The 288,358-nt window shown below is 40.4% G+C and overlaps 9 protein-coding genes and 1 long non-coding RNA gene across 21 annotated transcripts in view; 3 read left to right on the top strand and 7 right to left on the bottom strand.

Annotated features, from left to right (window-relative positions):
- LOC124115020 (mediator of RNA polymerase II transcription subunit 16-like) overlaps nt 1–40,478 on the bottom strand; it is a 56,906-nt gene extending 16,428 nt beyond the window's left edge. Inside the window, exons 1-2 of one of the 2 annotated variants that reach the window (XM_046475806.2) lie at nt 40,267–40,478; nt 3,502–3,676 (exon numbers count right to left, since the gene is read on the bottom strand). In XM_046475806.2, coding sequence (XP_046331762.1) covers nt 3,502–3,676; nt 40,267–40,403 — 312 coding nt within the window. In that variant the 5' untranslated portion in view covers nt 40,404–40,478. Of the gene's footprint in view, nt 1–3,501; nt 3,677–4,182; nt 4,291–40,266 lie in introns of those variants that run through there. The other variant, XM_046475807.2, reaches the window with a different exon arrangement.
- A 12,346-nt stretch (nt 40,479–52,824) lies between these two features.
- On the top strand, nt 52,825–74,894 carry LOC124115017 (vascular endothelial growth factor C-like). Its single transcript, XM_046475802.1, has 7 exons — nt 52,825–53,072; nt 63,128–63,245; nt 63,389–63,436; nt 63,727–63,917; nt 70,277–70,417; nt 70,748–70,899; nt 73,102–74,894. The coding sequence occupies exons 1-7, from the start codon at nt 53,028–53,030 to the stop codon at nt 73,361–73,363; spliced, it is 957 nt and encodes a 318-aa protein (XP_046331758.1). The 5' UTR covers nt 52,825–53,027; the 3' UTR covers nt 73,364–74,894.
- Nucleotides 74,895–77,919: 3,025 nt separating this feature from the next.
- On the bottom strand, nt 77,920–84,914 carry LOC124115016 (cyclin-G2-like). Of its 3 annotated transcripts, none has more exons than XM_046475801.2 (9): nt 84,833–84,914; nt 84,200–84,563; nt 83,671–83,736; nt 82,547–82,678; nt 82,158–82,232; nt 80,514–80,759; nt 79,977–80,081; nt 79,154–79,347; nt 77,920–78,619 (listed from the first exon to the last, which is right to left on the bottom strand). In XM_046475801.2, the coding sequence occupies exons 2-8, from the start codon at nt 84,344–84,346 to the stop codon at nt 79,165–79,167; spliced, it is 954 nt and encodes a 317-aa protein (XP_046331757.1). In that variant the 5' UTR covers nt 84,347–84,563; nt 84,833–84,914; the 3' UTR covers nt 77,920–78,619; nt 79,154–79,164. The 3 variants fall into 3 exon arrangements, with proteins under 3 accessions (XP_046331757.1, XP_046331756.1, XP_046331755.1); XM_046475800.2 differs by having other exon boundaries at nt 84,772–84,904; XM_046475799.2 differs by having other exon boundaries at nt 84,757–84,900.
- Nucleotides 84,915–85,101: 187 nt separating this feature from the next.
- LOC124115015 (cyclin-I-like) lies at nt 85,102–95,977 on the top strand. Its single transcript, XM_046475798.2, has 7 exons — nt 85,102–85,277; nt 87,817–87,955; nt 89,319–89,447; nt 89,793–89,867; nt 90,192–90,332; nt 92,499–92,729; nt 92,944–95,977. Exons 2-7 carry the CDS (start codon nt 87,845–87,847, stop codon nt 93,247–93,249), a joined length of 993 nt encoding a protein of 330 aa, XP_046331754.1. The 5' UTR covers nt 85,102–85,277; nt 87,817–87,844; the 3' UTR covers nt 93,250–95,977.
- Nucleotides 95,978–98,609: 2,632 nt separating this feature from the next.
- LOC124115023 lies at nt 98,610–102,927 on the top strand. Its single transcript, XR_006857936.2, has 4 exons — nt 98,610–98,765; nt 99,091–99,226; nt 99,803–100,096; nt 100,696–102,927. It is a non-coding gene; the product is annotated as an uncharacterized LOC124115023 (long non-coding RNA).
- Nucleotides 102,928–134,097: 31,170 nt separating this feature from the next.
- On the bottom strand, nt 134,098–154,584 carry LOC124115014 (glutamyl-tRNA(Gln) amidotransferase subunit B, mitochondrial-like). 5 transcript variants are annotated; one of them, XM_046475792.1, is made up of 12 exons: nt 154,471–154,584; nt 150,894–151,047; nt 149,081–149,194; nt 147,761–147,959; nt 147,523–147,645; nt 144,641–144,754; nt 144,306–144,390; nt 142,418–142,646; nt 141,216–141,346; nt 139,699–139,777; nt 138,406–138,540; nt 134,098–134,255 (listed from the first exon to the last, which is right to left on the bottom strand). In XM_046475792.1, the coding sequence occupies exons 1-12, from the start codon at nt 154,566–154,568 to the stop codon at nt 134,130–134,132; spliced, it is 1,587 nt and encodes a 528-aa protein (XP_046331748.1). In that variant the 5' UTR covers nt 154,569–154,584; the 3' UTR covers nt 134,098–134,129. The 5 variants fall into 5 exon arrangements, with proteins under 5 accessions (XP_046331748.1, XP_046331750.1, XP_046331749.1 ...); XM_046475794.1 differs by lacking the exon at nt 138,406–138,540; XM_046475793.1 differs by lacking the exon at nt 144,641–144,754.
- A 6,810-nt stretch (nt 154,585–161,394) lies between these two features.
- Nucleotides 161,395–175,790, bottom strand: LOC124115013 (cysteine-rich hydrophobic domain-containing protein 2-like). The gene is made up of 6 exons (XM_046475791.2): nt 175,626–175,790; nt 172,374–172,428; nt 171,322–171,477; nt 169,569–169,625; nt 165,908–165,967; nt 161,395–164,272 (listed from the first exon to the last, which is right to left on the bottom strand). The coding sequence occupies exons 1-6, from the start codon at nt 175,736–175,738 to the stop codon at nt 164,222–164,224; spliced, it is 492 nt and encodes a 163-aa protein (XP_046331747.1). The 5' UTR covers nt 175,739–175,790; the 3' UTR covers nt 161,395–164,221.
- A 10,457-nt stretch (nt 175,791–186,247) lies between these two features.
- Nucleotides 186,248–189,517, bottom strand: LOC124115010 (anhydro-N-acetylmuramic acid kinase-like). Its single transcript, XM_046475790.2, has 2 exons — nt 188,652–189,517; nt 186,248–187,350 (listed from the first exon to the last, which is right to left on the bottom strand). Exons 1-2 carry the CDS (start codon nt 189,390–189,392, stop codon nt 186,889–186,891), a joined length of 1,203 nt encoding a protein of 400 aa, XP_046331746.1. The 5' UTR covers nt 189,393–189,517; the 3' UTR covers nt 186,248–186,888.
- Nucleotides 189,518–199,010: 9,493 nt separating this feature from the next.
- On the bottom strand, nt 199,011–272,823 carry LOC124115009 (cGMP-dependent 3',5'-cyclic phosphodiesterase-like). 5 transcript variants are annotated; one of them, XM_046475784.2, is made up of 31 exons: nt 272,559–272,823; nt 257,236–257,325; nt 243,543–243,631; nt 241,705–241,811; nt 239,384–239,439; nt 235,858–235,929; nt 234,173–234,269; nt 233,457–233,509; nt 232,820–232,894; nt 231,394–231,435; nt 226,388–226,456; nt 225,511–225,641; nt 223,246–223,357; nt 220,477–221,659; nt 219,035–219,098; nt 218,578–218,659; nt 218,150–218,210; nt 217,254–217,335; nt 216,679–216,713; nt 216,144–216,259; nt 215,292–215,369; nt 213,811–213,933; nt 212,176–212,246; nt 211,683–211,805; nt 211,056–211,143; nt 210,273–210,320; nt 209,925–209,999; nt 208,764–208,863; nt 208,465–208,577; nt 207,802–207,947; nt 199,011–204,908 (listed from the first exon to the last, which is right to left on the bottom strand). In XM_046475784.2, the coding sequence occupies exons 1-31, from the start codon at nt 272,709–272,711 to the stop codon at nt 204,716–204,718; spliced, it is 3,927 nt and encodes a 1,308-aa protein (XP_046331740.1). In that variant the 5' UTR covers nt 272,712–272,823; the 3' UTR covers nt 199,011–204,715. The 5 variants fall into 5 exon arrangements, with proteins under 5 accessions (XP_046331740.1, XP_046331739.1, XP_046331741.1 ...); XM_046475783.2 differs by lacking the exon at nt 215,292–215,369 and adding an exon at nt 215,067–215,144; XM_046475785.2 differs by lacking the exon at nt 215,292–215,369 and adding an exon at nt 215,067–215,144 and having other exon boundaries at nt 216,144–216,256.
- Nucleotides 272,824–282,037: 9,214 nt separating this feature from the next.
- On the bottom strand, nt 282,038–283,564 carry LOC125376110 (collagen alpha-2(IV) chain-like). Its single transcript, XM_048387734.1, has one exon. It carries the CDS (start codon nt 283,562–283,564, stop codon nt 282,038–282,040), a length of 1,527 nt encoding a protein of 508 aa, XP_048243691.1.
- Nucleotides 283,565–288,358: the final 4,794 nt, after the last annotated feature.

Below are 288,358 nucleotides of genomic sequence, written 5' to 3'. Positions count from 1 at the left end.
AATCATAACAGACATTGAATATGTTATTCTTTCCGTGAACTCATTTACGTTAAAGGGGGAACGCGGCAGAGGGTGAAAATCGTTAGTTTCTGTCCAAACTCGATGATCGACCGTACCAGACGTTGCCGGATGCAAGTTAGAGGCACTTTCTGTTTGACCGGTAACATGCATCTGCTCCTCAACATTATTGGGAGAGTGGGATGAGCGACGGGGTCTCTTCTCCTCATAAGGTGAGACGGCGCCCTCGCGCGACACTCGCTTGTCACCCCCGTGATTAATTTTGGCCGCCACGGGCTTAATCACTTGTTTTCTTGATGTAGATGCTCTAGTGACCATTTTATAATCGAGATTTTTGATCCATGCCTTGGAGAGCTTGTCAAATTTTTCTTTTGACAGATGCTCGCAATAACTGCACCTTGACTTCTGTGTACAGCTGCTTTTCTTGCATGCGAGACATCTAGGCTGAGGATCCCCAGGAGCTTGGTGTTGTCCACAGCCCGAACAGACAGGGGTCTGCTTATGAGATGAAGATCTCATCCCACAACACTTTTCTTAACTAATTACTTACTAGAGACTCCGATCTTCTATACCCCCATTCTGCTTGTAGAACTGCTCTTTGCTTGTAGTCTATAAAGCTTGAGACAATCTATCTTGTATGTAGAACTCAATCACGTGTTCGGATGTGCAACAAAAAAAATTTCCTTGTTGTCATCAGGACACACAGGAAAGAAGTGACTAGATTCCCGCCTTGCGCATGCGCAGTGGCGCCTCTGGCAAGGGATAGGGTTTCCCTCACAACTATGGATATGTTGGCAGTGTAGTGGACGTCTGTTGAAAATTTATAAAAATTTATAGTGTGGTTCTCAGCATAAACAGGAATTTATGGCACTGATGTGATAGAGGTGAGGTATTCACAAGAATTATATGCATGGAAAATCTTTGTCACAGCTTGTAACCTAACATGATACATCCACGAAGCTCCATATTTTTAATATAGATCGCAATTTCCTGCTTAAAACGTTCAGAATAACACGATTTAACCAAAACATTTCATAAAAATCTGAAATTCATTGTACAGGAGGATTTGTAATTTGATTGCCTGCCTCAGGTCACGTGCTTAAAATTGACCAATCATGAACCTTGTAGCAGATTTCGGCAAGAAAGCGTCATTAGAAACAATTTTTTATCCAATGAAATCTGATCGATCCAGGCAAAGATACGAGCGTGTAGATGAAAAAACAAGCTTTCTAGCGATGTGTCATATGTCAGTCTTCGACGAACGTGTTATTCATACGAAGCTTTCCAAAACGGAGGTATTTCTTCATGTTACTGAGCGGACAGCCGCTGTTATCCGGAAATGGATGAAAACAGATACTATTCATAATTCTTTTTAAAATAATTTTCCAATTAGATCTACGTAAATAATAAAAAAGAAAAAAAAATGATAAGTAGATCTTTTGAAATCTTATATTTGCCCCAAATCGTCAAATTTTCGCTTCTTTGGTCCTTAATTTGGACGTTATGAATGTGTTCACATTTTTTATTTTACAACGAACTTAATTAAGTTGTCAATGCATTATTTAAAGATTGTGATAAACATAACTTTCATATTTATAAACACTAGGATTAGACCTTTCAAATGTTGTATAACATGGCTGTTGCTATAATTGTTTTTAATTGTTTTTTGCCTTTATACATGAAAATGGCAAATCATTAGCTACTGGACACTGGTACATTTAGTATTTACTCCTACCATCTAGTCACAACTCACAGATATGTAGGACTGTTACTTTTGTGTTTGCTAGCCATTACATGGAAATGGCAAATGATTCATTAAGTAAAATTACTCATTACAGTATATATTTTATGACTCATGAACATTCATTCACTTTCATTTATGTTTTCATTTTAATAAACTAAGTTTAATTCATTTATCTCTTGTCTTCTCTTGTCACAATGTGTATCGTAGCATATCGAGATACGTATCAAATCGTGATGTAAGTATCGAGATACGTATCGTATCTTGACTTAGGTGTATCGTTGCAGCCCTAACCAACACCTACATCAAATGTGCCAAAAAGTCATCACACTCACATCAAACGTGCCAAACAGTCATCACACCAACACCTACATCAAACGTGCCAAACAGTCATCACACCAACACCTACATCAAACGTGCCAAACAGTCATCACACAAACACCTATATCAAACGTGCCAAAGAGTCATCACACTCACATCAAACGTGCCAAGCAGTCATCACACTCACATCAAATGTGCAGAACAGTCATCACACAAACACCTACATCAAACGTGCCAAACAGTCATCACACTCACATCAAACGTGCCAAACAGTCATCACACCAACACCTACATCAAACGTGCCAAACAGTCATCACAATCACATCAAACGTGCCAAACAGTCATCACACCAACACCTACATCAAATGTGCCAAACAGTCATCACACAAACACCTACATCAAACGTGCCAAATAGTCATCACACTCACATCAAACGTGCCAAAACAGTCATCACACAAACACCTACATCAAACGTGCCGAACAGTCATCACACTCACATCAAACGTGCCAAACAGTCATCACACCAACACCTACATCAAACATGCCGAACGGTCATCACACAAAAACCTACATCAAATGTGCCAAAAAAGTCATCACACTCACATCAAACATGCCAAACAGTCATCACACCAACACCTACATCAAACGTGCCAAACAGTCATCACACAAACACCTACATCAAACGTGCCAAAGAGTCATTACTCACATCAAACGTGCCAAAACAGTCATCACACAAACACCTACATCAAACGTGCCAAACAGTAATCACACTCACATCAAATATGCCAAACAGTCATCACACCAACACCTACATCAAATGTGCCAAACAGTCATTACACAAACACCTACATCAAACGTGCCAAATAGTCATCACACTCACATCAAACGTGCCAAGCAGTCATCACACTCACATCAAATGTGCAAAACAGTCATCACACAAACACCGACATCAAACGTGCCAAACAGTCATCACACTCACATCAAACGTGCCAAACAGTCATCACACCAACACCTACATCAAACGTGCCAAACAGTCATCACACTCACATCAAACGTGCCAAACAGTCATCAAACCAACACCTACATCAAACGTGCCGAACGGTCATCACACAAACACCTACATCAAACGTGCCAAACAGTCATCACACTCACATCAAACGTGCCAAACAGTCATCGGACTCATGCCTTTATCTGCCTCACATCAAACGTGCCCAATAGTTATCACACTCATGCCTTCATCTGCCTCACATCAAATGTGCCCAACAGTCATCACTCATGCATTCATCTGCCTCACATCAAACGTGCCCAATAGTTATCACAATCACCTGCATCTGCCATGAAACCGATGTGCCCCAAACCTCATTATATGCCCCAACCATCTGCCACACATCAAATGTGCCCCCAACACTCATCACACTCACCTGCATCTGCCACACATCAAACGTGCCCTCGCAGTCGACTGTGAGCAGCCTCCACCCTGTGGCGTCCCATCGGATGTGTGAGACAGGGTTGTTGGAGTGGCACACCACAAACTCCTCCCATGGCTTGTCCATGTCCAACACACACACCTCATACTGGATCTCAAAGGGGCAGGTACTGCAACAAAATTTCAGCATGTTTCTGAAGACTTCCGCGTGATGAACAAGCACTGAACTACTAAGCTACCCTTTATATCTCCAGAACTGGACAATAAAGGTTTGCAGTAATACTACTCACAAGTATCATGCAACATTTCTCTCTCATCAAGACCCAGTAGAGATTTGAATTATTGATAGAGAAATGATTGGGAAGCATTATACAGTAAACTATGTTTATAATGAACATACTTATAATGAACTGACGGATATAACGAAATGTGTTTTGATCCCGTCCATTTGCTGCATATATGTTGTGTACATGCTTATAACGAACTACGGTCATAACGAACTAAAATAAGTGGTCCCTTTGAGTTCGTTATAACCATAGTTTACTGTAGTTCATCTCAAACAAAGATTCCTACATGGAACAAACTCCCAACAAACATACCAAAGGGTATTTACCTCAGTACATCAGCAAACACACATAACTCATGACACAAACATCTCACATAAAGGGTTATGTACCTTTGCTCTTACTGATTCTTGCATGTTTCACAGTGCTTTGCCAACTTTGGGTGGTACAGTATAACTGGTTATTGACGTGAAGCTTGGTAGCACTGCCTACAGCAGACTAGCCCCCTCCAGTACTGCCTGTGTGGCCCAGGCAGCCCTGTCTCAGTAAACTGACACTTCCTCACTCCAGTAGAGATGTGTACGAACTCACAACAAACACTCGCAGATTGTACAAGACTCCAATAGATATCCTACTGGTGATTGTCCTTATCTTTAGGTCTAGCGGCAGTCTGTGTCTAGAGGACTGGCCATCAATCAATATCACTGATAACTAACATATTTGATTTGTTATTGACTTTAAATCCCAAGGTTTCTTATCATTGTCCTTTGCCAAGATCTTTGTATAGAGAAGTAGGATAAAACATCCATCTACCTCAAACAACTATGCATTACATTAAAGGCACAAGTCACCATTTGTGTGTCGCTGATGTTAGTGTCAAGACACTAGAGTCTTGGGACGAGCTTCAAAGCAAATTCTGTATCCATGGAGAATCTATCCAGCAATGAGTACCGGTATGTGTTTCCATAACATTGACATGTTGAAAAGGTTGAAACGGTTCAGCACAAAACAAAACTCAACAATGTGATACATGATACATTTCATTTTGTATCCTTATGTATCATCCCACAAACCATACATGCATACTGATTATCTTCACATCACATGGGATACAAACTTCTGATGAACAGTTTCACACAAACTTCTACTGACTGACAGTTTTACACAAACCTCTATTGACTGACAGTTTCACACAAACTTCTACTGACTGACAGTTTCACACAAACTTCTACTAACAGTTTCACACAAACTTCTACTGACTGACAGTTTCACACAAACTTCTACTGACTAACAGTTTCACACAAACTTCTACTAACAGTTTCACACAAACTTCTACTGACTGAGTTTCACACAAACTTCTACTAACAGTTTCATACAAACTTCTACTGACTGACAGTTTCACACAAACTTCTACTGACTGACAGTTTCACACAAACTTCTACTAACACTTTCACACAAACTTCTACTGACTGACAGTTTCACACAAACTTCTACTGACAGTTTCACACAAACATTCACTGACTGACAGTTTCACACAAACTTCTACTGACTGACAGTTTCACACAAACTTCTACTGACTGACAGTTTTCACACAAACTTCTACTGACTGACAGTTTCACACAAACTTCTACTGACTGACAGTTTCACACAAACTTCTACTGACTGAGTTTCACACAAACATCCACTGACTGACAGTTTCACACAAACTTCTACTGACTGACAGCTTCACACAAACTTCTACTGACTGACAGTTTCACACAAACTTCTACTAACAGTTTCACACAAACTTCTACTGACTGACAGTTTCACACAAACTTCAACTGACTGACAGTTTCACACAAACTTCTACTAACAGTTTAACACAAACTTCTACTGACTGACAGTTTCACACAAACTTCTACTGACTGACAGTTTCACACAAACATCCACTGACTGACAGTTTCACACAAACTTCTACTGACTGACAGTTTCACACAAACTTCTACTGACTGACAGTTTCACACAAACTACTACTGACTGACAGTTTCACACAAACTTCTACTGACTGACAGTTTCACACAAACTTCTACTGACTGACAGTTTCACACAAACTTCTACTGACTGACAGTTTCACACAAACTTCTACTAACAGTTTCACACAAACTTCTACTAACAGTTTCACACAAACTTCTACTGACTGACAGTTTCACACAAACTTCTACTGACAGTTTCCCACAAACTTCTACTGACTGACAGTTTCACACAAACTTCTACTGACTAACAGTTTCACACAAACTTCTACTGACTGACAGTTTCACACAAACTTCTACTGATAGTTTCACACAAACTTCTACTGACTGACAGTTTCACACAAACTTCTACTGATAGTTTCACACAAACTTCTACTGACTGACAGTTTCACACAAACTTCTACTGACTGACAGTTTCACACAAACTTCTACTGACTGACAGTTTCACACAAACTTCTACTGACTGACAGTTTCACACAAACTTCTACTAACAGTTTCACACAAACTTCTACTGACTGACAGTTTCACACAAACTTCTACTAACAGTTTCACACAAACTTCTACTGACCGAGTTTCACACAAACTTCTACTAACAGTTTCATACAAACTTCTACTGACTGACAGTTTCACACAAACTTCTACTGACTGACAGTTTCACACAAACTTCTACTAACAGTTTCACACAAACTTCTACTGACTGACAGTTTCACACCAACTTCTGATGAACAGTTTCACACAAACATTCACTGACTGACAGTTTCACACAAACTTCTACTGACTGACAGTTTCACACAAACTTCTACTGACTGACAGTTTTCACACAAACTTCTACTGACTGACAGTTTCACACAAACTTCTACTGACTGACAGTTTCACACAAACTTCTACTAACAGTTTCACACAAACTTCTACTGACAGTTTCAGACAAACATCCACTGACTGAACGTTTCACACAAATTTCTACTGACTGACAGTTTCACACAAACTTCTACTGACTAACAGTTTCACACAAACTTCTACTGACTGACAGTTTCACACAAACTTCTACTAACAGTTTCACACAAACTTCTACTAACAGTTTCACACAAACTTCTACTGACTGACAGTTTCACACAAACTTCTACTGACTAACAGTTTCACACAAACTTCTACTAACAGTTTCATACAAACTTCTACTGACTGACAGTTTCACACAAACTTCTACTGACTGACAGTTTCACACAAACTTCTACTAACAGTTTCACACAAACTTCTACTGACTGACAGTTTCACACAAACTTCTACTGACAGTTTCACACAAACATTCACTGACTGACAGTTTCACACAAACTTCTACTGACTGACAGTTTCACACAAACTTCTACTGACTGACAGTTTTCACACAAACTTCTACTGACTGACAGTTTCACACAAACTTCTACTGACTGACAGTTTCACACAAACTTCTACTGACTGAGTTTCACACAAACATCCACTGACTGACAGTTTCACACAAACTTCTACTGACTGACAGTTTCACACAAACTTCTACTGACTGACAGTTTCACACAAACTTCTACTGACTGACAGATTCACACAAACTTCTACTGACTGACAGTTTCACACAAACTTCAACTGACTGACAGTTTCACACAAACTTCTACTAACAGTTTAACACAAACTTCTACTGACTGACAGTTTCACACAAACTTCTACTGACAGTTTCACACAAACATCCACTGACTGACAGTTTCACATAAAACTTCTACTGACTGACAGTTTCACACAAACTTCTACTGACTGACAGTTTCACACAAACTTCTACTGACTGACAGTTTCACACAAACTTCTACTGACTGACAGTTTCACACAAACTTCTACTGACTATCAGTTTCACACAAACTTCTACTGACTGACAGTTTCACACAAACTTCTACTAACAGTTTCACACAAACTTCTACTGACTGACAGTTTCACACAAACTTCTACTAACAGTTTCACACAAACTTCTACTGACTGACAGTTTCACACAAACTTCTACTGACTGACAGTTTCACACAAACTTCTACTGACTGACAGTTTCACACAAACTTCTACTGACAGTTTCACACAAACATCCACTGACTGACCGTTTCACACAAACTTCTACTGACTGACAGTTTCACACAAACTTCTACTGACTGACAGTTTCACACAAACTACTACTGACTGACAGTTTCACACAAACTTCTACTGACTGACAGTTTCACACAAACTTCTACTAACAGTTTCACACAAACTTCTACTGACTGACAGTTTCACACAAACTTCTACTGACAGTTTCCCACAAACTTCTACTGACTGACAGTTTCACACAAACTTCTACTGACTAACAGTTTCACACAAACTTCTACTGACTGACAGTTTCACACAAACTTCTACTGACAGTTTCACACAAACTTCTACTGACTGACAGTTTCACACAAACTTCTACTGATAGTTTCACACAAACTTCTACTGACTGACAGTTTCACACAAACTTCTACTGACTGACAGTTTCACACAAACTTCTACTGACTGACAGTTTTACACAAACCTCTATTGACTGACAGTTCCACACAAACTTCTACTGACTGACAGTTTCACACAAACTTCTACTGACTGACAGTTTCACACAAACTTCTACTGACTGACAGTTTCACACAAACTTCTACTAACAGTTTCACACAAACTTCTACTGACTGACAGTTTCACACAAACTTCTACTAACAGTTTCACACAAACTTCTACTGACCGAGTTTCACACAAACTTCTACTAACAGTTTCATACAAACTTCTACTGACTGACAGTTTCACACAAACTTCTACTGACTGACAGTTTCACACAAACTTCTACTAACAGTTTCACACAAACTTCTACTGACTGACAGTTTCACACAAACTTCTGATGAACAGTTTCACACAAACATTCACTGACTGACAGTTTCACACAAACTTCTACTGACTGACAGTTTCACACAAACTTCTACTGACTGACAGTTTTCACACAAACTTCTACTGACTGACAGTTTCACACAAACTTCTACTGACTGACAGTTTCACACAAACATCCACTGACTGACAGTTTCACACAAACTTCTACTGACTGACAGTTTCACACAAACTTCTACTGACTGACAGTTTCACACAAACTTCTACTAACAGTTTCACACAAACTTCTACTGACAGTTTCACACAAACATCCACTGACTGAACGTTTCACACAAACTTCTACTGACTGACAGTTTCACACAAACTTCTACTGACTGACAGTTTCACACAAACTACTACTGACTGACAGTTTCCCACAAACTTCCAACTGACTGACAGTTTCACACAAACTTCTACTGACTAACAGTTTCACACAAACTTCTACTGACTGACAGTTTCACACAAACTTCTACTAACAGTTTCACACAAACTTCTACAGACTGACAGTTTCACACAAACTTCTACTAACAGTTTCACACAAACTTCTACTGACTGACAGTTTCACGCAAACTTCTACTGACTGACAGTTTCACACAAACTTCTACTGACTGACAGTTTCACACAAACTTCTACTGACTGACAGTTTCACACAAACTTCTACTGACTGACAGTTTCACACAAACTTCTACTGACAGTTTCACACAAACTTCTACTGACTGACAGTTTCACACAAACTTCTACTGACTAACAGTTTCACACAAACTTCTACTGACTGACAGTTTCACACAAACTTCTACTAACAGTTTCACACAAACTTCTACTGACTGACAGTTTCACACAAACTTCTACTGATAGTTTCACACAAACTTCTACTGACTGACAGTTTCACACAAACTTCTACTGACTGACAGTTTCACACAAACTTCTACTGACTGACAGTTTCACACAAACTTCTACTGACTGACAGTTTCACACAAACTTCTACTGACAGTTTCACACAAACTTCTACTGACTGACAGTTTCATACAAACGTCTACAGATTAACATGATTAACAGTTTCACATCTTTGTCAGATTTACAACTTTTATCAAGAATAGTGTATCTTGAAATGACAGTAGCATCTTAATCTGAAACTTCCTTCAGCAAATGGTAATTCAAATAAAATGTTGTCAGTTGGCAGAGCAACAAAGTCAAAGAACGCTACTCTTTGAATTTTGGTTCACTGAACTTAACTCAATTGGTATCTGTTTTGTTGTACTTATTTCCAAGTTTTTGAGGGTTTTTTAAACTTATATCAATGTTTTGTAGTAATAATTTTAGTAAAATCTAAATACTTTTTCTTTTGGATACTTATCCTGCATTACTTCCTTAATGCTTTTACTGATGTTCTTGACTAGGAAGATGGAGCTGTGAGAGCTGCAGGCTGCAGAAGTTGTACCACCCAGTTGTGTGGCATATGCCCTCCCATAGCTACCACGTGACAGGAAGTGGTGACGTCATGAATAACAACATTAGTGCTAGTATCCAGTGTCCAACCCAGGCTGCGTGATTGCACGATTCACGCTATAATAAAATCAAAGCGCGATCTGTCGCGCACAGTAATTTCTTGTACAGTCACTTACTTTATCAGCTGTTTATCCCTACCTTTAGATTCAATACTCACTAAATCTTTAATCAATTAACGGGGAAAGACAGTTCACAGCAAACATTGTAAACAACTGTCGAAGACCGATCGATAACAACACGAGTGACGTCCCTTGGGTTGCTGAATAAATTATCGACAGGATTGGCATAGGAAACAAAATTTGGTTTACTTTAGTAGAAAATGTATCAAAACTTTGATCAAAATTATGTTGTATTTTGTTGTTTAGTAATCAAAAACCTTGGACAAGATGTTTAAAGACAATAAATATTCTATCTTGAATAGTTCTGAAAATATTTTTGAGCATTTAGTTCGTTTTAGTTTCGTTTCTGAAATCACACAATATGAATCGCCAACTGTCATAGCAGACGATCTTTTGAATAGTGAATGACCATGTCGCACAAAAACAAAAGAATTACAGACTTTTTTAATCAAAATAGAAAAAAGCACAAAGCATTGTTATTCATTTCAGTTCTTTATTCTGATCTGTTACACTTTTATATGATGATGTTCCAGTACATAATACAAAATAAGACATTTTTGAAGAAAGCAATTATCCCCCCTACTTTTTCAAAATCCCTCCTATTTTCTACATGATGGGGGGACAAGTCCCCCCTTGATTTTCAATTCTGGGTTGGACACTGTAGTATCGGACATATGAAACTTCGCAGGGAGGTAGCAAAGCAATGGATGGGCACTTTAGACGTAGTAATGCAGGATAAGTATCCAAATGTAAAAAATATTTAGATTTTACTAAATATTTTATCTTATCCTGCATTACTACCTCATGGGGGATGTTGTGACAGGTCCATACCAGCGAGGTCAGAAGCCGGCAGGATAATGGAGCACAGCCACAGTGAGATAGTGTTACAAACAACTTCCATCTGAGATGTAGGCGAGACTGGGATGAAGTCGTTTCCGAGATCCTCTTTGCGTCTTGGATGGATGGAAGGAAACCCGTAAGGCCTGAACCGGGCACAGAACATCCTCGTCTTCAGAGCCCACTATCGATGATAAGGGGGGAACAGTGAAGGATCTGTCCAGCTTTCTTGGGAGTTGATTCTAAGCAATGAAATCCCAGCACAGCCCAGGATGGACAGCACCATGCGCTCTGTGCTCAAACTGTACTTGGGGGACGTCAAGAGCGTGTAACTCGCTGACTCCAGCCAACACGCCAAGAGTCTTTTTGATAAAGTTGCAGAAAGACCAGCGGTAGAAACTAACATTTTTAGTCCACAAGTCCTTATAATGATAACATATAGCAAAACCCTTAAAAATGGAAAATTACTGCTAGTCCTTATGATACCTTAACTATTGGGCAGTTGGCAAGGACTACAGGACTAATGCCAATTTCTAGCGCTGGAAAGATGCTGAATGGAGTAGTTCAAATGGTGTGGTATGGAGCGACTTCAATACCACATTCAAGTTCCAGGCTGGGAGACGAAACTTGGCACGTTGATCCTCCAGACTAAACGACCGCAATAGCGACTGAAGTTCCGGGATCTTGGTCAGTCTGCTATCTCTAGGAACTGCCAACACCGAATAGAGGGCAAACAGTTAAGTCGTTATGGTACTACCCTTGAAGTGAGATGGAGAAGAAATAGACCATAAATTGTGGTGATGCAGACAAAAGTCGACAGGGTCCTGTTTCTTATCCTTAAAGAAGGATTCAAAGGAACACCACTTGTCATCATACAGAGTGCTAAGGCCATAGCCTTTGCCACTCTGGCTGAGTAGCCCTTGGCACCTAGGGCCCGGTGGAGATGTACCAAGCGTGCAGAGGAAACGTGTGGCAACTGACTGTGGGTATGTAGGTGTGGCAGCGACCGCCCAAGCTAGAGGGTCCAGGACCGGGGAAATGTTTGTCTGGAGCTGATAATTCTGGCTGGTGACGAATAGGTCAATGAATGGCAGGCCGAACCACTGGCACACCAGGGTGAAGGAATCGGGGTGGAGCATCAACTCCATGGGAGCCACTTTGTCTGGAGAGTGCCTCCACTATGGGTGTTGCGACAACCAGGGATGTCCTGGACAACGAACCTCAGGTTTAGTCAATCCTCTAACTGAAGGAACCGGAAGGTCTGAGACAGTAGGGATGACAAGTGAGGAGTCCCCTGAACAATGATGTTGTCTGTGGATATGGGGAGCACTGTGCACTGAAGCAGGGACTGCCAGTGCGACACGGCCAGGATGAGTTCCAGATTGCTGATGTGTCACACAGATAGTTTGACCACAGCCTGGAGGCAGTCTAGTCCTCCAGATGTGTCCCCCCAACCCCATCATGAGGCGTCGACTAACAGCTGGAATGGAAATAAAAAATTAAATGACAGAAAGGAAAATAGATGCATGTATGTACATTAACAATGCTCACTGTTGTCTTTATATATCATGTATGTACATTCCTAAAAATGTTTTCCGTCATATGATTAGGTAAAACAACATTGCCAACTAGCATGAGGTCAATATTTACAACACAAGTATCATCCACAATTAAAAGTCGTGAGTGCATCAATTTGTTTCTAGCTGATTAAAAAAATGGACATAGTGTGAGCTTGAGCTGTATTTCGTGCCACCTGTCGTTTCATACCAGGGGGAGATCCTGGTCCGTATGAATTGGAGCTTGAAGGACGGAGTTCCAACTTGGGCTCGTTGATGATCCACCCCAGTTGAGTGAGTAGACGAGTGAAACCCTGTGAAGGAGGAGGGTTTTCAGGGCCTGCTGATTCAGTAGACGGTCATCAATGTAAGACTCAACAGACAATCCTCGGGTGTAGGTACGCGGTAATTGGCTTTGAAGCTGGGATGGATGGGGGACATGAAGATAATGGCCCTGGAAGTCGAGACTGATCAGGAAATCGCTGGCATTGATGCTGGTCCAGAGCAGTCTCGAAAAGATGGAGGACGTTCCAGGTAAAGCTTGTTGAAGATGGCGACATTGTGGATCAAACGAATGATGAATCCTGGGGCACCAGGAACACTGGAGAGTAGAAGCCTGGATGCGCCACTGGATCGGGAACAATCTCGACTGCCTACTTGAGCACCAGAAGCTGAATGGTCTGGAGCAAGAGCTGAGCCTGACAAGGGGGTGGGCATCCGCTAGGGTAAGAGGTTGACGGTGGGTCTGCTATGAGAGAGGCCCTGATGAAGGATGTTGGCAACAAAACAGATATTAAAGAATTGTCCACTTGGCCGAAAACCTGCCCAATCTCCCACCTACGGGAGTGTCTAGGACTGGGACGACTGGGGATGTGAGGTCCCAGGCACCAAGCACCAAGCACCAGGCATCAGCACCTGTCTCCACGGTCACCACCCCTGGACTTATATTGGCGACGGCGAGGTTGGTAATTATCTTATAGCTTTGAACGTTCTTGACCATTGCCATGAAAGCCTGGAGGGAAGCCTTAAGAGAGGCACGCCTGGGCTGATAATTGCGTTTTAGATGGTTTGAATTTGGATTGATTGTGGACATGCTTCAGTGCAATAAGTACATTCCATCAAGGGCAAAGCTAGAGACACGTGCATAGGTTTCAGGGATGGCACCATTGAAGAGCAGGATGCACTCCAAAACTGACGTAGGCGTTGCTGCTTGTTGAATTCCAATCCGTTGGGGCGAAATAGCCGAGGCGCCTGGGGAGGTGATCTCCGCCAAGGCCGCACGGAGATGATTAAATAGATGGTCGATTTGAGGTTGTTGAAAGGACATCATAATACATAAGTGATCAACAAATTAGGATTGTCCTTAGTGAGATCCTGATCAATGGCTTTGTTAGAAGAGGCCAAGATGGATAAGGGCTAGAGCGACCACCAAATCTTAATCTCATCGAATATTGGGGGTACGATGAGTGGTCGGCCTAGAGGAACCAGTCATGCTATGTGTGCATTAACTGCGGCTTCGAACGTATGTATAGGAAAAACGAGTTTCCTGTAACAAGGCGCCTTAAATGCCGGAGTGAGGGAGGAGTAATCGTCATTCAAAGTGGATATAAAATCTGTGAGCATGGGAGTCAGCGGGATAAATTGTGTCCCTGTCATCAACATCCAGGCCCAGAAAGGGATTGACCGAAGCCAACCTTCGGTGTGTGTCTACCTCCAAGGTGGTCAACTCGAAGAACAAGGCAAATGACCTAGTCAAAGAGTCAGATGGATAATCTTACTGACGGCAAAGCGGGAATGACTACATGACGGACGTCATGAGATCTTGAAATGTGGCAGAAGACCCAACAGAGTTAGTGTCATGTGTATGAGGTCGATGAGGGGTACTGGTGTCCTCTAAAGGAGCCAAGGACAGACATGAGGTAGTGAGGTTATTGGCAACAAAGGTGTATTCATATGATGCGCAAGGAGCGGGAGCCAGGGGCGCCGGCGGTATACTGATCAGTGTTTGAAACCCCGGAGATGCCGTGTGCACAGATGATGGCGGATTAGCAGAAGGTGCCACGGTGGCCGGAGACACCAATATGGGAAGGGATAAGACTGTTGGGTGCCACCTGAACTGTTGGGTGCCACCTGAAGCGGGATCCAGATTGAGGCATGAGAGGCGGAAGCGCTTCACATGCAAGCACATGATAACAAAGAGGTGATTGTGGGTACAGTCAGGGTGGGCGTGAACACAGCAGACGACGGAGGGGAGGAGAGACACTGCTCCATTAGTGATGATGTGTGGTAGGGAGTAATAACACCTCAGTGTCGACGTGATCAGCTACCTCAGATGTCGGAGAAGTGTCCCAGTGGTCAGCCATTTGGGCATGCCTTTGGGCACGTTGGGTGTTGTTTTCTTAAGTCACAAGGGGAGAGAGAGCGGCAAAGATCGCACCGCAACAACACGGAACAGGGAACCATGTAAGGAATAGGAACATAAATAACACATGAACAAGAGTGAGGTTTTACGCCACTTTTAGCAATATTCCAGGAATATCACGGCGGGGTACACCCGAAATGGGCTTCACACATTGTACCCATGTCGTGAATCGAACCCAGGTCTTCGGTGTGACGAGCAAACGCTTTAACCACTAGGCTACCCAACCGCCCCACATGAACAAGAGCAAAGGTAGGCATACTGAAATAATAAAGAACAAGACAAGCAAACATGACAATGTGGTAAAGAAGATGGCGGATGGAACAAGACACGCGTGAAGTAAGCAAGGGAAAGAGGAAAAATCAGGTGACAATTACGCTAAGGTTAGAAATAAAGGGCCACCCTAGTACACCTGTCTATAATATATAAAACGGAGAATGTATTAGTTATCAAAGGATAAGGAAAGGATGCTATCTGGTTCTTTAAACTGGGGAGCTTTATTCTCAAACATCTGTACAGTCCGATGACTAGTAGTAATGTGATTATACATGACTTCGACACTTCCGGTCTAGTGGTAGCTGTGGGAGGGCATATGCCACACAACTGGTTGGTACAACTTCTGCAGCCTGGACCTTTCACAGCTCTGCCTTCCTAGTCAAGAACAGCATGAAACGCATTAAGGTAGTAATGCAGGATAAGATAAAAAATTGGAGGTTTTTTTATTAACATGATTAAACAGTCATACAAAAGGTACAGCCCCAGTAAACTCATTATTAATCAAAGACAGTTCTTTTTTGTGGTGAGAGCGGATGACCCAGCATCACTTAGAGGATGGCATGTATTGAATATCCTGGCATCTAATAAAGGAAGTATGGTAATATCAAAATATTTTAGCATGTGTGACATGTTAGAAAAGAAACTGAAACAGTGTTTCCGTTAGCTTTTTTGTCAGTCGGTCATTGGACCGGCTGACTAAAAATATACTGGTCCTTATCATTTTCGGATGGTCCCCCATGTTACTGTGTAAAAACATACCTTTCGATCAGAGTTTTCTCTTTTTATTTCTGAACTGTAGATTTGCTGCAGGAAGGTGTTTTTCACCAGAATGCATGTTCAAGATCATAAGATTAATAATCTTCGCTGGCAAAGTCGGTTACGACTTGCCGTATGTATGTGGTTTTGTAGACTGAAGCCGCGTTCTGCTGGTACGCTGCTGACAGGTATCGTCATGGTTACAGCTGCGAAAACAGCAAAATCTGGATAAATATCCTCATAATCAGCCATGATAACTCGACAATTCTGTTGAAGTGTGTGCGTGCGTGCGTGTGTGTTTGTGTGTGTGTTTGTGTGTTTGTGTGTGTGTACCAAGTCCCACAACTGTAGTTTTGTAGCTGGCGAAATCATGGTTGGCCCAGTCGCCATCTATGATATATGTGACGTCATTATTTATTGGACCAATCACAGGACTGAAATGGGTAATCTCCTGATTTAGGGAATCCCTTTCATAGTTACTCATTTCTTCACGTGAATCTTGGAGGTGAGATGGGTTCAGGACTTTGTCAAGAGAAGCAAGGGTAGACAGACTGTCTTCTGGAAATCTGGCATGCAATGTACTGCAATATTCATCAAGGAAGCCTGCACCGAACCAGCATCTAAATATGTAACTTTCACACCACGAAACACGCCATTTGTGATGTTGTCAATAAACAAATGCTCTTTTTCTCCTGGTGTTTTTAGCAATCATTGCAATGAGTCGCAGGTTGAGTTCAAAATTGTTATTATCATGCCAAGATTCAGATTGTCTTTCTGAAATACTGTGTATTTCATCTGTTTCATTTTTGATGAGCCTATCTATTTAGATAAACATATGTCTTAGATTGTGTAAGAAGGTTCATTGAGAAAATATCATGAAACATGAAAAATTATTACTATTTACATATTTATTCTTTGTTCACATTGGATCACACTCCGGGGCAGTGGTGACTTAGCATCGCTCCACTGCCACAGGATCATTGGCATATCAATTCACTGGACTTTTCTCTTGTTTGTAAACCAACATCCTTTTCAGAAATGGAAAAGAACAGACTAATGCAAGTATTTGGGGGCGCTTTACATATTGTTTTGCATAAATATATACATACTACAACTGCGACAGTCAGTTGCATGACAATACATATGATATTTACACATTAAAGTGACCGCATCGCAATAGATCTCCGTAGGTTTCGATGACAGCACATGGAGCCAAAAAATATTTTGTCATGCACTTTTCACATTTGTGGTAGAATATCTAGATCTATATTATTTTGAAAAACAATATCTAAAGCTCACCAAGGGGCTTGCATTAGGCCAGTCTGTTCTGTTTTCAGAATATGCGCATTTGTTAACAAACAAGCGAAAAGTTCAGTCACGTGATAGTGATATGCAAATTAGCCAATGGCAATGGTGCAATGCGAAGTCATCACTGCACATGTGCGTGCACGTGGTTCTGAACTCATTCGGAAAATATTGATTAAATCCGTTACTTGATTACTATAGCTTTGTTGTGTCAAGATACCAAAGATATAAAGATGCAATTGGAATGAAACGAAACGAATGAAACGAGCAGAGTCCAGTTTATTTTTCGAAAACTGGGATTTCCTTTCTGTGTGGAAGAGAAACACGGACTGATCTTAGAGTTTAGTGAACAAAGTTTTAACACCTTGTTGAAGACAGAGACTCAGTTGAAGTTATTTTTTTCTAACATTCTTTCTACCGGACACTGGGACCGTCACACTAAACATTTACTGGTCTTTGCCAGTTTTTACCGGCCAAAAGCCGGCATATACCGGAGAACGGAAACACTGCTGAAATATTGATTGATTTATTTACCTGTTTTGATTAAAATATGGTCGGTAGATCTACGATGCAAATATTACTAAACTATGGCCATATATGTTTACAGGTGTTCCAGCTAAATTATGCCAGTTCCCTGGCTGAACCAATGGAACCTATCCATGACATGCATCTATTTATTTTTCAGCCTATTTGATGCAGTGGTTCAAGACATGACAAATTGTAGGACATATAACTATGTCAATAATCGGGCTAGGACAAATTGTAGGACATATAACTATGTCAATAATCGGGCTAGGACAAATTGTAGGACATATAACTATGTCGATATTCGGGCTAGGACAAATTGTAGGACATATAACTATGTCAATAATCGGGCTAGGACAAATTGTAGGACATATAACTATGTCAATAATCGGGCTAGGACAAATTGTAGGACATATAACTATGTCAATAATCGGGCTTGGACAAATTGTAGGACATATAACTATGTCAATAATCGGGCTAGGACAAATTGTAGGACATATAACTATGTCAATAATCGGGCTTGGACAAATTGTAGGACATATAACTATGTCGATATTCGGGCTAGGACAAATTCTCTGTTACCAAGATAATATTTACTCACACTGACTTTTGCTTCAGGTAAACCAAAACCTTAGGTTGTGTTTTCAGAAGATGTACGTTTAAACTGTTAATCATCTTAATCTAACTTAAGAACACACAACTCTGTTTATTCTTCATAATTTATATTTACACATGATAATCTTTGCTTTTTATTCGAGAATTTTTTCTCTCTTTTGAACCTGTTTTTCTTCCTGACCCTCACCGTTCTAACCTCAACTTAAAGACGTATATTGCAAAGCCTGATAATCCTGGGGTGTCAGTTTCAGCTACACTACCGACATCTATCTAACTTGTGAGTTCCCATGAAACAGTGTAAGAAGTACACAACATTCAACTTATTGAGTGTGCTTATTAAAATTCCTTACCTCCTTTCAAAACAAACATTTTGGCTCCAAATGGCCCTTGTAAAATGATAATCAGCGCTGATTGGTGCCAGCTGTCACCCGATACCGAGCGCCTTGATTAGGTGTACTCTTGCAAATACCAACCCTTCTACTGGTCTATTTTGGTCATTTTCAGATACATTTAACACCAATAAATCACAGTGATGATTAGAGGCCTCAAAAACACCATGAAATATTTCCACTCTTATCACTGTGTAAAGCCAACAGTTCAGCCAGAAATAGACACCCGTTCTTAAGACATATCCCATGTTATGACAACCTGATTGTTTATTCAGCCAAAGTTGGGAAGATTGTGTGTGAACTTTCAGCCATAAACTATGACATCATGCCTTATCAATGCTTCGCACAGATATCGGGGACACTTGACGGCAGTATCAGCTCACATAGGCATTGCAATGTTTACAGCCAAATACTGAAATCTCAACAATTTTCAGGATGAATACCAAGCATTACTGAGGCAACTTCTCAAGAGCATACTTTAGACAGGAAGCAAGTGGGGACAATACTCACAAATACCAGACTTATCACATGCTACAGATTACACAATAGGCCTCAGATGAATCACACTTCATATACTCCTATTGTCAAAAACGTCAAAGGTAACCAGTCTCAAGTAGGTGAGTGAGCGAGCAAGTGAGGGAGCAAGTCCATTCTCAATTATTATGCATTTTGGATGCAAGTTTTGATACATGTAGTAGGGAATGGAACCAGGGACTTAAGCAATGATGAGCCAACACTTTAACCATTAGGTAGGCCAAAATATACAAACTCTTAAATCATAATTTCAAACTCAAAACACAGACTAAGCATATACAGGGATTCATTGACAGACATGGAAATCACTGCCAAACTAATGGATATAAACATGATAAACACTTCCTTGGACTTCTTGATGATGATTGTATGGCCCAACTGCTCCGGGATCAAAAGTTAGGGCCCAGTAACCCTAATACTTGCAACATTCTGTTTCTGTTAAAGTATGCAGCATATCCCTGCTAATATAGAGTGTTGGTCTTGACAGACAGACAGACAGACAGTGAGACAGCACTAAGTCTACATTTTCACACTGTTTCTCTCAGCCATCGTATTGTATATCATACTGGCCATGTTTTTCATGTTACTTGCACTTGTAATTCTGTCCATACTAAACACTAAGTTTTCTAAATCATTAAAGATTTCAATGTCTTATGGTGTGACCTCCATAATTCCTGTTGCCAAACATGATGGATGCACATGTTACCAATGCAGGTTCCTCCACTCCCAGAAGGTGCTGTGTGAACTTTATTATTTCTATATTAGTTCAGATCAGATCCTGTCTGGCCAGAGGAAAATTTCAGTATAATACCCCACTTCATGGCCTCACTGTCATAGTTTCTTTAACCATGGGCGTAAAGGCTGATGTACCTCTCCATTTCACTTTTTAAGAATACGGGTACAATAAACCTACAATTTTCTCATGTTCCCTGAAGATTATGTATATAAATCCTTTTTTAAAATCCAGACATGATGGGAAAATCAAAGTCAACAGTAAACTTTCCCTGGCTTGAACATGCTCTCCAACCCTTCTGATCATCAAGTCACTGACTAATGCTCTGCCACTGGGCTGACTTACAGTGAGTGGATGAAGAAGCATTTTGAAACCAGTTCTGTTTTAATAATAAAAGTTTCTGGGTGAATATTGTTTGATCTGTTCCAGTTACTTTTGTTAGCTGTGATGTGTAAACATTACATCACATGATAAACTAAGTCCATGTTTACTTAATCGGGGTGTGGGATATCTGCCAGCTGTGACACCACTACAAAGGTGTACAAGTTGACAACCCAGCAATCAGAGGAAGCTGAATAAGATCCATTATCCAGAACAGGGTTTAATGTGTAGGATAAAACATGTCCGAGGTTTTTTATATGATTTAAAACCTGAACCCATTGGAAAAAAAACAAGGTTTCATCCCGAGGATAAAGGTTTCAAAATCTCATAAAAACGCGAGGGAAACTGTTTTATCTAACTTATGAACCGACAAAAAATGTAAAAACAACATTTACCAAAAATTTTCTGTTTCAAGCATACTTTTCCTGAACCTTAGGAAACAGGCATAAAATATCTCTTCCTGACACACCTGTACTTGAGAAAAATAAAATTCTTAAAAGCATTGTGATTGATCAATGCCTATGTAGCCTTGTGGTTCACTCACTGGGCTACACATACGAAGTGCAAGTTAGATCCACTGAACTAAACATTAAAATATTGTTATTTGATTATAATTCATTCCGTATATTTCCTTGTCTTCATTCCGTTTAAATGCAAAATAAATCAGAAGGGAGAGACATTCACATGTTACAATATCGCCAGATGTAGTAAATATAAAATCCCTCAGATCTTATATAAAAATCCAACAATATATTAAAGGAGATCTATTGAACAAAAGCTTTTCAAAACATGTTAAAGAGTCTTACAAGTACAAGAGTCATATGTAATTTCAGTGTCATGTAAACAGCGTTAAAAATTGGCACTAGTCCTGTAGTTCTTGCCAAACTGTGCAATAGAAGGTATCATAAGGACTAAAAATGTTAGTTTCTACTGCTGCTAATAAGCATCAAACAACTGCCCAGCTAGAGGCCATCATACTGGACAGACGTCTGCCATTCTGTTTTGTTTACAATGCATTAATCTACATGAAATGAAGTGATTTTCCATTATTCTCCAAGAGAAAAGGCCGATTAAGCGAGGAGAAAAGTTTGGATAAAACAATGTCAGCGAGGAGGAAATGGAAACCTATTGGATATGCTGTTTTGTGATTCTTGCATTTTGAGGCATCTGTCTATGAGAGAGTTCCTCTTAAAAACACAAATTCACATATTCATTTCATGGTCTTGCGTACTTGAAACCATTGTCTCAAATTGTCTGATTCTGCAAGAAAAGGTCTCTCAGTTCATTCACAAAACATGCAGAATGAACTTTTCTACATATTTTAGAGTGCCAAACCAATCCTCCCCTGAATACCGAATACCATCTAATATTTCATTTCGAGTCTCATTTGCTCTCCCCTGAAACCAGAATACTACTCAACACAAATCTCAAAAGCATTGAGAAAAGGGTGCAATTTCAAGTAAATATATAAATGAACCTTTTGCATACACCATTAAATTTGCTTAAATCTTGAATCTGCGTACCAAATATGATTTTATATGAATACCGCGTACCACATCTCTCAGTACTGAATACCTTCTAGACCCCTGAATCCCACGTACCACATCTCTGAGTACTGAATACCTTCAACATAGACCCCTGAATCCCGCGTACGACATCTCTGAGTACTGAATACCTTCTACATAGACCCCTGAATCCCGCATACGACATCTCTGAGTACTGAATACCTTCTAGACCCCTGAATCCCGCGTACGACATCTCTGAGTACTGAATACCTTCTACATAGACCCCTGAATCCCGCGTACCACATCTCTGAGTACTGAATACCTTCTAGACCCCTGAATCCTGCGTACCACATCTCTGAGTACTGAATACCTTCTACATAGACCCCTGAATCCCGCGTACCACATCTCTGAGTACTGAATACCTTCTACATAGACCCCTGAATCCCGCGTACCACATCTCTGAGTACTGAATACCTTCTAGACCCCTGAATCCCGCATACCACATCTCTGAGTACTGAATACCTTCTACATAGACCCCTGAATCCCGCGTACCACATCTCTGAGTACTGAATAACTTCTACATAGACCCCTGAATCCCGCGTACCACATCTCTGAGTACTGAATACCTTCCACATAGACCCCTGAATCCCGCGTACCACATCTCTGAGTACTGAATACCTTCTACATAGACCCCTGAATCCCACGTACCACATCTCTGAGTACTGAATACCTTCTACATAGACCCCTGAATCCCGTGTACCACTTCTCTTAGTACTGAATACCTTCTACATAGACCCCTGAATCCCGTGTACCACTTCTCTTAGTACTGAATACCTTCTACATAGACCCCTGAATCCTGTGTACCACATCTCTGAGTACTGAATACCTTCTAGACCCCTGAATCCCGTGTACCACATCTCTGAGTACTGAATACCTTCATGTAGAAGGCTTCTACATAGACCCCTGAGGTTGGCAGCCTCATTTTTGGGACATCTTTCATAAACTGGACTTTAATTGAGAATCTTCTGTATGCGCAGTATTTGTAAACCCTGAAACTAATTAGTCCTCATTTTATAATTAATAATAAAAATAACATAAAACATGTGAATACTCACCACCACATACATAATATAGACCTTTTTTCATATGAAACAGGCTAGATGATATCCCTCTATTGATCTATGAAGTACAAATTATTATAACTGTTTACGGCAGTATTAGCTGAACAAACCATCACCAGACAATCAGATTCCACCTCCCATATCACTTGCAAATGCTTCAAACAAAATAGCGGCGCCCAATCAAGACCATCTGATCGATAATCAAGATCCATATTGTAATAAAATGGGCCTTACCTCGCGATGTGCATCAAAACACTTGAGCACCTTGATAAAAAACATGGAAAGATTTGCAAAATATCTGTGGTGCCCAGTTGGCGGTACACATGTTTTGCAAATCCTTCAGTCAACCGAAACCTGAAAGTTGAAATCCATGTTGTTTACGAACCGAATGTCTAGTTCATTGCATGATTTTGATTGGACTATGCATAGACTCATTAGTCCAGTCAAAATGTAACTCCGGAATTCCAGCGTAGTTTGGCAAGGGTAGTTCGGAAAGTGGACTTTTATAGTCAGTTAACTTCCTTGCCTCGGGGAGATGAGCGTCAATTTACACCTGGTACATTTTACACAAGAATTAGAGTCTCACAAATTATATACTATTGATAAACATCCACTTTATTTAGAAATGTAAGGACAGCGTTTAACACCAGATTGTGTTCCCTACTCTTTCTGTGTTCACATCAGACTGATCATCTTCACTCGGTAGATCTTCCTCACTTTCCTCGCTGCTGTCAAGATTATTTTGACAAACCACTGGCTCATATTGATATGGACAAGTATGCGTAAGGTCACAAAGCGAAAATTCGACGTTTTCATTGATGGCATTGTCAGGGTATGCCATGGCGAATGCTAGTAATCTACCATTCACTCTTCACAGTGACCATGATGACGTCAGAGTGGTTTCCAGAATACATGAGTGACTGAGTGAGTTTGATTTCACGCCACTTTTAGTAATATTCCAGCAATGGGTTTCACACATTGTACCCATGTCGGGACTCAAACCCAGGTTTTCGGCATAACGAGCGAACGCTTTAACCACTTGGCTACACAACCGCCCCTTCCAAAATGCAAGTAGGTTTAAATATTTTTGTCACAAATATTGCCTTTAGAATTTTTTCCTTCAAGATACTAGTTTTAAAAGCATTATAAATGATTTAATCTGGGTATCCCATATTTATAGTTTACTGTACATCTCCTTTATAATGACAATTCAACACGAAAGTTGCAACAATGATTTAATACATGAAACACATTCAATATAACACATATCTAACAAGTTTGGCGTAAGGGGATTCTCACTGTAAACATGTGACTAGAAAGCTATTGGTACATGTACATGACTGAGCATCAGTCATGCCCAGCTAGGGATCGATTCGCCTTTCACAACTGACAACCTTCCCAAGCATTGGGTATAAACACAGGAGAATCGACTACATGTACCTGACTTATGTGTACCTGACTGAGCATCGGTCAGGCCCAAGCTGTTGGGATCAATTGTCGAGAGTGATACATAGAATACTAAGGTTTCGACAATTAACTACACATCTATCATTCTACACTACAGATAGAAACGCATTAGATGCTAAATACCATGGACATGATGGAGGTCAAGCCTGACCTGTGTTTTGACAACATGCATCCAATGCATCCCATCCTAATGACTGCAGGGGTAAACTGAGCATCAGTCATGCCCAGCTAGGGATCGATTCGCCTTTCACAACTGACAACCTTCCCAAGCATTGGGTATAAACACAGGAGAATCGACTACATGTACCTGACTTATGTGTACCTGACTGAGCATCGGTCAGGCCCAAGCTGTTGGGATCAATTGTCGAGAGTGATACATAGAATACTAAGGTTTCGACAATTAACTACACATCTATCATTCTACACTACAGATAGAAACGCATTAGATGCTAAATACCATGGACATGATGGAGGTCAAGCCTGACCTGTGTTTTGACAACATGCATCCAATGCATCCCATCCTAATGACGGCAGGGGTAAATATACCCCGATTGCTAATACAAAAATTGAATATAACAGTGAGAATCCAGAAACAAACAAAAATAAGAGTGAAACAAGGATAAACATGGACGGTAGTTGGGGATGGAGGTGGGATTGCTTGTCATTGTTGTGACCCCTGCACAAGATGGCTGACCTGAATCGTAATTGCGCATGCTCGTACTTGGCATGCTGGGAAATTGCTGTATCCTGTTACTATAAATAGCATCACGCACGAGACATGTATGTATTACGGACGTTTGTTTATTATAGATTCTTATAATAATATTAATACATAACCGGGTGGTTAGTATTACACTTATCTGGTAATAAACTGCAGAAGATGTCTTCTGGCTTTTAATGTTGTTATGTTACCTAATAATGAAACCATAGAATATAATTAATGACGTGCCAATGCAAAAAGCTGATGGAATTAATACGTAGCAATTATTGTATATTACATTAAACTTGGAAAATATGAGACAATAACGACATAGCAGTTTTAAGTTGTCATTATAAACTCACTCAATATACATTGAGCACCAATTTATAATGACAATTCAACACGAAAGTTGCAACAATGATTTAATACATGAAACACATTCAATATAACACATATCTAACAAGTTTGGCGTAAGGGGATCCTCACTGTAAACATGTGACTAGAAAGCTATTGGTACATGTACATGACTGAGCATCAGTCATGCCCAGCTAGGGATCGATTCGCCTTTCACAACTGACAACCTTCCCAAGCATTGGGTATAAACACAGGAGAATCGACTACATGTACCTGACTTATGTGTACCTGACTGAGCATCGGTCAGGCCCAAGCTGTTGGGATCAATTGTCGAGAGTGATACATAGAATACTAAGGTTTCTACAATTAACTACACATCTATCATTCTACACTACAGATAGAAACGCATTAGATGCTAAATACCATGGACATGATGGAGGTCAAGCCTGACCTGTGTTTTGACAACATGCATCCAATGCATCCCATCCTAATGACTGCAGGGGTAAATATACCCAAATCGAAGTAAAGAATTGACTGAGAATCCCCCAAAGGCATTAAATATACATCTAGGACAAGCAGTTACCCCTATTTTGTGCCATCGCACGCTGAGCCTGTGCTATGGATGATTTGGGCACCCGAATATATCGAACATAACAGTCTGATGACCACCGGCCTAGAGTCTTGATCAGGTGGTCTGGAATATTAGCTGTGGAAGCTGAGGTAGCCGCACCAATACGAAATGAGTGACCGTTGTATTTATCTTGGTCATATCCTGTCATAGACAATGTGTGTTTTAATTTTTGAATAAAGAAAGACCTGGTAAGGGGTATATTCTGCTCATTAACAAATAAAGGATCATGTTGAGCAGCTCCCATGGCCCTCCTATGATGAATAAATTCCTGTAGACAACGTACCGGACAATAAGATGTTGGAACTGCATGGATGGACAATGTTATACCCCTGCGAAACGGATCTGTCTTAGACGATTTAAGTGTCAAATCAAACAATGTACAATCTGGTCTAAACACGACAGAGCTGAGAGACAAATGAAATTTTGCATCAAAATGGTCACATGTAAATTCTCCACAACGTAGAAAGCCAAAAAAGGCGACTGAACACACAGTCTTCATCAATAAGTCTGTGAACGGTGAAAAGAGTCCTTTCTCTAGGGTGATCCAAATCTGCTGTAAAATGTCAACAGTAATTGGTAATCGCACACTTGGGTTAACACCTTGTTCTTTCTTAATAGCTTTCATGATTGTTTCTACACGTAGCAGATTCCTAGAACACCATGGATTTGGCACATTATGCCTCAGATAAGTGAATCTCACTCCACACAGATAACTCTTGATGGTCGTATAACGTAAATGTAGTCGATGATGACAGTGGGCTACAAACAATAACAATGAATCTTCCGACAATAGAGGTAACACACGGGGCTGCCACACGAACCCGCACATAGCCATGAAGGTTAACAAGGCTTGAACCCCTGTTCTGTATACCGCCCTCGTGGCTTTTGACACAGCTTGCGACCACAAATCATCTAAGTCTGGACTGGCGGTAAGGTGAGCTGACACAGATGTAGACATGTTTCTGGTGCAGGTTCGGCAGTGGGAGCTAGTTGACGGAACTTGGTCATCTGGAAGCGAGATAAAGCATCACCAATATGGTTAACTCTTCCGGGTATATGTCGGGCACTGAATACAAAATTATATTTGGCAGCTGTCAATACGAATTTCCTTATCAGACACATGATGAATGGAGATTTAGAACGACATTTGCAAAGTATGTCAACAGTAGCCATATTGTCACAATGAAATCTGATACTCTTGTTAGTCCATAGCTTCTCCCAGATTGCAGCCGCCATAACGATAGGATAAAGTTCAAGTAAGGCAATGAACATGTCCTCTGTGGTAGCTTGCAGTAAGTCAACCGGCCATGGAGCAGCAAACCATTTACCCTGGAAGTAAGCTCCGAAACCAACTGATGCAGCAGCATCTGTGTAAAGGTCAAATTGGGGGGCTGCGATTAGGTCTTCCAAGAAAAACGACCGGCAATTCCAATCGCGTAAGAATGCTCTCCACATATCAAAATCTAGACGACATTGTTTGTTCAAAGTGACCCGATGTCGTAGGTGTTTCACAGAGTGGGCCAGTTGTAGGAGGTAACTGATGAATGCCCTACCCGCTGGAATGATCCGCATAGCAAAATTTAGATGGCCAATAATGCTGAGCAGTAGCTGCTTTGTGACTTTCTTGGCACCTTGAATAGTTGCCATGATGGATACGATTCTTGCAACTTTCTCAGTAGGTAGACGCGCTTCCATTCTATCAGTGTCCAAAATAATCCCCAAATATTCCAAACATGTGACCGGTCCGACCGTTTTATGGGGGGACAGGGGGATATTCAGTTCCGAGAATAGGCATTCTAGTTTGTTCATGGTGCTGATGCCTTGTACCAAATTCTTATCCACAGTCAAAAAATCATCCAAAAGATGCAATATATTGACAATGTCATACACATGATTGGCGATCCAACACACTGCTGCAGACAGGCCATCAAACAGTTTTGGACTGGACCGGCATCCGAAGACCAAGCGAGTGTAATAATAAAGCTGATGATCCCATGATATGCCATGTAAGTTATATAAAGAAGGGTGAATTGGAAGCATTTTGAATGCATCTGTTATGTCCACCTTACATAGGTAAGCATGTTGTCCCATGACTTTGATAAGTTGGATAGCGTCGTCCACTTTCACATAGTTGAGGGAGAATTGTTCTTTATCAATTAATGAGTTCAAACTTGGGTTTTCCACATCATCATGTGGGGCCGAGAGGTCAACAATTAATCGTTTCTTTTTGGAATATTTCCCTTCCACAATGCCTATTGGATTAACCCTGTGGTGAGGGAAAGGAGATTGCGTAAATGGACCTATCAAATAGCCTTTGTATAGTTCATCTTGAATAATGGTGGCTACTGCTTCAGGATTGTTTCGAGCTGATAACAGATTCTTGCAGACAGTAGTGTGAGTAGGTGGACATGTAATGCCTGTGTCAAAACCAAATTTAAAACCATGCAGCAACGACTGAACGAAGGCACGGTCTGGGTGATCAGACAACCGTTGAGACAGTTTATCCACGTCAACAGGAGATGGGGTTGCCTGTAGTCACTGTCGGTGCTTTTTGGCCGAGGATGAATTCTGGACAGGTGTTGACTTGCCTGCTGGGAATTGAGTCTCTCCTGTGTTATGCCAACATTCGAAAGCAGGGTGTGGCTTTCGACATACAGAACACAAATGTCTAAATCTACAATTCCCGTGAACACATTTCTCAGCATTAAAGTTGTTGCACAATGGGATACCTTTGTGTATGAGCACTTCCCTTCCCCGGCGATCCATGCCTCTGCGTTCTGTGTTGAGTTCTCTGTCCCTAGTTGTGGGAGTATGGTTAAAAGTCTCTCCTGGTTGGTGATGTATGGACTTGGCATCAACCATAGAACAGAACTGCGTCGAATGACCAATGTCATCACACAACTGGCAAGCAGTGATTCTGCGTCCTGTAAACACAGCTCTATAGATGGCATCATCGATCTCTCCCCATGGGAGTCTACAGTTATGTTGCTCAAGATAAGCTGCCGCTTTAGCCGAGAAACGTTTGTGATATTGATAAAAGAGTTGGTTCTGATACTGATTGTGCATATCAACTATCAGGCGCTGATATTCGTCAAGTTCGGCTCGTCTCTGCGGCCAGCGTAAACACATGATGGCTTTGTACTTTCCAAAGGCTGTAATGAACATGTCAAATGTCAAGGGCAACTGCAATCTGGAGTCATGAGGACTTTTGAGTTGCATATTTACATTGTCTACCTGAATGGTTCTGGCATTGGACGTTATTTCGTCAGGAATGAGTAGTAAAGCAAGGTTCACATCCTTACCTTCCTGAATGCTCTTCCGGAGAGATGGAGAAACAAGAGCTACGTCTGGTAAGTGATGAGCTTGAGGCTCACTGGTGAACACATATGGAGTAGTTGATCCTGTGTTGTTCGACTCCCGTATGGCAGTAAATAAACTGAACGGCGGTGACATCGCATGGATAGGTGCCGGGTTGTCATGTGGTTGACCCGGTTCAGCAAAAGTGGTCTGCAAATGAGAAGTGTGTGGCACCGTAGCAGGCTGATTCCTGGCATCCATTTGAGTGCTCAGCGTGGCCACAGTCCGCTGTAACTGGTTTACAGTGTCCACAAGCTGGGCGATTGTTGTGTCCGTGTGTGCCTCGTTAACACTCGAATGAGGGGGCACCGTACCCTCATGAACTGTCGCTGTGCTGGCTCTGGCCGACGACCCGTCCGACGATGCTGACCTTGTCTATCAATCCTTCGGTGACGGTCTGGGAGGTTTTCTGTGTAAAAGGTTTGATATTGCGCACGTGTCAACCCCCCGGGAGGCTTAATATCCAATATTTCCTCGATGTATGCACAGATACGTCCCGTAGTCCAATTCCGTGGAAAAATCTCATACGGGCGACTGTCTACTGCACTGAGAGGGATCGTTGTACTATATCGTCGCCGAGGCACCCCGACATCGGCGCGGCCATGTTTGTTGAAAGCGAACCGTCTGGAACATCGCCAAGACTTGCTGTTTCACTGCGCACAGTATCCTGCCTGGATATCCTGCTTGACGTTCGCTTCTTGCGAATTTTAGGAGCCATACTGCTGTCCGCCTGAGAGAACCGGCACACTTGATTTTAACTATTCGCTCGTACGTACGGAATCAAAAATTGCTTGTCATTGTTGTGACCCCTGCACAAGATGGCTGACCTGAATCGTAATTGCGCATGCTCGTACTTGGCATGCTGGGAAATTGCTGTATCCTGTTACTATAAATAGCATCACGCACGAGACATGTATGTATTACGGACGTTTGTTTATTATAGATTCTTATAATAATATTAATACATAACCGGGTGGTTAGTATTACACTTATCTGGTAATAAACTGCAGAAGATGTCTTCTGGCTTTTAATGTTGTTATGTTACCTAATAATGAAACCATAGAATATAATTAATGACGTGCCAATGCCAAAAGCTGATGGAATTAATACGTAGCAATTATTGTATATTACATTAAACTTGGAAAATATGAGACAATAACGACATAGCAGTTTTAAGTTGTCATTATAAACTCACTCAATATACATTGAGCACCAATTTAACGTCACTGGAGGTTTGTAAAAGTCCAATAACCACCAGGGCAGGAGTTAATAAGATCCATACTTACATGGTTACATCATCTATCATCATGTAACATACAGTATCATCACAACTAACAATGCTTATGTCATCAAAAAAGAAAGTAAAATACATTCCAATTAGTATAAGCAGACGCACTAAAGCAAAGTTCATTCAATTACCCAGTGTAGTACCATGAATTTGACCTTCATATTAAATACATGGCATGTCGTGTTGGGTGATTGATTACAAGGTTCCAACCCCTGTAAGTGTTTTCTAAATATCAATTTGAACATTCCCCTGGGTGCAGCTATGTATGTATAGAGCTGACATTTACAAGCATGTTATCAGGATTATTGACCTGAGATTTGAGGATTTTCTTTCACAGATTTGCATTTTTTTTAAACATCCTGGAAAATATTTATCTTAAAAATCATCAAAAGTATATATAAGTTTAGAAATATTTTTATTAATGATTGCCACCACACTGTATTTATCATTTTTGTCATAACCAAGAACAAAGAAAATGCCTGACCAAAATACCTTCATATGACAATATTGCAGACTCGTACCCCAAAGTGATCTCTGCCTCTACTAACAGCATCTGACGTGTACAAGATCACTTCAAGGATCTGCAATTTCCCCATTATAACTGAACCGTCACCTTCAACCAACAGCAAGTGACGTGTACAAGATCACTTCAAGGATCTGCAATTTCCCCATTATAACTGAACCGTCACCTTCAACCAACAGCAAGTGACGTGTACAAGATCACTTCAAGGATCTGCAATTTCCCCATTATAACTGAACCGTCACCTTCAACCAACAGCAAGTGAGGTGTACAAGATCACTTCAAGGATCTGCAATTTCCCCATTATAACTGAACCGTCACCTTCAACCAACAGCATCTGACGTGTACAAGATCACTTCAAGGATCTGCAATTTCCCCATTATAACTGAACCGTCACCTTCAACCAACAGCATCTGACGTGTACAAGATCACTTCAAGGATCTGCAATTTCCCCATTATAACTGAACCGTCACCTTCAACCAACAGCATCTGACGTGTACAAGATCACTGCAAGGAGCTGCAATTTCCCTATTATAACTGAACCGTCACCTTCAACCAATAGCATGTGACACATACAACAGCTAATAACTGATCTGCCACCACCTCAAAAAATGGTGAGGACCAATTGAATAATGTTAACATAATAAATGCGCCATTCGATTTTGTTGTTACTTATTTCATATGGTTTTTTTCTATTTCAAAGCCAACACACACAGATTAAAACAGACAATCTTTGAGTCTTGACTGTGAACCATTGACCATGTTGACCTACCGTTAATATTCGACTCGCACATCCCTTCTATTAGTATTACCCAGTGTTCACATTTACCGGTTATTACCAGTTTTTTTATTGGTAAAATAAGGTTTAGACCGTTAATTCATGGGAGTGCCAGTCCCTGTGGACCGGCAAATAAAGTACCTCATAAATCTTTGTTGTTGAACAAAACATCAGCAATATTCATATTCGTAGATTTTTTGTACGAAGTCAGCTTCTCTGTTACAATCAAGGGTTTCCCCTAGTCTATTTTTAGTGCAAGGAAATAACATTTTGCTTTGCTTCGAAGTTAAGTATATATTTGTAGTGACTAAGTCTTGAAATATTAAAAAAAGATGAGAAAATTGTGACTAAACTTTGTGTGAATGATGTGTAGTTCTAACTAAGTTACTTCAGAGATGACGTCATTGCATTGAACTTGGTGTTGAGAGTATTAAAACCAGGTAATTTTCATATATATTTTTTTGGTAACAAGTTGGGAATGACAAAAATTAGGGGGAACAGGTAATTTTCAGACTGCCAGTCCCCCTTGACTAGCAATTTCAAAAGCAAGCAGGAACACTGATTACCTCACATCTATTAAGATGCAGGGTTCAGGCCAGGAATTTTCTGACAATGGCCCTTTATGTGAAAATGTCAAATATTCCAGAGGTAAGCCATACATCACAATGTTAAAATGCCCCTTTTATTCAAATTTAGGGGCTAAAAGCACAAGGCCCCAAGGAATTATCCCTGAAGATGAAAGTGTTTATTGAACTATCTCGTCATAGCAGGCCTAATAATTAATTTTTATTTTCATGAGTCCGCAAAAATGATCTACAGACTTGCCATCTAACTCATGGTAGTTGTCCATAGGGAAATGTCACTCGTAATTACTAACCTTTACAAGTTATGGACAAAAATGCACCAGGCACAACATGTCTCATATTAATCTAGCTCTGTTTGAAGCTGATCCAGAAAGTCCAAACAATCCAAATAGTGGAAACATTTGACATCACAACCAAGGAAGGCAGGAAAGGTTATGGCCATCGTGTTCTGGGATGTCACGGGTGGGCGATCTTCCAAAAGGCCAGACAATAAACAGAAAACATGCAGCACTTTCGAGGCAATTATGGGATGAAAGTAAGACAACGAGATGTGGGAAGTTGTTAAAAGATATGCTCTGCCATCAGGAAAATGCACAAATCAGTCACTGTCATGGCTACAATCCTTGACCAGCATTCATCGTACTCTCCTGATACTGCAGGTATCATCAACAATCTAAACCACTCCACACCCTGGCAACAAACCAAATTTTACTGTACAAAGATTCACAACTGGACAAAGCACAAGCTCCAAGAAGCGATTACATATGATAAGACAGGCCAAACGATCAATCAAGTTTTCCTTCCTAGTGCATTGAACATTTAATTTTAATCTTCTTATCAACTCATTTAATCTATTGCATAACCACTTAAGGATTGACTGTGTATTTTTTCGGTTCAATGAGGTAGAATCGAAAAACTGATGTGCAAAATTATTTAAGATTCATACAGTTTGCACATCGGTTTTTCGATTCATACCTCAATGAACCGAACAAAATACACATTCAATGCTTATAATCAAATTCCACAACGAAAACATACAATAGTTTAACCAAAAACAGTTGTTTATATCAAAGCAGACAAAAATGACGAGATTGATAAATATTCCAGGTGTAAGAATACATACTGTGGCATGACATGAATCAGGTGATTGTTTAATGTATGCATATAACATGACACACCTACAAAGTCAATAGTCAATCAACGGAGAGTAGGAACAAAACAAAGTTCATTGGACCTGTCAATCAAGGCAAGAGGCGAGAAGAACTGCAACAGTCAGACTGTAACAAGCGGGAACAAATATGCCCAGGAGAAGGCGGCTGTTGTGTGTTGTGTACAAATTAGTAAAAATCCAAATCCGTATATCGCTGTGTATAAGGCGTGTTATTGTAGCAATTCACTGTTAGGGTCGTGTGTTTGAGACGCGGAATATCATAGGATGTTTTTGGGGGGTTTTAAAAATTGAAATAAAAATGAAACGTGTGGCGGACTTTGTGACGATGCGGCGGTGCCTGAGAACCAAGAATATTTTTTTTTAGCCTAACATGTGACCAATTCAGCTAATCATAGAGCAGGAATTACAATGAACACAAGGAAAATTTAATTATATTACCTTATACTCACTTTCCTATAACCATGATAACATGTATGATGTCAATCAATTCCTACTTAATCATGTTAATTGCATAACAGCAATCTTTTCCAAACTGGTCTATGTACCTTATAATAATGTAGAAGTGATGTGTCACATCTCGCATTATGATCACCCCAATACTGGTGCAAACATGTGTTATCATAATGTTTACAAAACAACGGACATAAACATTCTGTAAACTGCATACACAGAAGGGCAAATTACAGCACTTCCACTATAGAAGTTCTTGACCGTAAAGAGGATCTTAGTGCTAAGGATAGAGTTGGGGGTACCTACCCTCAGGCCTCAAAGTTTAATTTTTTAAGTATTAGCCATATGGCTACCTGAAAAAGATTTTCAAGCAGCCAGTGATAAAATCAACAAGACAGGCCAAAATTTTAGGTTGCCAAAAACATTTGAAATTATATTTGATCAAATAACTATTCTAATACAATGTATGTACAAGTCATAGCACTAGGCTTGAAATTGTATATTTGGCCTAGTGTACCGGTACTTGATTTTTGTTGTTTGTGACTCGAATGATGCAATTTATTTTAGTAGATGACATAGGTATATCCTTGCTTAACCAATAAGCATTGTCAACTAAAATTAAATAGTAATTACATTATAATTATGTATTTCTGTTCATTGTCGACTTTAGGAGACATTATTCGCGAGTACAGTTATCATTAGTAGACATATTTTCCCCGATCTGCTGTTCTTTTCGTTGGCATGCAGGAGACAACAATCTGTCATTAACAGATTTCTGTAGGTCTTCAACAATATGTGTTTAGATCGTAACTGAATATATTCAAAGTGATAAGACATTAAAAGCGAATATCGGTATTGTAAATGGTGTTACCATTTCATTATGCAATGAATTTTGTTCCAGGTTCACTCTTTTCTTAAATTAGCAACAATGAAATAATTTATTTCCCGCAAAAGGCGCTCAGTAACATGAAGTAACACCTCCGTTTTCGAAACTTTGTATGAATATGAAATACCTCCGTTTTCGAAAACTGTCATATGACACACCGCTAGAAAGCTTGTTTTTTTTCATCTACACGGTCGTAACATTACCTGGAGTCTTTTCGTGTCTGTAACAATACTTGCATGGAATTCTATTGGATAAAAATTGGTTTCTAATGACGCTTTCCTGCTTAAATCTGGTACAAGGTTTGTGATTGGTCAAATTTGAGCATGTGACCTAAGGCAACTAATCAAATTACAGCTATGGTACTGTCCTCGTGTGTGATGAATTTCAGATTTTGACGAATGATTTTTGTTAAATCTTGTTATTCCTAATGCTTTTAAGCAGGAAATCGCGACCTATATTAAAAATATGAAACTTTGTGGATGTATCATGCAAGGTTACAAGCTGTGACAAAGATTTTTCATGCATATATTTTGGCATTAAACATTGTGTCTGAGCAAGGCGACGAAAGTCGAGAAGTCATTTAACTAACATTACATGCGATCGCACGAAAAGATGGAAATAATAACTTAGATGTAAGTTTGACACCTTTTAGAAATATTTTTGTTCATTGTATTTATTACTTTGCATAATATATTTAAAGATTTGCTTGAAATGTCTTTATTTTGCTCTTTGACATGTTCAATGTGGACCCGTTGTGGAAGTGTGTGTCCAAGAATTTTATTTTCAATAACATTGCGGGAAATAGTGAATAGTTTTTCAATCTATCGATAAAAAATTATGAATTGAAATGGAATACGTATTTCAGACATTGTGAAATGTGATATATTTAATAAATGAATGATATGACAGGTAGGTACATAAAATTATATACTTTTTTGACGTGACTACGGTTTGCCCGCGTCTACCGGCCTACATTTTTTGGGACTCAAGTCTTCTTGGCCGGTGTACAGGCCTACGGTGTTGAAAGAGTTTATGTAACCGAATCCCGCATAATGCTGCATTGAGGTGGTGGTGAGGTGAAATGGGGTTTAACGTCGCGTCCAAGATTATTGCACTTATATAGCGACGTGCATGTACGTGTGTGTGTGTTTGTGTGGCTGCTTGTACTAGTCCGGACTGATGCCGATTTATAGTGCTAGCTCACTGAGATACCATGCCGCAGTTTAACATGAATACCCCACTCAGACACAGTATACTGACTCCGAGCCGACCAGTCCTTGTTTTAGCCTCTTAATCATGTTAATGCCGAGCGCCAGACAGGGTAACAACAAGTACCATCTTTTAACGTCTTTTGGTATGACGCAGTCGGGGATCAAACCCCGGACCTTCCGCTCTCCGGGCAGGCGCTCTACCACTAGACCACGGAGGCGGTCTAATGCTGCATTGAGCTATGGGAATGTTAATGCAACAGACTATGAGTACGGTATATGTGTACCATTGCGACCGTGAAAACACTGGCGATCGAGAAAATGGCGTTGCAAATGTCAATCAAATTATTTATGTTTGTGTCTATTATCTGGAAGGTAATTTAAGGTACCGACGTTTACTACAATATCTGAAAAACTATTGGACCTACTCCAGTCAAAGTTGGTATGAGATTATTAAACAGTCATACATAACTGGATATTACATTTAAAGACAATCGGTGCATGAATAAAAAATCTGTCTATTTAGCTATCACTATATTTCATCAACAACCAGACCTGTTCGTCACGGGTGGAACGAGCATTCATTGAGACAGCCATCTGCATAATGCTACCCCTGCGTCACAGGGCCATATGACACAGCTGAACAAATCAACTCGAAAGGGTGCACATGAATCCCTCACGTTGAGAAGCCCAACGCTAACACCGTATTCATACGTGCATGATTCCCGTGTACCCTTTCGAGTTGAGTTGATTGGTTCAACTGTGTCACATGGCCCTGTGACGCAGGGGTAGAATTATGCGGATGGCTGTTTCAATGAATGCTCGTTCCACCCGTGACGAACAGGTCTGGTTGTTGATGAAATATAGTGATAGCTAAATAGACAAAAAAATTATTCATGCACCGATTGTCTTTAAATGTAATATCCAGTTATGTATGACTGTTTGATAATCTCATACCAACTTTGACTGGAGTAGGTCCGATAGTTTTCCAGATATTGTAGTAAATGTCGGTACCTTAAATTACCTTCCAGACTATACGTATGTGAAGCAATGGAATTTAGTTGCACCAAGATATATTGGGTATATTGAATTTTATTTAGCAGACAAATTGAAATTTAGGTCGCATAGGCGACCATTTTAGTTGCAAGTTTCAGGCCTGACACTAAACATAAAATAACTATAACCCTAATGACCGAAGAGGTATGCAAGATCAATCTAGAGAAAGCCACAGCCAGAGACAATTAGGGCCAAATATCACTGAAGGGGTCGTCGGCACAGGTACTTCAGACATGTACCCTAGCCAAAATCAGAATACAGAATGGTACCCTAGGATGAGTTGCACTCAACTGGTTCCTTGAATTTTAACATGGAAAATATATGTTTCTGGATCAGAGCTGTCATACTGCTGTATGAGATGCATTCAAGCGTGCTCAAGACAAGAAGTCATCAGAAAGATGACATATCCCCCCGGCAGCTGTCTGTAAAGTAACCACTAGTAAATGTGCAATTCTGTATGTAATGAGTCAACAGTTGAATGTTCTTTAAGAAGCATACATTGTTTACCCACTGAATTGTTTTCGAATTCTGGCCTGGAAACGAACCCGTTCACCAATGGAGTCTAGGTCCATCTTCTTTACATCAAAATTGTAAAAAATAAAAATTCGTAAAAAATAATAATATCAAAAGGCACCACTTCAGTATGTGCCTGATAGATTTGCCAAGTTTTGATCAAATACACTGAATGGTTTTCGAATTCTGCCCCGGAAACAAACCCCATCCCCAATTGAGTCTATGTCCAACTTCATTCCATAAAAATTTAAAAAAATAAAAATTAGAAAAATCCCCAAATATCAAAAGGCACCACTTCAGTATGTGCCTGATAGCTTTGCCAAGTTTCGATCAAATACACTGAATGGTTTTCGAATTCTGCCCCGGAAACAAACCCCATCCCCAATTGAGCCTATGTCCAACTTCATTCCATAAAAATTTTAAAAAATAAAAATTAGAAAAATCCCAAAATATCAAAAGGCACCACTTCAGTATGTGCCTGATAGCTTTGCCAAGTTTCGATCAAATACACTGAATGGTTTTCGAATTCTGCCCCGGAAACAAACCCCATCCCCAATTGAGCCTATGTCCAACTTCATTCCATAAAAATTGAAAAAAAATAAAAATTAGAAAAATCCCAAAATATCAAAAGGCACCACTTCAGTATGTGCCTGATAGATTTGCCAAGTTTCGATCAAATACACTGAATGGTTTTGGAATTCTGCCCCGGAAAAGGAAATGATTACGGACAGACAGACGGAGGGACAGACAGACTGGCTGATCGCTATATACCCCCGCATTATATGCCGGGGGGGATAAAAATGAGCATACACACTGACGTACATACAATACCTTTATATCTCACGATGCACAGCATTATCAAGCATAATCAGGCAAACCACTGGTTCAGACCCACTACATTAACTGGTTTCGGATTGTTTGTTGGTTTGTTGTTTAATGACACACTCAGCAATATTCCAGCTATATTACGACAGTCTTTAAATAATCCAGTGTTTAACATCATGAGCATCGATCCACACAATTGAAATACAATGACATGCATCAACCAAGTCAGCAAGCCTGATCCCATTAGTCGCCTGTTACAACAAGTATAGTTGCCTTTTACAGCAAAAATGGTGTGCTGAAGACCTATTCTACCCTGAAACTTCACAGGTTCGGTTTCAGATTGAGGAATATTGAATGATCTGCCGCATAGGGTGTCGTGTATCGTTCTGAATTCTGATTTTGGGTAGGGTACATTTTAATATACAAAAATGTCCCCAGGATACAAATGATATCTATAGTGCCCATGCTGACAAGGACCCCTTTAGTTAAGTATCTATCCAGTACATTTGCAGAGACCAGTAAGGATTCAGGGGTAAAAATAGGTCTTAAGCAACCAATGCTTGCCGTAAACGGCGACTATGCTTGTTGTAAGAGGCGACTAAAGGGATCGGGTGCATGGTCAGGATCGCTGACTTGGTTTATGCAAGTCATTGATCCCAATTGCGTGGATCGATGCTCATGATATTAATCACTGGATTGTCTGGTCCAGACTCGATTATTTACAGACCGCCGTCATATAGCTGGAATATTGCTTATTGCTGAGTGCGGTGTAAAACAACAAACAAACCAAACCAACATTTGCAGATTTGCTGATGAGTAAACACACATACAATGACAGACATTTATATATTTGATACTCCATGTATTATGACAGTAAACGCATATAGTTTATGCATGGATATTTCGGTGCTATTTCAGATACAGACCCTCAAGTAAATTATTTCCTATGTAGTGTGTTAGCCCTAGTTAGTTACCTCCCCTTAGTATACGTCTTGCCAACCAGGCGTCAGTTGGTGTTGACAGAATGTCACCACTACTTTTGTTACATTGTGTACAGAGGTGGCACTGGCTAACAATGCAGGAGACTGTATGGACCTCGGCCTTTCGGGTTCCATTTGGCGACCACATTCTGCCAATGGTTAGTCGGAGTCATGTCCCTGTGAGTGTGACTTACCTGTCCGTTCCATTGTTGTTTGGTCTGCTAAATGCAAGGATGTTCCGACATGATAGGCTACAGCAAGTGTTTTCTTCAACTTTCCATTCCCTGGAACGCGGAAGTGCGCGAAAATCAAGAGAATACACAAGTTCCATTAGTTATCTTCTGTAAACTTGAAATTTACAAAGGAAATGCCCGCTTTTCCTGAGCACTGCCAACTTCCGGTTAACGATACTGCTGACCAGACAACTTGTCAATAGCTGATATCTGTCAACCAAAATTATACAAAGCCACATATAAATATGCTTGAATTTAAACACCGTTACCAAAAAGAAATTATCACAGAAACTTGGTATAGTTCGATTTAATTTTGACGCTATGAGGTACTAATTATTTTACACACAAAAACAGATTATTGAATTCAAGCAATATTGAAATGCTACATATTTTCACATCATTATTTCATGACATCGATATGAGCTTTGGTGGATCCACACAGACAGCGAAGAAAAACAAACGTGAACCTTTGTAATAAAAAAAAAAAATTGGCACACAGTTCAATAATCAGTACAGTGAACAGTGGTACTCTCAAACTGAGATTTAATTTATTCGTATAGTTTGCGGGAGGGAAAGAAATGGAAATTATTTGGTAAAACTGTATTTGCGGGTTGCCGCTGTAGGCGGGTATGCATGTGGAAGGACAGGGATGGATACGGGCCCGCCATGGACCAAATACTATAAGCGAGCAACACTTTTAAACATCGTTATGACAGTAATAGGATATGTTCATGTGAGTTAGAACTAGCCATCAGGGCATGGTGTCAGATCCCGGCATACACTCTATATAAAGGTGTTTATTACGTGGTAAATGACTTCATGTCGATACGCAAGTGTTTCTTCATTAGCTCGACAAATGGTTGAGTTGAGCCTGTTAAGGGATCCGCACATTCAGTGTAAGACATATATGCTTTGAACAAACGCACACATTATATATTATCATAATGTTTATATATCAGTGCGTGTGTGTACTTTCAGTATTATTCATTTTCACGAATAACATGGTTTTGACAGATATCTTCCTCTTTTCCCCCTAACCCCTGGCGTCGTTTAACGAAATGATTGAGGCCAAAATACCAAAATATGAGAACAGGAATTCCTATATCAATAAATGTGTTATAAAACTACACCCCATATACGCTACATCGGTAATTAAAACTGATACATGTTTCTGTTCGAACTCCTGTAGACGGGAGACTGTATAGACCTGTATTGGTGGTTATTTGTTTTAGCTATTTCCATCAGCATAGGTCTAAGACATCGTTTGTGTAATTTAACCAAAGCTGATATGTTAAGATTTAGGTGCAAACACAAAGTAGTGCAAACATTTAGTCATTAGTGATTATCCTGGGCGATGGGCACACAGTTAACCCCTCTCTGTTTGCTGCGTTTGTACGTTATGATATCAGTCGAAATCTGCGAGAAATATACAAACATATATAGTCGTCAATCATATGAAATATCCAATAACTATCACAGAAATGTTTCCTGTAACTGTAAAATTGTCAATTCAAGTGGGAAAATGGGCCATACCTAAAACTGTTTTATTTAACTCCCATTCTGTTCTGTCTTTAGTAGGGAAATGATAATTTTAACACTCCTCTACAATGTCGTAATATGGCAATATCACAGTCAGTGACTAATAAGCTTTATTTTTATACATAACATGGTATGTATGTTATATTTCATATCAGAATATCGTTTTGCCAAATTCAGACATCAACCTGATCAGGTGATGATGGCCCGCCCAGCACGTATTCTGGCCTAATTAATCCGGTAGTCACCGATACGTGACCAGTGACGGCGTCATGGCGACTATACTTTGTTGTTTTAATTCTATCATTTTAATGAATGGCAAATCAAAAAGTATATTAACTGTGGGACAAGTACCGTCAACCGAGTGGGTTTGCAAGGAAACCTTGGTGTTGCAGGCCTAAAAAAAACACCTACTGTAGACAAGATCGTCTCATTACATTACATGTATGCACTCTGCAATAGATTCAAATCTGCTCCTATAGCTAATTCTGCACAATATCAGAAAGGCGAATTTCAACATCTACCGTTACAAACCGACTCTATGCAGCCCGCCTGAAAATATGGTGTCCTGTGAAGGATGTGACCCAAACAGCTTACCATAGGCGGCAAAGATTGGGGTGGGCTTGGCAACACCATGCCATGACGGGCTGTACGACAATGGCGATATACACTATGTTGACAGCCGAATCCAGTTTTCGCCTTCGATTCACAGAGTGTAGGGCCCGTGAAGACCCGGGGTAGAATAGGTCTTCAGCAACCCATGCTTGCCGTAAAAGACGACTATGTTTGTCGTAAGAGGCTAGGCGACTAACGGGATCAGGCGGTCAGGCTCGCTGACTTGGTTGATGCATGTCATCGATCCCAATTGCGTGGATCGATGCTCATGTTGTCAATCACTGGATTGTCTGGTCTAGACTCGATTATTTATAGACCGCTGTCATACAGCTGGAATATTGCTGAGTGCGGCGCTAAACAACAAACAAACAAACACAGATGGTAGAAACGTAGTTGGCAACGTAGCGGCGAGCGGTATGCCAATGCAACATTTCTTGACCATGATCTATATTGGGCGGTAGAGTCAAGGTGTGTGGGCAGTATCACGCTTGACAGACGAACTGATTAGGTTATTGTGAATGGACATTTGCATCCTGTAGTTCTTACATTAGAATTATCAGCAGAAATTTTGAACTGCATGATCACAATGTCAAGGCCGTCACCGATTCTCTCTAACGAAAAGGCATACGGACATTGGACTGGCCCGCTAAGTCCCCCGACACGTTCCCGTAGAGCATCTGTGGGATGTTCTCGGGTGGAGAGAGACCCAGCACCCGCCAATGTGGCACAGCTTCAGGCGTAATCGCGGGCAATACCAGTAGCACGAACCCGTATCCATGATGACCATGTCGTATGAGTGTTGATCATGCCGTATCAGTGTTGATCAGGTCGTATCAGTGTTGATTATGTCGTATCAGTGTTGACCATGTCGTATCAGTGTTGACCATGTCGCATGAGTGTTGACCATGTCGTATCAGTGTTGACCAGTTGACCATGTCGTGTAAGAGGGTTGACCATGTCGTATGAGTGTTGATCAGGTCGTATCAGTGTTGACCATGTCGTATGAGTGTTGACCATGTCGTATGAGTGTTGACCAGTTGACCGTGTCGTATGAGTGTTGACCATGTCGTATGAGTGTTGATCAGGTCGTATCAGTGTTGATCAGGTCGTAACAGTGTTGACCATGTCGTATCAGTGTTGACCATGTCGTATCAGTTCTGACCATGTGGTATCAGTGTTGACCATGTCGTATCAGTTTTGACCATGTCGTATCAGTGTTGACCATATCGTATGATTGTTGACCATGTCGCATCAGTGTTGACCATGTCATATCAGTGTTGATCAGGTCGTATCAGTATTGATCAGGTCGTATCAGTGTTGACCATGTCGTATCAGTGTTGACCATGTCGTATCAGTGTTGATCAGGTCGTATCAGTGTTGACCATGTCGCATCAGTGTTGACCATGTCGTGTCAGTGTTGACCATGTCGTATCAGTGTGGATCAGGTCGTATCAGTGTTGACCATGTCACATCAGTGTTGACCATGTCGTGTCAGTGTTGACCATGTCGTATCAGTGTTGATCAGGTCGTAACAGTGTTGACCATGTCGTATCAGTGTTGACCATGTCGTATCAGTGTTGACCATGTCGTATCAGTGTTGACCATGTCGTGTCAGTGTTAATCATACGACAGTGTTGACCATGTCGTATCAGTGTTGACCATGTGGTGTCAGTGTTGATCAGGTCGTATCAGTGTTGATTATGTCGTATGAGTGTTGACCATGTCGTATCAGTGTTGACCATGTCGTAGTAGTGTTGATTATGTCGTGTCAGTGTTGACCATGTCATATCAGTGTTGATTATGTCGTATGAGTGTTGATCATGCCGTATCAGTGTTGACCATGTCGTATCAGTGTTGATTATGTCGTATCAATGTTGATCATGTCGTATGAGTGTTGACCATGTCGCATCAGTGTTGACCATGTCGTGTCAGTGTTGACCATGTCGTATCAGTGTTGACCATGTCGTGTCAGTGTTGACCATGTCGTATAAGTGTTGATCAGGTCGTATCAGTGTTGATCATGTCGCAACAGTGTTGACCATGTCGTATCAGTGTTGACCATGTCGTAGTAGTGGTGATCATGCCGTATCAGTGTTGACCATGTCGTATCAGTGTTGATTATGTCGTATCAATGTTGATCATGTCGTATGAGTGTTGACCATGTCGTGTCAGTGTTGACCATGTCGTATCAGTGTTGACCATGTCGTATCAGTGTTGATTATGTCGTGTCAGTGTTGATCATGTCGTATCAGTGTTGATCATGTCGCAACAGTGTTGACCATGTCGTGTCAGTGTTGACCATGTCGTGTCAGTGTTGACCATGTTGCATCAGTGTTGACCATGTCGTATCAGTGTTGACCATGTCGTGTCAGTGTTAATCATACGACAGTGTTCACCATGTCGTATCAGTGTTGACCATGTCATATCAGTGTTGACCATGTCGTATCAGTGTTGACCATGTCGTGTCAGTGTTGATCAGGTGGTATCAGTGTTGATCATGTCGTATGAGTGTTGACCATGTCGTGTCAGTGTTGATCATGTCGTATCAGTGTTGACCATGTCGTATCAGTGTTGATCATGTCGTATGAGTGTTGACCATGTCATATCAGTGTTGATCAGGTCGTATCAGTGTTGACCATGTCGTGTCAGAGTCGATTATGTCGTATGAGTGTTGACCATGTCGTATCAGTGTTGACCATGTCGTGTCAGTGTCGATTATGTCGTATCAGTGTTGACCATGTCGTATCAGTGTTGACCATGTCGTGTCAGTGTCGGTTATGTCGTATGAGTGTTGACCATGTCGTGTCAGTGTCGATTATGTCGTATCAGTGTTGACCATGTCGTGTCAGTGTCGATTATGTCGTATCAGTGTTGACCATGTCGTATCAGTGTTGACTATGTCGTGTCAGTGTCGATTATGTCGTATGAGTGTTGACCATGTCGTGTCAGTGTTGATCATGTCGTATCAGTGTTGACCATGTCGTATCAGTGTTGATCAGGTCGTATCAGTGTTGACCATATCGTATCAGTGTTGACCATGTCGTGTCAGTGTTGATCATGTCGTGTCAATGTTGATCATGTCGTGTCAGTGTTGACCATGTCGTGTCAGTGTTGACCATGTATCAGTGTTGACCATGTCGTGTCAGTGTTGACCATGTATCAGTGTTGATCATGTCGTGTCAGTGTTGACCATGTATCAGTGTTGATCATGTCGTATCAGTGTTGATTATGTCGTGTCAGTGTTGATCATGTCGTGTCAGTGTTGACCATGTCGTATCAGTGTTGACTATGTCGTTTCAGTGTTGACCATGTCGTGTCAGTGTTGACCATGTTTATCAGTGTTGACCATGCCGTGTCAGTGTTGACCATGTCGTATCAGTGTTGATCATGTCGTATCAGTATCGTATGTTGCTAACAGGAATGGCGCAAACGAAGTTGCCAGACATTTTAATGTTCATCGAAACACAATATCATCTCTTTGGAGACACAATATATAACAGGGTAACACTCATGACGTGCCACTGACCGGCCGTCCGCGTATGACGTCACGTCAACAAGACAACCACATTCTGTTGGTGAATCTACAGATCGATAGTTTACCAAACTGCCACATTAACAGCTCTGACAATTCCTGGGTTGAGAGCTATTAGTGACAGACCCGCACGCCACCGGTTGAGGGAGCTGTACAGTATACTGTTCACAGATGAGTCCAGGTTCCCTCTGGAGGGCTCGGATTGGTCGTGAAAGGGTCTACAGCCACTCTTCAATGATAACTAACCCCTGTTTGGTATTCTATTAATGTATAAAGCCATCCTTTCAACTTGAAAATTATAAAGTAAATATTTTCATCCCCAAGTATATTTTTGCACGGCTACAATTTAGAGTCGGTTATAATTTATTGGGTATTCAGAAATATAGAAGAAGCATGTCTGTTGACAGTTTGTGTGCCCAGAATGTAATGTACTTGAAGATGAAGCGCACGTAATTTTCATTGACCTCTGTCCTCACAGATAAGAAGCAAACATTTGTCAGCATATGAGCATCTCAACACTTTTGTTAGTCATGACAGGGTAAGCATGTGTAACTCTTATAATGATGAGATGATCTTTGATAAAGCAAAGTACCCTTTTTACATGTTCTGTATAAGAAAAGAATGGTAGTCTATAATTACTACACGTATTGATGTATTGAATGCTACAAGTGGGTATTATAATACTTATGCAGTCACACCTTACATATGTTGTGAATTTGTGAGTCACATGACTTTATTTGTACTATGGGTCTTATGGCCTTTCACCTCAATAAAATCCTTGAATCCTTGAATATAAGGCTCCTTTCCAATATTATTTACGAAACTGAGAGAACTAATAAACGATGAGTGAGTATGGTTTTACGCCGCTTTTAGCAATATTCCAGCAATATCACGGCGGGGGACACCAGAAATAGGCTTCACATATTGTACCCATGTCGGGAATCGAACCCGTGACGAGCGAACGGTTTAACCACTAGGCTACCCGACCACCCCAAAAAACTGATAAACAAGGTATGCTAATGGTTATAGACTTCGAAAAAGCTTTTGAAACAGTTTCAAAAACAATGTATTCTTAAGGTGGTAAAGATTCTGATTTGGCCTTTACGCGATACAATGGATTACTATACCACTGAAAAACACTTCCTCCTGTATAATTCAAGATGGACATCTTTCAACTTTCTTCAATACCACCAGAGGTTGTCGCCAGGGGAACCCAAGCTCACCTTATGTGTTACCATGGTAGCGGAAATCTTGGGAATTATTATTAGAAATAACTATTATTAATGGAATAGTCTTAATAACGAGGAATATAAGCTGAACCAGTACGCAGACGGTCACAGAACTATTTCTAGGCGGGACCGACACTAGCCTTAGAGCCTCTATAGACACTTTAACAGCCCTACATACATTTTCAGGTCTGAATATGAACATAGATAAAACAAAGGTATTTTGGAGAGGATCCATTAAAAGTAGCAATATAAACTTATGTCTGGATTCTCAGCTTGATTGGCACATGGGTGATTACGAAGTGTCAGGTATCACACTAAATGTTCATCTTCAGGACCTCCGGCAAAAAGACTAGAAACCATTAATAGACGATTAGCCAATTGGAGGAAACGGCATTTGACCCTCATTGGAAAAATGACTGCCATTCTCCACACTATGCCCTTATTTATTCTTTACCTAATCCTCCAAAACAATTCATTGATGAACTTAGTAAAATATTTTTTTAATTCATTTGGAACGATAAACCCGACTAAATAGAAACAATGGTCTTGATAAAATAATACAGGAATGGAGGCCTGAGAATGGTAAATAGAAAAGCATTCAAAGACTAAGAAGATAATTATCTAAATACAGCTTTACAAATCCAAGTATTTTCCCCATAAATGCAATCTTATAACTGGGAGCAAACATTCATCACTACTATGCAACAATACTAAAAGATCCATTCTGGAATGAATTACTTCATATATTGGGAACGTATTACAAGAAACATAAAACAGATCAGAAATTATCCATGAACAACTCTGGTTTAACCATCAATTTATAATTTATAAACCCATGTCACACTGAAAAAGGCTGGTATGACAAAGGCATTCATACCATAGGAGACATATGCACAGACCGATGTCATAGGAAGGTTAATTCCCTGAAAGTAAGAGACAACATAAAGGCACCTTCTTGGACTATAATAGGATGTTGCAGAACATACCGGGAGGATGGAGAGAAACCGTAACAAATTCAGCTAAAATTCCCACAATTGACTTAGGGCTAAATGATACCCTACTAACTATTTTAAAACATTCAAAAGGTATAATAAATATATTGCAACGGAAAATTTACCTATTGTTTGTTCAAAATGGACGACATGTCACGAACGACATTTCATGGAACGAAATATAGTGAATGTGAAAATTGCTAATACATGTATTATGGAATACCAACTGATAGTAATCGAGTTTGCACAAGACAATCCAGTGATTTCCATCATGAGCATCGTTCCCTGCAAATGAGGTACGATGATACGCTATCAACCAAGAAGGCAAGCTGGATTTCTACTGGGTCTTCTACAACTGATACTCTTTTTTGACACTTTTTGAGGTAGCATAACATCGCTGTACTTCCATTGCCGACCTCTCTGCCCCTAGAACATGTCTGGGATGAGGTGGACGGACACCTACGCGAGGACAAGAAGCAACCAGAAACGCCAGCTCAGTTGAGCCAATGAAGTTGTCTTCAATGCGCCGCCACATTTGGAACAACATCCCCAGGCTGTTTTCATTCATCTGGTGTTTTCAATGCGCCGCCACATTTGGAACAACATACCCAGGCTGTTTTCAATCATCTGGTGTCTTCAATTCGCCGCCACATTTGAAACAACATCCCAAGGCTGTTTCCATTCATCTGGTGTCTTCAATGCGCCGCCACATTTGGAACAACATCCCCGGGCTCTTGTCAATCATCTGGTGTCTTCAATGCGCCGCCACATTTGGAACAACATCCCCAGGCTGTTTTCATTCATCTGGTGTCTTCAATGCGCCGCCACATTTGGAACAACATCCCCAGGCTCTTGTCAATCATCTGGTGTCTTCAATGCGCCGCCACATTTGAAACAACATCCCCAGGCTGTTTTCATTCATCTGGTGTCTTCAATGCGCCGCCACATTTGGAACAACATCCCCAGGCTGTTTTCAATCATCTGGTGTCTTCAATGCGCCGCCACATTTGGAACAACATACCCAAGGCTGTTTTCATTCTTCTGGTGTTTTCAATGCGCCGCCACATTTGGAACAACATACCAAGGCTGTTTTCATTCATCTGGTGTTTTCAATGCGCCGCCACATTTGGAACAACATACCAAGGCTGTTTTCATTCATCTGGTGTCTTCAATGCGCCGCCACATTTGGAACAACATACCCAGGCTGTTTTCATTCATCTGGTGGTTTCAATGCGCCGCCACATTTGGAACAACATACCAAGGCTGTTTTCATTCATCTCGTGTTTTCAATGCGCCGCCACATTTGGAACAACATCCCCAGGCTCTTGTCAATCATCTGGTGTTTTCAATGCGCCGCCACATTTGGAACAACATCCCCAGGCTGTTTTCAATCATCTGGTGTCTTCAATGCGCCGCCACATTTGGAACAACATCCCCAGGCTGTTTTCAATCATCTGGTGTTTTCAATGCGCCGCCACATTTGGAACAACATACCCAGGCTGTTTTCATTCTTCTGGTGTTTTCAATGCGCCGCCACATTTGGAACAACATCCCCAGGCTCTTGTCAATCATCTGGTGTCTTCAATGGTATGGTAAGTGTTAGATTAACAAAATATTCAAGGCAAAATGCTCAATATAATTCGTAATATGTATTCGTAGACAACAGCAACTGTGAAAATTTCAAATGTCAGCATTTTCGAATAATTCGATTGTTTAAATGGTGTTCGTCAGGGTTGTATTATTCCACTTCTATTCCATATATTTATTAACCAACTTGAAGTATATTACACCAGTACGGCGGGAGAGGTGTGTTTAGACTTTTTAGACTTGCTTTTATTACTATATTTGCCGATGATTTGTCTGGTGTTTTTTTCCATAATGTTATTGCTTTATAAGAGAACATACATATATTATGGAAGTATTTTTGAAAGCAGTGCTTGAAAGTTAATTCCAATAAAACTTAAAACCTTGTGTTCAGTAACGGTGGTAAACGTACGAATAATGAAAAATGGATGTACATGTATTATATCGCACCGAAAACCTCAACCTCAGTGCAAACCCATATTCACTAAAATGTAAAGCACGTTTCCTATAAACGGTTTCCAGTGGAAATTAACAAATCTTGCTCCCACCGTTCTCTTTGAAATGTCGAATTCTCAAATACAATGTAAGACCTATGCTTTGGAATTCTTCCTATGTATGGGTTTGTCATAAATAGGAGGCATTAGAACAGTTTCATGTAACATGTTGTAAATATGTGGTAAATCGTCTCCTGCAGCTGTCCTGGATGAGCATGGTCCATGTATCTATACTGTACTTATACTTTACGTTGAAACAATACACTGAACTGGACACCATGTACTTGTGAAGCATACAAATAATGTAAAAACGTCAGTTTGGTGGGGCCACCTCCAGGAATGTTCTCGTCCTCAGCCCGTGCAGCCCAGGCTTGACCACCAGGGTCCTCAGCCCGTGCAGCCCAGGCTTGACCACCAGGGTCCTCAGCCCGTGCAGCCCAGGCTTGACCACCAGGGCCATCGTGATTGTGGGGCCAATGCAGCCTCTGTGCACGCGGTTATTCCACAAGTCACGTTTCCAACTATCAATGGCAACCAAATTCACGGTAATGTAACGGTGGGATCAATTCATATAACAATTTCATATGGGTCCGTGCAGTGTGAGATGATCTGCGTGGGCGTTTCGTGAATAACGGTGTCTCACGGGCACTATGTAAGGCTGCGTCCAATCAAGAGCCGAGCACAGCCATACGAACTGGCGCGGACGTGACTTGTTATAACTGTTGGATGCGAAAACCTGACGAATATATAAATGTATATATAACAAGCCTGCTCAACTTCATGGCATTGCTTCGCGCATACCCGTGAAGATCCGGGTATGAATAGGTCTTCAGCAGCCCATGCTTGCCGTAAAATGCGACTCTGCTTGCCATTATAGAGGCGACTAACGAGGTCGGGTGGTCAATTTGGTGACTCGGTGACTTGGTTGATGCATGTCATCGTACCCCAATTGAGAAGATCGATGCGACACCTACGCCATGAAAGGCTACACCATACTGTGCAGGTAGTAGTGTACTTCCTTAGTACATATGTAGCCGCAACAAATTAATTATCATTATTTGCTTCTCGTTACCTTAATTTTCGGCCATTTAAAAAACAATTCTTAAAAGTCCTGGTCTGTATATTTGTTACAGTGCATGATCAAATGACTGACATCTTCACTTAGGCAATTCACAAAACGGCAAAATATTTCAGCCATTTTTCTATTATTTTTCAATTTATAATATTATGATAACGAATTCCAAACATTGCCATGCCCTATTTCATCACCCATGACTGAAACTGATAGGATTAAAAGAGAACGAAAGGCAATGTGTTTTGATTATATTTTTGGCTTGTAATCCTCACATAATTAGGATATTGTGATGCTTTAAGCCCTTTTGAACTTCTTACTAACTTTTAGTCAGTCTGACGTAATTGTTTTTTTGTAAAATGACTGATTTTGACACACATACTATAACACATTTACTGAAGAAAACATAATCAAGTTATTGTGGTCTAAACACCCATTAAGATCTATTACTTGTCTCTATTGCAGTAAAAGTTAAGTGACTTTGTTTTGTCACACTGATAGTGTTGGTGTATGCCGACACGGGTGTGACGGTGTTTCCCATGTGAGGCTTGAGTACCGTGTGATAACGGGGATGTATGGACTGACGCGGGCTTGGTTCCCGGCCCGGCACCACGAACTCCATTGCAGAGATTATAAGTTGATATGTCTGTGTACAGCTGACGTCATTATCAACTGTGTAAAATCACTGATTATATATATTATAAGAAGACGCTACTCATTGGTCTGAAATGGTAAATAGTAAGTAGGTCACATGTATGCCACCGCTTATAACAGAGTGCGTTACTCCCATTACGTACGTTCGTATACGTAAGCAGTTAATTGCTCCCTCAAAACAGCAAAAGGTCAAAAGGCGCTCATACATGTTGCAGGTGCCAGTAATGTACTATGAAGACAAACCTCTCCAACTATCAATCGTATACTTCATCATATAATGACAAGGTCTCTAGAAAACATCCTATTTATGAATAATCCGAAGAAATGGGACTTCAGACATATTTTAGACTAACGCTTAGTCTCTGAAAATATCATTTTGGTTGAAAACCAAAAGCTCCATTTAAATTAAAAAGTAGCCCCTGTGAGATTGGAGATTCAGAACCTGGAAAAATTCTAGACTTGTTTCATTTAGGGACTTACATTTCAGAAAGGGTTCGGCGGACGGGGAAATAATATGGTTCAGGGACTGTGAGACAGACTAGACATGTTTAAACGTTGAACAGTATCTGTGTTATGCACCATCAGCGAGGAGGTTCCTATGCTGCCAGCACGTCTTCCTCATGGTAATGTGCCGCGGAAGATAATCTTTACTTATCATTTGATATTACGCGTGACGTACATCGGGAAATGTTTACGACCACTTCACATGGCCCTGAATTTATCAAATACTCAGGATTTACCAATAAACAAATCACATCGCAATTACGCAATACCATGGGAACAAAAACAGTAGCGAGGATGACGCGGAAACTGCTCTTCTGTCCAGGGAAGTGCTTCAGCTGCCGGCGGCCTCTCCCCAGACACATCCAGTGTGTACTCGCGCGTGCGTCCGACCCCTGACCCCGGCTACAACACCAGCTATCCCACGGCTCCTCTATAAAAGCAACGGGTTTACCCAACAGTAACAACGAAAAACAATCTAGCCTGCAGCTCTCACATCCTTGTGATCCCACAATGATACTTGGTGTCCTGGCTGTGTGGGGAATATGCCTGTTTCAAGTAAGTGAACAGTGTTTAACTACTTTCTCTATTCAAGAATAAATCAGCGCGGCTCCAGTGTTGTACGGTCTGTGAAGGTTTATAGTGCCTGCTTCTGTTGGTACTATTTGAAGTAGTTGGCATACATGGGGGTACATGGGTATGTATAACGGATACTTGTTGTCAATATGGTTAGACTTATACCACGTTCATATGCGCGTCTATACATATGTGTGTATACGTGTGTAGAAATACATCCGTAAGTATACTTGTCATCTGAACGCGTTTACTCATGTGTGTATATTTACACCAGGAGCAAATTTGCGTCATGTCTGGAGCCGGTGCAAATGTAAATGTAAATTTGCACTGCGTGTATCTGTTCTCTTGCCGACACCAAACAAACAGTCAACAGTTGCCAACCTTTCCAGGTATATACAGAGTTGAGCGGACGGTGTTATCCCCTGGTTTCAAGGAGTCAAAACTTTGTGTACAAATTAAATCAAACACATGTTGCTTCGCGCGCAACTTTTCGGTGAAGTAACTCTCTTCTCATTCAACTTTGATTAGAAAACAACCTGTTTTGTGTAGAAAGTCGTGAACAGACTGACGAATATATGTGCGCCTTACACAATTTACATACTTTATTTACAACCTAAGATGCTTTTCATGTGAACGCATAGTAAATTTGCATATAGACTCGTAAAAATAGTTACACATGTGTAAAATTACTTACGTTAGTAAATACTGTGCATGTGAACGGGGTATAAGATGTATAAGGACCAGTTGGAAGCTGTTGGACGGTCTCTTTTGATCACTGTAGTGGCTTTGTCTTCTTACTGAACCTTTTATGTGTTTTAATCTAGCAGTTGAATACACATGGACATGACACTCATGACTACGCCTTGACGATATAGTCCATCTTCAACATGCACGGAATAAGTTAAGGCTTCGCGGCTATAACGTTACCTTAGAAGTTGAACAGACCTAATAATAACCATTGCTTCATTCATAGCATATATTTATCATACAAAACTGGCTTCCACAGAAGATTTCACTTGGGTGAGATCCAGTGGTCTCTCCCAGATACCACTGCAGTCAACTTGCATTGGTTACAATCAAATGACGTTACTAAACTATTCCACTGAAGGTGGTTAGCAGTACTCCTTTCGCTTAAAACAGTTTATCACTGTTAACACACTGGAACAGTTGACAAATGATGTTGGATGATAAATAGAGTCTCCCCCTCTTGCCTTTGATAAGAAATATATCAAGACTCGTCGATAAAGTTTAAAACTCCTCGGGAAGCCTCAGAGAACTAAAATTATATTGCCTCGTGTCATATATTTCATATCAAAAGACACTCAGATGAGATTCTTTATTTATCAGTGTGAGAGCAGGCGATATATCCTAGGTGATATCGCTACCGTGAAGTCACAATGCATTTCAAACCATTGTGACGTTATCATCGTTATCATGACGTCACAATTAAATGACATCACTGATCTCTCTTCCACTGAAGCTGATTAGCCTTAGCGTTTACTCATACGACACTGGTTAGTTAGTTAGTGTTAGTTACTAACTTTAGTTTCGCGCATGATCTTAATGTCATTTTCATACTTTTTACTAAATGGGTTTTCGGTGTGATATTAGATCTTGTCATTGGTCTTGTCAGTCGTAATCTTCCGATAAACACAAAGTCTTACAGAGTTGCTGTGTAATGTACACGACTACGATTCAGCTGAAGTGGCGTGTGTAGCTATGTAGATGTTTTCATCTGAGAAATGTCTGGCAAGCCGCCTGTCCTCCGATAGTCTCTGACCTTTCTTCACTGGTTGTGTTCATCTTAGCCAGACAAATGCTATCAAGTTGTTGCAAAAACTGCTTTACGGAACACTGGTAGGCTACCGCTTAGTCTCTGAAAATAGAAAATATCTATTTTGATAGAAACAAATAACTCCATTTAAATTCAAAAGGAGCCCCAGTGAGATTTGATCAGAATCTGAACCTGAGGAAAATCTAGACTTGCTTCATTTAGAGCTTTTGCATTAGAGAAAGGTTTGGGCGACAGGGAAAATAATATGGTTCAGGGACTGTGGGACAGACTAGAATACTAGCAGCATACCCATACCTCATTATGACGGGATAATACCCATTCTTTATACCTTAATACACTTTGCGAAGAAGCACCCCTCCAGGGAAATCTCCAGTGACGAACGCTGATGTTTATCTGGCAGAATGGTAACTGCTTCTGTCTAAGTGTAAGATCGAAACTGACGTATGGGGGAAAGTAGTGTCCCCCTGGGATGGATCGTAGTAGTGGATGAGTCAGTATCAGCTGATGGCGGATACACAGAGAGAGCACCGTATATCACGTCCAATAACCCGCCCGGCGTCACTCACCAAGTACACTCGTGTCCTCGACAAAAACTCCGGCTAACTTACGCTCGTGTGATGTATTCTTCTCATTACTGACATTTCCATTTTGTTTCATCAATTCAGTGACAAGTAACGGGTACCGCAGTGTACATAAACGTGGTCTCTGCGAATGGATGGTTGATTGAAGTTGTTGATGGTGTTCACTTCGTTGTAGGCAATGACGTCATTGGTCTGTTTCAAAAGATAGCTGTGTAACATTAGATGGTAGCAACAAGAATGTTCATAATACCCATCCCAGCACCACCCCACATGGTGGCGGAACCCCTCTACATGTGGCAGACACGCGCTCGCGCCCAAACAGACACACACACACACTGACCCTTCCTATCTCCCAGCCCCTGATGTGTGGGCAGGCAGTACCAAGAACAGTGTAAGGAGGGCTCGGAAGTCAGATCTCATGACGTCGTGACTATTTGATAAGAAAACCCTGCTCACTTGGAGTGTCGGCCACGCTACACAGCTGCACGAGAAGGCCCAACTAACTTGCAGTGTCGGCCATGCTACACAGCTGCACGAGAAGGCCCAACTTACTTGAAGTGTCGGCCACGCTACACAGCTGCACGAGAAGGCCCAACTCACTTGGAGTGTCGGCCAAGCTACACAACTGCTCAGGGCCCAACTCGCTTGAAGTGTCGGCCACGCTACACAGCTGCACGAGAAGGCCAAACTCACTTGAAGTGTCGGCCACGCTACACAGCTGCTCGAGAAGGCCAAACTCACTTGAGGTGTCGGCCACGCTACACAGCTGCACGAGAGGCCCAACTCACTTGAAGTGTCGGCCACGCTACACAGCTGCACGAGAAGGCCCAACTTACTTGAAGTGTCGGCCACGCTACACAGCTGCACGAGAAGGCCCAACTTACTTGAAGTGTCGGCCACGCTACACAGCTGCACGAGAAGGCCCAACTCACTTGTAGTGTCGGCCACGCTCCACAGCTGCACGAGAAGGCCCAACTCACTTGAAGTGTCGGCCACGCTACACAGCTGCACGAGAAGGCCCAACTCACTTGAAGTGTCGGCCACGCTACACAGCTGCACGAGAAGGCCCAACTCACTTGAAGTGTCGGCCACGCTACACAGCTGCACGAGAAGGCCCAACTCACTTGAAGTGTCGGCCACGCTACACAGCTGCACGAGAAGGCCCAACTCACTTGTAGTGTCGGCCACGCTACACAGCTGCACGAGAAGGCCCAACTCACTTGAAGTGTCGGCCACGCTACACAGCTGCACGAGAAGGCCCAACTCACTTGAAGTGTCGGCCACGCTACACAGCTGCACGAGAAGGCCCAACTCACTTGAAGTGTCGGCCACGCTACACAGCTGCACGAGAAGGCCCAACTCACTTGTAGTGTCGGCCACGCTACACAGCTGCACGAGAAGGCCCAACTCACTTGTAGTGTCGGCCACGCTACACAGCTGCACGAGAAGGCCAAACTCACTTGAAGTGTCGGCCACGCTACACAGCTGCACGAGAAGGCCCAACTCACTTGTAGTGTCGGCCACGCTACACAGCTGCACGAGAAGGCCCAACTCACTTGAAGTGTCGGCCACGCTACACAGCTGCACGAGAAGGCCCAACTCACTTGAAGTGTCGGCCACGCTACACAGCTGCACGAGAAGGCCCAACTCACTTGAAGTGTCGGCCACGCTACACAGCTGCACGAGAAGGCCCAACTCACTTGTAGTGTCGGCCACGCTACACAGCTGCACGAGAAGGCCCAACTCACTTGAAGTGTCGGCCACGCTACACAGCTGCACGAGAAGGCCCAACTCACTTGAAGTGTCGGCCACGCTACACAGCTGCACGAGAAGGCCCAACTCACTTGAAGTGTCGGCCACGCTACACAGCTGCACGAGAAGGCCCAACTCACTTGAAGTGTCGGCCACGCTACACAGCTGCACGAGAAGGCCCAACTCACTTGTAGTGTCGGCCACGCTACACAGCTGCACGAGAAGGCCCAACTCACTTGAAGTGTCGGCCACGCTACACAGCTGCACGAGAAGGCCGTGTCTGACGCGGCTCAACTTCTTCATGTGTAACCTGTCATTTAATGTCGATGATCCTTGACTCTATGATTTTTGTTTTTTGTTTGTTGTTGCTTTACGCCGCACTCAGCAACATTCCAGCTATATGACGGCGGCCTGTAAAGAATCGAGTCTGGACCAGACAATCCAGTAATTGACATCACGCGCATACAATGACATGCATCAACCAAGTCAGCGAGCCCGACCACCCGATCCCGTTAGTCGCCTCTGATAACAAGCATAGTCGCCTTTTACGGCAAGCATGGGTTGCTGAAGACCTATATGTTAGATATACGTTGAAAGTAGAGTGGATTCTGTGTTCGTCTGGTGCACAAATGTACCGAAAGGCATGGTCCAGAACCTGTTATTGTCCATTGTTGGGGGCACGGGGGCCCATTCATCATTTCGCAGTTCGCTGTGCAGAGTGGCGTCCCTTGGGCACGCCAGAAACCTATGATTGTGGGTTCTAATGCCGGTTTGCCCTGATTATGTTTCTAGGTTTGTCAGCACCATTCCTGTGGTTGTGGGTTTTTGTTTGTTCGTTTGTTGTTTAACAATATGCCAGCTTTATGACGGCGTACTGTTAATAATCGAGTCTGGATCAGACAATCCAGTGAATGACATCATGTGCATCGATCTAGGCATGGGACACGATGACATGTATCAACCAAGTCAGCGTGTCTGACCATCCGATCCCGTTAGTCGCCTCTCATGACAAGCATAGTCGTCTTTTACGGTACGGGGGAGACTAGCATGGGTTGCTGAAGACGTATTCTCTACCCGGATCTTCACTTGGGAGACTAGCATGGGTTGCTGAAGACGTATTCTCTACCCGGATCTTCACTTGGGAGACTAGCATGGGTTGCTGAAGACGTATTCTCTACCCGGATCTTTACTTGGGAGACTAGCATGGGTTCCTGAAGACGTATTCTCTACCCGGATCTTCACTTGGGAGACTAGCATGGGTTGCTGAAGACGTATTCTCTACCCGGATCTTCACGGGGGAGACTAGCATGGGTTGCTGAAGACGTATTCTCTACCCGGATCTTCACTTGGGAGACTAGCATGGGTTGCTGAAGACGTATTCTCTACCCGGATCTTCACGGGGGAGACTAGCATGGGTTGCTGAAGACGTATTCTCTACCCGGATCTTCACGGGGGAGACTAGCATGGGTCGTAGTAACAGTGGTTGGTATGTAAACCTGTTTTGCTAAGGGAGGAAGGTGGTTAGCACATGTACGAATAATGATTTCCACAATAGTCAATTAGGTCAGTATTTCCCAATATGGATCTTAACAGAACAAGGACCCCTGTCTTCGCCACCCTGGCTGATTACTTGTACTCTGTTGGATGCCACGATACACTGATGTAGCCAGGTTAGGATGCATGGTCTCTCATTACCAAGGCGTACTTGCGGTCCCTAGTCTGTCATACAGACCCTGATACAAATATATCCAATACAACCCATGCAAGTCTATAATGTTTGGCAAGTCTAGATTACTGAGGAGTCAATGCGTACTTGTGATCTGACGGCAATACTTGTAAACTTGTGGCCATGCTGCACATGACTGAATGATTTGAATGGAATTAGCTAACACTGTCAGTTAGTCAAAGCCGAGTTTCCTCAAAGTCTCTCACAGTTTTATTCTCAAAATGGTCTCCCTTAGTCACTCTTTAGCCATTAATGCTATCTATATGACACTTGTTTGAATACCACTTCTATTTTGCTAAGTATGTTTATTATACTATCCTGTACAATGTATGATGGGGAAACCTTGTTTATAAATCCCCACCGACTTTACTTATGATTGTAGAAATATATACTGTTTAACTTATATCATTTGCAAATACAAATACATTCCCTCTACGACAACTCTCTTATATTTTCTGTTTATTTTTCCAAATAAAAACAATCTATATTAGAATTTACATCTCAGAATCCAAAGGCTTAGGTATGTATACACTACCTGACATACAAGCTTATGAAGTTGTGAGGTAGACCTACACACTTTAAGTTTATAATCAATAATAATCCTTCAGAGCACAGGTAAATGCTTTCGTCCCATGGGTGGTCACTATTTTGATAAGGTGGGGGTACATTTGTATGCCGATAAAGTACTGTAAAGTATACAGTTTATATCGGCATGAAACTCTCGTGCTTCATGAAACTTGTACATTTCAGCATGCCAGGACTTAAACAACAAACAATAGGTTCTATTATTCATTAACACCAATAACGACATTTTGTAATTGATTTAATATTCCATAGCAATCTGGATCTCTTTGTAGCCTTGCTTAAATTTGAAAACCCTCCTTTTTCCTTGACGCGATTTGTCACGGCAGAGTGAGTGAGTGAGTATGGTTTTACGCCGCTTTTAGCAATATTCCAGCAATATGACGGCGGGGGACACCAGAAATGGACTTTACACATTGTACCCTTGTCGGGAATCGAACCCGGGTGACCCGGTGACGAGCGAACGCTTTAATCACTAGGCTACCCGACCGCTCCGTCATTGCAGAGAGACAGTTTTGATGCGTCGTCCTGAAAATCCAAAATCCAATCTCGAATAATTGTCCCTTAAATGCCTCAATATAGCGCACGCTATCTGATAAAGAGATCTGGGGGTAGCGTTTCAACATAGAAAGACTGAAAGCCTATGGTCTAATTCTTCCGCCAAAATTGCGAAAACATCAAGTGGTACAGACATGTATGGTTCATAAACATACGAGTTTCTTTTTTATGTGTTGCCCTTCTGTCCAAATGTTAAAACCCCACTTTTTATCACTCCTGGTTTTAACTGGGATTCGATCTGCAATCATGTCATCTACCATGGCTGAAGTACAAGATGCAAAACGATCATTCTCTGTTAAGATCGATGCTTTTAAATTTTGTAAAGTTTTAAATCATCCAAAGTTTGGCTCAGTTGAGTATCAGATAAAGTTGTGTTTTCACTTGCCTGAGATAACCAAATGTCATCATCACTATGATCCATGGTTGTAACTTGTCATGACATTGTTAACACGCGGGCAATACATCATACACAAGGATACGGCATGCTCGTGTGCTCTGCTTCGATTGTGAATGAGTTTTTGCGATCTGCAGCGTAAGTTCGCGGAAATCGAGTATTTGCCTGCATGTTCTAAGATGGATAGAGAACTTGTGCCAGTCACTACTTTATCGGGTTTTTGCTCTGACGAATGTCGTCAATATATGCCCGGCGATATAAAGCGCCGACGACTATATATGCTGTGAACGTTGGCGACGATGCCCGGCGACAACCCCTCCTTTATCTAACAACTAGTACAAGACTAGAAACCATATGTGCACCGGAAACATGGCTTGCCGATCGGAAGTTGCAACAGTATAGGACAAGACGGTAGTTGACCTACATAAGCTCCGTTAGATCAAAGGTTTTCTTTTGTCCTCGCTGGCACATCTCACGAGAATGTCAATGTGCAGAAAGTCCTGACGCCAGCCTCTTACGACATATATCGTCGCCGTGCACATATTGTCGCCAATGTCACAGTTATTGCAGTTATTTGAAAGACCATAGACATGATAAGTGTTTAGATGTCTCCGGATATTGTTAATGGGGACAGCATTATGAAGATGCTTGCCCTCGGTTTACGATTATTAGATGTAATTGTTACTTCTATAAGAAGAGATATGATCTTAAAAGTGTATTATATGGAACTACAAATTTAACCGGAGATATTTATCTTCGACCAGAAACCAGAAATGTTTTATCTTAAGATTGTTTGTTTGTTTCTTGTTTAACGCCGCACTCAGCAATATTCCAGCTATATGATGGCGGTCTGTAAATAATTCAGTCTGGACCAGACAATCCAGTTATTGACATCATGAGCATCGATCCACGCAATTGTGATATAATGACATGTATCATCCAAGTCAGCGAGCCTGACCACCCGATCCCGTTAGTCATCTCTTACGACAAGCATAGTCGCTTTTTACGACAAGTATGGGTTGCTGAAGACCTATATGTTAGATATACGTTGAAAGTAGAGTGGATTCTGTGTGCGTCTGGTGCACAAATGTACCGAAAGGCATGGTCCAGAACCTGTTATTGTCCATTGTTGGGGGCACGGGGGCCCATTCATCAATTCGCAGTTCGCTGTGCAGAGTGGCGCCTTTTACGACAAGCATGGGTTGCTGACGATCTATTCTACCCTGGATCTTCACGGGTCTGATACACAAGTAACATACTGGTGATATACAAGTGATACACGAGTAAGGCACCTATAGATTGCTGTAGAATTCTTTATCTGTAAAACTTTATAATGTCTATGTACTTATCTATATGACATTTGTTTGAATACCACTTCTGTTTGGCTAAGTATGTTTATTATACTATCCTGTAAATGTAGGATGCATTTTTTAGAGGGGAAACTTTGTTTATAAATCCCCATCCAATATACATGATTGTAGAAATATATACTTTCTAAATACAAATACATTCCGTCAACAACACTCTCCTCAATAATATTTTCTGTTAAAGTTTCCAAATATAAACTATCAAAATGGAAATTTACATGGTAATTTTCAGTGATTTGCTAGGTTATATAGCTATAGATATACATGCTCTGGAAAATTCACCACGTTTCCATAAAAAACTGTAAAAATGCTTTGGGAAATCTCTAAATAGCAACAGGCACCAGTGCTCAATATCACCAGTGTTCGAGAAATGCTCCTTAAATTAAAGATTTCTGACGGACGGACGGACGGACAGACTGACGACTATATAAACAGACACATTGTCACTGGTGTTACTTTGGGGATGCTCTGTATTTAAGTATGTCAGGCCGATGTCTCGGGGTGGTAATGAAGAAACATTGCTTGCACGCGTGGTGTTCAGGGGATGTTCAAGTGAACAATCAATACACGGAGAAAGAAAGTTCCCTAGAACCCGGCCGAGCAGCTGCCGTCCATCTAGATTGTGTCCCCGTGCGTAGGTCTGGGCGAAATAGCTGTGGTCAAACAAAGTTCGAAGATTCAGCACATTTACGAATGACACGTCACAACATGTTCAGTACATACAGATTGAGATCCCAGCTCACAGTTCGGGTGTAGTTAAAAAACAAAATCTACACGTAGAAATAGACATATGATAACAAATACTTGGTTTGAGATCTGCAGTTTTATTTGAAATGTTTATGACCCGAATTCTATCTTCCAGCCTTAACAGGTGCTCAATTATTGACAATTAGATGTGTCTTTAACTATCTATATATCAGATCCCAGTGCAGAGCAGCCCTCAAGGGACACACCACAGCCCACGCACCGACACATTGTAATATATTTCCCACATCTCATCTGAGAGGTTTGGTTCAGGCATTGGTCCATATATTGTTATTGGATTACTTCCCACCAGCCACGACTTGAAGCAGACAATCTACTCTTACATGTGTCCCTGGAGTGCCCTGGTGGAGAACGATGTCCCTCGGGACGCACGCAGCTTCTCCACAACGCGGGGACTGTGTAGCATGTGTTTGTCTGTGCCAGCTACTAAACAAACCAAACAAACTGCCGAAAGTGTTTTAATGTCAATGATCCTTGCGATGACAGTAGCAAGTGATGCTGTGTTTGTCATGTTAAGGGCACCCTGCAGATGAACTACCAGCAGGCCATGCGACTTTCCCGCATCACCAACATCACAGAGCTGTTTCGGGCAGTCGACATGAAAATGAATGGGCGTAGAGTCGAAATAGAGGAAGGTATGTACAGATGTTCAATAACAGTGATAATGGGAGCAAGTTCAATGAAGTTCAACGTATTAATATCGAATAAATTCTCCGTTTGCCATCCCATTTACTGTTTTAAGTATACTGTTTCTAATATACAGATGTTCTTTTTTCAGTTTTGCCAAACTTAGGAAGTTCGGATGGTCGGGTGTACGTAACTGCTGGTACGTACGCCAAGTCAGGAATCAATACGTATTCCCTTAACATCTATCATCACTTACGTATTGTTGCGTACGTCAGTCCAGAAAACGGTCGATATTTCCTTAACACGTGTCAGCGCGTCCAGGTCGGAACAAACGAACCGCTCTATGTTTTCAAAACGTGTGCTTGTACGGAAGTCTGGTAGTCACAGACAATCCCCAATGATAAAAGCCCGTTCATACAACGCTTCATTATGCGTATATATCATCTCCTTATCGTGGGAGTGTAATCTACTGTCCATGTATTGTTCCAGGAGCAGCAGAGTTCGCCTTCCCTGACGAATGTTCCCCACGTCTCATGACCGTGGAGATCCCCAGGGACATGACCCATGACGTCAACGTCATGACGTGGCCGACATGTACACGTGTTATGCGCTGTGGAGGTTGCTGTGCCAACAGCATGTTGCAGTGTGCGCCCCGTTCTTCTAGGCCGAAACGAATCACGGTCAGTGTGTGTGTGTGTGTGTGTGTGTGTGTGTGTGTGTGTGTGTGTGTGTGTGTGTCTCTGTGTGTTTGTGTGTGTTTGTGTGTGTGTGTGTGTGTGAGAGAGAGAGAGAGAGAGACGGCTGAGAAGAATATCTCATACATACATCTATATCAGTTCAAACTTTAATGGTTCTCAAGTACACAAGCTGAGAGAGTCGGCGACAGGATTACGCAAAACATCAGGGCCATGCAGCTGCAGTTATAATGTTGAACCGTTTAGACCACCAAAACCCCAATTTGAAATTAAAAGCTCAGTATAATGCTGTCCAATAGCCTCCAATATCTGTCCCGAGATGACTCCTAATTGACTAAATTATGAAATCATGAAATGACAACACAAGATCAATAAATAATTTATGACATTGAAACACACGGGTTTACAGTAAGAACAGGCAATACAAGGGGTAAAATAAGTGGCAGCAGGAAGAAGTAACAGTCCCTAGATTTAATATAAGAGCTCACAATTCACAAATTTTCACCGTCGAATGTCATGAAACTGCCCTGTCTCGGTTTTTGAAGTTCATAAAGGTAACCCCTCCGCACATGGCAGGTAGATGTAAAGCCTGAAATCACCCTTGTGAAAGCCCTATCCCAGCCCGAAACTTCTCGAACGATCAAGCCTGTCATGTTCAAATTTACACGAAGTACCGCTAGAATCTTGCCACGACAGTAATCGACATTTTACTAACGCTTCAATCATTTGATGCCAACGTCAATCGCTACTATCACATAATATCACGTTACAGTCTACATTGTCTTGATGGTTCCAGGTGTTCATGACTTGTTACAGTCTACATTGTCTTTGTGTTTCAAGGTGTTCATGACATGTTACAGTCTACATTGTCTTGGTTACGGGTATTTAAGTCATGTTACAGTCTACATTGTCTTTATGTTTCAAGGTGTTCATGACATGTTACAGTCTACATTGTCTTGGTTACGGGTATTTAAGTCATGTTACAGTCTACATTGTCTTTATGTTTCAAGGTGTTCATGACATGTTACAGTCTACATTGTCTTGGTTACGGGTATTTAAGTCATGTTACAGTCTACATTGTCTTTATGTTTCAAGGTGTTCATGACATGTTACAGTCTACATTGTCTTGGTTACGGGTATTTAAGTCATGTTACAGTCTACATTGTCTTGGTTACCGGTATTTATGTCATGTTACACTCTACATTGTCTTGATGGTTCCAGGTGTTTATGTCATGTTACAGTCTACATTGTCTTGGTTACGGGTATTTAAGTCATGTTACAGTCTACATTGTCTTGGTTACCGGTATTTATGTCATGTTACAGTCTACATTGTCTTGATGGTTCCAGGTGTTTATGTCATGTTACAGTCTACATTGTCTTGGTTACCGGTATTTATGTCATGTTACAGTCTACATTGTCTTGATGGTTCCAGGTGTTTATATCATGTTACAGTCTACATTGTCTTGGTTTTCCAGGTGTATATGTCATGTTACAGTCTACAATATCATGATGGTTCAAGGTGTTTATGTCATATTACAGTCTACATTGTCTTGATGGTTCCAGGTGTTTATGTCATGTTACAGTCTACATTGTCTTGGTTGTTCCAGGTGTATATGTCATATTACAGTCTACATTGTCTTGATGGTTCCAGGTGTTTATGTCATGTTACAGTCTACATTGTCTTGATGGTTCCAGGTGTTTATGTCATGTTACAGTCTACATTGTCTTGGTTACCGGTATTTATGTCATGTTACAGTCTACATTGTCTTGATGGTTCCAGGTGTTTATATCATGTTACAGTCTACATTGTCTTGGTTTTCCAGGTGTATATGTCATGTTACAGTCTACATTGTCTTGATGGTTCAAGGTATTTATGTCATGTTAGTCTACATTGTCTTGATGGTTCAAGGTATTTATATCATGTTACAGTCTACATTGTCTTGGTTTTCCAGGTGTATATGTCATGTTACAGTCTACATTGTCTTGATGGTTCAAGGTATTTATGTCATGTTAGTCTACATTGTCTTGATGGTTCCAGGTGTTTATGTCATGTTACAGTCTACATTGTCTTGATGGTTCAAGGTATTTATGTCATGTTAGTCTACATTGTCTTGATGGTTCAAGGTATTTATGTCATGTTAGTCTACGTTGTCTTGATGGTTCAAGGTATTTATGTCATGTTACAGTCTACATTGTCTTGATGGTTCCAGGTGTTTATGTCATATTACAGTCTACATTGTCTTCATGGTTCAAGGTGTTTATGTCATGTTACAGTCTACATTGTCATGATGGTTCAAGGTATTTATGTCATGTTAGTCTACATTGTCTTGATGGTTCAAGGTATTTATGTCATGTTACAGTCTACATTGTCTTGATGGTTCCAGGTGTTTATGTCATATTACAGTCTACATTGTCTTCATGGTTCAAGGTGTTTATGTCATGTTACAGTCTACATTGTCATGATGGTTCAAGGTATTTATGTCATGTTAGTCTACATTGTCTTGATGCTTCAAGGTATTTATGTCATGTTAGTCTACGTTGTCTTGATGGTTCCAGGTGTTTATGTCATGTTACAGTCTACATTGTCATGATGGTTCAAGGTATTTATGTCATGTTAGTCTACATTGTCTTGATGGTTCAAGGTATTTATGTCATGTTAGTCTACATTGTCTTGATGGTTCAAGGTGTTTATGTCATGTTACAGTCTACATTGTCTTGATGCTTCAATGTATTTATGTCATGTTAGTCTACGTTGTCTTGATGGTTCCAGGTGTTTATGTCATATTACAGTCTACATTGTCTTGATGGTTAAAGGTATTTATGTCATGTTAGTCTTCATTGTCTTGGTGGTTCCAGGTGTTTATGTCATATTACAGTCTACATTGTCATGATGGTTCCAGGTGATTATGTCATTTTACAGTCTACATTGTCATGATGGTTCAAGGTATTTATGTCATGTTAGTCTTCATTGTCTTGGTGGTTCCAGGTGTTAATGTCATGTTACAGTCTACATTGTCATGATGGTTCCAGGTATTTATATCATGTTACAGTCTACATTGTCTTGGTTGTTCCAGGTGTTTATGTCATATTACAGTCTACATTGTCTTGATGGTTCAAGGTGTTGATGTCATGTTACAGTCTACATTGTCTTGATGGTTCCAGGTGTTTATGTCATGTTACAGTCTACATTGTCATGATGGTTACGGGTATTTATGTCATGTTACAGTCTACATTGTCTTGGTTGTTCCAGGTGTTTATGTCATATTACAGTCTACATTGTCTTGATGGTTCCAGGTGTTTATGTCATATTACAGTCTACATTGTCTTGGTTGTTCCAGGTGTTTATGTCATATTACAGTCTACATTGTCTTGATGGTTCCAGGTGTTTATGTCATGTTACAGTCTACATTGTCTTGATGGTTCCAGGTGTTTATGTCATATTACAGTCTACATTGTCTTGATGGTTCCAGGTGTTTATGTCATATTACAGTCTACATTGTCTTGGTTGTTCCAGGTGTTAATGTCATGTTACAGTCTACATTGTCTTGATGGTTCCAGGTGTTTATGTCATATTACAGTCTACATTGTCTTGGTTGTTCCAGGTGTTTATGTCATATTACAGTCTACATTGTCATGATGGTTCCAGGTGTTTATGTCATATTACAGTCTACATTGTCTTGGTTGTTCCAGGTGTTTATGTCATATTACAGTCTACATTGTCTTGATGGTTACAGGTGTTTATGTCATATTACAGTCTACATTGTCTTGATGGTTCCAGGTGTTTATGTCATATTACAGTCTACATTGTCTTGGTTGTTCCAGGTGTTTATGTCATATTACAGTCTACATTGTCATGATGGTTACAGGTGTTTATGTCATATTACAGTCTACATTGTCTTGATGGTTCCAGGTGTTTATGTCATGTTACAGTCTACATTGTCTTGGTTGTTCCAGGTGTTTATGTCATGTTACAGTCTACATTGTCATGATGGTTACAGGTGTTTATGTCATATTACAGTCTACATTGTCATGATGGTTCCAGGTGTTTATGTCATGTTACAGTCTACATTGTCTTGGTTGTTCCAGGTGTTAATGTCATGTTACAGTCTACATTGTCATGATGGTTACGGGTATTTATGTCATGTTACAGTCTACATTGTCTTGGTTGTTCCAGGTGTTTATGTCATATTACAGTCTACATTGTCTTGATGGTTCCAGGTGTTTATGTCATGTTAGTCTACATTGTCTTGATGGTTCCAGGTGTTTATGTCATGTTACAGTCTACATTGTCTTGATGGTTCCAGGTGTTTATGTCATGTTACAGTCTACATTGTCTTGATGGTTCCAGGTGTTTATGTCATGTTAGTCTTCATTGTCTTGGTTGTTCCAGGTGTTTATGTCATATTACAGTCTACATTGTCTTGATGGTTCCAGGTGTTTATGTCATGTTACAGTCTACATTGTCTTGGTTGTTCCAGGTGTTTATGTCATATTACAGTCTACATTGTCATGATGGTTACGGGTATTTATGTCATGTTACAGTCTACATTGTCTTGATGGTTCCAGGTGTTTATGTCATATTACAGTCTACATTGTCTTGGTTGTTCCAGGTGTTTATGTCATATTACAGTCTACATTGTCTTGATGGTTCCAGGTGTTTATGTCATATTACAGTCTACATTGTCTTGGTTGTTCCAGGTGTTAATGTCATATTACAGTCTACATTGTCTTGGTTGTTCCAGGTGTTAATGTCATGTTACAGTCTACATTGTCTTGATGGTTCCAGGTGTTTATGTCATATTACAGTCTACATTGTCTTGGTTGTTCCAGGTGTTAATGTCATATTACAGTCTACATTGTCTTGGTTGTTCCAGGTGTTTATGTCATATTACAGTCTACATTGTCTTGATGGTTCCAGGTGTTTATGTCATATTACAGTCTACATTGTCTTGGTTGTTCCAGGTGTTTATGTCATGTTACAGTCTACATTGTCTTGATGGTTACAGGTGTTTATGTCATATTTCAGTCTACATTGTCATGATGGTTCCAGGTGCTTATGTCATGTTACAGTCTACATTGTCTTGGTTGTTCCAGGTGTTAATGTCATGTTACAGTCTACATTGTCATGTTTGTTCCAGGTGTTTATGTCATGTTACAGTCTTCATTGTCATGATGGTTCCAGGTATTTATGTCATGTTACAGTCTACATTGTCTTGGTTGTTCCAGGTGTTTATGTCATATTACAGTCTACATTGTCTTGATGGTTCAAGGTGTTGATGTCATGTTAGTCTACATTGTCTTGATGGTTCCAGGTGTTTATGTCATGTTACAGTCTACATTATCATGATGGTTACGGGTATTTATGTCATGTTACAGTCTACATTGTCTTGGTTGGTCCAGGTGTATATGTCATGTTACAGTCTACATTGTCTTGATGCTTCAAGTTGTCTATGTCATGTTACAGTCTACATTGTCATGATGGTTCCAGGTGTTTATGTCATGTTACAGTCTACATTGTCTTGGTTGTTCCAGGTGTATATTTCATGTTACAGTCTACATTGTCTTGGTTGTTCCAGGTGTATATGTCATGTTACGGTCTACATTGTCTTGATGGTTCCAGGTGTTTATGTCATGTTACAGTCTACATTGTGATGATGGTTCCAGATGGTAATGACATGTTACAGTCTACATTGTCTTGGTTACGGGTATTTATGTCATGTTACAGTCTACATTGTCTTGATGGTTCCAGGTGTTAATGGCATGTTACAGTCTACATTGTCTTGATGCTTCAAGGTGTTTATGTCATGTTACAGTCTACATTGTCTTGGTTGTTCCAGGTGTTTATGTCATGTTACAGTCTACATTGTCTTGATGGTTCCAGGTGTTAATGGCATGTTACAGTCTACGTTGTCTTGGTGGTTACAGGTGTTAATGTCATGTTACAGCCTCTTCTGACAACATGTTCATTTTGATTATAGAACTGTTCTCCAAAACGCACCCTATGCATAATGATAAGATCGCGAGAACGCACTAACGTATGGTTATGACTACACGTGAAATGCTATGGTTTGGGCCAGATATAAGACGATGGCAATCAATCAAGTTTGCTTATCGTTTATTTACATTTATTTACATACTTGAGTCATGGTTTATTCAATATACATCCACCCTAGGGTTCACATTATGACATGTTATCACGTTTACACCTTGTAACGTTTAGTTTATTGGTCAGTTAACAGGTACGTTATTCACGTTTAGTTTATTAATTCATTTAAGATAAGACGAACTCTGCAACTATTTAGATGCACTGCGCAACACTTCCTACATTGTCTTGGTGGTTCCAGGTGTTGAAGACACTGTTGTTCGAGTCCAACCTGCCCGATCTTCTCATGGAGTGGGACGGCACACACGAGGTCACAGTCGAGGAACACCTGGAATGTGTCGTCACCTGCCGGCTCACCGCCAACGACTGTAACAAGAGACAGGTACTCGCATGTTTTAATAGCATGCAGTGTGATTATATTCGGGAGATATCTCCTTTCTTGTGTTCCTAACATATAGTTCCGACGTTTCCCATTTCTATTGTATAAACAAAGTTACAGATTTCATATACAGTTTTGGTAACTAAGATGGTGTGGCCCAAATGGCTCTCGAGACTATCGACCCCTTGTCCAGACAGGGAAGGGAATCTTTGTGACATTGTTATGCTTGTTTGGTTCCAATGTGTTTCAACTGCTGTAAATGGGAAAGGAACAGGAAAGGCAGAATGTGAATTTAATGTTATGAACTTACAAATGTCTGTTCATTGTTGGCAGCGATTCGATTCTTTCGAATGCTCCTGCACGTGCAGACGACACCTTACCTGCTACCCCTACCAACGATGGGACATAGAGACGTGCACGTGTGTGTGCATTGAACCGGAACAGGAGTGTGAGGACGGCTTAACCTACAGCCCACGTACATGCAGGTGAGGCTAAACTCATGCAACAGAAGATTAGCCCATAGCCCACGTATACGTGCGTCAGAGGGCGAGGTAATGGATGCCGATTAATGGCTAGCGGCAGGTTCGGGGCGTTGAGGAATGGCTAGCGGCAGATGTGAGGCATCGAGGAATGGCTAGCGACAGGTGTAAGGCGTCGAGGAATGGCTAGCGGCAGGTGTTGGGCGTCGAGGAATGGCTAGGGGCAGGTGTGGGGCGTCGAGGAATGGCTAGCAGCAGATGTGAGGCATCGAGGAATGGCTAGAGGCAGGTGTGTTGGGCGTCGAGGAATGACTAGGGGCAGGTGTGAAGCGTCGAGGAATGGCCAGCGGCAAGTGTGGGGCGTCGAGGATTGGCTAGGGGCAGGTGTGAGGCGTCGAGGAATGGCTAGGGGCAGGTGTTGGGCGTCGAGGAATAGCTAGCGGCAGTTGTGGAGCATTGAGGAATGGCTAGGGGCAGGTGTGGGGCGTCGAGGAATGGCTAGCGGCAGGTGTGGGGCGTCGAGGAATGGCTAGCGGCAGGTGTGAGGCATCGAGGAATGGCTAGCGGCAGGTGTTGGGCGTCGAGGAATGGCTAGCGGCAGGTGCGGGGCGTCGAGGAATGGCTAGGGGCAGGTGTTGGGCGTCGAGGAATGGCTAGCGACAGGTGTGGAGCATCGAGGAATGGCTAGGGGCAGGTGTGAGGCGTCGAGGAATGGCTAGCGGCAGGTGTGGGGCGTCTTGTGATGTCTAGTGGCAGGTGTGAGGCGTCGTGGGATGGCTAGCGGCAGGGTTGGGGCGTCGTGTGATGGCTAGCGGCAGGTGTGGGGCGTCCTTGGATGGCTAGCGGCAGGTGTGGGGCGTCGAGGAATGGCTAGCGGCAGGTGCGGGGCGTCGTGTGATGGCTAGCGGCAGGGTTGGGGCATTGTGTGATGGCTAGCGGCAGGTGTGGGGCGTCCTTGGATGGCTGACGGCAGGTGTGGGGCGTCTTGTGATGGCTAGCGGCAGGTGTGGGGCGTCGTGTGATGGTTAGCGGCAGGTGTGGGGCGTCCTTGGATGGCTAGCGGCAGGTGTGGGGCGTCGTGTGATGGCTAGCGGCAGGGTTGGGGCGTCGTGTGATGGCTAGCAGCAGGTGCGGGGCGTCGTGTGATGGCTAGCGGCAGGGTTGGGGCGTCGTGTGATGGCTAGCGGCAGGTGTGGGGCGTCGTGAGATGGTTAGCGGCAGGTGTCGGGCGTCTTGTGATGGCTAGCGGCAGGTGTGGGGCGTCTTGAGATGGCAAGCGGCAGGTGTAGGGCGTCCTCCGATGGCTAGTGGCAGGTGTGGGGCGTCTTGTGATGGCTAGCGGCAGGTGTGGGGCGTCGTGTGATGGTTAGTGGCAGGTATGGGGCGTCGTGAGATGGTTAGCGGCAGGTGTAGGGCGTCCTTGGATGGCTAGCGGCAGTTGTGGGGCGTCTTGTGATGGCTAGCGGCAGGTGTGGGGCGTCGTGTGATGGTTAGTTGCAGGTGTGGGGCGTCTTGTGATGGCTAGCGGCAGGTGTGGGGCGTCGTGTGATGGTTAGCGGCAGGTGTGGGGCGTCCTTGGATGGCTAGCGGCAGGTGTGGGGCGTCGTGTGATGGCTAGCGGCAGGGTTGGGGCGTCGTGTGATGGCTAGCGGCAGGTGCGGGGCGTCGTGTGATGGCTAGCGGCAGGGTTGGGGCGTCGTGTGATGGCTAGCGGCAGGTGTTGGGCGTCGTGAGATGGTTAGCGGCAGGTGTAGGGCGTCTTGTGATGGCTAGCGGCAGGTGTGGGGCGTCGTGAGATGGCTAGCGGCAGGTGTAGGGCGTCCTCCGATGGCTAGTGGCAGGTGTGGGGCGTCTTGTGATGGCTAGCGGCAGGTGTGGGGCGTCGTGTGATGGTTAGTGGCAGGTGTGGGGCGTCGTGAGATGGTTAGCGGCAGGTGTAGGGCGTCCTTGGATGGCTAGCGGCAGGTGTGGGGCGTCTTGTGATGGCTAGCGGCAGGTGTGGGGCGTCGTGTGATAGTTAGTTGCAGGTGTGGGACGTCCTTGGATGGCTTGCGGCAGGTGTGGGGCGTCGTGTGATGGTTAGTGGCAGGTGTGGGGCGTCCTTGGATGGCTAGCGGCAGGTGTGGGGCGTCGTGGGATGGCAAACGGTAGGTGTTGATGCCGCGTTGTTATGGAGCGGTGTAATGAAATTGTCTTTATCAATTGCAGCTGCATCATCAACAGAGACCAACAATATTCTAATCTTGAAACGGATGATGAAAGTTCGGAAAATGTAAGCCAAGTTAACACAACTCTACAAACCACAGTGACGAGCGCAACATCAACAACAGCAGCACCAACAACAACTACGATGGCTCCGACGACGGTGGATCCTTGCGCCAGTCAGTTCTGTCCGCCAGGATTCCTGCGAAACCCCAATGGGAACGGTGGATGTGTATGCACACCAAACTTCAGTTTCGGGGGGAAATAGTCGCGGATCAATTTTGTCACACGCCTCCTTTCCTTAAAAACAAACGGTAAAAACGACAGATATTGTACCAACAATTGGTTAAACGGCCCTATAAAATATTTAACCAATGACACTGTGTTGCGATGACGTATATTTGTGTCGGATGTTTTTAGTCGTTTCATTATCATATGCTAGTAATACTAGCGACAATACGTTAAGCTACATTCATAAATCAAACAAGCTGAGGCTGTATAGAACATCTCCTAGGTCCGGGCCCACAGCGCTATGACTGTTGCCAACACATGTTTCAAGAAGTAGAAATGTCTCAATAGCGTAGTGCTTTGGGCAAGGAGGTCCAGCTATACACACACACACATGCACATTGTACGATTGTCTTACTGACATACACACCATTGTATAGCTCAAATTAAAAAAAAAGCAACACAGTAAACATCTTGCAAGGTTACAAGATACTTATGTTTAAAGCGGATATATATATGTTTACGATCTAGTTAGTCGGTGAGAGGTTGCGCACGTGTACACACTTATGTGATAACATGTAAATGCGAGCCTTAACATCGGAACTTCCAAACTGAATATACCACTTTACAACGACAAATTCGTCTGAAAATAACAAACATAAGCATTAAGTTTATATTTTTAAACCAAAGGAGGTACTAAGCAGGCCAACCAACTCTGGCTGTTCTAAACAATGGGTAGACATCGAGCGGAGAGACCCGAAAGTATACCAAGGCCATTACACGTGATTTTTGTAATATTTTGTAAACGGGTCAACGTTCTAATATTTTGTTTTTATTCAAAATTCAAAGGCAGTTGGTGTTCTCCATGTTTAGTTCTGATAAGTGTTATTGCGATCCTGATTGTATAATGCGTTCACGATTGTATAATACGATCCTGAATGTATAATGCGTTCATGATTGTATAATGCGTTCATGATTGTATAATACGATCCTGAATGTATAATGCGTTCATGATTGTATAATGCGATCCTGATTGTATAATGCGTTCATGATTGTATAATGCGTTCATGATTGCATAATGCGTTCATGATTGCATAATGCGATCCTGATCGTATAATGCGTTCATGATCGTATAATGCGATCCTGATCGTATAATGCGTTCATGATTGTATAATGCGATCCTGATTGTATTATGCGTTCATGATTGTATAATACGATCCTGATTGTATAATGCGTTCATGATTGTATAATGCGTTCGTGATTGTATAATGCGATCCTGATTGTATAATGCATGATTGTATAATGCGTTCATGATTGTATAATGCGTATTTTCTACTGTTATCTAAGACCGGCAAAAACATGGACCAGTAAGTGCCACATAGTGCTGACAACCTAGCGACAAATTTCCCTGAAACGCACTTCTATCGTTAATGTAACCTTGTTTACGTTTGACAATACTGTTGTGGCATTGTTACTTTATATTAAATTATCGTGTATTTCATATTCTCTTTTTCTTCTGAATGTGTATGCATTGGTGTATTTAAGCATGTAATAAACATGAATGAACCTTATCTGGGTGTTTTTGTTAATTTAAGGTAACTTCGCAACTTCAGCCTTGAGTACACACAATACTGGTATTACATGCAACTAAGGGTTAATATTTTTTGTGCTCGTGCATGTGACCATATCAGCTACTGCCTCTCCATGACTTGACTAAAAGAAACTTGCCGAAAGTCCCGATTCGCCGCCACAAGCCATCACTCATCTTACCGAAGGAAGGGGTTGACTGATCCGGTTTCCACCCTTGAGGCAACTAGGTTGGAATCTGTGCATAACCCCATCAAAATCGCTACGATCGAGCCCAGCAATTCCAGCTAGTTCGGCAAGGAGGGAAACTGGACTTTTACAGTCTGTTAACTCCCTTGCCTCGGGAAAATGTCAATCAAAAGATCGAGGCTATTTTATCCATTCCCCAAAGTAATTCCCGATTCCACGGTGTCCTGACCGGTTAACCGTAATAGAATCACGGCGTTGGCTGTTTAAAATGTTTAGCTTAGAGTTCTCTGGTCTTGAAATAGTGTATTAGAAAGTGCTTTAAATTATGGGAACTACTATTGTTGGCTCTCTAACGCCCTTCGTGCACCTGTATATATATTCTGCAAAACAAAAAACGCAAAAGTGATTTTTAGATGTAAATTTTATGAATCATATAAATCAACAGGTGGTAATCGATTGTTCAAAATTGGCACACTTCATTGTCATTGTCCCGGGTTCCATATGTCACACATGGAACAGTAGACTTTCCAGGTGAAGGTCATATGTTCTCAATATCGTGTATAGCCACCAATAGTCAAAAACTGACTGGCATCGTCGTCCCTGGGACGTAATCAGATTCCGAATTGAGGCATGGGGAATGTCCACCGCTCTGCCTGCAGTGTTTGAGCCAACTGTTGGTGGTTCTGTGGTTATTGCTGACGTACCCGCAGCCGTTCATCCAGTGCATCCCATAAATGTTCGATTGGATTTAAATCTGGAGACCTGGTGGGCCATGGCAGGCCCTGGATATTGTGATTGTGAAAGGCTGTTGTCAAATGTTGCCGTGGGAGGTGTCTTGTTGGAAAATGACGTTCGCTTGATGCATAATGGAAAGGACGTGTGGCCGAAGAATCTCATCCTTGTAACGATGTGCCGTCAAAATCCCCACAACTTGCACCAAGTTTTCCTGTAAGCTGTTTCGTGCAAAACGTTCCCCGAGACGCCTGTAAACACGTCTACCATCCGTGACTCGTCAACTAAACCAAACTTGTCTCCATCGCGATTGTGGTCATACTCTGTGAGCTTGACACCTTAGACGTCGCGGCCGACGATGCAGATCCGTCAAAATGACACCTTGAACTGGTCATCTTGCGCGAATACGCGAAAAGCTTTCAGGGCATTAACGTTTCCTCACTGTCTGGGCTGACGTCGTACGTCATCCAAGTATTACCGTAGTTGTAGAGGTAGCCGCGGTGGTTCTTTCGCCTACGTAACGTAGCCGTATGAACTTGTCCTGTGTTCTAGTAGTGATACTGGTCGACCGGATCTGGGAAGGTAACTCGTTGTCCCGTGTCTCATAACGTCTTGTTATGGTGCTACGTGCTTGAGACTGTTCGCGCGTCTATCTTTTATGCACACTTCTCTTCACGTTTTAACATGGGAGAGAACTCTTACTTAATCCACACACACACACACACACACACGCAAAAATGCAAATATTCAGGTGAGCTATCCCTCATATATCTCTACAGCTTTGTAACAATTACGAAAAACAATGCTAATATTTTGCATGTTTGTAAGTATCAAAGACAATGAAGACGTGAGAAAATAATTAATATACACACTGACTGAATGATTCATTTAGTTTCCAGTTCCTACCTATTGCAACAGCAAGTAGTGCATGGACTCCCACCTGTTCACCAGTGTGATGTTTTACCCCAAAGAAGACAAAGACAATGCATCACATTTGTATACAATTTTATTGTGGTAAAAAAAGGACTAAATGAACATGTATCATTATATATGAAGGACTCTGCATTCAACTTCCATAAGATCACCTGTATTTACACAATGATTCTTTCTACACTCATAACATCGGGAATAGAAAAAATAACAATGCATTCATGTTAGTTTACGAATCGTGAGGAGGTCCTTGCGGTTTTCTCTAATAGAATTGAATCTAGGGACCCCAGAATATATTTTTTAATACTGGATTATTGCAAGGACCCCTTGATTTTCATGCTTTGATTCCAACACTGCATATGCATTAATTATGGTCCCCTCATGGGGTCCATAAATTAATCAATGTGTAGACAAGAATTGTTCTCACATCATAAAACATGTACACATGATAAATAATCACTGGTAATAAATAAATGCTAAACTTTCATACATCATGTTTACATTTAGACATGATTATTGCACCTTAAGTATGTTAAGTTTTGGACAATGCTATAAGCTTTCATGAATACTGAGTTATATTAAATATATTTCACTTCTCAATGAAATGTACTGTACAGTGTTAAAACAGTATGTTTTTGTTAAATAATAAGACTAAAAACTACACAACATAGCTACCATTTAAACTTTTTTTTGTGTGAAGAAAAATATATTAAACAATTCCTGACTAGGTATTTTATTACCAATCACAATAAATAGTTTTTCCCCCCATATATTATATAAACTGAAGTAAATATATTAATCCAAAGGGAGATTTTCTTCAATTAAAATAGCCACAGTAGAACAATCATAATCATTGTAGTGAAACGATGAAACATTTAGGTGCTAGACCTAAATGAGTAAATATATATATTTGATATTAAATCACATTTCTTGAGAAAGTGGTAAACAGGCAGTTCTTTGGGAATAAAAAGAAAAACAAATGAGGGAAAGCTGCCTCATCAGTGATACATTAATTCTTTTTAATAAAATAAGTAATGTAATAGAAATAATGGAAAGCCCTGAGCATTTTGTTAAAATTTGGATAATGACAAGGACCTCTAACATTTTAGTGACTGAAGACCGACTGAATATGGACCAGTTATAACATTTTTTCTTTTATTCACTGGAATGTGTGTCTCACCTAAAATAACATTAAACAAAATGCATTTTACATGTCTACACTTAAAGGACCAGGGTAAAACAAAGCACAAAAGTGAGCTCATATCTAAAATGTGTTACACTATATGAACTTCTCATATTTGTGTGTTGAATATGTTTTTATAAGGTGTTTTAGCTCAATTTGTTTGAACACCTTGATGGTTGGTATTCCAATTTTATCACAGACAAGTCAATGAAATGATTCAATATACAATGAATGATGATGTAAATGATAATGAGATTCACCATGAAGTAGTCATAAAGATTTGATTCATTTTTTAAGAGTACCTGAACCAAACTGCTCACATTCAGCAAGACCAAAGAAAAAAGGGAGGGTGAAAGACTACTACTAGTTTGAAATAAATTGTGGATTACTCTTAGTGTCTATCGCTGAATATGTCAAGTAAACTTAATATCATAAATATCTTATCAAACTGTAGCTTCCAGGAGTAAAGTACTTGTGTACAGAGGGAATCATTAGTATGCAGGTGGGGAAATAGAAATGCAACTTTGTAGGGTCTCATGGACTACTGTACATTTTACCACATTAATCACTGGGTAATATTTGATCTAATTCGTATCCAAACACAACATTGACAATGATGAACAGATAAGTGTTCCAAGTTAACTTTTTTCTTTGCTCTGGATTTGATGATGTAATCTGAAACATCAGAAGGTGGAATGAGTGAAAGAAAACATCTTACTGTACATTTACTCTTAATGATAATAATTTAAGCACTCATTGCAATGCAAACTAACATGTCAAAATCATGTTAAAAAATTGGTAAAGAAAATTATATACTTGGATAATCTGTAACCAGATCATTATAAATCCAAATGCTAAGTTCATGGCAACACGTGTTCTTTCATCACCAATGAACACATAGGACAGACATTGAAAAGGCTATCTGAAAAAGATCCTTTGGTGCTAACTGCACCAGTTAACGTCTTGTTCTTGTCTTGCAACCATTGACTCTAAACAATGTTTCAATGTACCGGTAGGCAATGGTAGCATTAAGAAATGGTTCATGTATGCAGTTGGGCTGATTAGACTTTCGTGACTTGGAACAGACTCATTTCAGTAACTGACTAAAGTCTGAAGGATACTTTTAAGATAGGACAGCTAGCCTGTCAATGAGTTTATATTATTTATTTCCTTCAGAAATATCATTTCTCAAAAATGCATGCTTTTTACCTGTGCATAGTCTAGTAAGAACTGATTTCTGTAATGGGTGGAAGTTCACTTTCTCCTTCTGAACTTGGCCGTGATCGTATTTTCATGAATGGGAAGCAAACAGATTGACGGCTTGATTGACTGGCTTGGATCCCACTCTCATTCAAACTTTGGCCAAGGAGATCTTTGCATTCAAATAACTCTGAGTCTTGGATCTATCACAGCAAAGATTGAGTATAATGTATTGAAACAACTTGTTTAGTCATGTCATTAAATATCAACAAGACTGATATGAAATAATACCTGCTATTAGGTCTTGACAAAATATTCTGAAGGAACATAAGTCTATTAACAAATGTATCCATGTCTACAAATATAGTAATAAAATGTCTAAGAAATGACTGAAAAAGTGCTGAATTTTGGGAAGACTTTGAAACTGCCTTTGCTATTACCGAAACACATGTACCATGAACCTTGAGGTTTTGATTACAATACAGTAAGTACACTAATGTCTAGACACAGATCTGGGACCTTATTGACCACAGGATGAAAGCAAAGCTTTTGCATATTTTACTCTGAAAATTATGAAAGGACTCATTCCAATCTATTGCTGAAGACTTTGCTTATTTAAAATCTGAACTAATGTTATTGACTCAAACAAAAACATGCTTGGCGAATTGTAACACCCATTATAACAATAGCATTAATTCTGAATGAATTTCCATTTCATATAAATAATAAATAGAGCTTTTAATCAAAATTTCAACATAAATATTGACAACATTTAAAATCAATCAACCGCATATGTGTATGGAATAACATTTGATATAACTGCAATACTTACATCACATATTAACTGTAGATGTATCAAAATGAGTCTAGTCTCATTAGAGATATTGCCTTGCTTCTCCAGTATGTGACAAAGTATACAAAAGGCAAGTGTTGGTGGCTGTGAATAGAAATATTTATGTGACCACATTTGGAAATATTTATTCATAAATCAATCTACAGCTTGTTTCTCCTCATGTCCTATACAAAGCATTGTATATGAGATGGAATGAAATGTTTGTTATCTTCATCTGGTGCAATTGCAGGATAAACTAATCACTTCGATATGTAAAGACAATGTGCTTTATTACAAATTAAACAAACTTGTGCAAAGTGAGAATTATGAGCACTTATTGGAATATTTTTTTTTAATTCCACATTATACATGTCAAAGTTTTGTTTCTTTGAAAAATAACAATATTATGTGTTTTATGTCATACTTAATCCAGCATGGTTTGAAAGCTGGGAATGGATATTTTGGTATTGTAACACACCTATAGGGCCATGAACAGTTGCCATCAATTGATCTTTCTATTAATCATTATAACCATACCTTGAATACTGTACTGTCATCTAGCTTGGTGAAGCTTTCAGCCATATGGATGAGATTGTCAAGACAGAGAGATGTATGATGCAATTGAGCAAACAGTTTTTCAAACAGTCTAAGGAATGTGAGGTAGTTGGTTTTTGGAATATCCCATTTGAGTTTTTGTAGAATGACAACCTCCATCCTGCAGAGATCCGACGATGTCCACTTGTTGCCATGTAAATAAGCAAGTTCACTGCCACTTGGAATTTCCTGTAATAGAGGTTGTATTTTATTTAGTTTCAAGACAATAACCGAAGTAAAATCATCTAGTGAACTGAGAAACAAAAGTGACATAAGATTACAAACCTTTTGTCAAAGACCATTCATAAACAACAGGATAAATGGTCTCTGCTTCTTCCTGCCATACCTGCATCAAAATATTTATTTACCAGTCTTAGGTTCAGTCAAGTCCACAATACAGACAGATAAATATTCACACTTTTGGGAGCCATGTCCATTAGCCTGTTACATATAACTCTTTGGTTCTGAATCTTAAATAACTAACATTGCGCATTTTGCTCCTCATGTCTTTTGGAAAGAATCCTTGTTCTACATTCTACAAGGTTCGAAGACATCAGGTCATTAAATTGAGAAAAATAAAATAAAACAAGCATGAATTACTCATATCCCCCGCCAATATGACATGTCCGGTTGTGTGCAGTGCATTAGCTCCTGTGAACTATGTTCACTGGGCCTTTTTGTAAATGGCCTAATTGCAGCACTAAAAAAAGTTATTACTGGTGTTGTTTTGACATCTGCAGTTTATGATAGAATATGTAACTGTATTTGTAATGAGTAAGGATGAGACATATGGACGAACAACTTCTTTATTACAATTAGGAGCGATGGTTTCGGTGTAGGTTCTAACACCGTTATCAAGCAAGTGAAGTACAGAGTATGGTTGACAAGAATATATACAGGATAGGAGACAGTGTTTATACAGTTGAGTAGGTTTAAGATCAGTTACACTGTTGTATTTGTAATGAGTTGTGTTTCTGCATGAAGTTAGTCAGTGCAACAACCGTGTCCATGACACTTTTGGAGGAACATACACACAAGCAATGCAGAGCTTACCAATAAGAAAGGAAATGTATTCATTACTGCAAGATGACATTATGTGCTAAGTTTGGTGAAGAAATATGGTACCGTTTTCAAGATCTGCTCCGGAAACAAAGACTACCGCCATTTTCAGTCTAAATCAAAGTCGTTGCCATGGAAACTCGAAAAAAATATATATTTTTTTAAATCCCAAACTATAAAAGGGCACTAGTTCACCACTAGATCTATCTATGTGCCAAGTTTGGTGAAGAAATGTGGTACGGTTTTCAAGATCTGTTCCGGAAACGAGGACTACCGCCATTAGCAGTCTAAATCAAAGTCGTTGCCATGGAAACTAAAAAAATAATGTTTTTAAAAATCCTAAACTATCAAAAGGCACCAGTTCACCACTAGACCTATCTATGTGCCAAGTTTGGTGAAGAAATATGGTACGGTTTTCAAGATCTGCTCCGGAAACGAAATGTGACGGACGGACAGCACCCATTCCTATATCCCCCTTCCACTTCGTGGCAGGGGATAAAAAACTGTATGTAGATCTGAAAGCATTACCTCTTCTTCTAAATGCACTTTGGATGAAATGAAAAAACAAGCGGCTGCAACACATGACAGGTACTTCTCTTGAACCTGTAGAGAAAAATACCATGACGCATCACTTTGGTATTATTCAAACACTGTCAATACAAACACAAGCACTACTAAGCACTACTTAGAGGTAAAACCAGGCAATATAAAGGCCTATCATGAGCATTGTTCAGGAACCTAAAGTCAAAAGATATTAAACAAGGGGACTTGAATCAAACATTAACCCAATGTTTCATGGACTTAAGTTAAACATGAAAAATCATACATATAGGAAGGCACAAAATATATTGTCTTATTCTTATAAAAATGTTAAATTAAATGTCTTTACTCTAAGATAGTTTCATAATGAGACTTACTCGGACGAGAGACATGAAAGAGTCCAAGACGCTAATGGATGTTGCAAACACATCGCTAGTCCCACCAAAGAACAGATGGAGACATTGAATAATAGTGACAGCTCTCAATCTCAGATCCATACCACTTCTTTTCTGTAAATACAAAATACAAATCATGATGAATTTGTGAAAGTATTTAAAGAAGTTATCTTTGTCCATTTCTACAGACAAAAGCATGATATTGATAAAGACATGTGGTGGCTGAACCAGACACCATGAGTTAACTCCAACAACATGGTCATCCATTATTAATGTAGCCTTCATACTAGCTGTTAATGTAACATTAAAATTACAATAAATGTTACATTACCCATGTTAATAGCTGACTGAAATAAATTATGGACTAAATACTCTATTTTCTGGGAAATTGCTGTCCTAAGCTTTCAATAGTTTGGACTATTTGAAAGGCGTGCCTCAATTTGTTTCCAGCACCAAAATGAAAATTGCTATCTTCTTCTAATCCCTTAAATATGGGATAGAATTGATCAAAGTAACCTATGCATGTTGAAAGAGTTGTCTATTTTGGATCAGGTGATCACACTCAGTGACTTGGTTGTTCATAACTGTTACAACAGTCTGCAACTTTAGTCACTAGTCTAAGGCCTGAATCTAGTCAGATGATGTTCAGTCTAGTAAGCTGAGCTAACAGTGATTCTAAGATCATTGTTCACCCAATTGGAAAAGTAAAGAACAGCACCTTAAAATGAAGCAAGAACACTGGGACACCATTCCACTGGTCCCTAAGAAAGTTCACTAAACTGTTGCCAACAATTAATATATTTACTCGGAGACAAGTGCTTTATGGACTTTTCATGGCTTTTTCAACATTTCATAGGACATTTTTCTGTATCATTACCAAATTTTATCAGTCAATGTCCTTGACAATGAACTGATCTGAATCCCCTTTTACCATAATAAAATTCAAGTGAATAAACATAAATTATAATAAGACTAAGAGATGAATTTAATTGATAATCAATGGTATGTAGGCTAGTAAATATTACTGAAGTACATGGTGGTATAAACAAATTATATATTATTGTGGCATCATAAATATTCCCTTTAAAACAAACAGTATTGTTTACCAAGGCTGGAGGATCCACTTGCAATGTTTTCATTGTTTCTTGAAGCTTCATGTATATCTCAGAAAGCTGAAACCGCAATGCAAGCAAATTAAATTAGATATTACAAAAAGTAAAGCATATGGTAAGATACTAAATACCCAACGCATGAAAGGTTGCTAGAAAGCACAGCATCAATATAATTTGTGTTTTCGAGTCATCTCGGCCTAGGTCTATGCAAATCATAGAAATTTAGTAGCCCATATTACAAATTACTCACACCTTCTACAAGAACATTGCTCCACAAACTGTATGCTCAGAAAAAGTTAAGAATCTACAAAAACATTGTTCATCCAAAACGCCCTACTGAAAATTTAAAAGCAGTTCCTGAAATTGTAATGTAAGATACACACAGACTCGAACAAAGATAAAGAGACCAAGTTAGACAGATGGGTCTAGATCAGGATACATGATAACATTTGATAAATTGGACATGGTAGGAAGAATGATTACGATTAGGTCTTATATGTCTTTCGTAGACACACACACATACCTTTTCTGACGAAACCTGAGTCTGAATGTTCAGATGATTTAGCAATAAAGGAAAATCATCCATATATGGGCTGTTGTCGTCTGCAGGTGACTTGGCAGACGTAAACACCATCTCGTCTTTTGGTTTGATTTCTCTCTGGACGACCATTGTTCTTTGCTTCACAAACAACTACTTTTTATCTAACCCCGCATATGAAGACTTTTCATCCAAGCATGAAAAAAATCAAGATTTTCTTCGCTTATCTGCTTGAACACCTGCCTACACCTCCATTGTCACCCAGCTGAGTTTGACAGCTTGAATCTTTCGAATCTTGGCGGCCGTCCAGCAAGTCAGTTAAGTTTGTAAAAACGTGTTTCATTGGCTCCTATAAATACAAAACACAATACTATTAATGCTTCCCCGTCAGTGAAGACGTTGATTGGCTTAGCAGGGACACCTTCTTAACACGTGAATTTTTATTGGATGACCGAAAGATTTGCATAAAGCCCAAACAACCTCTATATACAAAACAAATCACAAACAATAACAAGCTCAATTAACATTGACAATTCACTTACATATGTGCAGTTTACCTTGAATCCGAAAATTAAAGTTTCAATCGTTGTCCTTTGAGAACGAAAGGTAGTCACTTACAGTCCGTGAACGGGCACCTGCCAGTTTTGACAGCTCTGGGTCTAGTCACAGTATGACATCAACCATAACTGTAACACTGCGCAAAAAGTATAGTTCTGTGATGAGATCCATCTCAAGTGCATATATGTTTCTAAGATTGATTGTTGATGATATACAAAGATACCAATATATGTTACTTCGTTGCATGTAGTGTTTTTCCGGAATGTGAAACGGCGTGTACCGCTGTGACCACCAGCGTAGGGATATATTGTGGTTTGTGATCATCCGGTTGAGATCTAATTTTAGAACACAAACGGAACGATCTGGAAAGTGGAATATCTTTCTCTTCATTTTTGTTTCGAAAACACAGAATTATGGGGGTACAGAGACAATAAATGTAACGCAACCAACGTTTATGGACCAGGGAGCGTCCTTTCTTCCAAAACTGTCCCCGGGTCTTTGTCAGGTACGTAATATTTTACATTTTTCTGTGTTGTAGGGACACTCGGTTGATTTTGACAGTTCAGCGCTTTGTGACCTAGATAGCGATTCCTTGGCTCACATTAGAAATGCCCTGTAACTCATTGGTTCTTTGTCAAGTGAATACATTAATGAACTCATATGATATGTCGTATAGGAGTTATGGACATGGGGTAATTTTGATTCCTTTATAATCGAGCATTTATCGGTATTTGCTTTCACAATTTCCATAGGAAGCGGAATTTCACAATGGCGACCATGGATTTCCCAAGGTCAATATCAGATTGAATATTCGTTGAATTTTCTATATATATTTTACCATTGACCACGATTGTGTTCACACACATACATACTTTGGACGTGATTAATATTTCTTTCACGGCGTGTATACAAACGGGAGGGATAATTGGGAACGCTGTCATTTCCTGGGTGTCATGTATCCTGTCAAATTTGACATACGTGATTTCGTTTGATTGGGCTAATGGAAACTGGAATGCTGGCATTGCTCTAACTTCATTAGAAGTTTCATTGTGTTCGTAGAAAAAGTTGTCGAGGGTTCATATTTCAACTGCTCTACAACGATCTCGATCTACAGTTTGGCGATTTTCTAAGTTAATTATTTTGGATACTCGTTTGGTAGCGGGAATGAATATTGTCTTTTCGGTTATAGTAGCCCTTGGATATAATACCTTTCGTTCCCCCACCCTTTTTCATTATAAACCTGTTGAGTACATAGGTAATATAATAGAAAACGGGTTGGGAAAAAAGGTAACTCTTTAGTCTTTCAAAGTTCTTGTGCTGATAATGTATCTGAATGGATTGGCTGTTAAATGGTTTGATATTTTTATTAGTAGAGGACAATTATTTGTTTGGCGAATTGTGTGAAAACATGACCCCATGCCACAGTTTTACACATTCATACATGTTAATGTTTCAATAGAATCCTTCATGTACCCATGTATGTACTTCATGTATGTGATAGTACCAAGTCAGTGTCATTGTATTAATGGGAGCACCTTTAGAATACAGTACCACAACTTCTCGTGACGACGATCTCTGCCATAGGTCACATGTCTCAAGACAAGCAACCAGTTTTTTGTGAGAATCCGTCGGACTCGAACCCGTGACCTTCGGATTGTTAGCCTGACAGCTAACCGACTGAGCTACGTCCACACTGTTAAACTTAGTGCAAATTTACCTAGTCATGTCTATGACGTTACGGAACTGAACGAAAAGGGTCGAATAAGTAACAGACACTTACGAAGGTTACTGGTAGACATGGTGTCTCGCGACTTTAGTCTATGGACACTTACGAATGATCCCGATGCCATTGGGCACACTCGTCCCATTCCGTAATCTACAAGATACCGAGTGGTGGGGAATGAGTCGATATGCCGCGAACTGAAAACGGCCTAGGCGTCGGACGTCAAACTCGCGAGTAGGCATGAATGATATGGTACTTAATAATTCGTCGGGTGATTTTTGTGACAGAAAAGTGTGGTAGGGAACACTGTAAGGATGATGTGGATAATAGTAAGGAACAATGGAAGAATAAGCATGACTAGTGACGACACAACGGTGAGTTCGCTTTTAAATCAGTACTGAAAAAATGTAGCCGGTGAAAGTGGCTTGTGTGAATGTTCCAGGACAGTTTCCAGTAGCCAAAATATTCGACACAAAACCATTTCATCCTTTTTACTCGACGTTTTTGTGTGAAGAATATTAGGAGCCGCTATATAATCTATAATAGCCAATAAACGGGTTCCTAACCCTAATGAGGGGGTGATCGTAAAGGGGATCCAAGGGCTAAGGATAGAGAGTTCGGGGTAACCTACCCTAAAACTGGCGACATTTGGATGTGTTCAGCGCCAATATAATATCCCTAATAAACTGCATTCTTGTGCATAATAATGAAAATTAATGAAAAAATAATATATGTATATTAGTTCCCATTTATAACCATTTTATCCACTTCAATTACGAGAAAAACGAAATAAAAAATAAATAAAAAATAAAAGTGCTTTCGTAAACAAGCGCTTGCTCTAAAATGCGCCGCCGCCACAGGCTATAATTAGTAAACAAATACTCAAAACTCTCAACACCGCAGGGCGTATTCAATTACATTGCGTGTAGAGATGATAGATCACTGGGAGGAGCTTATGCGCACTCGATGACCCCTGACGTCACTGGGCATTGTTTCACCGGTGTGACTGGCAACAAAATACTACAAATTACGTCATAGGGAATGATCACTGTTTGAAAAGTTTGTGGTACTGTATTCTAAAGGTAGGCCTATTAATGATATGAGATTTGGTCCCATAACAAGTGATTATGAAAAAAAAACAATTGTAAATTCCATCCTTAATCTTTTTACACAAACAGGTATTTATGGGAGTCTAAATCATACGTTTTGAGTCCTGTTCATACAAAAAAAATATTTTCTTTCAGTAATTCATATTTTGAATGTTTTGCCTTGTTAATGCTTGGTCTTATATGAGTTGGTCAACGTCACTATATGGTTTCAGGTATCGTGGTGCATCGTGGGGGGAGGAGATGCTGCTTCACAGTGGTTTGGATGCTAGGCACCTTGTGCAGATGCTGGGGGAAGCCTTGAACAAGGAACAGGAACAATGGAAGCCAGTTTCATACAAAGCAACTTCAGAGGTACACAATAATCACTGAACTCATTTTACCCTACCACCATTATCATGATGATGAAGCCAGCTTAAAGAGTCTGCTTATACTTTCTTTCCTCATCATGGAAACCAATTGGAAGTGCTTTATGCTTATGGCTTACATTATAGTGATGTTGCCTCCCAGCTGCAGACGACTTTAGTCACTTTACCCCTTGGGGTTTTGTCCTTCAGAAGTCAGCTCTTACCTGTTGGAGGGGTGGTCTGGTAGCCTAGTGGTTAAAGCGTTTGCTTGTCACGCCGAAGACCCGGGTTCGATTCCGGACATGGGTAAAATGTGTGAAGCCCATTCTGGTGTCCCCCGTCGTGATATTGCTGGAATATTGCTAAAAGCGACGTTATAACCATAGTTTACTGTAATTTGTATTGAGGTGTAGACTCATTTGAAGCTTGAACTATTGATACATTTTATTAATTAGAACAGTTCATAAATTAATTAACCCATATCAGGCCTCAAAGTTGCGACTAAAACGGTAGCCAATGTGACCTAAATTTCAGTTTGTCTACTGTCTAAAATTCAGAGGAAGCCAAATGACTACCTAGAAAAATATCTTGTGGTGACTAAATTCTATTGCTACATATCTGTAGACACAAAAAAAAGTAAGCTTGAAATGGCAAGGGTAGAAACTCGGCTTTGAAATAGGCTCGCAGACATGTGGACACTCTTGCCTCAGGGACACGAATATAAACATTATAAGGCATCTGTACGTTACAGGAGCTGAATATAAGCATGATAAGACATTTGTGAGTTACAGGAGCTGAATATAAGCATGATAAGGCATCTATGCGTTACAGGAGCTGAATATAAGCATAAGGCATCTGTATGTTACAGGAGCTGAATATAAGCATAAGGCATCTGTACATTACAGGAGCTAAATATAAAAATGATAAGGCATCTGTATGTTACAGGAGCTGAATATAAGCATAATGCATCTGTACATTACAGGAGCTAAATATAAGCATGATAAGGCATCTATGCGTTACAGGAGCTGAATATAAGCATAAGGCATCTGTACTTTACATGAGCTGAGTATAAGCATAAGGCATCTGTATGTTACATGAGCTGAGTATAAGCATAAGGCATTTGTACGTTACAGGAGCTGAATATAAGCCTGATAAGGCATTTGTACGTTACAGGAGCTGAATATAAGCATACAACATTTGTACGTTACAGGAGCTGAAGTTAAGCATGATATGGTATTTGTATGTTACAGGAGCTGAATATTTGCATGATAAGGTATTTGTACGTTACAGGAGCTGAATTTAAGCATGATAAGGTATTTGTACGTTTCAGGAGCTGAATTTAAGCATGATAAGGTATTTGTACGTTACAGGAGCTGAGTGGAGGGCAGAGGGATGAGAAGGCATCATGGTTGGTGTTCCTCAACTCTAAGTTTCACTTCATGCCTGAAACTTTCAACTTGGCTGTATCCATTCTGGACCGGTTCCTTCAACTTGTTAAGGCAAGTTGCAGATACGTAAAACTTCAGAAAATAAAATCAGAAAGAATTAGTATGGTCAGTTCCACGCATCTACAAAGTTTTGAATGTATTTGTTTTCCGTTTTCCACATAAATGAAATGTAACTTTCCATGTTAATTTTGTAACACTCATTAGTGACAAATTGTTCAGCAAATGAAGTCCATGTGCATTTGAAACTGATTTTCATGTTCATCATTTCTCTCTCCATTACATGTTTTACATTAAGACCGTTTTCAAATTGCCGTGCCATTGACCTCTTGCACAATTGACTATGCTTTATTTCATAGGGAGTAATTGTTGTGAAGAGTCATGTTTCTTTATGTCCAGGTTCGCCCCAAGTATCTGCACTGTGTCTCAGTCAGCTGTTTCTATATAGCTGCCAAAACACTGGAAGAAGATGAGGTTAGTGTCATATCTGCAGTCATATTTATGCTTGGATTAATATACTTTGTTTCTTAATACATGGACTTAAAATTGCCTTCATATCTTAAACCTTCAAGAAAATATTGCTTCTGCGTATTTTTTGTTTGAAAAGAAATGTTTGCTATTTTGGGGAATGAAGTAATTCAATTTTGGAAAAACAAGAACAAAAAGGTGTATATGTGCAGGCTGTAAATGCCTCTTACTGCATAATGGATACTGAATCTCATGACCCGGAAAGCTATCTGTGCAACCAACTGTTGGCTGCCAAGTTGTGTTTAACTGATGGATGGCTTGATGTTGCAGATGATCCCCAGCACCCTGGATCTTGTGAGGCAGAGTGAGTGTGGCTGCTCCGTGTCGGAAGTTCTCCGTATGGAAGCAATAATTCTCAACAAGCTCGGCTGGAATCCGAAGCATGTCACAGCCATCAACTTTCTTCACATTGTAAGTTTCAGTTTGAATTTCCACTCATCTGAAGCCTCAGTAGGGCTAGTAGACAGATAATTGATGCTAGTATGTTTTCACAAAGTGGATAAGTGAGTTTGCTGAAAGACTTGTCACAGTGATATACATAAGCTTCCTGCTATCCTTAAACTTGTTAAAAGGATAGATTGTGACTAAGGCTGTGATGACTATCAAATTCATTGTGTTGTTTTGTGCATGTGTGAACAAGCTAAGGATTTGTAAACATTTCTGCATGCTTTTAGCAAAGTTTTACTAACTGAACTTGCGGAATTACAATGATGTAGTCATGTCAATACTTACTTACTTATAATTTTTATCGCATAACCAGAGCTCCAGATAAGCTGCGTATTTGCGTAAAATATGCATCAGAAATGCAGAAATACGCAGTAAAATAAAACTTGTGCGTATCAAATACGCAACGAACATTACAGATGAGCTACAGAAATAAAACTTGTGCGTATCATCAAAATATTGTGAAGTAAGCCTGCGTTTTCGATTAGCAAAACAGCAACTTATTTTGAAATTATAAACGGACATGCCGTCAACCTTCCCAAACTCCACGATGACAGTTACATCATGATCATTTGCCATCACACTTTCTTGTGGAAGTATCGTGGTATTTTTGAGTCCTATAAAGATCTCGAACCCACACGACACCAGTTTGCCGGGACTAGATGAATAGTGTTTTTAAATATTTAACTTAAATACCCACATGTGTAAAAACTGGTGGGTTACAGAAATTTGAATACCCAGCTAGAATTACTGATACACAATGATTTTAAAATGCATGGGTAAAATACCAACAACACCAAAAGCTTATCTGGCGCTCTGCATAACCATGCAAATTAACAAACTGTTTGACCATACATTTTTCCAGTCGATACTCCGGACTTTCGAACATTAATTGCGTGAATGACAAGTGGGGCTTTAATTGTGACAATATTTTACTCTGAGCACCTATCTTATGTACGATGTGTTTTTTAATAACTCTACAGTTATTGTAAATGTTGGGATGCATAAGTTTGCAATGATTGAATACCAAGTTCATAATTCTGGGATTGCTCTTGATCTGCACAATAATTCATTGGTACTCGCAATTGTCTAGTGTCAGTGTCACCTGTTAGATGCACAGAAACATTTCCCCCACTATGGACACATTGTTGTGGTGCATCACCGGTGAGAAGTCACAATCGTGTTATCTGTTACATCAATCACTGGATTGTCTGGTCCAGACTGGAATGTTACTGAGTGTGGCATTAACAACAAACAAACAAACAAACAAACAAACAAACCTGCTACATGACAAATACAGATAAGCTACAAAAATAAAACTTGTGCGTATCATCAAAGTATTGTGAAGTAAGCCTGCGTTTTCAATTAGCAAATCAGCAACTTATTTTGAAATTATAAACGGGCATTCCGTCAACCTTCCCAAACTCCATGGTGACAGTTACATCATGATCATTTGCCATCACACTTTCTTGTGGAAGTATTGTGGTATTTTTGAGTCCTATGAAGATCTCGAACCCACACGACATCAGTTTGCAGGGACTAGATGAATAGTGTTTTTACATTATGAACTTAAATACCCACATGTGTAAAAACTGGTGGGTAATTGTTGTGATGAATAAGTTTGCAATGATTGAATACCAAGTTCATAATTCTGGGATTGCTCTTGATCTGCACAATAATTCATTGGTACTCGCAATTGTCTAGTGTCAGTGTCACCTGTTAGATGCACAGAAACATTTCCCCCACTATGGACACATTGTTGTGGTGCATCACCGGTGAGAAGTCACAATCGTGTTATCTGTTACATCAATCACTGGATTGTCTGTTCCAGACTGGAATATTACTGAGTGTGGCATTAACAACAAACAAACAAACAAACCTGCTACATGACAAATACAGATAAGCTACAAAAATAAAACTTGTGGATCATCAAAATATTGTGAAGTAAGCCTGCGTTTTCAATTAGCAAATCAGCAACTTATTTTGAAATTATAAAACACTGGAATATTACTGAGTGTGGCATTAACAACAAACAAACAAAAAACCTGTTACATGACAAGTTCTGTTGTTCTTATGCATATCAGGCATAGAAGCATGTTTGTATCATGTACTATTCTGTTTTCTGGTTGACAGATTCATGCGGTGCTGATGAGACATCACCCCCACCTGTTGGACAGTCTGATACAGATGACCCCCTCAAGTCACATGACCATTCTTACACGCAAACTGTTTGCGTGTCTATGCTGCCATCATCTGCTTGCCTTCCGACCTGTGAGCCTCGTTTTGGCTCTCATCAGTTTGGAAATTGAGCAGATAACAGCGGCATGGCTGCCTAGCATCATTTTGCTGCAGAAGATGACCAAGGTTAGTATGTTGACCAGCCAACAGTGCTCTTGGACTAGATCTTCTGGGCAGTAACCAGCCCTCGCTGGCATTGCTTTCCTTACCATGTTAGAATTATTTGGAGGTAGTTTTCACTTGTAAGTTGGTTAATCAAAATTTTTAAATGTATGATTAGATTGCCAAGGCAAGTATTCTTCCTGTACAACATATATTATTCTGGTTTGTCTCGTTGCAGGTCGATAGTCAAGATCTCATTCGGTGTCGAGAGGTTGTAGCCCAATTCCTTGAGCATCGCCGCCAGAGAGTCACTTCGTATAAGTTCAAGCCTGTGCCTGTCCGAAATAAGTCGAAGAAGCGCAAGGTGGCTCCCAGCGGCAGTGACGAGGAAGAGGAGTTCTATGATGGATTCAAGCGTCTTTACAATGAAGAATCCTGCTCTTTTGATAAACCGACATCTTTGAGGGGCTCATGTGGGTCAGAGATGCACCAGGATACTGACGGAGAACTGTATCCTCAAGTACAGACTATCTGTGCAAATTAGCAATCATAGATACCTTGGCAAATAGACACTGTCTGTTTGTGCAAGGGTGTTTAGCCAGTTTGTGTGGAAGCAGAAGCTTTCTGCACAAACTACTTGGCTAATGAGTTTCGCCAAGAAGATGACTTGAACCGTCACATATCTGACGGTTCATAGTTATCCTTCCTCTGAACCAGACCTCTGCAGTTTGCACATTTAGTGTTGTCTGTGTTGTTGTAGAGGCAGAAAGTATTCCTCTTTGTGTAACATTATGGGTCTTGTTCCAAGCACAATTTATTGACTATTTTATTACTGCAAGCAGTCTTGTATGGTGGTTTAATATGTTTTACATGTTTTATGATTATCTTACCTCCATCTTGAAAGCTTTCATTTTAATACATAGGGAGATTGGGTATAATCTCAAACCAATGTTTGAACAGTTTTATTTCGAGTCTTTGAAAATGGAAGTTGATTGTTTTACACATAGGTTAAGCCACCATACAAAAAGCAGACATGTTTTAATTTTCATATATGCTGCAACCTGACCACTGACATAATCACTAAATAATCAGTAACCAACAGTGCATAGTCAGTAAAAATGAAACAAATGCTTTGAAAAAGAAGAAAAAAAACTACAAAGAAAGAAATACCTGAAAAAGTCAAATGTCTTTCATGTGTTATTGTGTATATTGTACTATATTAGTCTGTTGGCTTTAGTTGTGAACTCTACAGGCTGTAGACTAACAAACATTCTTTGCTCTTGATTAAACCAAATGTTTATGTGGGAAGCCATGTTGCATCAAACGGCAGCAGAGAGTTTTGTGGCAACACCTAAGATCCATGGTGTTCTGGACCAGTCTAAGTATTCAGTTGTATAGGCTGTACATATTTGCTTGATGGACACAGAAATGCTTGTTTTCATAGTGTAGAGGAAATTAAGTATTTGGCCACATAGTGTTGTATATAGTTTTGTTACCGGTTTGGCCATTTTACGAGGAAAAGATAGTACATGTTAAACTGAACTATTTGTCGTCAATGCAGATACTTGAAGCGTGTTTTCCTGATATCTGAATATCACTAGTTACATAGTCTTCAAAGAAAATGTATATACAAACCACCTGAATAATATATTGATGTTTATTATATGATTATAATGTAGATATTGAATGTCATTATGACATTGATGTAAAATAAATCCATGACTTATGAATCCAGATAAAACAAGCATTTCTGTTGTCAAAATTATCTTATAGTAATATATTGTGAAAAGCTGTAAGTATAGAAGCCATTTTGATACTTCATGAACGGTTATGACTGAGCCTGAGTCAAACAAAATGTATATGATGGTGTCATTGTAATATATCATGATTGTGTGCACGACTAACAGAGCTCAACTCCGGCCCTGCTCAGGGGAAAGATAAATCATGTGGGCTTACATTTGCAGAACCATTGTCAGGAGTTTGGTTGTAAATCTTTCCTGGCCGTGTTCAGAATAGTTCTCCTGGAGAGACCGCAGACCCATGTGATTTACCTCAAACTTGGGCAAGATCAACCATTTATCCCACCTAACACTCTGGCAAACATTTTAGAAGTTCTTTATTTCTGAAATTTCCCCATGTACATCATGTAAAATACTTTCATTGCACTGCCACATTGTAAATGTCATCATGATTCATTTCATTATGTAAAAAAAAATCAGTTCAGCCTTTTTTTTGTGTTGATATTCCTCATGAATTAGCTTGCAACATTGTAGCTGTTAAGTTGAGTCGACTGGACACAATCAAACTAGGGTGCTGCAAGTTTGCTGGCTGAAGCGAGTTGAGCTCTAGTTGGTTATTACAAGATGGAACGAGTCCCAACTTCAGGAACATCTTCAAGAACAAACTGTATTGTTATTTCTATGGTGCTCTTGTGACGAACAGTGAAACCTGCTTTAAGGTAAGAGAAGTAGGTCTTCTTGGACACAGCCCTTGTCTATAGGAGACACATCTGTGGGATACACCGTGGATGAAGTTTGAACTGTTGTGGTCTGTCATCTAGTTCACATGTATGTTTCACGAGGCAAGAGTTAGTACTTTCTTTTTATTTTATATCTACATATTAAGTCTTTTCTGCAGGGATTGTTTGATGATGTGATGCTTTGGACTGAATTTCTAAATTGACGTTGACATTGTCCTCATGTCATCTTCACATGCTGTTGATCAATCTTGAAAACAAACAAAAATAATTTCTTACATGGTTTTAATCTGAACACTTTCGTTATCATCTGGAGTTTATTTTGTTTTTCTGTGTTATTAATTTATTATGCCCACAGTTATGTTTGAGTTTATTCCAGGTAACTACATGTGTATCCAATCTGAGGGGATATGTAGCTGCATATTTCTGTACATTGTTAGTCTGTTATTCTGTATGTTATGTTGACTTTGCCTGTTATAAAGTTAGGCAGGTTTCACTGTAACTGAGATTCCCACATCTAGCCAGGTTTCCGTGGTTACCACTGGCCTATCCTGAATGACCATCACCTGGACAGTCGTGACGTTTATATGGGATTTTGTATGCAGGTGATAAGCCTCATGCTACTGTAAGCATTGGACTATAATCTGTGTGCTGTATCAGAATGGAAGGATGAGCTTGTGCCTCACTCTCCCCAGGTTAGGGGGCGTTAAGTGGTGGCTGTATGTTGTCTGATGTCAAGCATGAATGATCTGCTGTACCAACAGCTTGGCGAGATTAAATGACATCAAAACGAAAACTTCTGTCAGTCTTTTTTTAATGCCCGGAGGGGATCCTAGGGCAGTCCAGCCAACTACGTTCACTCAAAAATACTAAAAAATTGCATTGCATGAACTTGTAGAAGTTGGTTATTACAGTGAGACAATGTTTCTTTTTTACGTGAGGCAGAAATTGCAACATGTAGAATTCATTTGAAGCGTCCTTTGTAAAGGTGTACAATTACCCCAATACGACCCGTTAGAATTGGTCTTCAACAGCCTGTGCTTGTAAGAGGCGACTATAGACTATAACAGGATCGGGTGGTCGCTGACTTGGTTGATACATGCCATCGTATCCCAATTGTGTAGTTTGATGCTCATGATGTCAATCACGGGATTGTCTGGTGCAGTCTCGATTATTTACAGACAGCCGCCATGCAGCTGTAATATATTGCTGAGTGCGGCGTTAAACAATTACATCTATGCAAGACGGCGATGGGGAAGAAAACGGCCATTTACGTCATATATCCAACTTCCGGTTCTAAATACCAGGGGTGGTCGGATAGCCTAGTGGTTAAAGTGTTCCATTCCCGGTATGGGTACAATGTGTGAAGCCCATGTCTGGTGTCCCACGCCGTGATATTGCTGGAATAAGACCATACTCACTCTGAATACCAAGCTTACAGATGAAAACAGGATTTGAAGTTGACGTGAGCCCAATACTGACTTCGTTCGCTAACACCTGAATGGGACGTAGCCGCAGAACAGGGTGCAGTGTTTTCCGCCAGGAGTTGCCACTTGAGGTGTGACAACCTGACAGGCAAGACACCCTTGTTAGTTTGTATATCGCAGAAGTAGTCTCATTGGTTACTTCAAATGTGTACCTAAGCAAACCATCACTGCGCCTACACAAACAATGTTTTGTTAACATCGAGTACACTAGGTTTTGTTGCTATCTTGTTATCCTCAAGGATATTTACATTTATCTTTGTACTAAACAATTAGGTAAGGTTTATACGAAGGAACTAATCAAAAGATCCGAAATACCTGTCCTTGCCAGCTCATCGAAATAGTGTGTTGTGAAATCAATTTTATGGTTTTGTTGGTTTTGTGTGTACTCAGTACCAGAGGAAACGCACTTCTCATGTTGTAACTACCGATCTTATCTGTATCCTACAAAAGTGATCTATTTGCACGAATGCTAGAGTAACATGTCTAGAAACGTTCCATGCACCGTATTTAGATTCGACCACTGAACAGACTGTTCATAACCATGAAACAAAATGGCAAGAATGTGTCTTTCTGAGGACGTGCTAAGAACAACATGAACGCTTTTAACGTGAAACATGGATAGTTGGGTGCTAAAGGTACTCATGGAAGTGACAGTTCTTTGAGGGACACGGAATGAACCAGGAACACTTTAGGCACAAACGATCGTCATCGAGTATCGATCATGACTGGGGCTGGGAAACACGGCGACATGAATGGCAAGAGACCGACAGGTTCACCACACTACGATTTATCGTCTTATTGCACATAATGAACTACTCTCAATGGAGAATGTCTGTTTGCCACACACAGGAGAGTTTGCCATAAAGTCGAGTCCTACAAATAAACAAATCGCGCTAATATATATTAGTCGACTATACAAAACGCATCAAAGGTGAACTGCGTCTACTAGACTTGGACAGAACGTCCTGGGATGAGTCTGATAACACTGAGACAGCCAAATATGATATCATTTGTAATTACAATGTATACTGAACAAAACAATCAGCATGGATATCTCTGGGGATATTTGTCTGTAGAGAAGACTCAGCACACCATTTGATAAAAAAAATACCTACCAAAATAGTCACGACCCCTAACTTTTTGTGTCTAGTATACATTATTCCCATATCCCAGGACTGCGGGTTCAACAGTATTTTACACGCGAGGAACGTACAGAACGCATTACTGGAGCTACGCGTACCTGAATCATGTTTACGGATCACTGAACCCATGGACGGAATGTGACATTGTATTCACAAATGTGCGACGTTAGAAGTACTGGTGTATATTTAGAATTTTCTGGTATACGGTGGTTTCAGAACTTACTAATTGAATGTACGGCACCCAACAAAAATACTTAATTATCCAGTTTCTTTTTAAATCGATTTTCCACTGTACATAGTTAATTATAACGCTTGCAGAAGAATGATTGCATGATATGGAATAATCTGCATTTTGACAATACTTACAAGCAGACTTATATGTTGACTTTCATTTTGTCAATATTTACAATTATACCTGTATCTTAACTTACATTTTGTCAATATTTGCAAGCAAGCCTGTATCTTAACTAACATGTCCATATTTACAAGCAAGCCTGTATCTTATCTTACATTATGTCAATATTTACAAGCAAGCCTGTATCGTATCTTACATTATGTCAATATTTACAAGCAAGCCTGTATCTTATCTTACATTATGTCAATATTTACAAGAATACCTGTATCCTAACTTACATTATGTCAATATTTACAAGAATACCTGTATCCTAACTTACATTATGTTGAACGTAATCAGTGGCAAGCCTTGCCTCGGGCGAGGCAGCCTGTGTGTTCTTAACACGGTTATACACTGACCGACTTTCGTGCTCAGAGTATACTGTCTACTGTTAGTCCCGCCTCCTTGGCCTGAATAAACAGGTCACGCACAAATCTCGGCCAGCGCTATGTGCACAACTCCAATATGCACTTATCCAGAGGACTATTTTTGCATGAAGAAATCAAACTTGTGAATAATGCTACACCGAATCCATTATATTTCTTCTAGAGGCATATCCTGGTGGGTATTAGCAGAATGTTTCTGTATGAGTTCAAGATATACATGCATGGAGTCGACTTACCGGATCGGGTGGTCAGGCTCGCTGACTTGGTTGATATATGTTATCGTATCCAAACTGTGTGGATCGATGCTATCAATCACTGGATTGTCTGGTCCAGACTCGATTATTTACAGACTGCCGTCATATATCTGGAATATTGCTGGGTGCAGCGTTAAAAATAAACAAACAAACAAAACTACAAATGACTGGGCCTCATTCACTTACAGCCAAATTGTGTAAACGTGGAATGAGATATTGAAGCTATAGATTTTATGGTTACATTAGTTTCAGGCGACATTTCCACAAGCAGCCAGAATGAAATTCTTTGTGGTTGGGGTATTTCTACTTCCTGATGTCGACTCCAAGGAAACCAACAAGGACATCTCTGGCACACGTCGCTGCATCTGCTCTGTGTCGCGGGGTGAGTGAGTGTGTGTGTGTGTGTGTGTGTGGGGGGGGGGGGGGGGGGGGGTGGTGGTATTTGAAGAAAATACAACAAAAATATATATATAGATAAGAATAGTTTATTGCAATAACCTATACTGACGAGCAAAAGAAACGTTACCAACCAACATTGTTTGTTCCTGCAAACAGAACAGGACCAATGTCAAGGAAGATACATGTATTGTCAAAAGACATGAATTAGCAACATCATTACAAGAATCACGTTGGCCTAATCTGTACCCTATTGCAGTTTGAGATGGATCAGTTGTGAGGATGAAGGGTTTGTTTTGGTGGGGACATGCAAAGTTGGGGGCTGTTGAAGTATTCTAAAGGTGCATCTTTTTATCAGAAAGTTGTATATAGGGGAGGTGATGCCCAAAATGTTTGCTACAAATTTGCGATAATAGTAGGCCAAACCTAAGAAATGGGGGGTAGGATCTGCATGTCTGAATCTATTTTTGAAGGATCGACATAGATGTCTTTGCTGAAGATATGCCTAAGTAGGTGACTTGTCTACATATATTAATATGTAACGCCAATTCATTTCTTTCAGTGCCTGAAATGGTTTGCTGAAATGCCATAGGTGCATTATTAGGCCAAAAGGGAGGCGATTCCATTCAAAAACACCATCGGGTGTAATGAAGGCCGACTTGTGATTTGTATCTGGATGGAGTGGTACATGCCAAAAGCCACTAGCACAATCAAGGACACTAAAAGTTTTGGCATGGCTATCGCCTATATATGGCATCAACAACATCTTCAAAACGTGGTACAGGGGAAACTATAGGCATGGTAACCGCATTGAGGTCTAATGGGTCTGGCGTCACCTGCTTCTATTTTGTGATGAGTAAGTGAGTATGTCCTAATCCTGACCAATCTGAGGCAAAAACTGATCTGTATACTTTACTGTATACTTGTACTTTCAATATTGTCACTATGTTTAAAACGCGTTTGAGGATAAAAGCTCCACAAGGTTCATGGGATATTGTTTTAGTGAAAACCACTTCAATAAGTTTCTTAAAGACTTCATTTATCCAAAATACCTTATTGTTTCAATGTGTTTTTCTGTTTCATGTATACAGCGTATCCCATCTAACTATAAGCCCCCTCCGGGCAGGACCTTTAATTCCCAGCGCTATTCATTAATGTCAATTAACACCTCCTTACGTCGCCTGATCTGTATGGTCTTATATTATATAAAAAATACTTTATTAGACTGCTATTTTCATTGTTATGTTTAAAAATCACCTATAACTGTACAGTTATTGTGTGTTAGTGACCAGTGAGAAACTTTTAACATTCTTTCCATAGGTTAAATTTAAAATGTGCGACACTAAAATAATCTCAGCTCTCTTTTAAGAAGATAAATAAGTCTCTGCCCCTAAAGATTGCGCAGTTTTTTTACAGACAAGGAGACACCAATGGAGTCGATGTTTCTTCTTGCAGGCAGTAAAGACACCCATGTCAGCTGGCAGCACGCATGGATTAACATTCTACACTGCACTGCATATTTGTTAAATGAACAAACAAATGCAAACATTTGTGTATGGTGATCTTCTTCAACCAATTGAGGAATCTCTTCCAGGCACTGACATCTTGTCTACCTCGGAGAATACTATGTACAGTTCAACATCGGGTAGCTTACTTAGTGAGTGAGTGACGTTAGTTTTTAAAGGGGAGGGGGGATTTTGTATTGAGACCTGTTATTTATTAATTAAAAGTATGACACCCTGACCAGGTTGTCAGAAGCCCTTTGGACAGAGCAGGACTCCACGGCTTCCTTGATGAAGACATTGCAAGTTGTCAGAAGCCCCCTGGACAGAGCAGGACTCCACGGCTGCCTTGATGAAGACATTGCAAGTTGTCAGAAGACCCCTGGACAGAGCAGGACTTCACGTCAGCATTCATGAAGACATTGAAGGTTGTCGGATGACACCTTGACAGAACGGGATTTCACGTCAGCATTCATGTAGAGATTGCAGGTTGTCAGAAAACCTTTGGACAAAACAAACCCCCAAACAATCACAAACTCATTCACTCATTCATCACCAATTTAACTTGTTGCCCCAGTGTAAAGTATGTGTGAATTGCGACAAAGATGTAAGTTTCCCTTATGGGTAAATGGTTATCAGCAGACCGCTGCCTACACGTCTTGGCATATATGGAGTGGAAGTGAGAACCCAGTTACTGGTGTTGGACAGGGAGATAAGCCACCTTGTAGATAGCCCAGTTTAGTTTGGGTACATCCTGTGCAAACAGATTGGAGGTTGAGATAACACTGATAGGCCCCAGTAGGTGGACAATGACTTTCTGTGTTATCGTCATAAAGACCAACAACTATATAAATATGTTTTGATCGTACATTTAAGAAGAACTGTAAATTTATGACAAATTGGTTTCATCTTTGTAAATAATTAATATGCAAAACGTCTTTCGGAATATGTAACAGATAATTAATGTTTCTTTGAAATACATGCACGTGGATCTATTGAACCACAGTAGAGCAATACCATTGATCAGTTGGAAGAACATGAAGGCATGAGACATGAAATTCTTTAAATTGAATTCCAAAATAGCCCCTTGTTTTCAATCAGCTACGATCCGTCTAACCTCTATCCATCTATTTCACAACGTGACTCCAAACTTCAAATCGGCAAAACAATTAACAGACATGTTATGTGCCCAGTTTAGTCTCCAGTGTGGTCATTCCGTCCACGAGCAAACACTGAAAGAATTGACACCACCTATGTGCAAACATAACTAGTTTAGGGTGAATTTGCTTTGAATAAACATCATTTTAAAAGAATATTAAAGTCCTACAAATCAATTTATGGTTATGTTTCTACTTTAACAACCGCATCACCGTGTACAGGCCAGACTTGGAGGAATTGCACGAGGAAAAGTTGAAAGGCAGCCATACTAGAAGATGTTTATCCCCCTTGGGGCACTGCACATATTATACTAGTATGTGATGAACGTGTTTAACGAAAACATGCCGCTATCTTCGCAATGAGTTCAATGAGACATGTTAAATTCGAGCAGTAATGAGTATTGAAGATACCCTGCAAAGACCAGCCAGTAATCTACCTGTATTTAAATTGTGAAGTGGACCCGAAACCTGACGATGAAATTGTCACAGTGGGACAAAGATATATTCAAGAAAGGACAAGAAAGTCCATGATATGGGTTTGCAATGTTTTCGAAACCTGACAAATTGCAAGAAATGACAAAATCTCAAAAGGAGATACTGTATGTCGAACATATAACCAACAAGCTGAATGATGTAAACGACGAGGAATTGAACGATAGTCTGCGGAGATTTGTGTGTGCAGCACCCACAGATGAGGTTATCACCAAAAACACCTACAGCCCAGTACCCCTACACTTGGTTAAAACAACAAAGGGGTTTCACCTACTTATAATGGAACAGTCTCAAAGACTAATTAATCCAGAGTGAAGAGTGAAGGATGAAGCAAGTAAAGACAAGCTGGATTAACATTTGGAAAGATTAACTGAAACTGAGTAAAAGATTATATTAATTAACTTAAGATTGGTTTGTTTAAACATATTATATATATAAAGAAACCTGAACTGGTGAATAAGCAGGTTTGCCTTTTTTTAACACTGTCCCGGGAAATACAGAATTGGTTTAAAACCGAGTAAAGGTTGAAGCATGAGTGTACCTAAAGTATTTAAATAAACCAATTTCAACCAATTATATTACGAGTACGTTTGCTGTGGTATATAAGCGTTGTCAAAAAATGGCCAGTCTCCAGAAGTTTTGTTTAAGATATCGTCTCACCAAGACTTGTATTCACTGGAAGTGTGTTAAAAACACCTGTAAAGGGAAAGTGACCACAGTTGGTAATATCATTAGGAATTCTACAGAACACAACCATCCCCCAGAAGACATGCAGCGTGTCTGCTTTGTCAGCAACTTGAAGAAGAGAGCAAGAGAAGAAACAACACAGATGCACACACTGTACAGCGAAGAACTAACCAACTACAACCTAGAAGAAACTCGTATCCGGAACCAAGTATACATTATCCATGCAAGATACAGCTCTACAACATACCGTCTTGTCTGTACCTTATTGACGGATCGTCAGAAAGGTACCTACTCCAGACTTTTCCGATTGCTAAAGAATGAAGTTCAACAGTGACTCAACGGTTCTCTTGTCCCAGTGTGCGTACAAACTGACTTGGAGTTGGCTGCTATTTGGGCTGTGGAGGCAGATTTCCCCGTTGCTGATGTCAAAAGATTTCATTACAGCCAAGCCATTTGGAGGAAGACGCAGGACTTAGGACTTACAAAGAAGACATTAAAGTGTGCAAGTGGATAAGAAGAGCACCTGGACTGCCTCTGCTTCCACAAGCAGTTATTCAAGACACCTAGATCGATGCCATGGATGACACTCCCAAAGTTCCAAGAGCTGTTGAATTCAATGACTATGTGGTTATCAACTGGGTTGATGACGGAGCACAATTCCTGCTGCCATTGTGGAACCATCACTCAACCATAGGTCTGAGAACAAACAACAATCTGGAAGGATTCCACAGCAGACTGAACCGTGGACTACCTCATCGACATCCCAACATCTACCACTTCATTTAAGTCATCAAGAAGGCAGAACATGCAGATCGCCCCAAGATTTCGCAGATCAACTTTAGTGCTGCCCTCAGGAGTAGAAACCGAGTCTACCGAGAGGTAGAGAATCGCTTGTGCCGCTTAAAAGAACATTTGACCCAATGATTAAAAAACACCCATCCAATACATTGATCTTTTGAAACTTGGCTGGTGACTTGTTGTTATTATCATCTGACTGATTAGTTCTAAACTAATTTGATTATTGTTATTATCATCTGACTAATATTCTTGGGGTTATTCCATTAAAATGACAAAGGTAACAGGCAGGGTATTAGGTGTGCATTCAACTGTGAACTTTGTTGTTATAAGCTGTGGGTGTTTTGGCATGTAGGCGTTATGGGCGGACACTACAGATGGTCGTTATTATCCCCCGGTCACGTTACGTCATCTCAACAACGTGAGGAACCCTGTGGCTCTGCTGTCGGATTCTGACAGAGTTAGGAGATGTTGGAAATGTTGGATTTGACGGTATGTTACCTATTTAAATTATCTCAATTGCTGCGAATTTATATTGAAAGTGATGTAAGATAACGGATTGAACTACATTGAAATGTTTTGGCGATAAATCTAAACATCTCTCTATCGAACGTGCTACAAGACTTCATTTCCTCAACTCATGAAGATACAATATGTAGGAAATCTTACTAGTATATCTAGCAATACATAGGAATAAAGGCAGGTCTTCATGTGACAAATTCTTACAAGTGAAATTTAGGAGAACGCAGTTTTGTTAAAATTGATAAACTGATAATAGGACAATAAGTAATTAAAAATTAACCTACAGATAAACATGTTTGTATTCTGATGTTTATATTTTTTATGACTCCATAAGGGAGTCGGTGACGAACAGGAAGGAAGTAGGCAGGAGTCGGATTGTTCAGGGGTCCCGTCAGACTCATTTCCCTCAACATCCGCAACAACAAGTAAACATCGTGAGCATGTGCAGAATCACGAATTCTTCTGTTTGGAAAGTAGTGCGGGTCCGGCGTTTAAAGTCTTTGACAGTCAGTTAACCCTGGTTTAAAACAAAGGAGCCATAGTTTACAACATATTAACACACAACTGAAACACTAAGAACTGTGAAAGCTTTGTTTGTTTGTCTGTTGTTTAACGTCGCACTCAGCAATGATCATGCTCTATGACGGCAGTCTGTAAAAAATCGAGTCTGGACCAGACAATCCAGTGATTGATACCATGAGCATCGATCTTCGTAATTGGGATACGATGATATGCATCAACCAAGTCAGTGAACCTGACCAACCAATCCCGTTAGTCGCCTCTTACGATTATGGCAACAAAGGGTACGGCTGGCCCGGGGATGGGTAGGTACTGTGCTTATGGCTTTCGCTCTATGCTGAGGTCAAAATACCCTGTATGACTCGTTCACTTTTGCGAAATCAAAGTAAACAGATCAAATTACTCTGATATATTCAGGAGTAGTGAAAAGCATGTTCCTGGTCGGCATCCCAATGATAATCAATACATAACTGTGGCAGACGTGACATCTGCTGTCGGACTTTCTGTAGCTTACGTATCACGTGTGCCATCACTGACGTCAAAGAGAATACATCCCTGACAGCTGTCGTAATTGATGGAACTAAAGCGCTGTGAGTAGACAATGAACATACATGCAGCACGTTCAGTTGAAGCACGTGAAACATTCACTGACTCTTTAAACATTTTATAATGGTGATGATAGAAATGGTATTCTTTACAACGAATTGAAATCATGTACTAAAGTATTGAATTTCCCAAACTGATAATATCTTTACAACTGAAACAAACATTTTAATGAATGCGTTATCATTAAGAACTATTTTCATATGACGATGGAGAATGTTTAATTCGAGTATTTTCTATACAGCAGCTTGTTTTAGGAATCGATCACTCATGTTTTCAATAACACCAACGTCATATGTGGTTCGTCAAATATAGGCGCTCTTTAGTACATTTGAAGGAGGCTCGTGCATGAACTCGCAATACACGAGGGGCATTTTCACTGTTTACATATGCTTTGTCGCCTTTGTAACTGTTGAGAGAAACAGATGAGCGTGACGAATTGGCCGTATGAATATATCATTCTCGACACTTTCTCAGTACACATAAAGTTGTTTTTTCTTGATACACGGTGTGACTACCCTGTAAAGTGAAAACTGATGGTGACACTGGCGCCCTGCATTGTTAGCATTCCTCGCGGCGTGGGTGGACTGACGCAACACAAGGTGTACTCTCTGTCGTGATCACATCAGGGTTATTAATAGTAATCGTTGGGAGATTACGTCACACTACTCCTGTGGAAGGGGCAGGTAAGCGTGTATTCTGATGGGGGGATGAGAACTGCTTGAAGTGCAGGATGTCAACACGTGCTTCAGCTGGTACAAGACACCTAGTGCAGTATGTGTGGGTATTGTCCCAGACACAAGACATCCAGTGCAGTATGTGTGGGTATTGTCCCAGACACAAGACACCCAGTGCAGTATGTGTGGGTATTGTCCCAGACACAAGACACCCAGTGCAGTATGTGGAGGTATTGTCCCGGACACAAGACACCCAGTGCAGTATTTGGAGGTATTGTCCCAGACACAAGACATCCAGTGCAGTATGTGTGGGTATTGTCCCAGACACAAGACACCTAGTGCAGTATGTGTGGGTATTGTCCCAGACACAAGACACCCAGCGCAGTATGTGTGGGTATTGTCCCAGACACAAGACACCCAGTGCAGTATGTGTGGGTATTGTCCCAGACACAAGACACCCAGTGCAGTATGTGGAGGTATTGTCCCAGACAAAAGACACCCAGCGCAGTATGTGTGGGTATTGTCCCAGACAAAAGACACCCAGCGCAGTATGTGTGGGTATTGTCCCAGACACAAGACACCCAGTGCAGTATGTGTGGGTATTGTCCCAGACACAAGACACCCAGTGCAGTATGTGGAGGTATTGTCCCAGACAAAAGACACCCAGCGCAGTATGTGTGGGTATTGTCCCAGACAAAAGACACCTAGTGCAGTATGTGTGGGTATTGTCCCAGACACAAGACACCCAGTGCAGTATGTGTGGGTATTGTCCCAGACACAAGACACCCAGTGCAGTATGTGGAGGTATTGTCCCAGACAAAAGACACCCAGCGCAGTATGTGTGGGTATTGTCCCAGACACAAGACACCCAGCGCAGTATGTGTGGGTATTGTCCCAGACAAAAGACACCTAGTGCAGTATGTGTGGGTATTGTCCCAGACACAAGACACCCAGTGCAGTATGTGGAGGTATTGTCCCAGACAAAAGACACCCAGCGCAGTATGTGTGTATATTGTCCCAGACACAAGACACCTAGTGCAGTATGTGTGGGTATTGTCCCAGACACAAGACACCTAGTGCAGTATGTGTGGGTATTGTCCCAGACACAAGACACCTAGTGCAGTATGTGTGGGTATTGTCCCAGACACAATACACCCAGTTCAGTATGTGATGATATTGTCCCAGACACAAGACACCCAGTGCAGTATTTGGAGGTATTGTCCCAGACAAAAGACACCCAGTGCAGTATGTGTGGGTATTGTCCCAGACAAAAGACACCTAGTGCAGTATGTGTGGGTATTGTCCCAGACACAAGACACCCAGTGCAGTATGTGGAGGTATTGTCCCAGACAAAAGACACCCAGCGCAGTATGTGTGGGTATTGTCCCAGACACAAGACACCCAGTGCAGTATGTGTGGATATCGTCCCAGACACAAGACACCCAGTTCAGTATTTGGAGGTATTGTCCCGGACACAAGACACCCAGTGCAGTATTTGGAGGTATTGTCCCGGACACAAGACACCCAGTGCAGTATTTGGAGGTATTGTCCCGGACACAAGACACCCTGTGCAGTATGTGTGGATATTGTCCCAGACACAAGGCACCCAGTGTAGTGTGTGTGTATATTGTCCCAGACACAAGACACCCTGTGCAGTATGTGTGGATATTGTCCCAGACACAAGACACCCAGTGTAGTGTGTGTGTATATTGTCCCAGACACAAGACACCCAGTGTAGTGTGTGTGGGTATTGTCCCAGACACAAGACACCCAGTGTAGTGTGTGTGTATATTGTCCCAGACACAAGACACCCAGTGTAGTGTGTGTGGATATCATCCCAGACACAAGACACTCTGGGCAGTATGTGTGGATTACTGTCCCAGACACAAGACAACCGGTGCAGTATGTGTGGGTATTGTACCAGACACAAGACAACCGGTGTAGTATGTGTGGGTATTGTCCCAAACCCATGACAGTGTCCCTGTGCTCTAGGAATGTGATACAATGAACACGGTGTATTAAACAATACAGTCCCGTGCTCTAGGAATGTGCTACAATGAACACGGTGTATTTAACAATACAGCCCCGTGCTCTAGGAATGTGCTAAAATGAACACGGTGTATTAAACAATACAGTCCCATGCTCTAGGAATGTGATACAATGAACACGGTGTATTAAACAATACAGTCCCGTGCTCTAGGAATGTGCTACAATGAACACGGTGTATTAAACAATACAGTCCCGTGCTCTAGGAATGTGCTACAATGAACACGGTGTATTAAACAATACAGTCCGTGCTCTAGGAATGTGCTACAATGAACACGGTGTATTAAACAATACAGTCCGTGCTCTAGGAATGTGCTACAATGAACACGGTGTATTAAACGGTTACATCCTATTAGTAAGACATCCCATTAGTGAGTCACCCATTTTAAGACAGTGGAGTAGTAGGGATTAATTAAACAAACACAGCCAGTCTACCCACTTAACAATGGTCACAGCCCATGATTAGCGGATTAATTGATAAGAGTAGGCCAGTAATTCTGTTTGAATATTCTTGAGCTAGGAGCTTACTCAAAAAGTTGAGATGCATGTTTTGTTAAAACTTACTTATTACACATATAAATCCCCCCTAGTCTGTGAACATTTTTACCGTGTGCGAAATACGCTACAGTCGGAAAGCGCACGTTAAATCTCCTATATCAGTCAGTCAGTGAACATTTCATGCACAATATCATGGCAGGTTTGCAGCAGGTTGAGTTCATTACCAGTCAAACAGGTACTCTCCAGGTCCTCTTTCAGGGATATCTCCACTACAAGAACAAAGTAAGACAAACTGGTACTCATTGGCGATGTACCGTTAAGACCTGCACTGGCAAATGTACAACAGTTGGAAATTTTGTTCGAAATTTCACTGTACACAACCACCCACCAGAAGACACCAGCAGAATCCAGTTCCTTGGCAGCTGAAGGAAGAAAGCAAGAGAAGAACCAACCACTCCTATGCCAGCCCTCTACAACGACGAGGTCTTGAGACATGATCCGGAGGCTGCAGCTATATTTCCCTCCTTCAGCTCAGTCGGCAGCGCCATGTACAGACACCGCGGTCACACCATCCCGAAACTCCCTAAAACCAGAGCTGAAGACGACATTGCAGCACCCTGGAGAGAGACCCATGATGGTGAGCGGTTTTTGCTTTTTGCCGACGGTGAAGAAGACAAGATGCTGGTATTTGCAACTAATGATCAGCTTAGAGTCCTCCAGTCAGCTTCCATTGTCTACATGGATGGTACCTTCTCCGCCTGCCCAGATCTTTGGAATCAGCTTTACATACAGCATGCACGGAAAGGAAGCATTACCTATCCCCTAGTCTACGCATTGATGCCTGACCGTTGGACTACAACTTACCAACGCCTCTTTGCTCAGTTGAAGGTCCACATCCAACAACTACTGAAATCATCGTCATCATTATCTCTACAGGGTCATCGAGATCATCAAGAAGATTGAGAAATCTGAGAAGACCAAGCTATCTCAGTTAGACCTAGGTGCAGCTCCACCAGCAAGAAAGTGTGTGTACAAGGAGATTGACAATCGACTTTCCAGACTGAAGGATCAGCTATCCCAGGGTGTCAAGACACCACTCCAGTTTTTGGATGCTGTTGGCAAATTTCTGAAGATGGATTAAGGTGGTGTCAGTGTGACAACCTCGATGTGAACTGTGATGTGAACTGTGATATTAACTTTAACTGAACTCTAAGTGGCGAATATGTTAAAACAATGGATTTAAGGGATGGATGAATTAAAATGTTGAATGAAATAAAGTAAAAGAGGGTATCAAGCATCTTGAGTCATTTCTTTTGTCTATAATAAGACAAGTCCATTTTCATGATAGGGGTTAATTACCTGATTAACATGTGCAACCAGGTATGACATTGTTGTTTTAAGGTGTCTCACAACTGGGCCTTGTGCTCTAGGAATGTGCTACAATGAACACGGTGTATTAAACAATACAGCCCCGTGCTCTTGGAACGGAATGTGAACAGTATTGCATATTATACAATTAAGTCCCGTAACGTGCCCGTGTTTCACGTCACGTGTTGTGTAAGAACAGGGTGGTTATCGGTTATCCTGTCGTTATGTACATTATATTCTGTTGCATGCTGTATATATCGAGGATGGGTTGCGTACACCAGACATAACAGTGTCGCACAAGACCGCGCAGTACAGAGGCTTTACATTATTCAAAAGGCTAGTCCACGGTGTCAGCAACAGTCAAGATTATCATACCAGCTGGAGGGTAACACCCACCACGCAGCAACAGTCAACAACACGTTGTCAACAACACAGTGTTTGTTATTTGAGACACGCCAGGTATAATGTTTCACATCTCCACTAACCGTTGGCCACACTGACAAATATATAAACATGAGAACATACATGCATGTGCATACCACGCATGTTAACAAACACGTAACGTTCAACCTGTGAAGACAGGGACAATAACTACGTTGGTTGTCAACAATCCCCTGAATCGGGGACACCCACACCACACAGATCGTCGAAACAGACAACGGAGTCGGCTGTCTCACCGACACCAGCTGCACATGCTTCACGCCCATCTACGATAAAGCCGATCTCTTGATTAACTCGCTTTTACCCGCTCAGCAGGAGTCGTCATACATCGCTATAGCACAACACCAGTCTACACACACACAATATAATGTATACTTTTACAGTTGGCACAGCAGGAGTCGTCATACATCACTATAGCACAACACCAGTCTACACACACACAATATAATGTATACTTTTACAGTTGGCACAGCAGGAGTCGTCATACATCGCTATAGCACAACACCAGTCTACACACACACACAATATAATGTATACTTTTACAGTTGGCACAACATGAGTCGTCATACATCGCTATAGCACAACACCAGTCTACACACACAAACAATATAATGTACACTTTTACAGTTGGCACAGCAGGAGTCGTCATACATCGCTATAGCACAACACCAGTCTACACACACACACAATATAATGTATACTTTTACAGTTGGCACAGCAGGAGTCGTCATACATCGCTATAGCACAACACCAGTCTACACACACACACAATATAATGTATACTTTTACAGTTGGCACAGCAGGAGTCGTCATACATCGCTATAGCACAACACCAGTCTACACACACACAATATAATGTATACTTTTACAGTTGGCACAGCAGGAGTCGTCATACATCGCTATAGCACAACACCAGTCTACACACACACACAATATAATGTATACTTTTACAGTTGGCACAACATGAGTCGTCATACATCGCTATAGCACAACACCAGTCTACACACACAAACAATATAATGTATATTTTTACAGTTGGCACAGCAGGAGTCGTCATACATCACTATAGCACAACACCAGTCTACACACACTCAATATAATGTATACTTTTACCCGCCCAGCAGGAGTCGTCATACATCACTATAGCACAACACCAGTCTACACACACACACACACAATATAATGTATACTTTTACAGTTGGCACAGCAGGGTCGTCATACATCACTATAGCACAACACCAGTCTACACACACTCAATATAATGTATACTTTTACAGTTGGCACAACATGAGTCGTCATACATCGCTATAGCACAACACCAGTCTACACACACTCAATATAATGTATACTTTTACAGTTGGCACAGCAGGAGTCGTCATACATCGCTATAGCACAACACCAGTCTACACACACACACAATATAATGTATACTTTTACAGTTGGCACAGCAGGAGTCGTCATACATCACTATAGCACAACACCAGTCTACACACACTCAATATAATGTATACTTTTACAGTTGGCACAACATGAGTCGTCATACATCGCTATAGCACAACACCAGTCTACACACACACACAATATAATGTATACTTTTACAGTTGGCACAGCAGGAGTCGTCATACATCACTATAGCACAACACCAGTCTACACACACTCAATATAATGTATACTTTTACAGTTGGCACAACATGAGTCGTCATACATCGCTATAGCACAACACCAGTCTACACACACACAATATAATGTACACTTTTACCCGCTCAGCAGGAGTCGTCATACATCACTATAGAACAACACCAGTCTACACACACTCAATATAATGTATACTTTTACCCGCTCAGCAGGAGTCGTCATACATCACTATAGCACAACACCAGTCTACACACACACAATATAATGTATACTTTTATCCCCTTAGCAGGAGTCGTCATACATCGGTATAGCACAACACCAGTCTACACACACACACACACACAATATAATGTATACTTTTAGAGTTGGCACAGCAGGAGTCGTCATACATCACTATAGCACAACACCAGTCTACACACACACACAATATAATGTATACTTTTACAGTTGGCACAGCAGGAGTCGTCATACATCGCTATAGCACAACACCAGTCTACACACACACACAATATAATGTTTACTTTTACAGTTGGCACAGCAGGAGTCGTCATACATCACTATAGCACAACACCAGTCTACACACACTCAATATAATGTATACTTTTACAGTTGGCACAACATGAGTCGTCATACATCGCTATAGCACAACACCAGTCTACACACACACAATATAATGTACACTTTTACCCGCTCAGCAGGAGTCGTCATACGTCACTATAGCACAACACCAATCTACACACACTCAATATAATGTATACTTTTACAGTTGGCACAACATGAGTCGTCATACATCGCTATAGCACAACACCAGTCTACACACACACAATATAATGTATACTTTTACCCGGCTCAGCAGGAGTCGTCATACATCGCTATAGCACAACACCAGTCTACACACACACACAATATAATGTATACTTTTACAGTTGGCACAACATGAGTCGTCATACATCGGTATAGCACAACACCAGTCTACACACACACAATATAATGTATACTTTTACCCGCTCAGCAGGAGTCGTCATACGTCACTATAGCACAACACCAGTCTACACACACACAATATAATGTATACTTTTACCCGGCTCAGCAGGAGTCGTCATACATCGCTATAGCACAACACCAGTCTACACACACACACAATATAATGTATACTTTTACAGTTGGCACAACATGAGTCGTCATACATCGGTATAGCACAACACCAGTCTACACACACACACACACAATATAATGTATACTTTTACAGTTGTGACAGCAGGAGTCGTCATACATCAATATAGCACAACATGAGTCTACACACACTCAATATAATGTATACTTTTACAGTTGGCACAACATGAGTCGTCATACATCGCTATAGCACAACACCAGTCTACACACACTCAATATAATGTATACTTTTACCCGCTCAGCAGGAGTCGTCATACATCACTATAGCACAACACCAGTCTACACACACACAATATAATGTATACTTTTACCCGCTCAGCAGGAGTCGTCATACATCGCTATAGCACAACACCAGTCTACACACACACACAATATAATGTATACTTTTACCCGCTCAGCAGGAGTCGTCATACATCGCTATAGCACAACACCAGTCTACACACACACACAATATAATGTATACTTTTACAGTTGGCACAGCAGGAGTCGTCATACATCACTATAGCACAACACCAGTCTACACACACACAATATAATGTATACTTTTACAGTTGGCACAGCAGGAGTCGTCATGCATCGCTATAGCACAACACCAGTCTACACACACACAATATAATGTATACTTTTACAGTTGGCACAGCAGGAGTCGTCATACATCACTATAGCACAACACCAGTCTACACACACTCAATATAATGTATACTTTTACAGTTGGCACAACATGAACCGTCATACATCGCTATAGCACAACACCAGTCTACACACACACAATATAATGTATACTTTTACAGTTGGCACAGCAGGAGTCGTCATACATCGCTATAGCACAACACCAGTCTACACACACACACAATATAATGTATACTTTTACAGTTGTCACAGCAGGAGTCGTCATACATCGCTATAGCACAACACCAGTCTACACACACTCAATATAATATATACTTTTACAGTTGGCACAACATGAGTCGTCATACATCGCTATAGCACAACACCAGTCTACACACACACAATATAATGTACACTTTTACCCGCTCAGCAGGAGTCGTCATACATCACCATAGCACAACACCAGTCTACACACACACAATATAATGTACACTTTTACCCGCTCAGGAGGTGTCGTCATACATCACCATAGCACAACACCAGTCTACACACACACAATATAATGTACACTTTTACCCGCTCAGCAGGAGTCGTCATACATCACTATAGCACAACACCAGTCTACACACACTCAATATAATGTATACTTTTACCCGCTCAGCAGGAGTCGTCATACATCACTATAGCACAACACCAGTCTACACACACACACACACAATATAATGTATACTTTTACAGTTGGCACAGCAGGAGTCGTCATACATCGCTATAGCACAACACCAGTCTACACACACACACAATATAATGTATACTTTTACAGTTGGCACAACATGAGTCGTCATACATCGCTATAGCACAACACCAGTCTACACACACAAACAATATAATGTACACTTTTACAGTTGGCACAGCAGGAGTCGTCATACATCGCTATAGCACAACACCAGTCTACACACACACACAATATAATGTATACTTTTACAGTTGGCACAGCAGGAGTCGTCATACATCGCTATAGCACAACACCAGTCTACACACACACACAATATAATGTATACTTTTACAGTTGGCACAGCAGGAGTCGTCATACATCGCTATAGCACAACACCAGTCTACACACACACAATATAATGTATACTTTTACAGTTGGCACAGCAGGAGTCGTCATACATCGCTATAGCACAACACCAGTCTACACACACACACAATATAATGTATACTTTTACAGTTGGCACAACATGAGTCGTCATACATCGCTATAGCACAACACCAGTCTACACACACAAACAATATAATGTATATTTTTACAGTTGGCACAGCAGGAGTCGTCATACATCACTATAGCACAACACCAGTCTACACACACTCAATATAATGTATACTTTTACCCGCCCAGCAGGAGTCGTCATACATCACTATAGCACAACACCAGTCTACACACACACACACACAATATAATGTATACTTTTACAGTTGGCACAGCAGGGTCGTCATACATCACTATAGCACAACACCAGTCTACACACACTCAATATAATGTATACTTTTACAGTTGGCACAACATGAGTCGTCATACATCGCTATAGCACAACACCAGTCTACACACACTCAATATAATGTATACTTTTACAGTTGGCACAGCAGGAGTCGTCATACATCGCTATAGCACAACACCAGTCTACACACACACACAATATAATGTATACTTTTACAGTTGGCACAGCAGGAGTCGTCATACATCACTATAGCACAACACCAGTCTACACACACTCAATATAATGTATACTTTTACAGTTGGCACAACATGAGTCGTCATACATCGCTATAGCACAACACCAGTCTACACACACACACAATATAATGTATACTTTTACAGTTGGCACAGCAGGAGTCGTCATACATCACTATAGCACAACACCAGTCTACACACACTCAATATAATGTATACTTTTACAGTTGGCACAACATGAGTCGTCATACATCGCTATAGCACAACACCAGTCTACACACACACAATATAATGTACACTTTTACCCGCTCAGCAGGAGTCGTCATACATCACTATAGAACAACACCAGTCTACACACACTCAATATAATGTATACTTTTACCCGCTCAGCAGGAGTCGTCATACATCACTATAGCACAACACCAGTCTACACACACACAATATAATGTATACTTTTATCCCCTTAGCAGGAGTCGTCATACATCGGTATAGCACAACACCAGTCTACACACACACACACACACAATATAATGTATACTTTTAGAGTTGGCACAGCAGGAGTCGTCATACATCACTATAGCACAACACCAGTCTACACACACACACAATATAATGTATACTTTTACAGTTGGCACAGCAGGAGTCGTCATACATCGCTATAGCACAACACCAGTCTACACACACACACAATATAATGTTTACTTTTACAGTTGGCACAGCAGGAGTCGTCATACATCACTATAGCACAACACCAGTCTACACACACTCAATATAATGTATACTTTTACAGTTGGCACAACATGAGTCGTCATACATCGCTATAGCACAACACCAGTCTACACACACACAATATAATGTACACTTTTACCCGCTCAGCAGGAGTCGTCATACGTCACTATAGCACAACACCAATCTACACACACTCAATATAATGTATACTTTTACAGTTGGCACAACATGAGTCGTCATACATCGCTATAGCACAACACCAGTCTACACACACACAATATAATGTATACTTTTACCCGGCTCAGCAGGAGTCGTCATACATCGCTATAGCACAACACCAGTCTACACACACACACAATATAATGTATACTTTTACAGTTGGCACAACATGAGTCGTCATACATCGGTATAGCACAACACCAGTCTACACACACACAATATAATGTATACTTTTACCCGCTCAGCAGGAGTCGTCATACGTCACTATAGCACAACACCAGTCTACACACACACAATATAATGTATACTTTTACCCGGCTCAGCAGGAGTCGTCATACATCGCTATAGCACAACACCAGTCTACACACACACACAATATAATGTATACTTTTACAGTTGGCACAACATGAGTCGTCATACATCGGTATAGCACAACACCAGTCTACACACACACACACACAATATAATGTATACTTTTACAGTTGTGACAGCAGGAGTCGTCATACATCAATATAGCACAACATGAGTCTACACACACTCAATATAATGTATACTTTTACAGTTGGCACAACATGAGTCGTCATACATCGCTATAGCACAACACCAGTCTACACACACTCAATATAATGTATACTTTTACCCGCTCAGCAGGAGTCGTCATACATCACTATAGCACAACACCAGTCTACACACACACAATATAATGTATACTTTTACCCGCTCAGCAGGAGTCGTCATACATCGCTATAGCACAACACCAGTCTACACACACACACAATATAATGTATACTTTTACCCGCTCAGCAGGAGTCGTCATACATCGCTATAGCACAACACCAGTCTACACACACACACAATATAATGTATACTTTTACAGTTGGCACAGCAGGAGTCGTCATACATCACTATAGCACAACACCAGTCTACACACACACAATATAATGTATACTTTTACAGTTGGCACAGCAGGAGTCGTCATGCATCGCTATAGCACAACACCAGTCTACACACACACAATATAATGTATACTTTTACAGTTGGCACAGCAGGAGTCGTCATACATCACTATAGCACAACACCAGTCTACACACACTCAATATAATGTATACTTTTACAGTTGGCACAACATGAACCGTCATACATCGCTATAGCACAACACCAGTCTACACACACACAATATAATGTATACTTTTACAGTTGGCACAGCAGGAGTCGTCATACATCGCTATAGCACAACACCAGTCTACACACACACACAATATAATGTATACTTTTACAGTTGTCACAGCAGGAGTCGTCATACATCGCTATAGCACAACACCAGTCTACACACACTCAATATAATATATACTTTTACAGTTGGCACAACATGAGTCGTCATACATCGCTATAGCACAACACCAGTCTACACACACACAATATAATGTACACTTTTACCCGCTCAGCAGGAGTCGTCATACATCACCATAGCACAACACCAGTCTACACACACACAATATAATGTACACTTTTACCCGCTCAGGAGGTGTCGTCATACATCACCATAGCACAACACCAGTCTACACACACACAATATAATGTACACTTTTACCCGCTCAGCAGGAGTCGTCATACATCACTATAGCACAACACCAGTCTACACACACTCAATATAATGTATACTTTTACCCGCTCAGCAGGAGTCGTCATACATCACTATAGCACAACACCAGTCTACACACACACACACACAATATAATGTATACTTTTACAGTTGGCACAACATGAGTCGTCATACATCGCTATAGCACAACACCAGTCTACACACACAATATATAATGTATACTTTTACAGTTGGCACAACATGAGTCGTCATACATCGGTATAGCACAACACCAGTCTACACACACACAATATAATGTATACTTTTAGAGTTGGCACAGCAGGAGTCGTCATACATCACTATAGCACAACACCAGTCTACACACACCCAATATAATGTATACATTTACCCACTCAGCAGGAGTCGTCATACATCACTATAGCACAACACCAGTCTACACACACACAATATAATGTATACTTTTACCCGCTCAGCAGGAGTCGTCATACATCACTATAGCACAACACCAGTCTACACACACACACACACAATATAATGTATACTTTTACAGTTTGGCACAACATGAGTCGTCATACATCGCTATAGCACAACACCAGTCTACACACACTCAATATAATGTATACTTTTACAGTTGGCACAACATGAGTCGTCATACATCGGTATAGCACAACACCAGTCTACACACACACAATATAATGTATACTTTTACAGTTGGCACAGCAGGAGTCGTCATACATCGCTATAGCACAACACCAGTCTACACACACACAATATAATGTATACATTTACCCACTCAGCAGGAGTCGTCATACATCACTATAGCACAACACCAGTCTACACACACACAATATAATGTATACTTTTACCCGCTCAGCAGGAGTCGTCATACATCACTATAGCACAACACCAGTCTACACACACACACACACAATATAATGTATACTTTTACAGTTGGCACAGCAGGAGTCGTCATACATCACTATAGCACAACACCAGTCTACACACACACAATATAATGTATACTTTTACCCGCTCAGCAGGAGTCGTCATACATGGCTATAGCACAACACCAGTCTACACACACACAATATAATGTATACTTTTACAGTTGGCACAACACGAGTCGTCATACAACGCTATAGCACAACACCAGTCTACACTCTACCACAAACTGTGTTTTGCGAAGCCATTCATTCTGTTTCTTTAATGAATCTGTATAAGTAGTTTGTATATACGTGTGATCAGGTCAGCTGCTGCTCGATTAGAGGAGGAAGAAACTGTTCGTTCCATGTTGCGACAGGGAGAAGCTTGTAGAAGGAGCCTTATGCACATAATTTGAAACGACATGGAGTGTATTAGCGGAAGCGGCTGTAGTAAGGCAGGCTTTGTGGTTTGTTGTGAGAATGAAACTTATAGATCCTGCACTTTAAGAGGCTTAAATAGTGGCAAATATACCACCCTTTTCTTCCGGTTTTATTGTCATAGTTCATTTTGTTAATACTAATTATGATATGTGCAGGTGTTTCACACAGTTCTGCTAATTGTGAGTTTTGTGGTATAACTCGGTATTGAGAAAAGATGTTTTCAATCAATATCAGCACACCCGTACACTCGAATCAAGTAAAGCTTTAGAACGTGCACGCTCGTGTACACCACGCACGTAGTCGATGTCGCCAAGTTCGTGAGGTTATAATCTGGCACATTTTCCGCATTTCTGAAAAAGGAGGATATCCATCAGGATTAATATCCGAAACTGCTCCTTCGGCAATTGTTTTCCCCCGCTAACCGTCCCCTCTTTCCCTCTGCCTATATATGCGGTGTACAGAAGTTCGGCTTTCAGACACCTTGTCTTATTCCAGCGTTAGATTTATACTGTAAGAACTATAAAGTACATGTCAGCGGGGTGACGGGTATACATCAATATCGTATTTAAACTTGAACAGAAACTCCTCAGTTACGCAGTGCTTCATATAAAGTCTCTTTTGATTTCATGCGTAACAAATGTATGTTGTTATTGATACCTGGTATTGACCTGTCAAATACGTTCAATATCTTACAACCTGCTGCGACCACCATATTATTTCACTGGCGTTGGTTAGCCCTAGTGTGCCATTACACTGCGAACATTGTCTGTTACATATGAGATATTAATTATATTGGAGGTGATGATTCAATATTTAATTATGAATGCATAAAAACCGCCAATTTGCCGTTAGCATTCGACTACATGGAATCGTGCAGACAGCATACAGCAGTCTAAACATACAAACACGCGGGCCTACACACGCATGAATACCCTGTTCTCTTGACCGGGGGTTATATCGAGGTCTGCGGGTGACGTCCAGATTTGCGCTTGGTGTCTCGATTTAATTTGTGGTTGGTGTCTTGATAAGTGGGTGGTGTATTGATATGTGGGAGGTATCTTGATCTGTAGACGGTGTCTTGATTTATGCTTGGTGTCTTGATCTGTGAGAGGTATCTTGATCTGTAGGCGGTGTCTTGATTTATGCTTGGTGTCTTGATCTGTGAGAGGTATCTTGATCTGTAGGCGGTGTCTTGATTTTTGCTTGGTGTCTTGATCTGTGGGTGGTGTCGTGATCTGTAGGTGGTGTCTTGATTTATACTTAGTGTCTTGATATGTGGGTGGTGTCGTGATCTGTAGGTGGTGTCTTGTTTTTTGCTCGGTGTCTTGATCTGTGGGTTGTGTTTTGATATGTGCGTGGTGTCAAGGTCTGTGCATGGATGGTGTCTTGATCTGTGGGTGGTATCTTAATCTGTAGGTGGTGTCTTGATTTATGCTTGGTGTCTTGATCTGTGAGAGGTATCTTGATCTGTAGGCGGTGTCTTGATTTATGCTTGGTGTCTTGATCTGTGAGAGGTATCTTGATCTGTAGGCGGTGTCTTGATTTATGCTTGGTGTCTTGATCTGTGAGAGGTATCTTGATCTGTAGGCGGTGTCTTGATTTATGCTTGGTGTCTTGATCTGTGGGTGGTGTCGTGATCTGTAGGTGGTGTCTTGATTTATACTTAGTGTCTTGATATGTGGGTGGTGTCGTGATCTGTAGGTGGTGTCTTGATTTATGCTTGGTGTCTTGATCTGTGGGAGGTATCTTGATCTGTAGGCGGTGTCTTGATTTATGCTTGGTGTCTTGATCTGTGGGTGGTGTCGTGATCTGTAGGCGGTGTCTTGTTTTTTGCTCGGTGTCTTGATCTGTGGGTTGTGTTTTGATATGTGCGTGGTGTCAAGGTCTGTGGATGGTGTCTTGATCTGTGGGTGGTGTCGTGATCTGTAGGCGGTGTCTTGATTTATGCTTGGTGTCTTGATCTGTGGGTGGTGTTTTGATATGTGCGTGGTGTCAAGGTCTGTGGATGGTGTCTTGATCAGTGGGTGGTGTCTTGATCAGTGGGTGGTGTCTTGATCTGTAGGCGGTGTCTTGATTTATGCTTGGTGTCTTGATCTGTGGATGGTGTCGTGATCTGTGGGCGGTGTCTTGATTTATGCTTGGTGTCTTGATCTGTGGCAGGTGTCGAGGTCTGTGGGTGATATCTAGATCTGTAAGTGGTGTCGAGGTCTGTGGGTGGTATCTAGATCAGTGGGTGCTGTCGAGGTTTGTGGGTGGTGTCTAGATCTGTGCTTTGTGTTTAAACCAGTGAGTGAGTGAGTTGGGTTAAACGCCGCTTTTAACATTATTCCAGTTATATCACGGCGTGTCAGCTTAAAGTGTGAGGAAAGCCCGAAGTGATGCAGGTCTCAGACGTTTACCACTTCGGTGAAACCCACGACACGGGTATGGTGCTGACAAACCTAGAAACATAATCGTGGCGAACCGGGATTCGAACTCACAATCATAGGTTTCTGGCGCGCTCAAGGGACTTAACTCTGCACAGCGAATCGCGGCGCCTTAGACGACTGGGCCATCCGTGCCCCCCCTTGATCAGTTGGTGGTATCTAGATCTGTGGGTGGTGTCTTGATCTGTGGGTGGTATCTAGATCTGTGGGTGGTGTCTTGATCTGTGGGTGGTATCTAGATCTGTGGGTGGTGTCTTGATCTGTGGGTGGTGTCTTGATCTGTGGGTGGTGTCTTGATCTGTGGGTGGTGTCTTGATCTGTGGGTGGCGTCTTGATCTGTGGGTGGTATCTGGATCAGTGGGTGGTATCTGGATCTGTGGTTGAATGGTGTCGAGATGTCGAGATCTGTGGTTGCATGGTGTCGAGATGTCGAGATCTGCTACTGTGGGTGATAACCGGGATGAAAGTGTCTGTAGTGACGTCATCAGCGTGTGTAACCTCTGCGTTACCTGCAATCAAGCCGTGCTTACCTGGTACAGGTATGCATGGGTTGTTTAGTCTCGCTGACACAGCGCGGTTACACGCGCGACCTTCTGGCTGCAGCCCTACAACAACATTCCTCGGGCTGCACGCCCTGTCCAGGAACTGACAGAGACAAACTCCTCAAATTAAACTGCATATAAGGTTAACTATTCCTCACTGGCGATCTTGCAACAATACTTGGTATCTTAAATTTGATAATCTTATATTATTCCTCGTTAATCTTTGTTTTTCTCCATTAATTCGCGCCGTGTACACAACGCAGTACACTAGCATCTGTTGACAAATATAACGCTTTCAAATTTCAACATTGGTTGAAAATATACTCTTCAAAAAAAAGAAACTTGACATAGATGTAAAACCACTTTTTGCCAAATATCTAAAATAATTACATTAAATGAGAACCAAATAAGTCAAACAGAAAGATGATGTGTCTATAATTCGCGAAAACACATGCAAAGCACATAAACGTAGCGTTTGGGGATCAATTTTACAGCTTCATCCAAACGCAACCACCTGTAAAAAAAAGCATCAACGGCTGTTCATACAGTCCTTATAACGGCAGTAGAGGCGGTTACAGAATGCCGAGACTGAATGCAGCTCAACGAAACAACGCCATTTGGAGATTACAAGCTGGAGCAACTCAGCAAGAAGTGGCCAGGCACTTTGGCGTATCCAGACAGACTGCACTCTGGACCCGATACAACACCAACAGAGTTGACGACAGACCAAGGTCAGGAAGACCAAGGGTGACAACCCAAGCACAAGATCGATACATCCGGCTGCGACACCTCCGAGACCGCACTACCACAGCCACGTCTACAACCACACAGATCCCTGGGGTACGCAGAATATCAGATCAAACGGTACGCAACAGACTGAAGGAGGCTGGACTTTTGGCACGAAGACTGTTCGCACTGTTGGCACTGTTCGACGTCATGTATTGACCCCAGGTCATCTGGCGGACCGTCTGCTTTGGTGCCAACAGAGGGTTAGATGGGCACGTGCAAGGTGGAGAAATGTACTGTTTACTGACGAGTCCCGTTTCCTACTCACACGTGCTGATGGGCGCGCACGTGTCTACAGACGTCGGGGTGAACGTTACGCCCCCAACTATGTGCAGCAGGTTGTCCCATTTGGCGGCGGAGGTGTCATGGTATGGGCCGGAATTCATCACGGGGGTAGGACGCCTCTCGTGCATGTGGCAGGTGCATTGACAGGTGTGCGTTACAGAGACTTGATCCTACAGCCTTACATTCTTCCTCACGTCAACGTTCATGGCGGACAGTTCGAGCAGGACAACGCTCGACCGCATATTGCACGTGTTGTCAGGACTTCTTACAGCACAACAACATCCAGACATTACCTTGGCCAGCCCGGTCACCAGATTTGTCCCCGATTGGGCATCTGTGGGACGAGTTGGATCGACGCGTTCTCAGAAGGAATACACCGCCCCAAACACTTCCGGCGCTTCTTGATGCATTTCAGTATGAATGGCAGCACATCCAACAGCGTGTTATTGACAACTTGATTGCATCTATGGGTCGTCGGTGTCAAGCGGTGATTGATGCACGTGGTGGGCACAACCGATACTGACATTTTCTGTACCCCTGTGGCATTAACTGTATCGTGTACGTATGTCTGTCTAGGTGACACGATTAATGTTTTGAACATTGTGTACATTGATCTTCAAACAGTGTTTCAATTATGGTTTCTGTGTCCTTTTTTGAAACAATCGCATTATATTACATTTTGAAAGTCAGTGTCAAGTTTCTTTTTTTGAAGAGTATATTACATTTTGAAAGTCAGTGTCAAGTTTCTTTTTTGGAAGAGTATATAATGAATAAATTGTGAAGAGTAGTGTACTCTGCCAGAGGTCGCCAACACCACAGAGGACAACACGTAACACGACAGTGACGCTTAGATCCGTCACTGGCCTGAACTTGACCTTTAACCTAGCATGATAATCATAAGTGAGCACAGCCCATGGCGTGGATCTATAAATAGCCAGTCTTCCGTTTCCGACAGGGGTGGTTTCCTTGTTGAGTAATGCATATCTGGAGGGGGATATATACTGTCAGCGTTATATTTAATGTACATATGTTCAGCACGGAGTGCGACGTCAGTGTGAAGATGTCATGTTGATGTAAGTGACGGATTTAGTTGCTAAACGTGATCAGCCGCGCGTCTCAAGTGCGGGACATATTGCATACATTGTATAACTTTGAAATACAGCTTCGTTTGCGCAGTTTTGCACGTAAAATTTGATTTCCAGCGAAGAATTTCACATAAGGATTAAAACGTCTTATAGAGATTGACATCACTCCTATTTAATACACCACATCAAATTTAAGAAAATGTGTATATGTTTTCGCTTTTTTCAGTTCTTGCGTGGGTTCGAATCCCACATTCGCACCGATCATGACTCTAGGTGTGTCAGCACCGTGCTGGTAGATTTGTGTTGCAGATGTGTACAACCCGTGTCATGCACCGCCCACATTACGCCAGCATTGCTCGCCCACATACACTATCACACTAGAAACATCCTTATTTGTTCCATCTAAAAACAGCCATTATCTTCAATTCGCCCACTGAAAATTTAACATACCTTATAGTCACTGTTGACACAAGTAGGTTATCATACGCTGCGAGATAAGATGATTAAAATTCAAAAGAAGACCACGCGTAATTACGAGACAAAAGGTTATTTTTTTTATAGATTTGCTTATATGCTGTCTATATATGACTCGATAGACCAGACAACATGGAGTGGAGCCTTGTGGGGAGTCACATGACGGTGCTACACTGAATTGGAACACGGAGACACCGGCGATGATGATTACCTACAGTATTCCCCGCTCACTTTTTCTCAAAGCAGTAGAAGTATCTGAACCTGAGAGTATTTAATTGTAACTAAATAACTTTGAAATGAAATAATGATAAATAAGTGGCCTGTTGGGTGCAATACACACTAAGGGTAAATCAACCGCCATGTACTCCGTCACAATGAGCGTAGTGCAACAAGGAACTACATGTGTAAATAAGGAAATACGACGTTCCTTTCTTGCATCAGATTTCATCAGAGAGTTCAAATGAACTTGACTGAAAGGTTAAATACAAATAGTTCCTAATTTAACAAACGGGTTATTTCCTTACTCGGGACAGAATGTGTGTATGTGACGACTGTGTCAAACCAGGGAAGAGTTACCTTTGTGTTGTACAGACTATTACACCAAACAAAACTACTTCAAACAACACATACGTTAGATAACGTGTGACTGGTAGTATAACATTGTACACGGTTAGACCAACACTGCGAAAGGTTTAAGGAGTAGTGATCTATGGAACGATCAATGTATTGTAATTGTGCCGATGAAAATACATATATACGTACATATATGTGTGTTACAAAATATGTATTGTTAACATTCGCCATTCTATATCGCCAGCATCAATGAAAATTTGTAATACTGTTCGTTCAGATCTAAAATACAGAATGCGAGGAGGCTGAGGGGAGTTCAAGGGAGACAGGACTTGAGCATGTTGTCAGTCTGGGGAAGTTGATTCCAGTCGTTCAAACATCACTATCCGTCTTGCCACTCGAAATATATCATGTAAGTCAGATTAAGAATTAGCGGTTAGCCTAGTTACATGTAAACACGTCTCCGAGTGAAACTTCGTAGTGGTGGACTGCCACGGCTAGGGCATCTTGTCGGAACATTAAGCCAGAAAATCAGAGTTATGGGAACAAAAACGTTTACATCGTGTCACCGAATTACAGATGCAGGATGTATGTGCAACTGTTGCAGTATTGGTACAACTGTTGCAGAATTGGTAAAACTGTTGCAGTATTGGTATAACTGTTGCAGAATTGGTAAAACTGTTTCAGTATTGGTACAACTGTTGCAGTATTGGTAAAACTGTTGAAGTATTTGTACAACTGTTGCAGAATTGGTAAAACTGTTTCAGTATTGGTGCAACTGTTGCAGAATTGGTATAACTGTTTCAGTATTGGTACAACTGTTGCAGTATTGGTAAAACTGTTGAAGTATTTGTACAACTGTTGCAGAATTGGTAAAACTGTTTCAGTATTGGTACAACTGTTTCAGTATTTGTAAAACTGTTGCAGTATTGGTAAAATTGTTGCAGTATTGGTAAAACTGTTGCAGTATTGGTACAACTGTTCAAATATTGGTAAAACTATTGAAGTATTGGTAAAATTGTTGCAGTATTGGCGAAACTGTTGCAGTATTCGTAAAACTGTCGAAGTATTTGACAAAACTGCTGTAGTGTTGGTACAACTGTTGAAGTATTGGTAAAACCGTTGCAGTATTGGTTAAACTGTTGCAGGTTTGGTACAAATGTTGCAGTATTGGTAAAACTGTTCAAGTATTGATACAACTGTTGCAGTGTTGGTAAAACTGTTAAGGTATTGGTAAAACTGTTGCAGTATTGGTAAACCTGTTGCAGTATTGGTAAAACTGTTGCATTTTTGGTAAAACTGTTGCAGTATTGGTACAACTGTTGAAGTATTGGTAAAAATGTTGCAGTATTCGTAAAATTGTTGAAGTATCGGTAAAACTGTTGAAGTATTTGTACAACTGTATCAGTATTGGTAAAACTGTTGCAGTTTTGGTAACACTTGCATTATTGGTAAAACTGTTTCAGTATTGGTAAAACTGTTGAAGTACCGGTACAGCAGTTGCATTATTGGTACAACGTTGCGTAAATATGATACTGGTGTTTAAAGTATTGCCACAAATTGGTCATTCAAACCTTTAAGCAGGGAAACAACTACATAGCGATATCTACAAATAAACTCAACACTAGGCAAAGTACCTCTGATTACGAGCTAACCCAGTTAAATGTTACCCAGTTAAAATCGAGCACGTCAACAATTTACTTGTTTATTGATATTGGTGGCTCAAATGATACACTGCTACAGTTGATGTGAGAGTATTCTACAGATGGTTTAGTGCTGAAGAACGTGAAACACAAGCTGTGTTCGTAGCATTGAGATTGATGTTAACATAAATACACAGGTGGTTTTACAGGGGTACTTTCCTGTTCATTGTTCCTGGGTATAACAGCGAATTTACATTTGTTCACAGTGTGATGTAGGGGGGACAACTCAGTAAGTGGGGCGACGTGCATTGTTCGGGAATGACCTTGTCGCTTCAGGAAGATTTGGAAATACGCCTTACACATAAACAAGCCCTACTTCTATCAGTATATAGGTCAGTTAAATAATGACGTGTAATGCGGTGATATCATCACACTATATTTATAGATATCTCATATTAAACAATATATATATCCAGTGTATTAGTATAAAGATTGAAAAAGTGTCCCTTTGACAAATTGACTGGTTTATTTTCTCACCGCCTCAACAATGCATACTCATTTGACATTATGTGACGAGATGAGGTTTCAGTTTTAAAGCTGGACAATTATACTGATACAAGTTATTGGAGTTATCTCCGTCCAGGAACCATGATAAGTGCTCCGTCTTATTGGAGTATACTAGTATTACAACGTTAAGTGAGGAAGCATTTATTGATATTAGAGAGTGTAGAATATCCTTTTATTTTTAGATATCTAAATATATATGTAACCCGCTTGGAGTAAAACATGGATATTGTTTCGCGTGTACAGCTGATTGTTTTGGGTTGAATAATGTACCATTTATGCATCGAACATCATTTTTGTCACTGATGCGTCAAATTTGGAAATGTCCTCCACATGCCTACGTTAAAGCTTTTGGAAAATTTACTGGATCCTTACATTTTGTAGTGAGTGAGTGAGTTGGGTTTTACGCCGCTTTTAACATTTTGGTTGCAATTCCAGTTATATCGCGGCGTGTCCGCTTAATGTGGGATGAAAGCCCGAAGTGATGCAGGTCTCAGACGTTTACCACTTCAGTGAAACCCACGAGCACGGGTATGGTGCTGACAAACCTAGAAACATAATCGGGGCGAACCGGGATTCGAACCCACAATCATAGGTTTCTGTCGTACCAAAGGGACTTAACTCTGCACAGCGAATCGCGGCGCCTTAGACGACTGGGCCACCCGTGCCCCCTTGAATGTTGTAACCTTGATCAAAGAACTTCTGTGCAGGAGTCGTATGGCTTTTGGTCGTACGTGCGTGCTCAATTGTACCCCAAAAGCATCGTACCGGCCTTGGTTGCAATTCACTGTAACAGCCGCCTTAATTGGTTGCAATTCACTGCAACAGCCGCCTTAATTGGTTGCAATTCACTGTAACAGCTGCCTTAATTGGTTGCAATTCACTGCAACAGCCGCCTTAATTGGTTGCAATTCACTGCAACAGCCGCCTTTATTGGTTGCAATTCACTGTAACAGCCGCCTTAATTGATTGCAATTCACTGTAACAGCCGCCTTAATTGGTTGCAATTCCCTGTAACAGCCGCCTTAATTGGCTACAATTCATAGCACAGCTGCATTTGAAGCCCGGTTGGTAAATTATCCTCTATTAACAAACTATTCGATTTTAAACACACTCTCATAACTCCATGTCAACTTAAAAGATCGCTTCATAAATATACCAGCTGTTGGTTTTTTTCCCAATATCCAAGGTATCAAGATAAATAAAATGTTTGGCGCATTTGGGCCAAAATGGTGTTAAGGTTGTTTTTCAAGCTCCTAGCTTCGCCCTGCTGTCGTCTTATCTTAAATAAGATTAGTGATAGCACGTGGTCCGTTGTACAGGTCACAGGTCACAAATCAGGTGTTAATTATAAGCAATGTCGGCCTCAGAGAGTAGCGCATTTTGGTGACTCTTAAGGCAAGTGACTTTGTTCGAAATGTTCATCTGTTCACCAAACAGTAAATATGGTGCTCGGGGGATGAGATGGAAGTGTGACTGTTTTCTTCCTTAAGCCTGACAATGGTTGTATACTCCCCGGGGAGCTGAGAATGAAACTCGAGTGCACACTGATCTAATGACCGGGGTAATAATGTTAGCGCGTTGAGCATACACAAAGTGGATGGAGGCTAGTAATATAAGTACCCACATATAGAGGCTAGCAATATAAGTACCCACATATAGAGGCTAGCAATAGAAGTACCCACATATAGAGGCTAGCGCAATATAAGTACCCACATATAGAGGCTAGCAATGTAAGTACCCACATATAGAGGCTAGCAATAGAAGTACCCACATATAGAGGCTAGCGCAATATAAGTACCCACATATAGAGGCTAGCAATATAAGTACCCACATATAGAGGCTAGCAATAGAAGTACCCACATATAGAGGCTAGCAATATAAGTACCCACATATAGAGGCTAGCAATGTAAGTACCCACATATAGAGGCTAGCAATAGAAGTACCCACATATAGAGGCTAGCAATATAAGTACCCACATATAGAGGCTAGCAATAGAAGTACCCACATATAGAGGCTAGCGCAATATAAGTACCCACATATAGAGGCTAGCAATATAAGTACCCACATATAGAGGCTAGCAATAGAAGTACCCACATATAGAGGCTAGCAATATAAGTACCCACATATAGAGGCTAGCGCAATATAAGTACCCCCATATGGAGGCTAGCAACATAAGTACCCACATATAGAGGCAGGCAATATAAGTACCCACATAGAGTGGCTAGCAATATAAGTACCCACATAATGAGGCTACAAATATCATTACCCACATATGGAGGCTAACGCAATATAAGTACCCACATACAGAGACTAGCGTAATATAAGTACCCACATTAATATTATTATTTATCTGTACTCCTTTCTACCAGTAGATGGTATTCTATTAGCAGATGTTCTCTAGTAGTAGACTGTTCTCTACTACTATGGGTCGCTAGAAGAAGACTGCTCTCTACCAGTCGATGTTCTCTGCTAGTAGATTCTCTCTAACCGTAGATGCTTCTCTACTAGCAGATGGTTCTCTAACCCGTGGAGACCGCCTCCGTGGTCTTGTGGTAGAGCGTCCGCCCGGAGAGCGGAAGGTCCAGGGTTCGATCCCGGTCCGCGTCATACAAAAAGACGTTAAAAGATTGTACTTGTTGTTACCCTGTCTGGCGCTCGGCATTAAGGGGCTAAAACAAGGACTGGTCGGCTCGGAGTCAGTATACTGTGTCTGAGTGGGGTATTCATGTTAAACTGCGGCATGGTATCTCAGTGAGCTAGCACTATAAATCGGCATCAGTCCGGACTAGTACAAGCAGCCACACACACACATACACGTGCATGCACGTCGCTATATAAGTGCAATAATCTTGGACGCGACGTTAAACCCAATTTCACCTCACCTCACCTAACCCGTGGATGCTCTCTACTAGTAGATGGTTCTCTAACCGTAGATGCTTTCTACTAGGAGATGGTTCTCTAACCGTGGATGCTCCCTAATAGCAGATGGTTCTCTAACCGTGGATGCTCCCTACTAGCATATGGTTCTCTAACCATGGATGCTCTCTACTGGCAGATGATTCTCTAACCGTGGATGCTCTCTACTAGTAACTAGTAGATGGTTCTCTAACCGTGGATGCTCTCTACTAGTAGATGATTCTCTAACCGTGGATGCTCTCTACTAGCAGATGATTCTCTAACCGTGGATGCTCTCTACTAGTAACTAGTGGATGGTTCTCTAACCGTGGATGCTCTTTACTAGTAGATGGTTCTCTAACCGTGGATGCTCCCTACTAGCAGATGGTTCTCTAACCGTGGATGCTCTCTACTAGTAACTAGTAGATGGTTCTCTAACCGTGGATGCTCTCTACTAGTAGATGATTCTCTAACCGTGGATGCTCTCTACTAGCAGATGATTCTCTAACCGTGGATGCTCTCTACTAGTAACTAGTGGATGGTTCTCTAACCGTGGATGCTCTTTACTAGTAGATGGTTCTCTAACTGTGGATGCTCCCTACTAGCAGATGGTTCTCTAACCGTGGATGCTCTCTACTAGTAACTAGTAGATGGTTCTCTAACCGTGGATGCTCTCTACTGGCAGATGGTTCTCTAACCGTGGATGCTCTCTACTAGTAACTAGTAGATGGTTCTCTAACCGTGGATGCTCTCTACTGGCAGATGGTTCTCTTACTGAAGATGCTCCCTACTGGCAGATGGTTCTCTAACCGTGGATGCTCCCTACTGGCTGATGGTTCTCCAACCGTAGATGCTCCCTACTGGCAGATGGTTCTCCAACCGTAGATGCTCCCTACTAGTAGATGGTTCTCAAACCGTAGATGCTCCCTACTGGCAGATGGTTCTCTAACCATAGATGCTCCGTATAAGCAGATGGTTCTCCAACCGTAGATGCTCTCTACTTGCAGATGGTTCTCTAACCGTAGATGCTCCCTACTGGCAGATGGTTCTCTAACCGTGGATGCTCTCTACCAGCAGATGGTTCTCCAACCGTGGATGCTCTCTACTGGCAGACGGTTCTCTTACTGTAGATGCTCCCTACTGGCAGATGGTTCTCTAACCGTGGATGCTCCCTACTGGCAGATGGTTCTCCAACCGTAGATGCTCCCTACTGGCAGATGGTTCTCCAACCGTAGATGCTCCCTACTAGTAGATGGTTCTCCAACCGTAGATGCTCCCTACTGGCAGATGGTTTTCTAACCATAGATGCTCCGTATTAGCAGATGGTTCTCCAACCGTAGATGCTCTCTACTTGCAGATGGTTCTCTAACCGTAGATGCTCCCTACTGGCAGATGGTTCTCTAACCGTGGATGCTCCCTACTGGCAGATGGTTCTCCAACCGTAGATGCTCCCTACTGGCAGATGGTTCTCCAACCGTAGATGCTCCCTACTAGTAGATGGTTCTCAAACCGTAGACGCTCCCTACTGGCAGATGGTTCTCTAACCATAGATGCTCCGTATTAGCAGATGGTTCTCCAACCGTAGATGCTCTCTACTGGCAGATGGTTCTCTAACCGTAGATGCTCTCTACTTGCAGAAAGTTCTCTAACCGTAGATGCTCTCTACTGGCAGATGGTTCTCTAACCATAGATGCTCCCTACTTGCAGATGGTTCTCTAACCATGGATTCTCCCTACTAGCAGATGTTTCTCTAACCGTGGATGCTCTCTACTAGTAACTAGTAGATGGTTCTCTAACCGTGGATGCTCTCTACTGGCAGATGGTTCTCTAACCGTAGATGCTCTCTACTGGCAGATGGTTCTCTTACCATGGATGCTCCCTACTGGCAGATGGTTCTCTAACCGTGGATGCTCTCTACTAGTAGATGGTTCTCCAACCGTAGATGCTCTCTACTGGCAGATGGTTTTCCAACCGTGGATGCTCTCTACTGGCAGATGGTTCTCTAACCGTGGATGCTCTCTACTGGCAGATGGTTCTCTTACCGTGGATGCTCCCTACTGGCAGATGGTTCTCTAACCGTGGATGCTCTCTACTAGCAGATGGTTCTCTAACTGTAGATGCTCTCTACTAGCAGATGGTTCTCTATCAGTGGATGCTCTCTACTAGTAGATGGTTCTCCAACCGTAGATGCTCTCTACTGGCAGATGATTCTCTAACCGTAGATACTCCATACTGGCAGATTGTTCTCTAACCACTACTGGTCAATCAATACAAGCCTTCTTGTCAGTAGCCATCCACTACTGGACAGTCAATACAACAAACCTTCTTGTCAGTAGCCATCCAGTACTGGACAGTCAATACAAGAAACCTTCTTGTCAGTAGCCATCCAGTCATGGACAGTCAATACAACAAACCTTCTTGTCAGTAGCAATCCATCACTGGACAGTTAATGCAACAAGCTTTCTTGTCAGTTGCCATCCACTATTGGACATTCAATACAACACACCTTCTTGTCAGTAGCAATCCACTACTGGACAGTCAATACAACAACTCTTCTTATCAGTAGCCATCAATCACTGGACAGTTAATGCAACAAACCTTCTTGTCAGTAGCCATCCAGTACTGGACAGTCAATACAACAAACCTTCTTGTCAGTAGCCATCCACTACTGGACAGTCAATACAACAAACCTTCTTGTCAGTAGCCATCCAGTCCTGGACTGTCAATACAACAAACCTTCTTGTCAGTAGCAATCAATCACTGGACAGTTAATACAACAAACCTTCTTGTCAGTAGCCATCCAGTCCTGGACAGTCAATACAACAAACCTTCTTGTCAGTAGCAATCAATCACTGGACAGTCAATACAACAAACCTTCTTGTCAGTAGCAATCAATCACTGGACAGTTAATGCAACAAGCCTTCTTGTCAGTAGCCATCCACTATTGGACAGTCAATACAACAAACCTTCTTGTCAGTAGCAATCCACTACTGGACAGTCAATACAACAAACCTTCTTGTCAGTAGTAATCCACTACTGGACAGTCAATACAACAAACCTTCTTGTCAGTAGCCATCCACTACTGGACAGTCAATACAAATAGCCATCTTTGGGAAGTAAATGGAGTAAGCTGTACTTACATAACATGCAACATTTCTTTCAGAGTGTCCTAAGAGTGGTTCCCCATATTTTTCCTCCAAAATCAAACACACACGATAGAATTGATAGTTTATTTACGTAACAATCCATCAGTCCATCAAGTTCTTCAATATTTGTATGACTACCACAGGGTCAGCGCGGTGCTCCATGTTCCTCTGCACGTGGTTCACCAATCTCCTGATGGCCTTATAGTTCCCACGCTTGTACTCCTCCACCTGAAATGGTTAAGGCTAAAGGTACCACAACATCATGGATTATTCAGGCCTCTCGCCACTACAAATCAAAGGTATCACAAGGTTGCTATTGGCCTACTAGATCTGCATGATTTAAGGCTGATTGAGTGAGGTTCATGTAATGCCACTTTGAACGGTATTCCAATTATATCACGGTGTTGTATGGGAGGAAGGTCTTGAGGAAGGGATGTACGTCGTAGATGTTTACCACTTTGGTGAAACCAATGAGCATGGGTATGGTGCTGACAAACCTAGTCACAATGATGTCAGGGAGATCCATGATTTGAACCAATATCATACGTTTCTAGCACATCAGAGGGACACAAATCTGCCCAGTGAAATTGATGAGCCTTTAATGACTTGGTGACCCACTCCCCTACATCATTTAAGTAATCAGGAAAACCTTTTGAAATTTGTTATGGAAGGTATCAGACAATTCATATCAAAGGCATTAGGCATTGTTTGCTTCAATACTTCCATGTCTGCCTCACACTAAAGGGAGAGACAGTACAAATGTGGAAAATTCTTCTTGGATCATTTAATTGTTCACAGATTTTTCTCTTGAAGTTGGAGAATCAGTCATTTTATTCCCATTCTCCATACCTCTGGCCATAAAACAACATAGGGCAGAGTCTACTTCCTGATGTAGACAAACATTTTCTATGGCGACTATGGTCTTGCATCGCAGCAAGGTAATACTTTAGTGCCTGACTCGGCATAACAGTCTGTCAAAAGGGTTGACACTTCAGCCTGGAGCGGAAAGGGAGTTTTGACGATGACCTGACAGGTATAACCTACAGTATGACCTGACGGGCCTCTTGCCTTGGTCTGACTTTTGGCAATGTTTGACTTGAATCCAGTGTGTGAGTAAGTGACGAGAAGTCAATGGCGTGGAGCTCTGACACTCTAGCAGCTGTTAGAAAGCAAAAAGGCAGTCTTCATAAGAGTCTTGCATAGGCTCAGATGGTACTTCTATAGAAGCAGACACAACGATGGACAAATTCCACTTGGGGAAAGTGTTGGGCACTTTGACATCTTCCAGTTGAAATGACTGAATAAGTTGAATTAGAGCTGGATGGGACCTGATGGAGAGCGGGGTTCCTGATAATTATTCACCAGCAGGAGTACATACTCGTCATTATTTCAAGACAGGAGTACTGGCAAAACCAAAAATATTCAGTATTTAAGAGCAGAATTATTTGGTCAATTCAAATTTGAAATTGAATTTCCTGTTCTAATAGGCAATGTTTTATATGCAGAGATTGAGATTACAAGAAAATATGCTGCTTGAAATCAGAAAATAATTTTGGGGAAATATGTCTATAAATTAACGTTATGCCGTACATGTATGCTGTGATAGGGATTTGATACGTTTTCTCAATTATCCCCCACCGTATCGTGCATATTTTCATCCGTACATACGCTGATACAGCCTTTACCTGGAGCCCTGGGAGAGCCTATCATGCTGGAGGACCAATGCTAAGACTAACCTGTTCTCCTGTCCACCATTCGGAGCATTATCATTCGGACTGCTCCGAGGTGTGACTAGCTGAGTCATTTGACAACCCTGCGGAGTGGAATACGCCCCTAGGCCTTGTTCAGATGCAAGATTTGATGGCTGACCGTCTTTCAGTGACAAGAGGGACACGATCTCATCGCACCCTAAGTCCATTCCACCTGACCCCAGCTTTTAAGGCACCAAGATGTAGAAGGGATGATTTTTGCATTCATGCCTTTGGGGTAGCAGACCAAACTGATTACCATTGAGATCAGTTCGCATTCATAGAAACGGAAATCAGGCGGTCCCAAACACCCTTGTCGGCTTTAGCTTCTTTGTCTCCTGCTATGGACCAGGATCTTTCTGAGACCAATGCCAATAGATAGATCATTTCCAGACGGCGATAGAATTCCAACAAAGGCAGATTGATCATATGCGTAATCACCTTGAGGCGGGTTTAGCCGAGATAAATGCCACCCGCCGTCTGGGGTATCTGACCAATTGGGACTGAATTTAAGCCCCGGCTGCTTCGTCAGCCATAGTCATGATAATTGGCCTCAACTTTATTCAATGGCCAAATAACTGACATGCATAGCAAAGTCTCGAACATAGCCCAAGACGAGACAGCTCTCAAGGCTCTGGAACATGTATCGAAGGAACCTTGTCAAACGTGCGTGGAAGTCAGGGAATTATCGATCCCTGAAGGACCAGACCAACGATCAGCATTCCTTTCATGGCAAAGGAGAGGCAGGGGCAGAGGCCAAGGCTTCTGTCAATCCCATAGGGGGTCGTTCCCAGGGTAGGAGCGGGGACTGGAGGGGGAAACATTGACCAAGTGGACAAGCAGTAGGTGGGAGACTATGGCCGGTTTTAGAGTGGTTTCAGTTGAGACCGATTGTAAGGAAAAGGCTCAAGATCCCAGTAAAGCCGCGCCTCAATTCTTGACCGAGTATCTCCTACACTTGCGTACCAAACAACATTTGAAGGGTAGTACCATCTCTACGTTTATGGTAGCTGTAAGTTCAGTGTTGGCAGTACCTGAGGATCGGAAAATGACCAAGATTCATGAACTGCAAGCTATTTTGCTCAATTAGGCTTGAGGATCAGAAGGCCAAATTAGTCCCCCTGCGTGGGATTTGAATGTGGTACTTCAGTGTTTGCGTGGAACTTTATTTTAGCCTCTCACACAACATCATTTTTCAACCTCACTAAGAAGACAATTTTTGTCTTGGCACTAGCCATAGCGGAACGGGTGAGCGAGATTCATGCGCTCGATATCACTCGTGTACGCTTTGTGGGTTACACACAGAGCTGCCCGGTGCCTGCACTATGAGTTTTCCTCTGCCGTGCCAAGATTTGGAGTGGTTTGTGGAAACGATTGTTTATCGCTGTTTCGTATACTTCCACAACTAAAGTCAGCTGCAATACCATTTCCTTATAGTTGCGAGCTATCATCCTTCAAACTTATGGATTGCTAATCTTGAGTCACTGAGAGCTAATAACCCCAAAGGAGATTCAGGCGGTTGCCTCAACGATGTCTCTACACACTAATTTTTCGGAAGGATGTTATTGGAGGCCGCACTTGGTCTTTGCTAGTCACTACCTGAGGGACAAGGCTTTTGAAGATGGCATGGGAATTCATAGTTTTGGACAGCTGGTTGTAGCACAGCAGGTACCCGATCCATGACGCCATAAAAACAATTGAATCTTGTCCAGAGCCAGTCTTACCCTTCCTGCATATATGCTAACATGGCTTGGTAATCCAGTTTCTCTACCCTAGTGCACGCTATTGTCTTTTGCTGTTTGTTAACCCAGACGTACTCATACTCTCGTTACCTTTCCATGGACAGGATTGCACAGAAGAATTGCGCCATGCGGCTGACACAACTCTTCGTCGGGAGAGTTTTTATTTAGTACACATTTGAAGGTATTCCCATCTCCTTGCCATCAGATACAGATGCATTACGAAGTAATGCAGGAAAAAAATAATCTAGTAAAATCTAGATATTTCTTATATTTGTATACTTATCCTACATTACTACGTCTAAGGGCCCACCCGTCGCAGACCTGCCCCCCCACAATATCTTCAGACATTTTATGTGTGACCAACAGTAACATGAAGCAATCAGGCGTCTACTACTTCCGGTATGACGTGACAGTTAGTGACTGGGAGGGTCATACTTCTGAAGGGAACAACATTTTTCTTTCTTCAGTAGGATCAATCACAGCTTCACTGCCGTCAAAAGGTAAGCAGTGAATGCATTAAGGAGTAATGAAGGGTAAGTTCAAAAATAAGAATTACCAAATAGATTTGTCTTTTTGAAATATGAAAATTAATTTCAAGAGTGATTTAACCCAAAAAACTTGTGCAAGTGTAGACTGAAAACATTCAGGTGTTGTAACTTGTCCACAGTGGAAAGAAGTGACCATTCCCTAGGTGTGGTTGGTATGCATGACAGTGAAGGGGACTTCCAGGGATGTTAGCCAAAGTCCATGATGTAATAGAGATAGGGTATTCAAAGGAATTACAGGAAGGAGGAGCGTGTCTGGTAACTTTGGAACTCCAGTTGGACTGTTATCGACCTTCCTCCTTGGCTGAGACTAATGAGAACTATGGGAAGAGATGAGGCTCACAGATCGTGGATGCTGGTGCACAGCTTCTTCACATGCAGGTGCCAGTCTGTCCACGGCCTGTATCTGGAACCAGTCATTGGCTGTCACAATCACCCGAGGGGTGCTATCAGGATTCAGACACATCTCTGCCAACACCTGTTGAAGTAGATGAAATACACAACTCTATACTTGAGCTGGACACAATATTTGTAATTATGATTTAGGCCTGTATTGCTCATGTGATGATCTGGTCACACTTTTATTAAACATCCAAAAGTAACAACATTCACATGTAAACATTTGTACCACTGCTCCTTAATACTTATATTTTTCAGAGGTGTTTGCAGCAAGTGTTTTTTTCGTTCTTGTTTAAAATGTCCCTTTTGGATTCTTCAAAAGTTTTAAGGAAACAAAGATTAACCAGGCATTTTATAAAAGAAGGCAGTTATTCCAGGAATGAGTTCATTCCAGGTTTGAGTGATTGTTGCGGGAGGGCAGACAGAGGACCTGACTTTAGACACAGCAGTCATTAAAGACATCGGTACTGGATGTTATTGCCAGGAAAACAAAAGAATATATTGTCAACAACATAAGAGACCTTTACAGTAAGCACCACGGAACGTACATACCATTAGAGTTTTCGCTTTTTTGTCTACAAGGATGAGGTCAGGGAACCATGAGTAACAGCTGACATTGTTAACAGTAATTTGGGCAAACTTGTGTAGGAACTGATGAAGAGATTGCAGCAACTCACCAATACTTACAGCAAACACGGTCAGGCTGCCGCTAGTAATGCCTTGAACAAATGTTAGTTGACAGAGAATGGATGCATGTATCATAAAAACCATCACTGTGAACTTTGCATCATAACTCTTGTAAGTTGTATACACGTAATTTGGGAGAAAATGGGTCCAGCCTAGTTTACGAGACTACACATGGAAATCCCTATCTCAGCTAATAAAACAATGCCCAGCAGATGAAGACATACAACTGAAATGGCAAACCATCATGTCCAGTGAAGTTCACATTTTCACTGACCAAGTTAGTAATCTCCTGTTCGTTCAACTGAAGAGATACAATGTAGTTTGCGACTGCGAAATAGCAATTTTACAGAAATTTACACAAAAACTGGTGTTTACTGGGAAACGGAAACCACAAGCCTCAATAGTTGAAGAGGTCTGCCATTGGTTGTGCTGATGACTCCTACAGTGACCTGACATGGTCACAGCATTTGTTCACCACACTGCAATATGGCTGCTATCTCACTTGCACCAACTGTAGTTAAGCCAGTTAAGCATTATCATCAATACAAACCTTCCTAACGATGTCAAAGGACACTTCTCTTCTCTGAAACATATCGTACAACTCTCCAAACTGTTCTGTGGAAATGGGGCTGGAAGAACAGCAGAGCACTTCATGAGAAACAGTTCTGTCACATGTCCTTTGTTACAAGTCTTCCAATCTAAAAACTACAAAACTAAATCATTACCTGTATTGTTGAATAAATTAGAAAACAGATATCACATCAAGATCACGCGGGGCTAAGTCTGGGCTGTAGGGTGGGTGATTTAACTGTACAGCCCAGACTTAGCCCCCCGTGACCATTTCCTGTTCCGGCAAATGAAATCTGCCCTACGTGGAAGACGCTTTCAGGATGACAAGGACATAAAGGCTGCCACAGAGGCGTGGTTAGAGGGCCAATCTGCCAATTTCTATAAATGTGGTATTAAAAGCTTGATGGACAAATGGAATAAGTGTATTGAGGTGAATGAAGATTATATTGATAAATAAAAGTGCAAAAGATATTCTGTGTTTTGGTCTTATATTGAAGTTGCAAAACATATTGAATGCCCCTCGTATTTCAATCTGACATCATCTAAGTCATAACAAAATCAAACTGACTATGTTCTGGGACTGATATAAAGTTAGTGCGCAAAGAGAACCAACAAGTGGCAAATCTGATTGCTCGTATCATGCGACAATCTCAGTTCTGATAGTGTGCCAGCATGATTCAGTCATCTGAAGACATGGTCAATGAAATACATTAATGGGGGTACACATGTACTTGCTGAAAGCCTTCAGATGTGCTATTAATCACAGTGACTATTGCCTACCTTCAGGTGTGCTCTTAATGACAGTGACTGCTGGCTACCTTCAGGTGTGCTATTAATCACAGTGACTACTGGCTACCTTCAGGTGTGCTATTAATCACAGTGACTGCTGGCTACCTTCAGGTGTGCTATTAATCACAGTGACTGCTGGCTACCTTCAGGTGTGCTATTAATCACAGTGACTGCTGGCTACCTTCAGGTGTGCTATTAATCACAGTGACTGCTGGCTACCTTCAGGTGTGCTATTAATCACAGTGACTGCTGGCTACCTTCAGGTGTGTTATTAATCACAGTGATTGCTGGCTACCTTCAGGTGTGCTATTAATCACATTGACTACTGGCTACCTCCAGGTGCGCTATTAATCACAGTGACTACTGGCTACCTTCAGGTGTGCTATTAATCACAGTGACTACTGGCTACCTTCAGGTGTGCTATTAATCACAGTGACTGCTGGCTACCTTCAGGTGTGCTATTAATCACAGTGACTGCTGGCTACCTTCAGGTGTGCTATTAATCACAGTGACTACTGGCTACCTTCAAGTGCTATTAATCACAGTGACTGCTGGCTACCTTCAGGTGTGTTATTAATGACAGTGACTGCTGGCTACCTTCAGGTGTGTTATTAATGACAGTGACTACTGGCTACCTTCAGGTGTGCTAATGACAGTGACTACTGGCTACCTTCAGGTGTGTTATTAATCACAGTGACAACTTGCTACCTGTCAGGGAAGGTCAGTGAGAGTGAGTTGAGCTGCCCGAGCAGTTCATTGACCAGGAGGTTGGCCACAGACTTGGCATCTCTATTCTTCTCCCTCATCACAGTCTCAAAGTAGGGCACAATCCTTTCATTCTGCAACCAATGACGGCAGCAGTAACAGCTACTGATAAATCCAGTAACTATGTCTGACAGGCTGACAGGTACACAACCGACCTGTTCCAAAAGCACTACAATGTTTCCAGCTTGTGAATGCTTCAAATAACGCTGTACTACTATAATTACCATGACTCCCCTCACAATCCTATTCTGCAACTGTCAGGTTGTTCACAATCTGTTAAAACATAATCTGCTATCACGTGTAAATAGTGTACATACATGTATTGTATATTACATACTTTATAGGGCTGGGACGGGTAACTCGGGTACCTGGGTCGGGTGGGTACTGAGTAGGACTACCCTGACCCGTGGTTAGTCACGTGATTATATTGTTTAATGGCAAAGAGTATCTAGAACTCTATGGCTACACTATAAGTGATAAATGTTCACATTTCTTTCTGACTTTGCACCCATTTCTTCTGACTTTATATGCTTGCATAATGTTAAAACATCAATCAACTTTAGTGTATGCATGGCCAGATCGGTTTATAGGTGTATCTAAATTTATTTTGACAGAAGTACGGTCAATCTATTCCGAATCGTGCTTTACCTATCTCTTGAGACCTACAGCGGGTACCCAGATAGGGTCGGGTAATGAGGGTGTGGGTACCCGGGTAGTAAATTTGGACTCATCCCAGCCCTAGTACCTTACATGACATTTTCTGAAGCACATTACAAATACACTTGTTCACCACAACAGGTGATGTAATTACTGGTGGAGACAGATCTCCAGCTGTCGCTGTAACATGCATGTTGTAAACAGATCCAGCACAAGGACAACATCCCTCTCTTCAAGGAATCATACTTGTATGCTAACATTCTATTGAGAATTGTAGACATGATAATGCTGAAAACGTCTCCATCAATCAATGAGTCAAGGTTGCAGATAACAGACACTACTACTAGTACTACAAAGTGCCCGTAGCATGAAACAACGAGCCTCTACCTGCCAAACCCAAGCATATGCACTTTCCATTAAATACATTCAAACACTTTTTCAAATCTGTTGAGTATCTTGTTGCATGATCTTGACCTTTGCCTACTTACAATGAGAGTAAGGACAACAGACAGAGAGAGGCCATATTGCTCCTGTAGACGTGCGCGGGTCTCAGTGGGGAGTTGGGGCATGGAGGCCTGTATTTGGTCTATGACAAGGGCATCCTCCAGCCCGGCTTGGCCTGTGACGGTCGTGCACACATGAAGGGGAGGCAGGTTGGGCTCTGGCATGAAGCGGTAGTCAATCAGTCTCTCTTTATCTCTCATGGCAATCGTCTTTCTGCGTCAACATAATGTTGAGAAAACACTGCAGCTGTCAACACGACAAACCAGGGAGTAATATAATCAAGGCCAGGGGACTGACTCTCTGTGACAAATCTTGGGTATTCCATGCCTTATACTTATTATAGATGGGGAATTCCTTGTTTCAAGCAGAACATTCAGCTTGTGTGAAGAAATGGACTGTCTGAACATTGCCTGTAATTCTTATCAGATCAGGAACATCAACTAAATCTTACATTCAGCGTTATCACTATCCCCCACCATGAGGCACATTAGAACTTTGTTTGTTCTTATAGTAGTGAACATAAACTATCAAAAGAAGAGTCCCATAAATCCAATAGAAGAGGTAGGCACATGGGCCACTGTATGTCATCAGAAAAATTGATTAAATGTGAAATCAATACACACAAAAGGCTCCTCTGAAAATAATAACTCAGTCTGGAATTTCTGGACTATTACAAGTTATGTCCCTTCTATGTCCCTCCTATTGACCAATCCGATTCCACCACTCATATCACTTGCATTGCTTCAAACAAATGGCGGCTTCCAGTCAAGACGATCTGATCGATAATCACAAATTTCTTCCTTCAGCATGTGCAGCACAGTGAGTGAGTGAGTGAGTGAGTGAGTGAGTGAGGTGAGTGAGGTGAGTGAGTGAGTGAGTGAGTGAGTGAGTGAGAGATTTATGATCCGATAGGATGAATTGGTTGCCAGATCACTTCAGATAATAGAAGTGAACAATAATAAATACAAGAAATGGTTCTCAGGCAATGGTTTTTCAAAATATAGTGTGAGCAGGTGCTGTCTTTTTTTGTTGTTGTTGTTGTTGTTCAAACTAGTATGTAACAAGATGAACAGTTGTGTAACCAAATAAAAAATTGTGTACAATCAACCTGAGAAAAGGGCCTCCCTACATAAATGTATTCCTTGATGAGTAAAATAATCAAATACAGTATATGACTACTGTTGGATTTGGAATATTTAAGCATTTTTAGTTTTTTTTAAAAATGGATATAAAAAACAACAACATGCAGCTGACTTTGTGATGATGCGGCCAGTGCCTGAGAACCAAAATTATTAATTTTTTTAGCCTCTGCACATATAAGCAGTGATTGTTGTTAAACATATGTACAACCTTCCTGCTGTGTACAAAGGAAACCTGCACAGAAACATAGCACACTGTGTAGAATGAAATCATTGAGGGAAATGGCTTGATGACTGAAGCTGAACTCCTATCATTTAGTTATCCACATGACCAGCAGACACCGCCTCACTGTTGGATTGATTACAACTGTGGAAACCCCTAAAACCCCTATGGCAGAAACTTGTGGAGGTCACACGAGGTATGGGTTGTAATCAGTAGGTCAGATGACATCACATATAACAATTATGTTGTGTATTAATGTGCCACGGTGATCATGAGAAAAGACAAATTCGATGCTAAAAAGGTGTGATTTAGGGTGTGTAAGGAACAGATTACTGCACTCATGCCTGTCAGATACCATATATCTTACAACTCATTGTTTCAAAACGTATAATCCCGACCCATTCTATTAGATATTACCCCGACCCATCTTAAATAGATGTCACCCTAATCCACACAAACAGATATCTTTCTTACCCCAACAGAACAAACATCACTCCTGCCGACCCTTACCCAGTATGCGAGTCAAATGACCTGGTTTCATTGACAATCTCACGCCCAGCTTCTAGCTCTTTGATGTGACGTTTTATTTCAAAGTCTGAAAAGATAAAATATGTTTAATATGAAGTAGTAGGGGACCTACTTATTGCTCTGATAACCCTAGTGTACACACAATGTAGCAGATGACCTACTTATAGCGTTGACGACACCCCCAGTGTATATACAATGTAGTAGATGACCTACTTATAGCTTTGGCGACACCCATAGTGCATATGTGATATAGTAGATGACCTACTTATAGCCTTGGCGACACCCCCAGTGCATATACAATGTAGTAGATGACCTACTTATAGCCTTGGCGACACCCCTAGTGCTGTTGATATTCTTCACCTCGCTCCTCACCCCAAGTGGTTGTCCAGGCTTGTGTACAGAGATGTTGGCATCGACTCGTAACGAACCCTCTACAACACATGGCACAGTGATACCAGCAGTAACAGTGTACTGGGTTATAAACATCTCTGGTATGAGACATCTCTACATGGTATGACTCGTAACGAACCCTCTACAACACATGGCATAGTGATACCAGCAGTAACAGTGTACTGGGTTATAAACATCTCTGGTATGAGACATCTCTACATGGTATGACTCGTAACGAACCCTCTACAACACATGGCATAGTGATACCAGCAGTAACAGTGTACTGGGTTATAAACATCTCTGGTATGAGACATCTCTACATGGTATGACTCGTAACGAACCCTCTACAACACATGGCATAGTGATACCAGCAGTAAAATGTACTGGGTTATAAACATCTCTGGTATGAGACATTGCTACATGGTATGACTCGTAATGAACCCTCTACAACACATGGCATAGTGATACCAGCAGTAACAGTGTACTGGGTTATAAACATCTCTGGTATGAGACATCTCTACATGGTATGACTCGTAACGAACCCTCTACAACATATGGCACAGTGATACCAGCAGTAACAGTGTACTGGGTTATAAACATCTCTGGTATGAGACATTGCTAGATGGTATGACTCATAACGAACCCTCTACAACACATGGCATAGTGATACCAGCAGTAACAGTGTACTGGGTTATAAACATCTCTGGTATGAGACATCTCTACATGGTATGACTCGTAAAGAACCCTCTACAACATATGGCACAGTGATACCAGCAGTAACAGTGTACTGGGTTATAAACATCTCTGGTATGAGACATTGCTAGATGGTATGACTCATAACGAACCCTCTACAACACATGGCATAGTGATACCAGCAGTAACAGTGTACTGGGTTATAAACATCTCTGGTATGAGACATTGCTACATGGTATGACTCGTAACGAACCCTCTACAACACATGGCACAGTGATACCAGCAGTAACAGTGTACTGGGTTATAAACATCTCTGGTATGAGACATCTCTACATGGTATGACTCGTAACGAACCCTCTACAACACATGGCATAGTGATACCAGCAGTAAAATGTACTGGGTTATAAACATCTCTGGTATGAGACATTACTACATGGTATGACTCGTAATGAACCCTCTACAACACATGGCATAGTGATACCAGCAGTAACAGTGTACTGGGTTATAAACATCTCTGGTATGAGACATTGCTACATGGTATGACTCATAACGAACCCTTTACAACACATGGCATAGTGATACCAGCAGTAACAGTGAACTGGGTTATAAACATCTCTGGTATGAGACATCTCTACATGGTATGACTCGTAACGAACCCTCTACAACAAATGGCATAGTGATACCAGCAGTAACAGTGTACTGGGTTATAAACATCTCTGGTATGAGACATCTCTACATGGTATGAATTGTAACGAACCCTCTACAACACATGGCATAGTGATACCAGCAGTAACAGTGTACTGGGTTATAAACATCTCTGGTATGAGACATCACTACATGGTATGACTCGTAGCGAACCCTCTACAACACATGGCATAGTTATACCAGCAGTAACAGTGTACTGGGTTATAAACATCTCTGGTATGAGCGGCGCTTCATGGTATGAGACATTACAACCCGACATAAGACATCACGACATGGTATGAGACATCACTTCTTGGTATGAGATATCACGACATGGTATGAGAAATCACTACATGGTATGAGACATCTCTACATGGTATGAGACATCACTACATGGTATGAGACATCACTACATGGTATGAGAGATCACTACATGGTATGAGACATCTCTACATGTTATGAGACATAAGTACATGGTATGAGAGGTCACTACATGTTATGAGACATCACTACATGGTATGAGAAATCACTACATGTTATGAGACATCTCTACATGGTATGAGACATCTCTACATGGTATGAGAGGTCACTACATGTTATGAGACATCACTACATGGTATGAGAAATCACTAAATTGTATGAGACATCACTACATGGTATGAGACATCAGTACATGGTATGAGAGATCACTACATGGTATGAGACATCTCTACATGTTATGAGACATCACTACATGGTATGAGAAATCACTACATGGTATGAGACATCTCTACATGTTATGAGACATAAGAACATGGTATGAGAGATCACTACATGTTATGAGACATCACTTCTTGGTATGAGATATCACTACATGGTATGAGACATCACTACATGGTATGAGACATCACTACATGGTATGCGACATCAGTACATGGTATGAGAGATCACTACATGGTATGAGACATCTCTACATGTTATGAGACATAAGTACATGGTATAAGACATCACTTCATGGAATGAGACATCACTGTTTGGTATGAGACATCACTGCATGGTATGAGACATCACTGCATGGTATGAGACATCACTACATGGTATGAGACTTCTCTACATGTTATGAGACATCACTTCATGGAATGAGACATCACTGTTAGGTATGAGACATCACTGCATGGTATGAGACATCTCTACATGGTATGAGACATCACTACATGGTATGAGACATCACTTCATGGAATGAGACATCACTGTTTGGTATGAGACATCACTGCATGGTATGAGACATCACTACACGGTATGAGACATCACTACACGGTATGAGACATCACTGCATGGTATGAGACATCACTACATGGTATGAGACATCACTACATGGTATGAGACATATCTACATGTTATGAGACATCACTGCATGGTATGAGACATTACTATATGACAACATCCCCCCTACCTGCCATCTTGCCGTCACAGGTCCCCAGGGTCTGCAGTATCAACTGGAGCTCCTTCACAAATGCTGCAGCATCATCTCCGTCGGTGAAGTCTGGCTCTGTCACAATCTCCATCAGCCCAACACCTGCAGGTGTAATTCTCTATGCATTAATACGGGCAGCCACTGTGACAATGTACCTGCACAGTTGACAAGACAGACCTGTCTTTATATTGATATAAAACAATGTGTCTTTGTGTACCTGCTCGGTTGAGGTCGATGAGACTGATGTGACCTGCGGGGTCGTGGAGACTCTTGCCACTGTCCTGTTCCAGCTGCAGCTGTATGAGCCGGACCTTCCTGTGTGTCGGAGGCAACTGCCTGTTGGGGTGGACGGTCATGTAGCAGACCTCTCCCCCGACTGCCAGGGGCTGCCGCTGCTGGGTGATCTGGTAACCTGCCTGCCACAGAGACACGAGACACATACACTAGCACAGAGACATGAGACACAGACACTAGCACAGAGACATGAGACACAGTTACTAGCACAGACACCATGAGACACACACACTAGCACAGACACCTTGAGTCACATACACCATGACACACATACACTAGCACAGACAACACGAGGCACATACACTAACACAGACACCATGAGACATATATACTAGCACAGACACCATGAGACACAGACACCATAAGATAGACACTAGCACAGACACCATGAGACACAAACACTAGCAAAGACACCATGAGACACATACACTTGCACAAACACCATGAGACACAGACACCATGAGACACATACACTAGCACACACACCATAAGACACATACACTAGCACACACACCATAAGACACATACACTAGCACAGACACCATGAGATACATACACTAGCACACACACCATAAGACACATACACTAGCACAGACACCATGAGATACATACACTAGCACACACACCAGAAGACACATACACTAGCACAGACACCATGAGATACATACACTAGCACACACACCAGAAGACACATACACTAGCACAGACACCAGAAGACACATACACTAGCACACACACCAGAAGACACATACACTAGCACACACACCATAAGACACATACACTAGCACACACACCATAAGACACATACACTAGCACACACACCATAAGACACATACACTAGCACACACACCATAAGACACATACACTAGCACACACACCATAAGACACATACACTAGCACACACACCATAAGACACATACACTAGCACACACACCATAAGACACATACACTAACATTCCATCACTTTCAAAACAAAGCTACAGTGGCAAATGAGCCCAGTATATATATAACAGAATGGAGGTATGCTACACTGGATAAGTTGAGGCATATAATATGGAGCCATGTTGTAACTGTCTATAGGGCTACCATGGTGGGGGCCATTGCCAACCGAGTCATTCCTTACATCAGTCAAATCAACACAACTTTTCATAGCAGATCAATAGATGAATACAATCAGGATTATTTCTCTGTAATCATTTTTATATGTTGAGACTTGAGTTGTGTTTTCCGGTGTTTGTCTTACCGGCAGGTCAGCATAGAAGTAGTGTTTCCTGTCAAACTTTGACACACTGTTGATGTGACAGTTGAGGGCCAGCGCTGTGAGCACACCGGCTGCAACACACTCCCGGTTCAGCACCTGCCACACAATCATACTGACATCAATACAAGGACTGTCAGCAATCTTACAGCCATTTATCATTTGGCTGTCAATAACCGAGGCTGGATCATTCAAACCAGTTCTTGACACCTTGAATAACAATCATCGCTCCTGGGGTAGGATGTATTACAAATTGGGGTACAATGTCATATATGTCTACTCTACGGGGTGCCAGACATGTGTCGGGGCTCTACACACCGGCAGGGTGCCAGACATGTGTCGCGGCTCTACTCACCGGCAGGGTGCCAGACATGTGTCGGGGCTCTACTCACCAACAGGGTGCCGGACATGTGTCGCAGCTCTACTCACCGGCAGGGTGCCAGACATGTGTCGCGGCTCTACTCACCAACAGGGTGCCAGACATGTGTCGCTGCTCTACTCACCAACAGGGTGCCAGACATGTGTCGCAGCTCTACTCACCAACAGGGTGCCGGACATGTGTCGCGGCTCTACTCACCGGCAGGGTGCCAGACATGTGTCGGGGCTCTACTCACCAACAGGGTGCCGGACATGTGTCGCAGCTCTACTCACCAACAGGGTGCCAGACATGTGTCGCAGCTCTACTCACCGGCAGGGTGCCAGACATGTGTCGCAGCTCTACTCACCGGCAGGGTGCCGGACATGTGTTGCAGCTCTACTCATCAACAGGGTGCCGGACATGTGTCGCAGCTCTACTCACCGGCAGGGTGCCAGACATGTGTTGCGGCTCTACTCACCGGCAGGGTGCCAGACATGTGTCGCAGCTCTACTCACCGGCAGGGTGCCAGACATGTGTCGGGGCTCTACTCACCGGCAGGGTGCCAGACATGTGTCGGGGCTCTACTCACCGGCAGGGTGCCAGACATGTGTCGGGGCTCTACTCACCAACAGGGTGCCAGACATGTGTCGGGGCTCTACTCACCGGCAGGGTGTCAGGCATGTGTCGGGGCTCTACTCACCGGCAGGGTGCCAGACATGTGTCGGGGCTCTACTCACCGACAGGGTGCCAGACATGTGTCGCGGCTCTACTCACCGGCAGGGTGCCAGACATGTGTCGCGGCTCTACTCACCGGCAGGGTGCCAGACATGTGTCGCAGCTCTACTCACCGGCAGGGTGCCAGACATGTGTCGAAGCTCTACTCACCAGCAGGGTGCCAGACATGTGTCGGGGCTCTACTCACCAACAGGGTGCCAGACATGTGTCAGGGTTCTACACACCGGCAGGGTGCCAGACATGTGTCGGGGCTCTACTCACCAACAGGGTGCCAGACATGTGTCGGGGCTCTACTCACCAACAGGGTGCCAGACATGTGTCGCGGCTCTACTCACCGGCAGGGTGCCAGACATGTGTCGGGGCTCTACTCACCAACAGGGTGCCAGACATGTGTCGGGGCTCTACTCACCGGCAGGGTGCCAGACATGTGTCGCAGCTCTACTCACCGGCAGGGTGCCAGACATGTGTCGGGGCTCTACTCACCGGCAGGGTGCCAGACATGTGTCGGGGCTCTACTCACCGGCAGGGTGCCAGACATGTGTCGGGGCTCTACTCACCGGCAGGGTGCCAGACATGTGTCGGGGCTCTACTCACCGGCAGGGTGCCAGACATGTGTCGCAGCTCTACTCACCGGCAGGGTGCCAGACATGTGTCGGGGCTCTACTCACCGGCAGGGTGCCAGACATGTGTCGCGGCTCTACTCACCGGCAGGGTGCCAGGTAGGGCAGCATCAAAGAAGGAGACTTGTGTGTTGATTGGACTTCCATACTTTGTAGCTGAGGCAGAGAACAGCTTGGAGTTGGACTGTATCTGGGCATGTATCTCCAGCCCCACCACGCTCTTCCACCCAGACTGCAGCCTGAGACAGATGGAAACTCAGGTGTCATCAACCACTGTATTGTACACTCCTCACTACTAGGCCTGCTTTCAGTGCAGTAGTGTTTAAGATATGTAATGATTTGTAGCCAATCTGCATGTTTAGAGATGTGTAACTGTGTAAACTCTACAGAACATAGTGGCAGGACATCCCATTGACCAGGGTAAAACAGATCTGATATTTGGTGAGAGAAAATGGACCAGACTGTCAGTTTACCCAACAGACTGTTTATCTCTGAATACAGCGAGGAGGAGTCAGTGTCATGTCTGCATCCCAGTTGCTGTAAACGAGTTAATCCCTAATCATGTATAATATAATATACAGGAGAGGTAGAAAAGTTGAGTCTAACTATGAAGGATGAAGGATAACACACAGTTAATACTTTGTGTGTACTAAGTACAATACTTGCACCAAATACACAACCAGGCAAAACATACTCTTTAGGTCTTAAGAGGTTGGCAGCAGAACTTAAGAGGGGAAGAGAGAACCTTGAAGAAGATCTAAGATGAGGAGAATGCCTTCAACTGCCATCTCTAAGCAAACTGTTGATAAAATACATAATACAATAATGGATGATCAATAGCTCACCACCGCCAATACTGTAGCTAGTAGTAGAGTGAGAACAGGAATGAATTAGGCATGACAAAGGTCACAATTAAATAGGAAATGGATGATAATAATAATGAAAATGTACTGTTACAGTGTGCATCCAAATGTTAGAGTGCTCCATTACAACCCTCAGACAAAGGCAGTGTTAGGGGCCGTGTTGATATAAACACTGTCAAGTCTGGGGAGAGTCTGTCCTGGTAAACATCAAGATTATGAGCTACATTGGGTACAGTTACACGTGACAGGAAACAATTAACCTGACAACTGTATATGCTAACCATCTTGGGCACAGGGATAGGTCAAGCCCTCTTTGTGTTGCCTTATAATATCCTGTCATGTTGACCAGAGATTCGGGTACAGAAACCTGGAAAATGAAAATGCACGCGGAAGATCTGCTAGTCGGGAAAAAGTTGATCATTATTTTTCCGAACTCTCCAAAGTACTGACCAGGTACAACTTCCACAAGACCACAAGACATCTACAACATTGCTGAAAAGGGTCTTCAAACCACAACACTGATGCTCCTATCATCACAAACATACAAGGTCCAGGCTATTACGACTAATAAATCCAAAACAGTAGCAGCAACAGAGACATCAGTGCTCAAGGAATTTTGTTTTGCACAAGTGTCACTGTAATGTACTGACATGCTGCATTCTTCTGTTCCCACTGCCAGCCACACCCACAATCCTAGGAGTGGTTGAGTCACACCCAGTGCAGGCTACATATGTTATTTGTTTTCATCCTTTACGGATCTTTGTGTTGAATTGTTTATCTGGATATGTTTCATATCTAAACTTTGACGGATGTAATTTTCATTAAAGGAAGTGCAGGTTTCTATACATAATGTTGTCTTATATCATGTGTACCATGGTGTACGATGTCACTATTAAAAACTGGTGACATTTGCTGTACACACAAACTTAGATGAGCCCTTACTGTGACTGGGGTGAGCGAGTGGCAAACAATAATTTTTCAGTAACTATAAAATGTAAGCATGCAGCATAGTTTTAAAAACATGACAAACAAAGTAATCTGATGTTCTTGTCAGCGACATGTCATTACAAAGTCCAAAAATGGAGAAAACGGGATATTATTATTATTATTATTTACAGATTAAAATATAAAATAATGCAGCAAAGATGGTTTGTGTGATCCTGGGACAGTCAGGCTGGTTAAGCTCATCATCAGCTCAGGGCCCTTGCCCCCTCTACATGCAGACCAGACAGCGAATGGGACTTCTCCCAGGAAGCGCTGCCTAGTCGAACCCACCCAGAACCTTTCTGAGAATGAGAAAACTCCCCAACACTGCAGCCTTCTGCAGAAGGGCTGTATTCCTGGTAGCAAACCAATGTCAGTCAACAGATTGGGAGGTACCAAACCTAAGGCACCGAGAACAATGGGGAGTCGGATAATTTGGTACGTGGGATGCAAGCGTGACATTTCGAAAGCGAGGTCTGCATATTTGCCATGTTTTTTCTCAATCTTGTCAATCACATTACTGTCAAAAGGGACAGAAAATTCAAGGATATAAATGATTTCATTGGATTTATCAAAAAGGACAAAATCAGGTTTGTTGGCCTGGATATGTCTGAGGCTGTATACAGGCCTATTCCAAAGGATTTTGTATTTATTATTTTCCATGACGCCCTCTACATATTCCGGGTCGTATCATGGATGGACCTCTTTGTCAAAACCACAAGCATGGCGAAGACGGTAATAAAACGATCGAGCCACCCGATCATGTCACTTAAGATACTGTGTCTGTCTGTGCCAAAGCTGGGCATTCACTCACAAAGTGTTGGACAGTCTCATTAAATTCATTACATAATCTACATTTCATATTCACATTTTGATGCAAAATCACACATTGACGGTTTCGAGTTGGAAGTGACTGGTCCTGATCAGCAAACAGAAAGCCTTCTGTTTCACTTTTCAGGCCAGATGACTTCATCCAAGAGAAGGACTTTGCAGGATTGCTGATCTTCTCAACACACTGCACATAAACTCGATGCAGTGGTCGTTCAGAAAGTCTGTCCTTGAAAAACTGAGTCTGGGCCGATTTGATATGGCACTTCGCTTGGTTGACACTTATTTATGTACTGTCCAGCAGTACAGAACCATCAACATAAACAACGACGACAATGAGATCATGTCCCACATCCTTTGCTCATTTTAGATAACTGTGGAATGCCTTGTTTTCATCATGAGTCTTGACATGCTTCACAAGAGAATCATCAGACAAATAGATGTGTGCAAAAGTGCACAAAACAATTCTATCATGAAGAGCCTCCACATTAATTAAACCACGCCCTCCCATCATAATTGGTAAATATAATTATTATTATTAATTGCATTGGCATGCTATCTAAATGAAACAACTGAAAGTGGAACATGTCTATTCGTTACAAACATGACACGTGCTCTTCAAACGAATCTACTCGGTGGCCCTGTAACTGTGTAAGGTGTTTCTGGTGCGAGGAATGTAAATATGGGATAACAGATATGGGGATAACAGGCGTCAGGTCGGTATGCTATGGTAAAATAACAGCGATACATTTTCAGAAACAATTCAACATTAAGCCTTAAGAACATCAGTCACTACAACGTAAAGTTTTTGTAAACACCACAATGATGACACACATCACTATTGCTCGGGTAATGTTGTGGGCGAAAAATGGGGGACTGCTATATTTTTTCTGATTGTCGTGTTTCATCACGATCTGTCGTCTTAATAATGCAAGAGTAATTGTAAGTGGCACAAACATCTCTTTGGCTCTTTAAAATGGAAAGTACCTGACATTTTTCGAGTAGAATCTGTGAAATTTGTATCTTGAAAATGACTTGTGAAACCCGCACGTCTTGCACGGAACATAGCGTATGGAGGCCGCCATATTGGCAGTGATCAAAGGGAAGTAATTTGAGTGAGATTGAATTTTAGTGAGAATGATACCGCTACAAAATTTCACATCATATATATATATATATATATATATATATATATATATATGATGTGAAATTTTGCAGCGGTATCATTCTTTACCCGCACGTTTATATATATATATATATATATATATATATATATATATATATATATATATATTTGGTGAGTCATATAAGTCAGTGTCTTGTTTGTGTTTTAGGTATAAAACATTCTGTTGCACCATTCAATGGGTTAATATGTCAGCTTGTCAATTGCAAAGTAAAATTCAAGTTGTCAACAAACTGATAGTCTGTGATATTCTTAAAGATAGACAGTTATTTGAAATATTGCACCTGACTGCAGCTGATGACAAAAACAAGGAGACAAATAACTTCATCAATCATTTTTTATTTATTTTTGTCATGCTACCATATTTTACAGACAATAAAGACATTTGTAAATAAATACCTCTGATGTGAGAATGTTGTAATTACGGAGTGAAAGACACATTTGAGACAAGGAAATAATATATTCTTCTCACCAAGTATTCAACATCAGTTAATATTTCTGTAGCTCGAAATCTTCACATACTCTCAGGCCAAATGAGATTTCTTGTTCTAGAAACACATCATTTATAAAATGAACATGAATGGACCTATCCTATACAATTGAAATTGATTTTGATTCTCACAGCCTTAATAGCCAGCAATTATTCTGTGTGAAGTATGTACTTGGTAAGAAACATATATCATAAAAACATTTATGCAATTGAAGCATCCGAGCTACAAAAAATAGCTATATTTAAAATAAATTCTTGGACCAGTGAACTCTGCAAAACCAAAGGATAACTGAATGTATTTATATTTCAGAATTCTGGTCCTTGTTATTCATCAAACAATAGCTGACCATTGGTCAATATCTGGATGTTAAAGTGGAAAGTCCTTGAAACTAGTTGAAATCAAAATCAAGATCACGGTCACTAAATATAACTTTAACAAACTTGATCAGCTTGGCTTATAGACGTTGGTCCTCTAAGCATGCATTCTATAAAGAAAGTCTATGCAATCATTGATAAGATAATTAATGTAACAAGCCTATCCACAACCTCTCGATTTATGAACCTGAACATGTCTGTTACTTGTCACTGTGAATGTTTCTGAATGGAAATACAGGCTGATCTGACAGAAATTGAAAACAACATGTATCCAGTCTGAAACTGAAAGTGTAGAATGTGAAAGTTTGTTTAAAACAACGAGAATCAGAGAACTCATGTGGATGACCTCTGACCACTTGGGTCAACAGGACCAGATTTATACCCTCTTCTTGTGAACACTGCAGAAACTGGTAAATGTCACCTGTAATTCACACATTCATTAGAGGTGATGTCAAAGAAAAAAGTTTCTAAAAACCACTACAAGAACTACAAAATGCACTATATCATCCACATCACTAGTGATTGACAGTTTCATACAGGGATTATATGTGAATGGCAACAATTATCACATTGGATGAACTGATGACTGTGGCACGTGATGTGTGACATAAACATGGGTATACATTGTATATATGGTCCACAGAACCAAGGTGGGTAGCAATGCTGTTCTTAGTCCAACTTCTATGCATGATTGCATAAGAATACTTTAGGAATATATTCTATGAATCTTCCAGAATGTTCTTATGAATGAAGAAAATGTCTTTTTAAACATCTTAATCTGTCAAAGTTTCCTTACTTCTTGTTCTGTCCCGTCTAAGGCGCCGCGATTCGCTGTGCAGAGTTGCATCCCTTGGGCACGCCAGAAACCTATGATTGTGGGTTCGAATCCCGTTTCGCCCCGTTTATGTTTTTAGGTTTGTCAGCACCATACCCGTGCTTGTGGGTTTCACCGAAGTGGTAAACGTCTGAGACCTGCATCACTTCGGGCTTTCCTCCCACATTAAGCTGACACGCCGTGATATAACTGGAATAATGTAAAAGCGGCGTTAAACCCACCTCACTCACTCACTCTTGTTCTGTCCCAATGAGAGGTGGTCCCATGACAAACATCAGGCACAGGTTAGATGTAACTTGCATAAGGAACAGGTGTCACTTAATACAGAGATTGTGACACTGCCACGTTGCGCTGTAGATGCAGTGATGAAAGGTGGGCCAGGCTAGCGTTCCATATCCTCACAGCCACATGTAAAGCCCTACATTAGGACAATTGGGCAGCACCACTAAATCTGAAAGCATCCATGTAAGTAATTCTATCTTATCTGTAGACCAAAACATGTCCGTAAACATGTGAAGCTGGCTGGTGTGTAATGAGTACATATCACCACATGTCACATATTTGGCTGGAGCAACACTGGTATGCACATTTGTGTATTCTCTAGAATAACTTGTAACTCTACACATTACTAACTTACTATCAATCACAAGGTGATCTGCATCAACTGTGTGATTACATTTAAATGTTATTTGTGTATGAAAGACACCTGTACTATGAAACTTCTCATTCTTCGGAAGGTAACTAATTTGAACTGAAAAGTTAACAGCTCCTGTGCCATAATGTTTTCTAAGTAACAGCCAGAGAACAAATTATTTTCATACTTTAAGTCTAGTAGAAGTTTAAACCATATTGCATTTAGCACTGATATCTTCTGAAAGCTTCTAAGTAGAAGATTGTGTTACCAGGGTGGAGCCTACTATCCAGGTGTGGTACATGGTGGTACAACTGTACCATCACCTGCACAGGTTTCCCTGACAACACAGAGACCAGTCATGTACTATGGAGGTGGGAAATATAGTAATCATATAATGGATACTGTTATCTATGATAAAAAACCCAATTTAAAACACTTGGTACCATGACCAATTGGAAATGTTCAAAATATGTTCAGGTTTCACAATGCCTCATGAGTGAATGCTTCTCCATACAAACACGTCTGCCAATTATTTGGCACTAAAAATAGACTCACTCAATATAATTTGGATTCCAAAGATGAAATGTATGACTAACAATCTCTATTTACCAAAACACATGACCTTCTCTTAGCGTATGCACAGAAATTGAATTGTTTGCTGACCTCTAAATCTGTTTTTCCTTCCTGTAACAAAGCCAACAGTGTGTGATAATGTATCTCAGCTTAAAGAAGGAATTCTTATGATGCCCCTACATGCACAGGGCTGATTGTTGGACTAGCCTTCCTGCCCTACCCACCACCTATAACAATGACTGGTCCCATAATACAGCTCTTACAAACACAAACAACATCCTCGACATAGATGTATGTATCTTGTGTAACAAGCTAAGCAAGCAGATTCTACTTCAGCTGGCGTATCCACAGTCCTAGCTTCCCCTGCTTCAACAACACAACTCATTTGACACCTGGGATTGTGAGATGAATGCCTTCAAGTCCTTTTGATTAAGTTCCCACAATGGAAGCAACATTTACAGCACACTTCTTACAGAGGATCAAACGTCAGTGTCTGACAGGACTGGGAGGAAAGCGAGAACTACAAGCAAGCAACATAAGAGAAGTAAAAACATAGTGTGATAACTAACGGTGATTGTCTGTTGTGTAGACATGCAATGGCAATATCACATCCTCATTGTTGCTTGTAGCAGTTCCCAGTTATACTCAGCATATTGTTGGGGGGGGGGGGGGGGGGCTTATAGTTGTTAATTTCAGCATATCCAAACCACATCACATAAAGGTTATAGTGACCTCACACAGACGTGTACTGGTATTAACCCCCCAGGTCAGCCTGTCTAGCATACAGACCTCAAACAACCAGGTCCCAGTGTATTGTGTGACCTCCACAATTCAGTCTTTACTAAATTTGTTTCTTTGATGCCTTTTAGTGGTTTTACTGACCAGTATATTCAATATATAGAACCTAAACTATTTGTTTTTCTTAACTTCATTTCAATATCAAGCAGTACACAGATTACTTTGATCTTCCGCCTTAGAGGCAGGGCTTATTCCAGATAGCCATACAGGGCAGCACATTCCATGCCACACAATACCCTTTCCTATACTAACCCTTTGAAGGCATGAAAAAGCCTGGTCGGCTCAATGTCCTGGCAAAGTAAAAAGTTGACTACCATAATCTAATGAACTGTTTCAGTGGCAAGTTGATAGCTGAAACAAACATTCATAAATTAAGCAAGTATTCTCTACAGATATGAAGTCATTAATGAAGTGAGCATAACTTGATAAAAGAAACAAATTTGTGATGAAATGAAACTTTAGTTTGAAATACTCTATGCAATATTATATTATCCTCTTCCTAGACATAAACTGCCTTAGACATGTTCCATCTGTAGTGTGTACTCAAATCACCGAACTCTCGTCTCCTCATTGCAGACACTCAGCCGATCAACTCAGACCAATGTTGTGTGTCTCCATAAATGTCTGGAGTCTTACAACCTGAGGCTATTGAACATGACAATCAATCAGTCTACAAATGCTAGCATATTCACATATCTATAGTATTCAATCATAAACAGATGGCATGATGTTACATGAATAATATTGTCAAAAACTCCTCAATCAATAATCACAAAATAAATTCACAAAACTACGTATTACATCCATAATTTTCATCTAATATCACACGTAGGAATATGGTACATAATTTGCATTTTCAAAGTGCATGATAAATATATTCTGATTCACTCTCTCAAACAAAACAGGTTATATGGAATGTAGTAGCAAAATGATATTGACAGCTGTACCTAGCTGTCAATCACACAAGGAGGGAGTCAGTAGGTCGCTGGAGTTAGCTGTTGCTATGGTGATCAACCGTGTGATATTGGAGCCTGGATTATAGCTCCAGCTGATGTACTCATATCAAGTTTGGAAATTTTTCAATCGCTAACTTATAAAGTCATTGAAAACTTGATAGGAAATATGATATGTGTGTTCTTTTTGTAAATGCAAAAGATTGGTTCCTGAATGAAAATGACCCTTTGACCAGCGATACAACAAATTAATTTCTTGTTTCCACAATCACCATTTGAAAAATATTCTGGCCACCATGTGCTCCTGTTAAAGAAAGCATGTGCTTAGATCTGATTTACATTGGTAGTTTTTTCTTTTGCCATGCACATGAGAATTCAGAAAGTAATATAATACCCTTTTTGTCATAATGTAATATTGGAGAACAAGCAACTTAATTGTTGGGACCTCAGTAGCAGAGTGTGAAATGACAGGTCATCTGAGCAGGACACGTCAAATCATGTGGAACACCTTCAAACGCTACTGATGGTCCTCCCCTGTTCTGGATTGAGATGTTTCTGCTGCCTCATCACAAATACAGTGATCCACAGCTAGGAGATGGGAATAGTAATACCCTTCCAACAAATCTGCTACAGACACATTTACACATCACATCCAGGTATGATGGTTCAGGTACATATAACATACATACACAACAATAGTTCAAACACTAAAACAACCACCTTCCTACAACTCCAGGTGAACATGTGCTGTGTTACAAGTGGCATGTTGGTGTTGTTCTACAGATATTGTCTCAAACACAAGCAGAATTCCACCTCATTGCATCCATCTCCACGTTTTACGTACAAAGCACATGGAAATAACAGTCGGTCATCAAAAGATTCTTAAACAGACAATATGACTGTACAGTTCATGATTATCCTCTTACCAAACAAGGGCAACACATTCCAAATAAGGTAAGAACAACTAAGTTTGAAGACAGGGATTAGAAGCGGGACAGTCCCCCTACACTCTCACTATCACATCATCATATCTGAGTTATTAGTAGTTCAATGATCAAAATTAATAAACAATGGTCAAGAACACACCTTGACCATGCTGACTGCTTTCACAGCATGAAGTAAAAAAATAGCAAAGGCTAGCTGAACAGTATTCAAGATGTGTGTCTTTTTGAGAGGTCCCTGGCTGTGTACACTCTGACGACCTATCAACATGAGCAGCGCTACACAAGGGAGGGACTCCTATCTGCTGGCAGTCACACAGTCACATGATCACTTGGTAAACATACAAACTTCCTAATTGACTGATAACATTGGAGACAACTGTGTCCTGTTAATTCTATATATGTAGAGATGCGTATTACCCCATCTCCTTAAGATCAGATGTTAGTTCTTGCTACTGCTAAACAAAGATCACATTTAATGTCATGTAAGTACGACCTTTCCGCCAACCAACCTTTTCATCAGTGCGTCGCTTACTAGATCAGGAAAGTGACAGTCTGATTATGTTTTCTAATAACTCAACCTTGAAAAGTTTAACACAGGGTATTCCGAATGACAGTTACAAGTTTTATGACCGATTCCACCAAAATCACTATCTCTTGCATCAATGGGGATAAACATTTGAATGGAAGAGATTTTGCATAGCCCATGGTAAATACTACCATACAATCTAGGCCATCTATTAGACATTCCAGGATGTTCTTTTGTTCAGTTTTCAAATTTTGAATTGCGAACTTTGTCAAAATATTTTTCAAAATGTAGTTGCCAGTTTAGAACAAGTGTAAAAACTGCTTTCTGATTGGCTAATGTCAGTGTTCGAAATACCTGCCTGCCCGACCGTCCAAGACGGGTTGATTTCAACTCGGGCTGCCAGATTTTCAAATCCCCCTGCCCGACGATCAGGTTATATTTCATATGTGAAAATATTCTAAATATTTCCCGATGATAATCATTAATTCACATGTAAAGATGAATGATAAAATGTAACCAAAAAGAAACCCCGTTAGCTTATCCTGAGAAACATATGATTATAGTGGGCAGGCAGGTTTTGGTCAGGGCTGGCAAGTATTTCAGCTAGCCAGTCCTGTGGTCTGGCTGAAATTTTTGGGAGTTTCATACCCTGCTAATGTTGACTTCTTGTAAGTCATTTGATTGACCGGTCAAAGTTTGCAAAAGGTTGTTCTGACGTGACTTGTAGATCGTGTATTAGCAAACAAGTCATGGTGCAGCCACACAGCTATTGTTTCCGACGATATGATATACAATGTACTACCAAACAATTGTTGAAGGTGTTGGGATATGCTTTATCACTTTTCATTGAGAAATGATACTTATCATGACCATATCATGATATGTAACAGACTGAAATATATTATAATACAGACTCTGATATTCTTTCATTCGCAAAACAACTAAAAACAACTCTTTAGACAGGCATTTTAACCATTTTTTCAATAACTGTTTCATATAAATAAACAAGAAATAGTGGCTTGATCATCTACAAAATGTTCAGTTCATATTTATCACGATGCATGTTTGGCACTAGCTTGCTGCACCAAGCTGCCAATACCAACACTGGTATATAGCATACACAGGTTAGGAAGTGCTACAAGCTGCCAAGCCTAACACTGGTATATAGCATACACAGGTTAGGAAGTGCACCAAGCTGCCAAGCCTAACACTGGTATATAGCATACACAGGTTAGGAAGTGCTACAAGCTGCCAAGCCCAACACTGGTATATAGCATACACAGGTTAGGAAGTGCTACAAGCTGCCAAGCCCAACACTGGTATATAGCATACACAGGTTAGGAAGTGCACCAAGCTGCCAAGCCTAACACTGGTATATAGCATACACAGGTTAGGAAGTGCACCAAGCTGCCAAGCCTAACACTGGTATATAGCATACACAGGTTAGGAAGTGCACCAAGCTGCCAAGCCTAACACTGGTATATAGCATACACAGGTTAGGAAGTGCTACAAGCTGCCAAGCCCAACACTGGTATATAGCATACACAGGTTAGGAAGTGCTACAAGTCTGACAATACTAACTCTTATCAATAATCATCACATGCCATTCTGTACAGATAGCAGTGGGCTTCACTTGATGAAATGATGGTGATGGAGGGACTAAGCAGCTGGGAGGCCTTGGACTAGAAGGATACTCAGTCACACCAACAATCATCTACACAGGGACTGATATTCTTCTTCCATAGATACCACAAATACCCTGCACAGGCCAGCCTGTGAGACTGAAACATCACCTTATTACATTTATCACAAATTAACCAAACATCACTGAAAATTGACATACTTTGAGGTTGTCATAGCAACTGAGCATATACTTCAGCAGTTGTTGGATTTCAAAATCAACAGACAGTTTGTTGTCATGACTACACATAATACAGGACTTTAATTTCTGGGCAAATAGAATCACTTTCTGAGATGTTTGATGTAAAACATTTGTTTCAGTGAACTTCACATGATGCTTGTAATGAAGATATGTAGCTAAGTTCACCATATAGAATCATAATGTAAAAACGTTCAATTTTGGCTCATCACAAGGGTTGAACTTTACACTCTACAAGTCAGCAAATGTTGCATGAACTGAGGTAGCAGCAGCAGTGGCAGCATCCTTGCTTCCCAACCAGACGCTCTGGGAATGTTATGATAGACTGGGATTACAGAGCCTCACTACTTGGAAAATGGAACCATCTTTTATAAGGCTGAAAATACTTACATGGTGTTGTGGAAGCAAAACTTAAATCCAAAGGTACTCCACAATCCTGGCTGGTCCATATGACCATGTCAAGTGGTCCGCCACATGGCCTGGGCAACTCCATCCAGCGCACATACTGGTGATCGGGACCCAGCCCTAGTGAACACTAACTAGTACTTACTGTAGCTGAGCAAGCCAAGAGCATAATCTGATCATGGCTGTCATCTACTAAGCATGCTAAGAGGTCAATCACAGAACATATTCACAATCTTGTATTTGTGTGATTTACAAGTGAGCTTGGCCCTCGCCCCTTCAGGATGGGGATGGGTGCTGCTGCTGCTGCTGCAGGAGATGAGGACCTCACAGTGATAGTAGGGAGCACTACATCCAGCTATGTGTATACCATAAGCAAACATACATTTAATAAAAGTAGGCATTCGATACCGATGCCATCAGCATCCTCAAGCAGGTCACATGTACATAATTCTTAATTCCTAGGCAGGACAATGTATATGTATACTAATAGCTTTACCAGAATTGTTATCAACATTCACTGGGTTGAACTTGATCACTCAGTAACCTACTCCTTGTATCACTCACTATGAAATATGGCAACGATAATATATCTGTCACATTCATTGGTATTAAATATGATCTCTCTTCTTCATCAGAATCACTTAACATGTCACCAAAATTCAGAAAACTGATTCCTTTTCAAGAAATTGGTGAAATATTAATACTTGCCTTGTCAGGAACTGACTCCATTTGTACACAAATACTAATCCTGATAATGATATTAAGCAACGCCAGCTGTGCTGTCCGACTCTTAAGACTAGGGAATAGCAAACACTTCTAGGAACAATGAAGGTAAAATCATGTCAAAGCACTCATGTCCAACAGATTTGGCAGCAAACATTCAAGACCATGACGACAGGACATCTTCATGGAAACTGTTCCAGGCATTCAGACCAAGTTCATTCAACCTTGATAAAACAACCATCTGGCACACTGCAGACAGTCTCACTCGAAGCAGATACACTACAGACAGAGTCCCGACAGTGACAAGGAACACCTGCTGTAGTGTGTTAACTAACAAGGTCTTCGAGATCTGGTACTTGAGTCTTCATCTGTGATTTAAACAGTCACTTGGTTAACAACAGACACAAGTTGTATATTTGGCTAGTCTGGTCGAAGTATTGGTACCTTTGGAATGAACTCAATGAACAGAACCTGAAAAGAGATTAAAACATGTTAGAGGTGAACACAGACACCTGCAGGACCCACTCGCACAGAACAAGTTACAGTCAATCTTGGGCACTTACAATCGCCATACCTAAGGCTGAAAAAGGCTTGAACACAAGACCCCGACAGTGAAATGCAACAATACTTAAAAACAACACAATCTAATATAGTGTGCAGTTACTTCTCTTCAGATGCGCAGTGCTGTCCTGGGCATCTCGTGTTATATGTTATGGTCATGGCAGGAATAGAAGTCTGTGTGATGGTCAATGAAAACATGAAATTTACGATATAACATCACCAGATATAAGATTTTCAAATTCAATGGTATTTGTGTACTGTATGCCGGACAAAGTTTCACACGCAGATATTAAGATGTGTCTATTTGTGTAAAATATGGCGGAATTAGCAATTTGCTGTTTACACTTTTTCTCCCCCATCTATGGTTGAGTTAGTTTGAAAAAAACTTAATGTCATGGCCATTATCATAACTGAAAAGAAATTTCATAGGAATTGATATGAAGACCGAAGACTATGTATCTCTAACATCTATTGTTCGTTTGAAGGCGAGTTCATAGTGAGTTGATGGGATTTGCCGATCAGATCATACACGATTCCGACATAATTAATGTAAACAAAATTGAATGAAATCTTGGATAAAAGTAATATAATGGACTACAAACAGAAGTCCAGATACAAAATAGATATATCCAGATAGTGTAATAATAGGAGTAACTTGCGTACTTCAGTACGGATGTGTTGACATGCTTCTGGTGTTGTGTGCTCACAATAACATCTTCGCGTTGTGAAATAAAATCAAAGCTCATTGTATGCATGTATTGTGCAATTACTGGTTGTCCAACGGTAGTTAAATACTGTATTCCAGTATTTTACTCATCAAGGAATATATTCATGTAGGGAGGCCCTTTCCCAGGTTGATTGTACGCAAATGTTTATTTGGTTACATACTAATTTTATCAACCAAAAAAAAAAAGGCCACCCACCCGCACCATATTTTCAAAAGCCATTGCCTGAGAAGCAATTCTTTTATTTTTTTAAGCCTAAGTCTTATTCCACTTGTACAGACCGATTGTAAGACTGCTTGGTTTTAAGATTGTGACCTCTTTAACAGTGGAGGTACAATTATCTTAAACTGGACACATTACAAAATGAAATGGCAGTGTTTCAAAGCAAGGCATATAAATTATGTGAACCAGCAGGCATCTTGCATGCCATTATGTCAAGTTTATTCAGGTACTACAACGTCTTAAGCTACTTAAGATTGGTCCAGCCTGTAGCTGAAGCCTGAAAACACAATATCTAGGATGTACAATGATTGTAGCACTGATATTGGGCTGACAAGTGGGCCCAGGTTACACCGAGTCAGGTGGAATTCCCATCAGCACCAGACAGGCTGCTTCCATGATGACCCTTCAGGTAACTCATATTTCAACATGAAAACAGATATAATAGATGATTGGCAATTGATAGAATTATGTTTATCCAAATTGTGTACATGAAAAAATATTGGATTGTGTTGTATATGAGTTTATTATGACGGCAACATGCAAATAATTCAGTCAGGACCAGACAATTCTGGTGGTGTAAATGCCAGATAGTACTTACATATTCCATCATACTACTTGAGTCACATCTTTGTTTACTGAGACGAAAATGCAAGCCAAGCTGAAATAATAAACAAAAGATTGTAACAGTGGAAGAAATTAACCTTGAATATTTGATAGCTATAATAGTAGTGATGGAAATTGTATTGAAATTTATTGCAATAATAAGTCATGTACTGTGATATGTATCACAATATATTGCATATGTTCTTTCAGCTGTAATATGTTATGAACCTGAATAACAATGGACCCATACATGAGACTTCTCCTGTTCATTTATGACAACTTTGTGGTCATCCACCATTTTGTAGGATGTTGCTATGGTCACAACGCATGCGTAATAGACACACTACATACAGTAAGCTGATCGCTAATACTTTCACTTTTTCAATCACAGGAATCAAGCTGCCAATATCATAATTTCATTTGGCTTCGTCACTTTTGTGAACTTTGCCAAGATGAAAATATGCATGAATTTTAAAAACACAACATACCAGTATTTGCAAGGTACTCATAACAATGTTTACATGTGCTAACAAAAACAATACTTTTGATCCATCTTTGAATGCAGTGAATATCATTTCACCAAAAGCTAGTTTGGCCCTTCTTTTTCTATTGGGAATACCCGATCAGTTCCTGAATCCTTTGGATTATTCTGTGAATCATACAATCCATCTAGAATATTTATCACTGGCTTCCTATACTGAACATTTTAACAAGAAACCATGATTTCTAAGATGTGTCCTGCAGCAACCAGGAACTTACTTTAACTGTGTCATTGACACTGTTGTACAACACATTTTCAACTTGGAACTTACATTAACTGTGTCATTGACACTGTAGTACAACATATTTTCAACTTGGAACTTACATTAACTGTGTCATTGACACTGTAGTACAACACATTTTCAACTTGGAACTTACATTAACTGTGTCATTGACACTGTAGTACAACATATTTTCAACTTGGAACTTACTGTAACTGTGTCATTGACACTGTAGTACAACACATTTTCAACTTGGAACTTACATTAACTGTGTCATTGAAGCTGTAGTATAACACATTTTCAACTTGGAACTTACTGTACCTGTGTCATTGACACTGTTGTACAACACATTTTCAACTTGGAACTTACATTAACTGTGTCATTGACACTGTAGTACAACACATTTCAACTTGGAACTTACATTAACTGTGTCATTGACACTGTAGTACAACACATTTTCAACTTGGAACTTACTTTAACTGTGTCATTGACACTGTAGTACAACACATTTTCAACTTGGAACTTACTGTAACTCTCTCATTGACACTGTAGTACAACACATTTTCAACTTGGAACTTACATTAACTGTGTCATTGACACTGTAGTACAACACATTTTCAACTTGGAACTTACTTTAACTGTTTCAATGACACTGTAATACAACACATTTAAAACTCTGAACTTACTTAAACTGTGTCATTGACACTGTAGTACAACACATTTTCAACTCTGAACTTACATTAACTGTGTCATTGACGCTGTAGTACAACACATTTTCAACTTGGAACTTACATTAACTGTGTCATTGACACTGTAGTACAACACATTTTCAACTTGGAACTTACTTTAACTGTTTCAATGACACTGTAATACAACACATTTAAAACTCTGAACTTACTTAAACTGTGTCATTGACACTGTAGTACAACACATTTTCAACTTGGAACTTACATTAACTGTGTCATTGACACTGTAGTACAACACATTTTCAACTCTGAACTTACATTAACTGTGTCATTGACACTGTAGTACAACACATTTTTAACTCGGAACTTACTTTAACTGTGTCATTGACACTGTAGTACAACACATTTTCAACTCGGAACTTACTTTAACTGTGTCATTGACACTGTAGTACAACACATTTTCAACTTGGAACTTACATTAACTGTGTCATTGGCACTGTAGTACAACACATTTAAAACTCTGAACTTACTTTAACTGTGTCATTGACACTGTAGTACAACACATTTTCAACTTGGAACTTACTTTAACTGTGTCATTGACACTGTAGTACAACACATTTTCAACTCCGAACTTACATTAACTGTGTCATTGACACTGTAGTACAACACATTTTCAACTCCGAACTTACATTAACTGTGTCATTGTCACTGTATTACAACACATTTTCAACTCCGAACTTACATTAACTGTGTCATTGACACTGTAGTACAACACATTTTCAACTCCGAACTTACATTAACTGTGTCATTGACACTGTAGTACAACACATTTTCAACTCCGAACTTACATTAACGGTGTCATTGACACTGTAGTACAACACATTTTCAACTCCGAACTTACATTTACTGTGTCATTGACACTGTAGTACAACACATTTTCAACTCGGAACTTACTTTAACTGTGTCATTGACACTGTAGTACAACACATTTTGAACTCTGAACTTACATTAACCGTGTCAATGACACTGTAATAGAACACATTTAAAACTCTGAACATACATTAACTGTGTCATTGACGCTGTAGTACAACACATTTAAAACTCTGAACTTACTTAAACTGTGTCATTGACACTGTAGTACAATACATTTTCAACTCCGAACTTACATTAACTGTGTCATTGACACTGTAGTACAACACATTTTCAACTTGGAACTTACTGTAACTGTGTCAATGACACTGTAGTACAACACATTTTCAACTTGGAACTTACTTAAACTGTGTCATTGAAGCTGTAGTATAACACATTTTCAACTTGGAACTTACTGTAACTGTGTCATTGACACTGTTGTACAACACATTTTCAACTTGGAACTTACTTTAACTGTGTCATTGACACTGTTGTACAACACATTTTCAACTCGGAACTTACATTTACTGTGTCATTGACACTGTAGTACAACACATTTTCAACTTGGAACTTACTTTAACTGTGTCATTGACACTGTAGTACAACACATTTTCAACTCTGAACTTACTGTAACTGTGTCATTGACACTGTAGTACAACACATTTTCAACTCCAAACTTACATTTACTGTGTCATTGACACTGTAGTACAACACATTTTCAACTCGGAACTTACTTTAACTGTGTCATTGACACTGTAGTACAACACATTTTCAACTCTGAACTTACTGTAACTGTGTCATTGACACTGTAGTACAACACATTTTCAACTCGGAACTTACTTTAACTGTGTCATTGACACTGTAGTACAACACATTTTCAACTCTGAACTTACTGTAACTGTGTCATTGATACTGTAGTACAACACATTTTCAACTCCAAACTTACATTTACTGTGTCATTGACGCTGTAGTACAACACATTTTCAACTCGGAACTTACTTTAACTGTGTCATTGACACTGTAGTACAACACATTTTCAACTCTGAACTTACTGTAACTGTGTCATTGACACTGTAGTACAACACATTTTCAACTCGGAACTTACTTTAACTGTGTCATTGACACTGTAGTACAACACATTTTCAACTCTGAACTTACTGTAACTGTGTCATTGACACTGTAGTACAACACATTTTCAACTCCGAACATACATTAACTGTGTCAATGACACTGTAATACAACACATTTTCAACTCTGAACTTACTGTGACTGTGTCATTGACACTCTGAGTAACACATACCTTGTGATATAGATGACTATTCTCCCAGTCTAAAACTTTCTCTATTGCATGCCTAGTCTGAAACAAGAAACATGTAGAACATAAAAATCAACAGTTCCATTTCCAAGTTGTAAGATGCTTTTATTACATGATTTGTTGTTTACAAAAGCTTAAAATCTTCAAACAATAAAATCTATGAACTGTGGCCTTGCTCTTATTGCTGGAAAGGTATTAGGTTTTTAGAAACCACTCCTGCATGTATCTTTGTCTGTCTATTTATGTTCATGTTGTTGATTACAGCAGTCTCTGATCATGCAACCTTGATTACGTTAACACTGGGTATTCCAAACTACAGTTGTGGCCAGTACAACTGATTCTGTAAAACATATTGTCTGTCTATCGCTTCCATGGAATAAACATTTGAACGGAGGAGGTGTTGCACAGTATGTGGGAAGCACTACTATAAAATCTCAACCATATATTAGACATTCAGAAATGTTCGTTTGTTTTTCAAAATTTTAATCGAGAACTGTGTCAACATATTTTTCAATCATAGTCTGAAATGAAAGTTGCCAGGTTGAAACAAGTGCCGAAAAGCCCGAGAAAGCTGCTTTCTAATTGGCTGATGTCGCCTTCTTGTTAGACATTTCAATGATTGGTCAAAGTTTGCAAAAGGTCATTCTGACGTGACCCGTAATGGGATGTCCTCATGTGATGGAGTGGGGCAGGACATGTGATGGAGTGGGACATGTGATGGGGTGGGACATGTGATGGGGTGGGGCAGGACATGTGATGGAGTGGGACATGTGATGGGGTGGGGCAGGCTTAGTGATGGAGTGGGACATGTGATGGAGAGGGGCAGGACATGTGATGGAGTGGGACATGTGATGGAGAGGGGCAGGACATGTGATGGAGAGGGGCAGGGCATGTGATGGAGATGGGCAGAATATGTGATGGAAGGGGGCAGGACATGTGATGGAGAGAGGCAGGGCATGTGATGGAGAGGCAGGGCATGTGATGGAGGGGGGCAGGACATGTGATGGAGAGGGGCAGGACATGTGATGAAAGGGGGCAGGACATGTGATGGAAGGGGGCAGGACATATGATGAAGCGGGGAAGGACATGTGTTTGAAGCGGTGAAGGACATGTGATGGAAGGGGGCAGGACATGTGATGGAGAGGGGCAGGACATGTGATGGAAGGGGGCAGGACATGTGATGGAAGGGGGCAGGACATGTGATGGAGAGGGGCAGGACATGTGATGGAGAGGGGCAGGACATGTGATGGAGAGGGGCAGGACATGTGATGGAGAGGGGCAGGACATGTGATGGAGAGGGGCAGGGCATGTGATGGAGATGGGCAGAATATGTGATGGAAGGGGGCAGGACATGTGATGGAGAGAGGCAGGGCATGTGATGGAGAGGCAGGGCATGTGATGGAGGGGGGCAGGACATGTGATGGAGAGGGGCAGGACATGTGATGAAAGGGGGCAGGACATGTGATGGAAGGGGGCAGGACATATGATGAAGCGGGGAAGGACATGTGTTTGAAGCGGTGAAGGACATGTGATGGAAGGGGGCAGGACATGTGATGGAGAGGGGCAGGACATGTGATGGAAGGGGGCAGGACATGTGATGGAAGGGGGCAGGACATGTGATGGAGAGGGGCAGGACATGTGATGGAGAGGGGCAGGACATGTGATGGAGTGGGGCCTGATGGTACAAGACATACGGTCATGAGGCAATGGTGCTTCAGGAAAGTCTGAAGGAACTCACTCGTTTGCTAAGGCAGATGACAGGCCAGAGTGAACAGCCAAGAGTGCAACAGCAACACACACAGCCACAGAACAGCCACTTCACGTTCACTGGCAATGCTTTACGTAACACACTGTTGATGCGGGTCATTGTGGCCTTGAACTCCTCTGGAGCTACCTGGGAATATGCATTCAACACATGTCAGTTAGTGCTATTACCAGGGAATATGTATTTGACACATGTCAGTCTGTGTTATTGCCTGGAAATATGCATTTGACACATGTCAGTACTATTACCTGGGAATATGCAATCGACACATGTCAGTCTGTGTTATTCCCTGTGATCTACATATACTAACGGAAATGTGCTTCATATAAAGTTCAATAAACATGATAAAAATGAAATTATTCTGAAATCATTTGAAGCATCCTTCAATAAATATTCATGAAAACATCTTGATTTAAGGTCTTGATTCACAGTTTGCATGTGCGAGGCCCGCCAAGGAAGGGGGTAGACGGCATCTGAGGTTCAGAAGACTAGACTGGGGCAGCATAGTGTTCATAGATGCTGTCTTGCCTGTATCAACGCAAATGGTGGTCCCACCTGATATTGACATTGTTCATTGAGTTGTTACACCACTCCTCTTTTAGGGCGTGTCTCTCTGTCTCCTGTTGCCAGATGTGGGTTTTGTCCATGAATATGTTATGATAAGAGGATCAGAGGAATGACCAAATATTATGTTGTTATTTAACATAACATAACATTAACACCACTTAAGGTGATGCACAGTTACTTTTTTCTGTCAGAAAATAAACATGAACAACTTGAATATTGGTGGTACAACATGCCCTTGTACACATGTTGTAAAATATAAGTACAACATTCTATTACTCAAGAAATGTTAATACCACATGATTACTAAACAATGCCAAGAGATGTAACAAACATGATCAAATAATGTATGTTTCCAAACATATTTACCATAGCTAGCAGCCCAACAATCATGTCAGTAATAGTCATGGCAAATAGTAGGGATCCTACTTTACTACACAAGAAACTATGCAAGCTCTGACCTTTGCTGAAAGACCTTGTGGGAATTCTGTGTCAAATCGGTTGCTGAGCCCAAATCTGGAACATGTGGAATTTCAACAATTAAAAGAAGAAGGTACAAGAAATATTGTTTAGAAGATCAATAGAAATCTCACACACTGTGTAAATTACAATTCATACATGTATATGGCGCATTGAAAAATTGTCAGATCTCGAATAGTATTCGTTGTTTACAACCTTCTGAAACAAATATTTTTTTATTTTCCACGAAAACACAAAACAACATCATGAACATGGATCATTTTGATTCACTGAATAAAAGCCAACAGTATTTGTTGTATGAACCCCCCTCTTTGACAAAGAAATAAAGTTTGTATAATGTCAATATTTATCACATGACGCTGGAAATATCTAACACATGGCATGGGTTTGTGAGAATGACTAGTTGTAGTTGTACTAGTTTTAGTACAGCGTGTGACACTCAAGAGGGCAGCTCTCTCTCTTGAAAGTGTAGACAGACAGACAGACCGACAGACTAATATTTCTGAAGAAACATGCTTCTTTTAACTAAGATTGATGTTTCTGCTTTCTAATGAACTTCAATCTGAAACTGATCTCCAGTTTATTTGAATGGATTTTGTGCTTGAATTCATGAATAATTATTTATATTTGTTGTTACCTCATATTCATGAAGTGTATCATATACAACACTTTGACTTACTTTGTGTATTCGTTACAGCCATAATACTACTAGTAGACATGTAATTATTAGTTTCACACTAAACATGCTAAATGGCCTTGAAATGATCCACTATGGATGAAGCAAACCAGTGACTTAATTCTAGCAACAAACCACAGAAATCCACACCATCTGGGGACGCCGACACACATATAGTAAAAATGGCCCACTCTAAATACATTTATAACAAACATTATGTTCTATGTCTTTTTATTCATTTCATACCATACCTAGGACAGTAGTCTAATCATCAGCATCACATAGCATATCAGTTCATAGCACGAAGCGGCAGTTATTTCATTTTCTGACAGCAATAACAGAGATCCACTTTAGAGTACACTTTAGTTGAAACTGTGACAGGGGTCATTCAGATGAGCACAAACGGACAGCAACTCAGCTTGACTCAAATTTCCAAAAACTTAAATGTCAACACTGTCATCCAGGCATCGAGGAAGATGGAGAGGAGCTGAGGTGGGAAAGAGAGTTGGATTCACTGCTGACAATCTACAGATACTCCTGATAGAGATCCATCCTGTGCCACATGTCTCATTAATCCATTGCTTACAGGAGTCACACATCATAATGAACATAATGCAACTGATCTGCTTCCTCAATGTTTATACCCATCACTGTGTCACTGAGTCAATCCTATGAATATCGTCAATCACAATATCAAAGTACCCGGTTTGTAGTACAAAAGCACATTAGTAGCTTGATTAGTAAAGACAACACACAGGTTTCAATAAGATCAAAGTTAATGTGTAATACTTTGGATTAATAAATCAAACAGAGCAAATAAATAGAAACTGAGACCATTCACACTTTCTAGTTATACTTTTTCATGTGTCTTTTTAACTTTTGGTTTGTGGCAATTTTGACTTTTTGGTGAGCCATTTGGACTAGGGTGTTTGTGGCCATTTTGACCTGTTCCCATGTAGGTTCAATAGGGTTGGCTACCCCTCTCCGATAACAAACCTCTTTATGATCATTTGGATTAGTTGTGAGTGTTGGCATTGGTCAGCTATCTCACCTCTTTTAATTAACTCTATGTAATTTGAAGAAGATCCGTACAAGTTTTAGGAATTTCCGTGGAGAAAATGGCTACTGTACATACAAGATTGACATTGTGTGTTGCTCACAAGGTAAAAGAGCCCTAATTCTTTGTGGTCCCATGGTAAAGTGTTGGCAATTAGATTAACTCATTAGCATGATTAGCCTAGCTTACCTCTAATTTGGCTTAACACCGTAATCTGGACGCACCTTGCTGATTTCTAAAAATATTATTTATCTGAAATATAAGTCTAATGTGCTAGTTATTTAAGGGAACATGACTGCACATTAGCTGTTGGTCTGATGTTCAGAACAGTATTTCCAAACCAATGTGTCATGTGATTGTACATCATGGCCCGGGGTTTTCACAAGCTCCGACGTTCATATAATTGGCCCTCACTCTATGAAGGTTCATACTCCAATGAACTCACACAAAGTGAAGGTCAATTCTTAAAAGGAATAAAAACAATAGTTTGTAAATAAGACGAACAAACCAATGGCCGACAGAATGAGGAAAAACTGTGTCACAGGTATATGACCAGCAATCACTTATGTCACACACTGTAAACCTGTCAGCCTTCACAAATGTCAGATACCCCTTTACAATCCTTAGGCTCAGTTGTAAGTTAGAGTATGGGTTAGCTATCTCACCTCTTTTAATGAAGTAATTGTATGTAATCTGAGGAAAATGCTTACAATTATTATGAAGTTCTGAAGCTATGTGCATGAGCATGAAGGTCAACAACCGTGTGTTGATCACCATGATCACATGGTACTTATTATTTGTGATAGCACCCATGGTCCCATGGTTAAGTGTTGGTTAGTTAGAGAAAGGTTCAAGCTGGCAACGTGACTTCAATTCTTTGTGCGGTGTTAAGTGAAATCCTTGACCAGTGAAGTGCTTTACTCCCTTCTATTTTATTCAGATTGACTACAACACCAACTACTGTGGAAACAACATGAGAAAACATACATAGTGCCAGTGTTAGTTATAAGAGATATTTATTGAGTGCTGCATGTGTTGCAATATTTAGATATTCCTTGGCAAGAGAGAACATAAACAGGGAAATATTTTGTGGGGTATAAGTGTTGTACAGGCTGTTCCACAGTTGGGAATTGCAAAACCAATGTAGTGTTGTGATATTGCTCAAGTGTCAACCCATCTCCTCTCACGAAACTTGTTAAAGCAAGGCAATGCTTAGGCCTATTCAATGTGCGTGTCAGTGTGACCATGACGACCATTAATTTCTCAAACCAAAGATCAATGTATTTTATTATACATACATTTTATTTTTCATGACAAACATGATCGGCAAATGAGCATTTTCTTACACGAAATATTAGCTACACGACGCCAAGCACTGACACACACGTTTGTTTTCCATATTCGATCGTGGTTCTCGATTCACAGCCAAAACAGGTCCTTATCTCAAAACAACTTAGATCTGTATGGGCCCATCGATTAGGTTACGAAAATATCACTTACATAGTAACATTCCCTGCTCCCCGTATACTGATAGGGTTGGGAACGGTAACAACATAATCTTCTGGTATATCCTCGTCGTCTTCTTCTTCGTAAATGGTATCAAAGTCAGCCATTGTTTAGAACGTTCAGAACTCACAACACTGACGAGACGAAGCTTAACTTCCGGGGAGATAACTCTAACAGCACAATCTGGGCGCACCTTGCTGTGTGCCAAAGTTTTAAATAAATATTCATCCCAGATAATACTCTAATGTGCAAACGATTTACGATTGTATGTTAGCTGTAGGTCTGATGTTAAGAGCAGTGCTTTCGAAACCAATGTGTGATTTGATTGATATGTTCACCATGTTAAAAAAGAAATAGTGTTTTAGGTGTCGGTCTTTCCCTTCAGAGAACCACGCAGTGACGAGAAAATGTGTTGCAGTGAGCGAAATGTTGATTGCCCTGGGTCTTGTCTTCTTGGAACTAAATGGTACCAGTCCTAGCGATTCCTTTGGTGTGAGAGCATGCGTGGAAGACGGGGCGCCGAATCCCAATACTACAGATATGATAACGATAGTTCATGAACAATCTAGCCTGGATCAGGCAATTAAACCACTTGATGACAGAATGAGGAAGACGCGCGTCACATGTGTATGACCCACAATCACCTAGGTCAAACACTGTGAACCCGTTAGCCTTCACCGGTGTTAGCCTGCTTTATACATCGAGTGTGGGCCTAGATATGAAAGAGAAATGTCTGGAAAAATAAACATATGAGAAAACAGCTCTTCTTTCGTATGTTTGTTTATGCCATGGCTATGTTTGTGAGTTGTTCGTCGATCACAGAATTTCAACACAAATTTAAACAAGGCCATATGAAAGATGTAAGTCTCCAATTCCAACTGGACAAGAAGCCTTATATAGACTGTTCTTGGACATGTGTGCCATTATGTGTCACACAAATTCTCTGCATTTCACCCCCTAATGAAGTTTTGAGCTGTATTCATGCCTCATTTTCAACAGGGCTACCAAATGAACATCTAAAGTCTATCAATGTCTGATGTAGCATCTATGGATATGATATCCGCACAAAGGCCAACCATATTTATCACATGGCTACTGTGTGTGACAAGGCTACTCTGTGTGACATGGCTTCTGTGTGTGACATGGCTACTGTGTGTGACATAGTGATACTGTGTCACATGGCTACTGTGTCACATGGCTACAGTATGTGACATCGCTACTGTGTGTGACATGGCTACTGTGTGTGACATAGTGATACTGTGTCACATGGCTACTGTGTCACATGGCTACAGTATGTGACATCGCTACTGTGTGTGTCATGGCCACTGTGTGTGACATGGCTACTGTGTGTGGCATGGTTACTGTGTGACAAGGCTACTGAGTGAGTGAGTTCGGTTTAACACCGCTTTTAACAGTATTACAGTTATATCACGGCGTGTCAGCTTAATGTGGGAGGAAAGCCCGAAGTGATGCATGTCTCAGACGTTTACCACTTCGGTGAAACCCACTAGCACAGGTATGGTATTGACAAACCTAGAAACATAAACGGGGCGAACCGGGATTCGAACCCACAATCATAGGTTTCTGGCGCGCCCAAGGGACGCAACTCTGCACAGCGAATCGCGGCGCCTTAGACGACTGGGCCACCCGTGCCCCCTGACAAGGCTACTGCGTGTGACATGGCAGTAGTGTGTGACAAGGAGACTGTGTGTGACATGGCTTTAGTGTGTGACAAGGCTACTGTTTGTGACAAATCATACAAAATGGACATTCCTCAAGTCCGCGCGTCAGTGAATCCGCACGCTTGTTCTGATTAACGCAGCAGACTTAATAAAAATTGCATATTAGTAATGTTGACCACGCCCTGAGGGAAATACATATCACATTCCTCCACTTCCGCGAAGACGTCATGTGGGGAAATATGCGGCCCAGGAGGATGCCATCAGTAGGTCACGTTAATATCAGTATTGCTGTACACACTTCGTGAAGGATATGTCTGTAAACAAATAGCTGGGATATATAGCGCTGATCTATCGAACAGCGAAAATAAAACATACTTCTTTAACTTCTTTCACTGTGACAGCTCAGTAAACTAAACAGGGGTGTGTGACCTTTGGAAAATGGACACAGGAACGCGCAGAGATGAAGTACTTGCAGAAAAATATGCTTAACGCCACCCATGAAGATATAAGTACAACTCAAGGGAAGGATGTCCTACCTGTTCTCCCCTAAAGAGGCGGGCAAGATGTCATCGACACATTATGTTTTACAAAGTTATGGCCATGTTTTTTCATAACATTGTGTACAGTACTGTCAAGTTCCCCGAAACCACAAAAGATGACGTTACATACATCAAGTGATGACTATGTTATCGAGTTTGACGACCGCCACCAAGAATTGATATTTGAACGAGCTGTGGCCCGCGTTTTTTTTTCTGTTTTTGCGTTGCACAGGTAGTGTTCATTTCAAGAGCATAACTTACATAACGCTTCCTATATCTCCTTGAAACCCATGCACATCAGGCAAGTGTTGAACTGGTGCCTTATATGTTCTGACATTTTTCGTTCAAATTGTTTTTTTTTCTTGTGCCAACCCATCTTCCCGAGGCAAGAGAGTTAACTGGCTATAAAAGTCCAGTTTCCACCCTTGCCGAACTAGGCTGGTGTTATGGTGTTACATTTTGGCTGGACTGACGAGTCTATGCATAGTCCAATCAAAATCGCGCACCGAAATCGAAATCCGGTTCGTAATCTGTCGTGCAGATTTCGATCGATTGCAGGATTTGCACAGCATCACAACCGCCAACTTGTTTTCAGCAGATATTTTCCAAATCTTTTCATGTTTTTAATCAAGATGCTCACGTGATTTGATGTCGCGATGTAAGACCCGTTTTATCACAGTATAGATCTTGTTTATCGATCAGATCGTCCTGACTGGGCGCCACCATTTTGTGTGAAGCAAACGCAAGTGATACGAGGGGTGGAATCTGATTGGTCCATAGGAGAGGTTTAGAAGGGACATAACTGGTAATTGCCACTGGTGGCACTACGATCGAGTCCAGTAATTCCAGCCTTGTTCGGCAAGTGCGGAAACTGGACTTTTTAAGTCAGATTCTTCTGATTGGTCGGTTTGGTCATGTGACCTCTGATGACGTCATTTGACATGCGCAGGGCATTGTGGGTCATGCGGGCGCATCCAAGATGGCGCCACTTCCGTTTCCGGTGGCGCGCGCATCCAAGATGGCGGCATGTCCGTTTCCATGAGGCGTGCGCACCTCTAAGATGGCGGCACGTCCGTTTCTGAGGGGCCATCTCCCCATCCAAGATGGCGGTACGGCGCCTCCAAGAGGGTAGGAGGAGAGAGGGCGGGAAGGCGGGAGGGGAGGGAGGGAGGCGGTGGCGGCGGCGGAGGAGGGGGAGGGAAGCGGCGGCGGCGGCGGAGGGAGGAGGAGGAGGAGGGAGACGGGGGAGGGTGTGGCAGGGTGTGTGCGTGTGTGTGTGTGTGTCGATGGCATGTGGAGATGATAGATCACTGAGACGAACTTATAAAAGTTATAATACACAGTCGATGACCCTGCCACTTTGTTGCTAGGTTGACGTCATATCGGCGAAGGATCTTGCAACAACATGTCACAAATCATGTCATCGGGTATGATGATGTGATTGTAAACTTTGAGGTGCAAGGCTTCGTTCCACAAGGCGATCGTGTATTGTAGCCCAATATGACAGCTGTTCGTCTAAGTTACAGTAGGTGAGTGGCGATCACCTTAGCGCTACGATCATGGTGTGGAACGGACGCCTGAATTCTAAAGGTGAATCGGCATGCACAGACATGAACGTGATGTAGGTATATGCCTACGTACTGTTACTCGTGTCTCCATGCAAAACGTGGTGTCACGCGTGACTACAAACAGACTTTTATAAATATGATTGAAATTTATACCGAGGAGTCGGTACTCGTGTATGTTTACATGCGTACTGTCATTCGTGTCTTCAAACAGACGTGATGTACTTCATGTCTTCATGCAAGCGTGATGTACTTCATGTCTTCATGCAAACGTGATGTACTTCGTGTCTTCATGCAAACGTGATGTACTTCGTGTCTCCATGCAAACGTAGTGTCATGCGTGACTACAAACACACGTAGAAGTATAGATCGATACACATGCGTGACGTTTGCAAACGTGATGTACTTCGTGTCTCCATGCAAACGTGATGCCACTCGTGTACACAACCATACATACACACATGTGGACTCCATGACGTCTTGCATGTTACTAACGATGTGATCAGACTCCATCCCGTGTTTGGGCTGACTGACACACGACAGCGGTGGTGGAGGTGGTGGTGGTGCTGATAAGCCATGCACGTGTTTTTTATGCATAAGTAAGACATCTCTTCTAGAAAATGTCTTACCACAGTCTGAACACCATGTGGACTCCATCACGTCTTACAAGGCAACTGATCTTTCAAGCATGGCCTTTCTCTTTTATCTATTTTTTAAATTTTATTCTTTACCTTTACAACGAGCATGTGCACTGACATGACAGACAGACAGACAGACAACATCTCAACTCAGCCTCTACCCTCGGTTCGGCATCCTATTGGAGTTGAGATCAATCAAGACACAAAGAGTCAGTTCAATTTATCCCTGTTTAACGATGACACCTAACACACTTCAACTTAGATACAGGGCAAACAATGCGAAACAATGTGAAACCATGCGGACAATGCGAAAAAGTGGATGACAACCTTCGTCATCGTCATCACACAGGTAGCCTGCTCAATGTTGCAACGAGTGCTGCTGTTGCTGCTGCTTCTGTTGGTGAGGGTGTTGCTGCTGCAGCTGCTACTGTCGCTCTGTATAGTGCTGAGATGAGTTCTGGTGCTGCTGCTGCTGGTGAGGGTGTTGTTGCTGCTGCGGCTGCGTGGAGTGTGTCGAGGAGTTCTGTTAGTGAGGGTGTTGCTGCTGGTGCTTCTGTTGCTGTGGGGGTGGTGGCTGCCGCTGCTGGTGCCACTGCTTGTGCCACTGGTTTTGCTGTGGATGCTGTTGATGAGGGTGCTTCGATGCCCTCACACCTGCCGCGCATTGCGTCATCTGTAGTGCATTGATGAATACTTTTAGTGAGGGTGTTGTTGCTGCGTCTGCAGCTGCATCTTCTTCTGCCTGTGTGGTGGCTGCTTCTGCTGCTGCTGCTACGGGTGTTGTTGTTGGTGTTGTCTGCGATGAGTACTGCTGCAGCAATGGTGCATGTGAGGTTACTGTTTCAACGAGTGCCTCTTCGGCTGCTTCAGGATCAAGTGCAAATCATAAGATCGCGCATTATGTGCCATCACATAAATGAGCTCCTCCTTCTGGACACTGGTGATGTTCTTCTTCTTCGTTTTCTTTATCCCCTTTTCCTCCAACGAGTCCACCTCCATGACATCCTCCCCCTTCCCCTCTTCCTCCTCCTCCTGGGGTGATGGACGTCGCTGACGTTTTGTTGAGGGATGGCCTGAGAGCGTTCCGTCCTGTTTTCTTTTGTATGGATGTGCAGTTGTCCCCTTGCGTGTGTTGCCCTCTTCCTCTTCCTCTTGGTTCTTCTTCTTCTTGGGTTTTTCTGCCAGTGTCGTCAACCAGACACACACATCGTGTCGCATGGTGGGGCCTCAAAACACTATCTCGCGGCTGGGACCATAACTTTCTCCTCACCATGGACAGTGTTCGCACATCTCCTTGGTCGCTTCACCGATGCATCGTCCACATCCTAACTGCACCACACACAAACTTGGAATGTGCTCCCCCGTGTCTTGCTTACATTCAAAATCATAGAAGACGTATTTGACATTGTCTCGTTAGATTTGGTTGTAGCATTCTTCCCCCTCTTCCTCGTTGGCTTCACGGAGAGGTGTCATGTAACAGCGATGGTCTGGGGTTCTCGGCACACTAAGCAGGGACGCTCTTCATCTGAGCACTCGTGATGAGCCATGGGGGTCTCCAAGACGCAGACCACCTGATAACAGGTCGGGCACCTTTGAATCGATTGACAGGCGCTGGGTTTTCCCTCTGACGGTGACTGGAGATGTTGGGTGTAACAGTGTTGATTTGATCCTAGCCTGTCGGGATCTGCTACGTGTACTAAAGTCACAACCATGGTGGCATCGATGTTCAGGGCTTTGTTGGACTGCATGTAAGATATCTAGCCCATTGAGATCTTCAAAGCGACGAAAGGGAATGCGTATGGGAGTGTTCAAAGCAGGGTGGTTTATACCTAGACCAATACGATCTCCTCTCTGGCCTGACATCTGTTGATAGTAGTCATCGATCATCCTGTCAAATAAAGCCGGCAGTTCTATGGGAACACGGTCCGGTGGTACGGTGTCCAAGAAGTCTGGGGTGAAGGTCAAACGATACGTATGGTTAGCAGTTCTTAACAGTCTGGATCGTGTTGTGTTTCCTCTCCAAACGATAGGGAGTACTCTGCTTGTCCATCATGATGGCGATGAGTGCCTGATGAACGTCAGCCCTTCCTTTATATAGAAAACCAAGGTCTCTGATTGGTTGAAATCTGACCAATCAGAAGTCAGCACCGACCAATCAGAAGACAGCACCCGAGCCGAGTTGTGCTTTCTCTCCCATGGAAAATGTATTTTTTTTCCTATGAAAAAAACAAACACAAGGTTTGGACCAATTTGGAAAACCGAGTCTCAGTCCAGGCACCGAAACGGATCCATCGGCGTGTCGCTTTTTGGACCCATCAAAACAGGGGCCCTTTCGATCCACTCTAAAAGTTGAAAAAATGAATTGTGTTGTCTTTTTAGGATTGGGAAATAAGCATGCTCACCCCAGGGAGAAAAACAGGTTACCCATCAGAAGCTTGGGTTGTCGTCCAATCAGGAAACAGAGTGTCAGTGCCTTAAAACCAATAGACGCTCCCTTGTCATCATTTTTCCTATGGAAAAGAAACACAAGGGTCGGGTCGGTTTGGAAAAGCTGGGTGAAAGTCGGAACGGTCCAATCAGCGCGCAGCGTGTTGGACCAATCAAAACAGGGACCATTACGATCCGCTCCCTGCATTCCTGCATGTCGGTTCACCTTTAGAATTCAGGCGTCCGTTCCACACCATGATCGTAGCGCTAAGGTGATCGCCACTCACCTACTGTAACTTAAACGAACGACAGTCCTTGTGCTACAATACGATCGCCTTGTGGAGCAAAACCTTGCACCTCAAAGTTTACAATCACGTCATCATAGTCGATGATGTCATTTGTGGAATGTTGTTGCAAGATCCTATCCGCCGATGTGGTGTCAACAAAGTGGCTGGGTCATCGACTGTGTATTATAACTGTTATAAGCTCGTCTCAGTGATCTATCATCTCCACACGCAATCGACACCCACCCTGCTTGCTTTGCCAACACAAACAACAACAATCCAAAAGAATCCACACCCTCCCCCCAGTCCTCTTTGAGGCACACGCCTGCCCGTCACACCACGTCTCTATGTATGTTTGTATGTTTGTATGTATGGTTGTGTACACGAGTGGCATCACGTTTGCATGGAGACACGAAGTACATCACGTTTGCAAACGTCACGCATGTGTATCGATCTATACTTCTACGTGTGTTTGTAGTCACGCATGACACTACGTTTGCATGGAGACACGAAGTACATCACGTTTGCATGAAGACATGAAGTACATCACGTCTGTTTGAAGACACGAATGACAGTACGCATGTAAACATACACGAGTGCCGACTCCTCGGTATAAATAATAATCATATTTATAAAAGTCTGTTTGTAGTCACGCGTGACACCACGTTTTGCATGGAGACACGAGTAACAGTACGTAGGCATATATACCTACATCACGTTCATGTCTGTGCATGCCGATTCACCTTTAGAATTCAGGCGTCCGTTCCACACCATGATCGTAGCGCTAAGGTGATCGCCACTCACCTACTGTAACTTAGACGAACAGCTGTCATATTGGGCTACAACACACGATCGCCTTGTGGAACGAAGCTTTGCACCTCAAAGTTTACAATCACATCATCATACCCGATGACATGATTTGTGACATGTTGTTGCAGGATCCTTCGCCGAAATGACGTCAACCTAGCAACAAAGTGGCAGGGTCATCGACTGTGTATTATAACTTTTATAAGTTCGTCTCAGTGATCTATCATCTCCACATGCCATCGACACACACACGCACACACCCTGCCACACCCTCCTCCCTCCCGCCTTCCTCCTCCCCCGTCTCTCTCCTCCTCCCTCCCCCTCCTCCGCCGCTGCCACTTATCCCTAGGTAAAGTAGTCATGTAAGTTAGCATTGGGGTTCTCTTGTGTTGCTTTGTCTTTAGTGACCTGGTCCACTCGATGGCGACTTGGCCAGTGATCGTCTCTGAAGCATGTGGCCAGATCTTTAGCCTTAAAATGTCTCTTCTCTGGTCACTGCTGCTGCATTACAACTCTGCATGATTCACTTCACTGCACTGACTGACTGGGGCAAGCTAGTCTTCTTTAGTATTTATATTTATCATAAGGAGGTAAGGAGGTGTGTGTGTGTGTGTGTGTGTGTGTGTGTGTGTGTGTGTGTGTGTGTGTACTGATGGCTGTTCTGAGCCTCATATCCCCACAGGTAAATGCCGTTCTTCCGCCCTAGATGTAATACCTCTGTTATATATACAAATACCTATGTTTTATACTCGCCGACAAAAGACACGCGAATGCCATACATGTTGGTAAATATATGAAGAATTACTCATATTCAAGAAATATTATAGATTGATTCGAAAAACAAACGAACAAACTGGTATGTTGTGTGAATCGACGCTTATGAAAGCATCACATGTGACGTCATAGACCCATGACTCGAGATGCACCATTTGGCCTCATGCAGGATTAGCGTGTAAAGTTGGCTGATTATTAGTTTTCTCATTAAGTGGAACGCATTGGAAACATCTCTTCTCAACGCAAAAACGTCTCTATGTTTCTATGGTTCGCGTTTTTTTGGCGTTGAATATACATTACAAAGAAACATATCCAACACAACACACACGTACACATATCATCCAACACAACACACACGTACACATATCATCCAACACAACACACACGTACACATATCATCCAACACAACACACACGTACACATATCATCCAACACAACACACACGTACACATATCATCCAACACAACACACACGTACACATACCATCCAACACAACACACACGTACACATATCATCCAACACAACACACACGTACACATATCATCCAACACAACACACACGTACACATATCATCCAACACAACACACACGTACACATATCATCCAACACAACACACACGTACACATACCATCCAACACAACACACACGTACACATATCATCCAACACAACACACACGTACACATATCATCCAACACAACACACACGTACACATACCATCCAACACAACACACACGTACACATATCATCCAACACAACACACACGTACACATATCATCCAACACAACACACACGTACACATATCATCCAACACAACACACACGTACACATACCATCCAACACAACACACACGTACACATATCATCCAACACAACACACACGTACACATACCATCCAACACAACACACACGTACACATATCATCCAACACAACACAACACACACGTACACATATCATCCAACACAACACACACGTACACATATCATCCAACACAACACACACGTACACATATCATCCAACACAACACACACGTACACATATCATCCAACACAACACACGTACACATATCATCCAACACAACACACACGTACACATATCATCCAACACAACACACACGTACACATATCATCCAACACAACACACACGTACACATACCATCCAACACAACACACACGTACACATATCATCCAACACAACACACACGTACACATATCATCCAACACAACACAACACACACGTACACATATCATCCAACACAACACACACGTACACATACCATCCAACACAACACACACGTACACATATCATCCAACACAACACACACGTACACATATCATCCAACACAACACACACGTACACATATCATCCAACACAACACACGTACACATATCATCCAACACAACACACGTACACATATCATCCAACACAACACACACGTACACATACCATCCAACACAACACACACGTACACATATCATCCAACACAACACAACACACACGTACACATATCATCCAACACAACACACACGTACACATACCATCCAACACAACACACACGTACACATATCATCCAACACAACACACACGTACACATATCATCCAACACAACACACACGTACACATATCATTCAACACAACACACACGTACACATACCATCCAACACAACACACACGTACACATATCATCCAACACAACACACACGTACACATATCATCCAACACAACACACACGTACACATACCATCCAACACAACACACACGTACACATATCATCCAACACAACACACACGTACACATATCATCCAACACAACACACACGTACACATACCATCCAACACAACACACACGTACACATATCATCCAACACAACACACACGTACACATATCATCCAACACAGGAAGTTGGCTGCAGTAAGTTATTTTATTAATAATTTGTAAACACATTTACATGAAGGTGATAACGATTACTCGATTTGCTGTTGTACATGGTCGATATTTGTATAAAGGAATTCTTTATTGAATCAGTAAGACCTATTTCAAAAGCGAGCAGCACCGAAAGGATGCAAGAACGAAATAAAACCACCACACACAGGAGTCCGAGTATACATAATGCTTATTCATAATACTGACTTAAATACACGCAAACCAAACTGATGTTTGAACTATTTAGCCATTCTATAGTAGTGTTCGTTTTTTTCCAAGTAAGAAAGATATGACTATCTGTAGTAGGCGCATGTGAAAACACGCCTTAATTCGCGATAAAGTGACTTTGTGCAACATTATGTCTTTTGTCTTATGTTTTGTCGTTGTTTATAGCACGTAGAGAATGGGATTGTTCGTACGTGGTTCATATAGTCACGGGACAGTGCCATTTTCTTTATTTGTCTATGGATCCGAGTTGATTGTGTATGGACGTGGAATGCCCTTAGAACCACTCAGAAGTCTATTATGGAGTCTAGATTCCGGGGGAAAGAGAACAACATGGATTGTTTAAATATGTACAGATGCACCAAGTGGACAAGACATATGTAAGCGTGGTTCTTTTAGACATTTTCAACACCGCCAGCGCTCATACGGCGTGTCGCTGATTTTTCGGAATTTCGCTTCATCAAATAGTTGAACCTGTCCTGGATGGTGGGAGAGGCTGTATACGGTTGAACTGAACGGTGAATACTACCCGAAACGCTGTCACATCTGCTTCCGGTGACAACGGAAACCACGTTGTCCAAACCAAGCAATGTTCTCATTCCCAGGAAAGCGAAGACCATAGCTTCTTTGAAGTTAATCGTGTCGTCGTCGGTTTTCTGGACCTTAATTCCACACTGTTTCAGTTTCCCCACTAGTAAATTCATGAGGTATTTATTAAACGCCCCGCCGCCCGTGATGAGAACAGTCTGCTCACTACTCTCCACCTCCTGAGAGCAGTCGGCGCATGCCTTGGCTATTCTGTTTGTAATGTGTTCTACGAATGTCCGCTGCATGTCTGCCACAGTGTACAGCTTGTCCTGAAACAGAAGCTAAATATACAGGTTTGTGTAGCAGCAACGCAGGAATACATGAGAACTATAAACACACAGTCCTATAAAGTTATAGTCTTGGACTCTTTTGCACGAATTGTGTTGATTTACAGGCATGAGTGAGCATTGGTGGTGCCTATGCCATATCTTCCATCGACTGCATGCTTCTCAAAGGTTCTACCGCACCATTAGAACAACCATATCTGAGAATCGGGCACAGGTCAGTTTTAGGCTGGAGCAAGGAACATTGTGTCGGCCCTATAAGTATACTGTATGATAGCCGTACATCAGCTTCTGCAAACACTGCATAACAGCAGAGACCATAAAAAAGAATCTATGTTTTGGTCTCTGATAACAGTACACAAACACTCGGGGCCGTAAAATACTCAATGCTGTAGGCCCGAGGTTTCACATACACTGCATGACAGAACAGTTTTAACTCAATAATTGAACATTTGTACTGGATGTTTGTCCGCAAACACCGGTAGCCAAGTGATGACGTAAATCCTGTTGGGGTTTCGTGCCGGAAGCTGATGTACCGTTCCCATATAAGTGTCCTAAGTTCTGGTTGCGGGTGGTTTATAACCCGTTTCAAACATATAGCGTCTTCCACGTAGGGCAGATTTCATTTGCCGGAAGAGGAAATAGTCACTGGGGGCTAAGTCTGGGCTGTAGGGTGGGTGATTTAACTGTACAGCCCAGAATTAGACCCCAGTGACTATTTCCTGTTCCGGCAAATGAAATCTGCCCTACGTGGAAGACGCTTCCAGGATGACGAGGCCATGAAGGATGCCACATAGGCGTGGTTAGCGGGCCAATCTGCGGATTTCTATAAAAGTGTAATTAAAAGCTTGAAGGACAAATGGAATAAGTGTATTGAGGGGAATGGAGATTATATTGAAATATGAAAGTGCAAAAGATATTCTGCGACTTGGTCTTATATTGAAGTTGCAAAACTTATTGAATGCCCCTCGTATGTTTGACAAACTGCTTTTATAAAAAAACACTTTGATGTACTAATGGTATGTTGTTTTACATGAAAAAATCTAGCACTTGTTCTCGATGCTATATATGGCTGAAACTCACTCACTCATTGAATGATAGACCCCGATGCGCTGTGATAACTGGACTGCCGGGCTGCTTTCAAGCTAGATTATCAAACTTATTTTGCTGATAGGTAATTGCTGTTTACATAATTTAAGTCAACAACTGCAGGGAAAGGGTGTCTACACGCTCTCGGAGTTCAGGGGTAAAACCTACAACAAAGTAACGTGACAAAAGCGTCTTACATCCAGAAGTGGGAATATTTCCTTGTCGATCCACTCGATGCCCAGTGATTTTGGTGGCGGTTCCTCGTAGTACTCCAGACACTCGAGCTGCTGCAGGAGACTGTCCTTGACCACCCCACGTGACGCAATCTCGCCGTCCACATCGTACTCGCGCGCTCCGTCGAACTGTTTGGCCAGTTTATTCAAGACAATATTGCATGGGCAAATGTCAAAACCCTTCCTTCCTTTCTGTCCAACATTGGCGATACCTCCAAGATTGATACACAAATCAGCATGACTGAACAGGAACTTTTCGCCCGAGGGTACGAGCGGTGCCCCTTGTCCTCCAAGGGCCAAGTCCTTGGCTCGGAAGTTGCACACAAATGGGCATTGTAGGTACGTAGATGTCGTCTCGCCATCCCCGAGCTGAAACGTAAAACTGCTCTCAGGTTGATGGAAAATTGTGTGACCGTGGGACGAAACGAAGTCCACCTTTATTCTCTCTTTCTCAATGAACTGTTTGACAGCGTCGCCTATGAAATGACCGTAGTCGAAATGCAACTTAATGAGATCCACGCCGGCTAGTTTCGTGGCCCGTCTCAGCTTGTCCGTCCATTCCTCGCCATAGCACACAGTGACAGCTCGCTCTATCCGGTATCCCCACACATCCGTTTCGATGTCGCCTGTGAACTCCACATAGCATATGTCCAGGCCGTCTAAGGACGTACCCGACATCACACCTATGCCTTTGTACGACGCCATTACTCAATACGTGCACATGTAAAAGTCCCAACACGTCGATATGTGTGCAGCGGGGTCAGGTCGCACAATGAGGAGTTTACATGTCGGTGTGGGACAGCAACGCAGTTACACAACATATAGCTGATAGGCGAGATGTTGCTGGGTCAAGGTTGGTTAATTCGGTGAAAGGACTAAAACTGATAACAAGTTTAAACACAATAAACCAAATACAACACAGAGTAAAGGTCTTGTTCGGCATTATTGCTATGCATTACTGCATGGTGTCTATTAATCGTACATTCATTTTAGGACTGATATTTTATTTAAAAAACAAGATAAATGATTGACAATATATTGCGTAGTTACGTGAATCTTGTTCAAATGAGTGAATAACTGACGGGGCTCCCACACATGGATATGATTTAATTCCTGGTCCAGCAAGTGGAGAATCGCCAATATTACAAGCTGTCGGGTACGCGGAATAGGGAATTGCCTAAAAGTCGGGCCGGGCCGGGCCGGGCCAAAGTGTTATTGGCTAATTACTTCATTATCGGCGATCATATCTACATATTATTGTTGATGCAACATACACACATGACACTACTGAACAATCACCAATCCAAAACGTGCAGCATAATTAAGTAATTCGGAGTAAATCACTTAAAAACTAGAAAGTGGAGCTATGTGTTAGCGTCGCTGATCTAGGTAACATGTAGCAATCGTTAAACGAAATAAGATTTGACACGTATCAAATACTTCTAGCTATCGTGATACGAATTTCCATCTGTCGACATAGCGTTTATATTATAGGAACGTACTATATCTAAGTAAATACCACTTTATAACGTCACTGTTCATTGTATTTAAAGCAGACACGATGGTTAAAGTAGACCTCTTCTCCCTATACTCTCAACAGTCACACAGTTCGCTCCGACTTGGCCCGGGCTGTCAAAATCAACTTTAAACAGACAGATGTATCTTCAAATGTGATTACCTCTATAGATTAGTGTTATATCTACATATACACCACTTTATAATGTCACAGATCGCAGTATTTATAGAAAACAAGGGGCTCAAAGTGAAGCCCTTTTCCCTCTACATTCTCAACATAGTCTCTATCAGAAGTGTTTGGCTTGTGTTGGGTCCGACTTGGCCCGGGCGGTCAAAATGCACTTTAAACACACAAATGTATCATCAAATGTCTTTAAATCTATAGACTAGCATTATATATACCTATATACCACTTTATAATGTCACAGTATATCGCATTCAAAGACAACTGGGCCGTTAAAGTCAAGCTCTTTTACTGTATTTTCTTGAGAGAATCCCTGTTAGAAGTGTTCGGTCCGACTTGGCCCGGGCGGTCAATATCAACTTTAAACACACAGATGTATCTTCAACTGTGATTACATCTATAGATTAGTACTATATCTACCTATACACCACTTTATAATGTCCAGGTATATCGCATTTAAAGAAATCTGCGCCGTTAAAGTGAAGCATTTTTACTGTATTTTCTTTAAAAAATCCAAGTCAGAAATGTTCGGTCCGACTTGGCCCGGGCTGTTAAAATCAACTTAAACCTCACAGATGTATCATCAAATGGATTCACATCTATAGATTAGTACTATATCTACCTAAATACCACTATATAATGTCACAGATGGCTGTACTTAAAGAAACAAGGTGCTCAAAGTGAAGTCCTTTTCCCCTCTACATTCTCAACATAGTCTCTATCAGAAGTGTTTGGCTTGTGTTGGGTCCGACTTGGCCCGGGCGGACAAAATCAACTTTTAACACACAGATGTATCATCAAATGTCTTTAAATCCATAGACTAGCATTATATCTACCTATATACCACTTTATAATGTCACAGTATATCGCATTCAAAGAAAACTGGGCCGTTAAAATCAAGCTCTTTTACTGTATTTTCTTGAGAGAATCCCTGTTAGAAGTGTTCGGTCCGACTTGGCCCGGGCGGTCAATATCAACTTTAAACACACAGATGTATCTTCAACTGTGATTACATCTATAGATTAGTATTATATCTACCTATACACCACTTTATAATGTCCAGGTGTAACGCATTTAAAGAAATCTACGCCGTTAAAGTGAAGCAAGTCGGACCGAACACTTCTGACATAGATTTTTTAAAGAAAATACAGTAAAAATGCTTCACTTTAACGGCGCAGATTTCTTTAAATTCGATACACCTGGACATCATAAAGTGGTGTATAGGTAGATATAATACTAATCTATAGATGTAAACACATTTGAAGATACATATGTGTGTTTAAAGTTGATTTTGACCGCCCGGGCCAAGTCGGACCCAACACAAGCCAAACACTTCTGATAGAGACTATGTTGAGAATGTAGAGAGGAAAAGAGCTTCTTTTTGAGCACCTTGTTTCCTATAAATACTGCAATCTGTGACATTATAAAGTGGTGTATAGGTAGATATAATACAAATCTATAGATGTGAATCCATTTAATGATACATCTGTGAGGTTTAAGTTGATTTTGACAGCCCGGGCCAAGTCGGACCGAACATTTCTGACATAGATTTTCTTAAGAAAATACAGTAACAATGCTTCACTTTGAGCACCTTGTATTCTTTAAATACGATATACTGTGACATTATAAAGTGATATATAGGTATATATAATGCTAGTCTATAGATTTAAAGACATTTGATGATACATCTGTGTGTTTAAAGTGCATTTTGACCGCCCGGGCCAAGTCGGACCCAACACAAGCCAAACACTTCTGATAGAGACTATGTTGAGAATGAAGAGTGAAAAAGGCTTCACTTTGAGCTCTGTGTTTTCTTTAACTACTGAAATATGAGACAATACACGGGTAAATAATTAGATATAATACTAGTCTTTAGATATAAATAATGTTAGGAACTTTAGAAGTGCTTGCAATTGGACAGTTATTAACACGTGTCGTGTCAGTCCTTTGACATTCGCGAATATCCACTTCCAGAAAAATCCTGTGTTGGTTTAACACTTATTAGTAAAGGTTAATTACCTTAACACGTTAATTAATGAAAGAAGAGTAGATAAAACACTGTCGTTTCCTGCCCAGGACATCACACCCCTACACGCTAAGGTCGGTGAGAAGCATTCTAATCAAAGAATACACACAGTCAAGACACTGACTTTTCTACGAGACTCACGGTATGTAGTCATAATCATCAGTTAATTACATTGTTGAAGGTGCATTTTTATTCAAACTCAGTTAAATGAGCAAATCTATACGTTTGTGGACATTTGAGATCTGCCTAGATATGTTTTATTATTCTGCAATCCATTTTTAGTATTACCCGTTGGACCGGCCCGGCCCGACTTTTCTTGGCCCGACTTTTGGCAATCCTGCGGAATAGGCAAGGTCGCATATTGTACACCGGATATAATTAGTCCGCACTCACAACCATGGGATATACGGGGGCTTATTCCAAGCTGAGGGACATTCCTCTTGAGTGATATACCTTTAAATGTTAGAGTAGCCTGTTATCATTTCCTAGCTTCATATTCACTTCTAGTTCTATTTTCAGGTTCTTACCTTGAAATGTTTTGGAAGTGGTTAAGTCAAACTGAGCAAATTTCATTCTGTGAATAGGTTCAAATTATCTCGTTCACGTGCACCTCTAAATTACATATGTGTGTATATTTGTCTATGTGTTTAAATATAGGAACAACAGACATCTTTGTTAATAATTCTTAGAATACTACCTCTATTACACCATTGCAATAAATGCTTTATTTTGGCTGCATTCACACAAAGTTAATCTTCAGAATTTTCAACAGAAGTCCTCTTAACTGTCAACTACACAGTTGTCAAGACAATAGAACCGCCAATCAGCATCCAGCTCTTAAGCTTGCCAAGACGGATGACTTCTTTCCTAAACGTCTATCATCTCGAGACAGAAGAACGGGGAGGAGGGTGGGAGTACTTCTGGTGTAAAAGAGGTTGTATTCGTAGAATCATTCACAATGTTGTCTATTGTTCCTATGATTCTTACGAATCCTCTACCTCTATGCCAGAGGGTTAGGCGGGATCTGTTTGCTTCCAGCATAGTTGACAATAAGATAACATTCTTGTGATTTCATCCCATAATAGTTGTTTCCTATCCTGAAGGTGAAAAACAAACTATGAAATCACCTCAATGGGACTTGAAAACGTCATGTGCGGAAACACAATTATGTGGTTTCTTCATTCTTCAACTACCTTTATATTTGTTATAATGCGTATAAATAACGTAATAGATTGCCTAAACCTATCTGTCTTATGGTCCTTTTTGGTTTGTGACGTCACTACCGGTTTTGCTTCAATATGACGTCATTTCCGTTTTGGATGTTGTGAGGTTAATTCTCGTTTTAAGTGTCATTTTCGGCTTTTATAACATCATTTTGAGCTATCTCTGGTCTATGACATCACTTCCTGTTCTGACAACACTTCAATATTGACGTCACTTCTGTTACTTACAGACTATGACGATACTTCCGATTCGGACATCATTGCCGGTCGGAATCTACCGGTCAATATTTCTGGTTAATCTACTTCTACGTAGCCTGTACTGAGTTGTTACAAAGAACATTCCTTTGAGGCAGATTTCGGACGTCGCACCCCCCTTTCCAAAGGAGGGAAAACTATTTGGTTATGATAGATTGCTCAGCCACTAAAGGACCATGGTAGCTGGATACAAGTTCTACGGAAACTGTATTCCAGGATGCGATACTTGATGCCAATGCTATTATCTCATGGGCAGAGCAGGATGATAGTCTTGGGCTAGTCTATAGCTTCAGCTATTGTTCATTGGCCACCCAGCTACTGTAGCTTTCAGGTAAAACTTTAAGGCACGGCTTAGACCGAGTAATTGATATGGGTGGTCCACTGATGGTGCTAATTAAGGAATCGTATAATGTCTATGGCCAAGTGGTCCAATAGGTGTGGATTGATTATTGGCGACAAAGTCCATGAATCTCCAATACTCTAGCCCCGTGGCCATTGCAATTAAAAAGTCTGTTTTCCTTGATATCTGGATCAAAGTGGATTTGGCGAGGGGTTCAAATGTATGTTAGTAGTGCTGAAAGAACCACTGAAAGACTCAGTCTCGGGAATATTCTTGGAGATCTGACCTCTTCCATAAGAAAGTCCTCATTAGTCTGATGATAGTTGGATGATCACTTATATTCATCAAGATGTAGTACAGAATGTATTATAAGGCTGATCCATATAATTCTATCGTACCGTGTCAGAGTTTTCTATCTTCACGTAGACAGAGTAAAAATCAGCTACCATGGGGACAGTCACAGTTCTGTCTCCCAGGTTATGTCGTCTTCACTACTGGATGCACTTATTCAATCAAATGTCATAAGGAGGGATGAAGATTGTCTCCATGACTTAGAAACAGCTGCAGAGACGGATCTAGAGAAACCTGAGTCTTGTATTTTCTCCCAGATTCCAATTGTTTAGATGAGGCATTGGTAGATTGCTGTAAAATGTGTTTGACTTGGGTTAGCGTATGAGATCTTGTTCCAGAGGAAGATGGATTAGTTCTGCCATCAGCAGTTGCAACAGTCTGGGAAACCATGCTCTGCTTGGCCACAAGTGCTCTCTCAGAAAGATGATGCAATCTGTCATCTGTCTTCCAGATCACTTTGTCTAGTAGAGTCCATGGAGGGAACGTGTAGTTGAACCAGCTGGTCTAAACCATTGATAGGGCATCTACATGAAGAGCCATTGGGTCTGGTACTGGGCTTACCTGGACTGGAAGATGGTTGTTTAGACAAGTCGCAAAGAGATCCAGATGTGAGGTATCCCATCGTGACATTTTTCATCTGAATACTCCTGGATGTAATGACCATTCTGTTGTCACACTCTTCCATTGTTGAGAAAGGCTGTCCGCTAGCATATTCAGTCTCCCAGAAATATGTCTTGCTTTCATCCAGCAATTGATGGCATCTGTCAAGACAAACAATTGTGAAGTCTGTCATGAGGGAGCTTGACTTGCTTCCTCATTTCTTCTGAATGTGAGCAACCACTGTGGTGATGTCTGTGGCTATGAGTGAGTGAGTGAGTGAGTTTGGTTTAATGCCGCTTTTAACAGTATTCCAGTTATATCACGGCGTGTCAGCTTAATGTGGGAGGAAAGCCCGAACTGATGCAGGTCTCAGACGTTTACCACTTCGGTGAAACCAATGAGCACGGGTATGGTGCTGACAAACCTAGAAACATAGTGCTGACAAACCTAGAAACATAATCGTGGGCGAACCCGGATTCGAACCCACAATCATAGGTTTCTGGCATGTCCAAGCGACGCAACACTGCACATCAAATTGCGGCGCCTTAGACGACTGGGCCACCCGTGCCCCCCTGTGGCTATGAGGGCTAAGGAGCGAAAAGTTGGGACCATAGAATATTGCCATATTTCTAGTCAGTTCACATAAAGGCTCTTTTTGGAAGTGTTCCAAAGACCTTGAACGTGTAGAAATGCTTGTTATGCTAGGTACCACATGGTGACCATGAACATCTGGTAACGGACGGTGGCTTGGCTCTTGCTAGGACCGTACGGCCAGTGGCCATGAGGATAAACTGTGATCGCATGGCTTGGTGCTCATCTGGTCCATGCGTGGATGATCGGACGGTTGCTCCTGCCGGGTCCGTGAGGGTACCATTTAGTGACGGTGGAGATTTGCTGTACTTAGACCCTTGGCGTCTAGTCCGTGAGGGAGGTTGATGGTTGGCTGAACAGCTGGCTTCCCATGTGATGGTCCTGGTTATTGCGCGGTCCATGATGACCGTGGTTCTCTGGGAGGTAAAGCTGACTTGACCTCTACCTTGCTGGTTGGTCGGTGAACCTGATCTGGGTATTGTCTCAGATGGAGTAGCAGTAGAGGGTGAAGAATAGCATCTGCCATCTTCTTGACTGCCCCCTTCCTCCCAGCATTCTTGATCGGAGTTAAATAGTTATCTTAGGTAGGGATGCGCATGAGTTAAGCAAGTTTCTACTGTGCAGGAGGCATCTCTGCAATCCCAGCAAGCTGGATGGGGATCCCCTGTAATCAAAAACATCCCACATGATAAACAGACTGGGGGAGAGATCGAGGACGGCATCTTGGACATGCATACCTCAACACCCACTAATACTTATGAGACTACTAGCTAATAAGAATATTTACCAAAACAACCATCTTAAGTGTTGAATAAGTTGAATAATAGATAAACAACTAATTATCTGAATTTTAACTATCTAGTGTGAAAACATAGGCCTAGCTGCTGGAGGTTAAACTCAGTTGAAAAAACTGCTGCTGACTTGAGGACACACAGGAAAGAATTGAAGTTTTCCCGCCTTGGCAAGCTTAAGAGCTTGATGCTGATTGGCAGTTTTATTTTCTTGACAACTTGTTGTGTGTGTTGTGTTGAAGGTCAACTTGCATACAATTTGTTACACAACTTGCATTTCAGGTGAAACTATCTAGACAAGAATATAACTCATAACAAATTTTAATCACACTTAGTCCAAGACACTTCAATAGTAAACATAACACACAAATGAGCATATTTATTCTTAAGGCTAGTTTCCTGTGATAGCTCAGTGATAGCAACAACACAAAGTAAGATCATCTGACACTTATGACTTGAATAGCATATGAGCTAATGACAGATTCAGCCAATGATTGCATGATGTTCACAAATGACTTCCACAGGTGGGAGCACATCCTTGTCAGACAGTGATTCTTTCTTATTCCACTTGGAAAGAGTTGACTCTCCTTCTGAAAGTGTCCAAAATATATATATGTGATCACAGATGAGACAGCACCACTCTTCTGGTTAAGGTAATCTCTGTGAATGTCTTGTGTGGCATTGATCGGTATATGGCAAACATTTATGGCTCCATTTATGTCACAACTTTTCCCCCCCCATATCATTTCTTGACCTCTTTGCGTTCTTCATCTTGGGGAAATGTGACATACATGTGCATCAAAAGATCATCAATTGCTTGGCAGACTTTATGGACACATTTTCACACAGTTGATTTGCCAACACCAAAATTTGCTCTTCAGCCTGCACAGTTTGTAAGGGAATGCTCTTTGCATTTGCCGCTGATAGGAAAACCTATGTTGAAAAGTCACTGACTGATGAATATGTGCCTTACAATATTTTCATACTTCATTATCAAAGTTAATTTTCATGTGAATGTGTAGTAAATTTACATATACACACATGTATATTTACACTTGTGCAAAACTGGAACACGAGTAAATGTGCATGTGAATGGGATATAAAACAAGAAAGAAGTGAGCAAAGCCCACATACCCCCGTTATCCCCGCTGGTCAACAACAAATAGTAAATAGTTTGTTAATTAATGAAATATACCTGTTGAGGAACTGCCCTTTCCTCATGTAACCCCATGAGCTATACAAAACCAGTCATCAAAATTTCTAAATTCCATCATGTTTCCATGAAAACAGCAAAAGAGGAAACTTTCAGAATCTTATAAAAGATAAAAAACAATCATAGTGGTTAATGTAGCAAGTTTGCTGAAGCTAGGATACATAATATTGTAAACATGGATCGTACAAAAACTCTACCCAAAATTTATGTTTCACCTTGATTCCATGGAAACGACAAAAAAAAAATAATTCAGAATCTTCAAACTAGCAAAAGGCACAAGTACTCATTGTGGTAAATGTGTGTAGCAAGCTTGAAGAAGCTAGGATATATAGTTAAAAAGATATGGGCCGTACAAAACACCCACCCTAAAAGTTTCTAATGTTTCCATGGAAACGGCAAAAATTAAAAAGTTCAGAATCTTCAAACTAGCAAAAGGCACAAGTACTCATTGTGGTAAATGTGTGTAGAAAGTTTGGTTAAGCTAGGGTGCATGGTTAAAAAGTTATAGGCCGTACAAGAGTTCGGACGGAAGGACGGACAGACGGAATGCAATATTCAATATTTTCATGAATTTCAGGGTTCATACTTTTCCATGGCTCCTATTTCATTTTCAGTATACTGTACTTTTGTATGGATGTCAAGAATAATTCTCCAGATTCAGTGTAACATATACAAGTCTCATGACATGAATTATTGCAGCATGAAAAATATCTTTAAAAGAGTGATTTTTGAATGGTTGCAGTTGTACTTAAGCCGTTTACCTAATAGGTTGCCAAATATTTCTGAAGGGTCTATTCCTCCTGAACCGTCAATGTTGCCTTAACTGTGACGTAGATACAAGAAGAGGAAACAAATGAGGGAATTCTTATATGTTGGGAAATATGACAAGAGATCAAACACTCATTAGAGTATACATCTTAAGGTCATGTAAACAAGAACTGAAGTGAGCCAAGCACTGAAAGTTTTAACACTTGATGAAAGTCTATCATATTAAAAAGCTAGATACGATAATATAACACTTGAAGACAGCACAACTTGTTTTGCATCTTCACTTAAGTGGTGATAAAGGTGAGATTCTGTACTTATGGTAGTCTATTGTCAATATACAAGAACATAAGTTCAGAAGACCTGAAGAAGCAATGAAATTTGTCTGGCCTAAATATCCCAAAATATATTCATGATGCCTATCCTTTTTGTTCAGTATAAGTGCAAAGAAAACCAACAAAGCATCATCCCTTATCAGCAAAAAGTTTATTAAAGAACAAGGTTAAAACAACTGATGCCTACATTATTAAGACATCTCATTATACAATCTGCACAGATCTAAACAAGAAACTGGGAGTTTTGCATTTTATTTTCCAATCCTAAAACAATCCCTGAAAACAAAACGATCAAGCCATGTAAAGAATGGCTGTAAGCCAATACACATTGCTTACTATAGTCTGGACAGAAAATTTGTACAATGAAAACACATGAAACGTTTTGGAGTAATGATTACCTGAACAAAGAAAATATTCTAAAATTAGTTAGAGGTTAAAAGAAAAAACTCAACAACTGAGAAAACAATAAAGGATATGCTTACTGAACACAAATGATCATGTCATGTTAAAAACAGTGATTGGAGTAATGATTGTAACAAAGTTTCCATTTGAAAAAAGGTATTGTTTGATATACATGAGACATATGATTGTATATTGTTAATATTGCAGGTATTACTTCATGGTATGACTTTCAACAGCTATATTCATGATTATAATCAGTAAGGGTCCTTCACAGGAATCTGTATACAAACTGATAACAACGATGTGTAATGAATTTTGTTACAGATTTCATTACAGATTCCTCTGCATGACCATGCCACTGGACAGGTGCTTGTTTATATGGGATACATAGTTTGTATTATTAGTGAAGTGTGTCATCTAGCTAGAACATAGCATGGTTGTCCTTACTAACCAGAGCAAATGAAGTGTGACTTGTGGTTGTGAATGATGCGACAGAGACTTAACATCTTTCGTTGCAAGGGAAGAATAGGATTCTGTCCCTGGAGGATTCAGCAGGAGTGAGTGAGTGGGTTGTGTTTTAGGCACTGTCCGTATTCAGCAGGTACATTCACATATTGTCCAACTCTTATACAGGTAGAAGCTTGTTTTCCACATGCTGGTTTTAAAGACTGAGCACCAAAACAAAACAAAACAAAATGTGAAACTCCCTCTGTCTCAAGTTAATTACCGGTAGGTCATATTCTAAGAGAATCTGACTCTTCTGTCTTTTTGAAAACAATTTCAACACAACTGCACTTTACTGAAACCTTTTGAATATGATTGGACATAAGCATTTTACAGAAGATATTATGTGTCTGTTTCATTATCTGCATGCATATGTTATTGCATCTAGTTAGTATGGCAGAGTAATGCCACAGGATGCAGCAATGAATTGCATGCTGACCCTGTAGTCTGGTTTTTCCCTTCTAAATAGTGTAATCCAGTGTACTGACCCTTCGGATCAGCTTGATTGAAATTTCATTGTTACCCTGATTCCACTAGAAATGTTAACAGGCCAACTCACAAACAGCTCATGCAAAACTAAAAGAAAGGGGAAATAAATAAACAAAATCAATCTTAGGAGAAAGGGATTGAAACATTTTACAACTTGTTTGTTTCTGATACTTAACCCTGAAACAATCTACTGGAAGTGGTTATTGTGGATTACATCTGTGTCTGCTAGAAGTGGTTATTGTGGGTAACATCTGTGTCTGCTTGAAGTGGTTATTGTGGATTACATCTGTGTCTGCTAGAAGTGGTTATTGTGGGGTACATCTGCATCTGTTAGAAGTGGTTATTGTGGATTACATCTGTGTCTGCTAGAAGTGGTAATGGTGGGGTACATCTGTGTCTGCTAGAAGTGGTTATTGTGGATTACATCTGTGTGTGCTTGAAGTGGTTATTGTGGGGTACATCTGTGTCTGCTAGAAGTGGTTATTGTGGATTACATCTGTGTGTGCTAGAAGTGGTTATTGTGGGGTACATCTGTGTCTGCTTGAAGTGGTTATTGTGGATTACATCTGTGTCTGCTAGAAGTGGTTATTGTGGATTACATCTGTGTCTGCTAGAAGTGGTTATTGTGGATTACATCTGTGTGCGCTAGAAGTGGTTATTGTTGGGTACATCTGTGTGTGCTTGAAGTGGTTATTGTGGGGTACATCTGTGTCTGCTAGGAGTGGTTATTGTGGGGTACATCTGTGTGTGCTTGAAGTGGTTATTGTGATGTACATCTGTGTCTGCTTGAAGTGGGTATTGTGGATTACATCTGTGTGTGCTTGAAGTGGTTATTGTGAGGTACATCTGTGTCTGCTTGAAGTGGTTATTGTGGATTACATCTGTGTGTGCTAGAAGTTGTAATTGTTAGGTATATATGTGTGTGCTTGAAGTGGTTATTGTGGATTACATCTGTGTGTGCTTGAAGTGGTTATTGTGGGGTACATCTGTGTCTGCTTGAAGTGGTTATTGTGGATTACATCTGTGTCTGCTTGAAGTGGTTATTGTGGGGTACATCTGTGTGTGCTTGAAGTGGTTATTGTGAGGTACATCTGTGTCTGCTTGAAGTGGTTATTGTGGATTACATCTGTGTGTGCTTGAAGTGGTTATTGTGAGGTACATCTGTGTCTGCTTGAAGTGGTTATTGTGGATTACATCTGTGTGTGCTAGAAGTGGTTATTGTTAGGTACATATGTGTGTGCTTGAAGTGGTTATTGTGGATTACATCTGTGTGTGCGTGAAGTGGGTATTGTGGATTACATCTGTGTCTGCTTGAAGTGGTTATTGTGGGGTACATCTGTGTCTGCTTGAAGTGGTTTGGGTTTACTGCTGCATCCATATGCATGAGGCATAAGGTACAGATATTTTAGCCATCATAATTATGCACCACACAGCTGATTAATATCATGAATATTTTGTACATGTAAGAATTACATCTGATAACATTTGAACACATAACACAAATGGTACTGACTTGATGGAAGCGGTGAATGTGCTAATGATATACAAATATTGTAAATATGTACATGATGTAGTTCTAACAAATTAACATAATATCAGTGTCTATCACAAATCAAATCAGTACCAGTCCTTTGTGTTTGACTTCAGACTGTTGAAAGAGAACATGGTTGGTTATGTCTTAGTGATCGTGGTTGTAAAGATCTACCCAATATTCCTGTCCTGAAAATTTAATTGAATGTCCAAATATCATCCAAACAAATGGACTTGTGGGTCAAACATAGCTGTATCACAGATAATAAAAGGTAACAAATATACAAAAAGGAAATTATGACAATGTGAACAGACAGCAGTGTATAAATCTAAAACATCAAAATGATCCCAAAGCACTGAGACAACAGCATTGTAAATCTTGTTGACACATCATTGTGCCAATCACTCAATACAATGATGGAGGAGATTCTTGTCACTAAACCCGTTTTGTTAAGCATAACATGGATATCTATATTTATGTTTGAATCAAGTTATTTGTATGACCGCAAACCAACAAAAGGATTTTTCAAATTTTGAAATATTGAAGTTGTTTTATATTTATTTCATATTCTGTATGAGTGGCTACAGCATGACCAGTATTTTTAAGTCTGGTTATTTATGAAAAGATCATTTACATTCTTTTAGACAAACATGTAATAACAATGTTGGAAGTGAGAAGAACTGACAAATAATGGTGTGCTTATAGAAATAGTAAATGAAGTCATAATAGCAACTGCTAAACCTTAGACACAGTGAAAAATTAATTATCTAGGCCTTAACAATGAGGGATAGTCTAAAATGGAGCAATCATGTATAGAATCTAGAATAGCTATCTAACACAGAATCACAATTCACTGTCAATTTCATCAAGCAAGTAATTGATATGTAAAATATATATTGGTGAAACCACTTGGTTTCATAACTGACTAAAACATACTAATCAGATGCTGATGATGAACATTGACACCTACGAGTATTCTGACTTGTTATACAAGAATATCTTTGATTTGTCTAAAATATCAATATCTCATTGGCAAAGACAGGCAAACACACATTCTGCAGTTGCTTGCATGGTTAAAAGTTTACCCTAACAATGCATCCTGGTCTAAATATCTACATTTGTACAACAATCTTCGTAAATAGCAGAACAAGTTCATGACATGTACCTTGTTCATGTTGCATCGCAAACTACATGAAAGTTTTGTATATCAACAAGCCAAATAAAAAACACCTCAGATCAGTGTCTTTCACCAATATCCTTGAAAATAGATTACTAGTTCACAAGAAATATCACGAACCATTAACGATCTGACACTTTCACTATTTGAATGTTGATGTCTTACACGATACTGATATGGGTAGCTTGCTTGACGTGAGCATGAGTGACACTGCCAGCTTAAACACACTGTATCAGCATAGGCATATATGCATCTCTACAATACTGACTAACCAAATGGTTTGTGATGTAACATTCAGCTGAAATGCAGTGAGAAAAAGATACTTGATGTCAAAAACAAACACAACTCTAAACAATGCTAAGAAACTTTAAATTGTAAGAAATAACACCATCAATAACAAAATAGTCTTGTTGAAGCAAACAACTCCAACTTATATCATGAAGTCTTTACCAACAGACATGTTGCCTGTTTTCACTTTCACAGACTTCCATCATTCTATGTTGAGGACAAGAGAACAACTGCTGTTATAAGGGAGATAACTCTAAGCACCAAGATAATGCCTGGATTTAGCACAGGCCATCAATATCGTAACAGTCAAGGTATCACAGTGACACATCAGCTGGAATATGTATCTTAAATATCCTTGAAGTCAAACATGAGTCAATTAGGTTTTTTTTATCTGTTGCAATCAGATACAATTGATTACAAATGTTTTCATTGTTGCAGACAGAGTCTTTGTATACAGGTTTTTAGTGGGAATGTCCTCAAAATGATATTCATGAAAGCTTTAGAAAATATTTCAAAGTGCTTGTACAGTGAGAATAAATGACAAAACATTTCAAGGGCAATCTGACAATGTCGCGGCGAAGTAGAACATGTTACATGATATCCAAGGAATATCACCTGAAAGCTGCTTCATGCTATGTCTTCACGAACTTAATGAATACATCATCACTCTACTGAAAAGAGTTCATCCCTTTCATTTATAGAGGCTTTCTATTTCACAAGTTAGTGAACTATTGAAGCACCAGAAAAAAAAGGTTCCTACCACATATAACACTGCATGGATCTCCCAGTCAGGTGGACATTGTACAACCAACACAGTGTGTCTGGCAGTGTGGCTAGTGACAGTCTTTTACGGAGATCACATCTCTTGCCCTGATGAGAACAGTCTGGGATAACATGCAAGAAAGTTCCTGCACAGCAAGGCACAGTTGCGAAAGAAAAAATGCGCTAGAAGTTAATAGTAGGACTTGTGTCTCTATGATGCTTATTATTATATTTGTTGTTTTTTAACCTGGTTCAACACCCCCAAAATAATTGAAGCCCTGTCAATGAAACATCAAATTGTTGTCTGCATACATTTTTCAGATTATTGTAAAAATAGTAAATTTTCAATAATTGCAAATTAAGATGTACCATCAATCAAAGTATCTTAGAGACACATCAGGACCCTCCTTCCTCTTCTCTGACAATAGCCACACCCAAACAGGCAGGATATGAATAGCACTAATTAATATCAGCTGGAAGCATATATCTTCACAGTATCACCCATGGATTGTTAGCATCAGATGCCTGATCACACATACACACAGCACTTCCATCCTTCCACATCGTCTGCACACCTACACAGACTGCCCAATTACTGCTGTAGGACAACATTCATGAAGAGGAAAGAGGTCTTTCTTCATAACATAATGTTGAAAAATGAACTGGATATGAATGAGGCTTGAGATCTATCTGCCATTATGCTGCTCTTGTGCCTCTTCATCATCATCCTCCAGAGTGAGGATCTGCTCCATGCTCAAACCCTGGGTGCTGGTTCCCCGGCGCATCTTCAGGAGCTGGCCAATACGAACCCATTTCAGTTTATTCTTCTCCACAGCATCATTAACTTCCTTACACTCGGGGAAAAGTTTCTCCAGGATCCTGTAAACATTGAATAAGCAAATGTTTTTTTCTAAATTACCTTCAGGGGCGTATAATGAGATTAGAAATGCAGGGTTTGCCAGGGTTAGAAATTGGCACATGTCCTGTAGTCCTTGCCAAACTGCCCAATACTCAAGGTATTATAAGGACTAGTAGAAATATGCCATTTTTAAGTGTTTTGCTATTTGTTATCATTATAAGGACTAGTGAACTAAAAATGTTAGTTTCTACCGCTGGTTTGACCTTTATGCTTGCCATTAATCCGAGGTGAGACAAATTTAACATGGGCTAATGAAACAGAAAATATACTTTTCCTTTGGACTACTACAATTACTCCTGTCAGTCAAATATAAACTGTGGCTGAAAATAATATCTTAAGAGTTTCACACTGAAAATCGCGACGAAACGTCATCTTTTTTATTAACACTAAAATATTCCTTGGATTTTAGAAAGCAATATAAACTTTAAACACCACGATCTCTGCAAATTTGGTAAAATCCTGCATTTTTTAGGCACTTTGAAAACAATAGGCCTGTTTTGTTGGATTTGATAATCGACACAAAGCATTACATAGATGTAAATACGAAATAACAAAACAACTGGAAAAGTACTAGTCTGGATTTGCTAGTTTTATCTCAGTGTTCAATACAAAATGTACTTTACAGGAGGTAATTAGTAGGCACTTTCATCATTCAAAAATAAAACTAAATCCAAATTGACATGGCAGAAACAGGCTATAGGCATTATCCAAATTAGACAGGAAAAAAGTTATCAAAACAACAATAAAAATAACAGCTATGTTTATGTACATAATAATAATGACATGTAAGTTGTTGTTTGAGAACGGAATATGTTACTTTTACATTCTGATATTTTGACGATGATTTACTATCCCACAATGCCACTCACAAATCACTAACCACTGACAAATCACATGCACGTGGGTTTCAAGCACCTGTTTTCACCTGTCGTCAAGGTGTCATAGGTCATGGACATTCACCTTGATCTACTAACGCCTGGTTATGCTCAGTTTCACAATAGTCTGTTTTGTTCATATTTTTACACACTTTGTATTTGTGCGAAGGCCCAATTAGTACTAATTGAGTTGTTTGAATATTTATATATTTTGTATATTAACTGCATTTATTTAAAATCTGAGATCGATCATTCTCATTAATATTTCTATCACACGCATCTGTCTCTCCAGATACATTTCTATCCCAAAAAGTCTGGTATTTTCCATTTTGAAGCCATGATTTCACTTGATTTTGACAGATACATAACTCATAAACTGTTGTCTGCATGAAATCTCAAATGGAAAGACAACAGTTCCGGTCATGCACAGATCAAAGTTTCTTAAATACATCGCAGGGATTTCCTGGAATTCATTCACTTTTGTTCCTATAGCAAACATAACAGTCGTGAGTATCATAGACTTTGCTTACTTCAAGCTAGATTTTGCAATTTCTTTGCTTATGACAGACTACTTTGTGATATATTTACAATTATAATTCCAATTACTAGAAACAACGTGCACTGTAAAATCACGGGTTTAATTATTTTTCTGCGCGATCTTTCACACACAGCTTGTTTTAAAATGTTTATTATGAAATTAGTGTGAATCCCAATCACACACACTGGCAAACTCTCTGCATATTTATTATGTCATGGAATTCCCACTTTTAGCCAATCAGTAAATTACTTGTCAAAGACCAAAGCCCTCATTTAGACAGTCAATCATCAGTTGATGTTTGTGTTTTGGAATACAATGTTATTTACCATGTTTCTTAAAACTTGTTACACTGAAGTTAATTCAACTTATAATTCTCTAGTCTTGTGTCTCTAAGTATTTGTACAGTTTACAGCTCATACTTTCACGCCTTCGATAAAGAAATACCCTGGACACTTTTAGCTGAAGACCACACTGTTCCAAACATCGTTGTTGTAAATCATATAATATATACATTTCAGATTATCTATAATGAGTTTAATGCTGACACATCAAGTAACTAACACTAACAAATGTAACAGTTCTTTTGATCAAGTGAGTGAGTGAGTGAGTGAGTTTGGTTTAACGCCGCTTTTAACAGTATTCCAGTTATATCACGACATGTCAGCTTAATGTGGGAGGAAGTGATGCAGGTCTCAGACGTTTACCACTTCGGTGAAACCCACAAGCACGGGTATGGTGCTGACAAACCTAGAAACATAATCGGGGCGAACTGGGATTCGAACCCACAATCATAGGTTTCTGGCGTGCCAAAGGGACGCAACTCTGCACAGCGAATCGCGGCGCCTTAGACGACTGGGCCACCCGTGCCCCCCTATTGATCAAGTGCAAATTTCTATATCTATCATGCAACTGAGACACGCTCAGCTTCACATGCACATAAACTGTCAACCATCATTTCCTGACAAGATACCATTATTGATTCTTTTTACTACAATCTTATGACAAGACAAAAAGTGAGCAAGGCTCTTTCATACCCTGACTTCGGCTCCAACATATTTCTAAGTTCAATAAATGAATTTTTTCTTCTTAAAAAATTCAGAAAATACACATATCAAAATCAAACTTTGCCCCTCTTCTATTAGTATTAGGTTTCACAATTATTTCAGTGAACAGATTCTAAGTTAAACCATTAAAAATAGCTGTATTTTGTTTCAGAAAATCCAAATATTGAAAACAAACTTCGAAATGCACCTCTACTATTGGTGTAGAAACTGTAATACCATTAGAAAAAAATCCACGAAGTAGTTTTCAAGTCCAAAAAGTAAATAATGAAGAAAAGCTATATTTTTTTCAGAAAATCCAGATATTTCTCACTTCGCACTGCACCTCTCCTATAGGTATAAAAAGTGTTCACCAGCTCAGCTCCATAGCATGTCTCACCTGTATACTGGCAATGCAATGCCATCAAGGAAGTTGATCTGCAGGTCTGGGATACAGGCCTTTTCTCTGTCCATCATTTCTATTGGGTCTTTCCCAACTGCCTTCTCTAAATCCCCTTGGGAGAAGAACTCCTGGTACACTTGGGCCTGGAAATACGGACATTCATCTTTACAGATGCCTAAATCTCATGACCTCTATCGCTGACCTAAACATGATATGGTCCTGAGGCCATGAAGAAGTAAGGGAAGATACCATTGTTGTTAATAATCTCTACATAGCTTTTCCAAAAGAAAACCAATAGCAGGAGTGCTCAAAGTCTGATAAAACCCTGACTAAACCTGTGAAAACAAGATGCAAAGAAATGGCTATGGAACAGTATCCTTGGGTCTTTGGAGAATCAATCTGCAGACGTATATGTTAGTCATCATTTCACACTAAAAAATTCCTTTCTTAAAATCCTGCTAATTTTTTTTATGAAAGATTTTATCTTCCACATTAACAACATGTGGGTGTGAACTGCACATTTTGGCAAAGCATGTCCGAATGGTTGATGGATGCCATTATGCCATTATGCTTCCCACTTATTGATTAGCTGGCATTGCACACCAAAGTCAAGCCAGAAGGAAACTTTATGTGTTTGTGCCACACATTCATATGACTCACAGCTATGTGTTTGGTGTTGTTCCAGTCCTTTGTCTGATCAGAGAGGTCACATGAGGTCATCAGCAGGCACAGGAGCATGTTCCTCTGATTTGGTTTGGTACTATCATAGCCTTCTGTAGCACAAATAGAAAATGGGAGAAATATAAGGGAGGCATATCTTATACCATAGATCAGATACCATATAACAACAAATGGGAATAAGGTCTCTGTTTAGATCAATCCCCTACAGAAAACCAATTTACTTACTTCCTGGAATTTGATACAAATAAAGGGGAATGTTTCAATGTATGTATACTCACTCTCAGCCATTATTCCCAGATCACCAAGTATTCTGAGATGATGTGCAAGATCTGTAGCCAAGATGATGTCTCGCATCAAGTCCAGCACATGTTGGTAGTCCTGCAAGGAACAGTTTCCACTATACTTTATGTACATCCCAGAAACCCTGCCATGGTGCACTCACATGTTTATATGTGTGCACCAGTCTCTGACCCAAATTTGAGTCCACCCAGTTCTGTATTGTTTTCAAATTATTACTTTATTCAAAATATCATCCTCAATACTCTTGTGTACCATCTCCAATATGCTAATTCCCATTCATTACCATAGCCCTGTTTTGAATCTCTTTCAAATGGCATGATTCTAATTTCTGCAATCAAATTACTTTCATTTGCGGTAGACATTCTGTGGGAAGTCAGTGATAAGAGAGATTGTGAAATCCCCATGTGTCAGTGGGGACTCAAGAGCAGTGAGACAAGAGATCTCAGGCAAATCAAGGATTGAATTCAATACTGACAAGTGACACATGGGTCAGTATATCACCATCACAAGGGTCAGCATGTAAAATTAGCCATTTGCCATGATAAATTCTGAAATCTGAAATCCTACAACCTACCTTCTACTACCGTATTTGACATAATAAGCGCCCTGCTCTAATAAGCGCCCCCGGCGATATTTGCTAATATATTGGCTAGTTAACAATACTAATTAGCACTCCTTCCAATTGATCAATGTACACAACACTTATTTATTCACGTATAATACGCACTCGTGTGTTATATGCGCCCTTAATTATGGGCAATTAAAAAGCATAAACCACAAAATTTATCTTTCAACGATGTTTTTTTCACCAAAATAATATTCTAATAAGAGCCCCCTATTTCTAATTTTGAGAGCACCCTGGACGTTTAATATGTCGAATACGGTAATCTTTCTAATATATATGCCCCCAAATAGTCATGATTTCAAATGGTACATGTAGGAAAACAGCTAAAGGAGTCCCGGTATACATGCTCCTTAACACTATTCACATGGCAAGTGATCACTTGTTAAAAAAGCTATAAGCAACTCACAATGTTCCATCAGTAATCAATTACAAGGGAGATTGTGTATTTTTCGACAAGTGCCTTTTTCACCCTGTAGTGAATGCTTGATACTATTCACCTGGAAGTAGCACTTACTGAACTTGAGAGGTGTTCGAAGATGTTGCATCCCTCTGTGTTCACAATACACATACTCTGCGCAAAATGGTGACGCTGAAACATAAATCATATACTGAAAAACAGAAGGTCACCTTCTTGGCACAACTCGACCCTCTTATCAAAGGATGCCAATCAAAATTGCCAGAGTTGAACAGTTTACAGTTACCATTTGCATTACCTTTTGTGAAGAAAAGATATTTTTCAAGTAACTGTTCTAAACTTGAACTGAATGTAATGATTATTAAGGAATATGATGTTGATGTATCTACTCTGTTAGATCGTGAATTAAAATGTCAAGAGTTTTGACATCTGAAACTTTTTTTCTACCTCCATGACGGATCCTTCAGAGCTGTACAAAGCTGCCAACACAGATTCCTAGACAGGAAAACAAAATGCCCATATTGTATGGTCAAGAAGTAACAAGAAAAATAATTATTTATTTTAGTGAAATATTCAACAGGAGCAGTGTACAAGTTTCAGTAACATCATAATTTCATGATGCCAAAACAAATGTGTTCTTGTTGAAAGAACATTAGAAAGATGAGAATCACTATTAATGTGATCTTCTTTGGCAATCAAAATCTTATCAATGCCATAAAATTGAAAAATGCAATCTTTGGTGAATGCAATACATATTATTTATTCTTAACAAATGATACAAAAACCCACAAGGGTAATTGTCTCTTTATCATTTAATTTCATTCTCAAATTAATTGAAATTTAAGACATACTGTCATTCAGTGAAGCAACTTTAGAAACCAGGAAGAAATACAAAGCCTGAGTAAAGCAATAGTTGTGATAAATTTGGGCGACCCCCCACACCTCTATCGCTGTGTCAATTTTTTCATGTACTATATATACCATACCCATTCAAGACGGTGGTTGTTGGGAAAGTCTATAATAATATGTATAATAATAAACTTCCTACCCATAGCTTGTAATCAAACATTTTAATCAGGACAAGACTGGGAAATTTACTTTCTATATAATATATAGCTAATGTATATTCTAATATAGCTATGTCATAGTAATGAAGGGGCTTTTTTTTTAGTTCACTGGGGACAAAACTTGTTCAAAGTGATGGAAAAGAATTTAGAAATGAGTACTCACTGACTGCACCTGGAATGAGTTGGTTGTTCCTCGGTGATCAATATCATGACAGAGGCAGGCCACAAATAAAGCAAACACTTCGATCTCTCTGGGGGGAAACAAGCAAAGGGGAATAACTCTTGTAGCCATACTGGTATGATACACAGATTCATTCAGTTCAGAAGTCCATATTGTCAACTACTGCAATGCAACACTTTGACATATTCCACCAACAAGAGGCAGGGATTGAAATTAAGCATGAAGTCAAGGGACAATTGTCATAGTTCCAAACCTAAAAGGTACTATTGTATAAGTGCAAGATTCTATGCCACCTGGACCTAGCTTAAGTTGACACTGAGAAGTATACTTGTTGAATGACTTATCTTTTCTTTGAATAGTCACCACGATACAGATTTTATTATTGACACTCTAGCTGTGCATTTCACACACAATACAGTTCACGGGAAACAAACGAGCAGTTTGAGTATTTAGACTGATATGTTGCCTGGGTCATTGGTCCTGAAAAAGAACAATAAATGATGGGCACAACTATTTACAGCAACTTGCAGCATCTTTGAAATCTGGGCCTGGCCAGGTGCCTGCTGCAAAGAGACACAAACACATATTCACTACGATCAGACAACTTACTTTAAATGTTTCTCCAAGTGCAGATTCTTGACCAGAAGGTAACAGAAATGGGCTACAGCATATGCATGCATCCAGTTATGGTATGGTGGATTCCTGTATCCTCTCTTCACCATCAGTACAAACCTGAAATAGTGCAAGACAACACAACTCAGTCACATAGCTACACACTCTGACATTTCTGTCAGTATCATTATAACTGTATAATGAATATAAATTATTACACAAATTCATCATAAACACACCCAGTAATTTAATTTTTAACACTTTCGTGTAATTAGACACCAAAGTGCAATATTATGGAAAAGTGATCGTGCATGAATCAGTAAGGGTACGATCCATGCTGTTATGGATTGATGACACACAATCCATAAGGAAACCCTCAATAATAGTAGTCACATCCTTATTTCTGTCCATTTGGACTAGCAAGGGTTCTGGGGACCTATTCTACCCCAGAAATCCCCACTGGGCAGGAACCTAATAGTTCTGCTCTCACCTTGCCAATGTGTCTTTTCTTATTCTAAACTTGGCAATCAAACCAAGATCTTCAAACATGCTCAAGCAAGCCTGAAAAAAATTGAAACATTCCATTCAAACTATACATATGACATAAACCTTTGTGAAGCTAAACAACAACCTCTTATACCATAAGGCTAATGCTATTTTTTAGGGCATTATCATTTGCAGAAGCCTAAGGTCTTCCATTAACTGCCGGACGAAGGAGGGCAAGGAGGGCTTCTGCAAACGATGATGCCCTGAAAAATAGCGTTACCTTTATTATAGCTAACATGGATGGAATTTGTTATCAAATAAAAAGAAAGAACAATATCATTTTTGAAACAAGTACTGCAATCAACACGAATGTCACTGACACACTTTTACAAATATGGAAACGTCATAGAACAAACCAGATGACGTCACTATTGATTGTGACGTCGACTATCCCTATCCTATGACATCACCTAACAAAGGGGCGTGATAAAGGCCCGTCGTCAAGCAATAGACCATTATCAAGTTACAGTGGCCCACTATCATTAAACATGTGGGCAGTTTAATGATAATTCTATCCATTTTAACTATAATAGCAACTGACACCTGAAACCCTTTTTTAGGATGCACTAAGCCTGTGAGGTTCCAGGTACCAAGATATTAAAATGCAATGATCCCCTAGAAACAATGTATTACATGTCACTGGGTGCACACTGTTTTTGTATATTTTTGTTTTAAGCCACACAGCAATATTCCAGCTATATAATGGGTTGTCTGTTAATAATCAAGCCTGGACCGGTCAATCCAGGTATCGGACAATTAACCAAGTCAGCGAGCCTGACCACCTGATTCTGATAATTGCCTTTTATGACAAGCATCGGTTGCTGATGACCAATTCTAACCTGGATCTTCACAGGGGGCACATATACTGAATGAGAATAATCCAACATAATGGCAGCCTAAAAATAATGTGTCCTTGGCCAGACTGTGGATGCTAACAGGATCAATGATCCATGCCTTCAGGCATCATGACACACACAAGCATGTGCCATTCTGCCATGCATAACAATTCTTGGAAAGGTAATAAGGTGTTCAATACTGAGTCCAATATCTAAAAATGACTCGTACACAAGGCAAATTGTTGAACATGACGATGGTGTACCCAGATTACCTTGATGCATCAATGCATCCTACAGTATATTAATAATCATGAGAATAGGCCATTTATGTGCTTTTATTTTCACACCACACTGTGGAATGCTCAAAGCCCTACACCATTATTCCCAGGATCAATGGATCAGTGTGCACTCTATTTCATTCCCAGCTACTCAGGGAGTATACAACCCATTCTGCCTGTTTGGCACTAGAAGGTTGACAGTCACATTACCATCTCATCCTACCGGGTACCCATTCATTGCTGAGTGAACAGAGGCTTATTTTTCGAACAAAGTCACTTGCCTAAGGTGACACCACATATTCTGCATGCACTCCAGTTTCGAGCAGGACCAAAGCCCTGGGAACTCTCATGAGTTGAGCATGGTCACTCATCCAATTAATCTCTGCGACCATCGTTGCCAAAATTTGTACACAGGACCACCATACATTATGGCTAATCTCAGCATTAGTCTCATCTATCACTCACCACAGGGGTGTCTGCCTCTGGAATTGTCCGGGGAGCATAGCAGAATTTGTCAAAGATGGGACTGATGACATGGACTGACAGCATGTCGGAGCTGATGAGATCTCGAACTTCATCAGTTGTCACCTAGGACAAACAATGGCATCTCACAGACACACTTGTATAAACACAACAAATAGGTCTCCTCAAGATCCATCAACTACACCAGATATATTAGACAAAGTCATTCAAAATTCCCGAATAAACCTTGTTAATTAAAGAAGCTTATTCAGTGAGTACAATGATCAACATATATCTATCTATAAAAAACATGAGTTGGACCTAGTCTTGTTTATGTTGATAGTCAACCTCAGCAAAGCTATTTCTGCAATCACATCTGTTGGCAGGCATCTTCACACTTCAGAACATGTGAACTGAGGCAAGATTTGAGCTTTCAATCCATGCTTGTGACAAAAGAATGATGTGCTTGTTTGCATCTCCACCAAGCCACTCTGTATCCACATCACTGCAAGTGTATCAGTGTATCATCCAACAATAACACTGTGCAACATGCATATTCTCAATACTTCTTTCATTTTCCAAATTATGGAAAAAGTTTCTGTTGTAAAAACCCAAAATGTGTAAACAAGGGCTTGAGCACAAAACCAGGTCCAATGGAAAGACAGACATTTGTACTAGCCCGGTAGACCATGCCGGTTTCCCTCATGATAAAGGTGAAGGGTACTTTTAGATTTTCAAACATTTTAGGGTGTTCTCATACAGTATCTCAATGTTAATTAAAATTAAGATCAGTACTATAATTTAGTGTATGACCATGCTTTGTGAGTAACATCTGGCAGTCAACAGCTCACAGAAGCGTACTGAAAAACAAAGTTTTAGTATGTGACATAAAAAGTTATGTTTAACCCTACTGCAAACACGCAGTGGAAAATGCAAACAAATGAGACTAGGGGAAAGATAGAAGTTGCAGTTGGAATCAAATAGATATTATTCTAACAAGCATATATGGCAGAAAAGACAAACTACTAGAAGCACTGTCAGCATTTGTTTAACTCACAAATGTGCTGAATCTTATTTTTCATGTTTTAGATCAGTTGTCCAAACACTTACTTTTACCATTCTGTACTTCCACATACCTGTGTCAACTTCATCATTGAGCAACTTCTATCTTTACATATCATGCAAAGAAGCAGAAATAAAAAGTGTGTGAAAGAAATATTGAAGCAGAAGGACCAACAAAACACAAAGAACTAACTAACCTGCATGTGATAAATCATAAGCTCATTAGATAGATTATTACGGTGCTGTGCGTCCTGAACTTTCTTGTACATGAGACACTGAAACAAAAGATATAGTTGTCCAAATGATACAGAAAGAAAGAAACCAAAGATGTCTACACATTCCCCATGATCAGCTAGGACATTTACAGGTCTAGGGGACAGACAGCCAGCCAGCAAGCCAGCCAAACTGCTGCCATGGTTTACCTTCATGTGAAACATCATCAGCTCGTTTGCGAGACTGTTTCGGTATTGAGCATCAATCACTTTATTGTACATCAGAGACTGAAACAGATAGATAGTCATGGTTCTCTACATCCTACCTAGACCATTCTTCCAGGCTTCAATGCACACAGTTAAACAATATGGTAGTAATTTCACAATACAGCATGTAAAACCAAAATGTCTTCTACAACTTGAAATTTGAAATATGACACATGGTGCATCAAACATGTTTTACACCTGAGATGTCACAACATAAACAGCAGCCTGGTCATATTAAACTGTTTCATAAATGCTTCCTCATATCGAACACCATAACAAACCGTAACTGAAAAGTAAGGATTAAAAGAACAAAAAAATTGATTCTCAGGCAATGACTTTTGAAACCAGTGTGTGAGGGCGGAGTTTTTTGTTTGTTTGCTTGTTCCCTTGTTCAAACTAGTATGTTACCAAATAAATAGTTGTGTAACATCAACCTGGGAAAGGGCCTCCCTACATTTAACAAGCATACACACTCCTATTGCCGTCATATCCATAACATGAGATGTGCAGTGAACCAGTGCCCATGTAAAGGGATGTAACTGAGTGCTTATTTGTATCACATTGTTTTTAAGTATTAGGATTGTTTTTTTAAAGGGAAATAAAAACTAAATGAGCGGCGGACTGTATGATGATGCGGTTGGTGCCTGAGAACTAAGACTATTATTCTTTTTAGCCTTAGAGTCCATGCTGTTTTTTTTACTTCTTCCCTGACATCTCCAACATCATCGTTCAATACTAATAAAAGGCAACAACACATTTAGTGAAGTATGCACTAATGTCATAAATGATGCTTACATGGCTGATGCTAATACAACAATACACAGCAAAGGCTGATGCAATATCTTCATCAAACACAGTGAAGTAGGGACCAGTCTTCTTGTTGCAAAGCTGAGCCACACCAAGAACTTCTTCTGAAACAAATAAGAGATATCATATTATACAAAGTGATTGTGTCTTTATTTGGTCTGTTCATAATTACATTTGAAGAACATGAACTGGTCAGGAACAGAAATTCACACCATCCCATTACCCAGGGGGAGTTATCTCAGTTTGTCTTTTGTTTAATGCCTCCTCATCCAGCAATGTCTGCTTGTAAACAATCAAATTTAGACCAGACTAACCAGTGATTGACATTTCGTGCAATTTCCCACACCATTGGGGTATGACCAGGTCACTCAGCCTGACCACCTGATCCATAAAGCCACCTTGTATGACAAGCATAGGTTGCTGCATGGCAACCAATATTCAAGCCTTGAATCCCCACGACAGAGTTCATTTAATGATAAAATAAGAGATATATTTAACTATACTATGGAAGGAAACGTCTTACCCTCTTCATCTTTTATGGGGAAACAGAGGATGTTCCTGAAAGAGGTAAAAATATTAACATGGATCTGTTTATTTATTTATAATGAAATAATAAGATTTTCATCAAAAATATAAAGGGTGTGATGTGCAGGAATTATATGTATATAGTTAACTGTTCAAGGCACATGAAGCATGTATGCATATTTGGACTATGTATATTGTGTATGTTATCAAGTAAAAATAGAAGGGACCACACAGTGATCTTATATGACTGTAGGTACTTTGGGGACAAATGATGCCAGGTGAGCTGTTTGGTAGCGAGGCTGCTGGGGATGAAATCTATTTATTTTAGCCTTAACCTCAGAACGACAAAAATTTAATTCTACAACATCATTGGTGGGACAGTTAGCTTTAAGAGTCATCTCCCTTTACTTGTGTACATGAATTATTGTTTCAGTTTTCTTCAGCATGTTTAAGTGATGTGATGTGAGGGTCGAGAGGAGTATATCAGAACAGACTTTTCATGCCGAATGGTATTATATCAATCATCCACAAATGGATAGTTATGAAACTGAGCATTCGACAAGGAGTTGTCACCTGGTCTTGAACCCTGTTGAATCATCGATGCCTCTGTAGAACAATGGATGGGAGTATGCATCCGGGATGTTAAGCAGGTTACCTGGTCCATTAAAAAAGAATTCTGCTTTTACATTTACACTCACAGTAATGCATGCCATTCTAAATCATAATGGAAAATATATACTTCAGGTTTAACTATATCAGGTTTGAGCATATCCAATATCCATGTAGAAGTAGTGCAAATTGTTATAATAATACTTTCACTTTAACAAGCTTAAATGTCAACCAAAGCTACCACTGATATCACAAATCCATTTTTCACATTAATTTTTCTTCAATTCTCCATAATTTAGAAACTAACATTCAAATATGAATTTACTACAAGGAATATGTTTACAAACAGGTGTATGATGTAAACACATGAAAGAGAAACAGGTCATGAACTCAGTTAGGACCTATGTCCATGTCTAGACATAACCTCTTTGCAAAGAAGCAATATTTTACTGTTGATCATTTTTATGTAGCATTTTAGTTTCCATTGCAGCAAAATCATAATATGCTCCAATAAGTGTCATAAAAAAGCTTGGTCATTTAATATTTCATTCAATCACATATATACGTAACAAAATACTGGTATTGTGTTTACTGTCATTCATTATCTGCGAGTACTAACTAGTGGAAATAACAAAAGTGCCTCTTGAGTTAAATCTGAGGAGTGTCAGTCGCAAATATAGGCTATCACATAAGTTTCAGGATAGCAAACCAGATTTTGTTGTTACTTGCTACCACTGATTTGAGCCATGAATTCTTTTGCATAAACAAATATACATCTCTTTTTGAAAAGTTTAATAATGAAACAGTACAAGAATAGAGGAATAACACAAATAATTCATGTCTGAATCATTTTATCTCACCAGTTGTAGCAACATGTCCTGCTATCCCTTGTGTCTTCGGCATTCTAATTTCCTGCTGTACCTGAAATAGAAGTATATGAGTGAGCGGATGTTGTTTAATGCTGTAGTCAACAATATTCCCCCTATCACAGCAGTCTGTGTGGACCAGACAAACAGTGATTTTAAAGCATGAGCAAAGATTCTTGTTATTGGGGCACTCTGACACACCATCAGCCAAGTCACTGATCACCTGATCCTCTTTTAGCTCTTAGGACAAGCATGGGATATTGCAGAGGTATTCTATCCCAGGTTGGGAAGAGGTGAGGAGCCAGTTACCTGCATTTGAGCAACATCCTTTTCAACAAGGCTGATTCTGAAATCCTGGTCAAATACTACTTAACTGAATGTCTTGTTTCTTACTTGCACCTAGGAACGTCGGATGAGCTCACCTCTTTGTCATTTGCACTTATCCCATCAAACACCTTGGCAACTAGCTCGTCTGTTTCAGGATCAATGAGGAACACAGAACACCTGGAACACAAGTTTTACTGTGGATTGTACATGATTACTTGGGAGAAGGACTCTTTCGTTTTGTAAGTTGTCTGATAAAGCATTCACTAAGTGTGACAGAGTAATGCATTCTTGCATCAGCTGTTGATAAAAATGGAATGTACCATTATGGTATGCTTATCAAATGAAACCTTTTGGAGGACAAAATACAATTCCTGAACAATCAAACGTTAATATCTTATGAAGCCACAAATAGCCCTTTTACATTCCAAATTTGAAAAAAAATCATGAGCACCTCATTTGCCAAATATCTATTCATTCATCATTTACATTCCAGGTGCAATAAAATCATGAACCATTATTTTATTTGAAGGATTAATTTTGATGTTTCCTTACCTTTCTGCATGTGTGAGATTTCTTGCTTCTTGCATAATTTCTCTGAGTAGTTTTGTAAGGTCATCTGAAATGAAGCAGCAGCACTTTGAAAAGGTTTTCTAAAAAGGTCTTTCTTGCTATTTCAAACAATATTAAATGTTATAAAAACTACATTCAGGGCCCTCAGATGAACATAACACATGCACACTAAATAACTTACTCCCCCAATCATTAAGCAAACCTGTCACAGAGAACTTAAACCTAAAATAATTGAGACAAACGTTAATTGCAATGAGCTTTAGTAAGTTTCTACATTTTACATAATGATATCTTGAGGCTGACACTAAAAATAAGATATCAGTGTTAGAAATTGGCACTAGTCCTGACCAAACTGCCCAATAGTAAAGGTATCCTATGGACTAGTAGGAATTGGCCCATTTTAAGGGTTTTGCTATATGTTATCATTATAAGGACTAGTGGATAAAAACTGTTAGTTTCTAACCCTGAAATATCAACATTGATCTATAAGCAGCGAATTAGTGAATCAATGAAATTGGAATTGACAACAACGAAGGCAACATGATTATCACAACTGTGATTTGAAATGTAAGTATTGAAAAGTTAGTAGTAAACATGGTACTTAATTGTACAAAATCATTCCTATTCAGTTACGTTGTCTTCCCAGTGACAAGTCAGTTCTCTAGTGAATATCCAAGCTGCAGGCACTGTGTCATTGTAGCCTCCTTAGGTAGAGTCAATATCATTTGCACATTCCCACACAAACAAGTCATCTTATCAAATTGTACGACGTAACAAAGTAGCTCCTTAAGTGTACTGTATTAGCTAATAAACATGTTTTCTTTGTCAACCATACTGTGTTTGCATTTGCAAGTTCCCAAAATGTTACAATTATGCAACATAGCATATAAATCTGAACAAAGCTGATCAAAGTATGTCTTAAGACAGGTGTTATACTACTTTATGCTTAAACAGAACATCAAATGGCAGGCAACATGTTTTATGGTTTTTGTGTGTTTTTTGTCAGGATAAACATTTCCTTTTGTGGAGGAGAAATTAACTGCTGCCATTTGTAAGTCCCCTGCAGATGTGGACAGTGCCTAAGTCTTATAAATATTATCCTTTTACTAACTGTAAGGACTATACAAATGTGTTACTAAATGGGGGATACGATGAAAACTTCTTTGATAGGCTTGATTTCAGCAGCATCAATAAGACATAAAATGGCCGAAAGGGAGAGGTAGCTAGCTGAAGGCAGCCCAGACACGCTGCAGCTGCATATTATTGTCCACTAACACTGGCTCGTCACTGAGTGCTGTCACCTATTGTTAAAGCTGTTGGCTGAAACTCATACATTTCTAAACCTGAACAAGAAACACAACAAAGACAGAACTGCTGATGTTTAAGGTTCAACTGGAAACAAGAACATGAATTCTTGCACCTACTTTTCTGTAAGAGATTGCCCCTAGCAATAGGCACCTGTATCTGTGACATGACATAAGTGCTTGGTGTCCACAACTCCTGCTGGTGCCGGAGCCAGCTTGTGGTATTGGTGGGGATCTCACTGAAGGAGCGGATGTAGGGCACATGTTTGGTGGAGATGATATGCTTTACCTGGGTTTCAGTGTCCTCTACAATCACTGTTTGCTCAGACAGTTGTCTATCATCCATGTTCAGGGTGAGGGCAAGCTCACTGTTGAACTGTTCCATGCTGGAGAAGTCTTCATCGATGAATGCAGTGTTCAAGAAATTGGAGCTGCTGCCTAAGATGGTGAAGCTTGTATTACCTTGACTTCCAGTCTTGGCTAAAGTAGGTTCACTTACAGAGATGTGAACCTGGCTTCCACCTCTGTCAGAATCTACAGTTTTCACAATATCTGGCAACTGGCTGGATATATTTTCTGAGATAATACATGAATCTGATCTACTTGTCTTCAGCTTCAAAGTAGCTTCAACCCATATATCAAAGAACCTCTGTTTGCAAGTCATGTCATCATCATCTTCATCTGCCATAATTCCGGATGATGATGACTGTCCATCAATGTCCTCTGAGAGTCCAACAGACAGGTATTCATCACAGCTCACATCAGTGAAGACGGGGCTGAAGTACTTCTCAGTGCCACTCATTGGTGATACTTGGTGCAAGTCCAAGTCCTCATCACTGCTGTTGAAGAAGTCGCCGCTTGCTGCCTGGTCCTTGGTAGGCATAGGTGGATCAGATTCAGCTGAAGCCTTTGGTTTTCTCTTGTAGGGAGAGACTGAAGCAGCTTTCTTTCCAGGTTCATCTTTTGATACTTTAACATTTGGAGATTTCAGCTTCGGGTGAAATTTGTGGTCTAATTTCCCTGCTTTTTCAGGTGACCTATTATTGCTACTGTTAGTGAGTGCATTTGCAAGCTTTTCTTGCTGTTGAAGCTGCTTAATTATGTTAGTGTCCATGGAGGTATAAGCAAGCAGGGAGGAATTGTTAAAACTCTCATGATATTGTTCACTCATTGTCACTGCAGTGCTATAGAGACAGTCACTAAAAGAGGTAGATACTTTGTTAAATGCACAAAAATGCTTGCCAAGTGCAAAAACAAACTCACCTAGGCGGGTGAATAGATTTTTGGCAACATGTAAAAGTGCCTGAAAAAAGAAAGAAAAGATATCTATATCTTCATCTTCTTCTTCTTTCCATGTGACAGTTTGATACAGGTGCATGTACCTTTATCATGCAAGAAATCCAAATAAAGGTTGAAAAATAGTGCCACAGCACAGTAGCTCACCTGGATATGTAGTCTCAAATGCCAACAGAGACAGCCACTCAAACAATGTTGTCAGCATTGCTTCTCAAATATTTTCAACATAATTATTGAAGACAAAAGTTTTAACGAAATCGATACAAGTTACTGACTATCCACAATGGGCAAGAATGAATGTATTATTGTAGAACATTGTCGAAATACACACAAAAAATTGTTTGTTGTTTATTCCACTAATATGACATCAGTCCGTAAATAAGTCAGGATAAGACAATCCAGTGATTGACAACCTTCTGATAATAATATATTTTTTAATGCCATATAATTTTTCCAATTGTTTCACAAAAAAACCACTAATGATTTAAGTATAGTATGATGTTGTTATAAAGAGAACCACACATGCCAAAGTTCTTCCTCAGTCTGGCATTTTCAGAGATGTGTACAGAGCAAATAAACCTGCATTTTGAGATAATTTAAGACATTTACAGTGTATTTTGAGCAGAAATGGCTGAGCATTGGCCATCAAAATAACTGCAGAGTCAGACATTTTGATAATCAAATTCGAACTTCTTGAGCAAATTGGAGTGTCACTATTGGTGGGGACATGCGTGTGAAGTTTAAGCTACATTTGTACAGTGGTCTGTGAGGAGATGATGTCTATAGTTTGAGGAAGTGCATTTTGGAAGAATTTAAGAACATTGTCAAATTGCAAAGGCCAAAATTATAAATATCCCCCAAAGTGTTGAGCATACATGTGTTGAAATAACCACACATATATCAATACATTTTGAACAAAAATCTCTGATGGCTGTGTAATTGCCATAAGAAGTTTCTGCTTTCAGTATTGTCAAAGTGTCAAAGTCAAATCAAGGTCAAAATTCAAAAGAAAGCAAAAGAAACTGGAACATGTTGATCTCCTCTACTGACTACACATGTACCAAGTTTCATTCATTCAATATGGCTGCCATAATGAAAATCTGATTTGAACCTCTGAACAAACATAAGTCCAGATATACAATGAACACATAAATAGTGTAACAAAAGCATTAACATGCATAATTCAATACTGATAACTGATTTGTTGATATTCTATTTCTGATGACGGATCATGACAGTCATATATACTGACAGCCTGAAATGGTACTTCAGAAAAGTCTGTGCGCATCATAAAATGGAGATATATTTTTCCAGACAATAGTTGCCCATAATTCAGTGTGCGTATAACACATGAATGTGTATTTTACATGAATAAATAAGTCTGTGTACATTGATCAATCAGAAAGGGGCGCCAAAATATGAGCAAATATCGCCATAGGCACTTATTAGAGCAGGGTGCTTGTTAAGTCAAATATGATACATAGAATTGACACTAACTAATTGCAGCTTCTGAGAGGGCATCTCCTTTTTTAGGGATGAATTCATAAAGCAATTTACATGACTTCAGCATATTGCTTAATCAAATTATCTTACTTGAGTTTGAATCTTGAGCTTCCTTTCATTTTGAAATGCCAGTGTGCTGGTGAGAACAGTGGCGGTGTATTGAAAACATTGGTGGATTGCATAAACATCTTCACTAGTGAACCTGAAAAAAGAATGACATATAACAGAATGTTTCTGCACATAAACAAAATATCACAAAAATGCAACTTTAAGATCATTATAAAGTGCTTCATATAAAGTGGAATTGAAAATAACTTTATATTTTAATATCAAATTGCCATTGAAAATGATGCTGCCCCATACCATTACACTACACCCTCAAACTGATGACTTTAAGTAACACAAGTGTCGCTGTTACATTTTCCTGTAGCCTGTAGACTCTTGCACGACCATCAGTGCTGTCCAGATGAAACCTGGACTCATCTGTGAACAGTATACTGTCTCAGTCTTGTCTTCTGTACCTCAGATGATGTCAACACTAGGCATAGGCATGCCTGACGGTGATATGGAGGCAAAAATGTGGAGTTTTGATGAAAATTAAACTGGCGCCATTTGCTCCTTGCAGCATACCCACAACGTGAACACGTTAATTTTCAGCAAGCTGTGGCAATGTGTAAGTGTTATTTATTGTTAAACAAAACTGTTTTTATGTGCACCTGATAGCTAAACAAAAACCATGTGTATGAGTTTTATGCTGCCAACAAACATGCAAAAACATCCAAATTGTGCGCTGTGCATTAACATGCACATGCAAATTGTAAATGATCAATCATGACCTCAATGTCGAGGATGTGTCTTCATTATTTATTTCAAAATAAGTGAATTTTTATTGAACTTTATATGAAACACAATCACTGTTTTCCATTAGTATATTTTCATGATTCATATGTAATACATCTTCCCGAGGCAAGAGCATCCACTAGCCTTTTCATCAAAGTCTTGTTTCCATCCTTGCCACATCAAGCCCACTTTCCTGTGCTAAATATGATTGGACTATCGCACATATTGATAATCCACTCAGAGAACATTTCACAAAATCAACATCCACGACTGGTATACATTCTTATGAAAGTGATTTACTGCTGCCTGTCTTTATTGATACGAATATGTCTTTTTCATCTTTTATAGCCCCGAACGATTGCCTATGTTTTTGTGTCAGGGATGAAATCATGAATGTTTTCGTTATCTGATCAACAAGGTTGTCGCCTATGGTAGTCGCCATCTTTGTAAAGCTATAAGCGATAAGAACAGTGTTCTGATTGGATATGGCATTTTTATTACATGGGGCACAACTCATGATCTAAGCGAGGTGGCGCCAGGCTCAAAGCCAAGAAAAGTGGCTTTGATGTGGCAAGAGTAGAAACTAGGCTGTGATATAGGCTTGTGGACACGCTTGCCTCGGGAAGATGTATGTAATACTGCTATACCTGATAGTTTGTAAGTACTGCAATTTTTAAGTCCATGGGTTCATGTCATGACATAAAAAAATAGTGCTTAGACAGTGTAGCTCCCCTGATATGTAGTCAACAGTTCATAAAGACAGGCACTTCAAAAATAGTGCAGTCAGCATTGATATTAGAAATAATTCTGCATATATACCAAGGAATAAAAACTGACACTAAAGTCTAATGATTTGAACCAAATATGATCATCATTGGCAGAAACATACATGCCAAAGTTCAGCTGGTGAAACAAGGTCAAAATTAAATATATTGCATAAAACATGTGTATTGAAACTAAACAAATACCAAATTTCAATACATTTCAAAATGGATGAGTAATGACCATCAGGAGTTTCAGCTGGCAGTAATATGTCATCACGACAGAGTGAGTGAGTGAGTGAGTATGGTTTTACGCCGCTTTTAGCAATATTCCAGCAATATCACGGCGGGGGACACCAGAAATGGGCTTCACACATTGTACCCATGTCGGGATTCGAACCCGGGTCTTCGGCGTGACGAGCGAACGCTTTAACCACTAGGCTACCCGACCGCCCCCATCACGACAGAGAACAAGCATGTGAAATTTCAGCTTCATTGGTCTTTTCTTATAATGTTTGCAGTGTGAGAAAAAATATTTTGGAGAAATTTAAGTGAGTGAGTGAGTGAGTATGGTTTTACGCCGCTTTTAGCAATATTCCAGCAATACCACGACGGGGGACACCAGAAATTGGCTTCACACATTGTAACCATGTCGGGAATCGAACCCGGGTCTTCGGCATGACGAGCGAACGCTTAAACCACTAGGCTACCCGATGACATTAGAAATAAAATACAATGTTTATTGAAATCCTACCCAATTGTTCCTTTTTTGTTGGCAACACATGCTAGGGCAATCAAGTCATCACTGCTTTTCCTCCTGACTGGCACACACAGAAAGGATTCCAGTTTCAAACCTATGTGATCTTCCAAACCTGCCCGGCGGTCCTGTCAACACAATACATAGAATGATCACTTTAACTGAGTTGACACCCTAAACCCATTCTATCTAAACATCATGATCATGTAACTCTGTTGTTTTTTCAGAAATATGGGATACAAGCATATGGAATATTACAATATAATTCTTATTTTGGACCAATGTGCAGTCTGCAAATTTATCTCCCAGTTCAAAGATAATGCCTTGTCAAATGTCCAATGTAAGATTAAGCTTTACAAATCAAAAGTTTTGACTTCACAACAGTAAAGATTTCAGCACAGCCTTTATAAACATATGCTAAATTTGAAACACAATATCACTTAAATAAATGAAAATAAACTGTAAAATTTAAGAACCATGGAACATCTATAGATCCTGGATGATAGTATTACTTATTTTATTCATCACATGTGATCCTGACTATACACAAAAGAACACTTAATTCAACATTAACTAACATGAAGATGCATGAGGTATGGGCTATCTTATATCCAATATCAATATATTTCAACCTGCATGCAATCCCTCTTGCTATCAATTATAACAACAGGCATGGTCAACAAAATTTCATACGGCAGAAGCATTTTTTCAATTACAAAACCTTCAACACATTTGCTCCTTTAATCATGTTGAGAAGAGTTACTCTAGCAATTTCCCCAGGCCAACAAGCAGACCGGTGGTAATTTATGATACTGTTCATTATAATGACACTCAAAACATGCATGGCCAATTGACAGACAGAAGATTTTCCCACCTGTGGAATATCCTCCAGGCATATTGGCTGCTTGGTTTGCAGAGCAACAGCAAAACTGCTGGTTTCTCCCTGTAAAACAAATGACGAGTATCTATATTAGCACTCAAGGCTACATGATGGGATTAGCTGTTATTGGGCTTTCTCTTCATCATACACAATTGCTGGCTGGAGGGGAACAACTTGATGGATCAGGTCGGAGGTGGTATGGTAGCTATTGTTCTTATCAGTCTTTATAGGGCAGTATAAAAGAGATTCCTGAAAAATATCAAATTTTGCAAAATTGTTCTCAGAAAAATTTATTACACCTATTTGAGGACATACCAATATAAACAAGTATGAGCTAGTCATATCCCTTGCAGAACTAAAGCTCCTGACCACAAATGGTGCCTGGGGAGTTAAATGACACTTAATCAAAACCTGATTTACACTCTGCTAGCTGACTGGTACCTTCAGCCATCTCAATAGGATGGTGCTATATAATCAAAGATCACTGGGGTCAGTGGTTATCATTGGAAACACTAGGGATTTTCATTAGATGGAACTTAACAGCACCCATTTTTTTCCCCCCTCCCACTTCATGGCAGGGGATAAAATATTTATGTAAAAACATGGTATTATGCACAAAAAATTGACTTGAATCTTGAATAGAGTGTATATAATAATTGAAAAATATTGGGGCTGGTGGCACAAAAAATCTTTAAAATATGTGAAAGGGCATTTTGGCACGTTTGTCAGTTCATTGTCATCATCAATGGCAAAGTTGTCTCATGGACATTAGCCATTAGTTACTGTATGGTATTCATTTGCTGCTAGCAGCTACAGTTTTACAAGATAATTCCATTCAGATTGCTGAGGCAGTAAAGAATAAAGATTACAGGAAGAATTCCTGCCTGTGGCTTTTATTACTGTCCATGTGCTGGAGCCCAAATCAGGAAAATGGCTGGTGTCTTTATTTTGAAAAGGAAATGGATCTCTGATTGCTTTGCACTGATCTCAAATTAACAGAGCAAACTAAGGCAAGTGAAATTCTGTTCACGATCCATAATAGAAATGGAAGTTATTTATACATGATGATGTCAGGAAGTTTGAGAACTGAAATGAGGGTGTAAGCAAAAAGCAATGGTAGAAAATATACATATTGTCAGCACAATCACACGATACTTAGATGCTATGTAGATTATCTTGATGAGATATGAAATTATTTTTCTATTTCTTAAAGTCTTTCCCACATGTAGATTCTGCATTTACTACCAAAGACAAAAATGTATGGTAGAAGACATTGTAACATTTTCACTTACTAATTATTAATCCATATTAGCAAAAGAAACCTGAAAATGAACCTTGAAATAAATATTTTAACTCTATTCTGACATTGTTGTGGAAAGAAGCTTGTTATGAACTATAAACAAGCCCAAATAGCTCTGCTTTGATGATTCCAAACCATGCATCGTGCACAGTACATAACATGGTCCACATTTCTGTATTCTCTGCATATTATCCAATCATCACGGTTATTTGTTACTGACAAATTTGAAACACTGGTGCTAAAAGCTCTGGAAAAATTACAAATAATCAAGCAGGTGCTCTTTTGTCTTTACATCACTCACAGCTGATAGGCAACATGAGTACAGGATTCTACCTTCTCATGCTCAGTTTGGACTGACATGTACGTTTGTTGAAATAATCAAGGACTGTGTTTACACAACAGATCTGCACACAAACTGTATCTAAGCAGTATATGATAGCTACAGTGTTGAGATATGATGACAGATGTCAGTTTGTTTATATCCCAGCAGTGCCAGCAGTACCCCAACAGTAGTCTTCAATACAAAGCAGTCAGGCTTAAGCAGCTTAAAAGGTGACCTAACTGGATAAAGAGAGATGAAGGCAGCAGGAAGAAAGAGCATGACTTAATGCTGTCACATACAAGGAGCTCTGGGGACACAATTGTCTTTCTGTAAGACAGTGCAGTCTTCAGTGTTCTGGCATTATCTTCCCAAGTGGATCTAATGGGATTCACAAATTGCCAGATCGATCAACAAAGGCAAGCACTTGTGTCAAAGTCTAAGATACCTTTGCATCATCAACTTTGAGCACATTTTTTTCTATTCTTTCAGAGCAAACGTAATACCATTGAATAGTGATGGGCATCAGAGGTTTACAGTGTATCTCAATATCTTGCGATGCACAAGGCCGTATTGCAAGATTTATCATGATATAATTTTTTAACTTGACGTTTACGCGATATACAGCTTTTCCACTGGACGAGAGGTCGGTCACATGACCACAAAATTGACGTTCATAAGTGTATGAACGACACAATTTAACGTTCATACGTTTTTCACAAGACCGTGTTCTTGAAATGACGTCAACACTGACGGACTACTTCCACATTCCTGGGGAAACCCCTGGGAATTCCCTAGCACGAAAACATACATAAGCATTATTTCTAATCATTTAGAACCTTTAATCTTGGTCTCTGCATTTCAGTATACATTGAGAAACGTAAGAGGTAAGAAATTGTGATAAAAAATTATAAGAATTGACTTTCACTTTGGGTGAGTTCATTGGAGTATGAACCTTCATAGAGTGAGGGCCAAACATTGTATGAACGTCGGAGCTTCCAATCATCTCACACAAAGTGAAAGGTCAATTCTTAAATAATGTATAACTCTAAATTTTTGATTCAGAAGCCAACTTGTGACAGAATGCAATATTTGTGTTATCAAATTTGCCATCTGTTTGTTTTAGACAGAAGTGCTTACACACTTTGCCTTTCACTTTTGACAACTGATCACACCGCCATCTTGTGACACTGGATGTTGATGATTGAGGTTTTCGAATGCACATAACTAAGAATTAACCTCTATCTTCGCGATAAAAATTGCTTTTTGAAATCACTTGATATACTGTGCATTAAAAAATGATATTGTGATAATACACTGATACGTATCATGGAAAGATTGAACCTCAATTTACCGATATACTGGTAATACTGTGCACCACTGAATATCTGTAGCTTTTTTAGGCATATATATGTACAGTCAAGCCCATTTTCCCGTGGCAAGAGAGTTAACTATCTATAAAAGTCCAGTTTCCACCCTTGCCGAACTAGGCTGGTATTATGGAGTTACATTTTGGCTGTGCTAACGAGTCTATGCTTAGTCCAATCAAAATTGCGCAACAAATTCGAAATCCGGTTCGTAAACTGTCATGCTGATTTCGGTCGATTGCAGGATTAGCAAAGCATGTGCACCGCCAACTTGTTGTTAACAGATATTTTCCAAATCTTTTCATGATTTTAATCAAGGTGCTCACGTGATTTGATGCACTTTACGATGTAAGACCCGTTTTAACACAATAAAGATCTTGATAATCGATCAGACCACCTTGACTGGGTGCCGCCATCTAGTTTGAATCAAATGCAAGTGATACGAGAGGTGGAATCTGATTGGTCCATGGGAGAGGTTTAGAAGGGTCTTAACTTGTAATAACCACTGGTGGCACTACGATCGAGCCCAGGAATTCAAGCCTAGTTCGGCAAGGGTGGAAACTTGACTTTTAAAGTCAGCTAACTCTCTTGCCTCGGGAAGATGAGTCAAACCCTGTTATCTTGAACCTAGTGGGACTGTGTTGTAACTTCGAGATATTTCGGACAATCGAGAAGCATGAACATCCAGACAGAAATCAACAATAGCTGAGTGAGTGGCACCTGGTCTTAGTATTTTGTAAAAACTTTTCACCTATCTCTGACATACTGCAATAGTGTTAAAATGGTACATCCAAGTGCATTTTTACTTAGTCTGTCCACTTGACAGAAAAAACAAAGTGACTCTCTCACCTCAAGGTGAAGTCACGGCTTGGATATTGGAGTAGCGTCACACAACTTTGATTCCTTTAATCTGACTTTGATTAGCACTATTTGATGTAGCCAGAGAGTGCCACACGTTATTACTCATGTTAACCCACATCGTTATGTTTGTCAATAAAGATTACCATTACAATTGGATCAAAAGGTAAGTCCATTATTGGTTGAACAATTGGTTCAAATTGCACTGTACTTTTACAGCAATGTTACATGTGTGAGGAAAGGTATAAGATATACATGTATCTTGGAGAATTGCTCACCGTTATGTGAGATGCTTATGAAAAATGTTAGTGTGACAAATGCCTACTTTGAAATAAAGGTACAAAATTCAATAGTAAAGTCAAAGTTATGACTGAATCCAAGGTTTGAGATAAAGCTTTTAATATATTCATGATAAGCAGGCAGACTTATATGTGTTTACTGGGACCAGAGAATAGGTTGGCAGCGGTAGAAACTAACATTTTTGGTCCACTAGTCCTTGTAATGATAATATATAGCAAAACCCTTAAAAATGGCAAATATCTATTAGTCCTTATGATACCTTAACTATTGGGCAGTTTGGCAAGGACTATAGGACTAGTGCCAATTTCTAACCCTGGTTGGAGATATTGGCACATTCAAGATAATGGGTTTGATTGTATTCCTAGTACTAGCCACCTACCAACAGAAACAGCATGTTGGTGAGGTCTATGTGATCTCAGATGCAAGAATAAGGGACGTTGGTGAAAATGAAGTTACAAAAAACAAAAGAAATGCAATTATTTGTTGTGTTCATGTCAGTAAAATATTTCTGAGCAGATCTTTCACAGTTAGCATTCAAATTACAATGAAAAAGCTGCTTTGAAGTAGAAGTAACACCAGTGTTTTATAATGAGGATAAAATGCCTGAACCTTGTCAGTGATGCTTGGGTGGCAACTTGTGGCTGGCTATCACTAATTTGTTTCCATTCCCAATGTTTTCGCTTATCAGCACATTAAAGGTTCAGCATTTCCCAGGAGAACAGCTGCATTTCAAAGTCTAATTACTGTATGGCAACTTCTCACATGCAAATGAAATATGATGTAGAGTTCTTATATATAATGTGGTAACACAATGTCAACATTGCAAAAACACAAAGAAAGCCTTTATTATACTCACTGGAAAGCGAACTTCTTCTTGTAATATTTTAGTTCCAACTACCTGCAAATAGTTAGCACATGAACAAATAAACAACAATTGTGTGATGTAGCATCCATTACCAGTACTAGCTTGAGTGAACAATGGGGCACAATAAACATTTCTTTGACAAGGAGAGATACTTGACAATGCTTTGTTTCATTCCATTATGACTAATTGTTACAAGTATAGAAATATAAGATCAACAAAAGAGACAAGCAAATCATAATCAACTGATTTTTTGACAACACTATGCAGTTACATCAGCTCACACTTTCTTTTCACATTACATTCAAGATATTCACATTAAAGCAAAATAAATATATTCATGAAACCATTGTGGCACTTTTTCTTGCTAGACTTTCGTGCAGGCATTTTCAAAGCATTTGAATATTTTTTTTTTTATAATTATGGACTGAATATATCAAATGAGGAAAGAGAAACTGGCTTTGTTGTCAAATGTCATGGCGGTTGAATGTAGTTATGGACACACAGTTCCAGTCTTTGATGTCTCTTATGTTGGCTGTATTCAATGGCCATGATAAAGGGTGCTGTATCAGTACATTGAGATGTGATCACTGTTCCTTCCCACTGCATTACTGTTGAGCAGCAGTGGGAAATGGCAGTGTGTCGGGCATCCATGAACTACATGTTACTTGTCAATTCCACCACCAGCTGACACATAACTGACATTTCCACTAATGAAACAAGAGCCTAATGATAGCTAGTGCCATGAATTGTCAATGTCAATCACACATGAAACATAGCAAGACAGATATTGAAATATACCTGCAAATACAACATTAGGCCACTGGTCAGTCTAGGATGAATATTTACCTATTTCCTGGCACACCCTATCAATAGCATAGTCATAAAGCTATCAAGCCATGGAGAATGAAACTCATCATAAGAAGGAGGGATATACTGATGCTAGCCAGGCACACCTAAGTCAAGGCTGTTTACAAAGAAAGAATTATGGGATCTATTCCTAGAAATAGGATCCAATCAATGATTGTGCCTTCAGCATTTTCTACTACAAGATAACAAAATAATTCCATCAGATCCATATACTGTAGAGAAATTTGGATTTTCAGATGAGGCCAACCGAGAAGAAATCAATGCGGTAGCATTATCCTGTCATTACATTTTGGATTTGATTTTCTACCCTTTTCACACTATGTACACAACTCTTTCAGATAAGTATACAAACATCATTGGGCTTAACATCCCTTGTGACCAGTTGGGAGATAGTTTAATTTCACAATTCATGTAACAGTATCATGTCTGATAATTGGAATGATCTCATAAATCACATAATGTCAACTTCAATATTTTGTAGAATATGCAGAATGTATCTAAAATTCAACCATATGACAGAGATTTGGTAAGATGTAAAGCTCATCCTTACCTGACAGAAAAGTTCATTTGTTTCTTTGACAACAAGCAGTAAAAATGCTGTCTGTGCCTGTGTTCGTTGCTCCAACTGCCAAACAAAAATATCAAGAAAATAGTCAATATTATAACAAGCATACATGGTATACAAGTGAAGCTGAAAGTAGGTATGGGCATAGCCAGAGTAATATGTATTGCTATAGACCGACTGCACTGAAATATGTATATATTCATATCAGAACCTAGAGTCAGTCTAGCTCTCTAGTCTGAACCAAGTTCATAGTGGACTGCAAATGATCCATGCTGGGGTGATGTTTAAATAAATAGGTTACTTAACTTGTTCCCTTTCACGAGCCTGAAGCTACTGGGTTGCTATTGATATTCATTTTTCTGCATTATTGAATATGATATTCATTTTTTTAAAGCTCTCCCCTCACAAATCATAAATATGTTATTTTATACTTGACAGTTAATCCAACACAAATAGACAAAACACAAAGTCTAAATAAGAAAAATAGCAACATGCATCATGTTTGTTGAATAATATTAACCTCCCACTGCAAATTTTAAGGAATTGATTGTTCAACATGACAACCAGATAACGGGCAGATGGGCTATTGCAATTGAAATACTTAAGCTATTTTATTACTTACATATTTAATGACTTTGAGTTGAAGTGATGCTGCGTCATGGTCATATAGTTCTCCTACATAACAACAAAAATACATTATCATGATGAGTAAAACATGACAATGTGATAGCCTACCCTGTAAATTCTTGAAGTAACAACAAGTGATACAAAGTAGCCTTACACATCAGTTTATTACTAGAGTCTTTCACAATTGAAACTATGATGTCACTAGATTTCAAAGTAAAATTTAAAGGCAATATGAAAACACTACTTTGTTAATTGACAAAAGACAATACCAAGCATGTGAGTGAGTATTGGGCGCATTCAGCAATTTTCTCATCAATATCATGGCGGGGGACGGGCTTCACACATTGTACGCATGTGGGGAATCGAACCCAGGTCTTCGGCGTGATAGGCCAACGTTTTATCTACAAAGCCACCACATCACCCCATACTAAGCATGTAGAATGTAAACAAGGATTTATCAGACTTGACATGGTACCCGCTAAGTCTAGCATTAAATTACATTGTTTATTGGGTATTTATATGTTACTTATGTCATTGTTGTGCAGTGAACCTGACATGACAATCAACTACAGAATGTCAGCAAAGGGCATTCACATATTTGCATTAATTTCATGCCTATGTTAATTTGATGGCATTACTGAGATGCGTTTTGTCTGATTTCTAAATACTTGTCCAAGTTTGAGGGTTTGAATGCAGCAAAAAAAACCTCACCACACAAATTGATGAGGGCTTCAAAGTGGGTGTCATCTGCACAAATGCTCCTTCTCCGTGTCACAGAGTTTTTGGTAAGATGATAACAAACAGATACCTGAGAACATTAGGACATAAAACTGATGCAAGGTCTATTTTAGAAATCAGAGACATTAAATATAAGGAGTTGGATATCTTGCATCCCAAATTAACTGAGTCTTGAACAGTATTTCAGTTATATCACAGCATATATGTCTGCATGATTCTTTTGATGTACTGAAGAACAACATAGTTTCACAAACATTCTATATCATCCCTTTAAGCAGATTCTTATGTGGACTATCAGATTTACAAACCTAATCTTAACCAGCACTTCACAACCTAATCTTAACTCTTCACAACCTAATCTTAACACTTCACAACCTAATCATAACACTTCATAATCTGGTACTGTCTGCATTTGAAATAAAGCATAAATTGGAAATACTTCATTTCTTCCTTCAATAAAACAGAATTTAAGTAAACTGCTGGATGAACATGATGTCAATAGGTGAGTGTAAAATCTTGAAATCATCGACAAGATTAACTGTATCATAAAATCTGTTTTGCCCAAATATTGTAAAGCACAGTGTTTTTCTGCCACTGATTCAACAGGCTTAGTTCCCAGCTGTTGCCTAGCTACAACACAAAGGATCAATGAATTAAGGAAGTGCTTTCTTCAATCTAAAACGGCTTCCAGCACAATTATTCCTTGTTTATGAAGTGGGATAATTGTCCTCTAGGAACCCTACAAACACTGTTGTTGAGATGGCCAGTAACGTGAAGTAACATTGAAAAAGATGATTCACCTTCAAAACAAATTATCCCTTTTATGAACAAATTGATTCAAGCATTGAAGAAATAAACAGATGTTCTGATATAATTTCTTCATCCATCCTACATTCTACTGTTTTCCAGCTTGCTTTTTCTAACAAATGTCAAATATCAATCTTGAAGTTTTAACCAACTTAATCAATTCCCAAGACTACTACATATGTATATATATATGTATATAACTTTATCATTTGGAATGAATAGATCTTATCTCCGTTTCAAGACAGGTTCATAATATGCTTAGTTACACTAGGCAAATATTATTTATCATATAATGTGTAGGTTTCCCTGGTAGGAAAAAGCCAACAGATAAAAGTGGTATCCATTGGGTTATTTACGATTGAATATGCAAATAGATAAGGTCAGGTACTACTTTCAGTGTTCAAAAACAAATATGGTCTCATCTAGTGGTGGGGCGATACACCAATGCATTGGTGGATCGCGACATTTTACTTCCTGATACAAGTATCGATCACAGTTGCACACAAAGTAAAAAATATTGATTCATACCTCAAATGTTTACTTTAATGCCTGTTACACCAAACACTAATTAGTAGTGAAAAAGTAAATATTTTCATCCATTGCCCCATACTTGACACTGCCAACTGTAAATCATCGTGTGCCAGGTATCTGACTATCCCGTCTATGAAAAAGATGGCCTACGAACCACAGATAAGAGCACATACAAGTATCGTGATATGTATCGGATTGTGAACAAGGTATTGTGATACGTATTGGATAGCACAGTTGGTGTATTGTCCAAGCCCTAGTGTCGTCCTTCTCTATTTACATTATGGTGCATCCATGTGCAAAAGGTGTTCAAAACAACCTACCTGTTTTGCTAGATATGTGAGGTTTCCTTCTTCAGTTGCTGAACAGGAAGTTTTACCAGGTGGTAGGGATGCCTGTATTCAAAGATCATGGTTCAACTATGTCAAGCAAACATCTATCTATGAGACTCACATGTCCCCCACCTACAACATGGCTGCAAATCCATTGGAAATTAATTCCGCCATTTGTCACACTTTTGGACACATTTGTTTGCATGCCTCATATCCAACATCTATTGTTTAATGCTTATTATCAAGCAGATATATACTGTCTGTCATGACAACAAAACAGCAGACACACGAAGGGTGGCTGTAAAGGTCTCTGTCTAACTATGAAGGATGTATAGTACATCCCTAACATGTATTGAGTACAATATTTTCCATGCTTACAGTCTGCACTTGAACACAAAACCAGACAGAAAATTTCTGCAGTATCACAGTGATTATGTATTCTCTGTTGATATAAATGGATAAAGATGTGCTGTGCTGTCATCAAGTAACTCCAACAGCCATTTTTGCAAACTTTGTGTCAACTTTAGGGGATGATGATGCTTCATTTACCACTACCAAGAGGTGGAAAGTGGATTTAAAGAGGGGAAGAGAGAACCTCGAAGATGATCCAGGATCAGGAAGACCTTTAACTGCCACCATTATGAAACATGTTGCTAAATACATAATATGTTTATGGAAGATCAATGAGCTACCACATTTCACATAGTTAATACAGTAGGCATCTCTCATTAGAGTGTTGAGAAATGAACTGGGCATCAGCCATATGACAAAGGTTTCAGCACGCTGGTTTCCAAGGATTCTGACTTCGGATGAGAAATGCTCCAGGTTCTTCATGAGAATATATGCATAGAGCTGATTTTCTGGAAAGATCTGTGGCCATGTTTGAGAAGTCTTGGCAAAGCATCATGTTACACAGGACAATACACCTGTGCACAAGTCGGTTGTCACCAAGGCTGCAGCGCAAGACTGTGAACTTATTGACCATCTTCCGTATTCACCAGACCTGTCACTGTCCTATTTCCACCTCTGCCCAAATTTAAAGAAAAAAATGTCTGGCAAGCATTATCATTGATTATGCAAATGTGGATGATATCCTTTCTGCTATGGACGTTTACACCATCAGGAGGAAGACTTCTACACCTGTGGGATCCAGGCACTCCAGCATCATTGGCAGAAGCGTGTGAACCATTGAGCGGATTATGTTAAAAAATAATTAGCAAAATTCCAACACAGTCCATCATAGTTAGGTTCAGAACGTTTCAGCTATCACTTGCAAGTAAAAGGCTTGTTTACATGGTCTTAACCATTTGTACAATAACCACAATTGTGTGTTTATATGCCCCAAAGGGACATGTCTACACAACAGTTTAACTGTTATAAAAGTCCATTATATTTCTGATTATCAGTACAGAGACAAAACTCGCTCTTCCATATCTATTAGGGACTGGCCTTGTCAGTGTCACATAGAGAGGTATGAGCATGTAGACCACAAATATATATCATGATATATCTTTTATAAATTTTCGATAATTATGTCACAGTTCATGCAGCACGGATATGTAATTTCACACCAATCACTTCAAAAGGCATTTCAATATCTGATTTTACTGAAAGATAAAGGTAAACATATTATTGTTCATACATAGTGTTAGACCACTGATGTACCATGGTGCAGAATAACATGGATAATCAACTTCGACATTTAGTATACTGACTCTGAACCAACCAATCCTTGTTTTATAACCGTAATACTGAGCGCTAGATAGGGTAACAAAAAATCCCATCTTAAACGTCTTTGGAATAACACGGCTAGGAGTGAACCACCAACCTTTCTCTCTATTCACCAGATCACAGAGGTGGCACAAGGAATTGAGCTATATATGTGTAATGATTAACTTCATGAATGAAATTTCCTGAAGATTTGAAAATCTGTTATTCTCTTGTGGCCTTTCCCCTTTTTAAGTGGTAGATCTATGTATTTCCAGGAAGTGATTTTGGCAGATATCAAATTCAAAAGATTTTTTTTATGTATCAAATTGAAAATGTGACATGGAATCAAAAGTGCATAAATCATAATGCAATACATATCTAAAGATCATTGTCTTCCTGCTAAATGGTGTGAAGTATTGAACTGAGAGGGAACCAAAATGATATGCTGGCTACCTAAATCAATTTCTCTTTTATCAACATCCAACTATAAATGGAATCAGTTTTGATCCAGGAAAATCATTTTGAAGAACAATTGCTTCTTTCCTGCCCAGGTTTGTTGCTATAGGAACTAACAATCCTGGAGCCTTATTGAGGATCTGGGGCTGCTCAAATTTTCAATCAATGCTGTATGAATTTGGCCTGAGCTGCTCTTCATTCACTGTAGGAATGTCTAACCCAAATCAATGACCAGTATCAGTTCACAGTGTATGTTCTACTGGCCAGTTGTGAAGTTGCAACACATAACCATATGATGCTGATTTATTCTGTCTGTGGGAAAACAGCACATATAACATTATTCATGTCAGTGCTAACATAACGACTTGTGTTTTGGAATGAAATAATGACATTGGTGTAGTCTGACAAAAGTATAATAGAATGTCATGTCAACAAATCCATTATAAGTTACTCAAAATGGTTGAATTAGAGACATAACCCATTGTGGCTTATCTGTTGTAATTTTGTAACATAATAATTAAAAATCATTAACATGATTGAATGACGAGATGAATCTTGAAACCCAGTAAGAAAGGACTAGTGGGAAAGTGACCCATCAACAATATCATGTTCTTCACCAATCAATACTTCATGTCATGGAGTGGGATGTTGCATCATTTCACTTATTGCAGTGAAACACTTGCCTACCTTTATTTAAGCATCAAACAAAATACAGTAGAACATGGACATAACGAACTACAAGGGAACGGAGAAATCAGTTCGTTATATACAATGTTCGTTACATACGTTTTCGCTTGGAAACGACCGCCATCTTGGATAAAACAAACACAATACACATAATTGTAGCATTGCCCGCCATGATAGCATGTACTAATGAAGTGACACTTTGACATCATCTCGTGAAATTTATGTTTGTCTTACAGACAAGGTTAGTCCAGTTACAGGCAAGATAAGCATAAAGCAAGTTCAACAAGTATGAATCATCACCGCTGATTGTTTTGATTCGCCGCTGATTACGTATAGCCAATAGTCAGTGACACTTGGCACTGAGTCAGATTTCTCAGTTCGCTATACACGTCACTAATTAGTGGTATTTCAGCTTGTCAGGGATCAGATATCAGTTTGCTATATACGTTAGTTCGCTGTAGAGAATTCATTATATATGCACATTTTATATGATAATATAGAGGAGATAAATTGGGTATTTTGTAACAGTTCGTTGTATCCATTTGTTCGCTCCATCTGTGTTCGTTATATCCGTGTTCTACTGTATACTGATGTGGAAAAGATGGTATCTCCCAAAGACACTTTGTATCATGTGTAGATTAAAATCTTAGTCTAAGACACTTACCACAATTAAACCTATATTTTCATTGTCTTCTCTATCTTGAATTGGTAGACATAACACTGAAATTCAAAAACAAAACACTTATCAACAGATTTTCCATTTAACAAAATGTTTTTAAGTGCAAACTTTGGATGATACATGACTGATTAAACTGTCTAGGCCCTATATCAGCAACTAAGGTTGTTTCCCCAATTGCTGTAATAAGCTGCATGAATGAGTCTCAACAATTCTAAGCCCTAGACAAAAGGGATGAGCAAAGATAGATCCCCCCTCCCTTGAAGACTGAAGTCAAGGGAAGCAGACACAGTATTGACCCAGCTCATACAAATCGTGTAAAGCAAAGAGAGTCTTGCCGGAAAGCCAATTAGCTTACATTCACTATAAGCAATGAAGCTTTCTGTCTATGCATCTTCGACCTACTCTTCTGTTTTGCTATCTTTGTTATTACCGGAAATGGAAATACACTGCATGCGTGTCAAGCAACATACCCAATCTTTCATCTGTCACTGCCACCAGGATATATATAAAAATCTTTCATGTTGAAGAAATTAGGCAAATCTATGGTTGGGATAGTTAAACTAAATATACACTGGCCAGAGCTGTCTGACCTTGATTTCAGAGTCAGAGATGATCAATCAATTATTGTTGTATTCCTAACCTTCAAAACTAAGTCTTTTGCTTGAGGCCTTGAGGTTTGCCCATATAGTATTTGACTCCCTAAATCTGTAACATTTAACATCACAGATTCACAGATTACTATAAGGATCCCCTGAATCTCATTCATATTTCACTGTCCGATATTGGAAAAAGCGCCATTTAGGCCCTTCTTAGCCAAACATACTTAATCATTCTTAAACTACATCTCTGTTCTTTACAACAAAAGGGAACATTTGTCATACATGCACCAATGGGGAAAGCGAGATTGTTGCAAGATGCTTTTACCAGTGTTAGCATGGTAACAATTATAGCAAAAAGCCTAATACAGTTTACACTAGATGTGCTTTCATATTTTCATATTTCTTGAATTTTGGAATGAAAATTGCTGTTAACACTTTTGCATTGTTATTGACAGTGGTTCTTTGCAACATGTGTGCATGTATACATGTAGGTGGTAGCTAGTAAAGTGACTTTTACAACAGAATATGAAGGTCAGTCATATTCCTATACTGTGATTACAGATCACTAACAATGGCAAGAAATTGATTTCCATCTCTGTTCCCCAGAGAGGAAATGCAACTGCTGTTGCTAAATGCTAGTCATGATACTGCTACATGCTTATTTGAATAAAATATTATACCCCCATTCCACAAGGTGACGCTCTACTACGCTGTACTCGCTCATTTTTCGGCAATCTAGGGGCACTTACGATGCGATTACGATTAGATAGCGCTCTTGTTGCGATCAAATAGCGATCTATGCGATCCGATAGCAACTTGAAGACCCTTGATCCCAACCAGCAACCCAAAATGTGGCGATCCTGCACATCAGTTCCCGCTCCTTTTGCGATCCAAGGCAATCAGGATGCGATCCAATGGCGCTCTATCTGCGCTCTGATGGCGATCATTGCAATCTAATGCTCTCCACTCCGATCTGATAGCGATTTTAGCGATGGAGATCCATAAGCACTCAATTAGCGCTTTGGGTCCGATCCTAAAAAAACTCGTAACGTTCTGAGGCGCTCATCAGTTCTACGCTTGGTAGCAGAGGGGTAGGTCCTAGTCTTTTGTGGCCATCAGTGGCGCTCTAAGCAGTATAAGGCGATTCGATAGCGCTCTGATTACGACCTTGGCAATCAAGTAGTGCTCTGATTACAACTTTGGCGATCAAGTAACACTCTGATTACGACCTTGGCGATCAAGTAACATTCTGATTACGTCCTTGGCAATCAAGTAACGCTCCGATGGCGATCTTGGCGATCAAGTAACGATCTGACTGCATTCTGGGCGGAGTGCCACGGATCTTTGTGCACGGGAGTCAACAGGCGGCGACAGTGACAATCTTGGAGATCAGCTAGAGATCAGATAGCGGTCCATTAACGCTTTTGGAAATCATAGCGCTCTATATGACGTTATAAGGCGATTTGTAAGAGTGCCACAGAGCGCCGCTTAGTGGAATGGGTTTATTAATGACGCAACATGATCAAGGGTCCTATCCATATTACTTCATTATGGATTAAACTTGGATGACTGTTGACTATGCCATGATGATATTCTGTTTCTTTCTGCATGTAATTCAATTGTTTGTATCATTGTATGTCCCTGTGTCTTTCTGCTGACTGATGGATACTTATAATGAAGGATGCCACCAATGTCATGTATACATACCGAGCTGGCTCTGTTGAATGTCTTCATCAAGGGCTAGTGCAGTGATCACAGGGTCTTGTGGTGAGGAAATGGGCTGGACGATTTGTTGCCGCTGCTGGTATGCTTTCCTGCCAAAGTAATAGATCTGAATTGGAGACTAGCCTAAGATCAGAGATTACAGGCCTGATGGAAGATGTTGGATGAAATAACTGGTTCTGACATTGACCTTATGCTGTCAGCTTGCTGGTACTGCCATGATTATACTACATGTATTTGTCAAGTTGCAAATAATATTTCCATCTGCAATTGACGCTGTTTTACTGAACTGCACAGAACAGAACAATGATAAGATCTTGAATAACTATAAGATAAGTAAAAATAATAGACAGCACTGTAGCTCACCTGGATTATGGCTGGATATGTTGTCAACAACTCAAAATGTCAAGTTAATATAAATCATGCTGCCAACACCAATTTTCAAAGATTGTTTTGCAGTTGAGGTGAGGTGAAATGGGGTTTAGCATCGTGTCCAAGATTATTTCACAAGTCCAGACTAATGCCGACTTATAGGGGGTGTCACAATAAATCGAAATATCGATATTGCTTTTATTTTGTTATTGTTTCACTGAATATAATAAATAATACATCAACTGCTGACTTGTTATTGTATTTGTGAATTAATATTTGTATTTGTTTAGCAAGGTGACAGAAAGTGGCTTCAGAAACAATACATGCCTAAACATATGGTCAAAGCTTCACACATTCATGAAATTCAACATTAGACAATATTAACTGTATTAACTGTATTGCAGAAAGACAAAGCGGTATTTCGAGGTCATAAGAAATATTGGTGTACATGCAATCAGCTCCCCTTAGAATTCTTCACATGATCGGTGCATTAACAATTTGCTCATGTAAATAATTCATGAAAAAAATGTCAAAAATCATAATTTGTGGAGGATAAGTGTAATAGCATAATTTTAGGCTCAAGAGCATAATGGTTGGCATGTCTGAATACATTTATCGTCATATGCAACAATGTGTTAGAGGGGATACTTCATAATATTGTTGCCATGATATAGCTATGATATAATCCTATATATAGTTTCATCTGTCACAGGCTATGACATAGACTCGCTTGGTCTTTGTCAAGGTGACCGAAAAACCCATTGATATTAAATTTTGTCCACGCTATTATGTTAATAACAAAAAGAGAAAAATTTAAATTACATTTTGTTCAAGCAATAAATAACAAAAAGGGAAAAAGGCAGCATGAAAGTTTAAGAACACTGCATCAGAGTATACTATACCTAACAATATTATAATTTCAAAATATGTCTTACTTTTGTGTTGGACAAGAAGAAGAAAATATTGTATGGAACTTATTATATATACTTGTATGGAAGTTATAATTCAAACAGCTCACAGCTATAAAGATGTCAGAGATATGTGGACTAAATGTAGATGTAACCAGTTTGGCAGATGTAAGAAATTTTGAAGAATACAGTTTCTGTATCAGTCAGTTGTATTTTTACAATGGTTGATCTCAAAGTTAAATTCTATACCAAGTTATCATATGACTCATATGATATATACATAAAAGTTCTTTGCAATTTGAATATACAGTCAAACACTGTTGTATAGAACTTAAGGTTGTCTCGAAGTAAAAGCATTGTCCCTTAGTATTCCTTCTGTATTCATCATTATTTGTTGTGTCAAACCTCGGATAACTCAAAGTATTTACATAAGTCCCTTCAACTTCGACTCAACAGTGTTTGACCGTATATGTATATATGAACATGGAAATGGACTGCCATCTCCGTGACATTAACCGTGTGGGAAGAAATAAGTAATCTTACCATGCAAGTCCTTTTGCTGGAAGAGATTTTCTACCATCAGTTTCTACTCGAGCTGTCTCAGGACTCCGCAAGTATACATTTGCTTTTGTCTGAAATGCAAATTAGCAATCATTAAATGTTTGTAGTGAGTGAGTGAGTATGGTTTTACGCCGCTTTTAGCAATATTCCAGCAATATCACGGCGGGGGTCACCAGAAATGGGCTTCACACATTGTACCCATGTCGGGAATCGAACCCGGGTCTTTGGCGTGACGAGCAAACGCTTTAACCACTAGGCTACCCGACCGCCCCTTAAATGTTTGTATGTTTGTAAGGTACACATCAGCGATCATCATCCTTTTTGTTTTACATGTCTATCAGGAACATCACTTTAAAATTATGCATATTAACTCCAGCACGATAGCATGAATATGTGCCATTAACGGAACAATAAAAGGGCATTATCATAGGATACAATTAGGAATAATGTGTAAAATCGATCAATGTCTATCTGTAGAACTCAACACTGGTAGAAACTAACTCACTTTATTCACTTGTCTTTATGATGATAGAAGTTTTCCCAATAAGCTTTTACTCGTCATATTGATACCTAACTACTAGTCCTGTTGATACCTTAATCATTCTAATTTTTGGATGAGAGTATAGGGCTAGTGATCAGAGCTCCAGATAAGCTTTTGGTGTTGTGGGTATTTTACCCATGCATTTTAAAATCATTGGGTATCAGTAGTTCTATCTGGGTATTCAAATTTCTGTTACCCACTAGTTTTTACACATGTGGGTATTTAAGTTAAATATTTAAAAACACTATTCATCTAGTCCCTGCAAACTGGTGTCGTGTGGGTTCGAGAGCTTTATAGGACTCAAAAATACCACCATACTTCCACAAGAAAGTGTCATGGCAAATGATCATGATGTAACTGTCATGGTGGAGTTTGGCAAGGTTGACGGAATGTCCGTTTATTATTTCAAAATAAGTTGCTGATTTGCTAATCGAAAACGCAGGGCTACTTCACAATATTTTGATGATACGCACAAGTTTATTTTTGTAGCGAATCTGTAATGTCCGTTGCGTATTTGATACGCTTGGATATTATTTTACTGCGTATTTCTGCATTTTGTATGCGTATTCTACGCAGATACGCAGCTTACCTGGAGCTCTGAGTGATAGTTTCTAATGCTACTGAAAATCCATTTATCAACCAGGATTTATCTAGATGAAACTTCAAGTCCAAAAATAGATCAGTTCTTTTTTTGTTGCAATATCAGCATGGCTTAAAACTATGATTGTTTATAGGTCAGTACAAGCATGCTGTTATGAAGTATGAACACTCTTGCAAGTACTGTCAGCAACTGGTGGGGACGGTCAAATTGAAAACTGGAAAATGTTACATGGATTCAACTGTGTATGATTCATAATGTCATACAAATGGAAAGATCAATGTCTTCCTGCTAAATGATGTGAATCAAAATAATCTGGCCACTACCTAAATCAATTTCTCTTTTATCAACATCAAATTATAATCTATATGAGAATAGGAAGGCACAAAAGCTGTACCAGTATATATTTCACTCAAATGAGCTGGAGTGACACTGCCATTTTGAATTTTAAAGAAAAGTCAATCTTATCAGGGACAGAAACTTGCAGTAGTCGAAGCCAGTTTCACCGATTTCACTGAAGGCTGGTAGAATTTGGAACACTTTAGGGGTGTTCCCAAACCACCACTTCAGGGTTCACTCTAGGTATTTTCTGACATGGGCCCTTTATGTGAAAATTTCAAATATTCCTGAGGTACATTTGCTGGTACAGCACAATGTTAAAATGCGCCATTGTATTTGAAAATGTGGGCCTTTTTTTCAATTTAGTGGCTAAAAGCACAAGGCTCCACTCTAGAATTATCCCTGCCAATCAGGCTAGCTGATTTTTTAGATTAATTTCTATCCCTGTCTAACACGTGTAACAAGTTGTTGGAAAGTGATATTGATATATTATTTAGGTTTTGATTGTTTGTTGTTTAATGTTACACTCTGCAAAATTCCAGCTAGATAGCAGCAGTCTGTAAACTGGACCAGACAATCCAGTGACTGATATCATGAGCTATGATCCATGCATTTGAGATACAATGACATCCAATCAACAAAGTCGCCGAACTTGACCATGACAGGTCCATTTAGTCACCTCTTTTGAAAAACATTTGCTGGGGATCATTATCCTTACACATAATCTCCATGGGTATTTGTAGTTTTCTAGATGAATTCTAACAATTGACAGCTTACAAAAACCTATGACAAGCTTTGCAACCAAAAACAGGGAATTTCCAATAAAGGACAATATCATGCAGTGTTCGAATCAAAGGGGCTCTAAGTATCCTTTAGGTTAGCTCTCATGGTATTTGAATCTACAGTGACCCTACATCTTTTACTCCAAGAATTTCATGCTCAAATTTAAACACTGCTATGCATACATCATTATGTGGACTAGCCCTAATCATGCTAATAGAAAACTTAGTTGTTTCCCCTGAAGACTAAAGACCCGTGAAGACCCGGGGTAGAATAGCTCTTCAGCAACCCATGCTTTCTGTAAAAGGCGACTATGCTTGCTGTAAGAGGTGACTAACAGGATCGGGTGGTCAGGCTTGCTGACTTGTTTGATGCATGTTATCCTATCCCAATTGCGTGGATCGATGCTCATGGTGTCAATCACTGGATTGTCTGGTCCAGACTCGATTATCTACGGAACGTCGTCATATAGCTGGAATATTGCTCAGTGCAGCGTTAGACAACAAACAAACAAAACGAAGACCCTAAAACTTAATGATTCATATACATATCTAAATCTTGCAAAACATTTAAATCAATCTTCACCTATATTTTGTTAGCTACTGCAGAAAACATCATACGAAATTACTTTAGTCCTTTTTATCCTAATAAACAAAAAATTATTGCTAGAGCTTAAGTGACAGCTGGCCATGATCAGCATTACAATGTGCTGAGCCATAGGAAGGTTATTATCTCCAACAACCTGTACCAATTGCCTGCTGTTTACATGGCCTTCAACAGCAGATGAGTACACCACATCTGTCATTAAAACCATCAAGGAATCTATAATGCTGGGAAAAGTGGAAGTTTACTGATAAACTTAGGATGATGACGCAAATAAGTCTGCTGCACAAAGAGCTCTCTCTGTGTCGTCCCTTGATGAGATGTTTCATCAGTTTTGCAAATCAAGGCTATTGGGATTGCAATCGGTATGTGCTGCAGCTGTTTCCATATAGCAAGGCAATGCCATGGACTGGCGGAATAGCCTAATTACATGAAGATATTTCAGTCCTGGTTATCATACATCACCATGCCTCCAACTGGTTACATAACATTAAACAAACATTTCATTTCATTTTCTCAATCAAGCAAATATTCTTATCGTTTCCCTGATATAGTCATGTCACTGACAAGATTGATCAAAGGCTGCTTGATGATAATCAACATTTGGAGCAGGCATTGCAATCATTCTCAGGGGAATGTTTTCAAAATAACCATGTTTGACAAAAAAGCATTAATGTATTATGATTCTATTTGATTTTACTATCCTGGACAGAGGGTGCTTTAGCTGATTAAATATGTTCTTTATGCTTTTGTATCCTTCATCTATGATCACACAATCAAAGCGCTTTAACTATAAATAAAAACAAATAAAAGTCACACTATTTACCTTTTGACTGATCTGACTCAAATAGTTCACCTATACACTGATCTGACTCACATGGTTCCTCTATTCACTGATCTGACTCACATGGTTAATCTATTCACTGATCTGACTCACATGGGTCACCTGTTCACTGATCTGACCCACAAGGGTCACCTGTTCTCTGATCTGACTCACATGGGTCACCTGTTCACTAATCTGACCCACATGGGTCACCTGTTCTCTGATCTGACTCACATAGTTCACCTGTTCACTAATCTGACTCACATGGTTCACCTATTCACTGATCTGACCTACATAGTTCACCTATTCACTTATCTGACTCACATGGTTCACCTGTTCACTGATCTGACGACCTACATAGTTCACCTATTCACTGATCTGATTCACAAGGTTCACTTATTCACTGATCTGACTCACATAGTTCACCTATTCACTGATCTGACTCACATGGTTCACCTATTCACTGATCTGACTCACATGCTTCACCTATTCACTGAATGATGCATATGATTTTTATGAATATTTCAAACTCAGTGCCCTTGGTTGGCAAATTGGGAAATATTGCTTTACTGTTCCTATTTTCTTAAATTCAGATGTATATTAACCTTGTATCTAAAAACATATCTAAGTCATAGCATTAGTTATCACTATATCAGCATGAATTGTGAAAGGACAAGGTACGATAAGGGTCCTTTTGCGCCCACATGACATCCATAATTTAAGAATTGTTTGTTTGTTGTTTTACGCCGCACTCAGCAATATTCTAGCTATATAACAGTTCATAAATAATTGAGTGTGGACCAGACAATCCAGTGACTGACATTATGAGCACTGATCTATGCAACTAGGATACAATGACATGCATCAACCAAGTCAGAGCCTGACCACCCGATCCCATTAACCGCCTCTTACAACAAGTGTAAAATAAGAACTGATTATACTTTGTTAATTTCAACAATTGCATGTTTGGGACTTCTGACATCACTAAATGCATAGTTTTTTTTCTAATATTTGAACATGAGTTTCACAGGAGATAAAAACATGTATGTATGTATGTATGTATGTATGTATGTATGTATGTATGTATGTATGTATGTATGTATGTATGTATGTATGTATGTATGTATGTATGTCTTTAGAAATAACATCCTTTATATTCCTGATATTTTTCATTTGAGAAATTTGTTGTTAAAGCAATTGAATATCTCCATCAAACACTTTGATCTTTGTGTCTATTATCTGATGTGTAAAAAATATTTTGTTGTACTGAGCCTAACAATTGTATTATCTGGTATGAGTGACCATATTTTCAGTACAGTCGTGATCCACATAATGCTTGAGACTGTCCTTTGGACAATGATAATGTTATGACAATGATTCAGTTTGTTGGAAAACTTAGAACTGTCTTAATAATATATGGGAAGTCAATTCAACTGTCAACAGATCTAGGCAAAGGGAATGAATGTTTTCACCTATAAAATATGAAAATATTATCATTCTGATGCATGGCCATTTAGAAAATGCAAGCGTTTCTTTGCCAAATTAATAATTAAAGCCAGTGTAAACAAATAAAAGACTGCAAGACACGATGGATGACTGCTGATCTTTGTAGTTGTTTATAATAGATAGTTACATACAAGATAGATAATTTCAATATGCGCCAACATTTTAAGGCCTTCAGTCAGTGATTTATCAATCAAGAGACACAATCTCGTTAAAATCATATCCTAATTCTCGCTACCGCTGAACAAAGATCTGAGGACATCCCATTAGGGGGCATGTTAGAACGACCTTTCATCCGACCAATCAGAGCGTCGCTTACCAGATCATGAAAGTGACAGTCAGAATGTGATTTCTAATCATGCAGCCTCAAAAACGTTAAAACGGGGTATACCGAACGATAGTTATGATCTTAACTACTGAATCTATACAATCTAGACCATGTTTTAGCCATTCTAGAACGTCTTTTGTTCAGGTTTCAAATTTTAAAGCGAGAATTTGTCAAAATATGTTTCGAAGCATAGTCGCCAATTTGAAATTAGTGCCGTAAGCCCGAGAAAGCTACCTCCTGATTGGCTAATGTCGACTTCTTGTCAGTATTTCCATTGGTCGGTCAGAGTTTGTGAAAGGTCGGTCTGACCTGACCCGTAATGGGATGTCCTCAGATCTTTGTTTAGCGGCAGCGAGAAGATCTGATTTTAATGAGATTGTCAAGAGACAAAGAGTGACACCAAACACAAAAGGCCAAACTGCATTCCTTGTTGCTATGGAAATGAGTGCAGTAAGCTATTTCCACAAGTCTGATCTATTAGAAAGTCAGTGTAAGATACATATCATACAATGAGGAGTTATTCACAATCATGATAGTGGACATGTGACAATGTGTGAGTTTCACACTTTTGAATGGAAATCCAATATTTACGCTGATGTCTCAGAAGATGGCATTGAAACAAATGTCAATTAGGACATTTTCCTGATTTTCACAATTTTAGTAGGACATTCATCTTTCTCATATTATTTTTGATGACAGTCTATGTCCTAGAAAATGAAACAACCTGAATATGAGATGGTGTTCCAGGGTTCATTTGCCACACTACCAACACAAGCACAGTGATCACAGAGTGATCGATTAACTATTGGCAATCTTTCATAGCCTATGGGCTTTTTTGAAAGTACATGTACATCCACATATATATGCAAATTACAAATGCATACTTTACAACTTTTCCAACTGCAATTTTTTCAAATAGAACAGATATAAGTTTACAAAAAATGTCCAAGTGCACCCCTATGTTAGGGCTTGTGGTTGAGGCAGAGTCTACAGATAATTCTTTTCTTGTTCACTGGCCATTACAACTTTAAAACCTGAAATTATCCGAACTTTAATTTGTCTTTTTCCATTAGTGTCCATGCAAAACCAAACCAAAAGAATTGTGAAAATGAGGGGACGTTCTTCACGTGTCACTAAAGTTTAGAATGCAAGGCAGAACAAAAATGTAATTATTTTGATTGATATGATTCATAGAAACTATTGTGCTATTTTGATAGGGTTAAGAAGACCCTCATCACTTTCACACAAATTTGTCTTTTTAAAAATAATAATAAGGGATTAGCCATATGTATTCCCCTGAAGACCTTTAAGACCTGTGAAGATCCGGGATAGAATAGGTCTTCAGCAACCCATGCTTGCCGTAAAAGGTGACAAATGGGATGGGGTGGTCAGGCTTGCTGACTTTGTTGATGCATGTCATCATATCCCAATTGCTTGGATCGATGCTCATGATATTAATCACTGGACTTTTTGTCCAGACTCACTTATTTACAGACAGCCGTCATAAAGTTGGAATATTGGTGAGTGCGGCGTTAAACAACAAACCAACAAACAAAACTTTAGTAAATGGATACCTGCAATGAAGGTTCATACAGATAAGGAACACGAAAACAAGTAAAATTTAAGGCTTTTCAAGGCTTATTATGTCGAATACGGTATGCCATTTTGTACAAATGCATGGCTGTTCAAGCTATTTTGGTGAGCTTTTCAAGGTTGACACTAAAATTAAAGGCTTTTCAAGCTGTAAATGCTTCTTGTTACACCACATGGAATTCAGCTTAGTAGTACACACTTCACAAAGTATTGGCTGAAGTATTGAATTATGTTATTATATATTCACGGCTAAAAGAAATGAGAAACATAGAAACGTATAGAGAAGTATGTACGTTAAAAAGTGATGTTTCCAATGTGTACCAATTAATGACAAAACTAACAACCAGTCAAGTGTTACCACAGTGACTTTATTCTTATCACGAAATCCTGCACGTGATTTCCAAACCTTACACCCTAACCCTGCACGAGACAAACGGTGCATCTCGAGTCATGGATCTATAACGTCACATGTGAGGCATTCTTGAGCATTGGTTCGCACAACATACCAGTATGTTCGTTTGTGCATCGAACCAATCTAATATCCCTTAAATATGAGTAAGTCTTCATATTTTAACCAACATGTATGGTATTTCACGTTTCGAGTGACAATGAGTATATTTAAGTCTGTAGGCTAATATTTTAACTTGAGCAGCCTTTTCATAAATTTATTATGTTTACATTAGCAGTGAGTTATTAATTCATTAGCAATATTCATCTATTTATATCGATAGATAATCGACATAAACATGATAAAACATTTAATGAAACATCGATGTCATGATAAAGTTGACATCCCTAGAAATCTACCTGACCAACCAACCCATGTTTGAATACATGTAATCACAACAATCAGTATCTTTTAAGCCTGATCAATAATCACATTATAAGTTATCCTCCCATCATGTGTTTTCATTCGCAATCTATTTTTCCGTCAGCCATTTTCAATTTATATCTTCACGATACGCAATGAGATATGTTACCACCAAGTCAGTTACAACTGAAAGAACCCCTTTTTTTTGCTGTGATTCAAGCGTAACAAGGTAAGCAGATACAAACACTGGTAGATATTACTGTCTACACAAGTGTATGCTAATATTTCTAGACTGAAAAGATGTCATTTTTGACATATCATAGGTAAAATATTCTGATGGAACCTGAAGTCTGCATGTTTACACATATGTAAAACAAAATCACGACTTATCATGTGATGCAGCTGGCAATTTTTTAATTTATGGAAAGTTAGTTTGGCAATCTCTTAGTCTTATTTAAAAAAATTAGAAGTTTGCAAAGAAATCCAAAATGAAACTGATCTTATTTTACAGGTTTTGACAAATGGTCAGCGACAGAGTGGGAAATACCGCCAATATTCTTCCGAGACCTCAGATATGGCTTATAAATCCGAACTTGATAGAATGTTGGAGAGAAAGGCTGCACTATCTTTCTCTGTTCTGTTTGCCATCTTGCGTGATTGTACAGGTAGAGGAATCAGAATAGACTGTCTGAAATCTGGCCCCGAACCTCTGCTATCAATTGTGGAGGAGAGACATTTAGTCATCCACATTAAAGCCATGGCTGATTTTGGATACGGTTATACACATGGAGGTAGTCACTCTTGCCACTGACTTAGCTATTCATCTTCGCAAGTGATCCAAAGAAGACAAGTCATTGTCCATTCAGTGGTTTTTATAATTTCATCAAGCACTGGCAAGATCCGAAAAAAAATGAGGAGGCAGTCTGCCACTACTTTCAGGAACTTCGCAGAATCCTAGACAGGTACGGCTTGAAAGACAGTCTACATCACATTCATAACGTAGATGAAAAGGCGTAGTGGAGCATCACACCCCACTCTGCATTGTATCATCCAACCATGTCACACCGAGAGCCGTCACCAATCCCAAGTCAAGTACATTGACCATACTTGACACCTAGAGCAGCAGGAAAAATCTCTGATTCCGGATTGTCAAATTCCGAAGTTTTTTGTTATTACCTGGAGCACCACTTTCTGAAACACAGTGTCACTGTGTCTACTGACCGTCCCATTCTCTTTCTTTACGATGAACATAGGTCCTATATCTCTACCATTGATAAACTGAGCATCGTGAACATGATATTATTCTGTTTGTTTTGCCAGCTCATACAGTGATACATCCTGCATCTTGTAACCTATGGATGTTGTATATTTCAGTCAATTTTTGAGGGTTTATACACAAGTTTATGTGCGACCATGCAACCATGCTGTAAGCAGACATTCAATGTGTCATTTGGCCTGTCAGGAGTATTCATTACCATTGACTCCAGTGAATCCCCAGGCCTCTCTCAAGGCATGTGGCATTTATCCTTTTGACACGCTGGCTGCTATGACTGGAATTAACTTTGCCTCTTCAACTGTTTTTCAAGAGGAGCAATGATCAAGTGCCGTGGTAAAGGAGGTAGGAGACAGACAAAAGGACTGTACAGAACATTCAGTTATGCAAGAAGACAGTGTGGCATTCTTCAGCAGAAAACAGAATGTTCTAAGGCAGAACCACAGCCGAAAAGAAAAGGAAAGTCATCAGTGCAATCATTAGAGACAAGATTGATTCCAGAGAAGAACATTGAACAACAGGCAAACCATCCTCCAGTCAACAAGGGACAGGTTGTAATGAGGCAGAATAAACCTGACCCCAAGCCACGCACATAAGGCATCCTCTTGCATCGTCTCGGCATTGAATATTATGATGCAAACAACAAAGTTGACTCTGATGAACTATGCTGCCAGTGCCACAGATTCCAATCCAAAGAACTTTGAGGATGTGCATCCAGTGTGTTTATGCTGTGGTCCCAGTGCACACACCCTTCTTGTCACCATTGGGTACATTTGAAAGTGTGTACCCGTGTTATTCTTGAGTTCTGGTGTCCATGTCACCATGAAAAAAAAGAATGAACAGGACACCTGAGACATGTATACATGTGTATATATGTGTATAATATCTGAAAGTGTTTAGAATGGGACCGCTTTTGTATTCACCATAACGAACATTATGTAACAGTCACTTGTACATATTTTTGTAAAATTACTCATTTTATGGATTGCTAGGGACGACAAATTTTTTTGCCCTCCAAGTGCACCATATTTGTTCAAGGGAGATCACTGTTGGTCAGCCAATCATCTGACTGATTGATGTCACTGTCCTGAAGTTTATTTTGGTAGCTGCAGCAATCGGACGATCGTTTCTTTATTACCATGATAACAAGGATAAAAACAATCATGATTTCTTCAAAACATCAATAGAAGTCAAGTTAACAGGTAAGATAACTTAGGTTCCGTATTTATTTATTTGTTGTTAGGGTGTGTGACTGAAAACCAATTACGCAAAGATATATTGTTTTTTCCCAGATCCAACAAACTTCACTCCTCTAGACAGTTTTGAGGACCCACAGAGATATTTCAGCTGCAAAATCCTGATAAAAGAACACAAAGCAAAGAGTCCTTTTTGATGTGACTGAGTCTGCCGTAATTATCAGTTAACTATTACTAATTTCATGTGTATCACAGAAAAAAAGAGGCTGTATTTCTCTGGTAGTACTCTCAATCACTGAGCAATCATGGAGCCAAGTATCGGTTGTCTATTCGCATGGAACCTGAAGCCCTTACTCCATCTGATTGCATCCACAAGACACTTCAAGTTCAAGTAACCACAGTTTTACCTCTATGCACACTACACATGATGATCCATTTCTTGTATAATCAATAATGACAGAGAGAGTCAGGATTACACAATTCTATTTTGTGGCAGGAAAATGTGCAAGGAAAACATGGTAGGAGAGCAGAGCAATGAAGTTTGGACAGACCTTAAATCAATGCATGTGCTCGTTTTACAATTGTGTCCTGCACTAACAGAAAAGATTGCTTTTTTTTGGTTACTCTTGCTGCAGCACCACACACAGAAAAGTCAAAGCCGGAGTCTTGTAAGCTCTGTCCATAATCATTATCACAGTCCATATATCAGCACTAACAGCCACAGAAAATGATGCAAAGATAGTCTTGCAGCAGATGTTTAGTTGACACACGAAAGCAGAGCATGCTTACTGACATAATAAAAAATGTTAAAGAATAACACTGTCACACAAGCTGAACTCGCATGTTTAACAATCACAATATTTTTTTATTTTAACCAACATTTCCAAGATAAATACAGAAGCAACCAAAATCATAGACTAACACTTTCGTCAATGAAAACATGTCTTTTAAGTTTTTTTTGTTTTTTTTCTTGAAAGAACCTTTCCTCTTCTGCTGTAGACTAACACTTAGCCAATGAAAACTTGTCTTCAAATAAGGTTTTTCTTTTTTTCGAAAGAACCTTTCCTCTTCTGCTGTTTTCATAGACTGTGGAATCAAGCGAACTAGATTTGGATAGTTTGATCTAGACTTGCCTTGGCTTTTAGTAAAAAAAAGTACCTAAAAAATATAAATTCCAGTCATGGTCATGGTGCAGGTTTACCAAAATGATACATCTTGGAAATACATGTTCTTGGATCCTACGGACTATGAGATAAGAACAATGTATACAATCATTTGCATCTTATATGATGCAGATATTTGTAGGGGTGAAACACAAGTTCATGATATGATACTATGATACATATCGCGATATGCATATTCATGTCAAATCGCATGTAAACTTCTTGACTATAAATATTTCAGAGCAGGTTTAAAAGGAGAAGCAAGCTGTTGACACATGTTTGTAGTGGTTATTTTTAGTCGCGAACTTGAAACAGTAATTACAATACATTTTGCGATATTTGACTGACAAACACTGGGAGGTGGAGAGAAAATCAATAAACGAGTATAAAGTAATCTGTTTATGCATGTGTATCATCTTGTTTCAATACAGAAAAAACATATCGTGTATCGTATCGACGCATGAAAACACACGATGTACCAGGGTTCACCCCAGATATTTGTTAAAAAAGCACTTGCTTGACCAATTAAGTGATCTGAGGGTTGTAAGTGTTTGACCACATTACATCTAATCTCCAACCTTTAACTATGTTCATGGCCAGTTCTGCTGCCAACAGCCACTACAAATCTGTTGACTGAGAAAGCTATATTGTCCGGCAAGAACAGAAGACATTTCCATTCACCTACGATCGATAATGTCTCTTCCAAAAGACCAGTCTAGGCTTACATGGCTTACAAAGAGAACAATTATTCATAGGAATTTGTGCCCATTTACCTCCATAATCAGATCAAAGGGGAAACATTCTCTCGAACAAGAGATATGAATACACTCACTCCATTATATGTGTGAAGTGGAGGAAAGACTCATTCAGGCCATGGGTCCTTACCAGGGTGTCTTGATGAAGACAATTCCTGCTGAGAACAGACACTCTCTGCCCAAATGAATCGTATAATGTAAATAAAAAGAAACTGTCAGGCCAAACCAAATTGATGTGTCTGCCTATCCAAAAATTTATTTTTAGCATGTTTCCAATCTAGCCACCTGGAATATGAAAAGCTATAAGTAGACCCAAATGAAATCATTTCTATTTCATATTGTTGGTGTGTTAGGAATGGCTGAGGTGAATACCACCTTTTTATATGATTTCTGACAAATGTATGGCTCTTGGAACCACGAAGGAGGTGCATGAAACATCAGCAGATGAATGTTCAGCAAAAGTCAGCATGGTCACTTTTCCAGTCTGTCTGATATTTACCAAGGTACTAAATACAGATAAGCTGTAGTAAAACTGAAGTTAGAAGTGAAATCTAATCAATGCTAAATGCTTGCAAGGCCCTTTCATCACAAGTCATGTGGGTTGTTTGTCACATTAGAACATGTATCAGCCTCTTACATGCAATACTTGATTCATTATCATCACAAGGTCACAAGGTATTGTTAAATATTTCATTACTTTTCAAGATGCAAGTATCATTTTAACTGCCCAATTCAGCATTAGAAATTGGCACTTGTCCTGTAGTCCTTGCCAAACTGCCCAATAGTTAACATGGTTAAGGTATCATAGGGACTAGTAGAAATTTGCCAATTTTAAGGGTTTAGTTTATATGTTATCATTATAAGGACTAGTGGACATGTTAGTTTCTACGGCTGCAATGGTCACTAACATAAAAGGAAATTCAAATCCTGATGATGAAATTTGTACACTACAATACATTGCAGCTCCTCAGCTGATAATAAACTGTTACATTCACTTCCATAGTGCAAATGTTGATCTCATAAACAGCCACCTGAACAGTGTTGCTGGCACCCATACTTTAATACCTGGTATTCATTATGATTCAAGACAATATCACTACATACATGATACATGCAAAACCTATTTTTGCAACACCACCTACAGTTGTTGAAGTTGAATGCCAATCACAATTACTAGAGTCAAACCAGCAGTATTAGAGGAATAGATTATGGTAGATCATGACATAATCTCTCTTGGGCTTCTAGATGAGGTGAGCATCTGATATGTAAATACCATGTAAAGAAAAAGTGCAGGTACAAAAACCTCAATGTGAATCTAAAATAAGACTTGTTTTATTCAAGTGTGATAACTGATGTCACATGTACTTACCACTTGAGGGAGAATGTATGTCAGGGCTTTTCTTATTGCTGTTCTAAGTTCTGCTACTGTTTTGGCTTCCAGCAAGGGGAGGAATGCTTCCTGTAAACAAACATGGTATTATTGTCAACATGAACAAAATGAAGCATACCAACACCACAATGTACAGTTCATGATCCCTGCTGATAAAGGTGTTCACTATTAGAATGAATAGTGTGACTGTTGAATGCAGGTGTATCATCACATAAAATGTTATGAAGTTGTGACAATTTCACAGAACTTGACCATACATGTCCAGCCATGTTTCCATTGCTACATCAGGATGCTATTATGAGCAGTTCTCTGTTATTCCAGTTTCAGCCTGCACGTCCGAAGCATTTGCAGGTAACAGCTGCTGGTTGAATTTTGTTTTTAATCAAGCATGAAAAGAATGGCGACTCGTGAATACATTTGGTATGTTTTGATTATGTTTGTTCAACCATAACACAAACTTTTGAACATTAAAGCTTTTTGTAGATCATATTTTGAACAGGTGGTAATATTGTTTCCCATCTCATGTAAGCTTACCCAGTTGTCGTGCTTATAACTTATACAAGTTTCAATGCATGTCATATGTTAAAGTGAAGTATTACAGTGTTTAAAGGCTGTTATTGGTGATTGCGTAATTCAGATCATCAACCCACTCAAAACAATGCCGCTTCACTCAATATATTTGCTAACACCAAATGATTCAATTTAGCAAATTTGTCATTCTGAGAAAGATTCAGAAACAAATACCATTGTTCTGTTTTCATCAATGTGTTCAGCATCATGCCTTTAACATTGTACATGAGATGTTGAATTAAAGTCTTATGTTTACAATGTTGTCTTGTTTTAAACAAAAAAAGTGCAGGGAAGGTTTTTTTTCAATATGCTCAAACGAGGGAAACGGTCAGACATTGCATGCTTGTGACAGTTGTCCTTGTGTCTGGGGGATAGGGGTGAAGTTGTGGCAGTAATGCCACCACAGAAACTATGCCCGATTGTCTAATATTACTGATTTGTTTGAATAACTGATTTGTTTGACTGATTGGTCTTGCATGCTTCATGTGTTTTTTTCATGTTTACAGGCATCACATTTACTACATGCCCCACGATATTCATGACAAGGCCCGCAATTGTCAAGGTCTATGGGCCCTTGGGCCCACCTTAATAAAATCCTAGGTTTATCACTGCACCAATGAAACATTGCCAAGAACCCAAGAGTGTTTAGCATTTTTGAGAAAATAAGCAAACATGAACGCCAAAGTGAACTTTCCACCATATTAGATAGTGTTTACAAAATCACTATTTATGTATGACAGCTATGAGATACCTATTACATCATATATATTAATAATTTCACACTCAGATGCCATTCCATAGTGATGGGGGTATTGGCCTCACTCAGACTTTCGTATTGCAATTTACATCATTAATGATTGCAATACATACCACAATTTATTGCGTGTGTTCTTTCATCTGTAATTTGTTATGTAACTTTGTAAAAAACACTTAATTTGTGTTCCCCCAAAATATTTCACAAAAGAGTCACAGTGTTCGCACACTGCGATGTTATCTTTGATATTCTGATCATGCTTTCTTTTGATAAGTCCTAAATGGACCCATTCACTGGACTTTCACTGCAAATTCAGTGTTTGACACTGTCCAAAATTTGTCAGTGATCCAAAGGACCAGAACACGGAAAAACCCACGAGCAAGGGTATTCTGCTGACAAACCTGGAAACATAATCAGGGCGAACCAGGATTCGAACCCACAGCTATCTGGCGTGCAGAAGGGATGCAACTCTGCACAGCGAATGGCGGCGCCGTAGACAACTGGGAACATCATGTGATGCACATGCACATAGAAGCCAAAGTGTGTGTGCCTTTAGGGGAACTCACAATCACTAATGCAATTGAACTGAGCACAGGCTTAAAAATGCCTCCAAGTCAGTGTCTCAGTGAACAGACAATATAGTGAATTGTGGGTACGATAGAGGGGGGCGTCAATGTCCCAAGTTGCCGGAAAGATTGGCAAATCAAAAAGTGTAATTTCCAGGGGTTGAAAAATACCATTGCCCGACGCCCGTGCCAAGTAAGGTTTAGATGTCGGGCGTGTAATATACGTTTTCTAGCATGCCCGTGGACAAGTAGAGCACACAAAATGAACTGGGTCAAGTTTCACGCGAATGTAATCATGTGATCATGTTACGGTATTTGATTGGCTAATATTTTGTTAGTGTCCCAGATTGACAATGTAATTTGCATACAGCTACGCCAGTCAACCAATGGGATTAATACATTTCGATGTCAGGCAGGTCAACAACGAGAACCAGGCTTATTGCATTGTTAAATCGTAGTAACACTTCCATATATGGCACATGTTTCTTGGAAATTGTAACGCGAGGTTGAAACATTTTCCGACTTTAGCTCTGATGAAATATAATTTTGTCGAACTAAAACAAACAGAACTTTTAACGAGTGAAAGTATGGCATTTATTTAATATGTGTTTCTTTTCGTTGTCAACTAAAGTTCATTCGAGGCGCTGACCGTGGTTGCTGTAAATAACGGCGAGTTGTGCGATCTATCGACCCCTTTACGCACGATTTCGGAAAAAATCTAAAGATCTAAACTGTATTGAATGAAATTTTAAATAAAATTAATAAAATATGCTACAAACTTATGTCAAGGTACAAACGTGTTTTTTGTATAACCAGATAGTCATAATAGGATTTAATTGCGGAATTTGTTGATTGGTATTTCCGGTGTTGCGTGCAGGTGGTAATGTTTTTGCGATGGGGAAATGACATCGTGTCAGTGATTTGAGTTTACTAAAAGTGTATATAAGTTTTGGGAACCATGTGTTACCGCACACAATAACCGAGTTAGCGCTATATTGAAGAGTGCAATAGCGAGGGATCACTATAAGTAAATCTGTTCTTTCAAATGAGTAAGCTAGTAAAGGACAGAGTAGCTTCCCTTTGCCTCATTAGCACCCAGAGGGGTATCTGCAATAACAATTTATATTGCCAGTACCGCACATGGCCGATCATGTCTCAGCGGTCTATTTTAAGTTTCTTTGGCGGTGGGGACGAACTTAAAAGGAAGGCAGAGGGAAATTCCGAAAGTTGTATATCGGCAAAGAATAAGAAGTATGAAGAATGTAAACGAAAACGAACATTCATCGCTGGGTGGAAAGACCAGTTTCCTTGGGTTGCGTATGATGACACAGCGAAAGTCATGAAGTGCACCATTTGTTCCAAGTACCCAAACATACACGCTTGCAATCGTAAGAGAACGTTTATTGATGGATGTTCAAATTTCAGAATTTTATTCTCAGTTCTGCAGCAGTAACATTTTACTGAATTTATTAGCTAGATTTTGGGCTAGTACATTTTAAAATAGGGCAAGTGAGAATGTTGGTCATACTTGCCCTTGGTCAAGTAACATTTTTAATAATTTTTCAACCCCTGAATTTCTCAACTGTGGAACAAGTACCGTCAAACAGGTGTTCTTGCAAAGAGACCTAGGTGTGACAGTGCTAAAAACAACCTAGACAAGATTGTCTCATTATATTACTTACACAATGCAAAAGATTCAAATCTGTTCCCATTGTAGCGGCCATAAAATTTCCAAGTCCCGGGATGGGATTCGAACCACGGACCTTCTGATCCAAGGTCGGACGCCTTGTCCACATGACCAAAGAGGTTAACCCCATCAGCAAGCTGACAAGGTAAGGATGTCATCTGTGGGATGACTCCACACCCTGCTACATACTCTCCCGTCAGCAGAGGACACGTCCCGGGCCAGATTGTGGGGTACTGAGGATGATTTTACTCAAATTTGATATGAACGTGCTCAGCCCTATGTTGGGCGCCAATGTAGCGGCCATTAAATATCCGAGTCCCATGATGGGATCTGAGCTACGGACCTTCTGATCTAACTTTAAAAACCAGCTCTACACAGCCTGTCTCAAACAAGGCGTCCTATGAAGGGTGTGACCCTAACAGCATACCACAGGCAGCAAAGATTGGGGTGGGTTAGATAACACCAGGAACGGGCTGTGCATCAATGGCTTTACACCATAATTACAGACAAATCAAGTTTTTGCCTCAGATTCACAGATGGCAGGAAAGGTTGTTGTCAACGTAGTGGCGAGTGGTAAGCCAGGGCAACAAGTCTTGACCATGATTTGTATGGAGGCAGTCGTGTCATGGTGTGGGGCGGTATCACACATGACAGGCGAACTGACTTGGTTATTGTGAATGGACATTTGGCCAGTGATATGTTGACAAAAACATTTTAGCAACCTGTTGTTGATCACTTACCTAGAATTGTCAGCAGAACTGCAAGATGACAATGCCAGACCACATGTTTAGGTCGTCACCGATTATCAATTTCCAATGAAAAGGCATACAGACATAAAACAAGCCACATGACATCAAACAAAAACGTGTCAAATTTTCAGTAAATCATTACATTTGATAAGGCTCCATTAATATCAGTCAAAATGCACTTACACAATCAGGTAATTTTTTTAGAATGATTTTACTTATGATTATTAGATAATACCAAAACGTGTATGGTTTCTATATCATTATTTGTGTTGGAATAGTTTGGTTTCTCATGAACAAAACAATACAAAAACATTTTATCGTTATCCACAGCAAAATGAGTCACAAAGGACTAGCAGCAGAGAATTTAACCCCTTTTCATAATGCTTGTACCCTACTGTTGTCTTTTGACGTCATATAGGAAATTTGATTTTCTTCATTTTTGGAAAGCTATTTTCCGTATCAAATTTATAATGTTATACGTATTAGCATTCAAATAAATTTGATGATTATTTATGTTGTTCATAAATAAGGCAGTATTTTGTTTGCTCACATTTTCAGTAAAGCTGATAAAAAGTTATTCACACGGTACTTTTATCGGTGTATGATAAAAAGTTGCAAAATGGTTTTTTTCATGCAGAACAAACTCTCAGACAACATTAAGCACTGTCTGTTTTTCAAGCCAGTTTAATATTTGCAGTCACATTTACACCATAAAATTAATATTCCACATCTCTGCATAAGTTTAAAGTCGGAGGTAGACCCAAGCAGTTCTTGTACAACAATCACTTTTCAGATCTTATAAAAAAGTATGTCAGAAAAATAAGTCAGCATCTAAGCAATGTTGAGATTGGTTATCACATTGCTAATCAGCAACACTTGCATAATAGGGCAGTACATGTCAAGTTTTGGTACTACTCTTGAACAATATGTGGACATATCGATCACTGGTTCAGTGGTTTGCCTGGACTCGATCATAATATTTACAGGCTGACATTATTTTGCTGGAATACTGCTGGTTGTCATAACAAAAAAACAACACAAAAACATAATCAGTAATGCTAATTTATTACCATGTATATGGCACAATAACTCCAGACTGAATTTGAAAGATTGTCCTACGTTTGGGTGATGGCTCCATCATTTGGGCAATTTGAAAACAATGTTAAATACACAGTAGGTAAACATGGCCACATGAATGGCCGTGCTTTACCTCCATCAATGTTTAGATCTAGAATTTTGAACATCCTTGTATCGAAGGCTTCATGTAACTGTGTAACTCAAAAGGATGTGATGATTCATTTGTCCTAGTCATGACTCGTAGTAAGCATGTAATATGGTACACAAACATACACACATATTTGACCCAGTCTGTAATGATCAGTGCTGGATTTATTTTACTTTCAAATATCACCAGGGTCTTAGTTAACCAGAGAATGAAATATGGGTCACTCTGTTTTCACATACATAGTCCTCAAGAGTCACTGTGTGTCATCTTCACTTGTCGAAACAACAATATATCCTGAGAAGCTATCAAGGTCATGAGAAGCTAGTTGTCATCAAGTGCCTGCGTCTTATCATGTTATTATCTACTTTGGTCAACCTAGTCTACTATTGTCTAAATTTGAATTGACCATTTCTGACAAAAGGCTGCTTGTAGCTAGGACTTTGATAGGATTATTGTTCACTGAAATTTGTTCTTAAATATTGGTGAAAGTGTTCAAAACTGATGGTGGTACAGTGACATGTCCTAGAAACTGTTTACTGCTATAGTATCTGCATCTTACACACACATGCCTAGGTACCCCTAACTCTTTAACTATTACCACAGGGATTATGCCAACAATCCCTCAATTAACTTACAGGATTCATTTTGAATACTGGGTGATACATTTGGCAATAACTTGTATTTTGTTGCAATAGGACAGGAATCATAATACTGTTATTGAGTGCAACTCATCATGAAATAAGAGAAACATGATATTTCAAAAGACACATGAAATATCTTCTATATATTTATGGCCAGTTGCACTCAACTACAATATAATACACTTTTTGTGTAGTTTTCTACCAGAAAATTATTTTTTTTCATTAAAAATGTAAAGCCTAATTAAATGTTAATTCACCCTACCTAACACACAGGGACGTTTCACCACCCCTTGTAACTGTGACTTAAAAGTAGTTCTGAGTTTGCAAAACCTTAAAAAAATAAAAACAAAGTTTTAAAAAATATTTAGGGTCACGAAAATTCTTTATCATACATTTGGATATGATTATATACAAAATCAACTTCAAAACAATATTCTTGAAAGCTACAAGACTGCATTCTCGATTGATGAGTCAAATGAGATATTTACAGTTTATAACGAAGAGTAAAAAAAACGACAAGAAGCGATATTAACTCCACAAATCACAATCTGTCAATACTTTGCCTTGTCAATGCGGAACTTACGTAAAAGGGAGACAATTTGAGGGGAGGTAGCTCTTGAATAACAATAGTTCTCTCAAAGTGTTATGTTCACTGCAGTGAAATATCAAGTGTTATGTTCTCTGCAATGAAAATATCACTTTTCTGAACTTAAGAAAACACACTGAAGTATATAATAAGTTCCTAGCTTGAACTTGTGGACTGACAAATCACAGAAGGGTGGGTAAAATACCCATCTCAATACTGTTGTTGCTGTGGTTGTTTCCCTCAAATGCACATTTACACACCATGCCAACATGATCATGCTATACATAATCACAATACACACATGAATTATTCAATATCATGATCATGTCAATAGTAGTTTCATTCATTTGGAAATAGTATTCCTGACCACATGCTACCTTTGCTGAATCACACAAAAAACGACTTCAAGTTCAATATCTTCAGGCAGTATGTGAACATGGCTACTATCACTGGCAAATCATTTATTAGTAAGGAGCTGATAATTCAATAGCCATGGGAAACGATAATGGTGAGAGCAGTGCAATCTATGTCAATATGAGAGTCAACATTGAGAGACAGGCCGTCAACACACAGCCATGACATGCGCAGCAACACATGAATGTACGACCTGATGAAAGGTAAACAACTTGAACAGGTTATCTCTTCTTGTATGACAAGCACAGGTAGTAGCAGTTGATGTAGTAATAGACAGACAGACAGAGACAGAATTATTTTCCATATGTGGTCTTGAGGCCAATAGTACCATGACTTTTTGTTGTAGGTTTTTTTTCATAGAGCACTATTGTGTATATTGCATCTGAATGGATGTACACATTTGAGTTTTATTAATATTCAAACCAGATTTAGAAATTGGCACTAGTCCTGTAGTCCTTGCCAAAAAGCCCAATAGTTAAGGTATCATAAGGACTACCAGTAGTAGTAATTTGACATTTTTAAGGGGTTTGCTATATGTTATCATTATAAGGACTAGTGGGCTAAAACTGTTAGTTTCTACCACTGCTTGAAACTATCATCTTCTTTCAAATATCTTATTGACAAAAACTGCAAGTCCGAGAAATATTTATTATTTAACTCTGAGATTGACATGATAGATAACTATGACCGTTTCTTGTTTATACAAATGTTTTTATGTATCATAAATAATCTTTAACAAGCACTGCAACAAAATACCAATGTACTGAGTGTAGTATTGCTCTAATGCTAGTGCCTCTGCATCAACATGATCAATAGGAAATTCAACATGTATCACTGGTTAAATATATGAAATAAGATACAATAATTAGAACTATCTGCTCTTTGTGATGCCTTTCAAAATCTAAATCAAGTTTGGATACACATTAATTAACCTGTCATACAGACCCTGAAACAAATATATCCAATACAGCCTATGCATGTCCATAATATTTGGTATAGGTATAGTTACAGCAGTTTCTGTAAATGAAGAAAGTCTCTGGGCTCCTTTTAAATTTTATATGTTATCAAGATAATTTAACAACCGTTTTTCTGTAGAATGTGTTGATTTCAGAGACTAGATGCGTGTCTATCAATTGATCATTGTATTTGTTTTGAGTAAGCATTCAATCAATTGACTTATGCCAGAAATTGACCATCAGTTTGTCACACTAGTTGAAGAACTGCCATACATGTAAACAATGTATCTGTGTTATTTGTATCATGCATGAGTTTGAATATTGATAGAAAATGGTGCTCATACATAATGTCTAGTACATGGATAAGATGAATACATGTTTACATGATACAGCTAATATTTCTTGAATGACAAGGACATGATGGACAGGGGATAAACAGTTTGTTTCAGAATCTGTTTGGCTGCCTATCTAGTTTTGCTGATTGGAAAAAATCTCAATGACCTCAATTAACCTCTGGCTTCGGTATATAACATGCAAACTGTTTTTTTACAGAAATTCATCAGGATCTTTCTTATTGTCTGTCATACATATATTTGTATTGTCAGGCATTGTCAATGCGTTATTACTAATGACAGGGTCTACATGATTAACAGGTTAAACTATAGTTTACATGAGGGGTCCTTATCATATGATAATCCTAATGTTAAAACATGTTACTAGGGGGTCCCTAGAATCAAATACTATTGTTGAAAACATCACATCCCCGGGACCCCCCTAAATTTCGAACACTGCTGATAAACACAGTAAAACTGTTATAGGAGTTGTTTACAAATAGCCACATTCAAAATAAAAAAATTACCGTAATTAGTTTGTACAAAATGGAACTTTTGTTTCCAAATCACTCCTTTCACAGAAATATTGAAAACCAGATCAATAACTTTTATTCTTTTGATCAATGTTTCCAACAAAGCTAATGAGTTATAGATTTTCTCTAATTGGCCGTTGTTGCTGCAATGAATTTGTCGACGATTTCTTTTGGAATCAGAACATAAGATGGCTGATCCACTTTGTTGTCATGACAACATCCAGATTTTAAATAATTACATGGATCAGGTGTACTGGAAGGGTGTCATTAGGAAGGTTCATAGATACAATACATCATAGTTAAGTACTCTGCTTCAACAGGAAGTCCTGAATGTGTTGACAAAGCACAAGTATCAGGCTTTTCAATATTATGAGACATTACTTAAACCAATTTAAACCATTTTCTTTTCTTTTCCAGCTTCATAGTTTGGATGAAATACAATATTTCTTCATATGACATAATCCACAGCAAATTCTACTGTCCGATTGAAAGGCAGCATGACCTAATGGCTGGAACAGTACCAAATCACTTGTTTAAAAGAATGACTAAAGAGTGATAAAAGGTTATGCCCCCAAGGTCTCATTTAATTTGGTCATTTGGTTTATACAAAACATGGAAAGCTACTTTGAGAGTGTATTAGGCTAATGTCATAAAAGCTGTGCAGCAGCAGGTTAAGCCTCTACATAACAAGTTAGGAACTGCTTGCTTTCACTGAAAAGATGATCTGAGGAAGTTGTTGATGAACTGAAACTGATCAGCACAACAAGGAAATACCAATCACAGTCAAAGACTACTTCCATTTCCTGACACAATGATAGTGACAGTTAGCATAGTTAGTGTTTATTGCTGTATGATTGAACATTTGAATAAGGATTGCTATGATTATTAAACTCACCATGCACTTACTCTAGCCAGAAGCCCATATCTAGTTTTAGATATTTTAATTATTGCCTGTAATCTTAACATGTTTAACTAAGTTGGCTCTTATTGAGTAAAACCAGAAAAAGATACAGAAGGACAGGTTTGGACAAGTATAAAAAAAGTTTTGTGCAGATACTGAATTATCTAGTAATGAATGTACTTCGTTTGTAGCACTATCATCCCTGCATGACAAGCCAATAGAAGATTGAGAAACAAGTTTCATTTGTTTATCAAAATCTCACGCACTGCACATATGAAAGACATGACTGCAGTGTTCGAAATCAAGAATGACATAAAGGGAGGTTAACATCAAATCAAGCAACTGATCATCACTTGTTTTAAAAGGGGTATTAGAATCCATACCGAAACATCCCCTCAGTTGTAATAAAAAATTTGTACTTGTTGAATTTTCCATATCATTACCAAATAGGAAAAACCTTTGGATGACAATCTTGAATCAATCGATGTCTAATCAATCACCACTTCATGTCGTCAATGTCTGTGTGTAGATAACCATGCCTCGAAAACATGAAACTTATAATGCTCATTTACATTTACCTTTAGTTTCATAAATGATATAGAAGTATAAATATAAAATGACTGACAATTCAACGTAGTTTTCAATGTACAATGTATATATTTAAGTGTTGGGAAGTTCTCGAAACTAAGCATGAAAGTAAGGGGTCAAGTGAGTCACGTCACATGCTTTCTTCCACAAACATGCAACATAAATTTGTCAGATAACTTGACCTGTTTGTATTTCATGTGTGTTATTGGTAATGTGAACGCACATCTTAACAATTGTAAAGTTTGACAAATGAAATATTAAGGACTCTCATTATGTTTATCTAGGGTTTTAGACCAGTTCTTTTTTACATGAACTGACTGTCATCAGCAATCGCATCCGAATGTTTTGGTAATCAATGTCCTTATAGATCTTGTTATAAAAATTAAAATCAAAAGTGGATAAAATTGTGAAAATGTGGTAATGCCATTTGTTTTCAACAAAATCATAGACAGTGACAATACAAAATTTGAAAAGTAGAATACATACTTAACTTCTTTTTTGATAACACACTGATATTTCACATAGTTCAAGATATTAGAGTTAACAAAAATCCACATAAACATGATAAAGCACACAGGTAATGATTTCAAATGCACTACAGCAAAATGGTGTTGGTGTAAAGCAAATACCATTGTTGATGTTGTACAAACATAAGAAACACCACCGACACTAGTTTTCTTATAATCAGTATTGACCCACACATTTCTATCATGTCTATAGCGTAGACAATATATACGATACTGCATTGTTGTTTTAAAGGGGCACTGATCTAACGCAATTCCCCGGACTGGTTGTTGCCTTTGTTATTGTTTTTTTCCCCGTGAGTACCCGGATGATACGCAACGCAACTGAGCGTGACCAGAGACTGGGCTACCGTCTGCAAGGACAGCTAAATAAACTTGGAGGCTTGAGGCAATATTTGTTTTACACATTTTTGCATAAACACTGATTGGTTAACCGTGATCTATAAAGATTTCGACAAAGGGCGCATGTTAATTTATTTCTTCAGCCTAAACAAACAGACAAAAAGAACGGCGGAGCTCATCGGATGTCTTCATTTGGAAATACCCGAGATGGTTATAAATTAATACTAAAAAAGTATCCATGAAGTGCATTTTGGGATTTCGGATTGCGTCGATAATACGATTACCACTCCTTTGTTGTCATCCACGTTTTATCGTATAACCCTACACTTGTGTATTTGTCGTCATTCACTTGTACTCAGTTAATGAATTTATTACAGGTAGTGGTAGCACCACTTAGATTACCTGACAAAGGTTCCCATTTGGCATTTATTGTGTCTGGGGTAATTATTCAATCTAAATCCAGGTTTGAAGTGAGGTGAAATGTGTGTTATGTAATATGCACATGGCAGACCAGCAAGAGGTGAATGATTAGTTGATTTACATTTTTTTGTAAATCAACGGATCGTTCCTAGTCATCAAAGGATTAACAGAAAATACGTTGATTGAGTCATCACTGTTATCTTGCACAGTGGATATGTCAAAAGTGAGTGTTTACATGTGTAGGTTTACTAAAACAAAGGGAATACACTTATATCATGGCGTGAAGTGCCGATGTAAAAAAAAATTACTTTGTTCAAAGGGTTAACTGATAATACGTTGATTGATTGGTCATTGTTATCTATCACTCAATGGATTTTTTAGGAACCGTGGACGTTATGAAAATAGTTGTCACGTGGGCTTTCTCAGCCGACCCTTGAGACTTGACACCTGTGTGAAACACCTGAAACAATCCAAGTGATCAGTTGAGAAACGATATATATCTTTTAAAATATTTGATTGTTACAGAGACACGTGACATCGAATAAGTTTCTTTGTACAGCTGCAGACAAGTGGGATATTGTTCCTTTGTGTGGATATTCACGGATACATTCCTCGAACAAGGAAGCTGCCTAAAATTTATACACATAAATTTGGTAGGTTGTAATTATGGTATTTGCATTTTGTTTTTCTTCATTTGCTGTAGCATTGAACCGATTTGTCCTTGTTTCTCTACGTCTTAGTTGGGAATTCTTCAATGAGCGATAGACGTTGTTTTCACAGGTCTTTTCCTTTGTAAGTGTGTATATATTACCGTCAATTTGTAAAATGTGATTCTCTCAGGCAATTTATAAAATGTGTAAATATTTCAATCATTTTGACTAAAAAATCTGTCCAGATTGATTAAGACGATCAAAAGGGCCCACAAACATCACAACATATTATTATGTAGGATTAGAAGCCAAACAACATAGAAATGTACTTTTCAACGTTACATTTTCAGTCTTGGTGATGACATTAAACATCAAAATGTTTGGAATTCGTTATCATAATGATACAGATGGAAATGTTTTTCAGTCCCTTTGTAAAATAACTGAATATTTAGGCGTTTAATAAATTTGAAAATGTTACACATTTTGACAGTAAAAAAATATACACACAATAAAAAAAGCAATGCTCAGGTGAAATATTTACTTTGTGTTGCAAGTCAAAATAGTGTAAAAGAAAATCGCAAAATTACCAAGCAAGTGAATTATCAAAACTTCGTCACCATTACCGATGCACAAAGATACCTACATTTCCTTATTATCTCGAAAACTGTATTTCATTTTGTTGATCAATGTGACCATACGCCCTTATTACTACCCATAAAAGTGACTAATGCGCTTACGAATGGCGCAGCAGAGGTCGGGAACTAGTCTAGATTTCTGCTATACATCCGGGTACTCACTGGGAAAAAACAATAACAAAGGCAACAACCAGTCCCTGGGAATTGCGCTAGATCAGTGCCCCTTTAAATCTGTTTTGTTGGGCCTTGCTTTTCCAACAAAACCATATTGACATTGTTGCTATATTGGAGGTCTTTGTCAAAACTTTGTGAGTACCTGCTCAAAACATTTGAGCTGTCATTAGCTGCAAGCCATTGGAGATGTGAGCACATGATGTTAATTCTGTTGATATATTTGGCCAGATAGAAATGTACCTATTTCGCAGAATGCCTCATGACACTCACAAATGTAGGTGTGTCCTTTGGAATTAAAGTGTGCCAACAAGAAAAACGTTTCTGATGCATCTGTGAACTTTGTGAATGTCATTTCACCATGAGATAGATGATAAGCAATTTCTCAATCCCAAGGCTTATTTAATGAATATTACTGTGCATGAGCAATGATTAAGGCAATGGTATGCTCATATCATTATCGTCATAATTTTCCATGCATTTTAGCCAGTTTACTGTGTGAAAGAACATTTATCACAGGCGTCATTGTAAACAATACAAGGTATTACTGTTAAGTAAATATGATTTCAGCGTGCCTTTCAAGCACCAGGGCTTACTTTAACTGTGCCATTGAAACAGATTTCTTTCACCCTGATAATTATTTGCATGATGTTGCTAAATTGCTTACGACTAAATTATTTAATGCATATAAAATCAACATCTTAACACAAATGAAGATCAGATCCACAAGTCAACCATAATGATCTTCTACAGAGTTGCCATCTACTTAGCATTAAGTTAGTAGTAAAAAGTGGTAGTGCACAGGAATTGTCGTCAGTCCTTCCAGAATTTACTAGTCTTAGGCTTACTAAGCTGTCTTGCTTTAACTTCAAATCCTGGATCGTGAGTGTTTATGGTCAAACAATCATACCATAGCTATCGTCAACTGTGTCTGTAAACATTGATATATTATACACATTACTATGATACCTGTAACAGCTTACAAATAGTAATTTGTCAAAACAATTTCAGCAGTAACTAGAAATGTGCACAGTCTTAACAGTTAACATGCTTAATGTAGTCATCAATCTGGAAAATTGGAAATTTCTCTTCCGCAACACATGTGTGATGTAGTGTGTCAGTAGAAATGGTAGAAAGAAGGTGTCATATATTTTCACCTTGCGTAGTAATTAATATGGAATGTGATCAAGGTTAATCAAAATCATCTCCTGTGTCTTTTTATCAGGACAAACACAAATGCAGAATTAGGCCTGTCTGGACTGTCAAATCACGCAAGACAGGATAATGAGGATACATACCCCAATGGCCTGGAGTAATATAATAAATTGTGACTAATTAGCAAGATATCTAAACAGACTTTAATAACTGACTGGTATACTACACACAGCAGATGAGCAAGTATGTATTAATCAATTTAACTGATTTCCTGTAATAAAAAGGGACTGTAGTAATAGTGCATCATTTTCTCTAATTAATATCCTATAGGCCTAATATTAATGTCTTTTGTCAGGAAAACATTCTTTTTGGGTTAGATTAAGTTGTAAAAAAGCTTATCAAGTTTTGCACATTAACACACTTTTTTAAATAGGTAGTGATAGAAAGTCCTAATAATTTATAATCAGAACAAAGGTTAAAAATATTCAGATGAAAGAGTAGGCTTAAGCAGATAAGAATCACTCAAATATAGACTTATATAGGCCTAGATCTAGTAATATTATAATCACATTCAGTATCTATTTAGACTTCAAAAATATTATATATCAAGAATTGGAGACAGTTACAGTATATACAGAAAAATATGACAATGTCTGGTTTGCTAATTATGTAGATCTATGAAACAGTGCAGACCATTCCTGTGCTGAGCGAGGTATTTTAGATATTCTTAGGCTACATGCAGGTCTCCAGTTGCACAGCCTACAATTTAGTGCCATCAAAACTTATCGATCGCTTTCTAGCATTACTTGTCAATTGTGGCAGGTCCTAGAAAGGATTCTGCATTGTAAAACTAACAAATATCAACACATAGAGACACACGTGGCGGATGAAATGCGCACAAACCTGTATGTAAACATTGCCAATGCCTTCGGAGGGAACTGCTTGAGCATCTGGTTTACAGGTCTCCGATTCTTGACTTTTGTTCCTCAGAAATTTATCAGGATCCTTACTGAACAAATATGCAGAGGCCAATGCATGTGTTATTACAATCACCATAATGAACAAAAACTGTCAGCTTCATTCAGCAAGCCACCAAATTTTCCAATTAATATGGGATCTGTCAAAATATCCGAACTGTGACATCCCGCAAGCCGTCTGCAAGTGCTTGAAGTGCCATCTAGCGGCCAGGGGGAGATTACTCTAATCGCCTGCCCGGGGGTCTAACTATCCCGCAGTCGCACTCTAATCTGCCCTGTGGTGTGTACGGTGAGGATAGAAAAATACAAAGTAACCAACCCCACAGAGACAGAATTTCCCCGATCTGCTGCAGTAATGGTGCTGAAGATGAGCTTAACGTTTTAAGTCTTATATGTCCAGACCTACGCTGTAGCAAATATTTTAATGACTTATCAATAAGGTGTTTCATCAGATGTACAAAAGTTTTGTTTTTTAATGTCCAAAAGGGACACACAGCATATCTGTAAATACTGCCCAAACCCTTTATCGCATGTTAGCCCAATCATTGCTATATTTTTCATGACTATGCATGTAGTTTCGTAATCCACAGTGAGCGGCGTGTGTACTCTCACCTGTGTTTAAACTGAACACATTGTTTTACATAATGTGAGGCTTTATTGCATTTTTTATGGGTTTGAGAAACTTACATGGGGCCATGGGGGTGGTTAAACGTTGAAAAGATGTAACCGAACTTTTAATAGAAACTTTATCTTTGTCTCAAATGTGTATATGATATGCATATATAAGAAGTACATAAATAATTATGAAAATATTTTTAAAACATTCCTAACCGTATATTATGACACTAAACATGTTTATGTCCTTCGGCAACGAGGCAGTTCAGCGTAGCGAGGTCTGCCCGTCGAAAGGGTCGGGAACAGGCCTGTTGCATATCGCTGTGCGGGAAACGTTGACCAAGTTTCCTGTATTTGATATATTTGTATCAGGGTCTGTAAGACAGACTTTGCCTCCATGTGCAGACCTACTTCACTATAGAATAATATTACAACATTGTGGTTATCACTTTGAAAAGATTAATTATTTAAAAAATATTAATAACTTTACCACTGTAGATATAGTTTCAGGAAGTCATTGTAAAACGTATAACTAGTTGTCTTCAGAATGTTTGTTTTCTATTTTCATATTACATAAATATTTAAACTGAAATATGCCATATTCTCATTCCTGATTCTGAAGGGGTTTTTTTCGTCTGGGCTACACATGTTATAACAGTGTAGGTACTTGCATCAATAGGTAGGTATGCAACAAAATGTCTTTGCGCCAAGTTATCTTGTGTATGTATCTGTCCGTCCCACATGCGCCAAAGTACCTGTTGATTCAATTGTCAATTGATTTGGAATGTGCTAGGTGCCCCACCGTTCAGCACTGATGGCAACCGCGAGGTGGTAGAAATTAAGCGTCCTCTAATGTCAGACTGTACGCTTTTTCTTTCATTTGTTAAAAATAAAATGTATCACATGGTAAAGGGATATTTGTCGTCTCATATTGAGAGACACGGTGTATTTTGTTATCTTGCATTATCACGACAAACGTTATATAAGTAGTAATAATTGTAATAAAACACACACACACACACACACACACACACACACACACACACACACACTCTCTCTCTCTCTCTCTCTCTCACACACACACACATCGGCTAATTTACTTTTGTGATGGTATATATATTAAAATATGTAATCAGTCTGAGTATAACAATCCCCAATCAATACGACGACAAAATTTTAACATACGTTAGTCCTGGTCGGTGTCTCCATTTGTAACATGGATATCCACAGACTCACTTATATCTGTACCCTAAATATGTTTACAGGCCTTTTGTCGTCAGCAGCACGCTTTATGGAGGACGAGTATCTTCACGACATTGCCCCTTACCCAAAAGCATTAAAGCAAATATCGTAGGCGTGTATTATAAATAGGGTTTTCCCGCCAACACCTCTGCCATCTCTGAAGGAACCAGTGACGTCCTCTCCGTATCATGTCCCAATTCCGTTATAGATTTCGAAGCACTCGATGCCATCAGATTTACATCACAAAGAGGATGCAAACAATGTGATTTTTAAGACAGCTGTTGCTTATATATATACTATTACCGTTTGTCATAACCTGTACCTCAACACTAAACATTTCCTACATAAAAATATCTATCGACTACGTTGTCGGATTATTTTATTGCTTACAATAACGTGTTGGTTCTTAGCTGTGTTGTAGGAATACCTCGCGTGTAAGGTTTCCCGTGCCTCGTAAATTACCAGACAGTGGGGCTCCTCGTGTGATGGCTTCAGGTTGTTTAGAGACGGTCATTGGAGTGATGAGGAGACGCAGTGTGGTCAGCCATACAACTACCGCTGCGGCCAACGCGACCTCGAAATCCGGGCCAGGTCACGGGAGTTAATATTGTAGAAGAATTTATGTTGTAAGATTCAGTTTACCGTGCAATGTACCGCGTGCTGGAATCAATGTTGCTGCCACGCGGGGTGTTATATATCACACAACTTTGTTCGAAATGTGCCTCTGTTCACCCAGGAGTGGATGGGTACCTAGTGGGATGAGATGACCGGCTGTTAACCTTCTAGCTCCCCACCCCCCCTCACCCTGAATGAGTCTAGAGTGCGCACTGATCCATTGACCGGGGTAATAATTAAGTGCGCTTTGAGCAAGCACATAGTGAACGGAAAACAATGCCTAACAAGTACACCTGTTAGTATGTTGTATATAGTTCTTAACCCATGTCTGATTGTAGCGCATACATAAATAGAACAATGGAACACGTCAAATGAAATACTTCACGACGGAAGAACATGTGTTACAGTACTGCAGGGGATACATAAAGTGCAGGGCCCCCGTACACACAGTGTGTTTCGAATGTATTACCGGGTATATCAACGCTGACTATTATGTACATCTAATGAAACTGAGTACACAGTAACAATATGTTACAACTACTACTATTCCTGTTGCTATTCCTCTATTGCTGCTGTTGCTATACTGCTGCTAACTGCTACTATTCGTTGGATTAAGAGAAATGCAGACACATATATATCGATTTCGCCGTCTTTAAAGCTTTGGCAAAATGTTTTCTAGGCCATTCATTAAGTGATAAAAGAAAATGAAATATAATAGTTCGTGATACAAGTCGATTTGAATAACCCGTGACGTCAATACCCCATCTCTGACGACATGTCGCCGGCCATGCGAGGTGATCGACATGCCCGACGAGACACTGCCAGCACCAGTAAATAGAGGCGTACATTTGTCTCGGTAACAAACAGTAGGGTTTCTCCATCCTTTATCGCTGAGGCGCAGATGCTGACACAACATGTGACGTAGATGCATGGACTATTGCGAAGGGACCGTGTTATCACTGCATGACAAATACGTCCATGTTAAACCGTGCTATTGTGAAGACGAAGGTGGGTTAAGCTGAGTGGAGCGGAGATAAAGCTACTTGTGCTTATTTAACCGCAGTTAAGTCACAAAAGAGAGGCTAAACCTGGGATAACACAACCGGAACCTCGTCCCTGGCTGCCCTTATACACTATATGATATACGCCTTGTGTAACGGGACGTTTTAGCTCATGGAAATGTGACTTTCTTGTCTCACTGATATAACACAGCAGAGTGTTCTGGGTTGTAGCATCCCCAACGTGGAAAACTCGCAACGGAAGGGGTTCATCAGCCGTGGAAAGCTATCCAACAGATCCTCGAGCTCCGTCCGTAACGAGGATACGGTAGTATGAGGTAATCTGATGTCAGATCTATTAATAGACGGGGGCAATTCCAGTGTATTCAACTAGTCGTGCCCAGATGACGCCAACAGAGTTGGTATTGACGTACACTCAAGATGGTATTACTACATTTTTATAACGCCGTGGAGATTAAATAGGAATGTTAACACGTAGTACGTGCGTACGAAGGCTGCCGATGTAGAGCTTTTGAGGTCAAGTGTAATGTGTCACATTTGTGTACACCAACTGAAGGGACGAAGACATTCCGCTTTACATTTATACCGTACACCGAGGACAATAACAGTGGTTACTTCCTAAAAGTGGTGTTGAATGTGAACACATGTTTATGTATATTGTTTACATGTCGCCTGCAGTACCCAGGTATAAACAACGCGTTTACTAGTCAATAATAATTTTGGAAGTATGAGTACACAAGATAAATGATACATGCTTCTTGTGTAATGCACAAACATCCCTAAGGGGACACTAATGTGCTACTGCTGCTCGTGAAACGTGCTCCAACTTTACTAAGTGCTAGGCAGATCAGTCGGCAGGAACATTTCTCTCCTGTGGTAAATATTTGCAAATGGCTGGCATCAACTCTTCATGGCACATTCTTGAACGTACTCACCTAGATACTGGCGGTACACATATGTATCCTTAAGTACCTCACCTCATACTTAAAGTTATTGTTAATGGAATCTGTAAAAAACCCTCATCTATTTATTTACTTATAGATACGGTTTTCACGTTGAGGAACAGGCTTCTACACAGTAGTCATTCATATCAGCCACAGGTGCTATCATTCACGCCACGTTACATATAGGTATATCTATCGTAACAGTGCGCGTATGTTATCACGACTGGCGGAATGCGGCCCTGCGTGCGTCATTTCAGTTTCAGCTAGTTCTACACCACGTTCAGTCAGTTCTACGCCACGTTCAGCTAGTCCTACACCACGTTCAGTCAGTTCTACACCACGTTCAGTCAGTTCTACACCACGTTCAGTCAGTTCTACACGACGTCCAGCTAGTCCTACACCACGTTCAGTCAGTTATACACCACGTTCAGTCCGTTCTACACCACGTTCAGTCAGTTCTACACCACGTTCAGTCAGTCCTACGCCACGTTCAGCTAGTCCTACACCACGTTCAGTCAGTCCAACACCAAGTTCAGTTAGTCCTACGCCACGTTCAGTCAGTCCTACGCCACGTTCAGCTAGTCCTACACCACGTTCAGTCAGTTCTACACCACGTTCAGTCAGTTCTAACCACGTTCAGTCAGTTCTACACCACGTCCAGCTAGTCCTACACCACGTTCAGTCAGTTCTACACCACGTTCAGTCAGTTCTACGCCACGTTCAGTCAGTTCTACGCCACGTTCAGCTAGTCCTACACCACGTTCAGTCAGTTCTACTCCACGTTCAGTCAGTTCTACACCACGTTCAGTTAGTTCTACACCACGTTCAGTCAGTTCTACACCACGTTCTGTCAGTTCTACGCCACGTTCAGTTAGTCCTACACCACGTTCAGTCAGTTCTACACCACGTTCAGTCAGTTCTACACCACGTTCAGTCAGTTCTACACCACGTCCAGCTGGTCCTACACCACGTTCAGTCAGTTCTACACCACGTTCAGTCAGTTCTACACCACGTTCAGTCAGTTCTACACCACGTTCAGTCAGTTCTACACCACGTTCAGTCAGTTCTACACCACGTCCAGCTAGTCCTACACCACGTTCAGTCAGTTCTACACGACGTTCAGTCAGTTCTACACCACGTTCAGTCAGTTCTACGCCACGTTCAGTCAGTTCTACGCCACGTTAAGCTAGTCCTACACCACGTTCAGTCAGTTCTACACCACGTTCAATCAGTTCTACACCACGTTCAGTCAGTTCTACACCACGTTCAGTCAGTCCTACACCACGTTCAGCTAGTTCTACACCACGTTCAGTCAGTCCTACATCACGTTCAGTCAGTCCTACACCACGTTCAGTCAGTTCTACACCACGTTCAGTCAGTTCTACACCACGTCCAGCTAGTCCTACACCACGTTCAGTCAGTTCTACACCACGTTCAGTCAGTTCTAAACAACGTTAAGTCAGTTCTACGCCACGTTCAGCTAGTCCTACACCACGTTCAGTCAGTTCTACACCACGTTCAGCTTGTTCTACACCACGTTCAGTTAGTTCTACACCACGTTCAGCTAGTCCTACACCACGTTCAGTTAGTTCTACACCACGTTCAGCTAGTCCTACACCACGTTCAGTCAGTCCTACACCACGGTCAGTTAGTTCTACCCCACGTTTAGCTAGTTCTACACCACGTTCAGTCTGTTCTACACCACGTTCAGTCAGTTCTACACGACGTTCAGTCAGTTCTACACCACGTTCAGTCAGTTCTACACCACGTTCAGCCAGTCCTACGCCACGTTCAGTCAGTTCTACACCACGTTCAGCTAGTCCTACACCACGTTCAGTCAGTTCTACACCACGTTCAGTCAGTCCTACACCACGTTCAGTCAGTTCTACACCACGTTCAGCTAGTCCTACACCACTTTCAGTCAGTTCTACACCACGTTCAGTCAGTCCTACACCACGTTCATTCAGTCCTACACCACTTTCAGTCAGTCCTACGCCACGTTCAGTCAGTTCTACACCACGTTCAGTCAGTTCTACACCACGTTCAGTCAGTTCTACACCACGTTCAGTCAGTCCTACACCACGTTCAGCTAGTTCTACACCACGTTCAGTCAGTTCTACATCACGTTCAGTCAGTCCTACACCTCGTTCAGTCAGTCCTACACCACGTTCAGTCAGTTCTACACCACGTTCAGTCAGTCCTACACCACGTTCAGTCAGTCCTACACCACGTTTAGTCAGTCCTACACCACGTTCAGCTAGTCCTACACCACGTTCAGCTAGTCCTACACCACGTTCAGTCAGTTCTATACGACGTTCAGCTAGTCCTACACCACGTTCAGTCAGTTCTACACCACGTTCAGTCAGTTCTACACCACGTCCAGCTAGTCCTACACCACGTTCAGTCAGTTCTACACCACGTTCAGTCAGTTCTACACCACGTTCAGTCAGTTCTACGCCACGTTCAGCTAGTCCTACACCACGTTCAGTCAGTTCTACACGACGTTCAGCTAGTCCTACACCACGTCCAGTCAGTCCTACACCACGTTCAGTCAGTCCTACACCACGGTCAGTTAGTTCTACACCACGTTCAGTCAGTTCTACACCACGTTCAGTCAGTCCTACGCCACGTTCAGTCAGTCCTACACCACGTTCAGTCAGTTCTACACCACGTTCAGTCAGTCCTACACCACGTTCAGTCAGTCCTACACCACGTTCAGTCAGTCCTACACCACGTTCAGTCAGTTCTACACCACGTTCAGTCAGTTCTACACCACGTTCAGTCAGTCCTACGCCACGTTCAGTCAGTCCTACACCACGTTCAGTCAGTTCTACACCACGTTCAGTCAGTTCTACACCACGTTCAGTCAGTTCTACACCACGTGGATGCTTTCACATAAAATATCATTATCATGCAATTCTGTATATCACCAGTATGAAGCTCTTTGAAACTGTGCCATATTAGGAAACGTTTGAACACAGCGTCGATTCAGAAATATCCGGAACGTGTCCAACTATGTGGCTTTGCACATGACACACAACAACAGCGATGTCACATTCACATTCGCCATAGGAGTGATCAAAGATAAAACCCTTTTGTCATAATTTTCAGATAGCAAACCCAAACTGTAGTACGGTGTTCAGCTTTATCTGAAAAAGTCGACGTTACGAGTCTTTAACTTAGTATTTAATTTCTCGCTAAAATCGACCTGATCAGCTGATGGGACGTGGCCAAACTGCCATTAGACGTGATTAACGCTTATAGTTCCCTAAGGACTATGTAATTGTATTTCTCCGCCTCTCTCTCCTGGCTACAAAGGTGCGCGGATACATCAACCTATTCGTTCTGGAAAGCCGATCTCTTTAAGGACATAATAACTCAGTAAATGAAGATTTATGTGCAGGCAAAGTCGGAATTATTTGAGGTTTTCCGCGTCGAGATAAAAGGAACCACCCCGGATGAGTGAAAATAGTGTCAGTTTCCGCCCGGCGTGCACCGGAGTACGTTTATATATCTGGCCGGTCCTTCGCGCGTAGTTTCAAACTTGGACTTTAATGATTTTTCGGCTTATGTACCTCCCGTAACGTGTTGAACCGATAACATACATTTGCATGCGGAGCCGCTGACTGGGAGCAGGATTAAGGAGTTTCCTGCAGCGTTACACTAGTTGGTTGTCGCATATACTTCCACCAATATAACCAGACGTCAGCATGGCTCTCTAAGTCTATCTCCCTCAGACAGAAGTAGACGCTTTAAAACACGAGCCAAATGAAATGTATTGTGAAGATTACGACACGATAAACACATTCCTATCTTCATTTGTAATAAGAATGTTATTCATGACAAGGTTCACGCGACTGTAATATACCATGGTGATCCTGACAAGGTAATGTAATATACCATGGCGATCCTGACAAGGTACATGTAATATACCATAGTGATCCTGACAAGGTAATGTAATATACCATGGTGATCCTGACAAGGTACATGTAATATACCATGGTGATCCTGACAAGGTACATGTAATATACCATGGTGATCCTGAAAAGGTACATGTAATATACCATGGTGATCCTGACAAGGTACATGTAATATACCATGGTTCTCTGACAAGGTACATGGAAAAAGTAAATCCTCCAAGATGTTCCTCGGTAGGAAGACGCCTCCAATACGATAGGCAAAAGTGGCAGTGGGTTTATAAAACTTGGAGATTGTTCCAATAAAAGCGCAAGTTACATACAAATGTTTACACAACACCTTCTACCACATATCTTTTGTAGCACCCTCTCGTCTGGCAGTCCGACTTTCTGTTGGTGCCGAAGAGTCCTAGTACTCGGCACTTTCATTGCCCAAATGTACCACCCAACACTGCCTGTGTCTTTTGGCAAACACCTTGATACGTGTACCCACACCAGTATCATTAGGTGGAGGGAAAGGGTTAATTCAAAGAAACAGCATGTAAATGATCTTCAAATATCAGAGCAGAGTGTAAGCAGCTGCAGAAAACATGCTTGAGAGCATCAGCCTTAAAACCGGCTGACTTCACCAGTCCTGGTCCAGATTGGATTATGGCTCAAGAGCAGTAAAAGAACCGACATTAGAAGAGAAAAGGAATCTTTTCAGAATGAACCTGCAATCTGAAGCACTTGCTACTTTAGACAACTACGTTCATGCTTAAATATTAAAATCATTACGGTGGATTCCGAATCAAGCAAAAGAATTGCAAGACATGTGTCCCGTTGATGACAGCATGAACACCCTCCGTAACGTGATAACGTCTTATTTTCTGCTTTCACAGTAAGAATCCGCTACACTTTGGTCGTATCGATTACAAAGGGAGAATTAAAGATACAAGATACTATTCCCCTTGCGGCTATCTTTCCCTAAGCTTTATTCCATCATCAAACAGAGACAATTCCCTTTTGCGTGAAGTTTCACGACGCACAACGTCTTCTTTACGCACGGCAAACTTACAATGCGAACACACCGGACACACCGAACACACCGGACACACCGAACACACCGGACACACAGGACACACCGGACACGTCGGACACACCGAACACACCGGACACATCGGACACACCGGACACACCGGACACATCGGACACATCGGACACACCGGACACACCGAACACACAGAACATATCGAACACACCGGACACACCGGATACACCGGACACATCGGACACATCGGACACATCGGACACACCGGACACACCGAACACACAGAACATATCGAACACACTGAACACACCGGACACACCGGACACATCGGACACATCGGACACATCGGACACACCGGACACACCGAACACACAGAACATATCGAACACACCGGACACACCGGATACACCGGGCAAACCGGGCACACCGAACACACCGGACACATCGGACACATTGAACACAGCGAACACATCGGACACACCGGACACATCGGACACACCGGACACACCGGATACACCGAACACACCGGACACACCGAACACACCAGACACATCGGAAACACCGAACACACCGGACACATCGGACGCACTAAACACACCGGACACATCGAACACACCGGACACATCGGACACATTGAACACACCGAACACATCGGACACACCGAACACATCGGACACACCGGACACACCGAACACACCGAACACACCGGACACACCGAACACACCGGACACATCGGAAACACCGAACACACCGGACAAATCGGACGCACCGAACACACCGGACACATCGGAAACACCGAACACACCAGACACATCGGACGCACTGAACACACCAGACACATCGAACATACCGGAAACATCGGACACATTGAACACACCGGACACACCGAACACACCGGACACACCGAACACACCGGACACATCGGACACACCGGACACACCGAACACACCGGATACATCGGACATACCGGACACACCGGACACACCGAACACACTGGACACACCGGACACACCGAACACACCGGACACACCGAACACACCGGACACATCGGACACACCGAACACACTGGACACACCGGACACACCGGACACACCGAACACACCGGATACATCGGACATACCGGACACACCGGACACACCGGACATACCGAACACACTGGACACACCGGACACACCGAACACACCGGATACATCGGACATACCGGACACACCGGACACACCGAACACACTGGACACACCGGACACACCGAACACACCGGACACACCGAACACACCGGACACATCGGACACACCGAACACACCGGACACACCGGACACACCGGACACACCGAACACACCGGATACATCGGACATACCGGACACACCGGACACACCGGACATACCGAACACACTGGACACACCGGACACACCGAACACACCGAACACACCGGACACACCGAACACACTGGACACATCGGACACACCGAACACACCGGACACACCGGACACACCGGACACACCGAACACACCGGATACATCGGACATACCGGACACACCGGACACACCGGACATACCGAACACACTGGACAGGTACTTTAAAGGCCATGTAAAGGTTTGCGCTGGTTCAAATCTGTAACGTTAACGTCAAATGTCCAGGCGATATTTTTCTGGTTGGAAGGTCGATTCGTGTTTGAACTATGTGTAGTGATAGACTGTATGATGGTGGGAACTGATCAGAGGACACAATCCGGAGCTTCCCAAGGTCATGGCGTCAATCAGGTTCTCAAAGGAACTCTAGATATCCATCACAGAGCGTCTGACTAATGAACCCTTCCACCAGGGCATCTGGGCATCTTTTGGAACCCTCAGTACTCCAAGCGATTTCATAGCGTGAAAGTGAAGACACTTATATGTGTTTGAGTGGGTCTCGTCGTTCACAATTAGCTTACGTTGTTCTCCAGCTTCGACTCCGGGAGGTACGAACAATACGATCAGCTCTTTGTCATTTTGGACAAACTTAAGCAAAACAGGTAAAGTTGGGAATATTTGTGTTACGATCGTAGTTCAAACTTCATTAAATATTAAAATCCGTAAAGGCTCATCGCTACCCCTTCCATAAAACGTCCTCGTAACTTAACTTGCATCGTGTAAGATGGCATGCCTAGTCGGCTGTACATGCGATGTACCGTTCTACTATGGGTACTGGCAGGTGCTGGTTCCCAGGTGGGAAGTACACAAAAAGTCAAATCTGTGGAAGACTGGATTAAGTTCCAACACATTATTTCCATACTCAAAGTGGGATTGTATAGTGACAGCTGAATATTCCTGAGGATTTGAGCGATGAACTTCGATTGTTTTATTTAGACGCTAAGTTGATAAATGTTTCCAGTAATCATTAAAGTGGAAGAATGGAGGAAGTTCATTAATTGTATTTGTCGAGAAAAATACGAACAGTTTGCTTTTGGTACTGGGGAAGTAGTTCTCAAGGTTATTTGTGTCACGCTTCTCAAGTATGTGTACCATGCGACACTGGACAGTTTATGGTTCGCTTCTCAAGTATGTGTACCATGCGACATTGGACGGTTTATGGTTCGCTTCTCAAGTATGTGTACCATGCGACATTGGACGGTTTATGGTTCGCTTCTCAAGTATGTGTACCATGCGACATTGGACGGTTTATGGTTCGCTTCTCAAGTATGTGTACCATGCGACACTGGACGGTTTATGGTTCGCTTCTCAAGTATGTGTACCATGCGACATTGGACGGTTTATGGTTCGCTTCTCAAGTATGTGTACCATGCGACATTGGACGGTTTATGGTTCGCTTCTCAGGTATGTGTACCATGCGACATTGGACAGTTTATGGTTGTCGTAAACGGCTACATGGCGATATTTCAATGATTCTCTCTAACGGAAACATGGTTGCACTAATCCATTTATAATAGTGCTGTGAGACCTATTGTCGTAAAAGAACACCCTAATCATTAGGGCAGGATTGTTTCTATGGAGAGGACGAACTCGACGATAACTTCTCTGATGTCAAATTACTTCCTCTGCGCAGTTTCCGTCCGGTAGAACTTGATTGAATAAAAGCGAATAAGGATTTACCGCTGAAAACAGTCGTAAATGGAAATGAATCTTGCACAAAGTCCTTGCTTTGATACATGCAACCTAAAATAATCAATACTCTAGACCTAATAGATTTTCAACCTGCACACCTTTCAAAGAAAGTACAGATCTCCACGGACCAAATTGTTTGTCGGATCAAGGCCCGGCATTGCTGTTCGTCAAAGTAGCTATATTAGGTTTGCCTGTATAATTTGGTGGATGGCAGTCTGCCAAGTGGCCCTGGTTGCGTCTGTCTTGACATTGCTTTCAATGTCTTCCTCTGATGAACACAAAGTATCTCATTGTAATTATTTGTATGGAAAAACATATGCAGCGAATCTCATAATGACATTCTTGCAATGGCCATGGACATGTGATCAAGTCAAATATCACATCAGAATCACCATACCTACATCGAGATCAGTTATCTTTGAAGCGGCACTCCTTCACGTGGGACAGTTCCGTACAAACCCCGAGACCCACGCTCTATGTACACTGGAACAATAGGGTGACTGCACTGCACATAACATCCTACATCGCCCTAACCTCAAAACATGTTCACCAAATGATGTTTTTCGATGTTTTCTTTTCCTTGCAATCAAACCTTGGAGTGGGAACAGAGGACAAGGCGCTTCAAAGGCCCTTTAAAGGTTAGCGCTGGTGAAAATCCCTGTTCCCTTGTTCGTGATTCCCTTTTTTGTTTAAACCCTATTTGAAAATCTTCATCAATAAGAGATATTTTCCTCAGCTGCGACCTCAACCCAACAGTAGAATAAGCTTCGGCCATCTCGGGACTTTCCTGGACCTCCATGCCACAGCTATAATGCGCCGCACTTCATTTAAAGCTACAGGACTTACAATGGAGGGATTACCGGATTACCTGTCTGTGCTATACGCTGCACCAGGAGGTGGGAGACTGGCATCAGGTAATAACAGTTGTCTCAGAGTGACGTTATGGGCCGTCACGCGGACAGGCTGTACTTCCTTTGTTCATCTCGGCTTTACGATGGACATTGCTTGTCTAACTGTCAATGCTGCGTCTTTGAAATATATGGGTCAGATCAGAACGACTTTCGCAAACTTTAACCGACCAATGAAATGACTAACAAGAAGTGGACATTAGCCAATCAGAAACAACTGCAGCAGTCGACTTCCCCTGACTACGCGTTGACAAATATTTTGAATAATTCTCTATTCAAAATATGAAAGCTGAACAAAATAAAAGTCTGGAATGTCTAATAGATAGCCGAGATTGTATGGCAGTACTTCCAACGGGCGATGGAAAGTCTCTTCCGTTTCAAATGTTTGTCCAGCTGAAGCAAGAGATAGACGATGATTTTGAGGGAATCAGACGCACAGCCGGTAACTGTCGTTTTTAATACCCAGTGTCAACCTTTTCGAAGTATTCGAGAAAACACATTCCGAATATCACTTGCTCCATTTGGTAAGCTACGCTCTGATTGGTCGGATGAAAGGTCATTCATCACATAACCCGCAAGGGTTTACAACGGTATGGTTTCCTAAAGGCTATGCTGTCCTCTACGTGAAACAGAGTTACGAACGATTCTTATACATAAGTGAGGCTATCTTTTTATTTTCTGTGTCATCCTTATTTGACAGATTTCAGGCATAAATGCCAATTTGTTGGTGTGGGTCATGTGACACTGTTGTAACCCTAGAGATAACACCGTGTATAAAGATTCGCAGTGACAAAAAAATCTGCACAAGACTGTGACAAGAAGGATGAGTTCCATGTTCCATAGGCAACGTTCCCTTGATGTGGATTAACATTCCAACAGTTCCAGCCTTACGTATGTATGGGGTTTACACTTCACAACTGTTGGTGTACGCTCGAGCACCCTCTTTCTACGAACATTTCAAATAGCGCCTTACGACTTTTGCTCAAAAGTTTTATGTTCGATATGTGGAGGAAATTTCAGTGACCAAAATGTTTCCCGAAGGAATTCCCTATTTTGACTTGTTCCCTATGTTCCCAAGATTGTTCAGGTGAAAACTTGACTAGCCTTTATGACGGGTTCTACCGGTGGGGCAGGATACGACCACCTTTTCGCGTATACCTGGTAGTATCACTATTTGATAGTGCTTCTTTAACAAATGCTTACGATGGTCAGAATCGAACAATGGACTCTGCCTTTAGCAGAGAGTTCTTATGTTTTATTTATTTTTCAAATTTTGTTGTAGACACATGAAACGCATACCAATCCTATTGTTAACCCTTTTGTCACATTTCGTTATTATTTGATTTTAAAACATAACATAATGCATAATATATTCGACTCATATATTGAGTAATCATGTAATTACGCTATGTTTGACTGGGAATGTTCAGATCACCATTCGTTCTGTATACAGGCTACAACAGGCTACAACGCGAGAGAAGTGAGGGAATTTAACCAGTGGCACACCTGCATAATTTGACTCCATTCCTGCTGTCTTGCAGGAACTGTGGACCTGCAGGCGTGGCACTCCATCGATCAGTGGCCAGGAACAACGTGCTCGAATCTCCAGCTTGAGTTTAACTGGACCAGCGAGAAGCTCGGAGAGCCCGTCATTGTCTCGTCCACGCTCCCGTGTGGCTCTTTATACAATGATAATGTCATCTTGGACATTTACTATGCCGAATGGCCTGCGATGTATGCCATCTCCAGCACAAGCTGTCTCAGGGGTACGACATCGCATACTGGTGCTATCTATGTCGGCCATTGTGAAAGATGTCGGGAGATTTGGCCAATCCTTCACCTCAGTGACCCCCTGCCAAAACGATGGGAATGGCGAGGCTGTGGTAATACAGCTGATCCAGGAAGTACCGCCACACAGGTTCACAAGACTTCTGAATCAGCAACAGGGTAACTGCTATCTAATAACATTGATGGAGTATAGCCATCGGCACTAAGGATGTGACTATTGTCGTAGTCTGCCCGTTCAGAGACGTGACTATTGTCGTAGTCTGCCCGTTCAGAGACGTGACTATTGTCGTAGACTGCCCGTTCAGAGACGTTACAATTGAAGTGGTCAGCTCGTTCAGAGACGTGACTATTGTCGTGGTATGCCCGTTCCGATACCTGACTGTTGTCGTGGTCTGCCCGTTCCGAGACGTGACTGTTGTCGTGGTCTGCCGTTCCGAGACGTGACTATTATCGCGGTCTGACCATTCCAACTTTTACACAACACATACACGTACATGAACCAAAGCGTATACAGTGTCAGCCTGAGTCTATCAAGACGTACCTAGTGTCG

The sequence above is a fragment of the Haliotis rufescens genome, unplaced genomic scaffold (genome assembly GCF_023055435.1).
Source record: "Haliotis rufescens isolate VD_foot unplaced genomic scaffold, xgHalRufe1.0.p SCAF_7, whole genome shotgun sequence".
Lineage (NCBI taxonomy): Eukaryota > Metazoa > Mollusca > Gastropoda > Lepetellida > Haliotidae > Haliotis > Haliotis rufescens.
This window is presented reverse-complemented; position numbering and strand designations above follow the sequence as displayed.

Coding starts and splice junctions, on each gene's coding strand:
- LOC124115014 (XM_046475792.1), bottom strand. CDS start 154,568: ATGGCGGCCTCCATACGCTATGTTCCGTGCAAGACGTGCGGGTTTCAC. Junction 142,647..144,305: donor TCATTTGACTCGCATACTGG/GTAAGGGTCGGC, acceptor ATGTTGACGCAG/AAAGACGATTGCCATGAGAG. Junction 138,541..139,698: donor CCTTTGACATCGTTAGGAAG/GTTTGTATTGAT, acceptor CTACTTCAACAG/GTGTTGGCAGAGATGTGTCT.
- LOC124115013 (XM_046475791.2), bottom strand. CDS start 175,738: ATGGCTGACTTTGATACCATTTACGAAGAAGAAGACGACGAGGATATA. Junction 171,478..172,373: donor CACAAGGTCTTTCAGCAAAG/GTCAGAGCTTGC, acceptor GCATATTCCCAG/GTAGCTCCAGAGGAGTTCAA. Junction 164,273..165,907: donor CAAGTAGTATGATGGAATAT/GTAAGTACTATC, acceptor ATCTCTTTTCAG/GTTCTGTTCATTGAGTTCAT.
- LOC124115017 (XM_046475802.1), top strand. CDS start 53,028: ATGATACTTGGTGTCCTGGCTGTGTGGGGAATATGCCTGTTTCAA. Junction 53,073..63,127: donor GGGGAATATGCCTGTTTCAA/GTAAGTGAACAG, acceptor TGTCATGTTAAG/GGCACCCTGCAGATGAACTA. Junction 63,918..70,276: donor CTAGGCCGAAACGAATCACG/GTCAGTGTGTGT, acceptor TGGTGGTTCCAG/GTGTTGAAGACACTGTTGTT.
- LOC124115015 (XM_046475798.2), top strand. CDS start 87,845: ATGCTGCTTCACAGTGGTTTGGATGCTAGGCACCTTGTGCAGATGCTG. Junction 87,956..89,318: donor CATACAAAGCAACTTCAGAG/GTACACAATAAT, acceptor TGTACGTTACAG/GAGCTGAGTGGAGGGCAGAG. Junction 89,448..89,792: donor GGTTCCTTCAACTTGTTAAG/GCAAGTTGCAGA, acceptor CTTTATGTCCAG/GTTCGCCCCAAGTATCTGCA.
- LOC125376110 (XM_048387734.1), bottom strand. CDS start 283,564: ATGTCCGGTGTGTCCGGTGTGTCCGGTATGTCCGATGTATCCGGTGTG.
- LOC124115016 (XM_046475801.2), bottom strand. CDS start 84,346: ATGGTCGTCCAGAGAGAAATCAAACCAAAAGACGAGATGGTGTTTACG. Junction 80,760..82,157: donor AAGTGCATTTAGAAGAAGAG/GTAATGCTTTCA, acceptor CCTCTATTACAG/GAAATTCCAAGTGGCAGTGA. Junction 80,082..80,513: donor ATGACAGTACAGTATTCAAG/GTATGGTTATAA, acceptor TTCTATTCACAG/CCACCAACACTTGCCTTTTG.
- LOC124115009 (XM_046475784.2), bottom strand. CDS start 272,711: ATGGTGATTGTAATAACACATGCATTGGCCTCTGCATATTTGTTCAGT. Junction 232,895..233,456: donor AACTCAAAGTCATTAAATAT/GTAAGTAATAAA, acceptor TTTGTTTGGCAG/TTGGAGCAACGAACACAGGC. Junction 208,864..209,924: donor TCGAACACCTCTCAAGTTCA/GTAAGTGCTACT, acceptor TGTTCCTTGCAG/GACTACCAACATGTGCTGGA.
- LOC124115010 (XM_046475790.2), bottom strand. CDS start 189,392: ATGGCGTCGTACAAAGGCATAGGTGTGATGTCGGGTACGTCCTTAGAC. Junction 187,351..188,651: donor AAATATTCCCACTTCTGGAT/GTAAGACGCTTT, acceptor CTTCTGTTTCAG/GACAAGCTGTACACTGTGGC.